Source organism: Lagopus muta, chromosome 14 (assembly GCF_023343835.1).
Source record: "Lagopus muta isolate bLagMut1 chromosome 14, bLagMut1 primary, whole genome shotgun sequence".
Taxonomy (NCBI): Eukaryota; Metazoa; Chordata; class Aves; order Galliformes; family Phasianidae; genus Lagopus; species Lagopus muta.
This window is the reverse complement of record NC_064446.1, coordinates 11,669,022-11,950,258: the sequence shown is the minus strand read 5'-3', so window position 1 is coordinate 11,950,258 and position 281,237 is coordinate 11,669,022. Positions and strand designations below refer to the sequence as shown.

At 46.3% G+C, this 281,237-nt stretch overlaps 8 protein-coding genes across 28 annotated transcripts; 5 read left to right on the top strand and 3 right to left on the bottom strand.

Moving 5' to 3' along the window:
* Positions 1 to 26,580: 26,580 nt before the first annotated feature.
* Positions 26,581 to 108,766, top strand: GALNT10 (polypeptide N-acetylgalactosaminyltransferase 10). 3 transcript variants are annotated; one of them, XM_048960341.1, is made up of 12 exons: positions 26,581 to 26,894; positions 66,796 to 66,898; positions 67,696 to 67,834; positions 71,515 to 71,681; positions 87,331 to 87,516; positions 89,358 to 89,541; positions 90,422 to 90,539; positions 97,290 to 97,397; positions 99,294 to 99,515; positions 100,211 to 100,327; positions 102,226 to 102,375; positions 103,106 to 108,766. In XM_048960341.1, exons 1-12 carry the CDS (start codon positions 26,715 to 26,717, stop codon positions 103,271 to 103,273), a joined length of 1,842 nt encoding a protein of 613 aa, XP_048816298.1. In that variant the 5' UTR covers positions 26,581 to 26,714; the 3' UTR covers positions 103,274 to 108,766. The 3 variants fall into 3 exon arrangements, with proteins under 3 accessions (XP_048816298.1, XP_048816297.1, XP_048816299.1); XM_048960340.1 differs by having other exon boundaries at positions 102,223 to 102,375; XM_048960342.1 differs by lacking the exon at positions 26,581 to 26,894 and adding an exon at positions 43,854 to 46,198 and having other exon boundaries at positions 102,223 to 102,375.
* A 3,164-nt stretch (positions 108,767 to 111,930) lies between these two features.
* Positions 111,931 to 120,433, top strand: SAP30L (SAP30 like). Its single transcript, XM_048960735.1, has 4 exons — positions 111,931 to 112,124; positions 113,724 to 113,846; positions 115,465 to 115,563; positions 117,479 to 120,433. The coding sequence occupies exons 1-4, from the start codon at positions 111,939 to 111,941 to the stop codon at positions 117,605 to 117,607; spliced, it is 537 nt and encodes a 178-aa protein (XP_048816692.1). The 5' UTR covers positions 111,931 to 111,938; the 3' UTR covers positions 117,608 to 120,433.
* A 7,538-nt stretch (positions 120,434 to 127,971) lies between these two features.
* On the bottom strand, positions 127,972 to 130,299 carry HAND1 (heart and neural crest derivatives expressed 1). Of its 2 annotated transcripts, none has more exons than XM_048960608.1 (2): positions 129,670 to 130,299; positions 127,972 to 129,182 (listed from the first exon to the last, which is right to left on the bottom strand). In XM_048960608.1, exons 1-2 carry the CDS (start codon positions 130,171 to 130,173, stop codon positions 129,081 to 129,083), a joined length of 606 nt encoding a protein of 201 aa, XP_048816565.1. In that variant the 5' UTR covers positions 130,174 to 130,299; the 3' UTR covers positions 127,972 to 129,080. The 2 variants fall into 2 exon arrangements, with proteins under 2 accessions (XP_048816565.1, XP_048816566.1); XM_048960609.1 differs by having other exon boundaries at positions 127,972 to 129,179.
* Positions 130,300 to 165,749: 35,450 nt separating this feature from the next.
* LARP1 (La ribonucleoprotein 1, translational regulator) lies at positions 165,750 to 208,862 on the top strand. Of its 3 annotated transcripts, none has more exons than XM_048961062.1 (20): positions 165,750 to 166,174; positions 180,311 to 180,337; positions 192,792 to 192,853; positions 194,373 to 194,438; positions 195,376 to 195,544; positions 196,280 to 196,411; positions 196,574 to 196,717; positions 197,509 to 197,671; positions 197,801 to 197,945; positions 198,112 to 198,286; positions 198,796 to 198,965; positions 199,260 to 199,619; positions 200,343 to 200,466; positions 201,039 to 201,244; positions 201,342 to 201,448; positions 201,815 to 201,966; positions 202,261 to 202,405; positions 202,592 to 202,701; positions 203,175 to 203,302; positions 204,429 to 208,862. In XM_048961062.1, the coding sequence occupies exons 1-20, from the start codon at positions 165,811 to 165,813 to the stop codon at positions 204,639 to 204,641; spliced, it is 3,162 nt and encodes a 1,053-aa protein (XP_048817019.1). In that variant the 5' UTR covers positions 165,750 to 165,810; the 3' UTR covers positions 204,642 to 208,862. The 3 variants fall into 3 exon arrangements, with proteins under 3 accessions (XP_048817019.1, XP_048817018.1, XP_048817020.1); XM_048961061.1 differs by having other exon boundaries at positions 195,373 to 195,544; XM_048961063.1 differs by lacking the exon at positions 165,750 to 166,174 and adding an exon at positions 170,299 to 170,412 and having other exon boundaries at positions 195,373 to 195,544.
* Positions 208,825 to 224,734, bottom strand: FAXDC2 (fatty acid hydroxylase domain containing 2). 12 transcript variants are annotated; one of them, XM_048961068.1, is made up of 11 exons: positions 224,686 to 224,734; positions 221,464 to 222,524; positions 219,416 to 219,480; positions 218,223 to 218,270; positions 215,481 to 215,572; positions 215,274 to 215,377; positions 214,437 to 214,558; positions 213,880 to 214,085; positions 212,915 to 213,020; positions 212,016 to 212,182; positions 208,825 to 210,851 (listed from the first exon to the last, which is right to left on the bottom strand). In XM_048961068.1, coding segments are annotated over exons 2-11 (1,068 nt in total). In that variant the 5' UTR covers positions 221,465 to 222,524; positions 224,686 to 224,734; the 3' UTR covers positions 208,825 to 210,694. The 12 variants fall into 12 exon arrangements, with proteins under 12 accessions (XP_048817025.1, XP_048817024.1, XP_048817030.1 ...); XM_048961067.1 differs by having other exon boundaries at positions 221,464 to 223,128; positions 224,686 to 224,709; XM_048961073.1 differs by lacking the exon at positions 224,686 to 224,734 and having other exon boundaries at positions 219,416 to 220,205; positions 221,464 to 221,560; positions 222,005 to 224,575.
* CNOT8 (CCR4-NOT transcription complex subunit 8) lies at positions 224,717 to 231,490 on the top strand. 3 transcript variants are annotated; one of them, XM_048961078.1, is made up of 7 exons: positions 224,717 to 224,816; positions 225,231 to 225,430; positions 226,968 to 227,161; positions 228,477 to 228,638; positions 228,990 to 229,134; positions 229,751 to 229,861; positions 230,168 to 231,490. In XM_048961078.1, the coding sequence occupies exons 2-7, from the start codon at positions 225,314 to 225,316 to the stop codon at positions 230,315 to 230,317; spliced, it is 879 nt and encodes a 292-aa protein (XP_048817035.1). In that variant the 5' UTR covers positions 224,717 to 224,816; positions 225,231 to 225,313; the 3' UTR covers positions 230,318 to 231,490. The 3 variants fall into 3 exon arrangements, with proteins under 3 accessions (XP_048817035.1, XP_048817036.1, XP_048817037.1); XM_048961079.1 differs by lacking the exon at positions 224,717 to 224,816 and adding an exon at positions 224,829 to 224,935; XM_048961080.1 differs by lacking the exon at positions 224,717 to 224,816 and adding an exon at positions 224,849 to 224,867.
* On the bottom strand, positions 231,323 to 249,667 carry GEMIN5 (gem nuclear organelle associated protein 5). 2 transcript variants are annotated; one of them, XM_048961060.1, is made up of 28 exons: positions 249,441 to 249,667; positions 249,180 to 249,334; positions 248,074 to 248,255; positions 247,206 to 247,357; positions 246,868 to 246,984; positions 246,555 to 246,687; positions 246,190 to 246,349; positions 245,374 to 245,586; positions 244,567 to 244,652; positions 243,940 to 244,034; positions 243,178 to 243,314; positions 242,706 to 242,779; positions 242,145 to 242,326; positions 241,907 to 242,046; positions 241,180 to 241,351; positions 240,697 to 240,924; positions 240,096 to 240,209; positions 239,541 to 239,669; positions 238,880 to 238,975; positions 238,468 to 238,605; positions 237,785 to 237,932; positions 237,476 to 237,595; positions 236,946 to 237,156; positions 236,008 to 236,265; positions 235,318 to 235,480; positions 234,336 to 234,912; positions 233,970 to 234,066; positions 231,323 to 232,917 (listed from the first exon to the last, which is right to left on the bottom strand). In XM_048961060.1, exons 1-28 carry the CDS (start codon positions 249,589 to 249,591, stop codon positions 232,762 to 232,764), a joined length of 4,584 nt encoding a protein of 1,527 aa, XP_048817017.1. In that variant the 5' UTR covers positions 249,592 to 249,667; the 3' UTR covers positions 231,323 to 232,761. The 2 variants fall into 2 exon arrangements, with proteins under 2 accessions (XP_048817017.1, XP_048817016.1); XM_048961059.1 differs by having other exon boundaries at positions 246,868 to 246,987; positions 249,441 to 249,666.
* Positions 249,668 to 249,679: 12 nt separating this feature from the next.
* MRPL22 (mitochondrial ribosomal protein L22) lies at positions 249,680 to 260,259 on the top strand. Of its 2 annotated transcripts, none has more exons than XM_048961081.1 (7): positions 249,680 to 249,760; positions 249,840 to 249,885; positions 251,573 to 251,708; positions 253,589 to 253,654; positions 254,106 to 254,183; positions 254,966 to 255,035; positions 255,460 to 260,259. In XM_048961081.1, the coding sequence occupies exons 1-7, from the start codon at positions 249,733 to 249,735 to the stop codon at positions 255,669 to 255,671; spliced, it is 636 nt and encodes a 211-aa protein (XP_048817038.1). In that variant the 5' UTR covers positions 249,680 to 249,732; the 3' UTR covers positions 255,672 to 260,259. The 2 variants fall into 2 exon arrangements, with proteins under 2 accessions (XP_048817038.1, XP_048817039.1); XM_048961082.1 differs by having other exon boundaries at positions 249,699 to 249,754.
* Positions 260,260 to 281,237: the final 20,978 nt, after the last annotated feature.

Genomic DNA, 281,237 nt, shown 5'->3' with positions numbered 1-281,237 from the left:
CAAATGCTTACAGACCCAGCATGGCTCCAGTAAGGCCCGTGCATCCCTCAGTTTCACTTTTTCAGGGGAAAAAGGTGATTGTGAAGAGCAGAGACCCTCAACCACAAGCATTTATTTTCTGCTCTTACCTCTTCTACATCATTGTATAGTTCTATGTTTTTTAATGTTGCTCAAAAGATGGCGTATTTGGAGACAGCTTGTCTCACAAGTGGCAACTTGGTGCAAATGTGAAGTATTGAAAGCCTTGAAGTGATCAAATCTGTTATTATTTTCCTCCTCATTTTGGTGACCAGGCTTGGGTTCCTATTGCACTGCAACAATTCAGAGCATTAAACTGTGCCAGAGGATGATCCTGAGGCCCTAAGTGAAGAGCTTTCTACCACTGGTCACACCAGGAAACCCAGTTTCCCACCTGAGTGCCTGATGTTGTGTGAGAATGAATGCCTTCTGTATGGGCTTCTCCTGAAGCTCTGGGTGCCAGCCTGCAGCACAGAGGAGAAGTGCCCCTAATACAGTTTAAAAACTGCAGTCCAACCTCCTCATCCAAAATACAGCTTCCTGAGAAACCTTCCATAGTAAAACCTTCCATAGTAAAACCTTTGGAGCTGTTTGAGTGTGAGAGCAGACTTCACCCACTCCATTTTTAAAGGGTAGTCTCTAGCTGCCACTCTGCACAAGGAAGATAATAGAATTAAAGCTGAATCTTGGAGATTTTCCTACGAGAATCATTCGCTTAAAGGAAGAATTATTGGACCCATACTCGTCAGGCTGGGTCAGTGTTGATTCAGCATGTACTTTCTATCTCTGTTATGAGATACGCACAAATGAGAATGGTTCATTTCCTTAAGCTCCCATAACCTGACTCCTCACGATCCAACCCACGGTGAGAAAGTTCATCTGCCTGAATTTAAAGCCCTTTTCCATTCGGATAACAACAGATAATTGAAAAAGGAGCTGCATTAAGGACGATTGTACTTCAGTGTTCGCTGTGTCCCCTGAAGAAGATCACTTCTGTTCCCTTGCAGCACTCCTGTCAGTGCAGTCTCCTGGAGGACACGCAGTGGGAGCACCGCCGTGCGGTTCAACTCAGGCAAAGTGATGGCTTTGTTGCCTCCTCCCCGCCAGGTCATTTCACACCAGCTGGGTTTCTCTTCTGTTCTCTTTTTAAATTGTATAGCAGCTCATTCAGATGCCTCCAAACACTGCCAGCTTTTCCGCATGTGGAAAGGAGAATTGCAGCACCGCTCCAAAACCAGAAAAAAAAAAGAATGGTTTCGCTAGACACTGAAATGTGGACAAAAATCCTGAAAAGGCATGGAGTGCAGCTCTCTCACTGGTAGGACAGTGCCTATTCCTCGGTCACGCTTGGCGGCCGATGATCATAATAATATCAAGCAATTAGGGCTTTCATTTTCATTAGGCTAATTAATTGTTTGCACAGCGCCCTGAATATGGAATCATTTTCCTTTAGAAGGAATAAAGGGATTAGAATGGCTGCATCCCAAGATGCTCAGAACGTATTTTATTTATTTTATGGGAGAAAAATCCTCTGGTGCCCCAAATGCAAACCATCTACTCGAGCAGTAATGCCTGCGCTGGGACGTTCACATCAGCGGAGACGCTCGCAGATGATACATATGTCCATCCATCTGCCTCCACGCTCCATATGGCATCGGGGCTTCCTGCTGCATGCCGATGAGCCCGCACAGAGGCTGGAGTTGTCTGCGTGCTGCCAGGTTTGTGTGTTGGGAGCCGAGGAGCCATGAGAGATGCCCTGGGATACGGGCTGTCCCAGCATAATAATGGGCTCCGCAATGGGATCACGCTGGGAGGCCGTGGCACTGTGGTTGTAATCGTAGCAGAGGCCCTCGAGAGGTTTATGCTCTGAGTAAATCAAAGGCAAATGAAACCCAGGCGAGGATGTCATGAAGAAAGGTACCCAGTGGATGCAGCATTGCAGAGGTGATTGCTAGCTCTGTTTTTCAGTGTTTGCCCTATTCAGTGCCTCTCTGTGCTACCTATTATTAAACATATATTTCATATTAAAGTGTTTCAAGTCTAATACAAGCTTGCAGAAAGGCAATTCAGTGGGAAGTGAGGGGACATATCCAGCCTTCAGCTTAGGGGAGAGGCTCCCATCCTATCTGTGCTGAGTCTTGTGAACATCCCTGGTGTCAGTGCTGGCAGGCAAAGTCCCTGCCCGTAAATGCAGTATTTTGGATGCAGTACTGCTTCATACCTATGTGTGGTGGGGCATGGGGAGCAATCCCTGCAACGGACATGAATGTGCAAAGGACATAACCATGCGCTACCATCATTTCAAGAGCTTTTCTGCATTTTACTTACTTTCCCTCATTGGTGCCTTCTTTTAAGCTTTCTTCACGGTAAACATTCTCAGGTTCTTGCATGGTCAATTGGGAAATCCCAAATTTTCATATTGTTTTCCTCCAACTGAAGTCTCCTGAGTACTGACTGAGGAGGAGGACAGTGGCCCAGAACAGACATGAAGGAGTTTGGACAACTGCCCTACATTAGAGGATGGTTTTTGCTTTGGAAACCCTACATGCATCACACTCTGTTACAGAGAGTTGATTTCAACAGCAAATCTCTTGCAACAGGGTGTCACTTCTCTTCCATACATTACTTGAAATGCTTTATTAATTTGATGACCTCGTGGGCTCTGAGAAAAAGCCATTTATCAGTGTTTTGAGGAAAGAGAGCTCCTCGGAGCTAAAGGGACTGTTTTGTTGCTCAGATTTATTGGTTGGCTGACTTAATTCTCCATTCAAACACGATGATTTTTAGCTGCCGGGCAGTGGCCCTTTCATTGTGGAAGCTAATTAACTGCTAGAACTCTTCGTAGCGAGGCTGTTCTTGTGCTGTGTTGTGTTGTTTTGTTTTTTTTTAATCCAGAGAAATAAAGCAAACACGATCCTTGAGACACAGGTTGCATGGATACCGTATCAGTGCAGACACAGAGCCCTGCTGATGACTTTGTCTTACAGAGACGATAAGGCTGGCACCGTCCGTTGGGGGCATGACAATATACAGAGGTAGGATGAGAAACCAGCATCCAACAACAAAAGGAGGGAGGGAGGGAGGGAAAGCAGAGCCACCGTGAGACCTGACTGGGGGCAGCAGCAAGGGCTGTTTGTTGTGAACGATGAGCTCTGCTCCCCAGAATATTTCTGAGAACAGTTTATGATTTCATGGGGATGGCTGAAGGAGGGACAAGCAGCTCTAGAAGCTCAAATGTGGACATTTTGGTGCTGTTTGTACTCCATACAGTGTTTCTGTGAAGCGCTGCTGCCCTGCTCCTTGCTCCAAGCCTGTAGGTGAGAATGAAATATAAATCACAGCTGCAAGCCGAAAGCAGGGAATCCCTCGCTGGCTCCATTGAGCTCCCCATCTGTCTTCATTCTTGACAGCTTGATTGCCTTTATCATCATCTTTAAATGCAGAGCCACAAATATCATCAGTGGTCTTAAGGAACAGCAGTTCTTCCTGATATACCTCTGCAAGTGGAGCCGGGTGTTTTTCCCCTGAGATTTTGAACTGTAGAGAGTAGAGAGTAAGAGCAGAGAGGAGCATCCCTGGGTGTGCTGTTGGGGGAATCTGGCATCACCAGTCTTGCTCTGAACCAAGAGGAAGGTGCAGAGAACTGAATATAGGAGAAGGAACCTGTGCATCCTGGGGCTGCTGATGGAGTTCACCTGGCCTTGGGCAACCAGGGGGATCTCCAAAAGAGTGATGAAGTTACCTGGCAGCTTGTTTTCTAGGAGAACAGTGAGGACAGTTCTAGGGGAATTATGGAGAAAGTTTGGCATGAAGGACATTGAATAGGAGGAAATGAAATCTGTGGGTCAACATTGTCCAAAAGAGCACCTTGGGATATGTGGTGTCTATCAGCTGCCTCATCTCTCAGCTCTCAGCCACAGCTCAGCATCTCCTGGTCTCCAAGGAAACCTCAGAGCAGGGCAGGACATGGGCAAGGTGTGGAGAAACTGCACGGATGCACCATGTCTGGGGCCAATGGGACACACCAATCGCTTTGTCCCTTTGTGCCCCATTGAAGCCAGTCCAGTGTGAAGCACACCTCTGGTCCATGAGTTGTATCACTTTCCACATCTCTGCTGATCTCCTGGAGTTTAAATAGCTGTGCTCTGCTTCGCATCACGCCGTCCTTGCAGGGCTGCAGCACAAGTCTGTTGTTGCTCTCCTCTCAGCAGCCCCAGGCTGGCTGAGGACACACGATTTATTCAGCTAAAAGGCAGCCTAGGTCAAGGCCATTACATGCCGTGCTGAACCCAAACAGCAGGAGCAAGGGGATGGGAGCAGTGCCTGGAGATTTGGGCTGGAGCAGGAGGATGCTCTGGATGCACTGGGTTGCTGCAGGGACCCACTCATGTGCAGCCCCAGCGGGTTACAGTGTGCCAGAGACATCCCAGAGCAGGATGGGGAAGGAGCTTCCAGCACAAGCCCCGAGGCCATTCCCATTACCACTAGAGGCAGCTCTTGTTTTGAACACAGAGAAAGCAGCCTGGCACTCACAGGCACTGAGCTGCAGCTGGGCACTGCTCTGCAGGGCCACACCACTGCCCTCCCCTGAGCCCCTGCAGCCCCTCATCACAGCCCACATGGGGTTCCATAGCATCCCACACAGCTCCGTGGGGTTCCATAGCCTACCCAGCTGTGAGTTATCCCAAATACAGCCTGTTAGAGTTTGGGTGGCAGCAGACCCTCAGCATAGCCCCTGGCAGCCCCAGCCCCAGCAGAAGGGGCTGTATGCTGAGCAGGGAACATAGGATGTCTCCCCCTGTGGGCACCCCAGCAACAGGAGGGCAGGAGATAAAAGCCAACGATGAAGGATTTGGTTTGTCCTTCTTTCTTCATAGATTAACAGATGAAGCTTTAATGGAGGGATTTAGTGATTACAGTGACTTAATTGCATGGGGAAAGCACTTCCTAGTAATTCCTTGTTTGTCCAGGTTGGCTAGCAGGGCACTGCCGTCGCACTGCAGGCAGCAAGGACATGGGCTGGCACAGGGCATGGTCCCACATGGCATTGCCCTGTGCTTCTGCCAGGACCTCAGGACAAGCTCAGACAAACAGCCAGTGCCCATGGCTGCGCCCCTGCCTGCTGCATGCCTTGGGGAGCCTTTAGGGACCGGGTCCACACACCCACCCTACCCTTGGCCCCTCAGCACGTGTGGTTTGTGGTGGTTGGGATGTCCCCAACAGCTGCTTGTCCCAGCAGGGCTCAGCCTGGGTGATTTCCAGCACTGCTCTTTTCATTTCAGTGCAGCAGAAGTGGAGGCTTACGGTCGCCTTAAAGGAATAAACGATGCATAAAAATATTTGATCAATTAAGCCGAACGATTTGGCAAGCAAAGCTCCCGCTGTACCCATCCTCCTCACAATTGCCTCATTATCCAGCACTAAATCAAGCTGTCACTGCTTTTTTTTTTCTTTTTTCCTTTTTTTTTTTGGCTTGGGGGTGGGGAGGGAGGGAGCTGCTTTCCAAAGCAGACAGCAGAGCTGGGCACTGACTCACACCGAGCATCCCTCCCCACTGCTCCCTCACTGCATCCCACTCTGAGCAGGATCTGCCTCCGTGCTGCTCCTCGTTAATTTCATCCCACTGATGGGAGTCCAGCAATGGGAGTGAGCCCAGGAGATGCTCAGGAAGGCCAACCCCTCACTGCAGCTTGCATGTGCAAGGGGTTTGCAGGATTCCTAGGGACCCACTGTCAGTGCTGGGAATGGTGGAGATTCTCCTGTATCTTGTAGTGGTTGGTCTCACACTGCTCTCCTTTCTAGGTGAATGCCTGTGGTTGCTGAGAACTAGGGAGACAACTCTCCTCTGTTCAGTTCGGGTTGCTGCTGGCCCATGGATCCAAAGACACTGAAGGAAGACAGATACTCATGGGCACATCTGTACTACAGTATCAGACCTTCCTTTTTTTTTCATTGGGAAACCATGAGAAGCTGCACCAAGGAGCCTCTCATATGAGCAGACCCCAGCAGAGCTGTGTGCATTTGTGCATGAGCCCTGGACACCAGACAGAGTTTTGTGCCATTCACTGATCAACCAAACCCATCTGCTGTGAGCCTCAGTGCTTCACTGACCCAGAGGACCCTCCCCAGGTCTCACTGTTGACACTCTCAGAGCAGCAGAGCACCCCTCGCTCTGTCCTCACTGGGAGATTGGGGTCCCTCCAAATGGGTCCCCTCACCTCAGCAGTGCCAGGAGCTGCAGGCACTGTGTGCAATGTGCACTGGTTGGCTCTGGTTCCCTCTTATTGCTGTCCAAACACAGGGTGCTCCTGCTGCTTTTACCACCTTGCTGATTGGCTGCAAAGAGCAGACTGATGCTCAAATTGCACCTAGTTTTGAACTTTGGATTTGTCCTTTAAATCCAATTTCTACGAGGTTCCAACAGCCTCAAGGGTGCCTGGGAATGCAGACGAGTGCAGAGCCATGAACCAGAGCAGTAAATCCCTGCCATGCAGCCCCCATTGCTCCAGGGCAGCACCACTCTGGTTGCTGTATAATTCCCCTGATGAAGCTCCCTGATGGAATCTGTGCAGGATAACTCCGTGCCCTGCATGTTGAGCAAAGCACCTCCGTGATTCATGGAAATAATTGAGCTCTCTGCCTGTCCTCCACCCACGGCCCATCTCAGTCACCTCTGCAGTTTGTTTCTTTGTCTGTTCTCCAGCTCTGCTGAAGCCAGGAACACTTTGAGCTGCACAGCAGGCTCCGGTTCTCCTTGCATCAGGCCTAATAGCAGCTCTGGAAAAGCCAGAGCACCTCCAGCTGGGAGAGGCTGGCAAAGTGGGGCTTTTCTGGGCTTCCACTGTCCACCAGTGAAGTGGGGAAATCCACCCATGAATGGCCGCAGAGCAGCCCTGGGCAGCAGTGATACAACGAGGGTGGAGGAGCTGCTTGCAGGAGGGTTTCCTCTCCTGCACAGCCTTTGTTCCACAGCTGTGTGCAAACGTTCTGCTGAGTGCTGAAGGGACCGACCAAGTGTCCTCAATATGTGCCCATAAGCTCAGCTCCATTAATTGTCTTTACTGGCCCAAATGATTTTTGCTAACACCTGAAATCTGGATCTTGGACTCAGAGATGAGGTCACAAACTCCTCTGGAACCCTCTCTTACAACACTTCCAGGAGCATATGGCCACCAAACCAGAGACTTGGGGCTGCTGCTGGGCAAGCCCAGCGTGGTGCCAGCTGTGGAGCAGAAAGGACAACGCCAAAAGCACAGCTCTAGAGGAGAGCTGCAGCTCTGGGTGTCTGCATTACTCAGTGATTTCAGATCACACATGTGATTTCAGATCACAGATGGAAATGCCCATGAAAAGTTCCTCATCAATAACCTGTTCTGTGATCCTGGAACTGTCACTCCTGGGCTTGCTGCAGCCTTGCTGGGGTCACTGTGCTTTGGGTCAGGAGTGACTCCGTGCCACCAGCTCACAGCATACTGGGGGCTGGGATGGGCTCTTCTCATTGCTCAGGAGCGATGCTAATGTCTTTCTGGCTTAATTACATGGAATTATGAGCGTGCAGCAGCACCGGGTCCTTCAGCGCAGCACGGAGCATGTTGATCACCATGCAGCGTGATGGCATTTACTGCTTTTGATGATAAAGGCAAAGCCACACTGGGGATATGTGTCTTTTACGGTCCAACATCAGCTGCCTGCAGGTCCAGAAAGCTGTGAGCAGGAGAGGGAGAGCAGAAAGGCAAAATAAACAGATAAATCCCGGGAACATATGGCTCGTGTTCGGGATCTTTACGCATGAGGCACCCCACTTAATAAAAGTTTAGGACAGAAAAGCCAAATAAAATTGATAATCTGCCCAGAGAGGGTGATTCAGATGAAGTAAGCACATTACAAGAGGGTGACTGATTTACAGTTTTCTTCTATTTTCAGTTTTATGACTATTACAGTTATTCTTGTGAATATAATTCATTACCGTGCTATTATTCCCAGAAGTGAAAATCAAAGGTTTATCAGCCGACACCAGAAAGCATGAAATACAGCCCCAGCATGCGGCGCTAAGCTGGAATCAGAGCCTCGGTGCCAGCCCAGGAGGATGCTGAGAGCCCCCAGCCCCACATGTTGCAGTGTGCTTAGCATTATGGGGACCAGCAATGAGGGATGACATATGGGCATGGACAGCCAAGTGGGTAAAGGAAGCTGGCTTTGTTATTTGGAAAAAAAACCCCACACAATATTCAGGTGATATTTGCTATTAGCTTGGCATGGAAGAAGAGGCACCAAATGGGAGGCAGCCTCATGCATTCCGTGGGCTCCCAGCACATGCATGCCATTGCACAGGGCTATGGGGTGTGAGCTTGGAATTGTGAACTGAAATGGGGTGAATTCAGAGGAGTTTTATTTTGGTGAACAGCTACTGCTGTAAGTCATAGACTAAATCAGGGTTTTATTCCACCTAAAAAGCAATCAACAGAGGAATGAAGTGTAATTTCAGTTGTTGCTCAGCGGTTATCTGTTCCGACAGCCTGTGTTTAACACAAATGCCATCATTACTGTGGCTGTTGCTGAAGCCAAGCCCTCCCTGCCCTGACCCCGTGGGTTTCAGCCTTAGTCACAGCCCAGGCTGTGAAAAACAACACAAACCCTTCCAGCCTCCTTCTGCTCCTCTTCTCAACAAGTGTCTTCTGAAGTGCCGCGCTTTGCTGTCCCCCATTCTGCCCCATGACAGAGCCTCATCCCAAAGCAGCACTCCTGGTACATCCAGCAGCTCAAACATCCACAGATATCTCGTAGCTCTTGGCTCAAAAATGTCGAGAAACTAAAGACAGCATGAGCTCTGCACAGACTGTGCCCTTCACCCCAGCATCCTGGTGCTGCTGAAGTGATGGAAAGGGACCGTCAGGAATGCTGAGGATTCCCCAGAAAGCTCCACTTGCTTCCATCCACTCATGGTTCTGAGTTTGCTTTGTTATTTAATGTATTTGGTGGATTTTTTTTTCTTCCTAGAATTCGTGTGATCACTTTCTGGAGCCCTGTGAAGTTTCTCCTGTCATAGCTCTCAGGTTCTGTTTCTCCTCTGGCTCGCATGCTCTCAGAGCATCACTCCATGGCACTGTCGTTTGAGCCATGTGTGGGGATGGAGAATATGAACGCAGAGCCAAAGAAATTCTCATCGCCAGGAAGAGCCACAGTGGGAGTGGAGTTTCTAAAGCCAGAATTGCTTAAAAGGCAACAAAAGGCCCCAGCTGTGTTGTCAGGGTCTGTCCTCAGCCCTCTGCTCCCTCCAAGGCCCAGGAAACGGCTCGGCCTGGAGCAGCTGGAGGCACACGGCTGGGATGGGCTCTGATTGCTGTTGAACTGCTGTAGCACAGAAAAAAAATAGCACTTAAACAAATGTGTCCATCACACAGAGAGAGCTGAGGCTCTGCCCCTGCTCAGAGTGAAGCACGCATCCAATGCACAGCTGCTCTCAGCATTTTGTGCACTAAGATGCTCCAAGTGGACATGTGCAAAATAAATCCTATTAGTGCAAAAGGCACAAGGCAAAGGAGAATCAGCCATTGCAATAATCATGAGCTCCTGCCAGGGGCTGGGGACAGAGTGCACTGGGGACCTGGAAGTGCCCAGCAAGGACATGGCTCCAGACTGAGCTAATGGTACATACACAGCCAAGAGACTTTAGTATTGTGGTTAATTGTGATGAGCAATAAAATTCCAGCTGGGGAAGCAGGTCCCAGTGCCTGCCAATTAGTCCTGGCATCCTGAAGACAGACCGTAATGGGATTATTGAACCAGTCCTATTATGCACTAAAAGTGTTTGGGGAACCTCATTGCTGCTGAGCTGCTGAGCACCATGTGGGAGCTGCAGAGGGAGCCAAGGCTGGGAGCCACACTCAGCACCTCTGCTCACTTCTGGGCAAAGAATTCATCCTGCCAATAGTGTTCCAGGTTATACAGCTGGGCAGGAAAATGGATGGAGATTTTGCTGTCTAAAATTAAAGCGGGATTGTTTTCTCTCTTAAAAGACAATCCCAAAGAAACTGCATCAGCCCCCAGCTGAAAATATTTCGAAGGGACTGCTGAGGCAGGGAGCTGCTGGCTTGGCCATGGAACGGCAGGTAGCTGTGACTCAGAGCTCTGTCCCTCAGCCCTGCGGAGACTTCGTGTTACACCAACACAGCAATTCAGGCTGGGAGCAGCAGCTCAGCCTGATGGCAAAATCACATCAGAAATCACTTGTTAGGCAATAAAAAAAGGCAGTGGAATGTGAGTGAGGTGAGAGCAGATGGGCTCTGGGTTGTGTCTGCAGGAAGCATGAGCAGGATGGCGTTTATGGGGATGAAAACCATTTGATTGTTAAAGTAACATTGTGACTGCAAGCCCATAAGGAGCTTTGATTTTCCACCTGAGATCCTGCAAGCCCCAGACTGAGGGAGATGCAGTGGAATGCCCTGACAACGCCTGCATCTCGTGCCGTGTCCTGCTGTCCCCATGAGGCCCAGAAGCTCCGACAGCCCACAGCCAACCTCTCAACTGGCTCTGAACGCAACATTTCCACTGCATTAATTTCCACTCATTATTGATCACCTTGTAATGCATCGGGAGTGCGCTGTGCTCCAGCAGCCAGCAGCTCTGAGCCCATCAATATTTGGCTGCAGTGCAGGATGTGCCCTGGGACCCCACTGCTCTGTGTGCTGCTGCTGGGGCAGTCTTAGTGGGATGTGGTCCCAAATGTGGCCATTGAGGCAGCCAGCAGCAGCCCTGGGTGCAGGATCCTGCTATCCCAGATAGAGCCATCCTACTTCCACTGGCCTCTGACAACAACCAATTAATTTCCCCCTACCTCCCTACATTTTTGCCAAGTCACCTGAATAACTCAGAAACAAGCTCAACCTCCTCCTTTTTGGCTCTGTTACTTTAAAGTTAACACGAACAAATGGCAACAGCCCTAAAGCTGTGGGCTGCTCTGGGGTGACCCTTCCTGAGCCCCACTGCTCCTCCAGCACTTAGGGTCTGGGGGCTATGGGGACAGCCACGTCCTCATCCCACAAACCTCACAGCAGGGATGGAAAGTGAAGCTGAAGCAGGACCTAAAGCACTGGGGGGAATGTAAGCTGCTCGCAGGAGGAGCAGCCAAAGCGCACTCCCTTTATTGATTTATTTATAGAGCAGGGGATGTTCATGCCAGACCTGTTGTTTGAACTGGTTTCCTCTCGGCATGCAGAGAAACCCCGCTGTGCTGTGTGTGCGTGCACGTGTGTGCAGAGTGCTAATCCCTGCCCAGGTCCCCCCCCAGCTCCATCTGCAGTTCTGATGCTCCCCCCCGACTCCTCAGCATCCTATTCCCTCACCCCGCCTGGAACAGGAAGCGGCTGGCAATTAAAATATTAGCAGGGGGGAAGCTTTTCATAATGCACATGAATATTCTTGAGTCCAAGGAATTGTAATGAGCTGGAAATGCAGAAGAGAAGTTCTGTGGGTCAGACCCACAGCCCCATAAGTGAGCCCTGGTGCTCCCGCCGCAGTTCTTGACGCTCTGCTGGCACATGCACAGAGCTGTGCCTTCACATTTTCCTGCGCTTTTATTATTATTTTTATGCCCTGAGTTTTGTAATATTCCACTTTTACAGCGGAGTGTTTTTTTGTGATGGGTTTTTCTCCTCTTTTGGGGTTTTGCTCAGCAGCGTAATGAGACAATGGGATTTACGGGCAGCACTGGGTGTTCCGTTATGGCTTTTCTGAGCAAGATCAGCACTTCTGTGCTGCCCTGCTGGCCTCTCCCTCTGCTTTTGGTGGTCCCCAGGAGACACAGCACACATCAGTCTCCAGCTGTTGTTGGAGGACTCACACAGAAGCCGTTCCAGCTGAATAAAAGCTTCAAGAGCAGCAAGGCTTTAAGAGCCTTCCTAGGTAGTTCTGCTGCCACTCATTAAACCTATCTCAGATGAAGCCCTGCTTACAGGGGACAGTGGTAAAGAGCATCTTCTGTTGGAAAGACAAGGACAAATGCAGAGATCTGGAATAATCAGATGGAACTGGAAAGCAGCAAAGAGCCGCACAGAGGCTGGAGCCACAGAGCAGCAAAGGGGTGATGATGCCAAGCTCAGGACCCTGAGGTTTTGTGAGAAGGAAAGGGCAAAGAGCTTCTTCCTTCAGCTGTGGTCATGATGAAACCCGGCTCACAGCAGGGCTCTGGGAGCACAGCTTTGGCATTTATCCTCAGTGAGCTTGGGAGATTCACTGATAACAGCCTGCTCAGCAGGAGTGTGTGCTTAAATAGCTGCAAACACCTCCTCCTTGATTGCATGGAGCTGACACTTAGCACTGGTTAGCTGCAGCCCCACAGCAGGCCCTGTAAAGGGCAGCAGGTGCCAGCGCTGCAGATCTCATCCTACAGCACTTCCCAGGGAAGGACTAGGGCTGACAGCTCCTTTTTCTCACCCCCTTCCCTCTGATAATTTGTAGAAATGGCTTGCCAGTGCTTTTGCATTTCATAGGTGGTTTCCTGCACGTTTGGCCAAACACAGCATTTTTTCCTGCAAGAGAAAAACTTGCAGCATGGTCCATGCTGGTTCTAAGATGCTGCTTGGTTCTAAGGGCTTTCCGGAGGATTGCATCGTCTCAGCACAAAGCCTTTCCCAGTGCAGGAGCGCTGCTCCCTGCAGCAGCTGGGTAAGGCGGGGCTGAGCCATTAAGTCCTTCCCTTCGGCAAAATGACACAGAGCTCGTTGGGCAGCGTGAATAATTCAGGGAGGCATCACACATGCAAGAGTGCCCTGTTCATTCCCACCAGCTCACAGCCATTCCCCAGTTTCTGGGCACAGGCCAAGTTGAGCCCCAGGCTTAAAGAGAGGGAAGGGAAGGGAAGGGAAGGGAAGGGAAGGGAAGGGAAGGGAAGGGAAGGGAAGGGAAGGGAAGGGAAGGGAAGGGAAGGGAAGGGAAGGGAAGGGAAGGGAAGGGAAGGGAAGGGAAGGGAAGGGAAGGGAAGGGAAGGGAAGGGAAGGGAAGGGAAGAAGTTGGGTTTGCCTATGCTTCCATGCCTCTGAAGGCTTTCATCAGGCTGGTGTTGCGCTCAACCTTTGGTCACCGGGGACCCCTGGGATGTTGCAGAGTCCCTGGGAGAGCGGTCACACAGTGCCATATGTCACAGGATAGGTGATTTCTGGTGATCCCTTCCTATGAAAGCTGCCTGTGCTAGAAAATAAAATAACAGTGCTGATCCCAGATTTCCTGGTGATACATAGCCTACATCAACAGGGCATTACTGCTGCATTAGCAAAGCTCCCTCCACAGAACCACCAGCCAGACCAGCGAGACATTATCCCATTACATTTGGAAACGAGACAAGAAATCTTGTATGGTTTCCCTGAAGGGACAAGGCAAATGGGCATCATTTCTTTTTCAGCTTTGGCAGAGCCACAATAAATGTCAGCGGAGTGAGAGCAGAGGGCAGGAGCTGCTGGAGATGGCCAGAATGTGGGCCAGCAAGCACAATGCAACCCAAGAATTTGTCTCCCAAACGGTGGACTTGGGCTGTCCTGGGCATCACTGCCTTTGATCTCAGGAACAGGAGAATGAGAGCAGCTCTGAGTGAGCAGTGCCCGTCCTCAGTGCCTCTGGTCAAAAAGAAAAGAAAAAAAAGAGGAGAGAGGAAGAAATCAAAGCTCAGGAGAGTGAGGTGAATTTAAAAGCAGGTAGAAATTTCCCGTGAGAACAGTTTGCTGGCTGAAAATGTCACTCTCATAAAAATGAAAATTTTTCCTTTGGGAAAAATTCAAGATGGTTCAAAAATTACAAGTTTCCTCTGGGAGAAGGGATGGGAGAACCAGAGCCGCTCGTCTTGTCCCATTTCTGTCTTCAGGGAGAAAACAAAATTAATGGGCACCGGTTGAGCAGTCACGCGTCGAGCTGTGACACTCCACTGCAGCTCTCCTAAAGCTGTTTCTCCACCCATTCTCCCATGAAAAAAACTCTGGTATCGCATTTTGCCCCAATTCAGGTAAAAAAATTGCTTTGAAATCCCATTCACAAGCATGGGATGGGATTTCATTTTCCAGCTGGCAGCAGGGGACTTGCATCAGCAACACCACTGCTCTTCCTAGTGTGTCTTGCCCTGGCATCCCCAGTTTAACTCTCTGCCAGCCCTGATGCCTATGGCTCAGCTGAACTCAGCTGAACCTTGCAAATAACCCAGTGAGGAGTATGGGGGCAGAAAACCATAGGGGGAGGAAAACAAAAGGGTGAGCTGAGAAAACTGGGCTTTTAGGCTCAGAAAGAGCAGACTGTAGCAAAGCAATAGCTGGAAAAGTGAGCACAAGGGTGAAAGTGTTTGTTCTTCATCCTCTGCTGGTGAGGACAAGATGCGATGGACTGGAACAGCAGCAAGAAGATTTGGGCTTTGGGCTTAGTACCCTTTTAGGACAGCAGCAGAACTCGGGGTGAACACTGGCACACTGCAGAACAGATGCACAGCTTGTGGCACAGTGGGGCTCTACTCCCTGCCAATGGTTCCCCTTCCCAAACCATCCCATCCACACTGAAAGCACAGAGAGGAGCAGTGGTGTCCCAAGGATGGGGCTTCACCCTGCCCTTGGGATACAGGAGGGTGGGCACAAAGGCAGGAGTGATGCTGTTCCGGAGCTCACCGTGCTTTTATGTTGGCTGATTTTTGTCATCTGCAAAGCTATCAGCTGAAAATGCCAAATTAGTGCTGTTAGTCCACTGCGCGGCTCTTATCGGCGTCTCTCAGGATGGAAGACACTTCAAGATGATTATTGTTCCCCACTGCTCCTGAAATGAAATCGGCCCTCCCGGAGCGCTAAAAGGGAGCCGAGAAATTGTTTGCCTGAATTTGCATGAAAAGCCTTGGAGACATAATGAGAGGGGTGACAGGCCCAGTGTCACCTTCTGCCAGTTAAATGGAGGAAGAAAATCTTCCCTTTGCATTCCTGCTTCATTTTAGGGCTCTGTTTCCCATTCCTGCTCTTTTCCCACCTGTCAGCCCCTCAAACTCCCTCGCTAACTTCTGACTGCATGGGGTCAATGTGGTTCCATCAGCCGAAACCTGCAGCCAGGAGCTTAACAGTGGGACTTCGCTGATGAAATGCCCCCAGCTTCAGGGCAGGGGGAAGCTTCAGGAGGGTAGGGACACATCTCACTATCTTACTGGGTTTTGGCTGCAGAGAGGATCCTCACCAGCCCTGGCTTTGCAGCTTTTCAACAGCAATATCCAAAGGCATGCAAAATCTGAGAGCTGCACACAAGTGTGTGTGTGTGTGTGTGGTGCAGGCAGCTGCCTCAGGGCTACCCGCATCCTGCCTCCAGCAGTGAGTTTGCTCACAAGTCGCGTTCTGCAAAACTGGCAATTAACACCAGCCTCGTGGGGTTTGCTGTGCTTCTTGAGTGCGGGATATCCCCAGCTCTCAGCTTTCCTTGGGAATTGCACAGTCACAGAATTGGTTGGGTTGGAAGAGACCTTACAGCCCACCCAGTTCCAACCCCTGCTAGGGGGGAGCTCGAACACTGCAGGGCTTTGTAGTTAGGGGACATTAAGCAGCCAGAGAATGGGTCCAGACCCACCTCCTGGTGAGCTGGTGCTGGGCACAGTGACTGCTCTTTCAGCCCAGCTCTCTTCCCTGAGCCATTCCCTGCTCTTCTCCCAGAGCAGCCCCGTCTGCAACCAATTACCTGCAGCTAACAAGCAGAGGCTGCTCCCCTGCTCTGAAGCCTGCTATAAAGGGCAAGGGGAGGGAGAGCGAGCGGGCTGCTGAGCTGCACAGGCACTGTTTGTTGGAGAGGAAGGCTCACAGCATCCCTAACTCACTGCCTGGAGATCTCCTCCCCTCCTATCATTGGCCCTCAGAGCTAACCAGTTAGCTAGCCAGTTAGCCTCACCTGGGGAAAATGGGCACCCACTGTTGGAGCTCTGCCTCCCACCCCATGCAGGCACCAGCACACAGAAAAAACATAGCAGGGGTCACACAGGTGACTTAACACTCAGAGAATCCATGCTGTAACTGCTTCTCCCTTCCCTATTTTTCACACCTCCTGCAGCACAGTGGGAGTTTTCTCACCTCCCACAGCCTGGCAAAGGTGGGATGCTGTGTGCTGCCTGTCCATGGGCAGTTCTAGTATGGGTCTGGGGCACTGTTCCTGTTTGGCAGGGCTGGTGGTCATGGCAAAGAGTAAGGGATGGGTGGGCTCCAGGAAGGTGGGGAGCTGTGACAAGGTGGGAAAATGTATGGCTGAGGATGAGAGGTGGTTTGCAGACCAGAAAGCCCAATTATGTGGTCAAGAAAGGAAGCAATTAAAGGCTCTGTGATTTGGCAGTGGAAAGAGAGCAGCAATTATAATGGAAAATGTTTATATAGCAAAGGGAAGGTGGGTGGGGATTGGCACTGCATGGGAGATGTGAAGGGTTAATGCAAAAAGTAAGATAAAAACACCAGGGAGAATCCACTGCTGGAAGGGCTAAAAGAAATAAGAAAGGCGTTTTTAAAATTATATTATTACAGACAAATGCTTAACAGAGACAGCAAAATTGCTAATGATGATACATAGCAGGCAGAAACACGCAGCAAATATTTCTGTTTGGTGCTCGGAAATGAGCAGGCGGCTGTATCTGCCTCCCATCTCCCATCAGGCTGCTGGAGTGCTTTCTCCTTCGTTAATGATGTGGACACACTAAATAGCATCCACCCACACCCAGCGCTGCAGTGGCACAGGTGGGGTCTCCAGCCCAGGGTGGTGGTGGTGGTGGGCACAGGGCAGAGCGTGGGCTGGATGTGCTGCTGGGAAGGGATGCCCAGGGAAATCCCCACTGCTCAGTACGGCATTAATCTGCAGCAAAATGAAAGAGAAGCGAATGCGAGATTCAATTAATAAAGAATTAAAGGATAGGAATCTAATTAATGTCCATCCACGTGGTTTTATGGGAAACAATGCTTTGCTCTGCCATGTTTGGCACGCAGACACGGCCTCATGCTGCAGCTGGGCCCCAGCTCCAAACTGGGGGTGTCCTGGGATCAGCAGCACATGCAATGCCTGTTAGGATGGTTATCAACGGGAAGGAAAAGGAAGAAGAGCTTCTCTGTGTGGGTGGACAGATGGAAGAGGGCTGTAATGTGGCACTGTCTCTGTCCCTGAGACCTCCATCCCCACGGCTGCAGCCCCAGGACTGGGCACATGGAGGTAAATCTGTGCCACACTTCTCTGTGCTTTGAGACTCAGCCCCTTCCAGCCTCACTGCGATTCCACAGGCCCACGGCGTCTCCTGGCACTGGATCATTTACAGTGCCCAGGAGGCAAACACAATGACTCATTATTATTAGTTAATGAAGCATCTGAGCACTAAACTTGCAGTCTGCTGAGCAGATGAGGAGCTCGGGCTGAACTTGATTCACCCCACAGCTCCAGTTCCTCAGTAGAATACCTGTCCCATGGCTATTCCCACTGTCACCCCATGCCCCACTATGGCACCAGTATGGCACCAGAGCCACCATTCCCAGGCCCCAGTGAAGCACCTGGGGAAGGAAGGACCCTGCTGTGCATTGCCACTGCCTCAAGGGGCTGGGGGGGCAGCGGGAGGGAAGGACATGGCACGTCCTTGGCCCACAGCACTAATAACACAGACTTTCTCAAACTGCATCTCCCTTCCCAGAAGGATAAATATTTGATAACAAATTACTTTGAAGATAATCCACTTAATCCTTTGCCATGTCTCCAGGTTTCACTGTAATTAAAGTGTGATTAATTTTCTAAAGAAAAGCTAAAAACCCATCCCACTCTTCGCCCCATCTGCCTGCGGCTGTGTGAAGCCCAGAGCCATCCTCTGTGCTGTCACGCTTGGATCCAGGGCTCAGGAGCCAGATGTTCTTCCAGCACCGTGAAGGACGCACTGCAGAAGGGTACAAAGACCCCAAGAGCTGCACGAGATGCATCCCTGGACTGAGAAGGGGCTTTCATCTCCTACTCACCCCCTAAAGCTGCCCCTAAAGCCCCCCTCCAGACCCTTTTTCCCTGCCCTAACCAGCTGATAGATGCCTGTGCACTCTCTGAGTGTGGCACAGCCCTACACCAGAGGATTCAGGCACTCAGCCTCACCACCATCCCATCCCACAGCTTTCTCAATGCCTTTCCACTCCCCCGGTGCCTAACCCGGGGCTGACTCAATTTATCAAAAATAGAGAGTGAAGGGAGGTGTGAAAGCCAGCTAAAAAAAAAAAAAATTAAAAGAGAAAAAGAAATGAAACCCAAGGAACCCAACTCAGGCAGTCAACAGCCTCCTCCACTTCCCCCTGAGAGCTCCAGTCTGAGCTCTGGCATCACCACTCCAGTCACAGTACACGAGGAGGGGAGCACAAGAGGGACGTACTGTTGTGAACCCCAGTGTGACCCAGTGTAGGCTCTGCATCCCATCCTCTGCATGCCAGGGAGCCACGGCATGGCTGAGCACCGTGGCCCCTCGCTCACGTGCAGGGAAATTGCAGCTTCCCACAGCCCCACCTGCAGCACCTTATAATTAAGTGTGATGCCAAGTCACGGCTTGAGCCCAGATCCATTTTCCCCAAGGCTTGAGGCTGCTAAGCAAACCTTGCATCTCCCATGTGAAACACATAAAAGAAGAGCTGGGAGTGCTGTGGGAATCCCATCTCGGTGATTGCTCCCAGAAGCCATGCTGCATAGTGGTGACAGCTGGAAGCTGGGCACGGGATGAAGCAACCTGCCTGTGCCAAAGCCTTTGGGTTTGGTTTAGGTCCATCTGCAGTGAGAAGTCTGCTCCAGCACCTGGACCAGGTGCACAGTAATTGCAGCCCACCACAACCAGCACTCCAGCTCCAACAGCTGCCCAGCAGAGCAGAGAGCCCCAGAGCATTTCCTCTGGCAGGAACAGCCCCAGGATGGCCACAAGGCACACGCAGGTGCGTCCAACCCAACACTAGCAACTATTTTTTGCATTTATTCCCCTTGAAAACACCTCCTTAATGTGCACTTAACATTACGTTAAGTGACAATGAATTACACGTTTTATTTAAGAGCAGACTCGAGGAACAGTGTAATTCCCTATAGACTAATGGTGCGTTTCCCCTCACAGACAGCTAATTAAATATTTAATCAGCACAATAGCCGGCTAAGTATCATATATGGGCATAAATACAACCCAATACATTTCCACGCTACATTAAGCTGAACCTTGTAGACTCTTGTCTCCCCAGCATCAGACATGACAGCTCAGTCAATGCATCCTTCGAAAGCAGATTCTATTTATTTTCCATCATATTAAGTCAGCATCGTTTCGATTCTGTCCCGATCGAGTGTATTAACTCTTCAGCAGGACCGTATGAATAATCTGCATCAAACTGTGGATTAGGTGGAGATTGCTTCCTTCCTGCTCAGCGGCTCTCTGTGAGCTGACTGCAAATTTCAGTGAATAATTTCGCTTTGGATTGCATCCTGGAGCTCCAGCAGCGACTGGAGGGCCATTGTGCACAACGGTCCTCAGCTGCTTTAGAAGAGACAATCCGTGCCCGGAAGATTTAGCAATTAAAGACACAAGGCAGAGAAAAGGAAAAAGAAGAGAATTCTGACTCTGCTCGTTTAATGGAGAGGGCTGAGGGAAAAAGAGATCAAAAATTAGGTTTTCAGACACTGTTTGTCCATTCGGTGCAGAGAGACATTTATTGCATTTTTGCACACCTAGGAGATGCATTCATTCTGCAGTTGTATTTCGGGCTTGATTTCTATTCAGCTTTCTTTCCATCTCTACTTCCCAAGCTCTCATCGACTCGGTTATAACTGCAAGAATGAATCCATTTACGGAGCATTGTTGCAAAATGAATCAATAAACCCAGAGCAAACACAAGGCCATATCCCCAGCGGCTGGAAGGGGCAATGTGTGGTGCAGCAGAGGGCACAGGAGCACATCCCATGGTGGGATCAGTGCTGGTCAGGAACACCCTGGTAACTCCTGGCACCAGGAGCAGAGCAGGATGGGGCATCCACCTCCTCTCTGGGCATCCCGTGCTTTATTGTAGTATTTTTCCCCCCCCTGTATCCAACCTAAATTTCCTCTCTTTTAGTTTGAAACCATTGCCCGGATCCTGAGCATCATTTATTTGGGATGGCATGGGGAAAATCCTGCACGCTGCTACTGTGAAAATGGAAGTTTTTCCAAGGTTTTGAGCCTTTGGAATGTCAAATGGGGGAAGTTAGAGAAAGATCAATGGCAGGGATGCAATTAGGGAGGTTTGGGCCACTGATGATGGACTCAGCAAAGCTGCATGTGTTCATGCCTCCCAGTGACCCACAGAGGCTGGGTGAGGCCGTGTGATGGGCTCCATGACCTCCAGGTTCTTCCCCCTCCCTGCATTATTTCATCCTTTGCTGGGCTGTGATGTCTCGGTCACATCACCCCAGTGATGTGCAGTGAGGCTTTAAGCTGTGTGAATGCCCTCCATTACACAGCCACGGCCTTAATTGCAACCTGAATGCCACCAAAGCTAAATCTGGTCATAGACAGCAAAGTGATGGGTCTGGAACCCCACCTCCAGAACTCCCACCCGCCCCATCTGCTTCCCACCCATAAATCTCCCCTGTCACTGAGCGACATGCCGGTGCTCAGGGTGATTTCCACATTTCTCTCTCTGCTGTGCTTAGTTCAACCCCTGCAACAGCTGCCAGACATCATAAATCACCCGGCAAAATCCTGGGGCTTGGGATTGCTGTCGTGTAAAACAAATGTCTTCCAGATTTCGTATCGCCTGGTGCTGGTTACAAACAGTCAGTTGCTGGTTCTTCCTCCTCTCTTCCATTTATTTCCCAGCCCCGCATCTCTGCTGCTCCTTGTCTGCTATATATCTCCCATTTATTGTTATTTCTTTTCCCCTTTTGTTTTAATAAGTCTTTTACTGTGGATTCTTGTAAAAACAGCTGCTCTAGCCAGTAAAAAAAAAAAAAGAAAACAAAAGAAAAGAAAATATCTGGAAACAGATGCCCTGGCATTGCTTCAGCTGTAATCTGCTAGATTTATAATTCCTCTTCAGTTCAATATTGATTCAGAATAAAGCAACTCAAAACACACCGGCAGCTCGCAGCATTTCATAGCCTTCCCATCTTCCCTCCCTGCCATAACATTTCTGTTCTCTTCATCCAGACGAAAAGCACACGGACGAACAAAACAATGCGAGCTGATGAGAGACCCAAGTGTCCACAGAGCAGAGGATTTATGTCTGGGAAGGCTCAAAAGAATACTGTCAGCTGCTTTTTTATGGCTTTAATTTCTGTCTTCCTGCCCAGTGTTTGCTGACTGCTCTCCACATCCCAACTTGGTCACTCTCTGACTTGCAGGGGGTTCCCAGCACCAGAGACAGGCTGGGCAGTGGAGAGGAGATGCTGTAGTGGCAGTGTCCTGTGTGTGTGTGACAAGAGGGCAGGCATTGGGCTTCTCAGCCCCCAGACATCCCTGCTGGGGGTACAGCGAGCCACTCGATACCACACTGAAATGATATGATAGCATTTCTCTTTGGTAAAGCACCTTGAGAGCCCTTAAAAAAAGAGACAGAAAAGAAAAAAAGAGAAGAGAAAGATGTTAGGAAGTTTCCTTCTGATCTAGAAACAAAACCGCATATGTTATCAATGTACCAAACACACAGCTCAGATCCCCACCTGCAAGGGCACAACATGCACAAGTATGTGACAGAGAATCACTGGGTCATTGCACGCTCCATTAAACACAGCTCTGAGACCAAGTGCCCTGACGGCTCCCCAGGGAGATTTGCTATTGGGCAGGTTGGGACACAGCAGCTTTTATTTCCTTCAGGCAGGGAAAGGGGGACCTGGGCACGCTGCTGGGGGTCATGGTCTAAGTCCTTGTAGTCCACAGACTGGGAACAGGAAGGGATGAGCTGCAGATTGCAGGAGGAGTAGAAGGAAGGAAGTTTGGGACCCTGGGGATGAAGGCAGCACCACACACTGAGCTCATGAGTGGTGTTTCCTGCCTTTCTCTTTAGAGAGCGAAAATGAAGCACAAAGGACCTGGTTTTCTTATGGCTCTTGAACACGAGAGCCCTCAGAGAGGACCTGCTTGAAGCAGAGAGCAACCCCTTGCTGGAAAAGTGCTCAGAGGGGCTGGTTCCACAACATGCCCTTTGGGCAGCAGCCACTTCAGCTGCCACAGGCTCTGCTGGGGTCCATGGAGGGGGATTTGTGCCCAGGCCATCCACTCAGAGTGGTGACCTGTGCTCAGCCCCAGGCTTGTTCCATGATGCTATCTCCCCATGGAAGACCCCACGTGCCCAGCTTTGCTCCATAGATCAGCTCCTGTGCTGATATTTCTCCACTTGAAAGGCACTTCTTGAATTCTGGACAAGATTCTCCTCTATTTCCATTTCACAGTTCGTGCTCTTTTCCCCGTAGTGGGACTGAGTGCAGTAACTCAAGATGTGATGATCTGTATCATTTAAGTTTTTAGGCACTTCACTTAAACTCTCTCATAACCAGCTTTACTTTTCCCATTCTGGCTGCCTTCAACATTAGAGAATCAGTGCTGGGTTAAGCATCTTCATTACTCTTTCCCTTTGCCATAAGGTTCTGTTTTAATGGTGCAAGCAGAGTTTCTCACACTTTGCAAATAAAGAAGAGCCTGAGGACGGAGGTGTTCCATAACTACTGCAGTTCCACCATGAAGAAGACCTGGGATCCACACAGCGCTCCTCAGCCTGCACCCGTGGATCTAGTGGGGAGCAAACCTCTTCACCAGCTCCAGCACAGTTCTGCACAGGTCTTCCTAGGAAACCTCCCAGCTGCAAGGTTCATGGCTGCAAACCTCTCTCAGTGTTAGCTCTGCGTTGCTCTCACACACACACTGGAAAACCTGCCTTCAGTTCATTCTAGCTAAAGCCACGTTGGCACATTTGGAATGCTGCTACCTGCTCCATGCATGAATAGCTGTGACAGGAAACAAAGTCTAAGAAGCAAAAAGTGATGCTGAAGGCTGCAATGCTCAGAGCTGCCTTAATTATTAGAGCGTGAGCTTTTACATCCCTTGGGAAGCATGGGAAATATTGGCCTAAAAATGCATGGTGTGCTCAAAGCAGCAGAGGCAGGGAGCTGTGGGGACATCTCGCTGCAGCCAGCCTTGCTGTCTCCACTGGGCTTGGAACGAATCCTATTCATTGCAGCATACCTGAACTCAGAGCAGAGAGAGCAGACGAGGCTCATTGCCTATGCCAGGCAGAAAACTGCAACAACAATTGCGGTTTTCTTTCTTTTGTAATAAGGTTACGTGAGCAGACAGCAGCAGGAGACCCTCTCCCTCCTCATCCCCATGCCAAGATTTGTTAGCATCCTCCTGTGCTCAGTAAGAGCAGCAAAGCCACACAGCCGCCAGAGCCACACATCTGCCACACACCGTACCCCAGCCTGGAAGTGGGTGAGGGATTTGGGTTGGAAAAAAAACAAACACAAACATCCCCTTGCAAAGCTGAATGCTAGTATGTTCACACAACTGTTTGCACTGTGGAGGATGAGTGAGCCCACCATCTCTTTGCTTCATGCTCTGCTCTAGCAGCAGGCTGGCCGTGTCTCATGCTGCTGCCTCTGTTCGCCCAAAGCAAATGCAGCAGATTTCTCTGTTGACTATGGGGATTTGGTTCAACCAGGCGAATCCATGGGGAACACTGGCTAGTTTATTTTATTTCTTTTTCTGCTAGAAGCTGTGCATAGGTCCATCCCATGCAGATTAACCTCAAAGTCAGTTTCAACACAGAGAACTCACATTTTGCTTCCCAAGTTTTTCCCTTATTCCACTGCTTTTGGTGCTCTTTTCCCTCTCCTGCAAAGTCTGGATGCCCTCCCACAGGGGCTCACAGCTTCTTTTATAAATCCTGCAGTCACCCTCACCTCCTCAAGCAATTCAAGCACACCTGTGCTTTTGCAGCATCTCCAGTGCCCATCCCCCAGGTCTGGGGGCACCCCAGCATGTCAGAAGCAGAATCTGCTGGGCTGCAGAGCAGGGCTTGACTCCTGCCCACAGGTGGATTTGTTGCTGAGCACAGCATGTTCCCTTTTCTGGGGGAAAAATATAGGAAAGAGAAACAACAAATCAATTCCATTCACGTGAGATATGAGCTGAACTTCAACCAATAAATGCTGAAGGATAAAGCAATGCCAAAGAAAAAAAAAAAAAGTCCTGTTGTGATACGGTCATGTTTGAGGTTCATTTATTATTTAGAGATTTTTTTTTTTTCCTTTCCTCCTCCTGGTTAAAAACTAGATTTGCAGAAAGGAGCATTGCCAGCATACCAACACCCACCCAGAGCCCAGCCAAAGGGTTTGTGGAGGAGCTGCATCCTGGGTGCGACCTCACAGCAGGCACAGCGGGGACACAGAGCTCGTGGACATTTTCCACACCCACCCCTGCAGGAGAACCAAGGCCAGCACCGGCCCTTACCCATTTTTGCTGCATTCTGCCTCTCAGCATCTCAGCACACAAGCTGGAAGCCAGGCGACCCAGCTTGCTAGCAAAGAGAGCTTCCAAATGGGGATTGAGCAGTGATTAATTCATCCTATATTTGTTTTGAAAAGTGCTTCAGCAAGGTATACCATTTCCCTTTCCAGCTCGAGGCTTAACATCCACAGGCTTTCTTCCGTCTCAGAAACAAATCCACATTTATTTTGCATGCACCCAATTAATCCCCACAGCATTACATCCAACAGGCCAAAACGAAAGCTATCTCCACTGAAACTTCAGGAGAAAGAGGAGAGGGAGAAATGCTGGGTGGTTAGTGGAAGAAGTCAGTGAAGCAGTGTTAGAGCAACATGCCAAGGCCGTGTGCTGGTACCACCCATGGCTTTGGCTGAAGCCAGGTTTTCTTGGCTTTCAGGCTCTGCTTGGGGACCTGCTGGGTCCCCCAGTCCCCACTGTGACAAATTTTGGAAAGGTCCCAACTGGAGGGCATGGGCATTGCAATGTGTGCTCATGGCTGCAGCACCCACATCCTGCTCGCTCACCCCATGGAACCCATTCAGTTATCAGAACCCCACTGATGGATTGAACCCCAGTGAGGTTGGAACTAGATGATCATTAAGGTCCTTTCCAACCCAAGTCATTCTACGATTCTACATATGGCTGCATGAGCTGTACGTGGTTTTGCAGTCCACAATGACTTGGGAAGGAAAACCTGAGGCATTCATTTCAGGTACAATCACTGGAATTCCTACGTGGCTCTTCACTTGCTTTCATTGTTCAGGATGCTCCCAGGCTCAGCACTGATTTACCTGCAGCATCGGACATATTCTGTTCCCTGTTAAATCTTGTGCAACTCTGCCGTAGTCAATCTACGAAGCAAACATTTAATTTAGCAAGCAGGCTCAGAATCCCAAATTTAAACATATGTCAAGCCAGCTAGTAGCTTTGTTTTAATTAACTCTCAAACTTTGTGGCTGTCATTTCTTTATATAAATGAGGATGTTCTGCCAAGGGCAGAATGTAATCCTGTGCGCATACCTACAAAACCGTCTGCTGCTTCCCCAGCGCTCTTCAAAGAGCACAGAAGCAAAGGGATGGGCTGTTGTTATAAGGGTCCAGATGGCAGCACAACATTCTGTGGTCTGCTCGGAGGTCGTGCAGCTCTGCAGCCTGGATCCTGGGTGGGATGGGTTGGGATGGGTTGTGTTGGGGTGGGATGGGATCATTAAGGTTGGAAGGACCTCTACAGCCATTTAGTCCAACTGTCCAGCTACTATCAGTGTTGCCCACAGGAATACGGATGCGGTGGGTAATGTGAGTGCAGCTTTATTCTCAGTGCTGTTGGGGGTGCTCAGTGATGAGGAATAGCACTCACTTTGCTTTCGGGGCAGGAACAGGGGAATTTCGGGGCTCTGTTGTCCCTTCTGAAGAAGGAACAGTGCAAGCGCTAGCAGCTCCAGAAAAGAAATAAGCTGGTAACCAATTCTCATCTATAATTAATAGGAATGAAGGAGTGGGGCTCAGAACTCCCCTCCCAGTCTTGTGTTTTCCCCGAAATCGGGGCTCTCTGCGCCTGACCATGCGGGTAGCCGCCACCTAGCGGGCTGAGAACTTCAGCTATACCCCAACCCGCTCCGCCGGGGGGTCGTGACGTTCTCACGCACTTTCTGTAGCTGTTGTTCAAGGAAATGGAACGTTCCCCTCGGGGCTCCACGTTGGAAGAGGGCCGTGTTTGTGTCCCCGGCAGCCCTGCAGGGTGCTGCGGTCACAGTGCTGCTGTTCACCCCCAGGGCTCTTTGCCATTAAGAAATGATCCCTAATTTCGGGAAACGTGGTTTATTTAAGCCGCCGCTTGTTTATTTAAAAGAAGAAAATAAATAAACAAATGAACCATCCCGTGGCTATCCATCATGTGGTTTATGGGCCGGAGGAAGGCAGCTTAATTACCACGAAGATCTCCACCAGGGCGCTAATTGCGGGACCGCTCCGCAGCAATTAGCTCGCCGCTGCCCGCGCCACCCCCGCGGCTCCAGGCGGGAGGGGCGGGGCTTGAGGAAGGACCTCCCTCCCTCCCGGCGGGGTGGGCGGGGCCTCGTCTGCTCCGCCCCCCGCGCGGAACGGAGCGGAAGTGCCCGAGTTGCCGCCCGCCGCCGTCGCGCGCGCTGAGCAAGTTGCGCTCCGTCAGGGCGGCTCCGCGCTCGCTCTTCCTCCCTTTCTCACGGCGGCGGCGGCGGCTCCGATGCGGCGGAAGCAGAAGCGCTTGCTGCAGGCGGTGGGGCTGGCGCTGGCCGCTCTCGTCTTCTTGCCCAACGTGGGGCTCTGGTCCCTGTACCGCGAGCGGCAGCTGGAGGGCGGCGGGGCGAGCGGCGGGGAGGGGGCGGCCGTGGGGCCGCCGGGGGCGGCGGCAGGAGAGGCGGCGGTGAGTGGAGGCGGTGTGCTGAGCGGGGCCGGGCGGCGCGCTGAGTGGCTGCGGGGGGCGAGCGCTGAGCTGCGCTGCGGTCCTGCGTGCGAGGGGCTGGGGGGGGGGGGAGGTGGGTGGGCTGAGCGGTCCCCTTTAGCTGTGAGTTGCCCGGGGGGATCAGCCCACCCCAAACGGCGCGGGGAGGGCCGGGGGAGGCTTTGCCCGACTGAGCGGGATGCGCTGGGGAGTGTCGTTGCTCTTCGTGGGGAGCGCGAGGTCTGCCTTTACGTAAGGTGAGGGACGAGGGTTTTGCACGGGGATGGGCTGCAGGTGGGACGCCGGTACTTGCCGTGGATCCGGAGGTCTGCTTGCCTTTTGGCTGAGCGCGGTGAGGGAGTAGAGCGAGCTCTTTGCTCTAGGGAGAAAGAAGGCTTGTCCCATCCTTACAGCACAAAGGATTCTGCCTCCCAAAGGAGAGCCGTCTGCTCCATTTCTCCTCCCCTGCTTCAGGTGGAGGCAGCGAGCAGCTCCTGTTACACCTGGTGCCCCCAGGCCGTGTGGCAAGGACCTGCAGAACCCAGCCCTCCCTGAGGACAGGACGAGCTCGGGTCCCTCTGCTCTTCCCACTGTGTGCCCACTACTCAGTGACAGTGCAGCCAGTGGCTGTGTTCCTTCCTTGTCCCGGTGGTGTAGCTGCACATCTAGCAGACAAACCCTTCCGCTCTGTGTGAGAGACAGAGCTAGATCACCCAAATCAGACATTTGTAAGCTCAGCTTAGCTGTTTTACTTCTGGCAATGTAATTTCTTTATCCAATTCTTGGTTTGGCTCTGTACCATTAAGAACGATGGGGATGTGAAAGCTTGAAATGTCAGTGTGTAACTACCATTTCAGCTGCTGTCTCACAAGACTCTCCTTCTTCAGGACCACTTAAAACTCTTGGTTGTCTAAATCTTTCCCTCCTTGGAGACTTGCATTATGACTGCACCGTAAAGGTAGAGAAACTTCCTGTGGCAATTCCTCTCTTGGAACAAGGCATAGCCATACTGGGATGGGGCTCTTCCTTCCCAAAGAAATGCTTTCCAGATGTGAGCGTTTGGGGTTAAGCCCTGGTGTGATCATCTGCTCGTGTCCCATGCTGATGGGGGAAGAAGCTGTTGTGTGCCATATAGTGGTTGTGCAGCTGACCCTCAAGACTGCACAGAAATCCTTTTAATGCACGCAGTGCTTGTAGCAAGCCTATGGTACTTGTGCTTGGGCTCGTGTTGTGTGCAGGCAGCCTATTTTGCATTGCTGACAGAACCCAGCCCTGCAGGCCACTGCTGCACAGCTTTGCATAGTTGGTGTTTTGGCAAGGTGAAGATCAATGTAAAATTGTGGCTTCTAGGCATTGTGAAGGAGGAAGCTGGTAATTATCCTTGGGAGGCTTCAAAGTTCCTTGCTGTGGAGGTAGCAGTTAATTTTGGCTAAGTCTACACCAGCAGAAAAGATGGTAACAGGCTTACTTCTTCTTTTGGTCTTCCAAAATGGTCCCTGAGCTGTGGGCTTTGGGTAAGAGGAGCTGTAAGCCTGGCAGTTTCTACAATGCAGTGCATCACTGCTGATTTCAGTATATGTTCAGTCATCTCAGAAGTAAGATATTGTCATATTACCTGCGCTATGCAGAGTGTTTGTTCCATTTTTCTTTATCCTATAGCTGTTTGAAGCATGACAGCTGTCCATAAATTTTGAGGTCTGTTTTGTTTTGTGGGTATGTTGAACTGGGCGGGAAATATTTGTGCTGATTGCAGGGGAATTTGAAATGAAAGCTCCAGTGCTTGTGCAAACCAGAGCTGCTGGGTGCAGGATGAAGGCTCAACCTTCCCTTTTCAGTAATGTGGAGCTGTGGGTCACAGTGGGTCTGATAGCAAAGGCGTCTGTGTATCATATGTGTGTGTTTTTCAAGGACTGGGCCCTGAAATGATAGCTGCAGTTACACTGAGCAATGGAAAACGTACCCCGAAGGACAGCTGGCTGCCACGGTGAAAATAATTTCAGATGAAGCAGAATAAAGATAAAACAAATGGTTGTTTGTTTTTGGTTTTTTTTTTACTGTTGTCATAGAGTTATCTGCCAGCTGACTGCAGAGAGTTTGTCGGGCACCCTCAGTGCTGATGATTCCAATGGTCCTGACAGCCATTCACAGTTTTGTACAGCTCATCACCTTCCAGCTTGTAATGAATGTGCTGTTTGTCTGCTTGCTCGTGAACCCATACAGAAGGGCTGACTTCTTAACACCGAAACTAGTAAGACCATAGGAGGCTATATCATAAAAATCAATATTCGTTGCAGTCAGAAAAGAGATTTTTTTTTTGTCTATTTCTGGCTTTAATTTGCCTTCTCGTGCAGGCTCATGTCTGTATTGGAGGCATTTTAGACATGGTACAAAATGAGGTTTTCAATGAGATCTCTGTTCCTGCTCATTCTTTCTCTCAAATACCGCTGCTGTTCAGTAATGTTATCTTCCAGAGTTACAGCAAAAGGAGAGAGAAGTTTTAAGATGTGGTTGGATTAAAATGGTAAAAGAATTCCTGGAGTATACAGTTGCAGTGCTAAGATCTGGATGTTTAAATCATGCGTAGCATTTGGGTGGCTGTGCACCTGTGCTGCGTGTTACTTTCACAAGGGCGGTGTATCCATGCAGGCTATCTTTGACTTGTTTAATCTTTCTAGTGCCTGAAACAGAGTTATCAGAAAGTTAAGCAACCAGGAGCCATGTAAATATATTCCTGAGAAGGTTATGGTGGATTGTTTCTGCAGAAGTTCCTGGGCAGTTAATTGTTTCTGCAGTTACACTTTGAGGGTGGTTGAAATTAATAGAGTTGCTTCGACACTGTGGTTCAGGTCTGGGTTCTTTCTTTCTGCCCTTGGGTTTCTTCTTCTGGAGCTTTGCTGGTTGGGTCTCACCCTGTAGAGAAGGGATGGCTTCAAGCTGTGGCAGACCTGCCCCAAGGTCATGCTGCAGATGTCAATATTGCATTGACTTGCTTCGACTACGACTGCATGTGCAGAAGCATCCTTTATCGTAATGGATTTACGATTGCTCATCAGGCAATATGAAGTCCTTTTTTCATGGTGTGTGCAACAAGGTTGGTGGGGTGGTGGCTCTCGATAGGGACGACAGGATGGAGGTACTAAAATGCTCTGCTGATAACAAAAGTATTGGCTTAGCTTCATATATTCAGTATATTTTTTCCTCACCAGCGTGCATATATCAGCATGCTAATGTAATAAAGATTGACTTTGGTGTAGTTTCATCTTTCTCTTTATATATTTTTAAAAAGGTATTCGGTAGGTAAAAAAAAACATGATCTGCAAGTGTGGAGGATTTCAAGAGAAATCAGCCTGTTCCTTTTGTCTCTTGAATTTCAGCTCTCTGCCTCAGAGGCTGCTGGGCATTGCCGGCTCAAACATTTAATTGCTGTTTGGTCCTGCGGTTTGTAAGACACAGATGAGTTAGTCTGTGGGCTGGTAGTTTGTGCTTGGGCTGATGTGATAGCTGCATGAGTCCTAATCCTCTGCAGAGATCCCCCTCACTACCTGTCTGGCCACGCTGGAGATCCACGCTGCGTGGTGTGTGCTGTTATGGGAACGTGGTGCCTGAACTCCAGGAGAGATTAAGCTTGAACATCTCATTCTCTGAATTGCTGGATAAAAGCACTGTGGCAAATTAGCAGCCTTTCGTTTTATGCATTTCATTTGATATGATGCATGCTTTATAAAGTCACCCTGTAGCTTGTAGTAGTAATTTGTGCTCTATAAAATCACTTGTGAGCATGATGGAAGTATATAAATCACAAAGCTGATTGTGTGGTGCCCTCTGCTGCCAGCTCTACCTGGCTGCTCGGGGCTGTGAATGAGACACAGGCTTCAAATGTGATTGAAGACTTGTGAGAACGCAGCCCTTGGGCAATTTGGGGTTGTAAACTTTGGCTTTGGTGCAATTAAGTTCCAAGTGTTTGGGCTGTACTGCTGAAAAAGCAGCCCTGGTTTCAACCTAAGCAGGGAGCAGCGAGTGCTGCTTCCAGAATGCTGCTGCTCACCTCTTTTTCACCAGAGGAAGATCAGCTTTGCCATACCAACCTCAGGGCAGCTATGAAACTGTCTCTGGCTGTCAGCTTCATGTTGCTGCTGGCACATGCTGCTTGAGAATGGGGTGATTCTGCAGACTTCGCCTGCTTGGAAGGCTTCCCTAGGGCTTGGGAAGAGAAGAGGAAAACCTTTCTGCTCTCTGCCAGCCAGAGGTAAGCAGAAAGCCAGCTTGTCGTGCTGCCTGAGTCTTTGGCAGTGGCACACTGGCCCTTGGTGCTGCAGCTGAACTTTGAGCTTGGCTCTCTGTGACGCCTTTGAGGCTGCCATTGTTGCTTGTGTTGGCTAGATGCTTCCTAGCTGGTGCAAAAGCAAACTTAGAAAAGCTTATTTTGATAAACACAGTGTAAAACAATTGGAATGTAAGGAATGAAATGCAAGTTAGAGCTAAAACAGCTATTTTTGTGTGGCCAATTTCTAGAACTGGCTACTCTGAAGTTCATTATTTCAATATAGTTGTGAAATAAGCTGTTTTTCCTGGGCTGACTAAATGTTGTACTACAGAGTGAGCTTATGCAAAAGTTAAGTTTCTGTCTTAGAAAGAAAGAGGGCAGGGGGGGAAGAGTTTTGAAGCACAGAGTACATGAAGTGGTGAATCCATCTTGCAGCTGCGAGGTCCCAAGTTAACCTGGGAAAAGATGCTGATTAAGAAATTAGAGCTTTCACTGATCTCGTTATTCGTGCTGGTGGTCTGAACCGTGATGGTAACACAGCATTGAATGAACCAACAGGCTGTGTGCTAGCTCCCCTATGTTGTCTGAAAACGGGGAGTCTTGTACTCGTATCCCACAGGGTTGTCTCTGCTGTGGGGCAGAGGATCCATGGGCAGGTAGTTCTGTGGCTGGCCATTGAAACATCCTCTGTATGCAGTTCTTAAACACTGCCATGATTAACTCTCCTTTAAAGGAAATTTTTAGCAGGAAAATGTTCTGGCTCCTGACATCCGTAGGTCAGCAGTGAAAGCCGTAATCACACAGCAATCTGCAGAGCTCTATGTTTTCCCAGTGTGAGCAGGGATCAGATGGTGAGACAGCAAGATTTATGAGCAACTGTAGTTACAAATTTCCTGCCAGCGAACTGCCACGTGTTTGACCAACTGGGAAAATATTGGAAAGCTCCTTATCACTGATGGTATGTTGAAGTCAGGCAAAAAATGCTTTCTACCAGACTGAGGTAGTATCACCTTTCACGTAGCATCACATTCAGTGCAGGAGATCTGATGTTTGTAGGCTCCTATGGAGTGTACCATAAGCAGAATGCAGTGTGTGGGGCTCAGTGGTGCAGTGCACATCAGGGAGGTGTGAACAGAGCAGTTGTGACATTGGCTGTCAAAGGACTCTGCCTCTCTGGAGGGTCCATCATGCTTCGTGTCTTCCATGTTATTCTCTCTGTGGATTAACTTCAGTAAGTTGTGCTGCTTTAAATTGCGTGATACCATAAATATTGCATTGTACGGTGCAGTCACAGGGACAGGTGGCTGCAATAGCTTTGTGCATATGAGATCTTGGAAAAGTAGCAGAGAAGCACTCGTGTTTAGTGATTGAAATGCACATATAGGTCTTCTGGCACACTTTTTTTAGAAAACTGTAAAGGAATTTTTCCATAACTGAATGGATTAAGATGTAGATAATCTGGTGGGATATACTGGAATAGAAAGCAGGTGTCAATGACTACTTAAATGATTGTTTTTTTAAATGTCATTTAAGCAACGCTTATGTAGATTCTGTTAAAGCTGAATAGATATTAGCTTTGTATCTAGAACTTCTTAATCTGGAATCAAATCAGGAGTGACTATTCTGCCCTAAATTTGTACTTTGTCTTAATCTGAACCAGCCTCCCAGGACAGAACCACTTCAGGCTGGCCTGGTGTGGTTGGGCTGCTCATGTATTCCCTTTATATGCAGTTTTATCTGGGATTCCTGTTTCTAGAGAGGGCTGTGAAAGAGACTCTGACTGCAGATCCCAGATTGTTTGCAGAATGCTGTCAATGGGTTTTTTTTGGCACTGAACAGAAATATGAATCTGTTCATCAGATTTCACAGACACCTGTACAAATCCTGATGCTCAAGTCGCTTTCAGGAGTATAACAATGACTCTCTATTCCCTGATCCAGATAGAAGAGCACATCCCCCTTGATTTTGTAATTCTCTGTTCTCCTTTAAGACTGCCTTTTCCATTTTGTTTGCCATGAACAAACTTTCACATTTGTTATCTCCTTTGGAGTTTACCTTCAGATAAACAGATCTGGCATGCTGCTCGTGACTTCTTACAACTTGGGGAGCAGGAAGTGTTACTTGTCCTGCTCCATTCAGCACAAAACATGACCTCTCAGTGGTAATGGTATCTCCCCTATCAGTGTAACTGACACTCGTGGTGTTATTTTGTGTTACCTCGACTGGATAGGTAGGTAACAAGGATGAGAGTGTTTATTACACAGCTTTGTGAGAAATACAAGCAGTACTGGGTATCAGGTTATGGCTGACTTGTCAGACTGTGCTTCTCTTGCCGAATTTAAAGGGTCTGATGGATGACTGGAGAAAACTACCAGTCAGTAAAACCAGTCAGTGTGGCACAAGAGGTTACTGGGCAGCCCCTCTTCTCTAAAATCATGGGTAGAATGGGAACTTACCTGCTCCCATGTCTGAGATCTGCTGGCAGCTCTGCATCCAAGTCCCACGTGCCCCTTAAAATATAAGAAATGTGTCACTTGACACTTCTTATTGTTCATAAACTTGATAAAGCTTTAAATTGTGGCTTCAAAGAAGGGAGGTCTGCCACGTCTTGGTCTTTAAATTTGCTTTTCTTTCTAAATAATTAGCTCTTTTCCTTGCCCTTTTGCAGTTGCTTCATTTTCTCTAATCTTAGCTCCGGGGTTAAAAGAGAACTCTCTGGAGCATATATCTATAATTAAGGCTTTTCAACCACAGTTACAGTGGAGTACAAGCAGTGCTCCAGTGATGCCAATACCCAGGGAAGAAACTTGTTTCAGTGGGGAAGCTGCTGAGTTTACTGAGACTGAACTTTTCCAGCTATCCCACTCGTGGAGTTCCCCTGATGCTATTCTGCACCTTCTCACTTGGCTGAGTTGCCTTTTTAAGGCTGATGACATTTTCTGCAGCTCACAAGAGAAGTTATTTATTCTTCTTGTCACTTTCTTGGAAGCACCAACTCCTAGCTACGGCGATTAGTGTCCATCATGAGCATTTTCGGAAAGCTGGGAGAAATGTCAGCCAGTTCATTTTTAAGGTCTGACTTCTTCAGGTCTTAGAACACCTCTCTTCAGGCATCTTAATTAAAACTGAGTTCTGGTTAACAGTACCAAAGGTGAGTGGCATTCAACTGACTTTCATCTTTTGGAAATCATTATACAAGTGCACAAATGCGTTGCCAGCGAAGTGAGCCTGGGATGAGATCTGTCTTGTTGTCTGGGTGCTCTCACAGATCTTCCAAGTGCTGTGAACAAGCGCCTGCTTGGTGGCAGCTGCTAAATGGCAGCTGGTGGGCTTGAGATTTGTATCCTAATAAGAGTCTCAAATGGAAAAATCATTGTAAGCGAGGTGTAACTTGTGTGGATATTGCAATTCTTTCCTTAGCAAGAAATAGAGGAGAGTGGAAGGGAAGTGGAGGCAGCAAAGACTTGAACGCACAGCAGCACGGAACCTTGAGTTTTACTCTTAATGTTTGTTCAGTGCCTGTGTCTTCCAGGCTCAAACTCTTATTAATCTTTCAACTGTAGTACTTTTTTTTGTCCAATTAGCACAAGAAGTAGCAGAAAGTAACTTCTAAAAATTGTTTCTCAAAGCAGTGAATGGTGCCATCCTTCCCTGCCAAGCTGAGTGTCACCAATTTGTATTCAGAGCTTCTCCCCTCAGCGCTGATGTGTATTTCTCAGTTGACGTAGCAGTGGCTTGATGGCATAGCTTTCAAATACAGATCTGTCCTGTGTGGCTGGAAAGCGACTGCCAAAGTCAAAATTCCAAAAAGCATTTCAGAGTGTTTGTTTGAAATGCGTAGGAATTCCGGCTGCCTGCTGAAATAATGGCCAACCAGGCATTGAGTTTCAAAGAAATCTGAAAGAGGTTGTTGGTTGTTGCTTTTTTTTTCTCCAGGTATGGATTGTTGAACTTCCACTTCGAACTTGCATGAACTCTCTTCTGCTGCAGAACTTGTAGTCAGTAATAAGTATAAAGGAATTGCAGAACAACGGTGTATCTATCTGTGTCCTGCAGGAACTTTTTTGAATGAATGAAGTCTACATTTGTATGTGTCTGCTCTGTCCTTTGGATAACCTGATTAGAATGGAAATATTTTTTTCCTTTGTTGGTCAAATTCTTGCTCTGTTTCAGGGTTTTGTTGGATCTGATCTGAACGTGCTATTAGCAGTCTCCTGCATGCAGAGCTGCTTTGCTTCTGCCCACTTGAACAACTGCTTTTACAAAGCTGGGTTGCTATGAAAGATTCAGATCTGCTTTCTCTCTAAAGCCTGAAATCCTTTGCTTGCAATTACACGTGCAAACTAAGATGGTTTTCTATCATCCTCTTCTCTACCTTTGCTTATAAATATGTAAGAAGATCTAACATTTAAAATCTTTAATAGGCAATCTTGATTTTTCCTGAGTGGAATATCATGTGGGCTTGCCTCTGTGTAAATTATTTGTTCAGATTCATTGGGAAAGTTGCTTTCTTTTCGTTTGCATCGTTATCAATAAAACGATTTTTCTCCATGATGGAAAAGAGACACCTTATGTTTCTCAGCACCTCTCAGATGAAGTCCGAGAAGGAATTTTCTGAGGCATTAGTAAACATGAGCTATTGCTTAATAAATAAAACAAGCGAAAGTGTTTGAGTGTTCTTAATGCTCAGACCAAAGTTTTCAAACATGTCTTAGGATGTGATGCTCCTTTGAAAAACCGGAGTCTTAGTGACTTTGATCTAAGGTATGATACACAAACACACGTAACCAGGTCTAGCATCCCATAAGATTATTTGGATTTTCTTTTTATTTTAGAAGAAAGAGCAGTTCCTTCTCTTCTTCTCGTCTGACTTTAATCTTAACTCCATGTCCTTGAAAATGCTGCTCTTCAGACACTGCGCTTTCGGCTCAGATGAGTGAAATAAAAAATCTATTCCCTCACTAAAGGAAATCAGAACCTCAAAAGGTGGGTAAGTACAGGTGTTACTCTGCAAAAGGCTTTAGTTAGGCAGTAAGTTACTTGCTGTAACATTGCAGAAGAGCTCTTGCGTTTACATGCCTGTCAGTTCATGTTAGCCACTGCTGAAGCAGGTTCCGTTTCTCAAGAAGAACTAAACCCTGTGATTATCTTCTGTGATTTCGTGCATCTTGCAGATTATCAGTTGTCAGGCTTTCATGTGTGATAGCCAAATAATAAGAAACAACCCTTTTTTCATACCTGCATGTGTTAGCTTTGCTGCTCCACCAATACACTGTGGGCTGCTGCTGCTTCTCTCTGCTTCTCAGCCTGCAGCTTGCTGTGTTGGAAATATCTAAAACTAATGTTTACTTATTACTGTTTCGTGCAGTCCAGTTCTTTTTGTGGCTGTTTTGAAATCCTGTTTAAGAAACTGATTTCATCTGCAAAAAAAAAATCTCACTTCAAGAAAACAGCATCTGTTCCCAGGTCTCGTTCACAGTGGTGGAGAAGTTATGTTGGCACAATTAAACTGTTCAGAATGAGACTTCCCAATATTATTTTGCTTCCCTGGGTCTGCAGGCATGGAATCACGCTTCAGAAACGTCTGTAAAGTATCAGAAGACTTGGGATTTTGATGCAGAAACTGGCAGAAATGTATCTGGAGGGAGAAAGAGGAGAGAGACCAGAGGCCTAACGAAATGCTTATCATTGTTAGCATTTTCCTGTTGTTCCTGTTGACTGTTTGGAAATGTGAAGGGGAAATCAGCCTTAAAGGACTAAATTGTCCCAGTAATCACCATATCTCTTCCTTTAATCATCCAAACCCATCATGTTTCTTTTTTTAAGCTTAGGATGGATTGAGAAATAAACAATTTCACTGAATTCCAACACAGGCAGCTCCAGCTACAGGAAGAGGTGCTGGTGAAGCTGGGAGTGTGTGATGCTGCACCGGGAGTGCAGGTGCTCAGAGCTCAGTTCTTTAGCACGGATCTGTTTAGGTAAACTCCAACATTCATGGAATTTGCATCAGTTACATTTGTCTCTTTGCAGAAGGAGCTGTTACATTTTGGCAAACGTGGAATTCCTTTGGAGAAAAGCAGGAGTGGGGAATTGTGCTCTGCGCTTTGCTGAGCGTATGCATTGTGGTTAAAAATACATCTTTGTATTGAGATTTGGCCAACGCCTCCTTCGCACAGTTGGAATGTGTGAAAGCTGCATCTCCTCTCCTCCAATTTGTTAACATTTATCAAAATATCCCTGAGTGAGGTTCATTTAAGCATTAAGGGCATCTTTACTCAAATATTGTCGGTGGAACTATTCTGTTGTGCCTTCTATCATTGCTCCTTATAAAACAGATGATTTAAAATCTTATGAGGAATGTCAAATATATATAATGTTGCAATTGAGCTTAAAAAAGAGCAAGCAATTCTATTATGAGATCCATCTCCTATTTCACTTCAGATTTTTCTCATTGTTTTGACAAGGTAGGCATGAGTCACTTGCTGTTCTCCTCTGGTGATAGATCCAAATATTTCTTGAGGGTAGCTCTTCCCATGTTGTCTCTTGACTTCCCTGGGACCCTGCTGTCCTATTTGAACCTCAGTGTCCCATGTAAGCACAAGTTTGTGTCTTCAAGCTCTTCAGTTTATGTGCTTGTAGGTTGTCTCACCACCTATCTCAGCAGGTCAGCACTGGGGAGAGGGTCTTTGCTGCTGAGAACTTCCTCAGCAGAGCTGCCAGATGCACATACATCTGTGCTGCTGCCGTGTGCTCTCAGCCAAAACAGAATGCCATTGCTAAATACAATGTAATGTGATTTAAAAAAACTTATTTTTTGCAGGTAGGTGCATGCAGAAACTTGAGTTAAAGCCTCGGTAATCAATCTTAAGGTGAATCAGTTCTCCTTTTCCCGTATCCTTCTAAGCAGGGTGTCGCATACACCGTCACCTAAACTAATTCTTAAATTCAAAAGTCCAGATCTGATAGAAATGTACGATCTATAGCTGTTCCAGCTGCAGTCTCCTAAATGACCCTGAGGAGAGGCTGTCTCGAGCTGTCTGTGATCGCAGATGCGGGTTGTGAATGGGGGTGTGGAAGATTAGAAAAGTCTTATCTGAAACGTGAAGGGTGCTTCTTGAGTTGTCCTTGATTTCAATTGCTGTGGAGTGTCTGTGTGTAGAAGATAATAGATTTTCTTCCTCCGTAGTTGCATATTTTCTGCAAATACGAGCTTGGGCCATCTGATTAGAGAACTAGAGTCCTTGGCGAAGCCAATTACATACAGACTAACAGGAAAGTGTCTCAAACTTCAGTCTACGCCAAGATCCTTTTCCTTGCTTTTCAGCCTAGGCTGTTATGGGCACAGAGTAACGCTGGTTACCAAAGGTGAAAGGCTTCAGCTGTGGAAACAGGTGAAGTGCTTGTGCCTTTCAGGTAATTTCTGTAATAAGAGGCTGCTCCTCGTGGAAATGTCTGAGGAACAGCTGTAAATTGATGCACACGAGGAGGGAGCACTGATAAATTAGCTGAGAATTGTCAGTCGTGCAATAAAACTTCAAATATTGGCTTAACCTGAGAATGTTATTGTTTTCAAACATCCAGAGAGAAAAAGCATAGTCTCGTATTTCATTTAACAAGCCATCTGAAAACTTGGTTTAAAAAAAAAAAAAAATTATCTCTAGAGGGTATGAGTTCTCAAGTGAAGTCTATTTTTATAGTCCTTGAAAACAAAACCTGACAGACCATATTTGCCAGCATGTGCATTGCTCTGGTGACAGCGTTGCTTTTTACAGCATGCCAGAGGAAACGCGCTGCGCTGGAGCATATGTCAGTGATTAGTGGGGCCAGCACTGCAGGATGGAATGGGAGAAGGATCGTTGCGTGGAGAAAGCACTGGATGGGCTGAGTGTGAGAAATGTAGTGCTTTGAGGAGTACTTTTGGAGGAGGAATGGAGAAGAGATATTTTAGGTTATCTACATGTTACTAATATGCTTTCTTGCAAATTGTTCACATTTAAGCAAGTAGACGGCTCGTTCCTTTCTCTGTGTATTTCCTTCAGTTTCTTCATTTAGATAACTGTTTTATATCTCTTGTGGTTTGTATGGTACAGGCATTTGCACGCTTGGTTTGTGCCAGAGTGAACTGAAAACCCTAGAAAGTGAGACTTTGGTGCTTAACTCCCTTGTGGATGGAGGCCTAAGTGGGTTTAAGGGCTTAGGCTGAGTGATCTTCTGAAACCAGCTGATCCTCCTCAGACCTGAAGCCCACGTTCAGGGCTCTTACCCTTGGGGTGTGTGCTCAAGGTTGGCTCCTATGCAGCTTGGGGTCCTCATTGCCCTCATTGCCTCTTCCTCATCAAAACCCCGCTGTGATCTTCAGCATTGCCCCCTTGGAGGACAGCAGGTTCAGAGCATGATGTGCTCTGCATGAAGCATGTGGGACTCGGGTATCTGCATTCAAAGCCTTGGGGCAGAGAGAAGAAGAGGTAGTATACCTAAGACCTGGAAAAAAACAGTGTGAAAGATGTGCCCTACTCAATTGTTTTACATGTGATTCTGAAGGCACTTCCAGATCTCACTTAGCGCCAGAGATCCCTCTGCAGGAATCACAGCATCACGATGTAAACCTTTATAGTGGATTTCACCTTCAGTGTCATGCACGTGGTCACCAGTCAGTTGCTGTAAAAGATGTTCCTTCCTTACTCTGTTCACACATTGTCAGTTATACCGGAGTTTGCCAAGTGTGTCATATAAATGAGAGCAAAGTAAGCGTGCTCTGCTCCATTTATCACAGTGGACGTTAGTGTTTTAACTTTACCAATGTTTATGGAATCTTTCCCTCTGAAATCTTGTCAGAGAAGCTCAGTGCCATTTGGATTAGGGAAGGTCAGAAGCAGTAAGAGAATCCCTGAAAACTAGAATGTATCAGATGCTGTGTAACACTGTGCTTCCGGAGCTGGGATCATCAAAATCAGACTGACTTTTTGTAGAGTAGGAATTTGGCTACTAAGATTTAAAAAACAATGCAAGAAGCAAAGTTATTTCCAGTTAAACCCAAGCTCTGAGGTTGTTCTGTGTGGAGCACTCTATGACTGTCATTTACCCAGCTTACAAACATTTGGGGTAGGTTTTTTTCCTCTCATATTTAGCAGCTTTTATAGAACTATTTTAGGTCTGTTTTTATTAGTCTATAAAGTTCTTGCTTCTGAGTAACTATTAAGATAATTAGAAAAGCAGAATTAAATCCTCTGAGCCCATTAGGGAAAAATGATGGCTCCATGAGAACTGACTTCTATTTCTGTAATGCAAGGGGAGGCCTGGTCAGAAGTCTGTAAGGAAGGAGTAAAACACTCAAAGGAAAAATGTTTCTGAAAGTTGCATCCACTGAAAGCATGTTTATTTTCCTTCCCTGAAGTTGTTCTGTAGAAAATGCCTTAAAAGTCAGGTTGTTTGCTGGTACTGGTAGCACAAAAAGCAGCTTCCCAGAAGTGCAGTAATTTGACTTCATACAGTGTGACAAGTAGTCTGCAGCTTCCTGAAAAGAACAGCTGGATTTTCACTGCTGGCTGAGTCCCGTGTGAAGATCTTTGGCATTTCCAGTCTTCTGATGCCTGGTGAAATCACTGTAATGCTTTGTCTTCTGTCTCAGATGTGAGATTTGTGGATCTGTTTTTTCCTTCCCTAGCTCGTCAGTACTGTGAGACGATCTGACTTTTGAAACTTTGTTGTTTTTCATCTCTTTTTTTTTTTTAATTCCTTAAAATTAAAGGTCTAAACATTTAAGAGGAGCACTGGCTTACCTCATCTGTGAGTCACAGCTTCACAATAGCAGCATGTCTTCAGTAAAATGTTTTCAAGCTCATTAAAGTTGGATTAATCAATGATGTGTTGATGTAGACTTTTGGCTGTGTCTGCAGCTACAGTCCTGTTCACAGCGCTGTGTGTGCATGTAGGTATTTCTTTGCTGCTATCCCTGGGCAGCAAAGGAAAGGCAATAGTTCTGATCACAAAGTCAGCAGTGAGGAACTGTATTTGTCTCTCTTTTTCTGGTAGAAGGTTGTTGGAACTGGTGTATCTCAGTCTTCAGAGATCCTGATGCACTGTGAAGGTGAACTTGTGTGTAGACTCTGGCAATGTGCTCCATTCAGAATGAAGAAAGGAACACCAAAGGAGGTTTTCTTCCATTCCAGTACTGAACTTTGTCAGCTTAATATGCATGAGTTTGGACGTGTTTGTTGCTCCTGGATTAGGCAGTCTGGCTTCTGTTCTCATTTCCAAAGCAAGAACATGTAACGCATCACCATTTGCTATACCTGTAAGCTGTTCTTAATTATGTGATGTGTGCAGACAGCAAGAAGGGTTAGGACCTGGAGCAGAGACCAGTGTGTGCACCTGGGTCTTGCTGGAAATCATTGGGTACAAAGCTTCAGAAGCTTGTAAAAACTCTGGGCAGCTCCTTGGAGGAGGAACCTGGCTGATGGAAAAGGCCCTGAAAGCTTCTTGGTTATGGAGTGCTTTTAAAATTTAATGACATATAATCCAACGTTCTATTTGTGTGTCTGGGCTTATAAATTTAATGATGACTTCTAGCAATTCTGTTTACTACCTCCTGCATCAACTCCTTGTGTAAGAACTAATCTCCCTCCAGAAGATCTTTATCTTAAGATAGGATAATACTTGAAAACACAGGAGGGAAAGGCAGCAGTTGCAAAGATATCCCCGGGTTTCTTGAAGTTCCTCAAATCTTGTATCTTCTGTGGTTCAAAACAATCTTGGCTTTAGCTTATGTTATGAAAACTACCTCCCTATTAGTCTGCAGAATGACTTGGACAACTTACAGGGAGCATGCAAGAGATTAATGTGATCTGCAGCCAAAATGGGAGAAGCATTAAACTATGCTCTTTAGCAAAAAAAAAAAAAAAAAAAAAAGCTGCAGAAGGCTTTCCAAAGGGTTTTATTGTAGCTCAATCATAGCTACAAATGTTGGCTTGTGTTCCTGGAACACTCCATGCTTGAGAAATGACACGTTTATCAGCAGGAGTGGGTCAAGTGTTAGTTTAGGTAAATGCCTGCCACATAATGCCATGCCATCACTTGGGTCAGCCCTTGCTGCTTTGCTATTGGCTTCTGCTGACCACTGTCTCTTCTGAAAGGTGACAGAGAACGTAAGGAACGTTGCTGAGCCTTATGCCTTCTGACTGCTGCATATGAGATTTCCATAACTTGTTTGGTGTTGAAAGGGTAAGGAGGGGGGTTATTCTATTCCTATTAGTCAAACTGTTCTCATTTTTCTTATGCTTTTGATGTATAGCTCTGTGCCCAGTCTGAAATGGGATGCTGCTGTAGTGATTCTTGTTCTTCATGGTGCTTTACATTCAACACAGACTATACCAGTAAAAGAACTGTGTCTTGCAAGTCACTATTCTCTGACTGCAGGAGAAGCTCTAGCTGTCCCCTAGTTACAGCTGGGCTGCACAGGCTGATGTGGGAATGGGACATGCAGACATGCACCTCTCTGGAACACGTGGCTTCAGAGCAGAGAGGATGCAGTGTCCCTTTCTTCATGCTGCTCCTGTGTCCCTTCTCTGTGCTGCTGGGGCTGCGCTGGGCAGAATGCTTGGCTCTGCCTCACATGAAGCTGCCAAATTTGAAGTACTGGACAGCTGGCATCCCCAGGACCTGACACAATGCTTGACACAGCGATTAATCAACGTTAATGGAATTGCCTGGTTGGCCTCAATTTTTCATTATGAAGTCAGCAAGGTGGATGGCTCGAGTGCATGTGACAGAGTATGTGCTGCTGCTCAAGGGTGGGACCCTGTTGGAGCACAGCAGTTAAGCACTGCTGTTGGGAAGTGCTTGTGCTGAAGCTTCATTCTTGGACGTGATGGATTGTGTGTCCTCACCAGCTTTCACGTAAAAGAACAGCTCTTTAGTTCTGTGTGTATTGCAGAAATTGGAAGTGTTTAAAGTGTTTTGTTATCTTGCCTTGGCACTGGTTGGATGGGCAGCTTTCTCCAGAGGAACAGCTGATGAATTGCTGGTTGTCACTTAAGGACTATCCAAGAAGAAAGAAAGATTCTTGTGCTGCAGCTTTTTCTGCTCTGTCTCTTGCTATTAGGAGGCCTGCAGTACTTCAGAAGGCTGCAGTTGAAAGAAGTTTCAGAACAGGACCCTGGCAGGGTGTAATCTCCTCAAAAGAAATCTCCCAGGAACTGCCTGTACAGATAAACAGACACTTAGAGGAGGCGTGAGGCCTAAAGAGCAAGGGGAAGTCCGTTTGTATCCAGACTAAGACCCTTTGGCTGTCTGGACTGGGCTTATGCATTGTTTGCTTGCTGCTGGGTGAGGAAGTGCTGTCTGAGCTGTGGATATAAGGTGCTATGCGACATATTTTACTAGCGCTTAAGCTGCCTTGACCTAATTTGCTTAATTTTAAAGGAACAAAGACTATCAGTGGCTTGTCAGTAGAAGTAATTAGCAGTTAATAATTAAGTCCTATATGAACATGACTTGAGGTAATACCTCTGTAGAAAAAGCATGGCAAGTTCATTTAATGAATGATAAAGGGGAGACAGGGTGATTGGGGTGCTCGTGGTACCCAACACTGATGTGCTGGGCACGTGGCACAGGATGTTGTGGGTATTGCTGGCTGCTCACAGCTGCTGTCCTTCCCTAAGTTGTGGCTGAGCTCAGCTCTTAGCAAGAGCAAGCTCCCATGGGGGTGTAGCACATTCCACAGGATTCCGGATTGTTCTGAAAATGCTTTCTAAATGCTGTCTTAATTAAAGATTTCTCTAAGTCAGAATTAAGTTATTAAAATGTTCCAGGCATTTTCTAGAAGTCTTTGAAAATGGACTACATTCCTTCCCGGGTTGATCTACTCCTTATTGTGGGTTACAAAGTAATATTGTGCTGCTTGCTGGTTGCAGATAAGTTCAAACAAATACATTTTTTTCTTGCAGCAGTTTTTCATGAGCTGACAACTGCCATTGAGTCACTCTTTGGGGTTTTGCAATTTTGTATTTGTGGTCCTTCAGCAGCGATGGGAAAAAAAAAAAGTCTAGTGTTCCTTAGAGGGCATTTCCCTGAAAGTATCAGGTTGAATAGTGCCTCGTAAGACCATGCAACATCCAGACTAACATTCACAATGTTTTCCTGCTTTTTTTCTTTTTTTTGCATAGCTTGCTGCTGCTGCTAAAACACTGAGTGCTCTACACGATGGATTTTGAACTTTGCAGAAAAATGGTATTGTGTAGAGTTGTTGGCAGCCAACATGTTTGTGCTGCAAGTATTTACTGCACTGATCAGGTGATAGGAAGGCAATAAGTGCTGGAGAGCCTTGCCGTAAGGACAGCTTGCTTTGTCCTGGGTCTGTGCTGGAAGCTGAGAAGGGATGGGTCTGTGGGCCATTATGAATAGTGGTTTAAAACCTGAATCTATGTAGTGAGTTCTAGACACGTCTGTCCTCGTGTATTGAATGCTTCTATTGGGCTCTGCTGTTGATTTGGGGTTTTAATTTGGGTTTTGCAGACCAATGCACAGACATGCCAGTGGTGATACTGGTCTTGCTGAAACCAATTGTACAGTTGGGATGATAAAGCTCCTCAGTAATCATTCCCAGGACATTTCAGTGGCCATATCCAGAAGCCCTGTTACAGAAACAGGATCCACACAGCACTTCGCTGTCAGACTGAACGCAGCCCAGCCTTCTGCATGGTGCTGAACTTCGTGCCAGGCTGCAGTGCAAGGAGCAATTTATAGACTGAAAGCAGCTCTTGGTGCTGGAATGGAGGTGATGACAGATCAGCAGCAGAACTTCAGGCTTTGTAGGCTGTTACTGAAAAGGCTGTGTGTTGAAGGAACTGAATTTCGGTAACAGTAAAGCAGAGTTTCTCCACTTGTGTTGTAAGAGCTCTGGGTCTGATGTCTTTCCAAATCCATGTTCTGCATAGATTCTGATGTGGGTTGTTACTTATTTAATTTAATTTTTTTTTTTCCCCCCATTTTAAAGGTATCTTAAGAGATCAGTTGGCATCAGTAGAGTTGCTTCATCTTCCTGATGAGAGCAGTTAACTTCTGTAGGAGGTGATATTCAATCTCCCCTTACTCAACCAGAGCTAGGGAGATTTGGCTGCTGCTTCGGAGGCCTCTGAGCTTGCAGTTAGCCTTTGACTTTTGGCTGCTTGGTTTTATAAAGTTGCAAAAGGTTTAAAAAAATAAAATCCGAACTCTGCCAGTTTTTGTTGCCCCTTCTGGGACCTGTGAGCAGCTGGGAAACCGCTCATCAAGTTGATGTTCAGCTTTTGACTGGGAAATGCAAGACCATCTCGTGCCGGGGCTCAGCTCAAAAACAAACGTGTGGTTGCAAAGAGAGCACTGTTATCTTGTACATCATCCAGATGTGTGTGTGTATATATATATATTTGTTTAACAGTAAGTGAAATGTTAATTTTGTTCTTTTATATTTGCTTTGCAATCTTCTGGTGTGTCAACAGCCACGTCAGTACCTATCCTGATGGAAGGTTCTGCAGTAGGAATGGGTGACTCTGCCTCCATCTCTGCAGTGCAGTTGCTCCTTAGGAACAGGGAAGCCTGCTGAGCTGTCAGCCAGATGCAGTGTTCCTGGGAAACTGGTTATTGAGCATTTAAACTGAAGACAGGTTTTGAAATGTTCTCTTGTGTTCTGAAAGAAGGGTGGGGGCAAATCTTTATGAACTTCACACTGAGATCAGAGACTGAGCAGTGAAAGTGGTGAGTGAGTGCGTTAATCTGTGAGTCTGAGAAAAACATTCATCTGCTGAGAGAAAAGAGTACGACCAGACTGCTTAATTATATCTCCCTTGATTTCCCAGGAGATGTGAAGCCAAAATGTTGTGTTGGAGCAGGAAAAGAGCTTCACCTTGTTTGAACAGCTTTCAGAGCCATTCGTTTCAGACCTGGATGAGTTTTTCACTGGGTTAAAATCCCTGCTATCATTTCCTTTCATTTGAAACTGTACGCCAGCATTCATTTGAAACAGCGTAAATTTAAAAACCACAATGTAAGTTATTCGTTTTCTGCATCCATCGTAGTGATATCCTGGATAAAACAATCCCAGGGGACTTATTTCTGGGTAGAAATGAAGGGAGGTATGCTGGATATAGCCCTGCTAGGAGAATTTTTGGAGCTTATGCTTCTTACTGGCAAGATTTGGGATGTCTGACCTGTAGGATCAAAGCCAGCTGAATTATGGGAATTTCAAGGTTCTTTAAAAGCTTTTTTCTAAAAAGCCCAAGAAGTCCAATTAGTAGAACTCAATTCGTAGGACTTTAAACATTAATGGTAAGTTACCTTATGAAATATAGACCACTTGAGAATATGCTAAGAGCAGGCATATGGTTTTGATATTTTTTTTTTCCTTCAAACACTGGCACAGCACTGAAGCCAGACAACTTTATTTTCCTGCTGCATTATAACCAGCTGCAGATGTTTTAGACATTATTGCTTCTAAATGTGCTTTGACAAATGTCTCCTGGAAGCCAGGAGCTCTAAATATTGCATGCAGTGTATTCTGAGGAAATGTTGAAAATAAAGTTTTAGGAATTAAACGTTCTGTGTCTGAATCAAGAAAATTTACTTTCTGCCCTTGTCAGGGAATTTACTGGCTGCAAACATTCTTTTACAAGACATGCACAGATGTTAGTCAGTAGGGGCACACATGGAGATGGGGAACAAATGTTGCCACGGATGGTCTCAGTCTGGTATTTACTGGCCTTCTGCAGCTAACAGGAGAAGGTGAGCGTTTGCTTGAGATGGTCCTTCAACACGTTGCTAAATGCTGCAATTAAATGTGTAATTTCTCTAAATGCATGCAAGCTCTCAGCGTTAAGCTGGAGCGTGTCTTGGAGCATAAGGGAGCACTGAGTTCTGTGCACCAGTGGCAGTGTCTCTGCTACAGACACTTCTGTGATACTTCAATGGCTCCATTCAGGATTAAGGTAAAGGATTTCAAATAAAGAGAATTTGATGCTTTTTTTTTTCTTTTTTTTTTTTGTCTCTGCATAGCTTTGAATTGAATGACCAGGAGGGCATCTTCATTCATTGCATTTTATGTATGATGGCTGCTCCGAAAGTACTGCCTCCTCTTTTACTATGTTGGGCCATGACATCAGGGGCAGATGTTGATGGGATGACAGTAGAAGTTGAACCTTCCCAGCAGTATTGTATCACGTTTTGTTGCTGTGTGACAGCTGGCAGCAGAGAGGCATTCTGACATGGAAGTGTGACTGAAGCAAATGTGTGTCACTGAATTCCTGCATGCAGAAGAAATGACACCCACTGACATTCCTCAGGGCTTGTTGAAGGTTTATGGAGACCAACCAGTGGATGTGAGCACAGTGAAGTGGTGGTTTCAGCAGTGGTGACAGTGATGTGAATGACAAGCCACATTCTGGATGGACCGTGCAGTTGGTGTGGGTGCAGCATGCAGGCTCTTGTTCATCACTAGTGAAAATGCACAGCTAATGATGGTGACAGTTGAAGAATAGTGTTTTGTAGCTGAGAATTTGCTCTGTCAAACAGTGTTGATGTGCTCTCTGTATCTGTTGTAGTTTCCATGGCAATAAATAGGAGGCCTTAGTTTCAGAGCAGTCTGTGTACACACATATATACATATATTTGCATATACACACATGATGCTGTGTGTGTATATACACATACATGCACATGACAAAGTTTTGCTTTTGTGTTCAAACGTATGGGTTTGTGGTCAGAGGAGCTACGTGATTACTGACACTGGGAATTGTTCCAGGTAGCTTTGATTTCCAAAGTTCAGGCAGCTTGACTCCCCAGTACGTAAACCAGTCATTCATTCCTTCGTAGCCTGCGAGTGGCTGGGGAAATATCTGTGCTTTGCTGTAGGTGCCTCATTAAAAAGTGATCCAGTGTTCAGCACCCTGAGTTCTCAGTGGACAGGCTGAACGCTGAAAGATGAATTGCTCAAAGCTAGGCAGTAGAAATGGCACTCCAGGCATTGAGGTGCCGAAGAGGCAGTCCATCTGAAATGGATGTAGTTGTTTATATGCTGGTAGTTCTTCAATTAAATGTAGTCCTAATTCTCTGCATGTGGGGGTTTCCACCAAAAATATTTGTAGAGAATTTGAAAGGGAAATGGGGATTGCTTATAAATGTTATTGCTAACTTTTCTGTGAGGTCTGTAGGGGTAAAAAATATTTCACAAGAAGTTACATCCATTCTCTTGTAGAGTTAACAACGTATCTGGTTTATGCCTTGCAGAGTAACCATAGGACATCTCCATGTGTGTCCATGTTACCCCAAAGGAGCCTTCCTCCAGCTGTGGACCAGTTTAGGTATAAGCCAGCCTGTGCTCACTGAAATCCCCGGAGCCTGCCTGGCACTGGGGGACAATTCCAGGAGGAGATTAGTGATGGCAAGCATCAGTGGGTAACTACTTGAGCAGGGGCCTACCTGCCTGCTGGAAGGAGCATGGCATGCTGCCCTGCAGCAGGAGCCGAATCAAGCAAATGCAAGTCTAATGATTTGGATTTTGCTACTTCACATTAATGTTTAAAACTGCTTATATATAATCCTCCTAACAAATCTCCCCATGCTTTGGGATGGCAAACATTCACTGCTGCGTGCTGATTTTTAAGTATGCTCTGGTTATGCCGAATTCTTGTGCAGCTCAACAGAGGCTCTTACTGATGCCTGGCAAAGAGGAGTTTTCTTGTTTGATTCTGTTGGTATAGGATAAAATGATTCTTTGTACTGGTGGGCTACAACAAGTGAAATGTTCAGGTTTTGATGCTTCCCAGGCATGTAATGACTGGAAAATGATATATGCCAAATGTGCGAGGGGGGGCAGCTCTGCTGATGGTAAGTTGCTGTAGGGCTACTGGTTGGATGTGCTTAGTTGGACATATTTTGTTGTCTTGCGATGTGTAATTAGGGAAGTTTAAACTAAATGTTTCTGCTCATAATGCGTATTTTTTCTTAGTGGTTGCACATCTGAGCCACAAAGCAGTTTTCCCTTGCGCCCAGGGTTTTTCCACTATCTGCAGGGTTTGCTCTGCTTTCTTAATACTGCTTCATCAGAAAGCTTCAAAGATAGATGGTGCCTTCAGCTGCAGTGTTCTCTTAATGTGTGCTCAGAAGTCCCCTTTCTATAACATGCATGGAGCCTGAAGACCTGGCCGAGATTCTTCTACCATGCATTATTCTGGTTTTCATCTCCCTTACTTCTCTTGGCTCTCCTTCAGCTGTTCTTCACCTGAGATTTTCTCCATCTCTTGTATAAAGTGGCATCACAGTGTGCTAGGGAGAACTGTCAGCTCTCTACCAAGGTAGTTAAGCTTGCAGAACCTGACAGCAGGAAAACTGCATGTGATTTGCCTCTTCAAGTAGCAGTGATTCTTGAATAAGTGATACTGTATTTGGCCTGAAGCAAAACTGGCTTTGAAGGCAAGTAGTTTGGTTATCCCACTGACCTGTGGATCCTCATTTGAAGGGCCCACAGTTTCTACAGGTCTGCATTTGTGATGAAGAGACAAATCACAGTTCATTTTCAGAAGCATCAGTCAAAAACATACTGTATTTCCAAGCAGCACTCAGAAGGTTGATATGAATACTTTGAAATCTGTAGTAGCTATGAATTTTGGCTCACATCTTTAAGGAAAAGAAAACGATCCCACCTTTAATGGAAAATAGCAAGAAGTTGGCTTCTATTTGGTTTTAAGGAATTTGGCGTGGTTTCTTGTCCCTGTGGTCTGACTGGAATATCTTGGCTTGTCTGAAACAACTGCTGCTTTTGAAAATGTGTTTAAAAGAAGTGTGGGGGTAAAAGTATTTTTTTTCCCCCCATCACCACCATGCATTATGGTTTCTTCATACTTTCCCTTCTTGGATGAAATGATTGGCTTACTGTAATGAGAGCTGCTATGTAAATTATTCCAGACAGTCTGAATGCTTCTTACTGAGTATGGAGGATTAAATGATGAAGGCTTTCAACTACATAAGCATTTTTTTGTTTTGTGGTTCATTTTTGTTGTGTTGTGTTTTTTTTTCCTTCTTTTAGATAATGGTCCTTCTGAAACTTCTCAAGATTGTTTAAACAGAATAGTGTTGCTGTGGAGTTGTTTAGCTGGGGTCATCTTCAGCCGTCACTGCGATTAGCACGTTAGCATGGGCTTGACACAGTTCTGAAGACTACAGCAAATGCCCATTTAAAGTTATATATAGGGAAGGTGTTTTAAATTGCAGCAAGTAGTTGAGGATGTCTAGGCACATTAAAACAAAGTGTACCAAAAGAGCAGCCAAAAATATCCCGAATTTTGCACCTACCAGGAAGCAGTTATCGACTCCCTCAGGCTGGCTCTGAGGTTTCCTTTCTTTTTGACATGAGTGGTTTTCTGCTTTGCCAGGCAAGGAATTAAAACTCCTTGCTTCAATAAGCCTGGAAGTTGGAGGTTGGTACGTGTTCCTGTTTGAAGGAGCAAGAAAACGTGAATTGAGTTTGCTAATGGTAGTAATAGCAAGAATGGCAAATGAATTAGCTTCAAATAGTCTGCCTGGCTGGTAATAATCCAGTAATCAAACAGCACGTGTTAAGTAGGGTTTGGAAGCATATCTTGTCTTGTTGGCAGGGGTGCTTTGGTCTTGCCCTCACTTTGCAGATCGTGTCTAAATGGGGAGGTTGGTGGCCCTGCATGTAGCAGGGGGGTTGGAGATTCATGATCCTTTAGGTCCCTTCCAACCCTGACAATTTTGTGATTCTGTGTCCTGCTCAGTTGTGCTGGTACATTTCTGTATAGGGAATTCCTCTATCAATGAGATGAACTGGATTCAAAATGGAGGGGGGGGGAGGGAATAAGTATTTTATATGAGCTTGCTCCCAAAAAAAAAGAGGAGTATAGAACAGTGTAGTTCTGCAAGCACGTCTTGCTGTGCTATGTAGAGGAGAGTCTGGTTTCACCTTTTCAAAGACTCTGCAAGGTTCTATCCCAGGCCATGGGAAAAAAGTCTCAGAATTTATCAATCTAAGATCAGTTTTACTTGGAAGTACATAGCAGCTTTGGTCCTGCTTGTTTTGCTTTGTGAATTGGGAAGTAATTTCAACAAATTGTTTGTATTAAGAATCTTTCTTCTTATCTTTGTAAGATTGACATCTCTTCTTTATAGTAAATGTTATGGTCCTTCTTCCTCCTAATGTAATTTGTGAAAATCTAGTCCTGTGCAGCTTGCTTCTGAGCTGTTGTCCTAAATAGGATTATGGAAGCACTGACATCTATCTGAGCTTTATACTTTCATAATTCATAGTAGCCAACTGCTCTGCTTTGTGCTTCTGGAGATGGTGAATTTGTTTGGCCTCTCCTCGGAGCAGTAGATTTAGGGAAAGACGTAAACATTTCCTAATCTGGAAGTGTCATAAGACTTAAATTTTGAAGTCTCTTTGCTTATTACTTCAAGTTTCAAGAAATGTTCTTAGAAGTGAGGAGGACTGGTTCATTTAATGTGCGCGGCCCCTGGGGTATTTTAGAACATGAGGAAATAGGTTTGGTTGAGGGCATCTACGAAGCGACACAGAAGTGAAAGCTTTAAGAGAGGTGGAAGAGCATTTCCTTGCTCTTTACATATGTCAAAATGGATTCAGATGTGTTTGGAAGACCACCCTGACAAGCTTTGCAATACTGAGGCTGACTTCTAATGTGTGTTAGATATGAATTATGAAGTGATCTGAGTCCATATTCAGTGTGCATCTGTTAATAGCATGGAATAATTCCGAGTTGTTCCCTAGATTAGATGCCTGGCATATTTATGATTCTCTTGCCTTTCTAGCAAAGGTGGTAACTTTCACATGTAGCGTTTTCAGAAGTCAGCTGCTTTTTTATATTGCCTTAAATATTTCATCTTGTCTCTCTCTCTCTCACATGTGCTGACATTGAAAATTAAAATTGTATGTACCTGATGGATTTAGTTTGGGATTCAGACTAGCACTGGGAGGAAGAAAGCTTGCAGTATAGCATAATCTTTCCTGATCTCATGGGCAGTGCCTGTTTCTTGCTCACAAGTGTAGGTACAGCTGGCTTTGGTGCTATGGGCCAAATAATCTGCCTACTTCTTGCTGCTGGTTTTGGTGAAATGTGGTATTTTTCCCTTAAGCTTGACAGCCAGCCTTTCTCTTGCAGTTCCACTGCTACTTAAAAAGCCATCCTTCTTACCCCAGCCTTCATCTTCTGTGCATCCTTTTCTTAAGAGTAGCACTGCAGAAATAATATTTTCCACAGTATGTTACTTGATGGAATGTTATGACATGTTATAGCTACTTGAAAGCAGTTGTTGTCTTTAATTTTATGATGTCAAGTTGCTCTGTTTTAAGTAAGTGCCTAAGCACTCCAGCTCCCTTTTTTTTTAAAGGTCACTGTATGTGATTCACCTGTAAACCTGTCATCTTGGTCTGTCCTCTGCTGTACGGAGGGGAGAACAGATGTTGCTACCTACTGAAGGATGCTTCAGTCACTTGCTGCAGAAGATGGTCATCAGGCTGTCAAAAGCAATCTTTATAGGCAGGCTGGTCTTTCACAAGGAGATGTGTTTACAGAGCATGAAATTAACGTTTTTGCACAGAGGCAAATAATTGCTTACCGCAGAGACTCTGGTAGCAGATTTGGAGCTTGAATGATTATTAGTAAGGTCAGATAGAGCATGGAGGGGTGTCCACCTGCTAAGCAAAGTCATTCAGAACTTCTTAGCTGATTTGCTTATGCCAAAAGGTTTTAAGAAGTTGCAATGTTTGCACCTTGTTTGTCCCCTGTAAGGTACTTGGAATAACCTGGAAGGAACTTGTAATAACTGGTAGTAACCTTGTATGTCTGTATCCGTGGCATGGTTCCTTCAAGAATTGTTCTTGAATGAAAACTTATTTTTTGACTTTCAGAAGGTTGGAGAGAATTTGCATTCTTGTTTTATTACTCTTGATTTATTATACAGTGATACTCCAGTGCTGGCAGGGCTTGTTGTTGTTGTTTTTTTTCAAAGGCTGCAGAAATGTCAGTGAAATAAGCCTTTGTCATGAACAAAAAGGATCTCTGAAAGCTTTCTGTGGTCAGCAGATCAGTCTCAAAAGGGCCAGTAGATCTTGCATGGTGTTGGCTGACCTCAGCTGCTCTGGTCTGTGCTCTCAGTCATCAGGTCAGGGCTTTTTGTTGAGCAGTGATGGAAAAACCATTTCCAAAGAATGGTTATTGTCGAAATTAATTTGATTGATTCTTCATTTATAACACAGATCAAGTTTTGAACTTTAGTCTTTTATGGTAATAATACGAGTCTGTTACCACTAATTGACTCTCTTCAGTCTCAGTTTGTTCAGCCTGCTTACTCCCCACTCAGCAGATATTCACATCTTTCAAAATGTTTTAAAAGAAATGACTTTAAAATAGATAGAATTTCTTCTAGAAAAAGTTTATCCCATTGCATTCTGCTGTGGCACAGAATTTGGGACGTCTGATCAATTTTATAGGCAATGTCCAGTCAAACTTGGAAGTGGAGATGCTGCCTCAGTTGCAAATGGTGTTGAAGACTTGGAGCGCTGTTTTCAGAACATCCATGCTTCTGCAGGCAGAGGGAAATAAAAACATGATTAGTATTGCAAAAGCTGATCTGAAATACTGATCAGAAATCCTTTTCCAATCATGCATAACCCTGCATGTTACGCTCATGATTTTCACATTGCTTTTCTGCTGAACACAGAATCATAGAATGGCCTGGGTTGAAAAGGACCACAATGATCATCTAGTTTCAACCCCCCTGCTGTGTGCAGGATTGCCAACCACCGGACCAGGCTGCCCAGAGCCACATTACTCTTTGGAGGTGGTGAGAATTCTTGCTTGGTCTGTGCTGTGCTGAACAACTCTTACCGTAACTCCTTTCCTGTAGCTGTTTGCATCTGAAAACAAGTGAAAGAGGCCTTGAGAAGGAACATCCAGACACCAGAAGCAGCGTTTGAAGAAATCATTCTTGTTTATTGCCCAGGGTCTTTGTCCTGGACACATCTTCTGTTGTGGTTTTGGAAGCAGTGCTGTCGGAAGGTGATGCTGCCTGACGTATCCCAAGGTGCTGCTTCAGAGCTGTGCCTTTCCTGTCCTCTGCACACTGCTGAGCTTAGGGTGTTCTGCTTTCCACATGTTGTCTTCCTTGCACAGTGCAGACTTTCTGAATTCTGACTGATCTTAAGAGTAACAAAAACTGAACAGTAGATACACAACATTACCAAGCCCAAACATCACCTGAATATTCTCTGGTACAACTGCCTTTGTGTTCTGGGAACACTTAAAATCCAGTTTAAAGGATGCACCTCGCTCCTTGCTCCCACTGAAGAAAAACAGGAAGGCTTGACAAAAGCTTAAACAGAAGTTTCCCTTGAAAATTCCTCCAAGCTGGTAAAACAGAGCACCGTGTTCTGTTCCTGTAAGCTGTGCTGTAGTACAGTTCCACCAGCACTGGTTTTGCCTTGAAGTGTTATAGCATAAATTTTCAGAGGACGTGAGGGAGGTCGTGCGTACAATGAATTGCTCAGAGGCACCTTACCAAGACCTGCTAATAGCCTTCCCTCATTAAAACAGTCCTAGCAGAATGAACTTATTTTTTGCCTGTTTAATAAGCCTTGGTAGAAAAAAAAACACCTAGGCAAATGTGAGATATTTATATTGGCCATTCTCTGGTGTATTTATGTATGAACATGTGTTTTATTTCTTTATTGATTTTTTTGTCAATGCTTAAGTGGTATTCTTTCAATATGAAGTGAAACTCATAAAAATGCTAGGTATAACATGTTCAAGTCAGGCTGCTTGCTTGATTCTGGTACAGCGAGCTACAAAACCTCTATTACAGAGAATGTCCTCCTGTACAGCAATTTTTCTCAGTCCCATGGAGCTTCATTATGGCTAGGTCAGGCTATGTGCTGCAGAGAAGAGAATTTATATTTTGTTATAAGGCTAAGTCCTGTGCTGTCGTAACGATGCTGAAGGACAATAAATGCTCCAAATAATTCAGTTTCTTTGGAATATAGTTCTGCTGTGCTGTAGATTTGGGAAAATTGAGAATATTGTGTTGTTTCTGTGATTCCTGCAGCATGCTCGTGAGGTTATTCTGCAGCTTTTACTTACTTTCAGCTTCCAGAGACCAGTTAGTGAAGGCTTCCAGAGCTGGATGTTTTCAGTTTAAAGTCAAGGGAGAGATATCCCTTAAGCCCCCTATGGTAAAATGAGACTCCTCAAAGTCTAATTAGCTTTTGGCCTGAGATGGCACATACTAATATCTCCTGTAGTAGAAAAGCCACTGCCGTAATTCTGACTGTGCTGTGCTTTTAATCTCATGTTTCCCCATTTCTTTGCAACTGTCTGAAAAGAGGACTGTCTCTAATACCTTCTTTTCTAACTAGTCTTCTCTGCCCTGCTCTGTGCCCATACTTCTATGTACTTCTGTGTATAGATGTATCTGTAAATATCTCAGGAAGAGCTCTGCTTTTCTTCCAAAGTGTGGGGCAGATTCATGCAGTCAGTGATCTGTCATCACCCAGAAATGACAAAACAGCTGCTTAAACGCTGCATAAGAAATGAGTCACATCTTGCATTTATACAGTTAATGCCTTTTTAGTCATCCTCTGAGTGGTATCCCAAATTTTTGATGTGTTCTTCTGTTTAGTCAGGACCACTTCTGGATTTTAATTCTGTTTTCCACTTAGCTGACAACATCAGATTTAACGAGCATGCTTGTTATTCCAATATTGCAATCAATAGGTAATCTCACAGAGCCTAAAAAGATTCTGGCAAAGCTAATTTTGATACATGACTGGTATGTTTTCATCAAAACATGTCGATTTTGATTACATTTGAGTAAATTCCAATTTGGATATTAGCAATAACAGGACTGTTGCCTACTCATGTTTGCATCACTCAGGGAAGTGATGCATCTCCTCCCTCCTGCCTGCACAGTCATCAATCGTCCCAAAAAGAAGCTGCTTGTTCTTGATTTTTATCCTGATGCTGCCATAGTTAGTACCTGCTGGTGCTCTCTAAAGTGATTTGTCACCTTTTATACCCATACACAGTTTTTACATCTGTATCCTCAACTTCTCTTGTCCTTAATTCCCCGGATATGCTTGTATTTTTCCATTTGTTGGATATCTCATCTGTCTTCCACAAGCACTTGGAGATGATAGCCCTCAGACTGTCAACAACCTTCTTCCTAGGCCCAACCAATTTATCTTGTGATTTCAAATTTGTTTCTTATTGTACCCTAACTGGTATACTGTGCCCTCCTTGCTGCCTTGCTTGGCATTTTGAGCACTCGGGTAATTTCATGCTGTATTGCAGCTTGCAGCTGTGTGTGTCAAGTGATGAATCATTGCCAGAGGGCATCTCTCGGAGGTACCAACATACCCACCTAGAATTTATCTAGCCTCTAGATTCATCATTTCAGTATAGATTACTTGATCCTTTCCTGGCCTTGGGTCAGCCTCTTCTCAGTCTAGGGTAGAGGTATGGAGAATAATAGCCTTGGGACAGAGTCAAGATGTGTGATGGTCACAATTTCACAACGTATTCAAGGAGTAGAAGCAGACCACTGGGGCAGCTTGCTTGGAGAGAAGTAGTAGACTTTGGAAATGTGGCCAGGTGGCATGTATGGTGTACAGAGAAAGTGGGGAATTCTGCCAGTGCAGTGCAGAGGAGTGGTAAAAGAGTGGCAGACACTGTCTTGCTGGGTACGTGTGCTTGGCACTTCAGCACTGAACTGATGGGAAGTTGATATCCATTATTCTATACTACTTCTAGGTGTCTAGAACTCCCCTTGTTATAACCTTCAACAGCCAGGTCATGGTGGTATTTATTCCTCGCGTGTGTGATGTCTTTAGTCTTCATACCCCATCACTGATGACTTGTGCTTCTGGAAGATGTTTGAAGACTGAAATTGGGGCATTTGTGCTCACGGCTCTACTTTTTTGGTCAGGGTGGGTTAATGCAGCTTGTATCTGGTCTCAAGGAGTGACTTATTCTTCCTTACAAGGAACTATTCATAAGAATGCTGTAACTGTGCACAGTTGACCAGCTACCCCACATTGTGGTATGCAGCAGGACTCCTTGCCATTGAGGGCAGTTATTGTATTTACTGCCTTCTGCTTGAGGAGAACTTGGAGATGCAGACAGAACACAAGTACGTCAAATGGTCTGACAGCATGAATGGGGAAACTGGAGGCAGGATGGCTCAAACGTTTCAGAGTAACAGAGGTGATCTCAGGAAGTCTGATTGTGAGAGGAGCATGATTAATTTTGGCATCGATCTATGCATTTTCTATTGCTAGATGCAATGTTCTCCTTGTTTGAACAGCAGTTAAATAACTCCTCGGGAAGAAGAGGCGTGTAAAATGTTGCCTTTTAGTGCTGATGTTTTCAGTTTAGCATAACGCTGTCAAGAAGCATCAATTCTGCCAGGAAGTTGATAGAGAATTTACTTCAAAGCTCCTAAAATATCTGAAAGGAAAGCAGTGATTTTCCATTGCTGAAAAACAGCAAAATGGGGTTTTGCTCCATTGCTTCTAATTAAAAAGCCAGATTGAGGCTGATGTTAGCAGTATGAACTAGGAGGCGAAACAACAGTGGATCATCACCTGAGGTAACAGTAATAAACGTGTTCAATTACAAGTAATGCTTTTTATAAACTACAGCTGTCACAATAAGGGTTACAAGTACTGAAGGGTACTGAGTGATGAGCATGGAAGATAAGACAGAAAAATGTGTGCACTTCTCTTAGCTTTATTGGAGTTAGTTGGAATTATTTTGTTCAAGTGATGTTTAAGTATTAAGTTAGCAAGTTGTTTTTCCTGGCAGCAGAAAACATGAAAAATAGTCTCTGAAAATGTCTGCAAGCCTCTCAATGTCTTGGGCTTGTAGTCCTTCTGGTCTTCATACTGATGTCAGTAGCAGGAAAGGTGAAAGAGGTGGATGGGTGACACAGAACCTTTTGAGGAGCAGTTTATTCTCTTACTGCAGAAGGATGAGTTGGCGCTGGGAATTATTTCCTGTAGCACAGCTGAGTGCCACTTGTAGATGTTAGAGCTCCTCCAGTGCTGAGTCTGACTTTCTGGCAGATCACATCACTACTGGTCAGATTTTGCCTCTTGCATGTTCCTTGTAGGAAAAATTTCTATAACTTATTCATCCCAATGATGGATACAGACTTCTTTTTTCCTATTACCTTCCAAGGGCATCAACTTCTGTAGTGTGCCCTTGAGTTTTACTTCAGTGAGTTTGAGCATGAGCCCAACTTCCACAAGGAGGGGTAACCATCTGATCTCAGCTGTTCTGAAGCCTGCAGGTCTCTCATGCTTTTGGATACCTTGTAATGTTCTGCCTTTTCTTCCAAGCAAAATCCAGATTGCTTCTTTTTATAGGTTTGAGCTATCACTCAGTAAGTTTTCAAACTGCCAAATCCAGCCTCATGTAAATATTTATAATGCATTCTCCTGTCTTAATGGTGGCTCCTGATTGCAAAATGCGAGGCATACTTGTAGCCTTGCTTATGGTCTAGAAAGCATCAAAGAGAGAGATCTGTGCACCATGGTTTCACCTTGATTTATCTACCTGATGGAGCACACTTAGACCTCTTTCCTTGGACATGCAGTGCATAGATTCTGTCCTGTCCTCATCTTGTGACTTGTTGGAGCTTTAGCAGCCATCTCCCTTCTTTCAGCCATTATACCAGAGTTTCCCAAGGTCTATCCAGGGACATTTCAATTGCAAATTTGTATACTGCAGTAGCTCTTTCATCTTCTGCTATTACAAATGTTATAATTTTTGTAAACTGAGCAAAGTCCAATTTGTGGTCATGCATTTACCAGGCCCAACTACTTTGCAGCATGCGGCTTATGTGTAATTTTTCATTTGCTGTCCAAATACTGTGAGTTTCACTTGTGCAGTATTTGTTGAGGATGGCACACTACGATGGTTGTGGTATGTTTAATGAGATCAGAATTTCTGCAGGTGCAGTGCATGGTGTGAATCTCTGCTAATAGTCAAAATATTTGGAAGTTGTGTTCATCTGGGCAGTCTTTGAATGACCTAATGTTCCTGTAATCTGACCAGCACCTTATGGTCTGGGTGCAGGGAATACATGGAAATAATGGAATTAACAGCTCTTATATCCTGCATTTTTATTAAATCTTAATGCAGATTAGTCAGGTGTTTCTGCATATGCAGCACAACCCGTAAGTCTATGATAAGTCAGATTTCAGCAGCAGTGCTGTAAAGTATGTCCATACAGGAAATTGCTGCAGCTTGAGTGCCTTCTGCGATTAAATGGAGCGTGGATGTGCGCAGAGGTCTGGAGTCAGCTGTCCATTGATCTCCAAACCAGCTTGTTCATTCTTATTCCTGTGAATAAAATAAGGTTTACTGCATTTTAAACAACCTCTGATAGCACTGAATACTGCAGAAAACAGCATGCAGCTCTGCAGAGCTTCTTCCAGCAGTTGCAATCCAAAGGGCTCTTGGGGACACACTGACGTACAGCATATGTGTTGGCTCCCTGGTGTGGAGTTCCCATGAAGCAGGAAGCAAAAGAGAGGTGTTGGGAAGTCTTTAATCTCATTCTGACTGATGGTTCAGAGATGATTTATCCATCTCCATACCTCACAAACTTGCTGTCAGAGCAGCTCATCACAGCAGTACCTCAGGCAATGTGACTAACAGTTGTTTCCTATCTCAATGGGAGGATAGCCCAGGGAGTAAACTCTTGTTTTTGGAATTTTACAATGTGTTGCTATATGTTAACACAAGGTCAAAGAGCTGTGCCTGTCGCTTGAGGGGGAAAATGAGGTTTCTGATGCAGCTCAGTGCCTGTGGGAGCTTATCCCACAACTCGGAGCAGATTCCTGAGGCATGCTGCTATGTGGGAAACAGAGCACTTCTGCAGATACCAAGGGCTTTAAATGCTGTAGTGAACGGAAAGGATGAGAAAGAGGTTGTGGGCAAACTAAAGCAATGGGAACTGTTTTGAAGTCTAAAAATAGTTCTGCTGGGTTTTTGGCAGCTGAAAGAATGGCCTGAGACTGAAAGTGCACTGCATTCTCAGGTGTGCTGGAACCTGGGGAGGAATTCACTGTTTGCACTGACATTGGGAAGGCACTGTATGTGTGTGTGCCTGGATGGAGTCAGTCAGAGAGCAGGTTTAGAACAGCGAGCGCTGCAGAAGCATCACATTACTTCTAAAGCTAAGTGAAGAACAAGGTGTGAAGTGTTTGGCAGAGATAGGTGGCTGAGCTGGATGTCATATTGCCGTCCTTAGCTGATGTCTTCAGACTTTAATCATTTGATGAACCAGGATGCTTCTGCAGATAAAAGTTGGTTTGTGCTAAAGGATTTTCAGCAACTGAGGTCAAATAAAACTTAAGTGAAGAAATGTAAAGGGGAGGCGTCATTCAGATCAACAAAGTTCTGTCCTAGCACTCCATACAAAAGGCTTTTTGCATTAATAAGCACTGAGTCAGCTGGAACAGGGTAATGCTGAGGCAGTAGGCCATCTTGTCCACCAAAGGCACTGCACACCTGGCCTTCTGCGAGGGAAGCATTACTTCAACAGCTCTGCAAGCAGCTGCCAAGCATCCCTGGGCGTTCTGCAGAAAAGGCTCTGCTCTGTGTCCATGTGCCCCACTTCATTCTAGTGGTTCTGCTCCAGCTGTAGTCCTGGTCCATGACACAGGATAAGGACTGAACCAAGGGCACGTGCTGCATTCTTCCTTCCTGCAGGAGCCGAGCAAGTTATTTCCATGCCCTGAGGTGTGACTGCCTCAAAGAACAGCCCAAGACTGAACATATGAATTTCCATTTTACTGATGATGCTGGTGGGAGAGAAGAGCATGATGGCTAAACTGCGGGATCTTGGCATTATGCGGGGAATCTCTAGGTCTGATTCAGACCTGCTGCTTGGATCTGAGTCACGACACAGCTGTGCAGACATACTTCTCTTTGTCTTTTAAAGCATTTAATCTTTCCCCATGATGTGCTGCCATTTAGTTCTGCGTTGCCTTTTAGCGGTTCCTGAAACGTTGAGCGTATGGATTATATTAATGTAGCTCTTAAATTTTTGATGAACTGAAATAGCTTAAGAAATTAACCTTTTGAAAACACTCGGATGGAATGCAGGACAGGCTTTTAGTAGCTTTCTTTTCCTAGTAGTATGCCATCTCCTATTCCAGTAAATGAAGAGCTGTGACTAACCAAGGTCGTGCTTAGTTTCCTGACCTAGAAAGCGTACCTCCAGCTGATGGTTGAGATATTTTTCTTTTTTATGAGAAAATCTCAGTTATTTTCATGCTAGTACAGAGAATGGAGGCTGCACAGTGCTGAGGCCAGGTGTTCCTTACTCCAGCTTTGCTGGAACACAATCATGGTAGGCTGCACACAAGGTGCGTGCTCTTCTCTTGCGCAGTGCCCCTAGAAGGATGGTCTGCTTTGCCCATATTAATTGCAACTTGCTTCTTCTGTAGCTTTTGCCAGCGGATTGGAAACAATCGTGTTGGCACTGCAAAATGCTTGGAGTGCTGCAGAGAAGAAGGTTTTTTCAGCTGTTGTGAGTAGAGGAGACAGTGCTGAGGAACATCTTAAACGTTATCCCCCTTTTCTTACTCATGTAGTTTAAGGACAACCTTCTGGGAAGTGAGATATTCTCTCTTCTGGCCTTCGGAAGCTAAATGTGTATCAGCTGAGAGGTGGAAATCCCACCTTTGTATGTGTATCCTGCCAACTGTGGTTTGAAATTGCCAGCTGTTGTCAGCAGTGTTTATAGGGGTTACAGTCAAAATTGACCTCTTATAGTGAGTTTGTCTGTTCAGGATTTTCTGACCCAGCTCTAGATAGCCCACAGGCATGTCACTTACCTCTGCCTTTAACTGCAGCTTCCTTTAATAAAGGAATGGCTTAAATTTGCCCTCCCTTTCCTTGTTGTTTTCCTCATCTTCAGCAGCTTGTTGTAGGATGCGACAGCGAGATTTACTCACTGAGGTACAGGGATAAACGAAGAGACCTGAGGTGAAAAAATGCCATCATCTCTGAAGATCGTAGCTCCTTGATTAAAAATAATAATAATAAAAAAAAAATTTAAGAAGTAACAAGCAACAAAATAAATGTTTGAACAGGGTTTGAAATCTGTACAGCGTTGTAATGAGCTGCGTGCACTTCAGCGAATCTTTTTTCCTCTAGTATATAAAGCTCTTGGCTTACATCTCCATCTACTCTTCTCTTATTCTGGCTGGAGCCAGGCACACTAAATAGTGATTAAAGGAAAGATTAAAATTCCATTTTTGTTTGGCGTTTGAACACTGATCGATTCCTTTGGTGGCACGTTAAGTAACAGCATGGTAGACGACAGAAGGGGCTTATTTACAGCAATCTGTCTAAATCCATTTCCAATGTATTGCTTAATATGCCTTTCTACTTTAATTCATTTTCACTTTTTGAAAAAACGAAGAGTGAAAGCAGGCAGGAGATTAGTTTAAGATATTGCTGGAGAAGTAATCACTTGTGTGGTAAACAACTTCCAGTTCTGAAGAAAAAGTGAATGTGTTTGAGCTGAAACAGAAACAGAAGTTATGGGCTTGCTGTAGGACTTAATGGATGAAATTCAATGGCCTGTGCACTCAGATAGCTTTAATAGCTGATTGTAATAAAGCTTTCAGGCTTTGAAATCTCCTTTCTGCTTTGCTGTTAACAACTGACCACTTCAAAAACAAACAGATTTTTGCAAAATGAGAAGTGAAAGCAGAGCAAAATGGAAAATGGCAAAGTCTGTAGCCTGGCACTTCTGTTTGCTGAGCTGCTTTATATGGACAGAAATGCAGATGCTTAATGTCAATTCACCCTCACCGTAAATAACAGATAACCACAATGTTCGAACAACAGCCGTTGAATTTCATAGCAAAAATGTGGGTAAGGAGGGGATTGTGCTGATGGGTTTTGGACAACAGTGCTGTGCCTTCTGCTGTGCAATTCGAATTTATGGGTAATGAGGATAAAAGTGAGAAGTGACACAAACTGCAGCACTACAGGTAAGATAAAGCTTTCCACAAATGAGCTGCTTGTTAAATAGTGAAGGCAAAAGTCAGTCCTAGAAACCTGGCTGTGTTTTGCACATTGCTTGGATATCTCAGTCTAGAGCTTCTGCTGAAAGGATATCATCGAGTTATTTCATTTGCATAAATGAGTCAAATCCCTGCAGCATCCCTGAAGAAAGCCACTAAAAAAGGAAACATTCTGCTCTGTATGTGCTGTGTCTGGATGTCTAGAGCTCAGACATGTAAAATAAAGCTTCCAGAAAAGCACCAATGTCAGCAAAGTGCCCATTGTGGCTGCTGGGGGACTTGGAGTTAATGTGCGTGCATTCCCTGTGACGGTGGCATGCTGCTTGTGCTCTTACAGCTGCTCTGCTAAGAGCAGTGACTGTGGGCACAGCAGTTGCAGTCCAGGGGATGGCAAATGTTTGTCATTTGCTCTTTTTTCAGTAGTCTAAGTTTATTTAGTTTTGTGTGATTTTAGCAAGAGATGCTACGTTAACCACACTGCTTCAAGTACATGTTCCCTTCAGGGCTGCTCTGATTGTGAGTGCTGGGAGGTCTACTGGAGCAAAGACACAGGCATTCATCACTGCAGGCTTCTCAAGTCCCGTGTTTTAATAATGACTTGCCAAACCAATGTGTTAGAAGTTTGCTTACCAGTGGTACTGATGAAAGAAATATTCTAAATCCATAGCACTTAGCTGAGTTGTACTGCATTTAGTGCAGCACTTCTCAATTGGATTGATTCATGCTACTTGTCTGCCCAAGGCCAAAACAGCTCCAGAACACAGCCAGTCTGCCTGACCATCTGCAGTATGTCTGTCCTTAAAGGTTTAAAAGGTACTCATGGAAAGATATGCTGATACAAAGATTAGTGTTGTTCATGTGTGTGACTCTTCTGTCTGGCTTCACTTGTACAGGGCAGGAAGGCTGTATGCACCAGAGGCTGAAGAGCAGGAGATGAGGCATGCTGTGTAGATCACTTTTACTTCCCTGGTGCTGATATGTAGAACTGTCAGTCCTGTAAGTCAGTAGGGAGAGCCCAGTAATGGTCTCTGTGCAGGACTTAGGGATAAATAACTCATAATCTGTCTCTCGTGCAAAATAGAGGCCAAGCTCTCACAGAATGGCCGTGCGCTGAGGATTATTTAGTGGGGATGAAAAATTAGAACCAGCTCTGGTGGACCAGACAAATGGATTGCTGAACTGTTGCAGGACAGCTGCTTCATTGAGCTGAAAATTTGATATGCTTTATACCAAAAAGAACCAGGCTGCCTCTCCTCCTGTCATGCTGCTCTGTCACAGTTGTCACCCAGACCTGCTCACAATCGCTAGCGTTAGCCAGCATTCATTGCTTCTGGGAATATGGGGTTGGAGCACCTTCTTGAGCTCTGAACAAGAGGCAGTGGCTTTATGTTGCACTAGGGGAGGTTCAGGTTAGACGTTAGGAAAAACCTCTTGTCCAGCAGAGTGGTGATGCAGTGGCACAGGCTGATCAGGGAGGTGATGGAGTTGCTGTCTCTGGAGGTGTTCAACAACTGTAGAGATGTGGCATTGAGGGATGTGGTTATGGGCATAGTAGAGGTGGATTGGGGTTGGTCTTGGTGATCTTAGTGATGTTTTCCAATCTTAATGATTCTGTTATCAGAAGAGGAAGTTTGCTTTGCTCTCCCCTTGTTCATCACGTGACACAAATAGAAGTTCCTTAATAGTTGTTGACGTTGAGAAGTAGCTGAGTGACTCCTTGTTGGCTGAGTGCCCCTCAGCTCTCCTGCAGGGGAACTAAATCTGAATTGCAGACAGCAGGAAGGGGAATACTCTGAGTCTCTGTATTAATTAGTTGGTATGTGTAGCTGAGTGTCTGCTTTCATGAATGAAACTTGACTTCTGCCAGGTCTGCAAAATGTCTTGCCAGATAAGTTGAGCAACTGACTATAAATCATCATAAGATCCTACATTGAAAAAAATCTAGATTTTAAGTCTCTTGCATGGAAAATAAAATACCAAGTAAGTTCTAATAGTTCGTAGGGCATCTCTCAATCAGATCGAGCTCTATTACTCATAGACCTCTCATTTATTACCCTTAGTCTGATGATACTGTCAGCACAGCTCATGCTGTTGGTGCACTTCCTCTGCTAAGAATTACCACCCATAAAGAAGTACCCAGAACAGAGCAGACACCTGTGTTCAGCCTCTGTAGTTTATGCTGAAATCTTACCTTAAACCTGTCTTCACTGGTGGTTTTGTAAGCTAATACACAGAGTGCTGAGCTGGAGTGGAAGAAGTGCTAGCAACCATGGGAAGGGGTGCTCCTATGGGGATAATCCATTAAGCCTCCACAGCAGGGCTCCTCACAGCTCAGCAGTCAGACTGCAGTGAGGTGAGCTCTGTGTGTCTGAAGCCTTACACCTTGAAACAGAAAGGAGATGTCCAGACACCCTACTTTCCCATGAGAAACTTAGACATAGAAGTAGTTTACAATTTAAGTCTGAAAGCAAATGAAATCTGTGCATTAAATGCCAAAGGCATCTGATAGCCCTGCAAGGTTACTGTGCCAACTGCTGCTTGTACGGATGGTGGTTTAGTTGGATTGATCTGTTAGAGGGAGACCTGCATCCTTATGCCTGTGAGCAGTGCCTGGCTCTCGCTTTTTCTTTCTGGGAAGTTGTAATGTGTGGAGCTTACTTTGCAGTTCCAGAGTATTTTAAAGGTAAAAAAATAACCAAACACAAAAAACCAACAGTTTTATGTAACTACTTCCTCAGAAAAGATGCTACAAATGACTTGTATCTGTACTTAGCAGCATATTGTAATGTAATTGAAAACCCATTCTTAGAGATTTTCTTTTTTTAGCCTTAAACTCTATTCAACATGCATATATTTCCCTTGGTTTGGGATGTCTGTCTTAGAGAGAGATTGTGATTTTTCTTTCCACACACAATCGTCTGCTTGGTTCTGAATTCACCCCATTTTTCATTTGCCAACTCGTTCCCAAAACACCCATTGCTTTTGAATTTCAGGAACAACATCATGAAAAGAGCAGCTCTAATTGCTTTTAGCTCAGGCTCATGCCTCGTGTAAAATTTGCTTTTAAGTTGAGCAGCAAGAGTCCTAATAAATGACCTTTTAAATCTTATTTTGATTTTATTCAGGTATAGTCGTGTGCTCATTAATAATGATCCTGCAATAGGTCACCCATTAAAGCTTTATTGTTAATTAAATAGGAAGTAAGATGTATTAGATGTTTTCGGAATGAAAATGGGAGTTTTTAATAGATTCTCTGATTAAGAATACTGGTCTGCATACATGATAGTGCACCAGAAAAAAAAACACCTGCTTAACAGCTATAGATAAAGCACTGTTCTGAGGCATGCAAAGCTTGCTTTCTCCATCTTCCCATTTGGGTTAAAAATGATTTGCTTCAAGTCTGACCTCAAGGGAGATCCATAGTTTCCCCTTACAGGAAGGGAGAGGCTGTTAATAGAAGGGTTTCATTGGTTTTTGTGGTTTTGTAATATATCCAGTCTTCTCTTTAAAAGGCACTGCACATGAGACAAAAGAAAGACCTTTACTTGGGTGACGGACAAAGGAAAAAGGACTGGCATAATAAGGAAGCTATAAGGAGGGACCTTGAGCGCGTGGGTATGTAAGATCACTACAAATATTTTAATACAAATCATAAATTAATTGGATTTAATTTGCTAGACTGAGTGCGGATTGGTATGTTGAACTTTAGAGCTGACATGATGTTGGCATGATACAGCAGTTATTGTTGGTTAATCTCAGTTAAAGCCTTCTCCACCAACTCCAAAATAATCATTATGAGGTGAAAGGATGTTAGTAACATCCTGGCGTTTTTAGAATAAGTGCAGAATTGATTTTTAAAAGCTGACTAAAAATCATGGGATTCCAAACCTGGGCTATTCAGAAGAGAAAAGGGGTGAGGAAAATGCTGTAGATCATAACATTCAACTTTTATTCTGTAATTCTGGGTTTTATCTTCTACCTTATAAAAAGGTCCATTTTGTATGTTACATCCTTACACTGATGTCTGCAAGGGCTCTGCCTCCTCTGTACAAGAACTCAGCTTTGTTAAATATACACATCCATCTGTGGTGGAAAAAAAAGCAACACTGATGAGGTATTTAAACCATATGTATTCTTCCTGCTGTGGAAAAAAAAGAAATACTCTGAAGATCCTTCCTGGCATTGCTGTAGCCCCTTCATCTGTTTCTGATCCCAGAAGGAAGACTTTAACTTGTACGGTTTTGCACAGCTGAGGTTAATCCAGTGCTGAATATGGCATACAGCACAAAACTAAGGGAGAAATTTTCAAAGGGCTCTAAGATAACTGCTGTCCTTTTGATACACGGGTTAGCCTGTAGCCTGTTAAATGCCAATTAATAGTAACAGTGTGTGTTTACTTTGTCTGTCTATAGGAAATGGAGAACAGGGAAAACCTTACCCGATGACTGATGCAGAGCGAGTGGACCAGGCATACAGGGAAAATGGCTTTAATATCTTCGTGAGCGATAAGATTTCTCTGAATCGTTCCCTTCCAGACATCAGACATCCAAAGTGAGTATACAGTTTGCATTTCCAGAGGTGAAAGTTTACAAGCCCTAATTTACCACGTCTGCAGTGTGCTGGGCTTTTATGTAGTTTTGTTTGTCATTTCACAGCCAGGGTGCTGTTGGCACTGCTGTCTCATTCATAAAGAACAGTAATTGCAGTGGGAAATGGGGGTGACAAATCAGTTAAAAAATAGTAAAAATAAATAAAAATCACAGAATCACAGAGTTGTAGGGGTTGGAAGGGACTTCTAGAGATCATTGAGAGCAGGCCCGTAAAGCAGATGAGATCTCTTACAATTCCAAAATACTAAACATTACCAAAACCTTGCAGCCCTGCACTGAAGGAACCTTGAACTTAAGTAGGATGCATCTACTTCCATGTTCATCTCTTCTAACATGACAGCTTAGTTCCTGAGTCTACTGACACGGCCAACAATTTTTAGCAACTAATAAGATAGAACTGTTTCTCTCTGCAGCAGAAACTGATGTAGATGTCTGACTTGTTTGACAAATGCCCTAAATGTAGTTGGATGATGGCTTTGTCAGTAAACTCTGTGTGGTTCTTACATTTGCCAGTAGCTGGAAATAACCATGAAATTTTTAGGAGCAAAACAAGACCTGAGTAGCTCTACTCAACTACCAGTGAAGAAAGGACGTTAATTTTTGTACATATCTTCCTCATAAAACTTAACCAGAGTTTGTATAAAGCAGTTCTAGATGAATACTGACCTTTGGGATCACCTGTTTAATCCTTGTTGATGCGAAGCTGAGATGTATTTTAAACTGTGCACACTTTTTAATCAGAAAGCCTTGTTGGATGTGTGGATGAAAGCTAGTTTTGAATTCAACAACCTGAATTCGACATCTGCTTTACTCATGAAGTACCATTTCCAAAAATAAGGTTTTAAAATTCATTAGGGCATTCAAGAGATCACCTCTTCAGCTGTCGCAGTGAACCAAGCAAATCCTGCAGCTTGACCTTTCTCAATGCATGCCCACAGACCGGAGGAGCAAGCATAACTCCATGAACGCTTCAGGCACGCAGCTGAAATGCTCAAACATGCGGATTGATCAGATGAAGATGCTTTTGGTCAGCTTATATATTCAAATTCTGGGAAATAGTTTGAGATTGCTAACCTAAGCTGTGCCTGGCTGCCATTTAAGGGGGCTGCCATGGTTCTGAGGATTTAAGCTGTAGACAATGCAGTATTTCCTCACCTGAAGATTAATAAATTAATTAATGTTCCCCAGTGCTTCACAGAGTTGCTGATTCCTCATTGCTAATTCTGCTATTAAAACTTTTTTAAAATCTGAGACTTCTGACTGTAGTCCCCAGTTAAAATTAATAAGTGAAGTGTCTGAGTCACCAACAACTTAAGCTGTGATTAATGACATTGCTGCAGCTGGTTCTGCTTGATGTTTGACACATCCTTTCCCCCAGTGTGGTGAGTTATAATTGCAGAGGTCTCAAGATGAGGATAAACAGCATGTATGTAATGGATGCTAGGATTAGCTGGGCAGGGAATGGGGTTGCATTTAATGGAGATCTGCAGTAAAGGAATTCACAGCTGAGAAGGTCTGTTTATTCCCTGCCCATTAAAAAAAGATACACTTGAAACGTTTTGTTTCATATTATTTGGGAGCTTGATGAGGGCAATTTATTATGAAGTTTAGCTGAGGTAAAGTCCATAAAGAACGCTATAGAAAGACACGAGCTGTGCTGCAGAGCACTTATTTTACCTTCCTTTTTATGTTTGGTAGGAAAAAATGGAAACTTTGAAGTTCAGAAATGTGCCTGCAGATAGAGGAGAGTATAAGCACAAGGTGAACTGGGGCAATAATGTTTCCCTTCAGTGCCTTTGGGGTTTTTAATATTCAGTACTAATTTTGCAGGTTTTGTAAAAACAGTTGTGGATATGATAGCTTGAGAGAAACTCTTTAATAGTTAAACTTCATAGATAAAGTTTCTACTTGCTAAAGTTGGAGAATGAGGATTGCAGTTCAGGAAGGGTTAGAAGAGAACTGGGGGACCTTGTTTCATGTTGTCACAAAATTATAGCTAGCAGCTACCTCCGAAGAAGGTTGATTGCATTGCCAGGGGCTGGATGAAAGCAGTCCATGCAGCTTTATTTTGCATACTGAATCTGTGCATTGCAGCCGTAGCCTGCAAGCTCTTGGCAGCTCCCCAAGACAATTCATTAGACCCATAATAAGCTACTGTCCTTTCATGCAGGCATCACAGTCGCTTCCTGTAACCACAGATTTACTGAGTTTGTGTAACATAGGTGTATCCTTCTCCATTCCCTGGGAAAGGCACCCAGGAGAAAGCTTCCACTGCCAGAGCTGCTTTTGTTCCTATCTGCCCTTCCTGGAATGGGGAGGGGATTGCCTGCATGCAAGTGCTCTGCTGTGCGTGTGCTAAAAGCCTGGTCTGCAAAGCTGTAGTGCATGCTGTGCAACAGGCGGTGCTGTGGCAGGGCAGGGAATAGAGCATGGCCTCCCTTTTCTGCTAGCCACCATGCTAGCATTACCATTTAAGTGCTAAAAATCTCAGTTTGTGCTCTCAGCACTGTCTGTTTTGCACTGAACATGTGGGGTAATTTTAACTGCATTTGTTCATCAAATGGCCTTGTACCTCACCTGTTCAGCAAAGCTCAAACTCCACTCTGAGGGCCACACCTGCAGGAGAATAAACTCTGCACTTAATGCTGTTGTCTGGATGTTTTTCATGGGGCTATCTTGAAAACACACCCACAGGATGAGGCAGCATTATTCCTATTTCAGTGTTAAGGGAGACTAATGGTCTGGGGCAGTGCCCATAAAGCCCAGGGGTCTGTGGGGACCCTTTAGACCTGAATCTCTGGCCCTATCCAAATCCTGCAGTGCTTTGGATTCAAAGGCCAACTTTCTTGCTTTGATTTGCTAACGCTGAGTGTCAAATTAGAACTGCTAAAACAAGACTGGCTACTTAAGAAAAATAGCATTTGAATAATTTACCCAGGATGACAAAGGAAGCCTTGTGTAGAAGTTGGAGATCGATCTGTTACTGAGGGAAGTAGGTTTATTTATCGAGCAGTTCTTTTCTTGTGATTATCCTGTCTCTTCCATCTATTGTTCATAATGTTTTCTATTTCTACAGCTCTTTAGGGAAGGTGCTGTTAGACAAGATCCTTACTTTCTTTACGTTCCATTTGAAATTTTTGGATGATGGCTATATGTGTGATTAGAATTATTTACTTCCCTGAAATCTGGGATTAAATATGCTAAACCTATGTATTAAGAGAGCTTAAAACAGACGCATTCAACTTCTGGAATGACTTCAGAAAATCCTCTTCCTAATGATCGTGGAGGTGTGAGAACTGGAAAAAGAAGTATTGCAGAATGCTGTACCTTAGGCTATAATGGGAATTTCCTTTAAAAGCAGTTTCAGTACTTAACAGATCTCTTTGACTTTCTGAATTGCTAAATATCACTTACTGGCCATTAAAAGTCACTATTTCATAAAGAATGGGGTTTTTTTTGGCAAGGCAAACTGGAACAGGTCAACTTTGTCTCGAAAAAGTCCTTTTTCAGGCACCCTGCATCGTTCTGGGGAATAGAGGATGAACTGAGTTGCCTGATGGTGATTAATATGGAAGTGCTAGTGTTTTTTGGCACTGCCTCCTGACCTTATTCTGTATCCAGCTGCAAGAATAAGCTGTACCTGGAGAAGCTGCCAAACACCAGCGTGATAATTCCATTCCACAATGAAGGATGGTCCTCCCTGCTCCGGACAGTGCACAGCGTTCTGAACCGCTCCCCTCCTGAGCTGATAGCAGAGATAGTGCTGGTGGATGACTTCAGTGACAGAGGTATGACAATTTGCATGTAACATCTCCATCTATTATTATCTGCCTATGCTTATCTGCCAAAGGGATCAATGAACTTGCAAATATTTGTGTGCTTAAGGTAACTGAGTGATTTCTTCCTTGCCAACAGTGGAGCTCAGGTAAATCTTGCTCCGATATAACTGAAAGTCCAAAAGTTCAGCAAAAAAAATCATGTCTCAAGTTCAGTTTGTACTGTTTCAACTCCTGGCATGGGCTGTCCTGCATTTTGGACAATATGAAGGAACCAGACAATTAAGCAAGCAAATCAGAAACAAGGACCGAAGGGAAACAGCTCACTCCTCAGATCTTGCACTTTCTTCTAGACTCAGAAAATGAAGGAAGCCTGGATAAGAGGTCTCTACCTTGGACTATCTGAGATTCCTGGCTTTTTTTCCCTGAATACTGTGCCTCTGGAAAGTAAATCTGCAGCATCCAAAGCCTTGACTGCTTTCCCTTGCTGACATGCAGTGCAAAACAGGGAGAGTACTGTCAAGAAAAGAGCATTTGTTTTGGATTGGATTCAGTGTGAACACATATCATCTCTGGCATGAGAAATTACCATAGATGGAAGAACCATTGTTAATTGTCATAGCGTTGTATACATGTTGTTGCTGAATGTATTTAATCTGCAGTAGAAAGGCAAGATATCCTTTTTTTCTCTGAACCATTTATGTGCTGCGTGATTTAAATTAAATTAATTTATATATTAAAGCAAAACACATGCAGTGTGCACTCCTGCTAAAGAGGGGGAAAAAAGCAATCAAACGGGAGGAATGAATGTCTGTCCTGTAGACATTGCTGTGTTGAGAGCACATGGAATTTGGAAGCCCTGTGAAGCAGCTGGTCCTCCTGTGTTAAAGAGGGTACAGTGATTTTTAGAGGATTACGGTCAGATCCAGCAAATCTGTTTTCTCCATTAAAATTACTACGACTGTTTAGATTCTTTACAGACTGCAGAGCTTGAGTCCTGCTCCTGAGATTATGCAACTAATCAAAAAGAACTCTCTATAGGGACACTAAAGGATACAGCTTCAAAATTTGGACATGTAGGAAATTCCTAAAACGAGCTTGGAAACAAGCTAGTGAGTATTTTGTGTTCTGACCTATATTGACTGTGAAATAAGCACTGCCCGATAGCTACAGTATTTGTTCTAAAGTATATCTCTAATTAGTTTGCAAGTAAGGCATGCTGATTTGAACAAATCAATCAGTTGTATGAATTAAGTATTTCTTCAGAGGATTTTCAAACTAAGCTGGGGGAAGAATACCCTCCCAACAAGGTCTCTTTATTGCTACTTGGTCTAGAAGCAAATTAGTAAAGCTCATGCTGTAACCACAGCAGAAGTGTACAAGCACGTTTCTTACGGGACAAGTGGAAGTAGTGAAATCTCTTTTCCTGTGCATCTGTTTTCCTTGTTCTCTAGAAGTGCCCATCTGACCAGCTGACAGAGCACTTCTCTGGCTCTCTCGTTTCTCTCCCCATCAGACTGCACACGTGCTGTTTGTCCAGCTTGCCTTTGCTCTGTTCCACCTGCCTCTGCTAGCTCCTCTCCATCAGTCATCCATCTTTCATACAGAGAAATGGCTGAGATTAATTTGTGCAGCAGCTATTTACAGATGGGTACAAAAGACTGCTGGTGTTGGACAGTGAGGTGAATTGTAAAGGGAAGAGAACGAGACACAGACAGCATGCTAATAAAAACCTTTCTGAAACCAATGTTTTCCTGCTAGCTCAGTTGATCTAGCCATGTTGGGACAATTACTGGTTAGGATGAAACATTTTTCCTTCCCTGCTGTCAGTCTGTATCTGCACTGTGGCATTTCCTGCTGGCTGCTTCTCCTTTTCCAGCAGGCAGTGTTCTCCCCTAGCTGCACCGGTGTTGCTTTCCCACATTCCTCCTGGAGTTTAAATAGCTCCTCAGTCTTCAAGAGGCAAGAGTGCTAAATCCTAAATGCATTACCTTGATTTGAAAGGTTGCTGGTTATAAATTTGTTTTTAATTTATCCATGGTAAGTGTTTCAAAAAAAATAATCACCTTTCTTTAACCCATGGCCTGAGAATAGATAATTTAACATCTCAAACTGAACTGCTCCAGGAAATCTTTTACTTCACATATTGTGTATTCGAGGAAGGCCACATTCTCGGATTTGGACTGTTAGACCACCATTCTGGTTATTTATCTCCTGATTAAATTGGGCAGAGAATAAAGACCACATCTCTGAGCAGATGATACCATCACTGCTGTGCCACAGAATCGGTGAGCAGTTAATAGTGAGGAGAGATTTCTCAGTTTTCTTTGAAAATCTCAAATGGTTGCTCTGCTGCATTGTCTGCAGAGTGGAATGCTGTGCTTCTCTTTCAGTTGGTTTTCCCACAGATTTGTAACAGTCTTTGTTCAAAAATTATGGAACCGTTGTTGAGCACGGTGATAGCTAGGAGCCTGATGGAGATCAGAGAGGCAATAGTAAGAACAGTAAATGTCAGCTTCTTCCCAAAGAGATCAGTAAACAGTCATAATGAACTCCAGTGAATAGCAGAAAATGAAAAGAAAAAAAAACCTTAATCATTTTTTTATCGAGAGATTACCCCAACAAGATGAAATATCTGATGCTCAGTGCTGTACCTCCTGGTGCCCTTTCACTTGAGGGCTGTATAAAGAGACCTAGCACCTTAATAACTCTTTAAAAGACTAACCCCCCAAAACCTGGCTATCTCCAGCTAGGAAACCATATTCTTCTCACTGGCATTTCTCGTGTGCTCACCTGTGTTGGGTTAAACACACTGGATTTTGCACTGGATTTTGCCCAGCTGCCCTTGAGGCCCTGCTGATGGTGTTTCTCTCCTGTTCCACTGTTGCAGAGCAGTGTTGTGTTGTGCAGTGTTGTGTTGTACCACACTGGACTATGTAGTACCAGTCCATCAGCATCTTTCATCTATGCATCTGATCAGCTCTCAAACATGGAGGATATTTCACCAGAAGAGTAAAGAGGACTTAACTAATAATAGCTAAAGAACAGATATGGAAACCTGACTTCTAAGCACATGATTTTGACTGATGTTACTTTTGTAAGGTTTTTTTTTATCAGTTTTCAAGCAAGAAATTTTTGGTTTGGTTATGAAGAGAGTTGAGAAGTCAGCTAATAAAGTGACAGGAGAGTGAAGATGGATTTCTGGGTTAGTTGGTGGATGCTGTGTTCTGCAGCATACCTGAAAGGCAGCTGCACAGCTTTCATTACTGGAGTTCTTGGGCAGATGAATCATCTTCTGGAAGTGTCAACAGCCATTTATTTCTTGATTTGCTTGAGACACAACTCTGCGACTTTTAACAATAAACATTTTTCAGCCAGAAGACGGCCCTGATGACAGCAAATCTTAACAGCAAGCAACCAAAGCTTACCCAATTGTGTTTTTTTGAAATATTTCCTTTGCTTTCTGTTTGAGAAAGCTGAATGTGCTGGAGCAACTTACTGTATGGCATTATTTTTGGATGTCTCTTACACAGTGATCAAAATCTGGTCTTATTTCAAACTTAAAGCTGAATCCCATATCAGCCACGTTGCTCTGGGAAGGTCTGGCTGTCTGTGGGATCAGTCTAATGATGGTTGATGATGGTCTTAGTGGTCTTTTCCAACCTTATCGATGCTACGGTTCTATGATTCTGATGCAGTGCTGCAGTGGCACCCAGCCTGCTTTGAGCAGCAAGCCATTGCTGTCTCCAGCAGTTCTTTAGCACATCACTCTTGTTAGGTTAGACAGACCCTTGTCTTCATAATCTGGCTGGGTTGGTTCAATAAGAAGCTGCTTTCTAGCGTGTGCCGTTGGTCACAACAGAGGAAATGTTCTGGGTGTATTTCTACTTTCTCCTATTAGTCTCTGATAGGAATTTAGTATTCCCAACAAGGCTGCTATAACAGCATGTACTTTTCTTCCACACAAACTTTGTGGGGACATAAGGAGTTCATTCTTCTGACCATAAGCATTTCAAAGCAATGGGAAGGTTTAAATGTGGAAAAGAGTACGGGTTATATTGAACAGAGGGAGGCACCAATTCAGTAGCTATTTTTGGAGAGGAAGAATGAGCCTGCCTGACATTGTCTGCCTCTTTCTGCATCCTGCTGAGAACTGCTAAAGACCCACGGACTGACCTCAGCTGGTTCAGGATGCACCCTTCTGGATAAGTAGAAACCAGAAATGCAATACATATAAATTATTACTAGAATTCTGGATCATAAAAATGGTTAGCTGTGGCAGTCCTATGTGGATTTGTGGCTTCGCATTTCATTTCTAAAACTATTCTTTAGTGTTGAGCACAGTTAAATGAAGGCTTTTGATACGCTGCCTTGCAGGGTACTAATTATATCCCTCTGAGCTTGTTGTTACCAGAATTGCTCGAAGTAAACTAAAATGCTTTTTGTATGTATATCGGCATTCTCCTGGGGATTGTCAGATGTGAAACTTGTTTGATTTTGATTATTTAATTATAATGCTGTTGAGTGGTGTGTGAGTTCCATTATATCATAGCAATGGGAGGAGGGAAACAGAAGTTGAAATGCAGGTCAGTTTGTATCGACTGTAGCCTTTTATGATTGCTAGTGGGCAATGAATACCAGGCAGGCAGTTTGTGATGCCTCAGGGGCTGCTTCAGTTCCTAGGTGAACAATCTGAATCTGTGGTTGTGAGAAATCAAGCTGTTCATCTCAAGTGTCTGCCTTGTGCAAAATGGGTTGTTGATCTCCCATCTAATCCTTGCAGCTTGCAAATGTAGAGCTGCCCTTGTCTCTCACTACATGAACGAACAGCCTTCAGCAAAAAGAACAAAGGGCAGAGGATGGCGAATTTTGTCTTTGCAGGATTCTTGTCTAAATGTTCTTCTGCTTTGCACCTGATACATATTTAGTAGCTCTCTGCTGCACAAGAACGTCAGGTATAACACTACCACTGGGTGAAAGGCTGAAGTGAAACCGTCCTCTCTCGTGACTGTTTTGGAGAAGAGGTGGCTTTGAGATGGAGGCTAGACTGGGACACTTACAGAATCGCAGAGAAGTTGAGGTTGGAAACAACACCTGGAGATCATCTCATCTGCCTCCCCGGTGCTCACCTGCAGCAGATTGTTCAAGCTCTTACGTTTCAAAAATCTCCAGGGACAGAGACTCTATAATCTCTCTGGGGAACCTCTTCTACTGTCCAGTTGATCTTATGGTAACTTTGTGGGGGGAAAAAAAAAATTAAGAATAAGAAGCCACAAGCATCAGGTTGGAAATCTTATTTAAGCAGTATCTGTATTTCCTGTCTTCCAGTTTGTGCCCAAGGTCTCACAGGTCTTTTTCTACGAAGCTGCTTTCCAGTCCCTGGTCAGCACATGAGGTTTCTCCTCCCCATGTATGGGAATTGGCATTTCAGTTTGTTGAACTTCATGGGCTTGCGGTTTGCAGTTTCTCTAGCCTGTCAAAATTTCTTTGAGTGGTGCATCGACCATGCCTCCCAAGTTTGTATCACCTGCAAAACCTCACAGGCTTTGTACAGTTCTTTTATTGAGGTCATGGATGAAGATGTTCAATGATGACAAATGAATGATGATATTTCATCCATTTGTCCACTAGGACATTGTGAAAGGCAACACTGAAAGCAATACGCCTTTTTTATAGGTAAGAAAATCTCCAAAGTGAGGGAACCCAAATGTGTTGGGAGAGTAGACCTACCAGAATGGGCTGCTCAAACACATCATATGCCCATGTGCCCCAGCTGCCTTCTTGAGTCACCAAAAGGCACAACAGGGGAGCCTAGCATCTCCGAGAATTGATGACGTGGTCTGCATTAGTATGATTATTTGGTACAAACTGACTTTCCTTTAACATTAAAGCAGTCATGTTTGTACCTCTTCACCCTTTGTAGCAATTGAAAATCTTAAATTATTCGAGTCATCCTCCCTGTGTGCTGGGAGGTGGTGACAATTGCTGAATGTCAGTTACAAGAAGCATCTTGGCGTGTACTTGGGGTTAGCTATGAGTAGAAGACAATCTGCACACCACACAGGTGGTTCAGAAGTGCTTTGGATATATCTTATTTTACGGTCTAGCTTGACACAAATCAGCGATTGTGACTAAGTGCTTAAATTTCATATGCATCACTTTCTTCTATTTGGTTATTTGCATATTGCCTGACAGCTCGTTCTTACTCATTTTTAAGGCTGCTTTTGTATAAATGACAGTGTTTTAGAACAAGTGTTGTCCCTTGTTGAAGGATGAGAACTGCACATCAGTCATCTCTAAGGCACACATTATATGCAAAGCACTGTGTTGATACAGCAGTGATGTTGAATGTGGCAGCACTGAAAATACTGCAGTCTCCAAACATCAGGATTGCTCTGGAAGTGTTAACTCAGCTCTGGGCTGTCTGCCTCACAGCACTATACGTGTGTGTACTGTGGCAATGCAGAAAGGCTTAACATCCTCCTTGCAGTAAATAGTCAAAATCTGCTCCTGGGACTGAAAGGCAGTAACAATTTCAGCTGAATTTAATGTGTGTAATGCAGAATGACAATGATGTTTTCACAATCAACCTTCGGACTTCAGGTTTAAAAAAAAAAGAAAGAAAAAACAGCACTGTATTTTAGGAGGTAGCGTGCACTTGTAGACATATTTAATTTTGAGAACATTTTCTTTATAAGCAGGACACATGGGGTGTTGTTTTCCCCTGGGAGGTCATTCAGGAGGTTCCAGGTTACAGTTTTGTCTTTATTCCACCGCTGCCCTGTTTCCTTTGGCTTTATTTTTTGAAAACAGGTTAGAAGTCCTGGATGTCTTTGTTCATCCATTTTTTATTTTTCTGTCCCCATCTTACTTGCTTTTTGCTTAGTTGTAGGTTTTATTTCAGCAGGACTTTATGCAATAAGTACTAGAACTGCAGTTTTACATTGGGAAGACTCCTCTAGGTGCTGTGAGTCTGGAATGCAGCCTGTGGGCACTGCTTCTTGGCTCTGGAAAGCAGCACAAGACTTCTAGGGCTTCCAGTAATGGTGTCCAAGGAGTGTTTTCTGTTGGCAGCGCCATCTATTTTTACCTCTAGCAAAATCTATTTCCATTCTGTCCTTTCCACTTGTAGGGTTGCTGTCCCACACTTTTCTTCAGCTTGCTTGAAAGTTCACCACTGGGAGTTCGGGAGCTTATCTGTTCCCCGAGTGCCAGAGGCAGGCACAGCCAAATCTCCTTTTTCCCTTTTACAGATAAATCCCTGTGACTTTTTAAATCTCTCCTCATATTGCAGCTCGAGTAATTCTGGGGGAGGCCATGTGGGATAATCCGAATGGAAAAACAAATGTGGGTAAGGCTACTTGGCTGAGCCACATGCTGGTCTGAAGGGCATGAGTCACTAAGCACAGCGTATTGAAAGGAACAGGCAAGGGGTGATTAATGTGTCATTTGCTGCAGCATCAGGTATGTAGCAAATACGACTCTTGTTCCATTAACCATATCTGCCAGGCTTTAATTGAAAGAAATCATGCTCTTAGCATCTGAAATAAAAGAAAGGGTTTAAAACCTGAATTCTTCTTGATCTTTAAATGGAACAGGAAAGGATTTATGCAGCTAAAGAGATTATCTTTTCATCTTTAGGCACATGCATTGTAAAAGTCTTTTTTTTCCTTCTTAAATGCAGGAAAGTGCATCTGGTGAGTACATCTCTGAAATAGTGACTGTGCTTAGGACAAAGTGGTGACAGTTTTTCTTACTGAATTTTGAATATGATTCTTTTAAAGCTTTTAACCTTCAGGTATTGAGGGGGAGGCGGGGAACAACAAACTTTTCTTAGGCAACTGATTTCCCACAACCTTTTCTTAAGTGATTCGTTGAAGTTAAATAGAAGTTGTGATTACCTATAGTCTCAAACGACTTATGAAAGGATTATTTTTGTAAATTAAGTTCTTGCCCTTAGCATTCACTGCAGATCATCTCAGATTTGCTTAGTTTTTCATAATGGCTTTGAAAATGGCTGTTAGTGAGAATCTTCCCTTGGGTGTGCGGTGGCAGGTTGGTCTTTGTAAGTGTAGAGACTTGGAAGTCTGAGGAAAAATGTCCTTCATTCTTTCATTGGAATAGAAGGTTTATCACAAATCTGCTCAGCTTCTTGCTGATGCTTGTTGTGTGAGCATGGGCACTTGTCCTGTGGTTTAACAGCAGTGCAGAGCATCACAGTGTAAGCAGCCATGGCCAAGTTCTAAGGCTGTCACTGATACCTGTGTGATTTTTCCAGGTAGGATGTGACTTGAGTTTGTGGATGGCACTCATTGAGATGGTGGCAAAAATATTAAAAGAGAAAGAGGATTTGGGCTCCTGAGTGGTTGTGACCCACAGCCTGCATGTGATGTTTGTAACCAAAACTGCTGCGAATTAGAGCTGCCACTGCAGAGCAGTTGTACCATGGCAGTGAGTCTGTGGGCTACACAGTATTCTATTTGATGGTGGGCACCAAGAGGAGTGGCATTAAGCCTGGTGCAGATGGCCAATTTTTGTTAATGAAAAAAAAGAGTAATTTTGATTCTCTACTTCTGGCCATGTATTGTGGCTGTGCAATACATCAGATGTGCTGAGTAACGGCTTTCTTTGGATTCACAGTGAGATGTGGATGGGATTCAGTTTTCTAATTTTTTCATATTTGAATAATCATTTTTAATATTGTTAAGCACCATTTCTGTTCTTGTGTGTAACTTCATAAAGGGCTATTAAAAAAACGGTGGTGTTCATTAAGCAGTAGCTGGAGAGTATTAAAAGCGTATTCTCTAGAGTTGTAAAGAACTTGAGAGCCCCTTGTAGTTGTTTCCTTGAGCTTTTTAAGAGGCAGCCTAAATTAACTAACTAGTTTACTTTTCATCTTCTTGTATTTATTGCTTTGAGATCAGTTGCTGCTGCTGAAGGATCCTTCTGGAAAGAAGATGAGGTAGATTGAAAGGGTCCAGTTGAGTGTGACCTCTTTGTGAGCTAATTATTGTTAGTGAAGGATGCCTGGTAAACTGAAGTTTAGAAAAAAAATAATTGAGGAGCAGGCTTTCCATTACAGCTCATTAAATAAATCTAACTGCATTGCTCAGTGATACAAAACCCTGCGTGTGTGGTTTGCTGTTGGAAGTTTGCAGGAAAACAGATTTAACTCTCTTCTCCTCACCTTGAAGTATGTCTTGAAGTTTGTGTCCTCGTCTGCTAGGAGTCAGAAATATCTAGATATGTCAGCAGCAGTGCAGATCAGCATTTTAATGCTTTACAGCTGCTTCTCTATAGGAGTTGATCAGAAATGTGATTCGAACACCCTCTGCCAGTGCTCGTATGTGATGTCCACTATTGGTAATCGTGGTTTCTGCTACTCAAGTGTGCATTTTGGGTGTGTTGACAAAGCAGCTGTTCTGATACAGGGACTTTGGTAGAAGGGGAAACTTCTGCACTTTGAGAAAACTGGAAAATAGTGCTTTTGTAATTTAGAAATGAAAGTGGATAGTCTGAAACATATTCTTCTACATAGCTTCAGTTGCAGTGTTGTGTTTTCAAAGAAGAAACAGTGCATGCGATCTTCACTCCTGTTTACATCTATTTGTGTCAGGAGGGCCTTGTTAACAGTGAGCTAAGCATGTGCAGTGTGGTAGTTCACCACGTTGGGCAGTGCCAGGCAGCTATCAGTGCTCCCCTCTCCCATATGTCATCCACATCCTAAAATGAATGTGTGAGGTTATTTTCCATGAGATGTTTCAGCTGTGGTATCGGCACAGCTGTGAGAAGCCCTGGATTTGTGCTTCAGGATTTAATAGATACACTGACCTTCCTGGCAGATGTCAACAACTTACTGTAATAGTTGCATTTGGTGCCTATAAAGTAAACAAGAGCATTGGGAACTGATGGAGAAGGGATCTGGAAGAAAAGAGTGAAGTGTTGAGTTTGTACATCTGACATGCTGGGGGTTTGTTACTGCAAGTCAAATATTTGTGTGCTTTTCCCACAGCCATATTGCTAACTTCTTCTGTTTGCCAGATATTTCATTTGTTGTTCTCTGGCTTACAGACTGCAGCGCAAACATTTCGCTTTGTCATTGTTTGTTATTAATGAGTGTTATTGTAGAAATGAAGGATTATGTTTTTCAATATTCTGTCTGGCTGCCCCGAAGTACAACATTTGTAGGTCTGTGCTGTTCGTTTTAGCCTTCTCTGTTATCCTTCCTCACAGAGACACCTGAGAGCAAAGCCTTTGGACTCCGAAGGGATGCCTTCATACCAAATCAAGACAACTTTCAAGTGGGTTGCATCTCTGACCTAATAGCATCATCTCTAACAGACAGAAGTCCAGGGTGGATTTTTCTGTGAATTCTTGCACTTTCTGCAATTTCCTTTTTTTGTTGTTTTGCACACAGCAAATACTTTCAGGCCAAGAACTTCTTTAGATGAGCGTTGCTGATAAAGGCAGAGCTGAATCTCTGAGGACCAGCTGATTTGTTGTCTTTTTGTGTTGGGTTGTTTTTTTTTTTCCTGGCAAAATTGAGTAACTTCTAAGACTTTAATCTCACAGCTTTGATTTGTTCCAAAATGTTTCAGCATGCAGTGCCTTAACGCTTCATCAGCCTGCATGCATCTCTCCGTGTGTTGGCAAGTTGGGTGTGTTATTTTGGTATTGGTCATAGGTGTTAGGCCCTAGTTATGATACCTTACTCTGTACATCACTATCCACAGTGAAAGTACATCGACGTGCTGCCCAGGTGCAAAGCAGCTCTAGCACAGCAGCTTGCTTTCACTCATTCCCTGTGCATCCATTGTTTGTAGGACTGTAAACCAGTATGAGGTGCACACACGAGCCTCTGCTGGGACTGGTGATGCCAGTGGTGTGATGGCCTGTCTTAGGGATTTTCAGTGTTTTCCTCTGCCCATGCAGTGTTTATCAGTGTAGTAAAAGTACATTAGCACTGAGCAGGAATGTGGACGTTCCCTTGGGTAAGCAACTAGATAAGGCCAAAGAAGTGGTTTTGATTAAGATTGAGGGCACAGATTCCCCACTTTAAAGGCAGCATTTGGGACAGTATTGCCCTTCCTGCTCATCACCATGGCTACATTTATCTTGAGCTGAATATTAAGTGTGCTGCAAAGAGTTCGCTCCTGTTTCAGTAGCCTCAAAAGCTACGTAGCCCAAAAATATAGCTATCTAGTGTGTATGTCAGCAAAATATTCTCTGATGTCAAAAGCAAACAACAAGGAAATTAGAGACACAAAATCACCTCTTTACATCAGATATAGTCAACAAAGGAGGAAAGAAAAAACTGAGTTCTTTAATTTTGATTCATATTTAATGAAGTTGGAAAGGAGAAGAGTAAACTAATGAGAGCGGCTGACTGCTTCCCCTGGGAAAGACGTATTAGCAAGTGAGGTGTTACAGCTTCAGCTCTTGTGTTTTGTGCTCAGAACTGTTTCCCTCAGTGCTGAGCCCCAGCACTGATGCAGGAGGGGCTGTGAAGCTGCACAGCTCTGCACAGCTATCAGGCATTTAAGGCAGCCCACCACAGAACTGTAATCAAGCAAGCAACAGATATTAATTTGTTCTCTTCCCAGGCCTTTTCTTCTTTGCTTGTAAGAAGATTCTGCTCAGAAGGCTGTGATCAGCTTAATCAGTTGCTATTATTGGGACTGATTTTCACAGTGTAATTTATTAAATGTTTATTATCCTCCCAAACTTCACTGATCAGAGGTTGAAAACATTGAAGGAAAATTAAAACCAGTGTAAGTGCTGCCTGTTTGGATAACAGCACATTTTGCTACTTGAAAGGATTACTCATCTGTACCAAAACAGGGAGAAAAGTTAATTTCAATGATGTAGAGCTTTCTATTCTGGGGAGGCCTGGCTTGCACAGTGTGATAGATTTGGGAGGAAGTATAATTCATTCCTAAATTGTTAAACAGCACGTTAGGCCCAAGTATCTAAGAAAAGATGAATGGGCTCATTTGTAATCTTAAACGAACGCGTCTGCCTGGAGGGGGTAGGGATGGGATAACCAGTAAACAAACGCCAGGCAAACGGTTACGCTTCTGGTGTTTGGAAACTATCCAGAATAACCTCCAGGAGAGAAGAACCAGCCCTGTTTGGCTAAAAGGAAGCTCTGCAGATCCTCCAGTTAGTTCTCCCCTCCTGTGCCATGTGCATCCAGTCTGCCCAGTGAGGGACAGCTGCATAAAGCAGTGGGGTTTGTGGCTGTCTGTAGGGAGGGTAAGCATCCCATATGCAATTGCTTCTAAGCAGGTGTTTTGGGTCCTGCAGTGTGATTTGAGAGAGCAGAAAGGACAGAAAAGAGGTGAGACTTCCTCTGTTATCTGTGGCAGTACAGTGGCCTGCCTCTCTCGTAGAAATAGTTGTTTAACTTGAGGGCAAGATGATGTTAAAATGCATAAACTTGAGGACTGTTGAATCATTTCGGTGATGTTTGTGGGAATATAACTGTGGTCCAAGACTAAGCAAGTCAAAGTGAACTACAAACCTATTGGTGGTTTTGTACAAGCATCTATGAGAATGTGAACTGAGCCACTGAGAAGCAAAAGCAGTGGGGAGGATCCAGGCGTGCTGCACAGAGACAGGCTGCATGGTTTGCAGTGAGAGGACATATCAAGACATGTATCAATTTGCTTTATTTGAACAATTTAATCCTATGGAGCCTGGGACTTCAGTGCCACTTCAGCTGGTCCTGTGCTGCAGATGCATGTCTTCAGTTGCCCTGTTTGTTATGTATTTACCCCTCTAAGCTATCAAAAAGAATCCTTGGGCTCCTCTGGCCTTGTCCCCCTTCTTACTGTTGAAGCATCTCTTAGCTCAGAATTATATTTACAGTTCAAAATAAAGGCAACAATATTTCTTGGCTGATGGTAGTTGAAGTAGTTCTTGCCTGGTACTGTTAATGTATATGCTGTATATCAAGTTTATTGCAAAGTGTGTTATTAAGCTATCAGCCTAGTTTTTAATCTACAGATAAACTTACTTTCATTTATGTGTTTAGGCTGTATCACTTTGCCCAGAATAGGCACAGCCATTGGATTCCATCCAGCTCACCTAACAACTTTCATTAAAGAAAATTGCTCTCGTAATAAAAATTACTCAGTGTGACAAGATGCCATAATACATTTTTTAAAGGCTCATAAAATTTTGTAGTAGTTAATGCCACTTGTTTGTTTTGTGAGATTTTCTTTTAAAAGCAAAAACCGACTTAATTGTAATAGTATTTGTAAAAGGATGAAACAAACATCTTCCATCAGGGCTCACAAAGGCCATGCTGGGAGTAGAGTGGGGGGGGGAAAGAAATGAGGAAACCTTGCCTTTGAAAACTATGTTTTGTTGTGGGTTCTTTTGTTTGTTTGTTTGCGAAATTGCTTGAAAGTCTGTCACACTTCACTAAGGGGAAGTAGATACGTTAATAAGCAGATAAATATTTTCCACTGTTTTGGAGCTGTCGGGTTTTTTTTAAGACTTTCCCGTGCCTTGTAGGTCTGGTTTAGAAAAGTACTAAAAGTGGGATCTGATCTTGCGAATGTTGCTGTGTCTGTGGTTACAGGGAGGGGAACCAGCTCGAATCCTCTGTGTGACCATTGCCTTCTCTTCTTACAATGAACACCAGCAGCCACTCTTACTGAACTTGTCTTGGGTGGATTTACTAAGTCATACCTCATAGCTCCAGCTTTGCTGGGTTATGCGTGAAGTCAGGGCTATTTTTCTCTTTTGTGATAAGCTAACAATGGCAAAGGATGTTCTGTGATGTTAGAGAACAGTGGTGGTGGCCTTTTCTTCTTCTTTTTCTCCCCCCTTTTTTTCTTTCTGCCTTTCAAGTCTATCCACTACCTCGTGAGGAGGACAGCTGCAGTAATAATGGATCTCGTCTCTACAGAAACCTCTTATTTGACAAACCTGTAATTGAGTGGACAAAATTTCTGGTTGCTTTCAAAGTCATAATCAGAAAAGACTTGAAAAGGGTGAAGGAAAGGTGTGCCAGCCAGCAAAAAGTACGGCAGGGCTTTACTGAGCAGGCAAACCTATGCAGATTTTGTGGGACAATTAGATTTGTCAGGCAAAACACTAAAATGCATTTGTGAGCAAAAAATCCTGGGGAAATTTAAATAAAGCTTTGAAAAAGGTAAAGAGCTTGTGAGGAAAGCTCCAAAGCAAAGAAGTCGGTTTGGGTTATCTTTCACTGAAGGCAGGTGATGATTACTTCAAAGGGAATGTGCAGAACATATGGCAGGCACAGGGATTTTGCCTGTTTTCTTCCCCCAGTAGATAAAGCCCTAAAGCATAATTAGTGGGTCAGCACCATGCAGGAGAGCTCGAGACTTGGTGACGTTAATTTACCCTTTTGCTCCTTCTGAGGAGCTGTTCCGCTACTGGGCTTCCCTGGCACACTGATGAAGAGTGCTTTCACCCCATCTGCCTTTTCAGCCCCTGCCTTTCCGTGCCTGCTTGGAAGCAGAGGAGCACTCCGTGCACATCGCATGGACAACGTGCTGCACCTCAGCACAGCTAGGAGTCAAGAATACGCTGCTGTGTTCCCTGTGGTCAAGGCAAATAAACCTGTGGGGTTATTTGGATGTGAACGATGGCTTCCATTTAGTGTGTGAGATGTAAGGTTAGTTAATTGCTTGGATAGAACGGACTGGCTGAAAGAGGCTCGAATCCTTGATCAGCACTGGATGGCAGCAGGTAGTACGTGTTATACAGGGAATGGGCTTTGCTGTCAAGTAAGTCAGGACTTCAGCTGCTAAGATCCCCCCATTAGCAAGCAGGCCAGCATCAGCTCTGAGCCTATTTTTAGGGTTTTCTTTGGTGTTTTGCTCTTTGATGTAAAGACAGCTGTGTGCCCTCAGCCTTTTTGTAAACCAAGCTTTCTTGCATCTAAACAAGCTGCCCATTGTTTTGGTCACTCAGTCATCTTTCTCTGCAGTTTTCCTGTTTGAATTCTTGTTATTCATGGTGACCGCAAGCGTGTGCACAATTTCAAACGTGGCTCCAGTCTCTATTCAGTAACATAAATATTCCCATATTTAAATGCACATATCTCTGAAAAGCATTTTCTGTAGCCATCCAAATACACAGGGAGGCTATGCCTGCCTTGCAGGGTACCTGGCTGGGCTTTGGCTCTTTTTTATTTAAGCATAAGTGAGTGGTCATGTCTTGTGCTCTGAAGAAACCAAACACAATTTAAATGCACTGAGTGCAGTTTACTCCTGAAAGTGAATTGTTCTGCATCTCTTTAGGCTTCAGTATGTTTTTCTGCAGAATGCCCATGACTCCTTGCAGTCTGTTCTGATAGAGTTCTCTTAGAGGTCTGCTGGCTTCTTATTCCTTTTTCCCTTTCTCTGCTGCTTTCTTTTTTCATCCTGCACTCCTCCATCTTCTTGTTCTTCCTTGTTTTTTTTTTTAATTACTCCTGAAGTTTGAGAGCATCTTCAGAAGTCTTGATTATGAAGTTGTGTTTAAACCTCAGATTTCAACCAAAGTATTCTTATTTCTTCTTTCCTATTAGTGCATTTGTTAAGTGTTCAGAACCTATTTCCAAAGGCATTCTTTTCTGGTAAAGAAAGGAACTGCATTTTAAAGAATTTATTTGTGTTTTACTTTCTCATTTTTCATACAGAACATCTGAAGAAACGCCTGGAAGATTATATGGCCCAGTTCCCAAATGTAAGAATCCTCCGAACCAAGAAGAGGGAAGGGCTGATAAGAACTCGGATGCTGGGAGCCTCTGTGGCCATAGGAGATGTTATCACCTTCTTGGATTCCCATTGCGAGGCCAACGTGAACTGGCTGCCACCTCTGTTAGGTATGCATGGAGGTGTCGTGTTGTACATGGCTGAACTGCTGTAGAGGTGGTGACATATATCAGTGCTGAGTGTATTTTATTTCCACCTGCTGCTGGCTCCTTGTGCTGAGAGTAAGTGAACAAAAAGAACATGAAATAGCTTTAAAGGAGGGGAAAGAAAACCCAACAACACTTAACCGCAAGACTAAAGAAAATTGTTGGCAACCTGCAACCTTCACCACAAGATTTTTTTCTGTGCTAGGCTGTACAATGGTACTGTAATAAGCTTTGATTAATTAAAGAGCAAAGATCATGTTCTTCTTTTGTTTCCTCACTAAGTGAAGTATTAAATAACTTACAGCTTGTTAGAAGAGTAAACTATTACGTGGTCACTCAGCAGCTTGCAGAAAGTAATTGCTTTGTGCTTCAGAAAAGATCTTTATGTACAGTTTTTAAGTAGCTTCCATTTTTTTTTCTCCTGCAAAACTGTATTCAACTTCATAGTCTGTAAGCCTGTGGAAAATACTTCTTCTGAGTAATGGCTGCTGGTATGTATTTGTGGAAATGATTAGTCCTTTCCAAGGCAGTGCTTCATCTTTAAGGAGGAAGCATCACTTTTACAATGCCAGTTCTTTCCAAGGATGACTAATTGCAAGGACAGTGCCTTCTGTGCCTCTGGTCAGCACCACCTTTCGCCAGGTGCTTCTTGAGGAGGTCTCTGTTTGTGGCAAGTTCCCTTTTTTGTTTGTTTTTGCAGCGCTCAGCTGGGTGGGATGATGCCATCTGGATTTTGTGCTTGTTTTGGATGGCTGTGTTTTCTGTGGTCTGTGCCCTCCTATAGATTCAGAATTCCCAGTTGTATCTGCTGCTCTACCCATGTTATTTAGAGTGGGTGTCTCACAGTACCCAGTTCACTTTAGCTGTCAGATACAATGCTGTATGAAAGAAGAAACTTTGCCCTACGGAGTACCAAACTCTTTACAACCCTTTGGCGAGTGACCTGTCACAGCTCTTTGAGGTTTAACAAAGAAGTCAGACTTGTCAGCAGGACTGTTGGATGATAATAATGTTACTTTCACAACAGTGTAAAGCATTTGCAGCTTTTTGAGCCTGAGAGAGGGAGCACAGGATTAGTTCAAATGCCATTTAAATGAGAACATGTGTGGTGTGCTATAGTTTTAAAGCATAGTAAGGATTTCTGTTCGACGTTCATTGGAAGCCGAAACACCGTTTGTCGCCTCTGCTGTGAAAGTTAACTTCCAACAGGAGACCTCCTTGGTAATAAAGTATTTAAGAAGTTCCAGATGTTTATGCAGGAATTAATCCTGTCGTCTATGATTTGATTGGAAGAAAAGGCAGAGGGGAGGAGGTGCGTTGCATTTCTGGAGCCTGCTGAGAGCACTTACGCCATTAGTCTGGATCACTTCCTGACAGATTCTGGCACAGCAATTAAAACGAGGTGGTACAATGGGTTATTGCCCTCCGTTGGAATCAGTGCAGAAGGGTTCATGTTGCGGTCGCTCGTTAAAATGAGGACCACTAACTAAGCAATTACAGGATTGTTGTTTTTTGAACCTGATGGTTGAAGTGTCTGTGGTGGTGCAGCTGTGTCTTTCTATTCTGCTTCGGATTGATGTCCTCAATAGGATGCTTTTATCTGAATAGTTTTACCTTGGATATCTCGATTATCTCAGAAACACCAGATGAATTCATATAAATTGAAGTACCTGCTCAAAAGAGAATGAAACAGAGAAAGGGAGAGAAGCTGTATCTGGACTGCATATTTTGATGGTTTTTTCTATGCTTTCATGGTCAAAGAACCGACTGGTGCAGGTTTTCTAACATGTTTCTCCAATCTTCAGATCGCATTGCCCGAAACCGCAAGACTATCGTTTGTCCCATGATTGATGTTATTGATCATGACCATTTTGGATATGAGACTCAGGCTGGAGATGCAATGCGAGGTGCATTTGACTGGGAGATGTATTACAAGAGGATCCCTATTCCTCCCGAGTTACAGAAACTCGATCCCAGCGATCCATTTGAGTAAGTGACTGAAATGCAGTGTGCTGAACAACACAACACCCTGTCACAGGGCTGGTTTACACCTCGGTGTACTGGAAGCCAGAAGCTGATTGTGAGCTACTTGCTTTTTGGCAGCTGTTTGCTTTGCTGATTTAAAAGAAACGCATTGTGTAGTAGCTGTGAACACTCTCCTTTTCATTGCTATTTTTTGCCACCTTAATTCCAGCAGAAGTTAACATTTCATTTGAAACTGTGATGTATAACATTTAATGTGGTCATTTATTACTGAGATCTTTCAAACATAACTTAGTATCCCTAGTGCTCTGCCAAAAACAACAAACTGGTGGCAGCTTATATGTCATTCCCAGGTGGGGGGAGAAGAAAACCTAGCAGAATAATTACAGCAATTTTGATGATTGCAGTGCATTGCAGAAGTAAATCTGTGATCAAGTTATGTTCTGCTGTTGCTGTGCTTGCCAACATTGAGACAGTTCTGCTGTCCTTTTTACTTCTGCAGCAAAAAAAAACAACCACAACACAAACACCTTTTGAGGCCATTCTCAATGACTTGATCGTATTACTGAGTCAGAGAACACCACAAGTGCAGCATGTGGGTCCCTCTGGGAGAGGTTCTGTCCTGTCACTTCATGGTGAACTCTTTCTGTTTGGAGGAGAGGCATTTACTGGTTCTGAGAGGAGCCTAGTCTAGTCCTCCATTTGCAACTGGGAAACTAATAGCTAATGCAAAAGCAATTGCTTGTTCCTAAAGGACTGCAAATGCATCGTGAACACTGGGTGATGGAAAGAATATCTGTGAAATCTTGCTTTGTTTTTTAAATGTTTAGCTGGAGATCTGTGTCTTTGAATATGTTTGTAATATGGAGTCTGGTTTTTCCTAAAGGTCTCCTGTAATGGCTGGAGGACTGTTTGCAGTCGATAGAAAGTGGTTCTGGGAGCTGGGAGGGTATGATGCAGGTCTGGAGATATGGGGAGGAGAGCAGTATGAAATATCCTTTAAGGTGAGCTATGTTCTCTGGAAATTCCTTTTGTTTTGAAAAGTAAGAACTGTTCTGAGGCTCAGAATGTGAATGTTCTATCTTGTCCTTGCTTTTGCGTGCAACTAAAGGTGAAAGAGCTGGGAGTAAGTAAGACAGTATGCAGAAGAGACAGTGATGATGTCACCAGTCATTTGTGAGGGTCAGTTTTGGAGCATTAGCTGGTGTGCCCCTGCTCTGTGGTCACAGCTTCAGATGCATGTGCTCTTCCCAGCAAGGGTAAGTCAGCATGCGTGGAGCTATCTGTTACTGGTAGGCTTTTTGCACTCTAGCAAGAAGATGAAATGCTCTCTTTGAGTGAAAGAGATCCAAGCATCTCATTGTCTGCCTGGTTGAGTGCCTCCATCCTGAGGTTGAGTTCCCAGAGCTGAGAGCAACTTACTGTCTGTAGTCAATCCATCTGACTCCTGGCTGCAAGGAACGGAGCCTATTAATTACTCTGGGAGGAATCCTCAGCAATTGCAATAATAACACTTCTGCTGGCAGCAGCTTCATATCATTATCTGTCTGCCTTAAGGACAGTTCTGTCACTGATTGTCCAAACTGTTTGGTTTCAGGGCTCTGAAATAAGTTAGCTGACCAAAAGTGCACACTGGTGGCAGTGAGCCACTTGTGACCTACAAAGACCACTGATACCTATGTTATCTTGGAGTATGACACTCTGAAATACATGTAGGAAGCCCACTGGGATGCCCCAGATCACCAAAGGCACGTGGCTGTTCTTCTCTTCAGTGGTGGGAATCCTTCCCATAGCCTGTAGAGGATTAAGTAAAAATTTTCACATTAAACTCTGTTGGGCCACTGTGTGGTTTCTCTTTCAACGATTGAATATATAAACTTACAAGCATATGAATGCCACTGAAGTAAGGTAGTTGGCCTTGGTATGGGGCCCGAAGGCAGGAGCAATGATAGCACAGTGTGCAATTTCAGCAGCTGAAGTTCCTCATCTGTCTCCCTGACAAACAGGCATGGGTGATCTCTAACAAAATGAGATTCTTAGATCTCAGTGCCTCTGTGCAATTCAAAGGCATATTAAATTATATTCAGCAAACCACATTACTATGCGTATGTACCATGTATTACCATACAGCAAAGTTTTTTCTTCCATTGTTTGCTCACAAAATGCAGCCGTAAAGCCATGGTGGAGGTCCCTTGTCTTATGTAACAGCAGCAGAAAGGGAGGAGGGACTCCCTCTTTGGGGATGTCATTACAGTTGGAGCTATTTATTCTTTGTGTTGCATGTAATGAAATAGTGTAACGATGTCATTCTCTGCAGGAGGGGTAGTGACAGTATTCAGCCTCTTTTCCTCAGCCCTTTTGGAAAATGCCGGTTTCCAAGAGTGATGACAGCAGCAGGGCAAGCCCTTTGTCTCTGGTGCCACAGCAGACAGCCGTGCTGCTTGATCTGCAGGAAATAAGACTGCTTCATTCATCTGTTTGCTTATCCTCTCTGAAACATGCTGTGTTTTATTTCAGTCCAAAGACGGTAATTTATGGAGGGATAAATTTGCTTTAATTAATCTCTGCAAAGACCCTCTTTTTTTTCTTTCATTGCGCAACAGAAAAATGAAGTTTTAGCTGAAAGAGGCTCAGTATATTTTCAGAAATTAAGATAAATTGATACATTCATCTATGGCTGATAGATTTAATAATTCTGCTGGAATTGCAAGAATAGAAGGTTTGTTCATAGAATTTATGAAGCCATGACATTTCCTGGTGAGCTTAGAGCTGCCGTTTTACCTTGAGGAGCAAACTGAGGTTTTGTAGAGGGACATCATCAAATAATTTACCTCTGGATTTAGACGTGGGCTAACTCTTTTTGCACTATTTTCCATTTAATGCAAATTCAGATTTGTGCCAAATGTACAGCTCAGCTTTAACAAAGAACCCATTCCTCTGCCTGGGAGCTGTGGTGCAGTACTGTGTTGTACTGTTGGTTTTTGAACTGCTGCATCAGTTCTGGCCTTCTCAAGCCTCACCGGGAGCAGATTTCTTTTTTCCTCAAACATATTCTTTTTTTTTTCCCCCCACACATAGACTGTATGGTTTTCCGCATTTATTTTAAAATCCAGGGCTCTGTTGCTGAGAGACTGCAAATAAACAAGTTTATTTAGGAGCTTCTTGCCTTTCTGTTTTGAGATCGTATGTATTTCTGTCATCAGCTGGCTGTGCTTCCTTCAGAGAAGAAATATTCAGGTTGAAGGCAAGCCAACACAGAAACTATGAGTCTTTTGCACCTCAGAAAACATTTAACCAGGGAATGAATCAAATTCCATTAATAAAACACCTGTTCCTTGGATTAAGTGCATGCAAAAACTTCACTACATAACATAGCATACTGTGGGGATGAAAAAAAAAGAAATTAAGCAAAATTGGAACTAGAAACAAACTTTCTAATTGAGGTCCCAACCGTAAATGCTGGCTTGCAGTTTCAGTCCATCCAAATAGGAATTTCTGGGTTAAAAATGAAGGAGCAGCTCACGTTTGCCCACACTGAAGCAGACCTGGCATTCTGTTTTCTTTTGTTCGTTTGTTGTAAAGACAGCATATTCATTAATTCTAAGGCTCTCTGCTTCAGCAAAGAGTGGCTTTTTTCCTCTTCCTCTGTCCTGCTGGCACAGAGATCAGACTGTCACTTTTTGGTCTCAGTTCATCCTGTGTGCTCGGCTCAAATATCCGTGTACTCTCGCACCAGCAGGAGAATGAGCTCCCAACACTCCCTGTCCCCCTGTGAAATGTGGCTGTTGGAAAGTGCTGTCTGCTCTGTCACTCCACAGTGTTTGAATAGATGAGGAAGGGCTGCACTGGTCTGTATAGTGCAAGAGAAGATGTGCACATGCACAGATCACAGCACCTTTCTAGCCACCTCAATCTTTTGTAGAGCAGTCAGTCCCAGGTACAGTGGCAGCTGATGCTTGCAGTACAGAGAATTAATGTTTTCCTGAGTTACTGTTTGCCCTTGCTTTCATCCTTTCACTTACCTTGTCATGCAGAGAACCCCCTGGACTCATCCACCGTGCCCTTTTCTTCCCACCTTTCAGTGTGTGCTCAGACAACCAGCCAGCTTCTCTCCGTTGGTGCACCCCGTGATCTTTATTTTTGCTGTTTCTTGCAGAAGCAGCTTTCTTTTCAAGGCTTGACTCATTCTTTTGTGTGGTTTTGTTTTGTTTTATTCCTGTCTTGGGAAGCATAAACCTTGTACACCCAGATAATTTGTGTTCTCACACCAACTGTGGTATTGTATCGGTGTGTTTTTGAGGAGAGGTTCAGCTCTCTTATGTGACATTGTTTTCTGAAATGGCAGAAGGGAATTGGATCAGCATAACATTCCCATGCAGAGAATAGGTGGTGTTATTATCTCATGCTTTCATAGCACACTAGCTAAGTCAAAAGCTCTTGAGTCATTCTATGAATATGGAGTTATAGCTCTCCAGGCTGCCAGGAAGACAGAAACAATATCACCTGTGCTGTTACTTTACTTCTTCTGTATATGATTTTATGATTAGAGCGAGTCTGTGGCCTCCAAAAACTCTGTTGCAGCTTTCCCATTGACCTCAGCATAGCCAGGCTTTCAGCTAATTCCAGCAGAGCTGTCAGCTGCCGGATTCCAAACTCAGAATGTAGATTGGTAAAACTGTGCCTGAGGAGGAAGAGAAATTTCCTGTTTTCTCCTAATGAGATCTGATCAGGTCGTTTTATAGAGCCCTGCCTGCCTGCCCAGCTCTGATTCTTGTTTTTATGATCTTCTAGTAAATGGCTGTTGGAAATTAAGTGCATCAAGTCCAGGCTCTCATGTTTACTGTCGTGCCCAACTGGAGAGGTGAGTCACTAGCTCACCCCTCTATAAAACAACATCCCCCCAAAAAGCTGGCTGCTTGGCCAAGAGGGAAGGCGGCAGTAAGTGACAGTCAGTGCCGCTGTGAGGTGCTCCCTACAGAACAGCGCTGCTTCAGCTGTTCAGCAGTGCTGTATTTTTAGCAGAGCAAGTTCTGATGTGTCATGCCTGTGAACTGCACCCTCGTTCCAAAACAACCGAATGCTGCCAACTGAGTGGAAGTGTGCTCTCAGCACACAGCTATTTCGGGTTTGCTTCCCTTGCAGTTATTCCTTGACAGACCCTTGGATGCAATTCCCTTGACCTTTACCTCCAGCGTCCTAATGCTTTTGTTTGCAGTGTTTTACTGATGCACGTCACACTCTTTCCCTCTCTCCTTTCTGCCAGTTTTATAGATAAGGACTGGTAATTGTCTTTATGGAGGTTGTAATGAGTTCTGTCACCACACAAAGAAGCTCACTAATAAAATAAATCAAAGCAGCAATGAATGAATAGAGACTATGCTTTTAAAATTAGATTTGTACCACAAACGTGCTGTCACTTGCAGCACGAGACAATAGTAGAGCACTGAGCTGGCAAAGTACGGTGGAAGAGTCACCGAGGTCTGCTGGCAGGAATTGGGAAGTTTGCCATTGGCTCCATGCAGCACTGGTACAGCATCACTGGGGAGTAAATATTTTAAATCATGATTAGAAAAACAGCTTAGAACTGATGTTAGACTTTCCTTGTTCAGTAGCTTTTTTTAACACATCACTGCATGTGTTTACGTAGTGCCTTATGGAGTCAGTGAGGAGCTCCTGGCACAAAGCCTCACCATTCTGCCCAGCTTCCCATATGTCCTTATAGATGAGTGCTGTCTGCGTTGCACCGCAAGACCTGCAGTGCAAGGATAGGGCTTTTTCCTCTAGCTGCATGCTGACTGCAGAAGTTGCTTTCTGCTGTTTCTTAAAGCAGTTGTGTTTTCAGAGATGTGTATTTGCAATTGCCCAACTGAAAGCCTTTCCTTAAGGAATCGTTTGGGCTGTCAGCAAGGACAACATGGTATTTTCATGCACACGTGCATGATGCTGAAATGCAGCTACTTTTGAACCAATAGGACTTTCTTGTTGCTGGCTGCAGTGTATAAAAATGCAGGTTGTTGGGGAATGTTTCTGCTTATGCAGCTAAGTTCTAGGCTTTTCCAGCTGTTCCTGCAGATTTAATAGTTCCCAGTTCTGGACACCTATGTTGCAGTTCTTGCAGCTTTTGTCAAATTTTTGTCATAGAAGCACAAAACATCACCAAATTCTTGTTTTCTCAGTCTGTTAATTTCCTAGCAGAAGAAATCATATTGTGGCCCTTTGTAGTAAAAAGCACAGCAGCTATGGGACAGGAAGCATTTCTGATTCCACTATAAACTTCACAGAAGCTGGAAGAAGTTTCTTTTTCATCTTCATCTCTTCTTAACCAGACTCTCAAGACACAGCAGGGACAAAAGGGATGAAATTCTGTAAAAGGAGTGTTTGTCAACTTCTTGTCTCTCTTTCACTGTAATGACATGTAATTAAGTACCTTGAACTTTAGAAGTTGCCTGTGAAAAATATTCCACTAATGGAGAGCAACCAACCCCCATTAAGTTATACACAGTCAGCAAATGACTGTAATTATTAGGGCCAGTAGACAAAGCTGAAACACCAGAGGACTTTAGTGTCAGAGTTAATAATTATGCAGCAGCCTTGGCCAAATATTTCTCTTCCAAGCTAAGTATTTAATATCGTCACCATAGAATATTAATGGAATTGCCTGCTATATGTGAAGCTGTTGACTAAGCTCGTTGTACAGTGAACTGCAGTGGCTCAAATTAGCCACAGTGAATGGAGAGATCAAGAGCTCTGCATCAGCTGGCAGCACCAGCAGGCCGCCTTTAATACTGCTGCCCTGGGGGTATTAACATAAGGTCTAGGGACAAAGGGAAGGGCATGGCAATGTCATGCTTCAGGAATTCAGAACATCATTTGTCTTGCAGAGTGAAGGATGCTTTTCACTATTGATTAGGTATCTCTGGGAAGCAGGTAGGAATATATTTCCTAAACCTAACAAAGTAGATCAGGTGTTGCAGAAAACACCTTTGGTTTTGGTTGCTTGGGTAAAATGACTCCATCCGTGCTATAAGTGAGGAATAACATAAAGCTGTTGCAGACTGTTGGCACATAGTGAGATCTTCCCAGATGGGGAAGGAAACTTTTGGGCATAATGTAGCCACAAGTCAAGCATCAGTGTAATCATCTTTAACTAGCAGTGTGTTTCATCAGCTTTCTGAGAATGTTTTTAAGGCTAATTATGTTTTCATCAGGAAGAGATTTCTGCTTAATTGTAAGGCTGCAAAACCAATGATTGCCTGTCAGCAGTAAAACTATGTAAGTGATATCCCAGACTTTGCAGTGATAACTACAGGGTAAAGTAGCAGGTTTTTTTTCTGCCCTCTGACACCTAAGCAGACTGGTGTATTCCCTGGAGCATTTTGTATACGACAGGACTAGACTGTAGAGATGGCACTGCAGCCTACCCAAGGATCGTATATGGCAGTCCGTTTTAACTGCTGTGGCAATTTAAAGTGTGCTGTGTGCTTGGACTTTTCTTTCTGTTCTTCTCTCAAAGGAATGCAAAATTAAGCTGTTTATGAGCCATTGGGCTTGATAAAACTTGCACTAAATCAAGGCTTGCATGGCTCTAAGCAGGTAGTTAAAAGATTTGAGACTAAAGCAAAGAGGGAGGGTGTTCCAAAGAATGTACTGTAAGGTAAAAATAAAGTTCTGCATCAGGCTTCTTCATAACTTGAAGCCTTTTTTTTTCCCATCCATATAACCAAGACTGAATCTGTATCTCTGCTGTTTCACAGGTATGGATGTGTGGGGGTCGTATGGAGGACATCCCTTGCTCTCGAGTTGGTCATATATACAGAAAATACGTTCCTTACAAGGTTCCAACAGGAGTCAGCCTGGCAAGAGTAAGTGGCAGTGATGTTCTCCCCATCCTGCATGTGATCAGACACCTGCTTGTGGGGAGGTTCTGTAAAGCAAAGTTCTTCCGTTTTCTTTACCTTTTAAGCTATGAGGGATGTCTGACCACATTGTGACCATGCCACACTTGGAGAGGCAAATTTAGGCTTCTTATACTCAAACTGTACGTTTACAGGGGTCAAACTGGGCAGTTTTTGCAGAAGCAGACATCTAACAAAAAAAAGATGAGAGTCTAGGGGAACTGCAGACTCATGTGCAGACAGCTGCTATACTTAAAATACCATCCACTGCTACATGGTGAGAGAGTCAAGCACAGGGTATGGAATCACCAATTTAAAAAACAAGATAACATCTTTATTTGTATAATACTTCAGTCATTTTAGTTGTGTTCTCCAAGAGCAGCACGCTTCAGAGTGCTGATTGTGTTTTGGTGATTGAAAAGACCTCTCCATTTCAAGCATCACAAACCACTAAATGAGCAAACTGTAATTCTCCACAATGCAAAGTTCTGTGACATCTTATTTCTTAATCTAGTGTAGCCCAAAGTGGAAAAAGCCTTTACTTGTTGTGCACTGGTTTTGTCCAATTAATTTCTCAAATTGAGAAGGAATTGCATTGCCCTCTGGTGGGAGAAAAAAATCATAGGAGCAAGAAGGCTTCAAAGCTACAAACTACAAAAAGTACCCTGCTGCTCTGCAGTCTTAGGGCTTGCAAAGTGCTGCAGTGTTTCTCAGTTTAGTAGCATCACCCTAGTTAGAGATTTGGATTTATTGCTTAGCCCAGAAATGACCTATCAGAGGAGCAGAGCGCTCTCCTGTCTGTGCCATCCCTTCAGGAAGGAGCTGTATTTCTTTTGATTCAGCATTTGACTCTTGTATACCTTCACAGTGCTGGAAGGCACTGGTGGGCAGGTGCAGGGAAGGCTATGTCTTATGACTTATTAAGGTCACCTTGAGATGAACGCCTGTTTTTGTCTTGTGTAGGCTGAACTTGGGGCAGGGGAGCACTGCTCATTCTTAGCGTCCTTGTTTTTTTTGGCAGCATCTGACCACTGCAGGGCTGACTGCCCTCAGGTAATTTGGACGATGCTGAGGGGTCACTGCAGTCATGGCTGCCTGCAGCACATTGCTGTGTGGCACCAGGAGAGTGCCTCATGTTGCCAGAGCTCAGTCCAAGGTCCAACAGTTGATTGAGTGATTCGAACAGCTCAAGTCTGTGTTATGTTCTTTTGTGTCTGTTGGTTTTATTTTGGCGGGGTTGTTGTGCAGAGCAGTGTGAAACATGCCACTGACAGGAAATAAACCCTTTGCTTCTGTTCTGAAGGGTCGTCTGAAAGAGGTGCACTCCTACTCTATCTTGGAGTTTCTCTTAAATGGTTTTTTAAGCCATGAAACCAGAAAAGAGTGGTAAGAAAGGATACTGTAAACTGAAGCTTTCTATCAGGGAGTAATGCAAATCCAGTTCTTAGGTGAATATAAAATGTAACAGGGAATATTTAAGAAAGAACGATTTGTCAGGGACCTTTGAATGGCCAGTGGAATTTACCAGCATCATTCTCTGACTTGCTTCTTTTTTGGGAAAAAAAAACCGAAACAACTTTTGATTAATGTTGTTTTTCTGAACCACAAGGCGCTGGATATAATGGCTAAGTGCCAGGATTCTTTTTGACCTCAGCTGAAAATATCTTTCTAAAAATCCCTTGGAACTAGAGAATAATAAAAATAATCTTTGTCCTAAAGCCGGAGAGAGAGAGTGGATGTGAATGAAAATCCTTTCTGAGCTAAAACGGGAGAGCTGTGCTGAATGCTAATGTCAGTAGTTTGTGCAGAGAGTTCTCGTGTGTTTCTCCCCTCCGTTTTCACACATGGCAATTACCCACACAGAATCTGAAGCGGGTTGCTGAGGTGTGGATGGACGAGTATGCAGAGTACATCTACCAGCGCAGACCGGAGTACCGGCATCTTTCTGCAGGGGACGTCACGGCTCAGAAGGAACTCCGCAACAACCTCAACTGCAAGAGCTTCAAGTGGTTCATGAGTGAGGTTGCATGGGACTTGCCAAAGTTTTACCCACCAGTGGAGCCTCCTGCAGCTGCCTGGGGAGAGGCAAGTTTGTGCTCTGAAACCTGCCGTGGGCAAGCACGCTCAGTTTAGGACATTAAAGTTGCCTTAGCCCTGTGCTCCAGTATTTAAGCAAGTATTTAAAGATCCTGCTTGATATGTTTCAAAGACCAGAATTCCCATACTGTTACGTAGGTTTAATCGATGAAAGCAGTTAAGCAGCAGCTTCTATTAGTGCTCAAATACAAACAAAACAAAAAAGGGACTTGCTGCATTCCTAGACAAAGGCAGAACGTGGCAGTAGGGTAAACTGGAAGGAGGGAGCAGCTGAGCACTAGTAGGAATCTTATATTTCCAAAGGGCTGTACAACTGTTCCGAGCTACTCTGCACCTTCATTTCCACGTCTGAAAACCAGGAAAGACATTTTTGTTTTTGAAAGAGTCACCCCAGTGGTGAGGTACTGAATTGTTACACGTAACAACACAGTGGGCTCTGCATCTGTAGAGCTGATGGTTTTCGCTGTGACCTGCAGGTTATTTTACAGCTGTCTCCTGATGGGTCCCATCTGGGGTTTGTACTTTCTTCTAGCTGTTACCTGCCAGCTCAGATATGTAGTTAAGTGAGAAATCTTAAAACTGTGTTCATACAAATGCCGCTGTTATTTGAAGCAGTTTAAGCCTTCTTTCCTGATGGCTGTCACTTGATAAGAGGAGATTTGAGCACTAATTTAATATTTCAGATACGCAACGTAGGAACTGGGCTGTGTGTGGACACTAAACATGGATCTCTGGGATCCCCGCTGAGGCTGGAAAGCTGCGTGAAGGACAGAGGAGAGGCAGCATGGAACAATGTGCAGGTAACAGTCCCTCTGATCACTCATCTGCTCCTAAATAAATCTGGGGAGCAGGAGTTGCAACAAGAGGTAAATGCGAAGCAAGGCTGCTGTAGAACTGTAAGGTGAAGGGAGAGTGCTGTGCACCCCAAGGCTCACGTGCACATTGCTTCTGATGGGCTTGGCAGCAGGATGTGACGTGCTTGCGGCAGAGTCTGCAGTCTGGCAGCCTTCATGCAGAGCTTTTACCTCTGCTTTGAAGTTCTCAGGGTGAACAAAAGACGGCACAGGAAAACAATGTGCCAAAATAATAAAAGAAACCAGTAACAAGGCAGCTGTAATATGTAACAAAGTGAATATTAACTTCAAAGGTTGTGCTGAAAGAAGTGATAGAGGAGCGTCATGCATATTAATGAGCCTGCAGAAGCATTCAATAACCACTTACTATCATCCTTCTGACAGGAGGCAAATGCATTATAAACACCCAACCACTGCTGGAGAGAGATGAAACTGTCCAGACTATAGATTCACCCTCTCAACATATAAAGTGCCAGAAACGACAGCTTTATTGTAAGAGAAGGGAGGGAAATATTAGTTTGTCTAAACTGTAGCAACTGGGCTGAGAAAAGATCAAGAAAACAATGCCTTTATTACTGAGCCATATGTAATTCTTCAGGGCAATGGCTTCAGTGGGAGATAGAGGGCTGCTGCCTATCAATTTTGACGCATGAAAACTGGAAACCAATTTACTCAGACACAGTCCAAAACTAAGCCTCTGTTGTGTCAGGAGGATCTTCAACAATTAGTGTTGGCTTATGTTTAGGAAGAGAATGTGTTTTGGACTTTTGTGTAGCCTTGAACCTCAATGATTATGGTAATTTCTCCCACAAGAGCGGTCTAAAGGGAGATGGGAACAAAGCTGCTTTGTGCAGAAGTTTTTTTGGCCACACTGCATCAAATAGTAGCACTCCACTCATTACTGGTTTATCTTAGTGCTCCATGAGATCTCTCTGTGGAAAAGACTGTTCCCCTACCTGGCTCTAAAAGGAGCCCCAAAACAGCCCCTTCCCAATGAGGGCCATGAGGGATTGTGTGCTGGCCAATATTCACAGAATCACAGAATGGCCAGGGTTGGAAGGGACTTCAAGGATCATGAATCTCCAACCCTCCTGCCACATGCAGGGCCAGTTCCTGCAGCACTGCATAGGAAGGATATGCTGGCATCCAGCAGCTTCTATTAAAGCTATGATTTGGCCAGGCATTGATAGGTTACGCCTAGTTACTAGAGATAAAACCCTTTTTCTTTCCTGTTTCCCTTCTTTTACTTCACCCCAACAAAGAGGTCTAGGACAGGCTGACAGATCATTGCAAGGTCAATACGGAGCACCAGGAAGCATTGCCCTGCTGTTAACCCTTGTGACAGTTCAGTGGAGTGGGGTGGGGAGCTGTAAATCTCCTGTTTTCTTGTGTCATAAGGCATGGGGCAAACTATTCTCAAGGTGACTGCAGACTGTGTATGTAGACTTGAATATTTACTGCCAGCCTTAACTGAGAGCTCCTGTAGCTCTTCCTTGTTTTTGCTAGCTGTGAAGTGCTGTAATTGGTCAGCTGCTCACTTAATCCTTGATGTATGTCTGCAATGCAGAGACATTCAAGTCTGCCATTAGTATCCAAGCTAACTAGCATGGCAGTTTGCAGCTGCACAGTCTCATTTAGCATGCTGTGTGGCAGTCCACGTGGTAGCTGTTATAGACTCCCCTCATTAGCAGTCCCTGTCCCCAAAGGTGGAAGCAGTTTTTCTCTAGGATAGTTTTGTCCTTTCTTGAAGCAACCCCCACCCTGTGGGCAAAGAAGGGAATGTCATTCTGCTGGTGCAAGGACTGTGTCTGGTACCATCCTGAGGGTCCTGTTTGTCCTAGCAGGTATTCACATTTAGCTGGAGAGAAGACATCCGCCCTGGGGATCCTCAGCACACCAAGAAGTTTTGTTTTGATGCCATTTCCCACAGCAGCCCCGTGACCCTCTATGACTGTCATGGGATGAAGGGGAACCAGCTGTGGAGATACCGAAAAGTGAGTGTGTGTGTGTGTGCGTGCATGTATAAGGTGTCAAATTGCCTATAGTCACCTAAATCTCCTTAAAACGACAGCACCTAAGTCTTAGTTGACTCTTCATCTGTTGTTGTTGTGCCACTAATTACCTTTGATTAGAAAGAGGTTGCTGCCCTTTCTTCACTGGTTACAAAAGGTAAGCAGTTCTTCTCCAGGGCTTGCTAAGCAGAAGGATGTTGTCCTTGCAGTCCTGTCTGCTGCTGGAAGTGAGATAATGTAATGCCCTTGCAAAACCTGTTTGCAAAGAGTTGTGCTGTGCTTATTGGTTTGTTCTAAACACTAGAAGGTCATGCCAAAAGTAGATAAGGATTTATTCATCTTCCTACTAAGCAGTGCTTTTGTTTCAGGCAGGTAAGTAAGTTCTTGATTAAATGCCATATCTGAGTCCTTGCAGTCCATATGCACACTGCTGCAGAGTGACTGGAACAGGATGTGAGCCTGGAGTCTGCAGAACCTGCCTTCAGAAATAGGTTCTGAGCTTCCCAGTGCGATTGTTAGCATTGGGCTCCCAATACCATTGCATGGGGTGGAAATTGAGGTAATACTTGCCAAACAGTAAAGCGCAGAACAACTTATTTGGATACATTCAAGTGATGAAGTGTCTTGCCTTGGTTTTTAAGTCTCGTTTCGGTTGGTTTTAAATTAGCTGTGCTTCTCTGCTTAGCAACCTCACAAAATGTATCTTCTCCAGGACAAGACCCTCTACCATCCAGTAAGCAGCAGCTGTATGGACTGCAGTGAGAGTGACCGAAAGATCTTTATGAACAGCTGCAATCCTTCATCTCCAACACAGCAGTGGATATTTGAACATACAAACTCAACCATCTTGGAAAAATTCAACAGAAATCTTGATCTTTAAAAGACTGAGAATATATATATATATTATATATATATTTTACAATTATAGTTTTTACTGGGGAGGGTTACAAAAATTTTTTAAGAATCCTTTTTTTTTTTTTAACAGTTCATGAAGGTAAAAGGGAGAATCTCAGGAGAAGGTAAACTAGCAGGGCCAGTCTTTATTGTGAAGATGCTGCATCCTTCTCTTCTGGTAATGGTGGAGTTCTAAAGGCTTTGCCAGAGCCATTTCTGTGCTGAGATGAGAACAAAAACTCTGTTTTCAGAGGAGTCTGAATGTGATTCAAACTATTTTATTTTTATTTTTTAACTGCTCTATTTCCCTTGTGGCTCTGGTGGTAACTGATTTTATTCTCTAGGACCCTCAAATACAGTACTTTATGTAGCTGCTATACCACCTGCTGAAGCATTCCCGAATATGTGCTTTATCTTTCAAATTCCATCTAAGTAAAATCTTGGACACAAAATTAAATTCTCTGATGTCACAGGCATAAAAAAGAAATAGGCCATCAAAATGTGAAATGAAATGAATTTTTTTTTTCCTGAAACCAAAATATATTTCAAGCAGATTGACTGTTATTGCTTTCCAAATGATAGCTTTGATAAAGGAAAGAGCTCTAGAGGAAGCAGCCGAGTGTTGGGGTTATTGCTGCAGTTATTGGTGATGAGGAATCTGGGTTTCTGGTCCATTTGTTTTGCAGTCAGTTTGTCACTCACTGCTGAATCCTCAAGGTGAAAGATCAGCAGAGCTTTTAAGTGAGCACAGTTCTTACAAGTTAAGATTTTTGGATACCAAACTCACTTTCTGTTCAGCACCATTTTATCATGGAGACCTCTAGGGTTTCTTAGAGTTAAATGTGAAGGCAACTTTTGTTTTTCCTTTAGAGATTAACTCACTGGCGTGAACAGATTAATTCAGAATAATTAAGTCAGGGCTGGGATTAGCCATTAGTTTTTATCCATTTGTAGTTTATTCTAATCATGAGTCCTGTGGTCAGTGGTGTTCTAGGCCTGTGGGAATGCACTCTCCCTTTCTTTCCCAACATCCACAGAACTGTACAGTTTCTAGTGACTGGAAACCTGCTGCTTATGTAGAGATGTGGAATCCAGGGGCCAGCTGATACCCTGTTCCTTGTGTAGTCAGTTAGCAGTGCAAGGTGATACCCTTCTAGTCTGCCTACAGAATCTACCACACACAACCAGAACTGTCTCATCCCTCAAGCTGGAAAAAAGTGCTGACACTGAAGAATGAATGGAGAACTATCAGTATGAAGTCTGAGCTGAGTGTTTAAAAAAAACAAAAACACAACAAACGTGCTGGTTTAAAATTGTTGCAAAAACAATAAATCAGCTGTCTTATTCTGAAGGCAGCAGTTGCATTTCATGGTAAAAAAAAACGTGAATGAAGACGCTGCCTAAAGGAATAAAATCAGCCCTTTCCAATAATTGTTCAGTTCCACAATTTGTCCAGCTGTGCATTTAGTAATGTTGAAGGGGGAAGTAGCGTGCAACCAGCTGTGGGAGAGTGAAAGTCAGCAAGTATTCAGGATAGGTGTAGTACAGCACCCTGGGTCTCTTGAGAAACATGGTTAATGGACATGACCTCCTTGAAAGCTCTGTTCTGGCATATCTTTCTCTTCTGTTAAGTGAGGGAGTTGGCTCTCACCTTTGCAGAGCTCCAGAAGAAGCCTTTTCTCCTGTTGCCAACTGTGGGATCATTACCTGTGTTTTAGATATATTTGAGGCCCTATAGAGCTGTGTCTGTAATTTGGGAGCAGACTAGGACAGAACTAGCTGCCTCTGCAGCTCTAACGTCTGTTATGCTAACTCTGAGGTTCAAAATCATTTCCACCTTTTGTGTCCTCGCAACTGAGGCTGTATCTGACCTGCTCTACTAATTCACCTGGTACAGACAGTCTCAGAGCAGGGGAAAAGTGGGCACTGCACTGCAGCTGGGTGTGGGGTTGCCAAATGTATTCGTGTCTAACATTTGGGGAGTGAAGAAAGGAAAGAAGATCTAGACTTCCTTGAGACAGTTCTGCAGCACTATTCTATGGCAGTGAGACCAATGTCAGTCAGAGTTGACATCATATGTTCTCAGTATCTGCAATATGTCTGTCATTGGAATCTCTTTTCGCCCCTGTGGGAGAGAGCACCGCTTTCCAGTGCTTTGTGTCTGACTTGCTTTCCTTAAGTTATTAATGCTCTCATTAGTCTAGTAGTGCTGACTGTGGATCACTAGACAGCCTGAATAAATGTCTTTATGAATGTTTTAATACCTGTGGAACAAGAAGCTGTTTGTCCATGATCAGTGCAATTTTCATTTTTTAATAGTTGCGACACAATCAGCAAGTGATGTACGTGGACTGTAGGGCGTTCTGATTGCAGCTTTGTGTGTTTTTGTTTTCTAACAAGAGGGTTTGTTTCTGTTTCTAAAATGCATGGCTTGCTTTGTACTTGGACTCACCTTGTGAAGAGAGCTTTGGAGTCCTAGCTGCTTGCCCTACTGGACGCTTGCTTCAGAAAGAACTACAGTAATGAGCAGGTCTTTTACCACAGAGTGATCTTAATTGAGTGAGAAAGGACAGATAGTAGCAGTATGCATCAAAAGACACGGGGATGTTGAGGCATTTTGTCTTCAATAACCAATTACAATACGTGGAAACCGGAGCTTTAGGGTGACTGGTCCTATGGGTGCTTCTCAATACTGTTGATCTCATTTGTTTTCTAAAGATTTGGGGTTCTGAACTTGTAAGTGCCCCACAGATTCTGTACATTTCTCACTGGCTCACTGGGCTTTGAGCTATTAATTTATTTACATCCGTTATAAGTTTCAGTACCCTAGAGGCTTTGCTGACTAATGTGAAGACTTAATATAGCCAACCATCCACTGATTGAGAAATAGAAGCTGTATTTCACCATCTACATCTTTAATTGGGCCTTTGCTGGGCAAACTGGTTGATTATTCCGATTACTTCTGGTTATTTGTAAGCAAAATTGCTGAAGCATGAATACACAAGCAAATCTTCATATCCGCATGCAAGCCGAGACTGGAGATTAAATACCAGTCATTATCCAATGCCAAATGTTTTTCATTTTTTCTCCTTAAAATATTCAATCAAATCCTCACTCCATGGTTGCGTAAATTCTGCTGCTTTAAAATATCAGAATCCCAGACAAGAGTGAGATCCTTGGATGTGTGTTATGATGCGTAATTATACTTTGATTTGCTCTTGAAGCTCTTGTTGTTTCATACAGGTGCTAACCTCCAAGGCCTACAGAGTAATGTTTGAGGACTTTATGCATGCAAGGTGTCCTTTTTCATGCCTCAGCATATAACTTTGTTTTTCACGTTGTAGTAGAAGAAAGAGTGAGCCTTACTGAAAGGGGAATACAGCATCCTTAAAATAAAGATGTGCCTTTTTAAATGTAAATGTACAGCAAATGCTTAAACTTGAACCATTTCCTAGTGCCTTGCTGGACAAGAGAAGAGGGGAAGGGGCCGGGGGGGATGAGGGCGTATGAGAAAGCTTGACTCATGCAGAATTTGTGTGTGTGCATTCTTTTTAATGTGTAAGTGCAAAATTTGTGTGGGTGACAGTAATTCAGAAGCTCCTGGGTTTCCTCTGTTAAATTGATGTCATTAATGAGTTGGGGGTGGGTAGGGTGGACATTATCACTAATGAATAAAGCTAGACCAGAGGTTTTCTTGATAGCTTTTGGGTGTTCATGGTGAAGGCTAATGAGTTTCACTGGCATGTGAGGTCCTGCCTTTCATGTTCTGAGTATCCAAATAGGAAATCACAAATAAAAATGATCAGATCTGTAGCAGCAGTGTCTTACAGAAAGTTGATACTTTCAATCGCTAAGAAGCTTTGAAAGGATACGTTCAAATCTAATACAGAAGTAGCAAGAAAGCAATTTCTCCCCTTAACTTTCTTCCTGGTTTGTTTTACTGTAACATCTGTGCACAGGACTTTGCTTTCCTTCACTGAAAATTTCCAGGCAGCAAACTTTCCTCCTCCCTGCTGCACTGAAGTCAAACAAGCACCACCAGCAGCCAGTATTGCAGAAGATATTGTTCTCATGGTAGGATCATTACAGTAGCTCTACTGACTTGCATCACTGAGGGGAGATGAGGGAGATCTCTTAAAAGTTGTATTGGGCAATTGCATAACTGCTGGGTGTGAAAAGGGAGTAGCCTTTGTTTTAAATTCTTTCAAGATAGGAACAGATACTTGAATAGTTTTGACTGGAGAGAACCAACAGCCTCTAGCAGTCAGCCTGTAATGTTTTCTTTCAGTCAGAAGAGTGCTGTTAAAATTGTGTGAAACAGACTGGCTCTGCTAGCAGGGGATCCAAGTGTGCTGTCTGTTCCCAACTGCTGTGGTTCAAGTTCATACTCACCTACTGTGTTTCTAAGCACTTGCGACAAAGGAGCCTGATAGTGCCTAAGGGGTCCTTGCCTGAGAAGCAGCAAGGTAGATTTGTTTTAACAGTTAGTTAGCATGACAAGCTTCTTAAATACTTAGCAAACTATTGCCAAAATGATGAAGAACTTTAGGTTACTTCAGGATCTGTGAAGACCGGTTTGAAAGGCCTGTCAAAGGTTATAGACTGTAAGAGGGGAGCCAGGCTGGGAGTCAGGAGCACTAGGAGGTGCTGCTCCGTTTCTCAGTGCATCAAGCAATAGGCTCAAGGTGAGTCTGTGTGCTGGAGTTTCCTAACCAGTGTAAGATTTAGCTGTAAGTGCTTCATTTTTCTACCTTAGTAGGTGTTCAGCTAGCTCCTTTGTAGTGTCACACTTGAACTTGGAGATCTGTGTATGGAACTAGGCAATGATATATTACAGAAATCCTCAGTAAAACCCTATGGCTATTTTTTTTTTAAACTCTGCTTCTGCTAGCTGATTATGCTCACTGCATTTGAGCTTTCTTGATACCTCTGTATTACCCAAAGGACTTTAGGGATTCCAGCAGTCTTATGTAACGACACTGGATCCTGTGGTCTCAAAGCTACTAGTTCAACTCTTGGAAAAAAGTTTTAATCCTAATTAGAGAGCAAGCAAATGAGACCTTCAACCACAAGAGAAGTTCAAACAAAAAAAAAAAGATGACCTGATCAAGCTAAAAGATGAAAGTATTTACCCTTGTGATAAAAGCAACAAATAGCTTTAGTCTGTAGGGTGGTGAAGAGAATTGGTTTTAAAAGATATTCTTCAGAATCGTGGTGATGAGATCGAAGTTTGTCTATACCTTGTACTGCATGCATTTTATCTGTAAAACTGGATGGTGCCTCTTGAATTAGTGTATATTTATTTCTGTGCATATTAGGACCAACAACCTAATATCTGGGGGTGGTAAAGGACTTGTAGCACTTTAATGTAGTAGCTTTCATAAACTGGGAATCATTGATAGAATGCCTAGTGTTTTTAAAGTTGAATGGACTTCCTTTTATAATATATTTAAAATAAATTTTTAATGTGTTTTCTGAATCTGTGTATGCAGAAATGACTGTCCCTGACTGCTTTGCTCTGGTGATTGATTTTCTTTCTCTCTGCTTTTAGAAATAGCTTCATTACCTGGTCTGGTGTTTCTATACCATAGGATTCCTGACACAAGACACAGTGCTCTCCTCCAGCCCCACTGGGAAACATGCAGAGATGTCACCATTTCTTCCCAAAGCTCATTTTTATATGTCTCCATGGGGTAAAACTGAAAAACAGTGCAATAAAACGAAGGGGGGCAGCAGTATTGTGTGAAAATGCAGGTGTGAAGGTATGGAAAGGCACTTCCTTTGGGAACAGCAGATGACTGCAAGGCAGACTCCTAGGGGAAGACTGCACTGTGATTCTTGGCCATGGAAGCATTTCAGTGGGCAGTGCATGCCTATAGCTGTGGGAGTTTAAGCACCATAGCAGTGTCACCTTCAACTCAGTATATGCCATCACAGAAATGGTGATGAGGGAGGGAACCTGTAGCACCACTAGTGTTGTGATTCTATGGGCCTCCAACACAGAGTGAATGGGAATACTCTGATTTCTGGCTGGAGGTGAAAAAAAGGCCATCTCAGGACATCTTTTGCAGCACGTACTCTTTGGGGAATAGTATTTCTGCCTCAAGAACCGTGAATGATGCCATTAAAACAGCAACTTCCAGATGACAGCTATACTGCAGACCTATCTTTAGAAGGTAGTGCTGTTCCAGGTAAGATTTAAGGGCCTGTGTGGGTTTCCTTAATTTCATTAGAGGCTGACTCGGGTGAGCAGGCTGTCGCTGCTTCAAAGGCACTAAAGCTGCCTCGGTGCTGATGGGTGTATGAAACATTGTTTCTCACTTCATTGCAGTTCCCACAAAGAATTATTAGATCAGGTTAGTGATAGATACCTAATAAAGAATGGCTCTGTGAAGCAGTTTATTTTACAGCAAGCTAGTTCTGGTCTAGCAGGCTGTGAAATCTTCAGGTTCCCATGAAGATAAATATGCTGAAATAGACTGTAATTATATGAAGACCTCCACGTTCTTTTTTATGGAAGACTGAAAAGATGTGTCACTGCATTACCCTGAGCTGGCAGGAGCTAGCATTGAAATAGCAAACAGCAACAAGAGAAACTTGTTTGTTTTTTTTTTCCCCCGTTAATAGATATTGCAAGACAACTTGAAAAAAAATAATTTGTTTCATCTGCATTGGGCTCAGGGTTTACATGAAATTTACAGAAATGAAATGCAGTGGGATGGTAAATACCAACCCGTGCCTCTTTCTCCAGCCAACTGTGCATGGAGGCATTCACCTGCAGCATCTCCTTGCTGCTGGGACAGGAGGAAGCCCTGGCTGTTACCATTAAGTTCTCTTTTATCTGACTGCTTGCTGCTCTCATCTTCTGTCCCTGCAGTCTGTGTTGTGAGTTTCTCGAATGCTGAGGCAGTCTTGCCCAACATTTGAGTTTTATTTGTATCATTAAGATAAAAGAAGGGTGCTATCAGGAAATCTAAGACCACAGATGTACTGTCACTCCTCCGTGCTTCCCATTTCCTTGGTCTATGTACCAGCATACTGCTTCAGGCAGGCTCCCAAGCAATCAGGATGGGAGCTTTTATCAGCAGGGGCTTTTTGCTCCTCTAAGTTTCTTTCTTCTTCCTTGTCCACTTGTTGGGCTGCAAGGTGAAGCTGTTTCCACCCCTCCCCCTTGGAGTGGATGGGTCTGGGCCTGTTGTCCCCAGGAGAGTGCACTGTGGTTCTCCAGTAGCTGTAGGGACAAACAAATTACTCACTGACAACAGAAACCAAGACAAGAGAGAACTATGGAGGAAGTGTAGTGAGACTGAGCCCTGCCCTTGAGATTTATTCTGACACACTTGGTGATGCAAGGGCTGCCTGGAACATGTGTGTTTTAGTACTTTTGGGGCTGTCTTGGAGGAAGGAGAGGCCACAAGTGTCAGTGTTGCTGTGTGGGCCTTTGAGGTATTTCACATGGGCAATTTCAGCCCAGCTCATCCTGCACTGAAGCGCGTTTTTCCATCTGTATGAGTTCAGGCTTTGCAGAAATACGTTATCCTATAGCACGTTGTTTCTCTGGTTGTACAAGAAGCCTCCTCAGGAAGATGGGATGACTTTCCGCTTCCCGTGCCCACTGGCAGTGTTTGCTGTGCTTGCTGCCTGCTGGCCCACAGGTGACAGCGCTTCCAAAGTGACACCTTTACCAACATTCATTTCTTTGTGCATGTTTCCAGTCAGCCTGCCTGGGGAACACGCTTCCAAGCTCACTCTTCCCTCTCTCTCTGTTGTGTACTTAGAAATTATATGTATTTAATAATCTCCTCAGGAACCTCAGTGTCGGGTGATGCCCAGAAAGTGTCAGAGTTATTTAAGAGGGCAGCAATGCACGTTCAGCCCCAAATTTTCTTTTTCTTGGTGTTTTTTGGTGCTTTTTGTTGTGGTGGTGGGTTTTTTTTGTTTGTTTGTTTGTTTTGGTGGGGGGTGGGTTTTTTTGTTTTTTTGTTTTTGCGGTGTTTAATTAGACCAGCGCCCAGGCAAGGGCCGACCTGGGGAGCCGCCGGGTTTCGCCAGGCCTTCCTCCATGCACCGCCGTGAGGGACGCGGGCCCGGCGCTGAGGGGAGGCCGCTGCAGTGGGGGGGGCACCGCGGTGCCCTGGCAACGGCGCGCGCCCCCCTCTTCCCGGCCTTCCGGCTGCCGTACGGGAGCGGGAGAGGGGCGGAGCCTCGCTGTAGCGGCAGACGGACGGCGCTATCCCCCAATAGGATCACAGAGCGGCGGGGCTATGCCCCGCCCCCGAGTCTGGCCCACCCAATCAACGCCGTGCTTTCAGGCGGGGGGGCGGGACTTCCGCCGCCGGGGAGGCGGTTTTGTGTGTGTGTGAGAGCGGTGCGAGCGGGGTCCCGGCTTTCTCGGGGGGCGACGGCGCTTCTGAGCCCGGCGCGGCGCGGCCCGGCCTCCGCGGGCACCGCCGGTAGCGAGCGGCGGCGGGCGGTCCTTCCCGGGCCGCTTCGGGGGATCCCCCCCGCGAGGGGACCCCTGCAGGCGTGGGGGGCCCCGGCGGGCGGCGGGGTCCCCCCGAGGGCCGCTCGCTGAGAGGCGGCGGCGGGGCGGCGGCTCCCTCCGCGGCGGTCGGCTCCGCGCTCGGGGCCGAGGGGCGGGCGGGTGGGCGATGAATGGGTTCAGCACCGAGGAGGACAGCCGGGACGGGCCGCCCGCCGCCCCCTTTTACGGCCAGAGCTGCTGCCTCATCGACGACGGCGATCGCTGCGCGCGGCCCGCGGGCAACGCGTCCTTCAGCAAGAGGATCCAGAAGAGCATCTCGCAGAAGAAGCTGAAGCTGGACATCGACAAAAGCGTGAGTCGCGGCCTCCGGAGGTCGCGCCTTCCTGGAGATCCCCGGGCGCTGCGGGGTGCGGAGCCGGGCTCGGTGCTCGGCAGCAGGCGCGGAATGCAGGCGGCACCGAGCCGCGGAGCGGAGGGCGGCGGGGTCGTTCGGGTTGGGCGGACGGGCGGCTGTGCGCTTTGGAGGCTGCCCTGCTGTTTTAATGCGGGTTTCGTGCTGGAACACGCTCGTGCTGCTAGGTGAGATAAACGGTGCGGGTTGTTATCTCAAGTTAAGCGTAACCGACTCGGTTAATTAAGGAGAATGAATGGGCAGCCTGACCTCGTGGGTGGCAGCCCTGCCAGCGGGTGGGAACGAGGCGATCGTTAAGGTCTCTTCCAGCCCGTGCCGTTCTGTGATTCTGCGAACGCGATAGTGGAGCGGGTTACTTAAAAATAAACCATTGCATCAAGCTTAGAATGTGAGGTGCCTTTTAAATAGGGCGCTTGCACATGTGGTGGCTGGTTGGCACTGAGCAGCTTGGTTTGCTGCTGACTGCTTTGTGCCACGAAGTAACAGCTGTCAGCTCAAGATAGAAACGGGCTTGCTGGGCAGAGAATGCATAGAGCAGAGCAGTGGTGGGGGCTGCAGAGGGCTTTTCTCAGAAGTGAGGCTGTTGCCGGAAGTCTGATCTGCCTGCTTTTCTTATCTGATCTCAGATTGAAAGCACTGAAAAGTAAAGAAGGTGAAGTTTCGAGTCCTTCATCTGGCAGCTTCTTCTGTTGCTTACGTCCCTTTTACACATCCAGGATACAAAATGTGATGGAAAGAAGGGGATCTCTGGGGTTTTAGGAATAAAATGTTGTTTCTGCTGGTCACAGGGTGCAGTGGGTTGGTTTGGTGGTGCAGGCACCTCGTTCTAGAAAGTAAGTCTTCATTGCTAAGGGTTTCAGAGATAGAAAGAGGAAACCAGATGAATGAAATGGGGAGTATGAAGTGTGCTGCTTGAAGGAGTTTGGCATGCAGGGTGTGTGCATCACTTGAAGATATTCTTATCTTATTGGTATCAAATAATTTTGATCATTTGTGGTCCTTTTTTGTACGTGTGCCACTTCTTGTGAGATAACTTCAGTTAAAATCCAGGGTCTGTGACGAGATTAGCTATGGCAAAGGGATACGTTTGCTGTTAGTTTGCCTCTTTTAACTGAGATAATTAGCCAATTTCTGTTTTGCCTAAATTAATAATCTCACTTACTGTTCAAAACAGAAAGTTTGCAAGGCTGGAACAGAGCAACATTTTTCTTGGTAGCACCCTGGCAGTAATTCCTAAAGCAGATGCATTTCCTCCAGACAGTCCACTGTTGTTTTTTTTTTCTGACATGTGATTACAACCATAAAGAAGAAATATGTTATCTGCAGAGGTTCAGCTGGAGCTCTTGAGTCCTTCATTTCCCTTGTTTTTAGTGTTTGTAGTGTAAGCAATCTTCCATGCCTGGGCTTTAAGATTAGAAATTTCTTAACGTTAGCCACGAGGAAGTAAGCAGGTACTCTGCAATACTGCTGGATGCCATTTTTACACTGCCTGTTTTGATTGCTTTTTTGTTTTTTTTTTTTACCACTTCTGCTTTTTAGGTGAGACATCTGTATATATGTGATTTTCACAAGAATTTTATTCAAAGTGTCCGAAACAAACGGAAAAGGAAGACAAGTGATGATGGAGGCGACTCTCCTGAGCACGAGACGGACGTCCCGGAGGTCAGTAGCTGCCAAGAGCTTGTAGATTCCTTAACCTTAACCAGTGTTGGGCCTGGTGAAATTTCACTGGAATATTCTCAGCACCACAACAACTACTGTGAAGTTGCTCTGATTTTTTATTTCCAAGACTTAGCTGATGTGTGATATCCTGGTTTTCTTCGTCATCCCCGTAGGAATTCTCTGATCTTGTAAAGCTTGCTATAAAAAAAGTGTAATAATCTAACTGCACAGCTCTGTGTACGTACCATTTCCAAACAGGGAGCTGCTAGGCTGCTTTACCTTTTTTAGATAAGAAAACCTTACTTCCTTTTTTTGAAGCTAAGCAAACTGTATTTACAGAGGGGACTGGGGTCCTGATGTGGTTCTTTGTTAGCTAGCATGCATCATTTCACAAAGACTGTAGAGTATCCAATCCATCTCTGTATGACTGGTGAGAACCAGAGATTTTAGGCTTCTGCAGACCTTTGTATGTCGTACTTCTAGCACTGCTTAAAAATTACATTCAAGTTATGGACTGTATTGGTAGCATTTATTTATTTTAAGGAAGTAGACAGATTTATTTCTGCGTTGCAAAATGATAGAATCGCCCCTTTGTCCAGCTGTATGCAGTGTTTGCTTTTTGATGATTCTGGCACTGTTAGCACTGCATGAAGTTGAGCAAAGGTAATCCTGATGGAGGCCCTGAGTTCTGGCCGTGTCAGCAGAGCCCTCTGCTGGATGTGCGTCCCGTGCTGGCAAGGAGCGTTTGTCCTCAAAAGAAAAGTAAGGCATTATGCCAGCAATCCACACACCTGCTTGGAGGTCTGGAAGAAGCACTGAGATTTGTTTTTCCTTTTGAGGATACGTGAGCCTTTGTTGTAGCTGTTTGTGCTTCTGTTCCATCTGGTTTTCTGTTGGAACTTCACAATACTGACATCACATCAGTTATCGTAACAGCTGCTGAAAGCCCAGCTGGCATCCAGGGATGTTGGTGCTGCAGCATGTTTATGCTGTGTGCTGTTTTAAAACTGAGGGATGCTCATCATGTTACCACACATGGAACTGTGCAGCATGTTGGTCTTTATGTCATTTTTTTCATTTATTTTTTTGGGGGGGGGGAAAGGAGGGGAAGGAAATATGCAAAACTTCTCTGTCTCTGAAACATGGCATTTCTCACATGATCTTCATCCTGCAACCTGCTTGTAAGCAGTGCACTCCCCACTGATATGTTTGAATTACATTTTATCTCTGAGCTCTGTCTTATGTCACAAGGCATTTGTTCAGTGCCTGCAAAACTGGTATTTCGGATGTGAGCTTTTTAAACCTTATGGGAACAAAAGGTTTCCTTTTGCTCCGAGCTTGCGGAGGTGTAATTGATAGTAGAAATTGGCCAGCAATTCTGTTGACAGCATGTGAACCAGAACGAAATTCCGTATTTCCCTGAGGCTGTTTTAGTCTTTCAGCATTAACAAGTATAAAATAGATTTAGATTTGTCTGTAAGGCAAGCTGACGTGGTTCTGAATGCGAGCAAGGAGCAGCTCTGTTGATGAGGAAGTAGTTATTTTTAGATCACTCTGCATCTATGCTTAATAGATGCTAAAGTGAGCACTCATCCCCTGTGCTCTGTTTCACTTCCAGGTTGACTTGTTCCAGCTCCAAGTGAACACTCTGCGACGTTACAAGAGACATTATAAGCTGCAGACCAGGCCTGGACTCAACAAGGCTCAGCTGGCAGAAGTAAGTGATAACGAGGTGTTAGTATTCTCTCTTGTTATTAAAATGCTTTTTGCTCCTATGCTGGAGTGCCCGTTTCTTGGATGCTAATACTTGTAGTGACTAATGTGCAGCATGTGCTCCATGGCAGATCTGGGGGATGGTGTGAACAGAAAGCCGTGTGCTTTCTTTCACCAGGGGTGGTCATGGGAATCATGGGAGGTTGTTCTTAAAAGCATGTTTTAGTAACTTGCTTTTTCCTGCTTCCTTTACTTCTGTACTTACAGACACAGTCTGTTACCTTTAGGAGAACATAGTTTTGACTGGCCTGAGTGTTAGCTGAAGATGGCTGTTTTTCTGAAATTAAAGTTTCCCCATTCATAGTTACCTTAAGTGCCCCTATTTTTTATTTCCTTGCAGCCACCTGAACTGCTTGAAATTGCTGATTTTTTTTTAAGGCAAAATCATTGACCGTGACTTCAGATTCCTTATTTCTCTCCCTTGTCCCAATGTCTTATGATTCTCTAGTAAAGGGTTGGTTTTTTTTCCTTAAGGAAAAAACTCTACTGTTTCTTTCACACCATATTTATTGAGAAATAACTCCCTGCAACTCTGTTAGTCAGGGTAGTTGTGCTTGACATGCATCTACTCTTCTTTCTCTCCTAATGGGATCTGAAGGCATTCTCCAGGAAATGTCTTCTCCACACTTAGAGGAACTGTAGCAGTTACTGAGTGATAATGAGGTTATTTTTGTGAGCTGGAGTTTTCACAGCTGTCTTCCCAAAGACTGAACAGTTTTGCTATGACTTTAAAGAACAACCTAAAAAGACAGCAAAACACTTTCTTCTTCTTGCAGAGTCAGCTAGAGAATGAACGTAGAGAATATATAGTGTAGTGCACATAGGAGTAAGATTGTATGTCCTCATTAGTATATCAGATTTATATGTTATAAGTAACCAGTCTGCTGGTTGCCTCCTGCCATGAAGGACTGCATACTTAAGCAATTTACCATGCGTATGCCCAGGAGGGGAAAGGAGAAAAAAAACCAAACCTACTGTGCAAGCAGAAAATAACCTTAAAGGGAGCCTAACTTAAAGTTGTCACACACTTCCCAGATTTCCTGTGAAGTCTGAGCAGCTTTGACACTACGCTGGATCCTCGTCCAGCTCCCATGCTTGAATCACTGCTGCCTGAGGCTCTTAGACTCCTGCTGCTACCCCACCGTAAGGAAAATTCAAACTTCCATAAATCTTCTTGGAGTGACTTATTGCTCAGCCTGCATCAATATCCAGCTCTGGAGTTGTACTGAGAACCAAAAGAGCTTCTTCGATATAAGAAGCAGGTCTCGGCCAGCTCCGGTGTTTTCTACATTCATTTTCTGAGGGGGAAAAGAAAGCAGCTGTGGTTCAGGGCTTACACTCAAATCTGAGACAGATAGCCTTAACTGAACCCTGACATTCCCATTGCAAATCCCCAGGGATTCCTTTTGGTGAAAGCTTACCCAGTGTATTTTCCCTTGGAATCTAAGACTTTACTACATCTGGTTCACATAGCAAAGTGTTTCAGTGTTTCTGACACCCCACCTTAAAATACTGAGATGCAGGAAGACTTTACTCTTCCAAATAATCTCGGCATGAAATGAGAATATGCTGCTTTGGCAGGAGGACTTTCTGGCTTTCAAATTCCGCTTGTAGGTTGGCTGCAAATACTGCTGACATAGCAAGACTGTGTTCTGCTCGTATGAACGTTCCAGCTGTAAAGACAGAGACAGAGAGAGGTAAAGGAGGACTGACAGTTTGAATTGTGCATGTTTGCCTAGGAGTGTATTGTGCTCAGTGACCGTAAAATCAGCTTTTGGAAAACGCAGGGAACCCGGAGTTCTGGTTATTTCTGCTTTTAAATTCCCAAATTTCTGTCTTTTTGTATGTTGTTGTTCTAGACTGTCAGTCGACACTTCAGGAATATTCCTGTGAATGAGAAAGAGACTCTGGCTTATTTCATCTATATGGTGAAGAACAACAAGAGCAGGCTGGACCAGAAATCAGAAAGTAGCAAGCAACTAGAATGAAGAGTAACAAGACCTGGAATAGGAGAGATCTTGAAGGAACACGTGGTATTGTGCTTTTTAGATATATAAAAACTTTGGAAGTATATTGTAATTTTTTTTTTTCTAATGCAGTAAATCTGGATGATGGAAAAGTATAGACAGTTCTTATCAGGAATATTTGAGAACACGTGCACACCATTTTTCTGAAGACTTCTCATTTAAAACTCACGTTGGAATAAAGCAATGACAATAACAAGGAAACTGAGTAAACTTAGGACTGCGGAATCTGTTAATGTTGTGTTCTAAAATCTCTCTGGAAATCTACATCTCAATGCAATTTAGGTCACGGATGGGGTTTTTTTCCCCTGAATTCAGCTGTCTCACCAAACGCCATGCAGTTTGTTTTCATGCAGGACTGGAATAGCAGCAGAGATGAAATGCATTGTAGAGGTGCGTGGCTCAGCAGTTTGTCTGAAGCTTGCTCCCCACATACACGTGCTCTGTCTTGCCTTGAGGCAGTGCTTCAAGTCTCAAACTTCTATGAATGCTCCAGCTCACCAACTCTGCTCCACTGAACTACTCAACTAGACTGAAAATTGATTTTTTTTTTTTTTTAATCTTCCCTTTCCCCCCCTCCCCCCAAAATGGAAGCCAAACAACTTTCTGGAATCTTTTTTTTCCATTTTTTAATTTTTTTTAATTTAAGAACTCACTTCTTAATTATCTATAAGCATTTAAGGAATTTTGCAGCTCCTCAGAATGTGGTATCAAGGCAAATTTGCTGGGAATGATCATGTTGGTAGAAATGCTCTTTCACTTCACTTCTGTGTGTTTCCCTTGTATTCAAGACTTAATGATAGCAGGTGAAACAGTGGGTTGTTAAGACGTCCATCTCTTAATCTCTATGCCAGATCAGGTATCAATCAGAAGCAGTGTGACTTTTATACTGATGCTGGTCTTTAACAGGTGTCACAAAACTGCAGTGTGGGTCAGTGTGCTCTGCTTGGTGTGAATCAGACTTCAGCTAATGGATGTAGCACAGTCACCAAGGCGATGAACTGGCTGGAGAGTGGTGCATTTCATCTGTCTCTGTGAATAAGCAGAAGTATGGAAGCACTTTTCTCTTGTGAGCGTTCCTTGTGCTTTCCTAACAGTTCTGTGACCTGGAGGGTGGATTGCTGGTGCTCACAAACAGTGCTGTAGACAGAAATATCTCTGGTTTTGTTATTTAAAGCCAACGTGTCCTTATAAACAACGCAGTAGTTATTTTGGCTAAAGGAGCTGGTGAAATTGTTGGTCACGTCTGCCTGCTCTCCAGTGACCTCAAGTTCTATACAAGGGGATCTGCTGTAAAGCACCGCTCTGTGTTCATGCTGTCCTAACCATTGTCTCCATTCTGTTGCAAGATGCCAAGACTCCACACACAGAGTATATTCTCAACAAGCCTTAAGCACTGAACTCAACAGTTGAAAACATTGGCTAGCATTTTAGTCACCCGAATCTAGACCATGCTGTGTTGAAGAACAGAACACACGGTCACAGTCCCAGCTTGACACTGCGTCAGATGTTTTGTAAGGCACGAGTGAAGCTCTCCCAAGGTCTCTAAAAAATCAAGTCACAATTTAAAGCAAGGTGTCCACATCAGCTTTGAATGGTGTGCTAAAAGTCTAAGGAGATGTTAAATGAGCTTCAGCATGTATAAGTTCTGTGTCATAGCCGGACATAACCTGTTATGCTACGTGCCCCAGTTGTGAAGTTTTGGGAGCGTGGTGATTTCAGCATTTCCTCGTTCAGTTCGGTGTGAAACCGAAGAACATGGAATAGGAGAAGTGCTCAGAGAATGAGGAGAGAATGTCAAGTACTGGTATTTTGTGAATGTCTCAAAATTTCTGACTTATGGTGATCCTTACTGGAAGGATGGAGCAGCTCCCACATCAGTCAATGAGATCTGGCTTCTCTCATTCAGGACAGATAGCTAGAAGGGTATTTTCTCTGACTGCGTGTTAATATTCAAAGTGCTCACGTAGTCAGAGGATATTATTAAGAGAAAATGAGTTTCTGAGTTGAGAGTTACACCTCAGTGTAACTTGTAGACCAAAACTGTATAAAAAAAAGTGTAGTTTGTTTGGGGTTTCTTGTTATTTGTTTTATTTCTAGGACTAAATACATCTGTTGGGGTGTTTTAGCAGCCAGCAGCAAAATGATTCTTTTTGAGGAAATATGGTGGCAGGTTCCATCTGTTCAGGTGTATTCACTGGAATGCTTTATGCAGAGGTGGTATCCAGGAATTTGTTTTATTTGATTTTTTTTTCTGAAAATAGTCAATTGATGTCAAATGTGATCCTTGGTTTCGCTCTTAAGCAATCATACTTTTTTGGAAAACTAATAATAATAGTGATATGTGATGATGAAGTGATGTTTACCAGCCATTAGCAGTTGCTTATAAGGTGGAAGACTTAGGGGCAAGATACCAAAAACCAACCAAACAAACAAAAACCCCAAAAGAATCTTTGGCTGTCAGACCCCATAGCCTTATAAATCCTTGCGAATGCCTTATTGCCTTGTTCTCAACTTAGCTAGAGCAAAACGCCTTGAGCAAATGAAAGCTGATGTCTTGTTGGAAGGGTTGGCCACTTTCTGGCTGCCACACTATAAACTGAACTCACACGTCAATTCAGTAGCAATATCCATGTTCAGGGTGCCTGTGATTCTTGAAAAGCATTTAGTGTCTAATAACCAGAGAACGCAACAATGCAATTGTCATTCTGTACAATACCATTCTGTGTATCTGATTCCTTATGCTGCATGCCAATTAAAAAACTTTCCAACTCTTTTTTTTTTTTTTTTAATTTCAAAGTAAATGTGTTTGAACCTCACACTTATGAAGCCATGAGGTTTTCGTAGCACTTTTAGATGAGACTCGTTGGAAAGGCAGAAGACCCAGATGGCTTTGGCTGGTATGACATCTGGTGGGTGGTGGTGGTTGTTTTTTTGCCTCTTTCACATTTTGCTTTTCACAGTTGGGCCTTAAATTCTGTCTAGCTTTGAACCATGGAGCACAAGCCTTGGGGCATGGGGGATGACCGTATGTCATTCTCCATTTATGATAGAGTGGAAGCTTATTTCTTACAAGCCTGCATAGGAGATGTTCACCCAGGGGTAGAGAACTGTCTTTGAAGCCCTCCAGCCATTACCTAGCCTAACTCAATTCCATAGCCTAATTCAACCCTTGTTGAAGAGCTGCATCAACTTCATTAGACCTCTGATCAGATCCAAATCCATTAATATGAAATCCAAATAATGCAGAAACATCTCTACCAGAGTTAATTTTATCCCGTGTGCTGACCCTCTGCTCTCTTTAAGGGAAGAAGAAGGAATAATTACTGGTAGCTGTTGGCTTGAGCTCAACTCAAGGGAGTTTGAAATGTGAAGAGTGAGGTCAGCAACAATCTGGTGGCTGAGAAGTGCATGCATTTCCAAGGAGGCTGGGTTAGAATGAAGTTTTTGTAACACTTTGCCTCACAAAGAATATTGTATATCAACCTGAAGTAAGCAATTGCATTAAAAGCTGATGTTTCTTTTGACAGGCACTTTAGATGTTCAGACTAAAAAGCAGAGAGGACAGGCTTGTGCTGCTTGGCCCCAAAACTCTGGTGTCCCAGTTTTCCTCAGAAGTGTGGCTGTAAACCACCAGATTCCATGGTGTACAAAGTTTGATCTAAACATGTTGTCTGACATTTTAAAGTTGATCTTACATACAAGAAGATCGTGAGCCAAAATAATCCATAGTAAATGCATGCTTTCAAGCACATCGTGATGGCAAGGAGAAAAAAAAAACAACAGGACACAGCCCATGGAAAGGCTGAGCAAAACACGCTTCCACAGTTAGCAAGGTGGGGGAAGACTTTCTGTGTTAACTCTAGTAATGGATGTTTTATGAGAGGGGAAGGAGGGGGAGCTGTGCACTTTACGTCTTTTGGTTGAGCCAAATGTAAATACCAATGGGAGATCTTCAGCAGTAACTGCAGTTGGAGGGAAGAGAAATGGTCTGCTGGAGGACTGTTTATTTAAATTGGCAGATCATTATACTTCCCTAGAGCACTAGCGTCACTTTGCTTCTACAGTTTAACAGAGTGGGTAATAGGAGGTGGTCTCCCTACCACAAGGAGTCCTTGCACTGCCCACAGCGTCGACTGCAGAGTCCTAAAGGTGAAGGAATGTTTTTGATGCCTCACTCCTCTTGTCACTGATGTCCTTTAGCCATCTCTAGCTCACCAAGTTAGGGGAGATCTCATTTTCCACTTCCAAAGCGCAAACAGTTACGATGTAAGATGCTCCTTGCACTTCTCACAGCTGTCCCTGATCTCGTGTTTTTGACTTGGCTGTGAGCACGTCTGTTAGAAATGCATGAAATGGTTGAAGAAAATGTGGGGAGTAGTGGGGGGCTTCTGCCTTAAACCCAAACTTCCCTCACAAGCATCTCTGCAGGCCATGCTGTACACCTCCAGCATCTCCCAGCTGCACCCTGGCAGAGTTGGGTTGGTTCCTGTCCTGCCCAGCACTGGGTGCAGGGGAGGTGAACAGCAGGTAACTCACAGAATGGCTTGGAGTCTTTCAGTGGCTTACTGGGAGAGGAAAACTGTGTTCTCTCTTCTGTTTCTGGCCTCCATGTGTTGTGCTGATATTATGCCAAATGTTTTGGACACCTTGTATTTTTAACTGTGTAATATAGCTGTGTATTGTTAAAGCTACTTAGTAACTTATAGCAAAATTGTAGAACTCATTTCTCTGAGGTGTAGGAAATGTCCTGCTTCCACTGTGTATAAGACTATAAATCTATACTGTCTGACAGAGATGAAATGCTGAATTTCACTTTAATAAATGATCTATCTAGCAACAAGGCCTACATTCCCTTTTGTATTTGCTTTTCTTCTCTTAGCATTTTCAGCTCCAGAAACAATGGCACTTTGCTTTGCACAGATGTTTTGTGGCAGGTGTTTCTGATTCACTGCCCAGCTGCTGAGGTGGGTGCTGCTCCAGAGCAACGCCAATGTGTAACGTCACAGTGTGAATCAGCTAAGCAGAGAGATTGCCTTCCATGAAGAGCTCTGGTTCATTTCATTTTCCTGTATTGTTCTTCATCCTGACCATCATCCTTGTAAGCAAAGACAACTCCTGTGTTTTGCTTCAGTAAGAATTGAGTTATGGCAGAAGTTGTGGCTGGAATACTTGTTCTCCTGAAGCCTGTCGTGGCATCTCCTAGGTCTCTGCTGGTACTGTCTGAGGTATGTTTTAGCCTTGATTTTTAGCCAGGAAAGACATAGCAAAGCTTTTCAGACACCTGGACTATCACAGAGAGGAATGATAGAAAGCTGAGAGCTCAAAATATATTACCTGATTTTTTCATTGTCGAGTTAAATGACTCTGATGTGCAGCAAAATCAGTGATCAGTAATTGTTTGAATCTAATCTCTTAGCTAAAGGCAGTCCGTTACGCTGGGAGGAACTGAGCTGGCACTCCAGAAAAGTCCTTGTGTCCTCACTGCCTGTGTTTGGGGACATATGGAAGCCTGAGGAAAGGTTCAGGATCTTTTTGCATGCATGGCAGCATGCTGCAGGAGTGCTGGGGAACCTTCAGTTGGAGAAGACAAGACCAGAGGTCACAAAGAGCAGGAGTAGAAACTTAGCAGGACGTCACCTGCATGTTGCCAAGCATTTCTAGGAGGTGTCAGGGAAAGGACTTCAGGTGAGGACGAGGGCAGCAAACCCCAATGGAAAGGAAGAAGCTGCATCATTTGCATTCCCAAAGCTGTGAGCATGGAGTCTGCCAGCACAGCGAGGAGCTGGTGGGGGAAAGGCAGCAGGGCTGAAGGGAGAACGACTTCAGACAGCAGTTTTGCAGATGCCAACTTCAGCATGCAGGGTACATTGGGAAATCCAGTGCTGGAAACAAACTGCTGATGAACCTGCAGCTTGCACAGATAACGCTGCTTAATCTCGTGCTGGCTGCTCGCCAAGCAACCCACGGTTTTCATGCTCCAAACACCAGGGAGGAATCCACTCAGTCTCTTTTTCATGTATTTACACTCAGAAACTGCAGCGAGCTGACTGGGCGCCCTGACCGACATCGCCTTGTCTCCTGTGCTCCCAGCTGCCGTGCGAGGGCAGTGTTGGCTCGCTGTGCTGGGTGCCCATGGCCTGGGGGTTGCTCCCTGTCCCTAGGATGGCTGCTGGGCAGGAGCTGGCTGGGCTTGTCAGATAGTGGAAGTGGAGTGATGCTGCAGTGGGATGTGAAGACCATGAAAAGGGTTGGTTGGTTGGTTTTGTTTTGTTGTTTTTTTTCCCCCTGCTGGAGATTGAAATTGAACGTGTCTGATTGTCTGTGTGAGCCCTCCTGCAGCCTCCTTGCTGTGCTGATGGAAACCAGGCTCCGGTTCTCTGCTCCTCAGCAGAAAGGGCAGCACAGAGGACTGGGGAAAAATGCAAAATACGTTCAATGGTTTTATGCTTTGGAGATGTGATTGAGCAGAGCGGGCTGAGGGTGGAGGAAGAGCCTCAGGGCTTGGGTTTGCTCTATTTTTTTCTTATTTTTTAATTTATTTCCTTGTATCCAATAAGAGGTGACTGCAGCTCTGCCAATGCTGAATCTCACTTTGCCAAGTGAGATCTCTTATCCTTGCAAGCGGCATTGGCTTCTTTCCTAAGTACCTCAAAGCCCCCTAACATGCTTTTACTTAATTGTTTTTTGAATGTTTTCCAGGATCTGCTTCCTCAGCAGAGAGCACCAAGATGGAAGCACAGCTGCCCATGCAGGGGAAAGCAGTGACTGCAAGGCAGGTGAGGAGGGAAGAGTTGGCTTGGGGGGATGCTCCCCTGCCACAGCTCAGGGCAGCAAGGTCTGGGGGCACAATGATGAATCCCAGCTGTGGCCACAGAGAAGACTGAGCACAAGTGTCTGAGCGTTGCCTGCAGTGTCTCCTCCTGGCCTTGACACCTGTGTGGGCAAATCTGCCTTGTTCACAGGACAGGGGAGGAGCTGGGTTGCATCCCACAGTGGTCTCGTTCACAGCACAAGTGAGTGTCTGGGTCTTTGTCCATACAGTCAGCTCTGGAAGGATCTGTGCCCACCGGTTTGATGTTCTTGTTGAGCCAAACCTACCTTTCTAATGGAAGGAATTCCCCCAACACCCTCTCCACCCTTCCCCCCCCAATAATTTCCACCATTTGCTGCATGTAAGCTCTGATCCTCACACAAAAAGCTGGGCTGGTGTGCAGGAGCACTTGGAAGAGGAAAGGTGAACAGCTGAGGGAGTTTTTGGTTTGACACATGTCATGCAGCAGGTCAGCACATAGAGCTGCCCAGCCCCTCACTTTGGGATGCTGCTCCAAGCTGAGGCACTCCAACCAGACTGCTCCTGCAGGTCAGTTATGGGCCATGAGAACTTTTGTCAACGTAGCTGCAGACTGAGAAAAAAAAAATCCCTTTTTCTTCTTGATTCCTTTCCTTTCAGCTGCTGGTGACACCATAAATTCCCCTGGTTCTCTGCTTACTATAAAATCTTTTGGGGTGGTCAGGACCTGAATTCCTCATGCAAAAGAACAAACAGACAAAAAAAAAACAAAGGGAACTTGACAAGTAAGGATGCTTGCTGTGGAGAATACTTACTGATCCCCACCCCGAGCTTGTGAGTGTTGTGAGAGCAGTGAATGTGCACTTCTCCCAGCTGGAAATGGATCCTTCGTGGGGTGAAGCAATACAGGTTGGTGTTGAAGAGGTGTAGGGTATGGGACTGCAGTTTGTCCATTGTGCCAGGGATGCTCTTGGGAAGGGTGCACTGCTCTTGGTTTTCTTCCAGCGCTGTTGGCTGTATGGGGAAATGCAGCCTGGGCGGATCACAGTGCTGGTGGATCCAAATGGGGATTGTCAGAGGGGTGCAAAGCCAGAGAGTGTGGGTTTATTTAAAAATAAATAAATGCAAGAGTGTTCATCTGCCTCCTACCTGCAGTGTCACCCTGTGCTTGGAGGTTGTGCCTACAGCTATGGTTTGGGAACAAGTCTTCTCTTTAGGTGGGTCTCCAGTCACGTGGCTCTGCGAGCACGGAGATTCAAGGGAAAGCATTGGGAGCATTACAGCTGAGGGGCCGTGTGCTGGACAGAATCCTTCCACCTGAGCAGTCCTTGCAGGAGACAGTCTGACCCGGGAGCCGGCAACTGGGCTCAGCGGCTCCGAGTGTTGGGTGAGGATCAAAAAGCTGCCCCAGCTGTAAATCTCTCACCTGCCATCTTCCTTACCGGAGCTTGTGGCCATTCCTCTGAGGTCGGCCCCGGGTCAGGATTTCTCCTGTCTCTTTAGCCCCCAAACCTGGAGATTTTTGTCTTATCTTTGACGCCATCTTGACACCGAAAACAAATTATGACCCAATTACCCCTCCCGAGAGGGGCTGGGGCTACCTTAAATGGCCACAACTGTCAGGCGCTTCCTTAAGAGCAGGTCATTACTGGGGTGCAGGCTGGGGAGGGGGCAGTGACAGGATGGGGGGGAAGGAAAAGGGGTAAAGGGGACCCTCCCCTTGGCATAGGGTCCCCTCCTGCATGGAGACATCCCATCCTGTGCTGGCTGAACTGCATTCGACCTGCAGGCCAGGGCTCACCGCTGGTGGGTGCAGACTGCATGGTACAGGGGCTGCCCCCACCCTGCCCTGCATCACCATCCCCATCACCCTGCATCTGCCCTGGCCCTGGCCGTGACCTTTGGGGGGAGCTGCTGCTGGGGCTGGGGTTGACTCTGCTGCAGTGCAGGTCACCAAAGCCCTGAGTTTTTTAAAAAATCCTTTTGCTTTTTCTCTTTCAGTGCTCTCAGAGCACAGCTCTGCTGCCCCGTGTGCCCGTGTGCCTCTTGCTGGAGGCTGCAGCAGCGCTGAGCTGAGTTCCAGCCTGCTGATGGTACCTACAGGTACCCCATGCATCTCCCTGTGCTGTGCCGCTGCATCGGTGCCGCTCCCCTTCGCACACTGTGCACAGCACCCCCTGATCTCACCGTTTTGCTCCAGGTCCCCTTTTGCTCCTGGCTGAGCAGGGGTTGGGGCTGCAGTTGGGTGTTTCTTTCTTACTTTTTTTTTTGTCAGATTGGTATTTTATTTGGCTCCATACTGTCTACTGAGCTGTCCAGCGTAACCCTTCCGTCGCTGCTTCTGAGATAAGAGCGGGCTCCCTGGAGATCAGATAAACAGGCCCATAAATACCTACAACAACAAGGAGCGGGGCAGAAATATGCAAAAGGACAAGAGGACTCTTCCAAGCCCCAGAGATGCAGGGATGGGGTGAAAAGGACCCGACAGCGCTGCTGCCCAACTCCTATCCCTGTGTCTGGTCAGGGTCTGCTCCGCCATTCCCGGTGGTTGCATCCCAGTGGAGGCACTGCAGCACGTAGGGTGCTGCCCCGGGGCATTTGCTTCTGCCCGAGCTGCCGCAGCCCCGTGCTGGGAGCTGTCGTGTCCCAGCAGCACCAAGTTCACGGCAGGGTCGAGTGGGAGGTGTGCCATCAGGTGGCCAAAAATGCAAAGCTGACGGCCCAGCTGCCACTCGGTACGTGTTGCTGGGTGGGAAAGGGGGTGCTTGAGGTAGGAGCTGCACGCAGCTGCCTGCCCGCTGTCAGGACGTCCCGCAGCTGCTGTTCCCCAGCTCAGCAATCCCTGCATGCTGGGCTGCTCACACACACACAGCCCATCTGCACCACAGGAGCACAGGAAACGTGTAGCATTCGTTTTTGTGATCTAATCTCACTGAAAAATCTCCTTGCTCTGGATGTGGAAACAGAGAGCATTTTTACTCGGAAATCCACAAAGGCATGAGGGAGGTGTGCGTGGCAGTGATGTCCCAGATGCTGTCTGCCAGTAGGCACTGTGCTCCCAACAGCAGTGCTTGAGGAGCTGCACCGACAGTGCTGGGCATCCCACTGCCAGAACTGGAAACCCACGGGAGAAACAGCAGCAGAGGTTTTTGGGAGGGCTGCAGGCACAGTGTGCCCAGGCTGCCAGTGATGGGAGCTCAGTGCTGGGTCCAGAGACACTGCTGCACGACCCCTGTGCAGCACAGCTGTCCCCGCATCCATCACCCTTCCTCCCCCAGCCCACACTATGGGGCAGCCCCGTGCGATGCCTTATGGTGAGGGAGAGTGGCTGGAACGTGTGAGCAGGAGCTCGGGCTGCACCATCATGGCACAGAGTGTCCAGAGTCAGCTTGGGAGCGTTATAAAGCAGCCCCGTAAGGGACGGTGAAACTCAGCCTTAAATAGGACACTGGCAGCCACTTTTCTGTACATTTTCTTCCTTTTTTTTATTTTTTATTTTTTTAAATTCTTTTTGTTTTTACAGGGGCCCCCTCCCTGTTTAACTCACAGAACCGATGCCACGCGGAACTTTGTATAATGCGAATCCAAAGCAGCGCAGCAGGAGGATGGCTCTGCTCGGGCGCACAGCCGCGGTGGGGCTGGAGGGGCCGGGGCTGCATCTCACAGCCCGCTGCTTTCCTTACACCATCCGTACCCACAGCGCGGCCATCCGGATCCGGGCACACGCACAACGTGATCCTTAAACCAGCGATCCTCATAGGAACATCTGCGATTTATAGGTGTTACATCTTTGTTGATTTACTTTAGTGAAATAGAAGCTAGAATGTTCCCCGCTAAGCCCTCGTATTAACCCTACAATGAATTTACGCCGTTCCCATCCTGGTTTCGCCCCGAGCAGCCCAAAGAGCCGTGTCTGAGAGGCTGCAATGAGGAGGTTTGGGGTTTTGTGGAGGGCTCAGCCCTGCCATAGCGCTGCGAGGAGCTGTGCGGGGAGCTGCCGAGTGCGGAGAGGAATGGGAACCGCGGCGCTGCGATGGAACGGAGCCCGCGGTGCCGCCCCGCACACAGCGCTGCGGGGCATCTCAGAACCACGCGCCGGGCGGGGGCTGCAGGACGGGGAACTGCAAAAAACGCCCCGCTGCCCCGTCCCGCAACCAACGCCGCGGTTCTGCAGCCGGCGGGGAAGGAGGAGCGGGCGGACCCGGAATCGTTTGCATAAAGATTAAATTTTATTGTTATTAATTTTTTTTTAATTATTCCGGTTTTGGGGTTTTTTTTTTTGTTTGTTTGTTTGTTTTGTTTTAAATACGTGGTGTGGCGCGCCCGGTCCCTCGGGAAGTGGTCATGCAGAGCTGAGGTAGAACGCCCGGCCCAGGCGCGGTCCCGGAGGCACCTTAGGTAGTTTCAACGCAGTCTCTCGGCCGCGGTCGGGGTTTCTCCGCTATTCCAACAGCGAACGAACAACACCGATCCCACCCGGCCCGGCTCGGGCGGGGGCTGCGGGCGGCGGGGGGAGCGGGGATGGCTTCAAAACGGGGACGGAGCCCGGGGAGACGGGGGGGGTGGGGGGGGGGGAACGGCGGCACCCGGCCCCGCTGTGCCCCCCCCCGCTCCTCCCCGACGGCATTGCACATGGAGCGGGGCTCAGGGGTTCAGTTCCAGAGCCCAGACCTGCTGGGGCCAACCGGTGCGGCCCTTCAGCTTCTTCTCGCCGTGAGCCAAAGGCTGCGAGTACACCTCGGGCTGCTGCGGAGAAAAGAGCAGTGAGGAGAGGAGAGCCGGGCCGAGCAAAGCGGCCCTTAGCAGCCCCGGGATAGGGAGCCTGCGCTTTTCTCCTTTTTTTCTTCTATGATTATTATTCGTAATATCACGGTTGCTGTTAGTGTTATGACTGCCGTTATAGTTATTATTGCTATTACGGTACGATGCGATCTGTTCCTCCCGAAACGGACGGGAGAGCCGCGGCCACCCCGCTCCAATCCGGCCCGGCTGATGGGGAAGGAAAGACCGCCGCGATGTCAGCCCTCGGGCCGCTGCCCCGCGCAGACCGCGCGAATCCCGACCTTTCCTCCACCGAAATCCCCAACGTTATTCTGTTTCTTTTTTTTCCTTTTTTTTTTTTTTTTTCTTTTTTAAGGGGAAAAGCAATTCCCCAGCAACGCCGGGAGGGTTTTCCCTCAGCCCCGCCGCTCCCGTCGGGCAGCGCAGGGGAAGGGCCGCGGCCGCCGCTTACCGTCTCCCGTTTCCTCTTGTTCTCTCGGCTGTCGGCCTTCTTGAGCTCGGCCTTGAAGCCCTCGGGCTCTCCGGGCTGGCTGTCCCTGGCCAGCACCTCCATCAGGTAGGCGATGTAGCTGGTGGCCAGGCGCAGCGTCTTGATCTTGGACAGCTTGGTGTCGGCGGGCACGTTGGGGATGCACTCGCGGAGCTCAGCGAAAGCGCTGTTGATGCTCTCCGTTCTCCTCCTCTCCTTTTTGGGACCCCCGACCCCTTTCCTTCTCCCCAAACGACCGCTGAGCGCTTCCAGCCTGCCCGCTCCTCCGGATCCGAACTCGGCGGGGCCGTACGCGGTGCTCTGCCCGTGGAGCTCCGGGGTCACCTCGGCCGGGTTCAGCACCCAGCCGGGGAAATAAGCGCGCTCCTGGTGGCAGCGAGCCGCCGGCCCGAAGAGGAAGGGCTCGTGCAGCATGTGATGATGGTGGTGGTGGTGGTGGTGCTGGTAGCCCCCCACCAGGTTCATGGTCCGTCGGGGCCCCGCGGGGCTCAGCACCGCGCCATGGCCGAGCTGCGCTGCGCTCCTCCGGGCGGGCGGCGGGGCCGGGGCTGCGGCGTTGGAGGCGGTGGTGCCTTTGGGCTTTGGGTTGTTTCGTTGTTGGCTGGGTTGTTTTTTTTTTTCTTTTCTTTTTTTTTTTTTTCCTTCTTCTTCTTTTTTTTTTTTTTTCTCTCTTTTTTTTTTTTTTTTTAACCCTTTCTGGAGCCTCCCGGCTCTGCCTTTATATAGGGCCGGGGCTCCCCCCGCCGAGGAACCAATGGGCAGGGGAGGATGCTCGGGGGCCCCGGGGGGAGCAGAGGGGCGTTTTATTCGGTCTCACACCTCCGCCGTTCGCTCTCCTCCCTCCCTGCGTGGAAGAAGGGGCGAGCGGTGACCAAAGGGGGACCGCAGCCTTCATGATCCGCTCTGCTTCCCTCTCCTGGGCCGGGATATCCGTGCCCCCTCCCAAGAAGCGCCCGTCGGGGGAATGGAGGCGGCTGCGGGGTGCGGCGAGGCCGGGTGGGCACCGCGGAGCACAGGGGGCTCTGCTTCCCCAGAGCCAAAGTCGTGGGGAGGAAGGGGGGAGGGTGGGACGGGAACGGGACGGGACAACACCCGGCCCAGTGGGAGCGGTGCGGCCAAGAGTGCTGCAACGCGGGGAGGAGGGTGAGGGCACAGCAGGGAGAACCCCTGGGCTGTGTGTGTTAGGATGGTGGTGCTGGACCCTCAGGTTGTTGCGTGCGAGCCCTGTATGCAGGGAGCATGTTGCACATCAGCAATCAGCAGGCGGATGTGCTGCATAGATTTGTGCAAGTGCACTTGGGGAAAGCAACATGTACAGCACTTGCACACGAACGGGCACATGTTGTGTGTGCACTGCTCACACAGCTGGGTCACATACACACTTAGCTGCAGCATGCACACACCCACAGTTAACACGCTGCACACACACATCGTGCCATCACATACGTGCTATGTGGCCTGCACACACCCACCGTGTGTCCTGTGCACAGATACCTGCACTCTGCATGTGCATTTACACGTATTTGTTCGCACGCATACACACGTGTGCACACCCATGCATGGAAAACACACACCTACAGATATAAATACATAGAAATTACCCTGTGCATGCACACTAACACGTTTCTAACAGGGCAGTGGGCGCGTGGGGACGTGCCCTGCATTTCTCCATCCCAAGATGGGGGGCTCCAAGTGCTGCTCTTGCACTTCCCCCATCCCCAGGCTGAGCCCTGTTGTGGCTGTGCTGCTTCAGACTCCCCAGCTGACAGCTCCTGGTGGCACCGGGGCCGGTCCCAGTTTGTCCCAGCGTGGACAGCAGGGCGCTGCGGTGGTGACGGCGGCAGTGGGGCAGGAAGGGGCTCGGGCCCGAGGTATGTTAGCGATTAACGGCGTTTTGCAGCGATTCATCTTGCAGCGGAGGGTGGAAACGTTGGAGGGTTGTTTGCAGGCGCTTGTATTAATCATCCGGGCTAACACACCATTAACGTCCTCCTGCATTTTAAAGATGACAAATTTTATTTGACTTCTCTCAATCACGGTTCCCGGGCGGATTCGGGAGCCACTTAAATGCCTCGGATTTTCCATCGTTAGCTGTTACAAGGCGCGCTGCAGAGGCGGGAGGCAGGGCTCTGGGCCCCCCCATTCAGTGGGGCAGGGTGCAAGGGGGTCCCCGCTGCTGCCGGGCCCCAGAGGTCGGGGGGGGGGGCCCATCTCACCCCCTGCTTTGTTCTCTGACGATGAACCCCCACCCCCCTTTCCCCACCCGCTTTAAACAAGCACCCTGCACACATTTGCTAGTGATTACCCCGCTGTTAAGTCGGGCCTTGGGTAGGTCACTGCGTCCCCCCACCCCCCAATTTCCTCCCAAGTGCCGGTGTCTGGGTGGGATCCCTGAGCCCTGCGTGGGGCTGGGGGGTGCCAATGCCATCGGGTCTCGCTTTGTGCCAGCTCAGCATCAGCTACAGCTACCGCACTCTGCTCCCTGTGGTGATCCCCAGCCCTAAAACAGCTCTGATCCAGCAAATCACCAGACTGGGGTCACGCAGAAGAGCATCCCTCAAAATCCCCCAAAGCACTGCTGTGTGCAGCCTTCTTACAGCTGCATCACATGGGATATGGGCAGTGCAGCACTGAGTAACGCTGGACCCCCTGAGCTCAGCCCCGGCCCAGGTACTATCTTCCTTTACTCCCCTCCTGACAGCAGTCCCTGTGCACGCTGGAAGGATTCAGCTGAGCAAATAATGGGATCGCTGCGTTGATTTTCCTTTGGAAAATCATTCTAATCTTTCGTGTTTTAATAAAATAATAAAACTGGAGCTCTTTTCACTCCAACACCTTCTAAATCAAACCAGGCTGCCTTTGTCGCGGCATCCAAATTTAGCACTTCTCCAACTTTGGGTGAGTTTCTTTAAGTTTTGCGTCTCCCGTTTGTGTTGGGGGGAAACGGCAAGCGGTTCAGATTAGGGGATTTATGGCTCGTATTGCGGGAGGAACTCTGCTTCTCCCCACCTGTTTTCCTTCAAATCCTGCCTGGAGAAAGGCGTCCTGCACATCGCGGTGGGGTGAGGCTATCGCTGGCCCCCGACACCCCAGATCCATCACCTGCCCTGCACAGGGGCTGTGCTTTCAGCCCCCAACCCTGGGGCAGCCCCTTATCAGCTCCCGGCGCGCAGCGGCCCAGGCTGTGCTGTGACTTTGACGCCAGCTCCGCTCCCCCTCCCCTGCTCCCTTATCTAAATAGGAGTGTAAATCAGGGCCTTGGCAGATGCCCTGGCAGGACAGGGACTCCATAAAAAGGGGCTCTGCTCCAACTCTGTTTACATTGCAGCCCCGTAAAATATTCCCCTTGTCTTCCCTGCAGCATCCCGGCACCCGACTGCGTCCCCACCCTGGGGTGCAGCAGGCAGGATCCGTCCCCAATGCCCCCCCACCCCCAGCAAGTTTTGCCCCCCTTCCCTCCCCTTCCCCCCAAGCAGGTCGTAGCCCAGCTGCCCCAAACCCAGCATCCAAAAGAGCAGGGCTGTGCCAGCACCCCCCCGGGGCAGCTGGGCTGTGTCTGAAGGTGCCCCGGGTATTTATAGCACTCTCCTGAACCAGCGCAATAATCATCACTCAGCACCTTCCCATCACCGCTGCTGCTCCAGGCTTTGGGAAAAGCACGGGGAAACTGAGGCACGGGCTGTGCTGTGCTTACAGAGGTGGGGTGCAGCGCCCCGTTTCGCTGCCCCGCTGCCACCCCACCCCCAGGCGCTGTCACCCCACCGATGTCCCACAGCCCCGCTGCCGCCCGTCCCCTCCGTACAACATTCCCACTTCAGCCATTCCCCCTCCAGCAACCCGATCTATTTATGGCCAACCTGGCACTGCCTTGTCTGGATAAATCAAACCGAAAACAAAGCTTTATGGAAAAAAGATTATTAAATTTTCCATGTGTTCCTGCAGGGATGCGCCAGGCGCTCGCTGTTTATTTTTTTCCCCTCTCCTCCGCGCGCGCTGTAAATGACAACTGTGTTTACAGAAGTTTTTATGTCATCAGAGCGGAGTCACAGCTCAGCTTCCTCTCCTGTGTATTTTATGTAGATGGATGTGTCTGCGCGGAACACTCAACCTAAACACAGCGCTGGTTTATAGGAAAATGTATTTATTTGAAAAACCGTAACTCACGATTTCGGCAAAACCGGGCTCCACATTTATTGCCGCTAATGGGGTGTGGCGGCCATAAATTAACCTGGAAAATTGCTGCGGCCAAATCAACAACGACTCATTGTGCCGGCGGAGCGGGGCAGAGCGGCCGAGCCCCAGAGACGTCCCGTGTCAGTTTGCAGTGATGCTGGGGATGCGAACAATAGGAGAAAGGGATGCAGTGACAGCCCTGAGCCCAAAGCCGTTCCCTCTGAGCCTCACTCACCCTGAAATCAGGGGGCTCGGTGGAGGGGGGATGTGCCACAAAGGGGTTTTCTCTTTGCATTTCCGTTACCTGCCGTGGATACACAAGTCGTGATGATGGAAAAATGGGTCCGTGAGCTCCGAGTCGCAGCCCAGGTGCACAGAGAGCCTCTCTGTCGCACTCCATTCTTCCTCTAGGAGAAACTGGAGCACTGAAACAGGAGACATTTTTCTACCCGAAATCCAGGTCTCTCCACCCAAATTCCATGCGGAGACATGCGGGGAGCCCCAGAGCCTCAGGGTCAGGGCAGGGGTGGCACTGCTGTCCCCCAGCCCTGATGTAGGACCCGCGGTGCCATCCGCCCATCGGCAGGGAGCAGTGGCCAAAGCCACCCCCTGGTGTCGGCACTGACACAAACCAGCGCCAGCCCCTCCTCCGGACGCTTTCCACTCCTGAAGCAAATTTACAAGGGCTCTAAAATGTCATGCTCCAGGGCATAAGCCAACTGCTAATGGCTGGGGATTGGGAAAGACATTTCCTCCATGCGAGAAGGATTGCATAATCGCTTATTAAGGCAGCTCCTGGCGTCTTCGGCCGAAGCATCTGGTTTGGGGCACGGCTGGAGCTGCACTGCTGGGGTTGGAGCTGCTCCCAGCCTTCACCCTGATGTTAGAGCAGGATTGGGTCGGCTCGCACTCACACACGTGGGAAAAGAAGAGGGGCTACAGGCTGGAATCCCATGCAGGGAGAGGCTGAGCTGCAGCAGCTGCTGGGCATAGGGTGCTCCTCTGCTCCGGGTAGGTTTTGTGGTGAGGAAGGATGGTGAAAGCAGCACAGGCCTCCAATACCAGCCTCAGCTCAGCATCTGATAGGGCTGAGCTGCACTGTAGGCACTTGGAGTCATAGAGTCATTGGGGTTGAAGAAGACCTCCAAGATCACAAAGTGCAGCAGCTGACCCATCCCTACTTTGCCCACTGAACCCCGCGAGCCACATCTCACAGTTCTCAAACACCTTCAGGGATGGTGACCACAGTTCCCTGGGCAGCAGTGCCACTGCATTGCTGCTCTTTTGGAGAGGAAAAGTTCCTCACATCCAATCAGAGCAGTGCTCTGGGTGAAGCCCTCACAGTGTTGCAGGGGAGCATTGGACTGGTTTTCCCGTGGGGTAACAACACCTCCATGGTGCCCCAAATCCTGCTCCATACCAAAATATGGAGGTCAACCTCAGCTGTGTGGCTCAGCTAGATTCTCCTGCCCTAAGTTATCGGACTGCTGAAGATGGTGATATTTTGGGACCCCGTGCCCCACAAGCACTGGTTTTATCTCTGCTCAGAACCTGGTGCAGTTTCACAGTGGTCAGAGCAAGAAGTGGCTTTTCCAGCCCAAACCAATGGGTTTCCCCATGGGTATCCTATATGTAAGAGCAACTCATGCAGCTCTTTAAACACAGAGAGGGAAAAAATTCAGATGAAGCCTCGTGCATAAAGCAGAGAAAAGGCAGATGCCACATGTACTAAAGCAGGCAGTGGGCTCCAGAGCCAGAGGCAGGAAGGTAATCCAAGCAGAGAAAAAAAAAAACACAAAGAAACTCAGTTTTTGGAGAGTTAAAAATTAACAGGCGTCTGTTAGGACTTTTTCACAGCTGAGAATTATTTGGGATCCGAGGGTTTTAAATAATTTTAGTGCTTTTTTCCACCCTCTTTTCTCATTTTATAAATGGGAGGTGGCAGAAGCAGGAGCGCAGCCTGAGCAGGACTGCGAATATTTTCCTTTTTAGGATGAAAGCTTTTTGGGGAGGAGGTGGTGATGGAGCTGGGGGTCAGTTATTTTTGTTGTTTCCTTGAGCTTTGGTCTACGGCCAAACAAAAGGGGAGAAGAAATGGAAATCTGGAGGTTTGTAGAGCGGCTGTTCCTTTGGTTAAATGAAAAAAAGCAAGTTTTTGTGCAGAAAATCATTGCTGTTCACAGCTTGTACCCAAACCTCGGCCACACCATCGCTGCTTTTATGAGCACAAACCTGTGCTATGTGGAGGGGAGCACTGCTTGGGGCTGTCCCAGCTGCTTGCTCCAGCCTTATCCCATTCTACAGCGCTGGAATGCGCTCCTGAGATGCACAGTGGGAAAAGCACTGTGATTCCATGCAGTGATGTGACCCCACTGTGGGCTCTATGTGTGGCTCCGGGTGCTGGGCAGCACTGCAATGATTTGGGGAGTCCCACCCGGGGATGGGTTGGAGTTGGAAAAGTGAATCCAGATCTGTATGGAGCAATGATTTTATTGCATGCCCTCCTAACACACTGCAGAAAAACGGTTTGAAATCCAGCTCCTCCTGTAAAAATGCTGATTTTCCCCATCCACAATTCTCAAAAATGAAATGGAATACTTTGCTCTGAGCTGAAGACATTTCTGTTTTTGGATCCTTGCTTCCCAGAAAGTGATAATGAAGGGAGAGCAAGCCATCCCTCGTAAAGTGTGCTTAATTGAAACTCCAGTTTGCTGTTAAACTTTGCTGGGAAGCACTCGGGGTGGCTCTGTGCAAACCAACTTTTCCGCTTGAGAAGACCTTAAAATTCAAACCAAACCAACCAACACAGTCATTTCTGCAGAAGCATCTTGCTGGGGTAAAAGATGCACTGTAAATGCCCATAATTGCACCAGGGATGTACAGAAGTTAGATAAGGAGAGGGGCACCAACGGTGCTTTGCCTGCTGCCCATGGCAGGCAGTGCTGGCAGAGGGCACAGGGAGCCCTGCACTGATGCAGCTGCGCTGTGGGTCAGATTAGGGCACCCCACAGTGAGCAGACAGATCTTCCCAAAGAGGTGACACCAAGATCCTTCCATTAAATGTTGGTTTTCCACTATGCTTTACACTTAAGTAATCCCAGTGATTGCTAAGGCAGCAATACCTTATAGATACCATACAGGTATGTAAACACAGAGCACCCTGAGTGTCAGGGGCAGCATGCCTACTGCCAGTGGGTCTGAGCGAACCCAATGGTTTGCAAGGGGCTGCAGGGCTGCAAAATCACCCTTTTGGAGGCTTGTTGTTGTTGTTTTCTCGAGCCGAAACCGAAAGAAAAATCCTTTCTGAAGATGACAGCCTTAATTTACAGTGTCATTAACCAGAGCCGAAACCCAAGCTGGGCCGGGTCTCTTGTGTGCAGCGGCCCCCCCGCGCCTCGCAGCTGATCCGTCTCTGATTGTGCCAGATCTGCTGGTCCCGTCCCTGCTTCGCTCTTGTTTTTCTCTTCATATGGATGTTATTATTTAGCATATGGGACAAGGAGGCTGTTTCTCCCCCTCTCTCACACACATCCATACCAAACAAATAGAACTTCCCCAGCGTATTTGCGGGGGCTCAGACAGTGGAGATGGGATGCGGGGTCCAGCTGGGGGGAGCCATGCCTGCACCGGTAGGAAAAAATTCTGCAATAGGCAAAGCATCTCCTATTTGCCCCTAAGCTGCAGCTCTTCCTGTGCTGATAAGAAGCCCGGGAAGGCTCCCTGCAGGAACGTGACACATTTTCCCCCCTCCTGGCCCGGAGGATGGGGCTGGCTGCACGCCTCACTGGGGAAGAGCCCCAGGTGCAGACAGGGCTGGCTCCTCACTGATCAGCCCTGCAGCCGAGGGCTTGCTGCTATCTGGGGCCATCGTGGCTCGAGATGCAGACAGAGATGCTGCAGGAGCCATGGGGCTGTAGGGCAGGGAAGGGTGCGGGGGAATCCCTAATCTGTGTGTCTGACACAGAGAGGCCGGGTGCTGGCCAGTTTCCCACACTACAGTGCTGTGGACGGTCAAAACCTGAGTCACCCACGTGGCTGAGGCTGCTGGTGGCTGGGCTCTCTGCATCGAGCTGGGAGGGGGAGCTCAGGCCCAGAGGGATGCTGTCACTGAATCATACGGTCATTAAGGTTGGAAAGGTCCTACCTATCTCAGCACACACTCAGCTTCACAGCGGGGTTTTCCCAGTTGAAGATCATAGAATCATAGGGTTGGTTGAGTGGGAAGAGATCCTCAAAGCCCATCAGGTTCCAAGCCACCAGATCAGGGACTCACCCAGCCTGGCCTTGAACATCCCCAGGATGGGGCTCTGATCACTCCCAAAGGCAATGAAGGACTCAGACATTTTCTGGTTGCTCTCTCCAGGTGGCAAAGCACCATGACCCCTTTGCTGCCCACCGCCCTCTCACCATGGGCAGGGACATGGACAGGAACAGGAGGCTGCTGCCAACCCACACCACCCAGCCCAACACACCACATCACTGAGCTGGCTGCGGGCCCGTTCTGCACTCCCTGCACTGCAGCCATTGGTGTTTTTCCTCTTCCTCTGTCAAATCTCCCATAAATTTCCCGTTCCCGGCTCCACCAGCGCCATGTTCCCATTAAACCTTCCAGCCTGATTACATCCGTCAGTGTCACCATCTGGGGCTGGAATGTGTCACCCTTCTCCAGAGGAGCCATTTATTTATATGGAGCAGAGCATTTCAGGACAAAGCACTGCGTTGGATCACATTGGGTCGTTTTTTCTGCGGTCGCGAGTGCAGATCCATCTCACAAGGCACGAGGGAAGCGCCGCCGCTGGATTCTTTCCTATTTATTTTTCCTAAACAGAGGGCAGAGGAGGGGGAGAGAAGCCTACCAGCAGCATCCTGTGCTTCATGAAGTGCCCTGAGCTGAGGTTTTCTTTGCAAATTCCCTGAATCTGGAGCAGAGATTTCTTAGCGTCCCAGTATTAGACGCCATAATCAGACAGTGAGGGTTGAAGGTTAAATAGAACTCATGAGTAACTGTGCATGGAGAAACTCCTGGCACTGGGACATCCCTGTCCTGGCTGTGGCATTTCCACTTCTGCCCCTCTGTGTGTTTGTGGGCATTGGGTGCAATTGGGACCAAACCATCCCATGGCAGCAGTGGAGGATTCTTCTGCCTTGTCCTGGGCTACCAGGCCCTTGCGTGGTGACGTGTCCCTAGGAATAGATTTCCTGTTGTTTTTTCCCAAGTACCTGTGCTGGCTGCTGCCAGAGGCGGTCTCAGATGCACTGGAAAAAGCCTTTCCTCGGGGTGCTGCCCGCTGACCTGCATATGGTAGGGGTGGGAGAGACAGTCAGTCTGTATTGCTTTGTTTATAAGAACATATTTGCAGTGATTGATGTCCGAGCTGTGGAAGTATGCTTGCAAGTGGGACTTTAAAACATGAATCAAACAATGTTTGGAATACGTATGCTGCTCTGTCAAACATTTGGAGTCTGCATAGCCTGCGCGTCCAGAGAGAGGTATCAGTGCCTGTGTAGAGGTGTCTGGTGGGAGAACGTGAGTCCTGTGTGCAGACACGGGCATCCTCCTGTGCATCCCACGTGCGAGCACAGGCAGTCCCATACATCCCCTTGCATCGCCGCATCCTCCCACCCAGCATCCCCTCTCCACACCAGCACAGGGATGCTGCTGGGGACGGGTTGGGGATGGCTGTGCCGGGCGGTGCATGCCGAGGTGTCCCGTTAAGCGCCGTCCATCACGGGACATTCCTTTTGGCGACGCTCCTTACTGCCAAATCATCCCCTGGGAGATCCGAGGAATGAAGCAGCCCTGGAGGACAGAGCCGGCTTGCAGACTTCCTTCCCCTTCAGATAACCCGCGTGCCCGTGGAGAGAAGAAAGGTCTGGAAGGGGCGGGCAGCAGCCAGATGTGCACGGTGCATGGAGAGCCTCGGCCGGAGCAGCACATGCTTCAGGTTAAGCCCCTGAGCTATCCCAGCTGCACCAATATTAATGAAGGCCTCAGTTAATCGTGCACTGAACGCTCTCTTGATAAGGGCGGTGATGGTTCAGAGGAGATGAGGGGTCTTCACAGGGATTGTCTGTTTGTCCCAAAATCAGACCATGCCCTTAGAGGTGCGTGGTGCTGCTGGGTGCTGCTCCTGCTGATAAGTGACATTTCTAGCCCTAAGATCAGGGAGGGCATTTGGGACTGAGAGGGGCACAAGAATGTGTGTCTCCCCCAGGATGAGCAGAATTTCCCCCCTCATGGCTTTCTCAGAAGCGCTGCACTCACCCCCTCCTCCCACCTATGCCTTTTATTCTTTTATTTCCCCCAGAAAAGCCATTGCAAATCTATTTCCAATGGGTGGAAACCAGAAAGCACTCAGTTCCCCCGCCTGAGTGCGAAGTCCCTATCCATGTGAGCAGAGTCCCCTCTGCAGCACTCTGCTCTCGGTGCCTTGTAGCCCAGCAGAGATTTATTCACTTCACGGGTATTTTTAAAAGGTATTTTCTTTATAGCCGGGCTTCTCCTGCTTAAGAGAGATTAGGAGATCGTATTTCATGACTTCTCGTGGATTCCCGTTCCGAAGCCCTAATGAACTATGGGTGAGTGCACGCCGTAATCCAGTCTGTGCAGCAGCTTGTTAACCGCGCCGGTTCCATTCTAACAGCTGCTGCGTCCCATCGCACCGCTCCGACCCGCGGCGGCACAGCAGGTCACAGCGCCGTGGTGCTTTGCAGTAAGCGCGGTGTGAACACGGCGGTGATGCTGGAGGGGTCGTGAGCTGTGCCCGCTGCCCTCCCTAATGGAAGCAGGAAGGAGCAGCGCCGTGAATGCCCCGGGGTGAAGGAAAGCGGCCGAACCCCAGCGAAATGTTTCTTTGTCTTGAGAAGTGTCAGCGAAAGAGATTCCCTTTGAGGATAGAATTGTGTTTGCGAGATTCCAAACCCCTCATCTGGACAATAACAGCTTCTGTCTGAGGGAGTGGTCCCGTAAGGCACCGGCCGAGCCTGCAGCATTACGCTGCAGGAGGGTAATGAGGGCTCTGGTGCTGATAAAGCTGGTGCCGGAGCGATGGGTGTGCACGGGCAGTGCATGGCACAGCGACGGGGCACCCGGTGCCGCCTGCAGCCCCGTGGGGCTCTGAGCCCAGAGGAGGAGCCTGGATGGATGCTCAGGGCACCGTCGCCACTGGGGACTGCTGATGATCTCATTAGCTCACGGGAACACCAGAAAATAATTGCTCATGGCTCAATGCAGTCCATCTGTGTGGGATTTTCTCCGTCAGAAGTGCACACGGGCTGGTTTTAATGGTTTTCCACGTTTTTAAGCTAAAACATTTACTAGCACCGGAGCACGGGCAGAAATCAGTTCCAGCCATCGGCACACAGAGGGGATTTGGAGGCACAGTTCTCAGGGTGACTCTGTAACAGGGTTCACACAAACCCTCCTGCCCACAGCAAGCGGGTAATTGATGCTTTGGAACACTCTGAGGCCCTGGGAGACATTGGAAGTGTTTTTTACAGTATTCACTGTTGCGATGCATAAAAAAGCCATGAGTCAGGCCAGCTATGCTCCTGAGATTGACTTAAAATTATTTACACACACACACACACCCCTTTTTAAGTGATCGCATTGAAAGCTTTTTCAAAATGTTGGTTTTTTGGTTGTTTTTTTTTTTAACAAAAGATGATTTTTTTCCCATAGCCACAGAACCTCAGCAGCCCCGGTTCAAGTCCTGCACCCAGCGATGCAGGGGGTGCTCGAAGCTGCAACAGAATTGCTCAGAGCAGCACTCAGTTTCTCTAATTCTGCTGGGAATTGGGGCACACTGCACCAGCACAAGAAGCTGCCCCTTGCTCGCACCTGCCCTATCACTTTCTCCCATGCAGAAAACATGAGCTGTGCGTTCACTGCAGCTCCCCAGGAATAAAGTGCACAGGGTGAGCACCCCAGGACTCAGCACAACACCCAGCTGGAAGCAAATCCGGCACCTGGGCTGGGAAATAACCCTGTTACCCCTTATCGGGTGTGTAGGTTTAATCCCTCCTCAAGTGGCACGGAGCAGCCGGCTCCTGCACAAGGCTTTGTTCAGCCACATCCCAAAGGAATCACTGCACCCCCAGTGTGCGGGTGCTGAGACAAAGCAGACCCCGTCCTTCTTGCTCCTGGCTGTTGTCGGAAACACAGAGCCCGAACCCAGCCCAAAGCATTTCAGCTATGCCCTGCACGGGCTGGAGAGAGGAGCCTGCCTTAAGTGGGCAAAGGATTGAGGAGTCGCTGCCTCTGTCCCACCAAGGGCACGGGAGCCTGGCTGCAGGCTCTGCAGAACGCAGGCTGGGTGCTGAGCTTTGCACAGCAATGACAACCCATGTGCATCTCGCCCTGTGTGATGGGAGGGTATGCTGGGGGTTATTTAGAGAAGGGCTTTTGCTTTGGACATGGGGCTGCTCTCCTTTATAGGAACCCCCAACTGCTGCAATATTCCCAGTTTTTAGTCCCCAGAATGATGCAGTATTCCCAGTTTTTAGCAGCCAGAGAGAGATCTGCTATCAGGAAGCAGTTTTTGAAAAAGCATCTCTGTCACAGGCTTACAGCAGCAAAGGGGAGGCAGCCCTCAGCATTCCCTGGCCACTCTGCTGCTCTCTGCACCACTGCTGCTTTCCACACACCCCTGACCTCGGGGCTGAGCCCGAGCTGTGCACCTGCCCAGGCTGCAGCCCATTTGGACACAGGACCCATGGATTTCCAAGGCTCAGGAGCCCCGGGTTATCCTTTATTGGGATCACAGGTTCCTGTAGATTTGCAATGGGAAAAAGCAGAGAAAATACTAAGGACATTGAGAAATGCTTTAGGTGACTCCAGCAGGTTTGGGATTTTTCGTTTTTAAGGAACTACCTTCCAGCTTTGAACCATTTTTGATTTAACTCCTTAAGAGACAGAAAGTGAATTCATTGCAGAGAGGGAACATCTCTGGGACAGGAGGAACGATCACCTTTGGAAACAGCTGAAACAAAGCACTGATGCCATCGCCCCATGTCTACCTCCAGCCTCACCAAAGTTTGAATTGTAATTTATAAACTACTTTGTTCAGCCCCAGATTTACAATTTTTACAGTGAATACAGTGACTGGGAAGGGAGTGACCCCACCAGAAGGGACTGAGCCAGGGCAGGGGTGGGTGGCACATGTCAGGTGGCTCTGGGGGTGGTGGCTGGGCCCAGCACCACTGGTCTTGGGATGCTTGAGCCGTTGCCAACATGTTGCCCATGTTGGGCATCTCCAGTGCACAGTGGTGATGGACAGCAGGGCCACGAACAGCACCCGCCACCGTTGCTCCGGCTCATGTCCTTTCACTGTGCATTATATAAATAATATAAATAACTCGTCCTCGGACTTCAAACATGCCACTTCAGATGTATGGCAGGAGATTACAGAGTTTGTTAAAGCTCAGGTCTTCCATCATCCGGGCAGCTCCGAAGCTACTCACGAAAATACAGATCAATGCTTCAATTTTATGGGAGGCTTGTCCCATGTGACCAGACCCAAATCCCTTATTTTATGGCTTGCTTATACATTCCTGGTGAAAAACGGTTTACATTTTGGGCCCCGGGAGCTCTCCTAAATCAGCTGCCAGGTTTTTGCAGCTGGTAGCAAAGGGAAGCGCTGTCATCAGGCTGCCCGGAGGTGAACAAACGAGCCGCCAGGCGCGGGGCTGACATCCCGCCCTGCTCCCCGGGATGCTGCGCATGAGGACTGCGGTGCCGCGAGGGGACACCCGTAAGAGACCCCAAAGCTTCAGGGCTGAAAGGGTTAACACAGGGCTGGAGAGTTGGGAAGGAGCGTGGCTAATCCTCCTGCTCTGGCCCTGCTAATTATTTGCTGATTCAGCTGCTGAGCTGAGCCCAGACCCAACGCGGGGCTCTGCTATCAGCACTGGGATGTGCTGGGCTCTGTGCATGGCTTTGCCTGGTTTCTCTCGAGAGCCCTGAGCTATTGCACTGGCTTGCAGGGAAACTGAGGCACAGGTATGGCTGTCTGGGTGAGGAGCAGAGCCCCTTCCATCTGCCTGCAGAGCTCCGTCCTTCTCCTTCATTGCTGAGTGGGTCCATGAAAAACAGCCAGGGTGCTGGAGGCAGTGGGGTGCCTGCTGCTACCCCCAGGAACAGCCCCAGTGACACAGGGAGATGGGGACATTCCTTTAGGCACAGAGAGCTGCTGCCTTCACAAACCGCATCATTTTATAGTATTACAGAATCATTAAGGCTGGAAAAGATCTCCAAGCTCAACAAGTCCAACCTCAGTGCACCCCCACTATGCCTACTGCCCACATTCCTCAGTGCCACATCTCCACAGTTCTGGAGCACCTCCAGGGATGGTGACTTCCCACCTCCCTGGGCAGCAGTGCCACTGCATTACCACTGTTTCAGAGAATAAACTTTTTGCTTCCCTCCTGAACGAGCAGAACGAGCTTCCAGCCTGTTCTGTACTGTGCAGCAAGCGATGTCCCATGGGGTCACCACTAAATCCACTCCAAATTCCATAAAACTCCCTGTGTACATATGGCACTTGTGGATACAGTTCAGTAGGTACGGTGGTGATGGACTGGTAGTTGGTCTTAGATGGTCTTAGAGGTCTCTTGCAGCCTTAATGATTCTATGATGTGATGCAGTTTGTGAAGGTGGCAGCTCTCTGCACCTAACTGCAGCCTGCCCCGAGCATCCCCAGTAGAGCTCAGCTGGCAGGAACACAGCAAAAGAGGTGCAAACCTGAAGGGATGCTTGGACGTGACACAGCAGGCACACTGCATTCATCCTGGCTCCTGCTGCGGGCACAGAGAACAGGAAACCCTGCTGTCCTTCACATGGGGTTTATCTCCCATGAGGCTGTTGCAGGATTCCCCCTGGGGTGATTGTTCCCCTGCTGAAAGCAGCTCTGGGATGCAAAGATGGAAGCACCACCTGCTATCCAAACATACAACAGGCAGCAGAACAAGGCAGGTTGCTCATGTCATGTTGTATCATACTCACATCCAAACCCAAAGGCTGGGATCTGCAGCTGTGCTGCCCTGCTCTACCCATGGCCAGAGCAAGGCCTGCAGTGAGATGCCAGGAACACACCTAACGAAGCAGAGTTTCTGTCTCAGGGAAGGCAGACAGCATCCTCCTGCTTCTGGAGATTTAGAGGTTGGTTCTTTTTTTCTTTTGCAAATGGGTAACTTCATTTGGGAAGAAAAAAAAGAAAAAAAAGGAAAAAAAAAAAGCCACATTCATCTTGCTTTGAAAAGGCTGTAAATAAATCAATTCACTCCCAGGGATAAGCTCTCCCTTCTCTTTGCGGTTGACTCCTGCCAGTGCTAATTGGAGCCAATAGGCACATCAGGAGGGGAGCAGCCCCCTTTACAGGCAACACTTCAGCCTGGAGAGCATGTTTACAGCCTCATTTCAAAGCTATAAGGAGGAGGGATCTGTCATAAACCCTGGCAGCTTTCGCTGAGTGAATGGTGCTGCTAGAATGTTTAAAACCCATCATTTGGGTGGAAAATATAGAAAACACATGTGTTTCCAGGCGAGCTCTGCTCAGCTCCCAGCCTGGTTTGTGGAAACGCAGTCGGTGCAGTGCTTTGGCACGGGGTGACCTGGGTGTGGGGTGGGCACAATGGGGCAGGGGCATGGATGGGGCTGATGGCCGCATACAGCATCACCTGTGACTCCCACTCTGCCCATGGGTGGGATCTCTATAAGATGCTACACCTGGTTCTGCCTCCTTAATAGATCCTGACCTCTCTGCAGCTTTTCTCCAGGCTCTTTGTCCCACCATGAAGCTTGGTAGAAGCCCTTCAAGTAAGCTATGTTACATCCTGAGGCTTCAAGATTTACCTGGTAGGTCCTGGGGGAAGTGGTTTCTATGAGGACTCCAGGATTTCTCATGCTTCTTGTTTTCTTGTTTTACTATTTTTTTTTTTTGAGGGAGACTTATAATCCATACTCTGCTTATCCCATCCCTGCAGGTTTTCAAGGAAAAGATAAATGTGGCACTTGCCCACATGGTGGGCATAATGGGAGTGGGGTTGGTGTTTGGGCTGCACAGTCCTACTGATCTTTTCCAACCTTAATGATTCTATGACTTTTCAGGTTCTTGAAGGCATTGATTTAGAAAATACCCTTCCAAGTTAAAAAAAATATATATATATATATAGTTCACTACTTACTTCTCCAAAGCAAATACATATAATGATGAAGCCCCATAACTTAGTAAAGTCACTTTTAGGATTACTTTTATCAGAAGAAAATAAGAGATTTCCTGCCCTAAAGATGCCAGTAAGGTTTATAGGGAAACATATTGCGTGTTGTTGAAGTGTGAAAGGTTCTGTGCTCTGCTTTTAGGCACAGGAAGGGATGAGCATATCCCCTGGGATGGGAGGAATGACAGGACCTGAACCAGCCCCAGGGATGGATGGATGGAGCTCCAGCCTGCCTGGTGCAACCAACTAGTCTTTAGCTCTCAAGGATAAAACGAGTACAAATAGCCAACGATAAACAAGGTCTTCATTGCACGGACCCCACAGTGGTGCCTTTTGCCAAAGCCTTTAGCACAGGAGTTAGTGGAGCAATTGTCCACTCTGTGGGGTTGGGACCTCTGTTCCAGTGCAGGAGGGAGCAGTGAGCTGGCAGGGCCCCAGCAGGGACACAGCCCTGCCATGCGTCGCCCCACGAAGACGGATGGCTGCCAGCCTCCCTAATCCAGCCACTTCGGAGAGATTGTTTGTTCTCATCCTGTTTGAAATGGCTTCAAAGTGGCTCCAGTCTAGACTGTGCCAAGATAAATTACAAACCCGAAGCGCTGATATAAACCATAGGGGAAGGAGTCATTTGCTCTAATGTAATTAAAACAAGATATCATAATGTATGTAAGTATGTATATGTGCAGGCATGCTCCCTCCTGGCAGGATGCAGCAGGACACTGCTCCAGTTCCTCTGTAGTGGGGGGGCTCCTGCCCACATTTAAGAGGTGCTGAGCAGAGAGGCCGTGCCTCCAACCTATCAGGTTGTGGTAGGAGTGGTGACATCAGCAGTGTGGGTATAAAAGGGGGGAGGCCACTGTCCCTGGGGGTGTTCCAGAACAGTGCTCCTGAACAGTGGAGATGTGGCACTGAGGGACGTGGGCATGGTGGGTTGGATTTGGGGATCTCAGTGGTGATCTTTCCTGACCTTATTTTTGATTCAATGATTCTAAGTGCTCTTGCACCTTCATTACTAAAAAACAAACAAACAAAACTGAAAATGAGGATGGAGAAATGGAACAGACTTCTAATTCAATTAAATTCCCTCCCACCAAATCTAAATTAAAAATTCTAGTTTGGAGTAATCTCGTTAACAAATGGAAGCAAGAGCCTCTGATGAACAGTGCTTATATATATATATATACTTTTAAAGTTTAATGAAAAAGAAGCTCATGACCATTAATTTTTCAACATCCTGACATCCAAACACAGCTCAACAAAGTGAAGTTCCATGAAGAGATGGAGGCAATTATCAGCTCAGATGTGTGTGTGTTTGTGTGTGTTTGGTTTCAGTAGTGTTATGCTCAATAATTAGGTGTGTAAACAACTGAAAGTTATGGTGCATAAACTGAGGCAATTATTCCTCCTGTTACTCCTGAAATGCTTTGTCATGGCTGATGCAGGCAGGGTGATGCTAATATGGGCCCTCAGAGGTGGATGGAGCACAGTTGTGTATGGGCTCTTATTTTCAGAGAAGTTGGGAGAGATCCTTAAAAGGCATCTGGTCCAACTTCCGTGCAATGAACAGGGACACCCACAGCTCCATCAGGTGATCAGAGCCCCTCCATCCAGATATCCATCCCCTCTTCAGGGATGGTGCATCCGCCACCTCACTGGGCAACCTGTGCCAGTATTTCACTACCTTTATTCTAAACTTTTTTCCCTTATATCCAGTTTAAATCTCTCCTCTTTTATTTATAAACTATTTCCCTTTGTTCTATCACAACAAACTTTGCTAAGTTGTCTGTTCCATTCTTTTCTATAGCCACCCTTTAGATACTGAACAGTTGCTCTCAGGTCTTCGCTGAGCCAGCCCTCCTCCAGGCTGTGCAGCCCCAGCTCTCAGCCTGTCCTCATATGGGAGGTGTTCTATCCCTTGCATTTTCCTTGGGACCACCTGGTAGCTCATGAACAGGTTGCCAAAGCTCCTTGGTGGGATGGTTGCTTGTGGAAAGCAAATTGTTTTTATCATTGCTGGCAAGTCATTTAGAAGAAATGTTCATGGGCAGTTTGTGCCCATAAAGCCTACCTGGAGAGGTAGGCAGTCTGAGATGCTCTCATGCACAGCCACAGCATTTTTTTGTGCCTGGAGCAGGGCTGGTGCTTTTATTGGGCTGTGCCCACCACAGGGCAATGCATTCAGTTCCTTGCCAACACAACAATTACACCCGCAGAGCTAATTGGAGCCATGCACACAAACTGCAGCATCGCATTCTGCCTGTGTCCTCCCCTGGGACTGCCCCAACCTCCTGGTACCTGCCTGGGCTCAGCGGACACATAAATCCCAGCATGATGCTTTGAAGCCCCTGTGGAGAGCAGTTGTTGTTTGTGTTGTGGCTTATCTCTCCACTCTTGCACCACGTGGCCCTGCTGCCAGGGACCAGCAGGGCTGATAAGGGTGATGGATGGAGATGATGCTGGCTCCACTGTGGCCCCACTGCTTCCTGGGAGCTGGGGTAGCCCAGTGCTCTTCAAGGAATGTGGGACTGAGGAACAGGGAGCTCCCAATGCTGGGGAGAGTGTAAGTGGCTCCGTGTCCAGCTGAGCAGCTTGATCATGGATTTTGGCACTGCTCAAGAGTTGGCCTGTTCTATACCCCTGTGTGCACAGCGTAGGGGGGTGGTGCAGACCCAAACCTGCAGCCTGGTTGGTGGGAGGAGGTAATCCCCCAAACTGCGTCAATGGAGATCAGCAGCATCCTCTGGTCCCCACTGTGGGCTGAACAGGTTGCCCTGAAAGGTAGTGGGTGCCCCATCCCTGAAGGCACCCAAGGTTGGGCTGGATGAGCACCTGACTGAGCTGTAGCTGTCCCTGTTCATTGTTTGGAAGTTGAACCAGATAGCCTGTAGGAGCCCTTTCCAACTCAAATGATTCTGATCCTATGAGGAAAGGGGCAATGGGGAGAACACCACAACAAACAGGTGGTGTGGAGAACGTGTTTGGTCCTCTCTGGGCACACCAGTACAGTGCTTTGGTTTAAGTGATGTTTCCTGGGGCTGCAGCAGGGCTCTGAACACCCAGCTCCATTCCATATGCCATGGTGGCTCCAGCACTGAGATGTCCCTGGGTTTAAGGCATCCTAGCAGGGAAATGAGGCTGCATCCCATCACTTCATACCAGGGTGCACCTGGCCTTCAGAGAAGCTCTTTGCAGCAATTTTCAGAGCTGAGCAGCTCTGAACTCTCTCCATGGGTCAGCTTGTGTTCCTGGTTCAGTGCAAGCCAAGAGAAACATTTTTGTGCAGCTACCGCAAGGATCGCAGAACAGTTTCTCAGTGATGCCATTCTGGCTTTTCTCCCCCACTCTGATATATTTTTTTCCTTCCCTCCACTTGACCCAGCCCTCCCATCCTCCTGTATTTTCATTCCCATCTCCTCTCTCCCAGACTGTGCCGTGTTTCTACTCTGACCACTCAAAGCAGCCATCCCCAACCCCTTCCCATGGCAGGTTTCTGGGCTTGGTCCCATCTAATGGGCAGGTTTGTGAGCTGCAGTGAGCCCATTTCCCATTGCATCACTCTTAGATTCATGCAAAAAATGAATGTGGGACAAAGCTCACTAATTGCAGCACCTCGGGCAGTCAATGGAAAAGTAGGGTGTCTCTCCACACCGGCCTCGTTACAAGGGCTTCTTAAATGAAGGCTGTGCTTGTAATTAAATAGCCGTACTTTGGCTTCCAAACACAGGAGGAAAAGGCAGTTTGGGAATGTATTAAAACGGGTTTTGGCAGGTCTCCTGGATTTAGAATAATGTGTGGATTTGGGTTGTTCCATTTCAAATATGTCAGGTTGCTTTTAATGGAATTAAATAAAGATGTGCGTGATGAGGATGGCAGCCCTTCCCTGGGATGCCTTTCCCTCTCTGGGTAACTCCAGGCTCTCAGCACATGTTTGGTAGCACTGTGTTTGCTGTGCTGCAATCTGTGGCTGACTCTGCTGATAAGTCCCATTAATGTCAAATTTCCCAAAGTTTTCCAGTCCAGCTCCTGGTTTTACACGCACCTCCTTCATTCCCCATTGTGCACATGTTCCAGCTGTGGCTGCTTGGAATGGACACACAGCTCCTCTCCAGCTGCCTTTTCTGCACTGATGCCATGTTATAAATGGTCTAAAGGTTTTTCTTCCTTAAAAGCATAGAAAGGTTTCCCTGGGTGCTGTGTTGTCACTCCCACCCTCCTGCCTGGCATGCAGCATGGGGGGTTGTATGACAGCTGTATTACTCATGTCCACAGAGAGAAGCACACGTTTGAGAAAGATGGGGAAATCCGACACTACTTTTACTCCATGAAAACAAACAAACAACAAAACTTAATTGCTTTGCAGACAGCAGCTCTCGTGCTGGGGATGTTTATCTCACCAATAGCAATCAAGGCTCCTGCTTGGACGTGGGCAGCTGTTGGGGGGCAGCCAGCAGTGCTCCAAAATGTCTCCTGGTGTCAGTGGGCAGCTGAGAGTGGGCAGGAGATGCGCAAGCAGAAGGATTACAGGGGGTAGGGAGAAAGCAGCAGGGAATGCGGCCCAACTCCTGGGCTTGACATAAGCATTTAAGCCTTTGGTTGGGATCTGGTGATAGCAGGCGGCTGGAAAGCGCACTGCTTTTGTGGTTAAAGGTCCTTTTGTCGGTCCATAAATCCCGAGTGAGCTCTGTTTATTCTGTTTACTGCAGTTACCTAACCCGTGAGCTGCTGTGTAAATCATGGCATACAGTGATTTAGAGTGGAGCTGCTCTGCCTGTGGCGTGCGCAGCGCGTCCCTGGCCAGACCCCCACGCAGGCGTCCCACTCCTCCAGAAGCCAGCAGATAAGGGCAATAAAAGCCACAGCTCTCTTGCAGCACCACTACTGCTTAATTATTTTTGGCAGGATTGAGAGTTGCTACTAAGGGATGGAAAGAGGAACCTGAGCCTTACATATTTTATTTATTCATTTTTAAGGAAGCAGCAGTCATATCCCCAGGCTCCTCGTTGCAATGTCTCATTTCCATCCCATCACCCCCTGGGGACCTCAGGGTGCTGCTATCTGTTGGGGTTCTTCCACACTCCCCATGGGGCAGCAGCTGGCTGAACCTCCTCACCTGAGAGCTGCTCCTGTTTTGATGCAGGGAGCAGGATAAGGGGGAGAGGTGCAGATCACAGCACTGGCTGCTCCCTGCCAGCACCTGGGGATAGCAGCTGTCAGTGGGAAATGGGGAGGAAGAGGATTTGGGCAATTGACTGCAGGGGGTAAATCAGCTTTGATAGCACAATGCTGGCACTACAGGCTTGGATCTGTAGATTTGGTGATGAAGGAGGGATGACCCTGAGCTGCCAACCCATGGGGGTGGGAAGCAGGGACCCCCCTGTGCCAAGTCCCTTCAGCCTTCTCTCTTCCCACTGTGCTGAGGCAGCTTCAGGATCCCCTTGGCCTTCCCCGTTCTGGCGTTACTGCCAGGTTTGATGCAAACCATTGCACTTCCCTGAGCCCTCCCTTCAGGAGCTCCAGCCATCTGCCTGCGTGAGGCTCCGCTCCCCAGGGAGCAGGACAGGGGGCTTGGCCTGGGTCCTTGCTGTTTAGTCTACCCATCAGATTGGTGACAAGGAGTCTAGCAGCTGGCAGATAGTGCTTTTCTAAATGCCACGGTGGCGGCTTCGAGCTGTTCACCCAGTGGCTCTTTAAATCATAAAGAAGGAGGGAGGGTGATAGGCATGAGGTTGGGTGAACAAAATCACATCTCTGGTGCTGAAGTTTCAGCAGCTGGAGACGGTTCTCTTCTGACCTCAGAGGGATCTGGGGCACTGGGGAAAATAAAGTCAAGGTGCAGATGGGCAAGGGACAGCATCTTCTGGGTAAGGCAGGTTGCCTTGAGATTCAGTATCCAAAAATCTGGATGTGCAGTGATGTTTCTGGGCATGCAGATGTGCATGTATGTGCTGGCTTTGGGAGTGGTTGTGGTCAAGCACAAAGGAACTGGTGAGAAGCATTTGCTATAGGGTGAGGGTCCACATCCAAGGACCGTGCCATCCATTGAGCCACAGCCAAGGAAAAGCTAAACAGAGATGAGGCAGAGGTGCTCAGATGGACCCAAATTACCCAAAATGTATAAGCAAACCAAGAAATGTTCTTCAGGGTGTTGGGTTTCCTTCTTTTAATAGTGGCATCAACTCCACTGCAGGATCCCACAGTTCTCAGGGCTTGGAGGAGCCAGCAGGGGCTGATAAAGTGAATGACTTGATCTCACCAAAGGGATAGGTTTTATCTTCTCTAGAAGCACAGCAGCGGAGGGGGAACATGATAAGAGCCTTCCCAAACCTTGGAGATGACAGTGATCAATTGCTCCCTGGGTCTGCTGGAGCGAAGCCAAGTTGTAATCAACTTAATTTGCAAAGAGAAAGCTCAAAGGTTAGATATTAAGACAGATGTTCAGTGTGCTGTGGGAGGATGGTGAAGCCTGGCCCTGGTTATGTGAAGGTTATTCCAAGCAAGCTGGGCAAAGCAACGTGGGGAGCAGTCAGGTGTGCTTGTGAGGTTTGGAAGGACTTGGGACACTGAGCAACATGGTTTAGTGGACATTCTGGTGATGGGCTGATGCTTGGATTAGATGACCCTGGTGGTCTTTTCCAACTTTAGTGATTTTGTGATTCTGTGATTCTATCCTTGTCCTGTATCCCTATTCCCATAGCTCAGTCTCTCTCTGTATTGGCCATCCAGATTGACCCAAGCTGTCTATCTCGCTGGGAACCCCTGTTATGGTAAAGCCTGGATCCTACAGTGCAGCTTTTGCCCCATGGTGGGAAAGGAACCTACAGGACATCCCTCACCTCAGTGCACTGCTCTGAAGGTGGCAGTTCTGAGCCTGGAAGAGGGAAGCTGGGAGGTTTCAAAGACTTACAAGCTGTTTTATAGGAATTGTCAAAGCCTTGTTTTGGGCTGGTGCCTTTTGGCTTTTGAAGGAGAAAAATTACAAGGAGGCTGAGGTTTAGTAAAACCTCAAACCTGACCACTCCTGCAAAAACAAGCCTTCTTGTTCCAGGCTGGGTTTTATGGTTGTTGTCTGTATGTGGTAAAAACTTCTTGGGCAGCATTAGAGCAGTGAGGCTATTGCATATCCCAAACTGTGTGTTCACGGGTGTGTTACTGATTTGCTGAAGCTCTGAATTTGGAAAGTTTTCACTCAAACGAAGAGGGTGGGGGGGGGGGGGGGGGGGCTCTCGTTTGATATTTTCACGGCTCTTTCCAAGTGGACCTCCAGTTAATTGGTAAAATGAACGAAGACAATCAAAAGAAAAGCACTTTTCACGGAATCACAGAATTGTAGGGGTTGGAAGGGACCTCCAGAGATCATCGAGTCCAACCCCCCTGCCAAAGCAGGTTCCCTACACCAGGTCGCACAGGTCGGCATCCAGGCAGGTCTTGAACATCTCCAGAGAAGGAGAGTCCTTCTTTTCCTCCCTTTTTGGAGCTCCCACGAACGAACCGGTGGCTCCGATGTGCTGCGGTGGCCCAGCAGAACCCGGTGGGGTTTGCAATACGGCAGCTCGGGCCGGCTGTGCCCCCCCCCCAAAACCCGCTGCCTCGACCCGGGATCAGGTGCGGGGAGTGCGGGGATGCGGCGGGGCTGTAGCACCATCTGTTGGCAGCAAGGGAAGCAACCGGCAGCAGCGGAGGTGGTCATTCAGCGCAACGCAATTTAATGCCTTGCAAATCACTGCGATTCGCTGCATGGTGCGCAATACGATGCGATGCATTTCACTGCGATACGCTGCACTGGAATACAGTTCAGTGCAAATTCAGTGCAATGCAGGCTCTTGTGGATCCAGAGGTCTTCCCGGGGTTTGGCAGCTTTTAGGAGGCAGCTGGAGCAGAAGGCGTGCTGGTGAGGAGCAAGGTGGGATGGCTGGGCTTGTCACAGGTGGTGTCAGGGCACTGCAAGGCTCAGGGCAGGAGGGATCTGGGGAAGATCTGGCACACACTCCTTGGATCCCAGGTGGGGGGTGAGGGATGATGCTATAATTCCTTCCCCTGTGACTGGGGTGGTTTGTGAGGCCGCCTCAGGACCTGCCCTCCAGCCTCCTCTGCCTCACTTAGTGACTCGGTACGTGGCTTCCCCTCCATATGGTTTCCATCCTGTGGGCTAGCACTTATCATTGCTGATCCTTTTGAAGTTTTTCCCAGCCACCAGGTTTTCTCATTTCTCTCAAGCTGTGATTTATGCCCTGTATCCATCCTCCTGTCCCAGGGCAGTGAGTAGAGCAGAAGATCTGCCAGCAGTGTTGGGTACTGTTGTTCATGCTGACTTCCCCATCATTGCGCTGGGGTGGATGGATCACTGCTGGGCACAGCCTGGCAGTGTCCTGCTCAGAGACACAGAGGATGAGCTGCAGGCTGATGGCATATTGCTGGTAACAGCCCTTCCCTGGTCAAGGGAGTTATAATGAGGAAAAGTCCTGTCTTTAGAACTATGTTTCTTAATGAGAGGAGGTTTCCATTTCTGCCCTATCCTGAGCCATCCTGGGAAGCAGCTGGGCATGGGTGCTCTGAATTGAGATGAGAGCCCCCAAACTCAACCGCTGGACATGAGAGCTCCCTGGGCATGGACAGGACATCATCTCCTGGCACCAAAGTAAGCAGCAGAAGTGAAGGCAGAGATGAGGGCTGTGAGGAGAGGGGATGGGTGCAGGGGTGAGGCCCCATCCCTGAGGTCCACTGCCCTACACAGCGTGGTTTGGTGCCAGCTGGGGAGTGAGGAGCTGAGATTTGGGGAAACGGGGGGAAGGAATCAGTGCTCATCTGCTCTGAGAGGAGTGGATATGGAAATATGGAAATAAACCAACAAAAAAAAAAAACAACCACTTCGTGGAAACTCACTGAAAATGGGATTTATACATATTTCTGGGCCGACAGGCTGGAGTCTCTCTACAAGTCGCTGCTTCTCAAGAGAACCGTCAGTTCCCGCAGGTGAAACATTGGCATTTTAGAGAGGGAAGCGCCTTCTGTTAGGCGCTGTAGCTTAAGGGAACGATCCCAGGTGAGCAGATCTGCTCTCCGGGTGTCCGGGACGGGCGGCAGATGGCAGCAGAGCCGGGCTCAAGCTATGCCTGCCTTGCTCCAGGCTCCCAAATTCCCTCCTCGCTCGGCCAGGAGCCAACGGCGGCATTGCTGTCCCGCCAGAGCGTCCTTGCAGGGAGAGAGACCTTCACCGGCTTCTGCCCGCCCCAGCTGCTTTATCTGCAGCAACCCAGCGCTGGGCACTTAAACCCACTTGGGGCTGCTCCCCGACCCACATCCTGAGTGATCCTAAATGCAGTGAGGCACAACCCCAGAACCCCCCTCCCTTCCCTATCCCTGGGTCTCTTCACTCTGTCGGAAGGATTGAACCATTCCCATCACACTCCTGGCACTTTTGCTGGTGGTATTTGGTCCTTCTCCATAGAGAGCCCTGGAGACCTGTTCCCTCAATCCGCTCTGTGGGGTATAAAGAAGAGTAAAGCACCAGGCCATGGTGATGTAAATGGGCTTAAAGTGCATTTTTTTTCTGGAGTATCTGCCCCCAGCCAGAGCCACAAATCCTTCACGTGATACCCAGGGATGGGGCGATGGCAGGAAGGATGGAGGAATTGAAGAATTGCCCTTGGAGCTGCCTTTTTTTCGGGAAGGGAAATTTGTTGAGTCACGGTTTGTGGCTGGCAAACCTCCAGCACTTCACAACCAGCTGGGAGGAAGCCTGGGGTCGTGCCACCCTGAAGGAAACAGCAGGAGAGCAAGTTGCAGCCCTGGAAGGAAGCTGGGAGCATCTTTGCCTGGCTCCTGCAGCCCCCTGCCAGATTAAAACAAAATGGGGGGGGGGGGGGGGGGCAAAGCCTCCTGTGTGAGCTGCCAGGAGGGTGAGCATGGGGCAGGATCAAACTGCCCAGAGACATGGGTGGCTGCAGAGCAGGGGACAGGCCCTGGCCATAGGAATACACAAAGGCCATATCTGAGGCATCCTTTGCCTGCACCAGCATCTGCTTCTGTGGGAAATTCCCCTTGGTTAAATGCACTCCCCCTTTCTTGCTAGCTCTGCCTCCTGGGGCACAAGTTATCTCTGGTGCTTGGGTCCTGGGTGCCGGCATCACCCCACCCAGCCTGGCTGGCCCCAGATGCTGCTGAGAGCTGGGGCTGCCCTCTCCTGATTACAGCCACATGAAGCTGCTTTTATCATGGGCAAAGCGCTGCTGGCTCATTCATTCCCTCCAGTTGTCCCTTTGCTGCCTGGAGCCCTGTGCTCAGACCTTACTGCATTATCTCCCCTCTTCATGTGAGCTGCTCTATTTGCAGCCTGCCTATCTGCAAAGCAACACTGAGCAGGACAGGGGCCCTGGCCTCTGCCCAAAGGAAGGTGACATTTGCCACTGTCTGGGAAAATGGCTCTTACAGGCAAGGACAGATTCTGATTGCTCCCGTGCTCTTGGGGTGGGAACCCCATGCCCCATCCAACCCCAGGGATTTAGATTAGATGTTAGAATGGAATTCGTTATTCAGAGGGCGGTGAGCCCTGTGATTGTTGCCTGGAGCTATGGTGCCCCATCCCTGGAGGTGCCACAGATGGGACCATGGGCAGCCTGAGCTGGTGGGTGGCACCCAGCCCGTGGCAGGGGTTGGAACTGGATGGGCTGGAAGATCTCTTCCAATCCGACCATTATCATTCTATGAAATTTGAACATCTGACATTACTTCAATTTCCAAAAGTTGGAAGCTCTGAGTGGGGGTGTTCATGTGGAAGTGTCTTCAGATCAGTCAAAAGCTGTGCCCAGGTGCCCTGGGGTCAGCAGGAACAGCAGCAGCTCAATGTCCGGCCCCCGCTAACATTATCAGCACTCACAGCACGTTGTCACCACGCACTGAAGCGCAGGAAGCACCTTAATGAGCCTCTCTAAAGTAAATTATTAAATGAACCGATAAGGCAGTGCAGCTGCAGCAGTGGCACATGAGCTGCAGCACTGCATGGAGTTCAGTGCTCAGCACTGCTGGACTGGAGGACCAGGAGGACCCTACGACCTGCTCATCCTCACCAACCTCAGCTGCTCTCAGGCTGCAACCCCAGTGCAGTTCTTGATGCAAATGTTGGCTTTGTTTTGTGTTGCACCAGCTGCAAGCAGCCCCTGCTGCTGCTGAGCTCTGGCTGCCATCCCACGCCAGGCTCAGATAAAACGTGGGGATGTTTTGGTTTGGCACAGGCACTGGGTTTGCATCCTTAGGGAAGGAATTACAAAATAAGGAGATAAGCCTGGTGATTGGGAACAAGCTCCAGAAAAGCTGTCTCGAGCGTAAAGAAGCCTGCACTGCCCTGCAGACGGCTGCGGTGATCCTGGTTTGGGGCCAGAAATTCCTACAGAGGGTTTCGGAAATTCTGGAGAGCACCCAGCATTGTCCCACAGAGGGACTGCTGAGCCCAGACTGGTTGTGCGGAAGCAGAGAGATGAATCTGCTGTGGAAACATGGAATCATAGAGTCAGAAAGGTTGGGAAAGACCTCTAAGATCACCAAATCCAAACCCAGCCCACCCCCACTGTGCCCACTGACGACGTCCCTCAGTGCCATATCTATCCTTTCCTTGAACACCCTCAGAGATGGTAACCCAATGTATCACTACTCTTTCTGAGAAATTTTTCTTAATATCCAACTTGAAAGCTGCAGCTTGCAGAGGTAGAGAGGGGAACTGTGGGCTTTCCCCCTGTGTTTCGTTTTGTTTGTTGGTTTTTGGTTTATTTTGGAGGAAGAAGGACAGAACAGTGTCCCCATGTGAAAGGGACATGTGCAGAAGCACTGCTCGCTGTGCCTCCACTCTGAAGTTCCGGTTGTGTGCTGGCAGGTGAAATGTGCAGGAGCCAAAGGGGTTAGCTGAGAAGCATGCAAATCAAACAAACCAACACAGAACAAGAACTCTTGGCTCAAGCTGCACGCAGCTTCACGTTGCATTCATTTTGCTCATGATTTAACATCAAAGCCTAACAAACACCCTGGCAGGAGGTAGGACTCTTAAGAGTCAGCACCTCTACTCATGCCAGATGGTGAAAAGCTTCAGATCACCACAAAACCTGGCAGCTAATGGATAACAAAACCCACCTGCCAATTCTGCTTTTCTGGACCTAAAAAGCAGGCAAAAATCTTGTGCTGGTGCAAGGCAGCAAGGTGGTACCCAAAGCCTCCATCACATGGAAAAGGAGAGATCATGGAGCCATAGAATCAGTAAGGTTAGAAAAGACCTCTGAAATCATCCTAATAAACTAATATATCCTAATTCACAGCACCTTGTTCAGAGGCATTCCTCCAGCTGCATTTCAGAGCTTACACAGAGGTCAGCTGGATGGACCCACTTTACAGAACAGGAAAGTGAGGACAGCACCCATTCCGTGCTGATTGTCAGCTCCCCAGTGCTATCTCTGGTCTCAGGGATGGAATGTTGCTGCCAGGAACTTCCTTGGGAAGCACTGTGTTAGCAGAGGTGAGGGCAAGAGAGAAGTCATAAAGTGCAGCCTGGTTTTCAACCAACCTGGATTTACAGTGCCTTCCCTGTGCCTATGCTGGCTTTCTGTGGGCAGTAGATTCAGAATCCTCCTGGATGACTTGCAGGAGCACATCCATGAACGTGCAGTAGTCTTTCTGCCCCCTGGAGCTGTAAAGGAGCCATGCTCTTTTCTGAGGTTAATCAGAACTACTTCAGTTCACACCTTTGCAGCCATTGATCTTGACAAGCCAACAGCTTGGGGCTGACAGCAGTGACGTTCCTAAACCTCTGAACAACTCCCTTTTCCCATCCTCAGGACCTGCTCTTCAGTCCTTCCAGGTTCTCCATGTGGCCAGGGGTTCCCTACCACTTCCCAGGCTGCAGCCCAGTCCTACACCCGCACCACACACCCCATCACTGCCTCCCCAGCCCAGCCAACCCCAGGGCTGACACAGTGCTCATTCCCATCCCTGCTGACCTCCCTGGGGACAGAGAGCAAGCCCTGGTAGCCAACCTGTTTGTATACATTGGTCTGCTATGGACACAGATCCTTTAATCCCCCTCTCTGTCCCACGGACTATACTGGTACAATGGGAGCCAAGGCTGGGTGCTGGCACTGCACTTTGCTGAAGCCCTTTTCCTCCTGACTGGCTGATCAGCTGCTGACAGGGTGCTACCAGGGGGCTCAGCATCCTGGCAAAGGGGACTGTCCCCAGCTCAACTCAGTGGCACCAGCAGGAGCAGGCAGGGAAGGACCTTTCAAGTGTCACTGAACATCTGGAGCCCAAGCTCTGAACACAATGCACAAAATAACGGGGGAATTTTGACTTTGCACCTCAGCCCAGCAGCAGTGTCATTACATAGTGCTTCAGGGGAGATCTGAATGGCAAGGCCCAGGGCTTTGCTTTGACTGCAGAGGGGTAAAACAATATTTAAACAACTGCCAGGCTCTGCCAGCAGCAGGGCTCCCATGGGAAAAGAGAGACTTTGTGGACATGAACTGCTGATGGTTTTGTCATGAACATCCAACAAGGAAAAGGAGAGAACAAAGCTGCTGGGAACTGCCTCTGATTTTGTGTTTGCTAACACCGGTGGTTGACTCTGAGCTGTTAATTATCCTTAGATGCTTAGGGAAAAACAACCCAGAAATCCCATTCGCTAATCTTATTGATCCTCACCTTGAGACTCTGGGAGCTTTTAGGCACCCACAAGAGCTGCCAACACTTGAATGAACTGAACTCCATGGATCAGCTGCTGGCTGGAACCCCCCTGCACAAAGGGCAGTGAGATGTGTATACCCCGCCAGCTCCAGCACACAGAGCTGATGGCAGAGAAATGCAGAGCCCTGGGACTCACAGCCCATCCTCACCATGCTTCATTTCTCAATGGGAATGGCACACCCTGGGAGGGAGCAGAATGTCTCATCTGAAGCACAGACCTGAAAGCATTCTGGGAAGTGATGCATTTATTCCTCATCTCCGGTTGGAAAAGTGTCTGAAATATTTTGGCTAACATTTCTGAATGCACAGTTGGCAAAGGGGAGGAGGAAACCATTTCTATGGGAGCTGAATATCCATCACAGGGAATAGCTTCAGTGGTTGACTTGCACCATGTTTCCAAAAGTACATGGAAATAAAAACTAGGGGATGAGTTAGACAACCTCGGGTTGATGTATATACAGCAAAATATACAAGGTGAGAAACTCCTGTCCAGAGGAGGTGTTGTTTTCTACAGCCAATGTCACCCATATCTGGGATGTGGGATTTATCTTAAGTAAATGAGGATACTGATCACCTTGGGAAAACCCTGCAAGAGCTCCAACTTTTAGAAGAAACAGCTGTGACGATAAAAGTGGTTACAAGCCATCAGATGTAGCCATTCTTAAAACTTCCTATCAATTCTCAAAACTTTAAATTTTGGCCTATTGACTTATTTACACCTCACACCGAGAAGAAACAAAGCGTTCTCAACTCAAGCACATTTGCTGCACACTTTTCAGTGCAGAGATGTGCATGAGCAGTGATGGAAGAGGGGCTCAGTGGAGCCCATACAGCCCAGCAGTGGGGTGCGTGGCCAGGCAGCACCATGAAGTGACTGGGCTGCTGGGGCTCTGGGCTGTGTGGTCCTGCTAAGCATTTTCTAATGAGAATGTAATGGAACTCGTTAGTGTCTGCCATTTTATTATGTGGGTTGAAAATTACTTCTTAGTGCGGATGTGCTCAGTCTTCATGCTGATCGTTCATATGTTTTGCTGGAAGGATATTGAGCACATTTATCTCACAGCCAGGGAGTGCCTTCTACCTCTCTGAAGGCAAGGACTCAGTGTGCTCCGATTCTCTTGTCCTGGCAGCAGGATGGAGAGATTGCTGTCTCACTTCCTTGCGTGCTGCGTCTGCATGAGAGAGCTGAACTCCTGCTAACCTGCCCAGCGGGACTGCGCAGCGCAGCAGGAGGCTGCAGCCCCATCCCTTTGCCACACGCTGGCTCCTGCTCTCCTCGTGCCACCAGCACTGCTCTGTCTCCACAATTTCTGAGCATCCTTAGGGCAGGTTCATTGGTTTTCAATGGGGAACCATCAGGTTTGCTGAAACAGAAAATTCCTAGCTGGATCTCAGCACCGCCACTGGTGGCACAGAGACTTGGGAATGGTCTCTGCACCGATGTGCCACAATGTCAGGTTTCTCTTTTACAGATAAGACCCGAGTGTCCTTTGAAAGATTTTCTTCTGTGGATGTCAGAGATAGTCCTGCGACTCAAGCAATTGTGCTGAATTTGCAAGTCACTGGGAAGCAGAGCAGATATGGCAAATATGTGGAACAACTGAATCAGCCCAAAAGCAGCAGTGGAAAGGAGTACTGCCGAATTTGCATAACCTTGAGCGTGCTGTCCTGCACAGCGTCCCCACCCAGCAGAATTCACAGACCAGTAACAACAAGGTAAATAATTCAAAGCTTATGATTCAGGATGGGAAGTTTGGGTTTTTCTTGGCAAAATCCCCTTTCTCTTTCTGAAAGCATTACAGGTGCCTGATTCCTAACATTCTGCTGTTCATACTTAAAGCACAGGTCTGCATCTGACCTCCTCAGCAGACAGAGCAATCATACTGATAGCAAACAAGTGGTGTGAAGGTGTCCAGGAATGACCATTTGGACCCAAAATGGTCCAAGCAACCTGCAAGGCTGGCACACCTTTGGGATGTGAGACCAAATGATGTGATCCAGAGCATGCCCAGCACACTGCAGCTGCTTGTGGGCAATGGAGATCAAGCTACAGCTAAAGAAAAACTCCACAAAACGCAAGTAATGTTGACCTTCCTTCTCCAGCACCTGTCAAGCACAGTTACTTGCTGATGTAGCAGCAGTTGTTTCACACCCTGTGTTGTCTAGCAGGGCTCACAGCTGTTTTTCTTTTTTTTTTAATATTAGTACTTTACAAACACACTCCTGGTTTGGCCACAAGTAGCTCAGAGGTATTGATACCACCTTAAATCTCAGTCAGTCCAGAAACTGTTATCATAAAGGTATTTGTTGAAAGTACGTTAGCTAAAACCTTCAATGCATCAGTAGCTTGGTTTAAAACACCAGGCACCCTGTTGTCTTGTTAGCATCCTGCTCTGGGTTTTATGAGGGTTGGAGGAAAAATGCATGGGGTTGGAGAGGAGCAGCACTGAATTAAAGCTGTTCCCAAAGTGAAGGTCACTCCCCCAGGAGAGGCTGTCGACCTGGAAAGCATCTTTAAACCTACAGGCCAGAGTCAAAGCAGCCAGGCGGCAGCAATAAATATGCAAGCCATGCTTCATTCAGTGAGAAAGAAGTGAGTTGTTGTATGCAGGGTGAGGGAGGTTGGGAGCTCCTGCTCAAAGCCGGCTCCGCAGCTGCTGATGCCAGCAGAGGAATTTCCCCAGAGACTGCATGCTCAGAGGCTGCACCACGGCTGGCGAAAAGCACAGGGATGGGAGAAAGCTGGAAGTCATGGGGACACAGCTGGGGTGAAGGGCCAACCTTAGAGGCAGGCTTGGGGAGATGGTGAGGTGCTTTTATTGCGTTGGGGAAAGCAGAGCTGGATTTGTTCCCGGTAAATTGTGCTGCAGAAACACTGCGATTTCTTGGCTGCTTCTCAGCATGTCCCCAGAGCTCGGGAACAGAATATTCCAGCTACCAACACAGCATGTGCTGCCTGCTGGGCAGACTGGGGGAGATGGGCTGGCAGAGGTGAGGACACCAGGAACACTGTGGTGCGTGGAGGCTGCCAGACACTGCCCATGTGCTTATACTCGAGCCTGCATGCACCAAGCACAGCTCACCTGCAGAGTTTCCCTTCACAGAGAGTATCCATATTTGCGTGGTAGCCAGCCAAGGGCAGAGAGGCAATTTGTCCTCTTGCCTGACGCATAAAGGCCGTGCATAAGCTCGACTGCTTGCGCGAACAATTCTCTTTCTTCCTCCTTGGCCATTAATTTATTTTTTTTAGCATTTAAAACTATGACATGGTTCAGTCTGGCTGCCCACAGAGTGAGCATGGAGTGAGAGCCTCACCCAGCTCGCTCCGCCCTGCAGCCACTTTGGCTCTCACTCATCGTGGGCTCTTCCTGCTCACGTGGCAGAGCTGGGCAGCCCAGGCTGGCATCTGCCACCCAGCTGAGGCTGGCACTGCGTATCCCAGAGCCTCACAGAGCCCTGCTGGAGGGAAATCAACATGAGATGTGTAATCCCCAAAGTGTGCTTATGAGCGCATAGAGACCCCCTTGGAAATATGGGACTGGGCTGACAGTACAGGATATTGTTTTGTTGCTGCAACTCAGATAGGAGAGCATCTGCTCTGGATATTCAGCCAGGCAGCAAGGCCAGTGCTATCTCTTCTAGTGTCATAACCTAATCATACAAATTTCCTTTCGTAATTGTACTGGGCAGATTCTTAAAAGTTTCTGGGACACATGGCACACACTGCTGATCCCCGGGCTGTGGCACACAGTGACACTGCATCACATGAATGTGCTCACTGCTTTGGGGTAGCCAAGAGGATCCTGAGGGAGAAAAACATTTTCTAAAGCCTGGATGGGAATGGAAGTTCCTTTGGGCTTCATTCTGCTTTCAAGGCTGGAAACATGAACTCCACTGGCTGTAGTAAGAACTAGGCAATAAGTACACATATCTTGGGCTGGGTATCAAGGGACATATGGGGCCAAAATAGCCTCAGTGGAGAATCCCTGATAACCTAAGTCTCTGTCTAGGGGCCAGTCAGACCTCCGACTCTGTTAACCTTCTGAACAAGATGCTAAAGTATGTCTGCCTCTCCTTCCCTTCTAACTGTTTAGCTGTGCAATCAGCTTTCCATTCTTCTCCATGCATTATCTGGGAGCTATATTTTCAGTGCCTTGTCACTTTGTTGGTGTTTCTGCAGGGTCTGCATAGGTCTCTCCATATTAAACACTGGGTTTTTTAGGTGAACATTTCTGGGTACAAATGAGGCAGTGTGCTCACTGAAGGGAAAAGGCCGGTGTGAAGCTTGTTATCAATGTTGGTTTAATTTATAAAGAGACACTGTGAATCAGAAAAGTCTTGTTAAATGATAACAATAGTGCAGGTTTAGCATTATGCATTGCTTTTCATATATGTATAAGTTGTGCATAACTACACACAGGATTTGGACTCTGGCTGGCCTGCTGCTTTAGGGGACAAGGACTGAGGGCATTAGAGACAGTCATGACCAAGCGACATTCCATTAGCTAGGGGTTAATCAAGTATTTTAACCTCCTCAAATGAAAGTGTGCAGGTTTTGCCGGGCTACAAAAGCTATTCCTTTAATCTCTTTCCATGAAACACTCTGCATTCTCCAATCATCTTTGTAGTCCTTACACCATTTCATCATCCTTGAATGTGGATAACCACAATTACACACACTGCTCCGGAGGAAGGCTCATCAGTGCCTTCACTAATGGGATAAAGAGCTTCTGATGCATTTGAGGTTCACACTTGCCTTTTTCATGTTTTTTTGACGTCGTGGTGTAGTCACCCTATGACAGCCACCAAGCCACCTCTCCTGGTTGTGGTCACTAATCAGCCTTCTGATGGCTCCTTATTTGCCCTTCTGGGCTGTGAGCCATCCTCCCAGCCCTCCTGCCTTTAACCTTCACCAAAGTCACTGAGCATCCCGAGTTGGAAGGGACCCACAGGAATCACTGAGTCCAACTCCGGGCTCCACACAGCACCATCCAAATCAGATCCTTACATCTGAGAGCCAAGGCTCCTTGAGCTCCAGCAGCTCAGAGCTGTGCCAGCTGCCCTGGGCAGCCCGTTCCATGCCCACCACCTTCTGCTGCAGAGCTTTTCCCTTACCGTCCCCCTTACCCTCACTAACACAGCTCCGTGCTGTGCCATAGACACAGCCTGTGATCATCAGCCACCTGATTTTGTGTCCCCCTGATGGAGAAGAGAATCTGCTATGGAACCACGGGTGTCCCTTGTCTCAGTTCAGTTAGAATCAGGAACACCCTGAGCTGGAAGGGACTCTGGATCACTGGGTACCGTACAGAACCACCCCAAAATCAGACCGTATGACTGAGAGTGTTGTCCAGATGCTTCCTGAACTCTGGCAACCTCGGTTCCAAAGCCACTGCCTTACAGACACCATTCTAACGCCCGGCCACCCGCTGGCGAAGAACTGCGAAGCCCCCTGCCATCACAGCCCCCAGGATCAGTTCAGCAGCGACGCTCCTACAGCCGGGCAACGACCAGCGCCTCACAACACCCCTCCCGTTGCACTCCCACCCCTACACGCTGCCCAACCTTCCTCTGGAGCTTCCCTTCCTGCACTACCAGCCACCCAGCCGGGGGCTGCGAGGAGCAGATCGCAGCGGTCCCACCCCCCATCCCCTCCACACGCCGCCTGAGCGGCCCCCGCGGCCCCTTTAAGCGCCCCCACTCGCGGCCGGGCGTTGCATCAGGCACGTGCGCGCCGCCGGCCGGCCGGGGGCGCGCCCCGCCCCTCCTTTCCCCTCTTCCCCTCCCCTTAGGCCGGGTGTGTGCGCGCGCGCGCGGCCGGGGCGGCGCTGCGCGGCGCGCGCCCCCGCGGCTAGTCGCGTGGTCCCCGCGCGTCTCCATATTGCTGCGGCGGCGGCCGCTGCGCGTGTGGGGGGGGGGCGGGGGGGAAACGCCGCGTGCGCGTGTGAGTGCGCTGAGGGGGCGCTTCCCCCCGTGCGGGGCGGGGGCGCGCAGATGGCGACGCAGGTGGAGGCGCTGCTGCCCGGCGCCCCGCTGCTGCCCGCCGAGGAGCGCGCCCTGGTGCTGAAACCGCCGCAGGACGGCGGCCGGGAGAAGGGCGAAGCGCCCATGGGCCCCGACGGCGGCCCCGCGGCTCAGCGGCCGCCCAGCGCCAAGCAGCAGAAAGAGGAGAGCAACAACCAGGAGAAGGAGAGCCTGCTGCGGGCGGGCGGCGAGGCGGAGGAGGGCGGCGAGGAGGGCGGCGAGGCGGGCGGCGGCGGAGCGGGGAGAAGGGAGTTCATCGAGGCTCCGCCGCCCAAGGTGAACCCCTGGACGAAGAACGCGGCCGCGCTGGCGGTCAACGGACAGTCGCCTCCAGGTGGGTGCGGGGGGCGAGGAGGGACACGGGGGTGCGGCGGCGGCGACCGCGCCCCGACCGGCAGCGCCATGCGGCACGGCGTGCGGCCTGAGGGAGCGCGGCGGGGGGGGGGAGGGGGGGAACCGGCCGGGCCGCGAGCGGGGAGAGGGGGAGGGGAGCGGCCGGGCCGGGGCCATGCGGCTGGGGGAGGCCCGAGGCGGGCGGAGGGCGCGGTGCGGGCCGCGCTCGTTGGGCCGGGCGGGCGGGAGGAGGCCTCCCCTTCCCAGCATTCCGCCGCCGCCGCGCAGGCAACGTGGTGGCTTCCCCCGGCCCGGCATGTGATTTCCCACGCAGCTCGGCCTCCTCCTCCGCCGGCCCACGTGCGCGGCTCCGAGTTCGGCCCGATGAGGGAGGAAGGGAGGCCCTGGGGTGCCGTGTGGAGGCCTCGTGCGCGCTGTGCGGGCCCTGCGGGTTCCCGGGGCCGTGCGTGCTCTGCCGGAGGCCCCGGCGCCCGTCGTAAGCCTGAGTCGAAATGGCTGAGCGCCGCTTCTTCGCCTCTTCGCGTTTCTTTCTTTTTGTCGTTTTGCTTGTTTATTTGGTAGGAGGTGCGGTGGTATTAGGATCAGCTTCTTCTCAGGAAGAGCGGTGAGGCTCTGGAATGGGCTGCCCGGGGAAGTGTTGGAATCCCCGGCCCTGGAGGTGCTCGAGAAATGTGGATGTGGTGCTGAGGGATGGGCTTAGCGGGGAGCATTGGTGGTACGAGTACAGATGGACTAGATGACCTCGGAGGCCTTTTCCAGCCTCTATCATTCTGTGCTTGGGAGCTGCTCGGCTGAAGCTTAATTCCTAATATTTTTATCTCTGCAAGCTCCGCAGTCACGCTGCCAGGTATGACATCAGGTTTCTTGTTACTGTGCTATGTTTTGCAAGAAATGTTGCAGGCTAGGTGGGATGATTCACCGGAGGTATTATTGATCTTTGAAAGATGGACACCTCTGCAATTTCCACCTGGAAAGCTGTTGTTTTAGTGGTAGTGTAGAGGAGAAGGTCAGTGTGCCAGGTAGAAGTCTGTGCCCAGATGGTTTGGTGGTTTGTCATTGTGTGTGCAATGCACAGCGAAATCCAGGACTGTGCTGCTGTCTGCGTTTTCCTCTTGCATGCAGCGTGACATCCAGCTGCTCACAGTGCTCCTTTGTGTGAGAGCTGGGCTCTGTTATGCTGCCTCCTTAGGCAACACTCCCTAGGAATCAAGCAAAAGGTGCAAAAATAGGAGGTGTTTCCCCAGGGTTCCAGTTAGAGGCCTTGCAGCACATCTAAAACACGTTAAAGTGGGGGCTCAGGAGCCTGAGCAGGCACCATGTGGCAGAGGAGGGGACTCTGCAATGCCTGATGTGATTTTGAGGGAATAGCATAACAGTGGGCAATAAACATGCAACACCCAGCACGTTGTTGGGCCTGGCCCAGCTCTCCCAGTATTCCTGGAGGAGTTGAAATAATGGAATTGGTTTTTGCAGTGCCCCAGACGCTGCCACTTGGCTCCCTTGCACTTGGGGCATTGTTTCTTTTGCTGCCTGGTTCGTTAGCAGAAGAGAAAACGTGTAAAACAAGCACGGCTGGCGAACTCCCACGAGAGGCAGGCTGGTGGCTGGCCTTGCATAGCGGCCTTTTGCCTGAGTGCCTTCTCGTAGACTTCACAGGCTCCTGCCAGATCTGTGCTGATTTGGAAGGAGTGTTTCTTCCAGCAGATGTATCTGAAAAGACATCTGGAGTGTGAGAATGTGCAAAAGTTGTGCTGTAGTGCAGAAGATGAGCTGTGGTGTTGCAGTGACCTCCAGGAGACCATAAAAGAAAAGTGGCTTCACTGTACACTTGAAACACATAGAGCACACGTAAACTCTGGAAAGGCATTACTGAATGTTTTTAGGTTTTTAGCCTAGGAACTGTGGTTGGCAATTGAGCTGTGCTCCCAGCGTGGTGTTCATGTGCTGATTTACTGAACGTTTCCCACACTGATCCTGCTATTGAGGAGGTAGCGAGGAAGGCTAGGAGCTATTGAACATCAGGACAGCTCTCTAAAGATACGGGCATCCCTCTATGACTTGTTTTACAGGCTTTCAAAGCCCTAATTTTTTATAATGATTGTATTAATTATAGGCCTGAAGAGCAGATTTAATGGACAAGACATGCTCCTTAAGGAGTTCACCCATTCTGTAATGATCTGTGCTGGAATTAGTGCTTACTGAAGTAAAGGAATTGAGCTCAAGCTCAGAGAAAAACAGAGCTGTACTCAAGATCTCTGTGAGTTTTCACCGTCTGTGTCTGACTACGGATGTGGAAGAGCTTGGCAAATCCCTCTCTGCTCATTTGGAGCTTTACTTCCTGCAGCTAAACATCACCTGGGAAGGATGAATGCGTGGAGGCCTGATGCAGATTCGAAATAACAGGGTCTGGTTTGGGGGGAATTAGGGTTTGTTTTCAGAAGCAGATGTTTTTGGGGCACTCTGAAGGTTGGGAGCGAGGTCAGTATTGGGAAGTTTGAGTAAATGTTGCTGCTTTTCCAAGAAGGCAGGCTGAAGCAAAGCCTCTCCTTGGCGCTTAACCCCTCCTCCCAAAAGCATAACTGCGTGGCATTAAGGGTAGAAACCATTAGGTCGAGTTAGACAACAGCAGTGCTGCTGGTGCTGTAAGCAGAGCACCAGGCACTGGTGGAGAGATGCACCCAGCAATCTGTCGTGGTGCTTGTCACAATGTGCACTGTATTTCTGTGTGCATTTCAAAGTTGGGGGTGCAAGTGGGGAGGAGGGGGTGGTCCTTTAACCTGTGAAAAGACACATAAGCATGTCAAATGTGGCAAGGGTTGTGTTAGTACTTACTGCTCATGAGGGACGCTGACAAGGCTGGTAATGACACCTCATTTTTGCTCTCTCATCAAATAGCAAGGTCTGTGTGACAGTCCCTCGTTACATGCAACTTGCTGTATGGTCTCTTCTTATCATGTAAATAAATGCAGCCAGCAGCCTGACTTGCAAAGACACAATTGCAGGGAATGTATGTGCAGAAGAGAAGGAAACATTTTTCTGACAAAAACAGCTTTGCGCTTCTGGCTGTAAACCAAATTTGAAATATTTTCTCCTAATTCTTCAATAAAGAAATGTGGCTTCAGTTAAGGCAACTCGACCTTCTGGAACAGTTTGTACTCTTCTGTTGTGCCCTGCACCAGTGCTAGCAGTGATGCAAGCGTTGATGCAGACAGGTGTTAACAGCACCCCGTTTTGAAAACCTGCTGGATTTATTTCAAGAAATGTTGCATCAAGGCACTTGGCACTTCTTAATTTTTAAAGCCATTTACATCTTGGAAATAAGAACATGCAAATTTTAATGACTGGCAGTGCCATTGCTAAGCACTAACTTTTATGCCATCTCTCCTTCTGGTTGCAAACTCAGTATGTCTTAGTGGAGATGCAGAAGGTGCTTTAATTCCTCAGCAGAGTTTCTTGCTTGCCATTTGGCAGATGCACTGGGAGGATAAGCAGCACTTTCCAGAAGGCACACCTTAGTTCCTAGCAGCAAGCACTGGAGGTTGGCTGCCTATTGTTCAGAGATGGCAGCACACAGGCTGGGCTGGCTACTGGTGCTGAGGAGAAGGCAGGGAAGGATGGATTCATGAGCTTCTCACCCTTCAATGACTAACTCCCCAAAGGGCTTTCCTTGAAGCCAGCATCCAGTACAGGAGATAAGCTGTATGGAAAGCTCATTTTACCTTTGGCATTTCTTTGTATTTAGAATAGATGCACACATCTGCCTGCTGGGGTATCTAGCGTGGTAGAACTGAACTGCACACACCTATTTCCAAAGCGTTGGGCAATTCTTGCTTTGTCTTGGCATGTAATTGTGGAGCTCTTTTGGCTGTTGGTTGCAACAGAGCTGCTATCGCAGCACAGTCCTCTCCCCACCACCCCAAGTTTCCTCTCTGAAATACTGTTCCGATCCCACAACTCATGTTTGAGTAACGCTTCCTATTTTACTGGCGAGCATGAGGATAACTGGAACTGTTGCTCCCCAAACGTGCAGGGTGCTGTTATTCCTCCCCCACATACCTTTGCCCTTCAGCTTTGTGCTGGACCTTTGCCCTGCCGTGTGCTGTTTGTTTCGGGAAGGCGGGGGAGCGCAGCTCCATGGAGCTGACTCATGGGCTCCAGCTGCTGAGATTCGGTGCCTTCTTCCACCTCAACCTCCAGTTCCAGGCTGCCAGCCACGAGGTATTGCTGGATGAACCTCACCAACAGTCTCTTTCACTTCTACTGTGATTCTGTAACTCTTCTAAGCAATTTATTGCCTGTAGTACCATGGGGAGGATTGCGCTGGGATCATTGGACGGAGGGAGGGCTTTGTTCTGCTGGTAGGGCAAAATAGAGTGCAAAAACAGCTGGGAATTGAGGTGCTGGGTGCAGTGCTGTATGCTTGCTATAAATTACGACACCTGATCCTTTCACTGTGCTCAAATAGTATGAAATTATTCACAGGGAATGCAAAATGCCAACCTGGATAGCATGAGGTTTCTCCTTGCACTCTTGAAGCTACTTTGTAAGGAATCTCAGATACCACCTCAGTGGTAGCAGTTGTTTGGCTAAATAGGGAACGTGCATTTTAGTAGAAAGCTGTGCTGCTGGACCAAGTTGAGTGTTTTAATCCTTACAGTTACTAGCTAGAAACAGCAAGGGTTAAAAATGTCATCACCTTAATGAAAACTTAAATAAACTTGCATACTGCCAGAGTACTGCAAAGTCCTTTGTGACCACACAGCTCTTGGAGGAGCTCTGCTCCTATCACAGTAAATGGGCAGACCAAGGTGCAGTGCCTCACTATGGATCTCACAGGTAGCTGAGCTGGGCATGGTTTTTTCTTTCCTTTTACCAGGAGTCTGATGAGAGTGGTGAGCTTTGTTCCTTCCCGACTATGATGTGCATCTACGTTTTGGCCTTTAAAAGTGTTACCTGCTGGTCATTTTGGCACTGGATCCTTTGCTAATGTACTAACAGGGGCTGAAGACTGTGATGCGTGGTTTCTGGTGTGGCCAGCTCTGCTTTTGCAGCTGTCTCAAGGCCATGCTTCAGTTCCAGACTCATTGTTGTAGGTCTAGGGCCTATTTAGTGATCTGTGAGCGGAGCTGGGAGGCTTTACTCCTTGCTCTGAAGTAACCGGCTAATCTGAAAATCTGTCAGCAAGCGGTACAAAATCTGTCAGCAGAAGGTGTGTGACTACAGCAGGTAAGAGGAGAAAGTAAAGAAGAACTTCTAAGAAATTAATGCAGAGTTATAAGAACTTAAGGCAACTGTTTGTGTATTTAGGGAACAATAATTGGTAATCAGAACAAATAGGAACTGAATTTGGCCTCGAATAAATCAATTCTTAGAGTTCTCCATGGGAGGAGTCCCAGGTCAGGTTCAGGCTGGATTGCCTGGGAGGAGAAGTGGGTGCACATGAGGGTGCTGCCGCAGAGGAGTGAGAACTGGCACAAGGCACTGGAAAAATTAGGTGTGATGGTAGTTCTAAGGCTGCACAAGATGTACATTTTTGTGGGGGGGGGGGGGGGGGTGGGGGGTGGGGAAGGGTTGTAGAAACTGTGGTCAAATACAGTGTCAACATGTTTCCAAACATAGACACATCCTGTAATTGCAGGTTCCCAGAAAATTCTCCTAACTGAACTTTTCTCTACCAGAGCATATATTTGTACAACAGCCTGGGGGCTCTGGAGCAGGGAGTATTGCCTTTTCTGGGCAGATCAGTTGGTGGCACGTGGCAGCTCTGCCAGTTACAGGACAACAGCAGACTGCTGATGGGGATCGAACTGCAGAAGCCATCCTTAGCAAGTCAGCTGGCCCCACTTAGGTGTGTGAAGCTCACAGTGGATTTTGCTAGTGTCAACCATTAATGCCACATGTGGTTGAGGATATTGTGCTGTGACGTGCAAGGAGAAAGAGGAACTGTGACTTGACTGGGCTAATACCTGCATTATCAGTGGTTTACCTTCAATGTCCTTCTGGAGCAAAGCTGACTTACGAGCAGCAGCTTGCCTCAACATTTTCTTTTGTTGCAGTGCTGTACGGGAACGCATGGCAGGCAGTACTTGGTGGTGGTTGTGATTTTTTGAGGACTTGGAGTCATCTTATTTCTTTCCAAGTCAGAAGGGCCAATGGAGATCTGTGCTACAGATAGCCCAGGACTGGAGTGTGTGGGAGATGACCAGGGCAGCCCTGCCTGGGAGTGAGAGCTTTGTGTCAGACAGAAGCCGGTGTTTATTTCAGAAATGGATAAGACCTAATGGAGCTGCCTGTGGCTGACGTTTATCATTATGGCTCAGTGTGGTATCGGTGGTACTTGGAGGTGACACAGGCACCCTTTGTTCACATAATGGACAAAATGGCACTCTGGTTCCCTCTGAGCGTGCCCTGATGTGTGTTCCTGAGGAAGTGTGCTCGCTTCCTGCCCGACACCCCTGGAGGTGGCTGGATGCAGGCTGTAAGCTGCTGCTTTTAGTAGGGCTGGCCTGGGACCAGCAGGCCTGCAGCTGCCTTTCTGCGATCCTGACTCACTCCCCAAAGTGGCCCTGGCTTCTGAGAAGGCGCAGGAGTGGCATCGCTGCCCCAGGAGAATGGTCATGAAGGGAAAGCATCTCTGGTGCTTTTCATTGTTGGCTTTTTGGCTTCCGCCCCATAGCCTGGGAGGGCAGTGAGCACGTGCTCCATGCTGGCCCCACATCTCCTGCCCCAGTTTGTCTTGCGCTTCAGTGTGGGACTGCAGCCCTAGGGGTCGAGGGGAAGGAAGGAAGCAGCGTTTGTCCCCGACGTGTCTCCAGCTGAGCAGCAGCATGCAGTGTGCCTGCAGTGACTCTGCAGTCTGCGAGGCATGGCCCTGCGCAGGGGGGGGGGTCGGCCCATCTGCTGAGTGGGAGGGCACAGGGGGTGGCTCGCCCCTTCTCCTCCCTTCCCAACAGTCCTCTGAGTTTTCCGAGTCACATGTTGGATGATACGTGGAGAGAACAGGGCGGTTTCAGGGCTAGATTCGTTAGATACTGAGTCTGAAATGCTGAGAGAAGAGGTGAGTTTTTCCTGACTAAATATGTGGGGAAACAAGAATCTGATTGTAAAAGCCACAGAAAAAGGAAAGGATAGAGTTTTATTGGTGAGAAAGATGTGTGGGGAGGAGTTTGGGTGGGGGTGTCATACCTGCTCGGTAACTCAGAGATGCTGCCGGATGGTGGGTGCGTTGTTAAATACCTAGCACTGCCTCTAACCAGATAATTTGCAACACCTTTTCATCTTTCACACTGAATTCACCCTGCTTCCTCTCCCCCATCATAACAGTGCTTTTGGAAGCATCTGGTCAGTGCTGCGAATGAGTAATTATTACTTTACCAAATGTGAGTTGCCAGGCTATCCGATTTGCACACTTACAGATGAAAGAAGCTAGTGAACAAGTGAAATAGAAATTGTAATTAAGTAAGATTTAAATGTTTGATAGGCCACCATTCACTTCAAACTGCAGGAAATTAGTTTCTTCAGATTCTTCAAGGTCAAATTGTCTTTTTTTGTTTAATGTGTGTGGAATGTTGCAGAAGGAACACTGAATTTTTTCCTGCAAGACACTTAGGATTCTCGTTACAAAGCTTTTATACATTTACTATTGCCCTTCCAGATACTTACGTAGCTCGGGAACAATGTCTGTTCGTGCCAACCCCCCTGAACCCACAAAACAGGCCTCCTGAAAATAAGGACCATACTATCGAGTTTCCACATGCCTGTAGATAGCGATACTCTTCGCCCAGCACAAAAGAATGTAATGGAGTGACAGAAGCACTTTACCCTGTCTGTGTTCAGCCCACATTGGCAAGTCTGCTACAAAGCTGTGCAGGGATGGAGATAAAGGGTAAACAGAGCAAAGAATGAAGTGTAAAGAATGATACCAGCTCGCATTAATGAAGAGGAATGTTGTCACTGAAGCAGCAGGTACTGAAATGTGGAGAAATGGGACTCAAAAATGTCATTAGGAGATTTCAGTCTGGCTGGAAAAGAAGCAGTGGGATATTTGTGCTTGAGATCCCACCCGACGAGACAGGAAGCAAATCACAGAGATGTCCCTGCCATGTGCTCAGATGACAAAGCATGAGATGTTCCTGACTGTAATCATATTAAATTTCTGTTTCCAACTCCCAGCTGAACCTTGAAAGCTCGGGGGAATACCTAACACCATCTAATGCATCTTCTGAGCATGCAGAAATCCACTGCACAGAGGGTGTTGTAGTGGACTGAGCAAAAAGTGGACTGGTTTCTTTTGGCTTCTCAGTCTTGGGGGTGAACTACTGTATCTCCCTTTTTTTTTCTTTTTTTTTTTTTTTTTTACTTAAAACAGAGAATGCTGTATATGACATTTGCACTCTGTACAGGGAGGAATTTGATACAAGTGACCCTCATCTTTAAAACATAAAATGAAACCTGTAAGTATGGCCTTGAAGAAGATTTGGAGGAGACGTGCTAGATTACAGGCAGGCAGCTCTCTCTTGACTTGGGGTTGACATCTGAGTTGATCTCATTAACAGTGGAGAAGTGGAACCACGCAAGGACAAAATTTGAAGGGTGATTGGACGAGCTGAGTGTTTGATTAAAGTCTGGTCCAGAGTGGGAAGTGTCTCACACAGGCTGCAAGTCTGAGGATTTGTAATTCAGTTAAGAGATTTAATTGTCTTATATTCACTGTGCTGCCCCCTGTATCCTGTAGACTCCCTGCTTGGCCCTTTATCCTCAGCACTAAGATGGAGACAGCCTTGAATTTCAGACTGGGGGTTTTCACAGGGATTTGTGACATCCCTTCCTGGTGTGGCAGGCACATATGTGCCAATGTGCATGTAGCACGGCAGTGTGCAATAAGCCTGTCATAGGGAAACCCCCTCCTGCATCAGTTTCTGTAGGATGGGATCCGGTTGGCTTCCAGGCTGCTCCAGAATTGTTCCTGCGTTTCAACAGGATTCTCTTCAAGCACATCAGTTTTGCCTGATGATGCCTGAAACTTTATTGCCTGTTCAATGCCCACTAGTTTCAAGAACAGTTTGGAGACGGTGGATGAGGTTGTGCTGGGCTCAGGCTGTTGTAGGGTCTGTCTGTGCTCACCTCTTGAAGGCTGGAGGCTTATTTGTGATTAAGAAGCATGAGACACCTGGGTCAGCTGCCATGCTTTGTGGCGTCAGACATCAGATTTTTCTCTTGCTCCTTCCTTTAAGGTGCTGTGTGCTATCTCTGGCTTTTTGTTTGGTGTTACGGCTTGTGGTTTGAGAACAGCATTTTGGGGTGAGAGGAGAAGGGGTTAATGAGAGAGAACATCCAGTGTTTGTTCTCTCCAATACAAGCACTGATAAGTGGATGGGAGGAAAAACAGCCATGACCTTACAGTTATGCTTCATGTGTCTGTGCATATATGAGTGCAGGATTCATGGGATTGTTTGTTTGGAGCACTCTCTTTTTCTCTGGTCAAGCTGACCAGCTGCATTCCTCAGAACATCTCTGATGCCTGGAGAAGAGACTTCTTCCAGCACCGTGCTGATCCCATTGGTGCCTGTGCACTCAGTTACATGCCAGTCACAGCCTCGCTCAGGAAACTCCTCTCCCTTGCATGAATAGACTTGGTATCAGCATTAAGGTACTAATTCAGTGTAGTGCCTAGTGTGAGTTTAAAGCTAGGGAGCTCTTCCAGGTAATAATGTTCTTTTGCAGTTGGTAATTTTTTTCAGGATGTGTTTCCCTTGCAGCTTGCTGAGGCCAGAGATCTTCATCCCTTTTCAAGTGCATGAAGTTAGCTGGGGCACAGATTTTCTACAGCAGAAACTCATTGCAAGAATTGTTTCCACATGGTTTGTGAAAAATCTATGCCAGAGCTCATGCTGGCTGCTGTTCTTTAGCCTCTTAGCACAGGTGAATGGGATGTCCCCAGATAATGGCTGCCTGTGTGGGAAGGAGCTGATCCTCTGCTCTGATGGACATCAGAAAACCACTTACAAAGACCTAACGGTCTGCTCCAACACTTCTGGAGAAACGGATCTGAAAGCTGATCAGTGCTTCTGCAGTTGTTTTCTTTAACCTTTTTCTTGAATGGTTTTTGTGGTGTCTTAATGCCTAAGCCAACATTGGTGACCAAGGTCGACTTATCTGGATTGGATCTTTCACCCATCTCAAGCCTCAGCTTCCCTTTGTGGGGGTGAGGAGACTTAGTACTGCAGCCAGGGCTGTCTGGAGCTGGTGGCTGAGGAGGGCTGGGAAGATCTGGGTGGCTGAGGGCTGGACCCTCCCTGAGCCTGCTTGGCAGGAAAGGAAGGAGGGGAGCAGGAAGCAAGCAAGATCCTCGGGAGGGACCTAATTGTCCATGCTAATCTCTGGGGTTTGGGTTTCTTGCTTTGCTACTTCTTTCTAGCAGACCTCGCCCCCTTCTCTGCTAAGCGCTGCTTTGAAGAGGCTACTAACTGTCTGAGGAACCTGCGCAGGCACTATCTGGGCCTCTCTGGGGAAGGCAGGTTACAGATTTGAGCTGAGAAGTTGCCTGGGGATGGAGAAGAGATTCAGGTAACACTGGTCTCTTTGCAGCAGAAGATGGACTCTGTAAATGGGGACCTTTTACCTACCTGTGCTGTTTGCATTGTGAGGATTGTTCCCATAGCTGGGAAGCAATGAATGTGGTGTGCTCAGCTGCTCCTGTTGAGGCAGCAGGAGCGTGGGTAGGTTCAGACTTCCTGTGAAGGTGTTTGGATTTGGCACTGGGGAGATGTGGGCTCTTAAATTGAGGAGCCTGCTTGGTGCTGTCCCAGATATCTGATACATAGCAGTGGTGGGCAGATAGCTCCTGCAGAGGGGATTTTGTGTGTAGACGCAGCAGCTTTTCTTTGTAAATGCCCCAGTTAAACATACGGTCTCCTCTTCTGTTTAAAAATATCATCAAGCAAAAATTGTGATTCCATATCCCACTCCCCTTCCCCCTCTCACTCACACCTAAAATAGGAAGAACTGTCCTCAATTTAGCTGTTTCCTGGGCTGTTAGCACTACAGCTCTGGGTATTGGTGCTCACAGCCAGCACCCCTGAAACACATGCACGCTGTCATGTGACAGTCTTAAAAGGGATGCTTGGTGCCTCCCAAACATCCTGCTGCTACAGTGTGCATCCTTGACCTCTTCCTGCTCTCTCCTTTCCTCCACCCCTTGCACTGATAACAGGGAGATGGATGGAACTTGGTTCCCACTGAGCTGTGGGCTTTGTGGATAATGCACGGAGCTGAATAGATTGTTAACGTGCTTGAGAAATGCCTGCCTCTGCAGAGATTCCACTGCATATCGTCATTGTGATCCTTCTGTTCAGATATCGGCTCTGAAGTTTCCTGGCATTTGGGCCAGTGAAAAACAGAAGACCCCACGCGTGAGAAGGGGAAGGAAATGTGAGACCACAGGGCCCAAATTTCCTGGGGCTCTCTTGCTCACACTGCAACATTGGCACTATCTTGCCTTTTCCTTTTAGTTGCCCGAGGATGATGATGTGTCCAGCCAGCACTGCGTGGCTGGGTGTAGCAGGGAGATGTGGAGCAGACAGGGGTGAAGCTGCTGCTCTGCATGGGGAGCATAGCCAGCTGGTGCAGAGCTGCTCTGGAGCATCGTCCCCTGCTGCATCTGGCCCATGTTAGGGTACCTGGCTTTGGGTGCCTGGAAGTGAGGCAGGTGGGAAACTGTGTGTCGTGGGATAAATCCTTGGGGCTGGTTTGCTTTCAATATTGACGCTTTGTGTAAGCAAGATCTTAGCATTGTCTCTGTGATTGGGACTTCAGTGTTTGATTTTGAATCTTAAGAGTATTGAGGAGGACTGAAACATGTTAAATGGGCCCATTGGAACACAGCCCTAACACTTCTTTGCTGGCCATGCGTGTTTCTACCTCCTTCTCCCCGTGACTTTCTTGAGAGAAGAGCTGTGCAATTTAGGCTGCTTTTGGGCACACAAAGTACTGTCCTTAATTGGCAAGCTAATCTCTAATCTAGTCACTCTTGCTTGTTGAGTAGAAGGTATCCAGGAGGGGCATCGTGCCTCAGTCCCTCACTAGCCCTGTGTCATACGCATCTTCTGTGTTTCAGAAGAGCATGTCCTGCAAGCTGCTTGCACTGTGCTCTTTCTCTGCATTGGAAGAAGTTGCCTGCTCACCCAACTCTCTGCATCTCTGCTTAAATTCTATTATGCTATGGTTATAGGTATGGGGAGTTGGACAGGCTGAGCCTCCCTAGGCAAGAGGGCTGAGGATTAGAGGATGGACAGATGCCATTCCTTAGTGGTAGTCAGGGTGGCAGCAGACTTCCTGAGTGTGAATGTGAGTTGTGTCTGCCGCTGGCCAGCACCACTGAGGAGTTTCCACTGCTTTTCTACAGCACATCTGCTCTAAAATTACAATGGCTCATCTCAAGAGAAGCCAAGTGAGCCTTGCAGTACATCTCTGAGGCTCAGCAGGGCTCTGGGGGATTTGGCTGTGAGCTGAGCATAGAGGCCTCGAGGGAATGCCAGCTTTGCACTGCAGCAGTGGTGTGACCAGTAGGAAGCATCCCTGAGGGATCATCTGCAGCTTCTGCCTGACATGGTGGTGGTTGTGGCTGCTGGAAGGGGCTGCCCTGGGCCTCTGTGGGTGGCTGGCCAGGTTGGGGCATTACATGGAGAGTTGGTTGGACAGGCTGGAGCAAGGAGAATTGTTGCCAAGGCCTGCAGGCCTTGGCTGGCACAGGGAAATTTCCCTTCTCAGCCATTGTTTTTTACTATTATTTTTTTTCATCTGTTAATTTTGGTTTTGGTGGTACTTAGTACAGCTAGCTGATCCAAAAAAGTGGGGTATGCATTAACTTGTGCTTCTACCTTGTTCCTCTGCAAAGATGTTGGCTGGAAGTTGTCCAAGCAGGGAAATAAAGAAACTGCCTCTTATTTGGGACCTGTTAGATCAAGTACAGTGTGTTCCTGTTCATTGTTGTCGGGAGCCTGACCTCATCAGTAGCCATCACAGAAATGCAAGGTGTTCAGATGTGTCTGGTGATGTGCTGGTAGAGGACTGCAGTAGAATACGCAGTTTGCAAAGAATTGAGACTGGTGCTTGGAGGCTTTTCTGGGCATGCTGGCTTTTCCCTGAGATCGTGCCTGGAGTGTGGCTCAAACCATGAGCGCACATAATAGCAGAGGGAGTTCTGAGTGTTTTCTCACTGTGTCAGCTGCAGAGAAGCTTCCCTTCCTGAGGATGCCTTGTACACAGTGTGCTGTCAAAGGCAGAGAAATAGCAGCTTTTTAGTAGAGGCGTGTTTTTGCTGTTTCTGCATTGGTTGAGTGCTGTCTGAAAAGCATTGCCTTGGCCAAGGATAGTTCGTGCTGCAACTTCTGTGACTTTCCAACTGAATGTGTGCTTTGGGCAGCCGATAAGGTGGTGCCAGGGGCCTGCCCCTGTCCTAGAAGGACCTTGGCTTGCTGGTAGCCTCCCTTCCCCCTATTCTTCCAAGTTCCTCGAAGAAAATGTAGCATATTACTCTCTAAAATACACTGTTTCCATAGCATCTTAGGAAGCATTTATCAACAGGGTTTTTCCATTCATAGACTGCTGTATATCCCATTCTCCAAAGAATGGAACCATCAGAAAAAGCTCATTTGATTATTATTATTATTATTATTATTATTATTATTATTTTTGGCTTGGCTTCCCCTGCTTTCCCCTGGCTGGACACTGCGTTAGATGCTCTGCACAGGTCTTCATTTGGTGACCCTGCTCAGGGGGAGCGTGGAGTTGTTGACACAACTAGCTCGTGGATGGGGACTTTGTACATTTTGCAGTCGTTTTGTTCTTCACTGCTGTCTGTCAGAAGCCTGTGTAGAAGGTTATTAATGAGAGCAATGCATTCAAGTATTTAAGCACTAACTCCTTCAAAATCTTTCTTGCAACAAGTGGTTGAATTGGGGTGGGTTCCCAGCTAGATTGATATTTAACTTGGGATACTAGGAAAATACTTGCTCTGTTTAGCTAAAGCAAACAAATCAAGAGGGGAGGAACTTTTTAAATATAATTTGCCCTCCAGCTGCAACTAATACTAATTTTTTTCTTTCTTCTTTTGCAGATATATTTCCAGCTGATGGCCAGTCTGGTATGTATTAATTAAAGAGTTCTTCACACCTCACTCCTCCATGTCTTTCCTGCACTTCTCTTTTTGCAGAGTCAGCACTAACCAAATTTAGAAGATTGGTGCAGACATCTAAAAAAAAGTCGTTTAATATTTTGTTATTGTTCCCCTATGACAGTCAGTCCTGTATAGCAGGCACATTTGTGCTTTCCTGTAATGGTAATCACAACTGGTGGAAGGTTGCTTTCATCCCAAAACACTGTAGCATGGAGGATTTGGTTTTCCATAGTTGAAGAGTCTTGGAACTTACAGGGTTTAATTCTGTGTAACTGATGTCTGAAGATGCAAACCTAGCTTAGAATTTTGCTGTTAGTGTTTATGTTAGTTATCAAACATCTTGATGTGCCCACACACCTGAAGGTGTATACTTGAATTTGCAATACTTTAAAAAATCCAAATTTCCCCTTGGGTATTTAGTATGTGTGTTGTTACTGTGTATCTCTGTGTATCTCTATTAAGGACTGTGGTGCCCTTTGCACCTGTTTGCTGTCAATGCAAGACCAGGGTTAACTTCTTGAACCCCAGACTGCATAGAGCTTCGTAAAGATGGACCCTGCATAAAAGGCTTGGGCTCATCAGCTGAAAAGGGAGGCTGTGCTCAGTTGGGGGCCTGACTCCAGTACCTTTTTAAAGCAGGCATCAGTCACCTTAATTCTTGCTTTTCCCAGACTGTCACGGGCTCTTCATCCAGGTTGACACTGTTGGAGAGCTCGTGTTGAAGGAGGGGCTTATGTTTCACTCCGTGATACCAAGAGTGCTCAGGAATATCCTGTTATCCCAGGAGCTAGAGTGCCTTTTGGACACCTGTAGCGAAGGCACTGGCAGTATGGGGCTGTACTTGATGTGGCCTTGGGCAGCTTTGGTCACGTTGCTGTGTCCACCTCCTGTCTGCATTTTTTGGCTTTGCAATAGGATTGCATTTCCCCAGTTTGCAACAATGGTGTGAGGGTAAATTGCTGCTGATTGTGAAGCATTGCATGATTGAGATTTGGAAGCATGAAAATCAGCTCAATTATCTTAAAGCTGGTTTCAGTAAAAAGTAAATCACTATTTTTTAAGAGGTATGGTGTGACATTGGAGACAGTAATTTGGCTTCGTGAATTGAGCAGGCAGTTGGAAGTTGTGTATGTATGTTTGTTTCTGAAGCTCTAGCCAGCTAACATGATATACAGCCAGATATTCCCCTAGTGTTGCAGAAGTTGCTTCTCTAGGTTTTACAAAAGTAACCCAACCATTTGTAAGCCTTTCACATTTTTTTTTATTGCGTTCATAACATGCATGAAAGTGGAGTATTAAAGCTGGTTTTGGAGGAGCAGAGGTGTATTCGTGTGTACTGAGTACAGCCTGCCTGAAGCCAGGATGGAGTAATGGCTGCACAGAAAAACTTCTGTGACTTTGAGGGATTTTCTTCTTCCTTTTTCTTGTAAGAAGCTCCTCTGCCCCACTGAATGTCTGCCTTCATTGGATGGTGTGTTTTGTCTGCCTGTGCTGCAGATGCAGAGATGTCCTCTGGTTGGCACCACTCCATCCTCTGTGCTCCAGCTGGTTGTGGACCTTCACAGCTGGCTCTGGGGTGGGGCATAAGAGTGCATCTGCAACAGATGATAGCGTGTGCTTCAGTAAGAGCATGTTACATGTCAGGGGTGTTGCAGAAAACATTGCCCACAGGGTTGGGGGATTTTTTGCAGTTCTGTATTTTTATGTATGTAAGCTTAGACATGGTTCCTTTTAATGATAGCAGCCTCTTGATACTGCACTTCATGTTTTCTCATGCCTTCTCCAGAAAAGCCTTCAAACTGTGCTTTTTCTTCCTTATACACCAAAGCTCACTCAGAAGGCTTGATACCCCCTGCGCACAGCACAGTGTGGATGTGGCAGGCAAGGGCAGAGAAGCACTGCCAGCAGGGTGCTTCTAGCATCCAGCAGCTCTGCGCTTCTGAAGCTGTTGGTTTTGACTTCCTCACCTCCTTTCCTTTGCTAATGAGTCAATTTGCTACACTCTATTGTTGCAAATCACCCAGACTCCAATAATCTATGTCAGTGCCTATTCTATAAGGTTAATCTTACGAGGCCAGATGGGTCTTTATAGCCAGTTTCCCTTCTTGATGAAAAGTCAGTTGTCCTTTTGCCCAAGGAAGTATTTGGCACAGTGACTGAGAATGCTGAGTTGTGGCAACAGAGCTGGGACTTGGTCAGGTGAGGAGCCTGAGCCAAAGCACCAGCCATTTTGTAGGCACAGCTGCTGTGGCATGCCCCAGAGCATGCACCTGCTTGTTGGTATGGGGTGCTGGAGGCGTTCTGCCCTCAGTGGGGTGTCGTGTGCTGATGCCATGAAGGTGGAAGGGAGGCAGTGCTTGCATCCTGCTTGGTTAACAGTCTTTGGAAATAAAACTGCTCTGTCCAGGAGACTTCTGTTTTACCCATGTCTGGTACAATGGGTCTCAGTCCTCTCCTTGCTCACTTTGGGCGACTACTTCAGATGTAGGCTGCTTTTCAGAAGCCACTTCAAACCTTGTGATCTGGACTTCAGGAGAAAACCTGAGAGACCTCAGCATCCTTCGAAAATGTGTGCTGGGCTCATTTGTATGTTGGTAGAGCAGAAGGAAAGGCTTTTTCCTTCTCCCCACCCCTGCTGTTGGATAAGGACAGCGGAGATGTCACCACTGGGACCTCTGTGGATGTCAGCTGTGAATCCTCTGCAAGACTGCCCATCCTGTCTGCCACTCAGGACTTACTGCCACAGGGCTTGCTGAAGTTTGTTGTCTGCTGCTTGAAGTACTTCACTTGTTTTCAGTGAATCTCCTACCAGTTTCATGCAGCACTCCTGATTTCAGTGTGTCAGGCAGTGCCATCCCGATATCGTGCACCACTGTCAGCCCACCTCTCTTAGTAGTGGAGGACCCCAGCCTTTTTGGTCAGACGTCTGAGAGGGCAGCCCCTGGTCCATCTGACTGATATTTCTCCATATGTCTCTAACTGCTGTGTTCTTGTTGGGATGCAGAGACCAGACCTGACTGCAGGGCTCAGTTGTGGATGCACTGTTTTTTCATACAGCAGCAAACGATGCTCTTTGTATTGGTCATACTGTTCCTGATTTATTTATTTATTTATTTTTGTATTCTTCATCCTGAGCTGATCATTGGAAAACTGTCAGCAGTGACTGAGATACCTTTTTTGAGTTACAAATGCTGCTTTGAATTGTACACTTCAAGCTCTTTCATAAAGAGATGTGGGTGATGCTCACACTGTACAGAAGCAGTTTCCAGTTTTTAGTCTTTTATAAAGAAAAGGGGAGGAGGTGTGTCTTTAAATTAGGAGAGATGATGCTGTTTTGCACTTCCTTCTGTCTGTGGCTTCTTTTGGGAAGGCTCACTCTGATTAGGGTCTTTTTAATGCTTCTGTGTTGTGTATTGAGAAAGGGGAAGCAACCACCTGCCTGGCTGGGTAAGCATGCTTGGTATAGCAGGATCTGCATGTTTGTGTGCTCTGGAAGGAAGTTGGCAGTATGTGTTATTTCACAGTTAAGAAAAATCTTGAATTTCGCTGCCACAAACTTGAGATATAGGGCTTGTGAAGATGTTTTTTTCCTGTGCTAGGAGAATATACCCTGACATCAGGAATCATCAGGGAAGAATTGGCTATGTTATTTGAATTCCCTCACAATTCCTTTCTAGAAATTGAGTCTCTGGTTCTCCTCTTTGAGATGACAGCTTCTCCAGAGGTGTGCATGCTTGTGTTGAGTTTACACCTTTTCCTTGTGTGACCTCTCACTCCCTGTGCTGGTGCCTGCTGTGGGAAGTGTGCATTGCCCTCCTGGCAAGTGGGAGGCACGGAGCTGAAGGGGCTCACGGCTGTGCTTGGCTCTTGATTCCTGTCTGTTCATTGTTAAATATTTACAGTGAGAAGTACCAGATGCTTCTGTAGAAGGGTTTTTGTCAGCTTCCAAGTCCCCAGTTGCAGCTGCAGAAGGGGCTGACGGCCATTAAAGGGATTGCATCTGTGCACAGCCTTGGGCTTGGCTGCGACACAGTGACCTCTCCCTACTGTGCTGCAGGCTCCGCTGGTTGTGCTGTCTCATCGGCTGCAGCGGGATGCAGGCAGAGAAAACCCCTCTGCCAGTGACAAGAGATTAATGATGTCTGGTCCTCAGGCTGTTTCTTTTGAAGCTCTTCCACTGAGGTGGGAGGGGGGAGCAGATGATGCTCGTGCAGGACTGGGCTTTTGTCACCACACACCTTTTTTCTGGGGGCCCTCTCTGTGGTGACAACAGAGAGGATGCATGACCTCTGCACAGCTGCTTCTGCTCCCTTTCTGTTCTCAGTACAGTCCCGTCTGCTTGCTTGGCTGAGCTGCACTACAGGAAGAGGAGCAGGGCTTATCCCAGCCCTGGGCCTGCCATCACCAGATCTGAGCATCACCTCCCTCCTGTTATCCAGGACTGAATTTGGCAGTGGAGCCCCACTCTCTACTGCCAGCCCTGGGTGAGACACCAGCAACTGGTGCGTTTCTGCTGAGTGCCACCCCTGTACTAGTCACACCAGTGAAGTTCCCAGCATACCTGCTGCTTCCAAGATAAAGTCCAGGGTCTTGGGCTGGGTCCTGTTTGTTGCTTTTGGTGCTTATCAGCTTTTGTTGCTGGCAAGGTGACCTGCAACACCAAGGATGAGGAGGGAAGGAAGGTTTCTCCAGCCTGTGCTGTGCTCCAGGACATCCCATGGGATGACCAGTGCATGTGCACGCACACCATGCGTCACTTGTGTGCTGAGTGTCCTGGTCTCAACCCTGTAGCTTGGCTCAATGCTGAGCTTCCTGTGCACATCAGAGATCTGCTCCTCAAAGGGGCCGGGCACAGGAAGGGGCAGTCCCACTAGGTCATCGTTTTTCAAACTAAATATAGTTGCCTGTGCTTTCATAAGGCTGGGATTTTTGCATCACGTGACTGTCTTATCCCTCCTGGATGACAGTCAGTCAGTGTAGGGGATCGTGTGTCTCAATGGGTAATAATTAACTGTTAACTGGCTTTTCATTAGAGCCAGGCAGAACAGGCAGAGCGGTGTTGCAGAGGTAAGCAGGAGTGAAGGAAACTGCTGCAGGTCTGTCCTGGAGGGTGGAGGCCAGTCCTGGTAGGAGTGTAGAACACCTCCTTTAATTTGCAAATCAGTAGCCCCCAAAGGTGAGTGAGTTGGTTTTTCTTCTGCATTTCTACGAGGAGCTGTGAGTCCTGTTTTGTCCTGTGTGTCTGTCCTTGCCATCCTGTACTTCCTGATCGTGTTGCTCCTCCCTTTGCCTTGCTGCTGATTTTCAGGTCATGAACTATCAGCTGGTCTTGGAGCCAGCTTGGAGGAGAGCCTGACCCTCAGACTCCATGACTTGGCTCATCTGCCTACTGGAATTCTCTCCAGGCCCTTGCAGTTTTGCTTTAGTACTGAGCATGGACTGCCCAGGCTGCAAGCAGAAGTATTTTCCCCTGGTGTCCTCTCTCTGGCATGGAGATGTCCTTGCTTTGCCTCGTTGCCCTGAGCAGCAGCTGAAGCAACTTGCACCTTTTCTCAGGGCTCAGTATCTGCAACCACAGCTTGTTCCTGATCGACATCCACAGGTTTGGGACCGTCGTGCCTTCTTGATGCCTGGGAGCTGTGAGCATGCTAGCTTTTCTAGCCCTCTCTGTTAACTCTTTAATCTGCCAGGGAGTGTTTGCAGATGTTTTTGGTGGCATTAGAGTGGTTGGCATTGCTCTCCTGAGTGATGACAGGGGAATTGCTGGCTCAGTCTGGCTATGCTGGCCGGAGATTTGTGTGCACCGCGAAAGCTGGGCTAAGGCTGAAGTGATGCTGCAGTGTGGGCACAGCTGTCCTTCCCTGGTGACTGTGAGGTGGCCTGGGACTGCTGGGGACAGAGCCAGCCCAGCTTCCTGGCTGTGACAGTGCTCGGGTCTTCTCAACTGTGCACGCTGAACCACATCCCCACTGAGGTGGCTCCTGTGGTCTAGGAGCCATCAACTGTCCCAGCAAAAACTTTTGCTTTAGATTCTATGGGAGAAGTTGGTTTTCATTCCAGAACAGGGGGAGTTCTTGTCATCCCCTTCTGTGTGAGCCTGATGTCCCATACACTGTGTGTGTGTGTATCATCTGTGTTGAAAGTTTTCTAGAAATTCTCTTCGGGAGAGGATGTTGCTTGAAAAGTAGGAGGAAAGATGTCACTTGCCCTTAAGATAGTTCATTTGCTACCTCTAATTGTCATCTATGCCAGGAAGACTCCGTGGTGCCCTCACTGATGCTGTTAATGCTAGAAATGCTTGTTGGTGTTTCTTTACCTGCTTTTTCCTCATGGTAGCTTGGCTGCAAATTAAAGGATTTTGTCTCGAGCTGGAAGGCTGCTGAGCTGGGAACACAACCCAGGTGTTTGCGCTGCCTGCTCAAGGCTCTGGCTCTATCACACTGCCTACAGCTGCCTGTACCCTCAGTGTCTTGCCTTTTCCCAGGGCAAACTCCTGTTCTCCCATCCCAGATTTTGCTTTAGGACACCCAGGCGGGAGGAGTGTTTCCATGCTCTTTGCAGAGCTGTCAGATGCCCTTTTTGAAGTTATTTTTAGCAAGTGATCTTTGCAGGCATCGCAGAGCTTAGATTGCATAGAAGTGTAGGCAGCTCCTTGCTTCCTTTGCTGTTAGAGTAGGGCTTGTAAGGTGGAGCTGTCTGCTGAGGAGTTGCAGAAAATTCCTTGGAAGGCTTTGAGCCATGGAGCCTGTAGTTTGTCTTGCATGCTGAATGAACTGCCCACATGCTGTGTCGGATCCTGCTCTGCTCTGCAGCTGAAGATCTTTTGCTTGCTCCTCTGGTTGCCCGTTCTACAACAGTTTTTCTCACGCCTGCAAGAAAATTCTAGCATTGCAGAGGTGTCAAAAGTATTCCTCTGTGGTCAGGGCCGGGTGCCGTGCTGCCAGCTGGAATGTGGGAGACTGTGTGCTCCAGGCAGCAGGGCCTGGGCAGCTGGCTCAGGTTGTTCCTGCAGTCCCAGGAGCTGGAGATGTCAGCTCGTTAGTGCCACAAGTGTATTCTGGTGTCACCTCTTCCAAAACGCTGAAGAATCCTCAGGTAGGCACATATCTCCAGCTCACCCAAATCACTACCTTGCCCCTACCACTGGGTGGATCAGCCTGCCTTGGAAAAAGGGCTTGCTTGGGACCTAGTTGGAGTCTTTTTTGAGTTCATGCCTTATGTTTCCATGCTGTCGTGGTGGGAACACACTGTAGTAAGCCTGTGTACAGCTGTTTCTGCTTGGCTTCCCAGCTCTTCTCTGGAATCATAAGCCAGTTCTTGTGATCACAGCTGTGGTGGAGCCTATACAGATTGGCCCTGGTTTGTTGCCCTGTTGAAACTGCTTTGCAGGTCAGTGCTGTGCTCATAGGTCTGTCCTGTGTGTCCTATGTATTGCACCCCAAAGGGATTCTCCCCGTGCTCTGAAAACTAAAGGAGGAAACTACCTCTGGGGGAAGCTGCTGGTACTCCTGCTGACTTTCTGTGTCTTGAAAATGAGTCTTTATACAAAAATAGTGTGATCAAGTAGTCGTCTCTTGGTTTCTCAGGAGGATAAAGCAGTGTCTTCTCCTAGTGTTAGCAGTCTAGGAGTTTCTTCTCTCCTTTGCAAGTTGCTCAGACACATTTAGTGCTCAGCTCCCCTTGCTCAAACTGCTCTCTTCAGCTGCTCACCTGAAGACCTCTGAGCAGCACTGCCAGAGCTGCTGTCTCATAAGGAAAGGGATGGGCTGCAGTACCTGGCTGGTATGCACAGCAGCATCCTGCATAACATGGGGAGGAGGGAGATCAGTCTGGAGACTCATCCCTGCAAAATAGTTATGTGGATCCTGTTAGACCATGAGGCATGTGGGCTGATCATCCTGTGCTCTGGGGAATCTGTGGCTTCCAGCTTGTCTCCTGCCCCAGCAGGATTTGCAGCACAGAGCCTCTGTCTCTCCAGCACAAAGTCCAAGCCCTTGGCTGAAAAACCACCTTCATCAGCAATTTTGCCTAGATGCCAGGCTGTGGACTAGCAGGGCTCAGGAGCAGAACTGCTTCCTTCTGTTGACTTGGATCCCGGGCAAAGGAGGGATGTGTGCTGTTTTAGGGCTGGAGCACATGCAGAGCCCTGAAGGACTCCAAATTCCTGCTGGGAGTTGCAAGCGTTGGCTGTCCTTCCAGAGGCTGTCCCAACTGTAGTGTCCATGCTGCACCTGAGTGGTGTGCCAGCAGCAGGCACTGCAGCTTTCTTGCTAGAGGAGCAGATATTTCTTCTGCATAATCCCTTGTCCCAGCCCAGCCCTGCAGATTTTTTTCAGCCTCTCATCTGTGTTCTCTAAAAATCCATTACAATCAGCAGGGAGCTGATTTTGCTGGTGTAGGGTTTGATTTTCCCCAGGTAAGGCAGTAAATATGTCTGTGGCCATGCACAACAATCCCTCACTGGGGAGCACATGTGGCTGCAGAGCTGCTGTTGTGCTGCTCCCTGCTCATTGTGCAGTGGCTGTTGTGCTTCCAGATACGAGGTCTTTGCTCACCTGATTGCCCCCTTCTTGACCCAATGCCTGCAGAAAGGGCTGCTTACTGTAGCAGCTGTGGTCTGAAAGGAAAAGACAAGCGTTCTCACAGCCCTACCAGTTACAGTGTTCATCAGGTGCTACAGACAGTGTTATAAAACAGAAAACTCTTTGGCCTTGGGAGGACTTTGGCAGCAATACCATTAAGACCCCAGTGCTCCTGTTGAAGTCATACTGCTGGGATGAGAATGAGCGGGAAGAAGGCAGAAGGCTGCAGGTAGTGTTTGGGATCAAAACTTTCAATTCCTGGCAGTGTTAGCATCTGCTCTCTGATCTCAGGCAAACCACTGCTTCCTTCGCTGGCCTCTGTCCCCTTACCAGTCTTGCACAGCTCACAGACTGGCTGCCCCTGCTGCTGTCCTGGGCATTCCATAGCACAAGGGAGCTGGTTTGGGTTTTCAAGCAATACTGATGCAACTGAATGTTTTTTTACTGCAACCAAGTAAGTGCAAAATGAGATCTGTGAAACAGAACAATCTCTTGGTAGTATTTGCATCAAAAAGCTAAAGCCTGCAGGCTCTGCATGGCCTGTGGAGTGGTGAGGGAGGATGGTTTGCTTTGTTCCCTTGGGTGCTCAGTTAGTTTTCAGCAAAGCCAGTGTTTATACTCGGTCACCCTGCTCTGCCCAACTCAGCAAGAAGCTGCTGTGCTGCCACCTCCATGGGACTGGGCAACCTTCAGGGCAGTCTGTTGGTGCCTGCAGGACACATGGCAGGGCTGCTACATCACTCCTCATTCTCCCTCAGTATCTTTGCTACCCTGCCACCTGTGCTCCTTGGCACCATTGCTGTGCTGCATGGGGACAGAGCACGGCCCTGCAGGGATGCTCCACTCACACTTTACATGTCCTCAAGAACCAAAATGGAAAGGCCTTTTGGGAAAAAAAAAAAAAAAAAAAAAAAAAAAACCACCAACAACAAGAAAAGTTACAGTAATTTTCTTATTTATTTATTTTTTTTTTCCTCTTTGATAACACCCAGAGAGTGTTGTGACTTCTGTGATAGATAGCTGTCAGCAGCTCTTCGTTGCTCAGCGATCCAGCAGGGCGGTAGCTAGTATCCCTCATTAGCACTCCTTGTCCTGGGTGCCTGCACATGGGTGAGTGGCACCCCGCTGCTCCCCATTCATCAAACTGATACTGTAGTGGAGAGCAGCAGAGTTTTGTCTCGGTGTAGTTTGACAGGGGGCCTTTTCTGCTGACTGCTGCAAGCTGTGGTGTTGTCCTTGTGTGAAGGTTTCCATTTGAAACCTGACCACAAGGGTTAGCTTCAATGTGCTCTGGGTGCATTGGATTTTTTGTTTGCTAGAGTCTCTGCAAGGGAACACGGAGAGCAATTTTTAATGTGATGTAAAGGAGTGTCACTGTAGCAAATGTGTTGGATTGGAGGTGAGGTCCAGGGTTAGGTTGACTCACCCTGGAGGAGGCCGAGCACATGTGGCTCTGCAGATGGTGTGTCTGTCTGCTTGCACACTCCCACCCCCTTGTTCTCCTGCCTTCATTCGGGCAGCACTCATCTCCATCAAAGCTCTCGATGGGTCGCAGCTCTCCACACTGGCAGGAGCAGCCGCAGCCTTTGCTGTGTGCTGGGCTGGCTGTGTGCCCAGGATCGATCTCCCGCCAGGCTGCAGTGCCCGTGCTGCTGCAGTGCTCTACCGGGTGTGTTTTGTCTTCCCTTGCGCTCTGCAAATGCTAATTAGTCTTCTCAGCACCTTGGCTAGATAAGGCATCCCTGTTCCTATCTTGCCAATAAGGAAACTAGCAGAACTTGTTTTAAATCATCTACTCCTTCATCCGTAAAGATGACAGAGGCTGCAGCACCCACTCTTCTGCTGGCACCCCTGCACTGCCCTCCTGTTTCCTGGGGAGGTGCAGAGAGCCTCCCTTTATTTACCCTCTCCCAAAAGTGCACAAAATCCTCTGATGCTCCGGAGAGCAGCTGTAGAAAACAGCAGGATGCCATCATTGTCACCTCTGGGCTGCAGCAAGGTGGGAGCAGGCAAACGGCTGGGGCCTGTGCGCTGGGACCAGGAGCCCTGCTGTGCTCCAGCCAAGTGATCTGTGCACAGCCAGGCTGCCAATTGAGCTCAGTTATGATTTTTTTCAGTAGTGCCAGGTATGTTGGTGCTGTCAGAGCAGGCTGGTGCTCCCTACCTGTGAAAACCGGGCTGGCGGCAGGCTTATGCTGTAGCACTTTGTACATTTGGAAGCTATATTTAGTTGGTGACACCTGTGGGTGTTGAGTGGAAGATTTTTAGGGACTGTTTTGAAAGCGTTCTTTCTTCCTACGCTGTTTTAAGGAAGGGAAGTTTAAAAGCCTTGTGGCAAGCTTTGTGCTATGGAGCCAGGATTCTCAATGAGATGCACATGGAATGAATGAGACACATGTGGGATTGCCACTGTTTGGTGGTTGAAGCAGTGCAGGCAGGCTGAGAAACTCCTGGTAGAAAAGGGGAAAGGTTTGGGGGCATGGCGGAGAGCTTGGGCTGTCCCTGGGGTGAAATCCCCCTGTGGGAGCCTTATGAAAGGGAGCTGGGGTGGGGGAGTGCAGATGGCTCCATTCTGCCATGTCTGGCTCTGCTTTATTGACACTTCAAAGTCTCCAGCTCAGAGCAAGGCTGGGCCAGCAGGATGAATCATAAGTTTTGAGGCAAGGAAGGATACCGGTTTTGATCATCTAGGCAAAGTCGACCTGTCTTCTGCAGCAGATCAAAGCCAACTTTGAATGGAGTTAAGTAGGCTATTCATGGTGTTTCCCGGGGTGTCCCCAGATAGGCCCTGCAATTCCTTGGGCCTCTTCTCTTCACTTTCCTCCCTACCCCAGTGAGGAAGGTTTTGTTTCCAACAAATTTAGTGGAGTTGATGCTGGAGGGGCTGCCTCAGTGGTGAGCCCAGCGTGGCTGTTTGGCAGTGCACAGCAGTGGGCTCTGCTGTAGTGCAGAGCCTACAGCAACCAGCATGCCCTGCAAGACAGGTGTTGAAGACCTGCACCAAAGTCCTGCAAGGCTGCAGAGGTTGAAACTTGTTCCCACTTCCTTGGGACTGGTGCAGCAGCTTGACCCCACGTTGCTGTTCTGACAGGGTCAGTTTTGACAGCTCTTTTTCCAGGCAGGGCTCAGGGTATTGAACCTTAAATTACCCCAGAGGCACTCAGTTATTTAAATACTCTTGGCTGCAGTGGGGTTTAAGCCCTTCCTAGATCTGACTCCGTCTCTGTGTGTTCCTTCTTGTGAACTTGCTGCCCCGTGCTGGGATGCACCAGAGATCAAAGCAAGGCACGACATGAGCGGTGTCCATGTGCTGTGGGCTGGGCCACGTGGGTACACGTCCACAGCCCTCTGCTGTGTGGAGCCAGCTGTGTCGGCATGGAGAGCTGCCTCGCCTCTTCAAGGGCATGTTTGTTTTGCTGTGAGTAACAGCAGATTGAGTTCTGTATGGTGCCTCATGGAACAAGCTGAACTCTTTACCACCCTTCCTCCTTGACTGGCGAGGCCAAGAGGGGAGGGCTGAGCTAGGTGCGGGAGTGCCTTCCTGCAGAGGGGCAGAGTTCAGGACCCATCTTCTCGGAGCATCAGTCACCTGTATTAATCTGGAGTGGCAGGTTTAATTATGTGGCTTCACCCCGTATCTGCACACAGTGCTGCAGTAGAGCTCTGTGTTCAGTGCACCTCCACGTAATCTTGGTGGGCCTCTGTGAAACTCTGGTCCAAAGCTGGCTCTCTTCTGTTCAGCTTTCCCTTGTAGCCTTGCTGTGCTGAATAGGGAGGTGGCTTGCTTTCTGCTTCCATGACTGTCAGCTGTGTTTAAGAGTTTTATTCTCCTTTTACAGAAAACACAACTCCTGCTAAAGTGGTGAGGGCTGCCAACCCGAGACAGCGCAAGGGAAGCAAGGTAAGTCTGTGCCTGCTGTGCCCCTCACTGGCTTCTAGCTTCTGATTCAGATGTCAGTGCTGTGTGAGTGCCTTGAGGGTCTGGTGAGGAGACAGCTTCCTTTGCAAGTGTGGCGGTGGAGGCATTGATGTACTGAACTGGCTGTCAGCACAGAGCGTGCAGGAGAATGTCCTCATTTTTCTTTTAAGCATTTTGACATTTTCATGCTCTGGGGACTGGTTCCTGCCCAGTTGGGCTGGGGGAGACCTGGTTCACCTCCTTGCCTGAAGGGATCGTTCACAACATAGTGCTGGATGTCGAAAGCTTGTATCTGCAAGTTTTTTTTCTTCCCTCTCCAGCCTGTTCTTTACTGGTACACAGAGAGCAAGGGTAATTGACTTCAAACAAAGCAACTTCTCGGGAAGAACCAGGGCAATCTGTTCCAGGGAATCAACCTGTGATGGAGAGACAGTTATTTCTGAGGATGTTGGGTGCAGCTGAAGCACGGCTAGGGATGTGGTTGTTGGTGTTGTCCCAGCAGCCACTGAATATGCATTTGAAACTTGATATGACTTCCTTGTCCCATCTCAAGGAAGCAGGGCTTTGGTTGTGAAAGGTGCTTCTGTCTGTGAAACAGGCATGGCTGTACACTGCAAGTGGCTTTCCCAGGAAACTTGCCTCCAAGGGAGAGAAACATGGCACCTGAACCCAGAGTCCTGATCTTATGGGCAACTTGGCTACAAATTAACTTAGGAATAATAGTCCCCTCAAGGACAAGGAGGAGTTTCTGTGCCCAGATCATTGTAAATTCAGTGACGAGCCATGATTCATTGTATGCCAAGGCAGCTGATTTTTGGGTTCTTTCCTTGTCTTCTCTGAAAGCTGGAGGAGGTGATAATGATTATATTGGCCAGGTCACTTCTTGAGTGGAAGAGACTGGTGATCCTCCCATGTGACAGTGGGATTTCTGAAATAGAGCTAGTATCACCACCAGATAACTGCTTATTATACTTTTTTTCCTCTTCACCAATTCCACTACATGGTCCCTTTGCTTTGTGGTTTTCAACACTGGCAGTTGGTCCCATAAATGAAACTAAACCTGGATGTAATGTACCAGTAGGTCAAGGCAGCTTCTTTGACAGTATGTGATTGCTTTAGGTGAATTAAGTGTGCAGGAAGTTGCATTCTTCACCTGTCCAAGGGATGAGGACTATGTGAGTTACCTCAGGCAGCTTTGTGCCATACACTCTGCTAAGTGGGAGTTGGGAGCTTACAGGGCTGTTGGCAGCTTTGTAACAATCTCTGACAGATGTAAATTTACCTGCAGTTATTGAGGATTAAGTCAGGGGTCCTACTAGAGTGGGGAGAAAAGGCTCTACTGGTGCTGTGGGTGTCATGCCCAAGCCTCTTGGGAACAGCTGTGTGGTATACCAGTGGATAATGGCAGTGACATTGTAGCTGGGAGGGCTTCTGACTGGTGCTCTAGAAAATGGCATTCATAGTTAGCACACTAATGGGACTTTTCTCTTTTGTATACAAGGTTGGTGACTTCGGTGATGCTACAAATTGGCCAACACCTGGAGAAATAGCTCACAAGAGTGTCCAGGTGAGAAGACAAAATCCTCAGACACTGCATCTGGCTGAGCTGCAGTAATTTGCTTCCATTGTAGTGTGCCCAGAGAGGCTGTGTGTTTGGCAGACAATTGCATTCTTTGTTTCTCCCAGGTAACAGCTTCAGGGGCTAGTTTGGATGAGCAGGCCCTTGCAGACCTCCCTGTTCCTCTGTGTCACTGGAAGCTCTGGCTGAGCCAGGCCATTTGGGGGTGCTGAGTGCCAGCGTGAGGGCAGCCAAGAATAGCATGCTGGGTGCAGGGGTTTGCCTTTTAGGGCTGCCCTGCATGTTGGGCTCCCTCCCTGCATGCTATTCTGGGAGCCTGGAGGCTAGTCTAAAGCCCTGGGCTTGGTGGAGCAGGTATAGCAGCTCCCAGATCTACTGTCTTCAGGGCTGCTCAGTGCATTAAAAGGGACCTGAGCAACTGCCAAGACTTTCTCTAGGGAAGCTGAAAACATGTGCAAGAAAAGACACAGGGGAATGGCCTTTCTTTTCTGCTCCAGACATGGGTGGTGTTGAAACCTTTCTGTTCTGGGACGCTGCTTTGCCGACTCCTGGCTGACTGTCAGGTCACTAGGGTCACTCTCCCTCTTGCTCCTGTGGCAGTTGGTCCCTTATAGAACCCTGCCACACACATACCTATCCAGGAGCATCAGGACTCTTGGCAGTCCCTCTCGTCTTGTAGTGTCTGTGCCTGGGACTTGTGTCTTACCTGGAGCACTTCCCAGCATCTGTGGAGCTCCTTAACCCTGGTCAAACACAAGTCTGTCCCCAGGAACCAGACAGCTCTGGGCAGCGTGAAGCAGGGATGCCTCCAGCGTAGGGCCAGGTCCTCTTTTTCCTGCTCCCACTAGGATTGCTGGGCTCTGCCTCCAACTCTTTAGTTTCTCATGACCCTCACATCTTTCCTGCACTAACGTGTCTCCAGCAGCCACACAAAGCACCATCCCTCCGGAAACTGCCTATCAAGAAAGACATGAAAGAACAGGAGAAAGGGGATGGAAGTGATGGCAAAGAGAGCCTGAAAACCAAATCAGATGAGTCTGGTGAGGAGAAGAACGGTGACGATGACAACCAGAAGTCAGCCCAGAAGAAGAAAGGTAAGGCAGGACATGGCAGACTCCTGGCAGGGACAGTCCCCCCGGCTCAGCCTGTCTTCCTTTCTGTGACCCAAAGCTGGGTGGAAGTGTCCAAAACTGTGGGACCAGCTGCAGTCTCAGCATGCTGACAGCTGCAGCAAAAAGGTATTTGCAAGCTTCAACAGAGCAAAGTCTCATTTTGGTAACTGGAGAGGCTCAGGCAGATGCTGAGCACTTGGATAGCCACTTGGGGCATTTGTAAGGGCCTGGTCTGGAGTGGCCTTGCTCTGTTCAGCAGCATCTTGCAATATGTAGGAAAGCATGTGAAGCAGGGCCTACGTGTGGGCACCTGTGTGTCTGTCCAGGGAATCTGGCAGTGATCTGCCTCCTTAAGTATACTCCGTGGTGACACAGAAGAGCTCCTGGCTGTGGATTGCATCAGCTATGGTTGCTGCATGGGCTTGCTTTTGCCTGAGCCTTAGTGGGTGGAAAGGGGGGAAAGGAAGGACAAGTGCATGAAGCCATAGTTCTGTATTATGCTTCTCCGTGCCCAAGAGTCTCAGTTGGAGTCTGTCAGCATTCTTGTTATGCCCCTTACAGAGTTTTGGTGACAGCAAGGCCCCGGGGGATAACTGAGGAGAGGTCAGCCCTACTGCTTCCCCCACAGTTGGGTGGGATGTGTGGAGGGAAGAGGCTGTGGGATAGAAGCATCTGTTCTCTGAACCTGTGTCACACTCAAATCCTGTCCTTTTGCAGGCAACAAACACAAGTGGGTCCCTTTGCAGATAGACATGAAGTCAGAGGTGCCTCGGGACAAAACAGCCTCTCGGAACAACCGGCAAAATGAGCAGCACAGGCACCTCTCCAACAACCGTGGCGAGCTGAAAGGTGGGGGCTCAGAATGGGACCCTACTCTCCTTCCTTGACCACAGGGCAGCAGGGGCACGTGGTGGGAATGCTTTTTGTAGTCGAAGGGCTTCAAGGGCAGTGGGCCTGCTCTGGGGAGGTACCTGCATCCTCTAATGCTCCTTCTGCCTCTCTTTGCTGCAGGCTGGCACCCAGACAACAAGCATGAGCGCCCCTGGCAGGACCATGATGAGACCTCCAGTGTGAAGAGCGAGGGAGGAGCTGTACGAGGAGCCTTCCGGGGCCGAGGCAGGGGCCGTGGCAGGGGCCGTGGCCGGGGCAGAGGAGGTACTTGCTGTTTGTATTGTCTTGTGGCAGAAAGAGAGAACAGGGCACGTGCCAGAGTGCAGGGGTATGTATGTGTGACCTGGAGTTCTGAAGCAGATTGGGCAGGGCAGAGTGCTGTAGAGAGACAATGAAGTGTGGCAGGTCATCCCAGCTGGGGAGAGTGAGCTGCCAAAGAGGACTCTTGATTTGAAATCCTCTGTGAGGAGCTATGTACTGCTCTGGAGGTGGCATCCAGCTGAATTGATTTTAATAACAGCAAATTATTTTTGTTAGTATTTTAATAAGGATGAATGTCTTTGTTATTCAGGCTGAGCTCTTCCACCTGTTTTCTGCCCCTTGCAACACTCCTGTGCAGCAGTTGCAGCATGCTGATATTCTGCCTTGGCTTTATGTCTCACTGAAAGCCAAACAGGAATCTTTGCTTTTTTGGGAAGAGCTTCTACTAGCATTCAGCACAGCTGTGTCTGTGTGACCCTTGACATAACTTCAGTGCAGAACCTTGGTGTGTTACCTAGGCTATCTAATTGCCCCTGGAGCAGAGTTAGTGATCTCTCTTTGCCTTGGTGTGTCAAGGTTTCACTGGGATCCCTGCTGCAGCAAAGTCTGAGATAAATGGGTGGAGGAATGAGTTGGCAATGCCCTGTTTCGTGCTGCTGTGGGGGGGGCCCCCCCAAGGGCGGTGCTGAGAGAGCTGTTATTGCTGGTGCCCAGCCCCACATGGCAGCACAGGCTGTCTGGTAGATTTTGAGGCTGTGTGTTAACCAAGACATTCCCCTGTTGATGTCTTGCAGGGCACTTTGATTACCAGTATGGATACCGGAAATTTGAGGGCTCAGATGGTTCCCGCACCCAGAAGTATGCTAGCAACATCACTTACTACTTTGACAACATTAGCAGCACCGAGCTCTATAGCGTGGACCAGGAACTGCTCAAGGACTACATCAAGCGGCAGATGTAAGCTGTTCAGCCTCACAAGAGCAGAAGCAGGGGGATTATTTCCATGGGAGGGGGGGGGGGGGCAGGGGGGATGGTGTCCTGAGGAAGGTGGCTGGTCTGTCTCTCACTGATGTGTTGTCCACACAGAGAATATTACTTCAGTGTGGACAACCTGGAGCGAGACTTCTTCCTGCGTCGCAAGATGGACTCGGATGGATTCCTTCCCATCACCCTGATTGCCAGTTTCCACCGGGTACAGGCACTGACTACTGACATCAGTCTCATCATTAAGGTGAGGGCCAGGAAGGCTGAACCTTCTCTCTTGTCTGGCTGCTTGTTTTCTTGTCCTTGACTTGCTCCTTCCTCCTCTTGAATCACACAGGGAGGAAGGACTGAAGCTGAGCCCCTCTGTATGCCAAAGCAGGGCCTTGAGCTGACCTGATTTTGCTTGGTTCTAGGCTTTAAAGGACAGCAAGGTGGTGGAAATTGTGGACCAGAAGATCAGAAGAAAAGAGCAGCCAGAAAAGTGGGCTCTGCCTGGCCCTCCTATGGCAGACTACACACAGACTGACTTCTCACAGTTCATCAACTGCCCTGAGTTTGTGCCCCGGCAAAGCTTCCAGAAGGAGACAGGTTAGTGTCTGGGGATTGTGGAGGGAATTGTGAGACCCAGCTTGGTGCCGCAGCAGGTCTGAGCCCCTGAGTGTCATGAGTGTTCCCCAGGACAGGGTTCTGCCTTTTGGTTTGTAGGCCTGAGTTTGAGTAGCCAAGTAGAGGATCTGATTGGTGCTGTTGTAAGAGTTTATGCAGAAGAACATCTCTACTCACTCGTACCAGGCTGTCATGGGAAAGTTTCTCCCAGAGCAACAAAATCACCACCTGCTTTAGGGCTCTCTACATATCTGGGAAACCCACACCTGCAAAGCTCTGTGGTCACCACCAGCATCACGGCCTTAACCAGAGATTTTTTTCAGCACTCTGGGGCAATATGCTGGTGAGCAGGAATGTTCCTGCCTTAGTCATTGCCTGCTCATGTGTCCCACAAGCTCTGCTGCCAAAACAACTTCCTCTAAATCAAGTGCTTTATGTATGCTACCACTCAAGCCTCCCACTAAAGCATTTGTGGCTCTTGTTGGCTCTAGAGTCTGCTCCTGGCTCCCCACGTCCCACCAGTCCAGTCCCCACAAAAACAGAGGAAGTCAGTAACCTGAAGACAATGCCCAAGGGCCTGTCCACAAGCCTGCCCGACCTGGATTCAGAGACGTGGATTGAAGTGAAGAAGAGGCCTCGGCCCTCACCAGCCAGGCCCAAGGTATGTAGCAATGTAGACTGTTGGGGTGGAGGCCTACTGGTTGTTTTTTCAGGGGCTGTAACCCTAAGTGAGCAGCAGGTTTCAGACCACGTTAGGTCTGTTCGTCATGAGCGATGCCCCCATCTACTTTGTGGCTGCTCCTCAAGTGACAGAGATATAAATAAGGTGTTCTCCCCAGTCAGACAACTTCTGGCTGTCATAAAGAAACACAGGGCAAGAGCTGGGTCTCCCAGCAGTAGGCCTGTGCTCTGTGTGCTCTTTGTGCTGCATCACCATTGCTCCTTCTACCCTTAGAAACCAGAGGAATCAAAGACCCCACAGCAGCAGAAGCAAAAGGACCAAGATGAACCCGAGGAGTTGGACTTCCTTTTTGATGAGGAGATGGAGCAGATGGATGGCCGCAAGAACACGTTCACCGACTGGTCAGACGAGGATTCAGATTATGAAATTGATGATCGGGATGTGAACAAGATCCTCATCGTGACTCAGACGCCTCCATACCTACGTCGGCATCCTGGTGGAGACCGGACTGGCAACCACACATCCAGGGCTAAAATGAGTTCAGAGTTGGCCAAGGTGATCAATGACGGGCTGTACTACTATGAGCAAGACCTGTGGACAGAGCAGTTTGAGCCAGAGTACTCACAGATCAAGGTGAGAGAGGCTGATCTGAGGAGGAGAATTCACAAGGGCCACATGGCTCCTCCCAGGGAGGTATGGTGGGTTGGCCATGGTGATGGTTTGGGTTTGGTACAGCAGCTCCTGGCCTGGGACTGGGACAGAGCTCAGCAGGGACTGATCTTGCTGCAGAGCTCAGGATTCCTGGTTTCCAGTGTCATGCTGTGCTATGTTTGGGATAAATACAGCTCTGTTATGTGCTGTAAGGCTGCAGCCAGTAGACTGAGGTTCTGGTAACCAGGTGACCTGGAAAATGTGGTCCACTGATCTGCTGTCTGCCAGGGTCTTGGCTGTTCAATACTGCAGTAGTGTATAGGCAGCGGCAGATGACTTGAAGGAGCTAGCTGTCTGCACTGCCTGTAGTGCCTACTGCTTAATGGCACGGTCTCTTGAGACCTCAGTTACTGTTCATTGATGACTGGGACACTCTTGGCCTGTGCTGTTCTCCATTTTTCTGCCAGTTTGCATAGGCTGGTGCTTTTTTTTTTATAGGAAACTCACCTGCCTCTCTGAGTTTGAGTCCCAGGTTGGTGACTCTTGCAGTCAGGAACTTGCCCCAGGCTCTTGCAGTGACTGAAGCTGTGTCTTGTGCTCAGCATTGTGGCTGTTGCACGAGCAGTGTGGTGGTCACAGTGAGCTGTTGAGATGAGGGGACAACAGAGTGTTTGGTTGCTTTATCATCTTCCTCTTCCAATGCAGCAAGAGGTGGAGAACTTCAAGAAGGTGAATATGATCAGCAGGGAGCAGTTTGATACTCTGACCCCAGAACCCCCCGTGGATCCAAACCAGGAGGTCCCTCCTGGCCCCCCCAGGTTCCAGCAAGGTAAGACAATTTGGACAGGAATGGGTAGGACTGAATTTGTCCCCTTTCCTCTTGGTGAGTGGTCCTCAGGGGTTCTGAAATAGCTAGAGGGAAGCAAGTAGAACCACAGCTGTTTAACTTTCCCAGTGGGGTGTTGTTCTCCCAGCTAAATGATTTGGAGTTCCAAAAGAGGAGGCCCAAAAGCAGGAGTGTCTCCACAGAGTGAGGAAATCTGGGCAGACTTCCATGAGGCTTTCCTCTTGGATCCTTCCATCTCAGTGTCCCTTGCTAAGTATTTTAAAGGCAGTTATCTGCTGGGCCCTGTTTGCCTGTTGGTGGAATCTGATGCCCAGGCAGAGCACTGGTGTGATCTTCCCCTAGAAAGCAGATACTTTGCAGGGTCCCTGAAAGTGTCTGCTTTCCTGCTGCCAGGCTTTGATTTCTCTGGTTGCAGACTGGCTTTGCAGTTGTTTGTCTCAGGAGGACTAGGATGTGTCCAAGAGATCGTAATCCAGTGGGTGCCCTTTGGCTGTAGTGATGCTCTTGTACTCAGAGATCAATTTGACCCAGCTTCGGGTGGTTTGTCTCTGCAGTACCTACAGATGCTTTGGCTAACAAGCTGTTTGGAGTACCTGAACCTTCAACCATCGCCCGATCTTTGCCTACAACCGTACCAGAATCACCCAACTACCGCAATGCCAGGACCCCCAGGACCCCTCGCACACCTCAGCTGAAGGACCCTACACAGACACCCCGGTTCTACCCAGTGGTGAAGGAGGGCAGGACGATAGATGCCAAGGTAGGACCAGGGCTGGGGTGTTGGGTGGGAGGCTGGGACTTCCCAGCTGGGATGTGGAGAGGAAGCAAACATGTCCCTGATGTACTGTGTCTCACAGACCCCACGGAAGAGGAAGACAAGGCACAGTTCAAACCCCCCAATGGAGTGCCACGTGGGCTGGGTGATGGACTCCCGGGAGCATAGACCCCGAACTGCCTCCATCAGGTACTGGAGATGGAAGAATGGGGTCATGGAGGGACCAAAAAAGGAAAGAGAGCAAGTGAGGGAAGGGCAGTGTTTGATCTCGTAGGGCAGGTCGCCTCTTAAGTGACTGCAGAAGGAGCTGGGACCTGTCTCATCCTAGAGGGAGCTGTGAAATGTTGCAGTTTTGAAATAACGAGATACAATTTATCTGGGAGTGTCGGTTTCCTTTCTAGTAGGATGCTCTGTAGCTCAGGTCCCAAACTTGGAGTGGATGCGCTCACAGGTGGGACAAACAAATGAGTGTTGCAGAGTGGAGCGTGACTGCACTGTGTTGTTTGTTGTCTGGTTACAAAAGGAAGGGGGTTGATGAGGCTCTCTTGTGTGCAGCTCCAGCCCCTCTGAGGGAACTCCGGCCGTTGGAAGCTATGGCTGCACCCCGCAGTCCCTGCCCAAGTTTCAGCATCCTTCCCATGAGCTGCTCAAGGAGAACGGCTTCACGCAACACGTCTACCACAAGTACCGTCGGCGCTGCCTTAACGGTAGGCATGTGGGGAGGGCTTCCTCCCTCTGGGTGTGGGGCAGGGTGCTTGTGATCTGTTGTACAGGGGCATGGGGTATGGCAGCAGAGTCCACACACAGTGGTAGACAGGGTCCTGGAGGACAAGCTTGCTGGTGGCAGATAATTCCTCATGGTCCAGAAAGTTAATGGTGTCCAATAATATGTATAAAATTTATATATATAAAATAAGACCTTCCTCTGTGAGATCCCCTGTGTCTGGCTGGTTCCCTGGGAGAAAGCATCTGTCTTGTAACCAGCCGTTCTTCCCAAACAGAGCGAAAGCGGCTGGGCATTGGTCAGTCCCAGGAGATGAACACGCTCTTCCGATTCTGGTCCTTCTTCCTACGAGATCACTTCAATAAGAAAATGTATGAGGAGTTTAAGCAACTGGCTGTGGAGGATGGGAAAGAGGGATACAGGTAAGAGAGGAAGAGCTGAATGGCCTTTTTTGAGATGGGATTGTGGGAAGGGTGTTTAGTCTTTGAAGGCTTGAAGGTAAGACCAGGACCACCCTGGATCACATCCTTTTTCTGAGATGCAGCAGGGTTCTTGCCTAGGTGTTGCATGCACCAGTGTCTGAGCACCACATACTCTTCTGTTTCCAGGTATGGTCTGGAGTGCCTTTTCCGATACTACAGCTATGGGCTGGAGAAGAAATTCCGGCCAGACATATTTAAAGACTTTCAAGAAGAGACCATCAAGGATTATGAAGCTGGTAAGTGTCTCCTTTGCCTTCACCTGAGTTTAGCAGTGATGTTGCCTGGATGAACGTGTGCTCTTGTGCCTCCTTTTGTGACCTGGGGAAGGCCATGTAATTCTGTGTCTGACAGTGACAGGCTGTGACATCCTTGAGCCCTGCTGTCCTGCAGGTAAGAAATGCTCCTGCACAGAGCAGAGCTGCTTGCTTTGCAGGAGAGGGTGGAGTGAATATGGAGCTATGGGAATATGGAGCTAGATTGTGGAAAGTCACAGCTTTCCCACCACTCATTGTGGTCACCAATCCAGTCACAGAGCCTGGAGCCATTTCCCATCAAGGGTGCTGCCCTATGCTGACGTAGATTGCTTTCCTCCAGGTTCCTTGTATTTTGTCAGTGCCAACCAGTAGGACAGGTGGGCCCATGGGACAGGCAGTGAGGAAGCCCTGAGGAAAGACTTCTGACTCCTGGTTTGATTTTCTTCTCCCTCTAGGCCAGCTCTATGGGCTGGAAAAGTTCTGGGCCTTCTTAAAATATTCCAAAGCCAAAAATCTGGACATCAACAGCAAACTGCAAGAATACCTCAGCAAGTTCAAGCGCCTCGAGGACTTCCGAGTGGACGTGAGTAGAAACAGTGCCCCCACACACCACCATGAAGGACCCCCACAGCTGCTCCAAGGCCTTTCCAAGGGCAGAGGGTTTCAAGACAGGGTTGCTGAGCACTGTGGCCAGGGGAGTCAGTGACACCTAGTGTCATAGTGCATCATTGCAGCTGGGCCAAGAACAAGCAGCCTCAGCACTTCAAAGTCTTGTGTCATCCTGAAGGATCCTGCATCGCTGAGACAGCAAAAGCTCAGAAGCCAGTCAGGGCTGAAATTTATTAAGAAGCCCTGTGTGCTTTCCTTTCCCTGGAAAGTGCAGGCCATTCTCTGTACCTTAGCTGGGCAGTGAGTGAGGCTGGATATGGCAGCATTGTGCTGGTGTTGCTGCCAGCTCAGGTACTCAGAGATCAGTTCAGGTACTGAACAGGAGCTGAGGAGCTAAGGCTTACACACCATCCTTGGAGCACAAGGATATGAGCAGAGATGAGTGAAGGTTTGGAGATGTGGCTCAGATGGATGTGATGAGTGCAGATAAACCATTGAGTAGGTAGAGGAGGATATCTGTTTGAATGGAGCAGCAGAGCTGCATGCACTGCCCATGCAGACACATGCTAGGTCTTTTTCTTACTTCTTGGGTCTTTCATATAATGTCTGAATCATCAATCAGACTTCCAGTTACTACTGCCTTGATATCTCTAAAGCAAAGCAATTGCTGCAGGGTTTGAATACTGTACATCAGCTTCAGGGCAGCTCTCTGGGGAAATAAATGACTGCCTCTTCCCTGGTGATTTGGTGGGAGAGGAGAAAAACAGGAGGAAAGTGAGCCTTAATGGCTTGAGTGGAGCTGGCCTTGTGTAGCTTTGTCTCCCAGACTGCTGGACACTGTTCCTCTCAGGAGGAAGGAGGTGCCTTAAGCACAGGGTGACGGCTTGCTCTTTCTTGGAAGACTGTCAGCAATTTTGGCAGTGGTGAATTTGGAGAGGAGAGCAGCTGTCCAAGTACTGTGTGACTTGGGTAGGTATGTGTGTTCCCCATGGGTCAGAGGGGCTGCAGTCAGGAGCCTGCAGCAGGGATGCTTTCTGATCCAGGGGAGAGAATGTGCATTTGATAGAGGCTGTGCTGATACTGGGGTGCTTCTGTTGCAGCCACCCATGGGAGAGGAAGGTGGACACAAGAGATACCCAACGACGTCAGGGGGAGATGGCAGGAAGCGCTACCCATCCCAGTCTTCCAGCAAAACGGTCAGCCAGTGCCCATCCAGCCAAGCCCACGCCTTGCCCAGTCAGCCTGCACAAGAGGATGCCAAAAACCTGAGCCAGCAAGTCCCTGCTGCAGAGTCGCAGACAGTGGGGAAGTAGAGAGGATGCAGCTTCTGCTTCCCACCAGGAGACGGGATGGGTTGTGGGGGACTGGCTCAGAGAAGAGGATGAGGGGTGTGATGGGAAGGGAGTTGGAATGTGGGTGCCCAGGAATAGCCTGCTGGGAGAAACTTCAACGCACATGATTTTTTTTCCTCTTGTGGCTGGAAAGCAAAGACGATTCGCATCTAAAACACCGTTTTGCTATTACAAACCTGACCAGAGCCAGACCCACCCCCACCAGATCCACCCTTTGCTTTTCCTTCTCATCCCTCCCCTCCTGTGCACACGCTCGTGTCTTAGTGTATCTTCAAAAAATATTCTGGCTGGGTTGGAAAGGGGAGATTTTTTTATTATTATTATATATATATATCAAGTTTTAAATTATTGCTAGAGGTTTGTCCAGATTTACCAAAACAAGTCCGCTCTGTGCAGCCCTGGTGACTCCTTTTGTGTCCCCACCCCTTGGATCGCTGGGCAGCCTGGCCAGGAAGCTCGGAGGAGTGAGGTTCCCTCGCAGGGGCCGAAGCCACAGCATTGCAGTGCTGCGGAGCCTCTGATCTCCATGACCTGGCTGACATTTCCCATCCCATGTCTGGCAGTGCTTCTTCGACACCAACCGTCGCTAAAGGCACCCAGCCCTGTTGGTCTTCCCGGTCCGTCCTCCCCAGCGTCTTCATCTCCAACCTTCTCGCGGGTCTGGCTCTCCCTCTGCCCACCTCTTCTCCCTTCCATCACGGACAATTTGGAAATCAACCAAAGGACCTTTGCCAAGGATAGGTTTGTTGTGACTCCTTCCTGCAAGAATGGCAGCTGGGAGGCTGGCAGGCACCTGGACTGGAAATCTGCGTGGATGCCGCAGCCGCCTGCCCAGGGCCCATTGCATGCAAAGACAGGACTTTGCTGAAGGAGCCTTCCTCTTCCTTTTCCCTTGGAAAAATGAAACAAACAACAGCGAGAAAACACAATACCCCTGAAACAACAACAAAAAAAACTCTAGAAAGACATCTTCCTTTGCTTTCTTCCTTGGATATATTAATTGAAGAAGAAAAAAAAAGAAAAAAAACCACAAAAATACAAAAAAAAAAAAAAAAAAAAAAAAAAGTTGCCTTATGGTGGAGCTGGAATGGGGAGGCTGACTGGCCTCTCGTGCCCCAGGGCGTGCTGGGCGTTTGGCCCACACCCACAGACTCCTCCCGGCACTGCTGCCGAGCCCACCTGCCCTGCAGCCTCCTCCAACCCACAGCTCCCTGGGACGCTCCTGCAGGGAAGGCACCGATGGCAGTCATACTCCAGACTTGTGCTCACCAAGTAGTTGAAGTCCTATGTTGTGTACATACTACTGTAGCATCCTCCCTGCAACGGTGACTGTGAGCTTGTGACATCGCTCGGCCTTTTCTGGGCAGCCTGGGTTGTGCCTGGGAGGTGGGCAGTGTCTGTCGAGGCAGCTGGAGGGACTTTGGTGCTGGGAGGGCAGGCAAGGCCTCATGCAACCCGATGCTGTTGTCTGATACACAGTGCAACTCCTGCTGCCAGCCAGTGAATCTTGCTCTATGTCCCAGTAGGCAGTTGCCCATTGGAGGAGGGCTGTTGCCTGGGTAGCTGCACTGGGGGCTGTGACAATGTCCTGGGGGCTGTGCTGTGCAGCACCGGCTGGGCTGTGGCCAGCAAATCCTCCCCAGGTTCATATTGGTTGCATCCCTCACAAACACGTGGCTGTGGGGGGGGGGGGGGCATGGTCCAGGAGTGAGATTTGTGCCCCCGGCTCAGAGCACCTCTTCAGTGAGAGCTGCTTGCCCTGCTGCTCTGCTCTGTGCCCTGGGTCAGGACCTGTGCTTTGCAGCTGGCTTGGTTGAAACTCTGGCACGCTGTCCTCATGTGCTGTGAGCATGCTGTGTTTGCATGGTGCAGAGCGGGCGCTTGGTGGGCTGTGGAAAGATGCAGCTGATTGCATTGTCCTCTGCAAAATCAAAAGCTGGTAACGAACATTTCCCTAAAGTATTTCGAAGTCAGTACAGCACTGTGTCTTGTAGCTGCAGGAGGGAGCCGAGTCCTTAGGCTGTGTCTGTATGGCTGTGAGGCTTGCGGGTGGGAGTAACCAGGTGCTGAGCAGAACTCAAGGTGCTGAGATGGGCAAGGGGCTGGAGGTTGGAGTGGCTGCAGCTGCTTGCTGAATCCTGGCTGATGTTGCCTTCCTGAACTGACACTGCATCAAAGTCTTGCTTTATAGGTGAGGGAGAGGTACTGGTCTACAGGGCAGCTTTGTGAACTTGGGATTGAGAGCATAGCCGAGGGTTGAGTGAAACTGGGCAGCTGCTGCTTCACTGTTTCCTCATGATGTGATCTTGTTCTGGTCTGTCTGCTGCTATCACAACGTTCTGCAGCTTGGTACCGCTTGGAGGCTGGGTTTGGGATGTTATGTCCAGGTCCTCAACTTGCTCTGGGTTTCCCAGCGTACGCAGGCTGGGCTGGCAATTAGCTTTGGTGTAACTGCAGCCTCAGCTGTTATGTCTGCATTTCTCTTCTCCTGTGAGCTGAGTCGGATCTCTGATACAGTGCATGTGACAGGGCTTGGCCCTGCTTTGGGAAGGAAAAGCCTTGGAGCCTGGACTTGGGGTTGACCAAGGCTGTTAGAGAAGTTTTGATGGTTGCGTGCAAGTGGCAGCAGGTTTGAACGTGCTGCAAGTGGTCCTTGCTGCGTTCCCTGTGTTCCTCTCATTGGTGCGTGTTCTTTGGATGCCGATGAGCTGCTTTTGAGCAACAAACAAAACAGGAAACTAGGAGAAACAAACTCCTGCTGTGGAGATGTTCCTTGTGGAACAGACTGTGGAATTGTTTGGGTGATAGAAGAGGCAAAGAATGTCCCATAGAATTTTCCAGAACTTGAACTGATCTGAAATTATCCCTCTAGTTTCTGAGGCTGAGGCTCTGTCTGGTCTTGGCACAGAAGAGTTTTCCTCTCTGAGTCAGTGCTTGGTTGCATTGGTGTGGCTGAGGGTGGCTTTTGCAGGAGGTCAGAGGAGAGATCCCAGCCGTTGCAGTCTCTGTTAGGGGACAGCGAGCTGCATGCTGCTGTGTGCCCTGTAGCATCTCCATGGGACAGCAGCATCTCCAGAGAGTGAAGGGAAGGTGGAAACAAACAGCCTGCTCAGCTGGTGCCTGCTGCTGGGGCAGGAGGCAGCTGCTCTGTGCTGCAGGGCAGGTGATGACATCTGCAGGTACAGTGGAATTGCTCAAGGGCTGAGCTCTGCATGGCTGTCTCGTGTCCTACAGCAGGCATGGGGACGGGGCTGCAGTGCTCCCCCTCTTGCGTGCACACCCTGCTGGTGCTGTGCAGCCATGTGCATCAGGCACTGTGCATCAGGCGTCGCTCGTGGCTCGCTCTGCCCCAGGGAAATAGGACAGCTGTCCAGAGTGTGGTTTTGCTTGGATCCCTCTTGTCCTCCTGCTGAGGAAGGAGTTTGGCCTTGCTTTTAGTTTGGATGCTTCATCATGATCATATATAATGATTTTTTTAAATTGTTATAACGATCTGAGCAATCAGGTGCTCTTATTCCTGTGACTGCAATGCCACTTGCTGACCCCTGCATGGCTGCAGGCACTCGCAGCAGCTCCAGACCTCTGGCAGGGGTCAGCAGTGAAGCTGGACGGTGTGTTTCAGAGGAGACTTTGTTGCTTAATATGTTCATTTGGGGGGGAGGGGGGGAAAGGAAAGAAAGATAATAATAATAATAATAATAGTACTGCTGCTCCATTTGCCTGTCTGTCCCTCTCCCTGCTGCACCCCCCCGTCAGCAGCTTTTTGCTGTAGCCCATGGGTTCCCTCGAGGTTTGGCAACTGCTCACATTGCTTCAGACTGGTGACTGTACTGTAACGATGATTTGTGAACCTCAGCATGCTGCCACGTGTCCACACATTCAGCGTGGCGGTGCAGAGGGGGCCTTTAGCTGTTAATGCCTTTCCAGTTATTTTATCAAAAGGAAAAGGAAAAAAAAAAAAAAGAAAAAAGAGAAGAAAAAAAAAAAAAAAAAAGAAACCTGTAAATGTAGCAAGCTGTGTTTGCAATGCTTATTTTCTCCTGTTTCCTCTGAGACTGGTTATGTCACTGTCACTGTTTAGAAATGGATGCTAGGCTCTTTTAGAGAGGGTTGCTACACTTGATGTTAAATGCCTCACTGACTCTTTTCTTTTTTTTTTTTTTTTTTTTTTTTTTAAAGTTTCCAATACAGGTAGAATGACTTTTTTAAAAAGCAAATTTTCATCTCAGTGGCACAGAGTGGGTGCCTGGAGGGCAGCATTTCAATGAGTAGTTTACAGCTTCACTTTCTGCAGACACTTGAACATAGGACCGACGTATCTGTGACAAGCACATCCCCTCAGTGGGGAGCTCCAGAAGAGCATGGACCGACCCAGGTACCACTGCCCCTTTGCAGCACTCTGGGTCACTCAAGGCCTTTGCTGCCCTCCTGTCCCCATCTCCCAGTGGCAGTCTTGTGGGTGGGCTGGGGACGGTGACAGCTGTCATGGGAGGGGTGCTTGCAGCACTTGGTCCCCGAGCCTCCCTGGTGCAGATGTATGCCCGTAGGGAAGGCAGCCCGCCCTGCTCCCCCCTTCCTCTCCCAGCCTGATCCGCTCCTGCTGGGGTTGGAAATCCTTGGATCTCACAAACCATCGCTGAGTTGTACCCAGGGGAGGCTCTGCCTGCCTGCTCCGACTCGCTCAGGTCACGTGGGTAAGACCTCAGCCTCGGTGGCTGGGACAACAGGGCGATGGTTCGATGTGCTGGCCCTTCTCAGACTGGCTATATCCCAACCTCAGCCTTCTGTTCCCCAGACTAGAAAGTGTGTGCAACCTTCTTCAGCCGCATTTATCGTAGAGACAAACTTAAAATGACTCATCACAGACCATTTATCAGTTGGGAGGAAAATCTTGTTAATATGGCCCGCTGTACATGATCCATCTTCTGTCGATAGTACATAATCTTTGACCCATGTGCTAGGATCATCATCGCATATAAAAGGAAAAGAGAAAAATGTAAAATACTTGAATGAGAGCTTGTATTATAACATTAATATTATTCAGAGTATCTGCTTTCTAGGCTGATGTGATTCATTATTCTAGTAATGCTTTAGTCCTTTGTAATTTGTGGTAATTATGCTTTTTCCTTTTTAATACAAAAAAAAAATGTATAAAAATAAAAACTTCAAAAGACAGTGCGGTTTGGGTTTTCTGTTGTGCTAACCATTGTGTTTTCCACAGAGGGCTGTAGGCTCTGCGGATGGGCTGGCTGGCGCAGGGTGGTTGGAGGATCTGGAGGACAGTGCAGGAAGAGCTGCTGCCATGAGCTGACACACGAGGCTTGCAAGTAGGAGCTGATGTAGCAGGACTTGTCAGTTGGATTTCAGGCTGAAGGGACCTCCTTTCTTGTGGGGACAGTGACTGAGAGGCTTCTTGTTTCCCCCCATATAATCTTAGCTCCAAATGTCTTTATCTTTCCTGTGGGAGAAACTCTACATTTGCAGAGGTTGGTTTGTGGAGTGTTGATGAGGATGAACAGCCCTGAAATCAGACCTGCATCTTACAGAGTGGAAAAACTGCTGAAGGAAAAGCAGGCCTGTTACGTGCATGAAGGGGAGATGTCTGAAGCCATGTGGGCTTGATTCCTGTGTATGTAGTTACAGTGACCTTACTGGTATTGTTAGAGAATGCTGCTGGAAGAGGCCATGACATGGTCTATGAGAAGCTATAACCTTAACAGTGAAAATGCAGCAAGTCTTGAAACCACGTAGCCTAGAATTCATCTTACATGCAGGCAGCTGGAACCAAGAAGTAGTGCAGTGGTTTAGAAATACCTTTCTAGAGTTGTTTTTTCATGCTTTAGGTGGAGAATAACAGGCAGTACATGAAGTCATCTCAAGTATTGTGTTTAAGTTCAGTTTTGAGATTCATTATGTGTGAATAATAACTTGTTTCACAAGTAAAATATTAGTGTAAATCATTGTCTCTTCCTCTCCTTATCCCTGGGCTCTGCAGGAGCTGCAGCCTGGAGGGTTCACCCTGCTCTCTTGGGTATATCAGGGATGCTTTTGGAGAGCGGGGTGAGGCTGAGGAGGACCCTGTGTCTCTCGTAGGCTTTGCTTTGTCTGAACACATCATCTGTTCCATGCAGATAATCCAACACTCCCAGGACTCCATAACACTGGTTGAACCTGGAAGTCAAACGGAGAACAAACATCACTGGAAGTTACTGAAGTTACCTCACCCTCCCTGTTCCCATCTCCTTTCAGAGCTCTGATAAGCCATTCACCTGATTGCTGCTGCTGTACCTGTCTGCCTCACAGCTCTGATGAACCCCTCAATCCATCGTTATCCAGGAATGGTGGCACTGAACAACTGCCTGAACCACTGCCCAGCAGCTCAGAGCTGTGGAAGCAGCTGGGCACCCACCTTGCCATGTTCTTGAGACCTGGCTGCCCAGAGACGTGGAGCTGCTGTGCTCCCAGCACTGCAGATGCTGGCACAGCCGTTCTGCCCAGACAGCATCTGAGCCGAGCTGCAGATGAAATGGTTGTTAACAAGAACTGGGCCCACATTTTGGGTGTTGCTTTGCACTTAGGTTGCATCAGAACTACCACATCTTCTGTTTCTGCAGAAGCAAGCTGCTTGAGGAAGTGTTTGTATGAATTTAATGCACAGCAGGGAGATGGAAACTGTTTTTCTTCTGTTTTGGTAAGTATCCCTGAACGCTGTACTGAAAGTTTGCTCTCTCTGGTGTAAAAGGGAGCTGGGAACCTTTGCCAAGGAGTGTTAACTGAGGCTGTTTGGCCAAGGCATTACCTGATCAACATCACTAACCTCAGCGTACGGGAAAGATTCAGGGAGACTCCTACTGCAGATTTATTGTGCCATGTGATTCGCCACTGCTCTGTTTTGATTCTAGACCATACACAGTATCTTCTGAACTTCCAGGAATAGCCTTGCATGGAACTGTCTGTGTTTGTGCTGGGGAACGTCCAGGTAATAGCTGCTACTTCAGACACTCCGTGCTTTCCTCCCGTGTCACCTTAGGACACTTGAAACACTTGGACTCAGCTGCTGTGCTTGTGCTTTAGATAAGCTCTCCAAGTCAGCTGATGGAGGGTAGGTGTCAGTGAGGTAGATGGCAGTTGTGCGGGAAGGCAGCTTGGTTTGGAAACCAAAGCTCTGTTTAACTGCTCTAAGACCTGACAGCATTCTGATCTGCTGTTATGTGAACTAGATAGGTTTCTCTGCTTGTATGTGAATGATGAAAATCACTTGGCTCTCAGAAAGGAGCTTTGTCTGCAGGCAGTGACAGGGCACAGGAAGGAGGAGAAAGGGAAGCTGGGACGTACTTGAGGTGATGGAAGTCGTGGAATTCAGGTGATGGTAGGAAGGGCAGGTGGTAACCGCAGTGCGAAATGCTCGTTGTTACAAGAGCAAGGGAGAACCACGCTGTGATTGAAACCATGTGAGACCCCATGAGCATTGGGCCAGTCATGACAGGCAGCGTGTTGGAGAGCTAGAAAAGAGAAGTAGAACCACCTCGTTAATGGGACCACAATGAGCAGGCTGTCCTTTAGGGGCTGAACTGTCTCACCTGGGTCTATTGGTTTTGTGCAAGCAGCATAAAGGGCAGACCTGAAAATACCAAAACTACATAATCATCAAAGATACAATTGTACTCTGAGCCAACTCAGGTTTACTCGCTGTGGAATACAGTCAGTGCCCCAGATCCCTAAACTTGCAATAAAAGGTTCTTGGGAAAGCAAGCTGTAAAAAGGTTCTAAGTCCACGTGATGTGTGGACACATGCAGCAATGTGATGATTGCGTCCTCCCAGTGACACGAATAGCTGTCAGTGCCCAGATCACAAGCTTACTGCACCAAAAAGTCATTCTTATAGCCAAAGTCTGTCAGAGGGAGACTCTCAGAGCTCCTGGAGCAGTTTGGGCCTCTTATTAACAGGAGATGGTATTTAGAAGTGGAAGCTCTGTGCTCAAGGAAACACCATTCAGACTTTTCCTTACCTACCTGAGGCCCTTGGATTTGTGCTCTCAAAGCTGGTGAGGTGCAGTGCAAACAGGCACTGCAGCACTTCTACAGCTAGGCTTCCTGGTAATGCAGCTTAGCTTCTTCTAAGAAAGAAGATTCCAAGGAAGCATTTGCTCTGCATCCCTTACCGCTGCTCCTCATCCCATGGAAACTGCACTCCATGCAGGAAGTGGAAGGTGAACATGGGAGAATCCACTTACTATGTGTTCTAATGGGTGAGCATAAATGGAGACCACGCCAATGGGGGCTGTCCATTCGTGGTGCTTCTTGTGGATGTGCTTGTACAGGAGTGGGAGATGAACAAGCCTACGTAGAGAAAAAAAAGAAATGTAGTTTTGCACCCCATAAGAAAGGAATGCAGAGTAACAGAACATCTCCCAGAGACTTGCTTGTGTCCATCTAAAACAGATCTTAGAGCTGGGAGTGGCAGTGTAGGATCTGTGGTTTCCTCTCGTTAGCATCAGCCCTCATCCAATGGTTTCACTGTCCGCTGGTTGATGTTAAACTTAAGTTCTGATACATCCCATAAAACCAAGTCTATGAAAGACTGATTTGCTCAGACTTGGGAGCACATTTTAGTGAAAGACTCACTTCATATTCTCCATATTCTGACTTTTCCGACTGGCAGCAATTGGAGACAGGATTTTAAGTTTCCTGGGCCCTTAGTAAGAAATGGCCTCTTGTGTTTTCTTTTACCATTGCCCAAAAGGGAAATCTCTGTATTTCTGAGAATGCTGTGCTTGCTTCTGCATGGTCTTGCAGACTTTTTCCTTCCTTGCTTCAATTTTATCTTCTACTACTGGAGTAAATGGTCAGAATGCCTGTAGTGTTGGGAGCTAGGCTATATTTTGTAGGTGCTGTTCAGGTGAAGAGGACATCAGTCTCTGAATTCTTAAGCTTTTTTTCTTTCAGGATGCTCCCATTCTCCTCTTTTCAAATAAAATAGCTCTTTTTCTCTTCCTAAGCTGCCATTTCTGTAGTTTTTACCCATTTTTGCTCCCTGTAGTTCCTAGCAGCATTGCAGCAGCTAAGCCTCAAGCAATAAGGATGGGTTAAATACAAGACTGATGGAAGAGGGTGAACCAGGACCATTCCTGTTTCAAGAGATGGGTGTAAGCTTAACAGCATGGGCTCAAACCAGAGTCCTGTTCTGTGCTCAGCTCACCTGTGTGAATAATAGAAGAGGATTTCCTCTATTAAGGTAAAGATGCTCAGCTCCACAAGAAACCATTGGAAAGTGGGTAATTCCTTGCTGAAGGTGTTGCCCCACCATTTCATTACATAGAACATGGGCACGAGCATGGGAAGGGAGACAAAGAACTGATTAAACAGCGCTGTGTAGATGGCTTGTCGCAATTTCTGTGTGTCCACCTGCAAAAAAGAAGTCAGGATTCCGGGCTATAGCAGAAGCACAGTGGCTTTAAGCTGGAAGACAAAGAGCTTTGAGATTTGTTGGCTGCTTTCATTAGGTAGCTGTAGGATCAACTTGTTAACAAGCGGGCTATCAAGACCTGATCAGCAGCCTAATTACAAGAACTGCCTTCCTCTGCAGTAGATATACAATACTTAGCACATGAGCCTGTCTTTAGAATCAGTCTTCAAAGCTGAAAAGGGAGCTATCTGCTTGGAAGAGAAAAGCCTAAGTGCTTCTTCTCCCCTTTCCTGACCTAACAGACTGCAAGAAGTATTTAGCTAGCAGAAGCAGCACACAGAAATACTTACAGGATCATTCTTGCCCAGCTGAATGCGATACCGAGTAATGAAAGTTGGCTTTCCTGTTACATCAGCCACCATAAGGATTCCATTGAAGCACCAAAAAGCAAGGCTAGGAACCAATGCAGCCCCTGTGACGTGAGGAAGAGACAGATACTTAAATACCTGGGGAGCTGCGGACAGATTAAAAAAAGAAAAAGTAATTGTATCCAGAGGACTTCACTAGGAGCTACGTGTGCTGGGTCCCCTGCACTGTGATGCTTTAAAATAGAACGAGCAGGTTCTGAAACCCATTTTAGATCTAGGGAATGGTGAGGAAATTAAACTGCATAAATGCCCCATAGGCTAAAATTTGCCAAAACGGTGGGCTTTTCTGGGAGAATGGGGATCTACCTCATGGTTGACGTTTAAATACACGTTGGATAAGTTTGAGTTGATCCTTGGGACCTTGCAACATTCCTGCTAAGCCTGTTCACCAGCAGTTAATCACAGATGGAGAAGGGTTGTGTATGCACTACAGCAAGCGTGAAATTCACTAATTTCACTTCAACTTTCAGAAATTAGTTCTACTGAGTCATTCATTTCTCACAGGAGCAAAGAGCATGTCTACGTAAGGAAGCCATTTCTATGCTTTCAGCAGCAGCAAAAAGATCAAATTCTTAACCTGTGTAATGGGTCTAATGAGGAACCACTCCAAAGCAGCACGGATGTGCCATCAGCTGTAGCTGGCATGGAAGGCTACGTGTGTTCTCAGTGAGTTGGGGATGGGACGCCCATGTTCCAGTTTAAATGCACTGCATGGATGGTTCTTAGCACAGCAAAGGGTTGTAAACCTGAGGAACTCACCAAAGAGGAAAAGAGACCATTCCCTTCCCTCAAACAGGTAGTAAAGCTTCAGCCATGTTGTCTGCCAAAAGTAGCCTGAAGTATCCCAGATCTTTTGCACGCACCTGTGGGAACAAGTGTTCTTAGTCACTCATCCATTCACAGCCCGTTTATCCCCTCTACACAAAAACACTTCTCCTCAAGCCTCTTTTGTCTGAGCAATCTTACCAAGAAACAGAGTTCATTAAGGCAGTGAATATGAGCAGGGCTGAGCCAAGGACAAGGGCAGACATCTTCACAGCAGCCCAGAGCTTCTCTTCCTGTGCACAAGCAATGAGAGTTAAGTTCACGCTGCTGTGCTATGCTAGAGCTTTTGTCTTTGAAACGTATGTGGTACAGGTTGTCTTATGTCAGCCTGTATTGTTTTACACTCTGAAGAACACGATAACAGCTGTTAAGGACCACGGAATTTTCTCTCCCCATTTTTATTGGATAGATTTCTCAGTACCTGAACTGAGCTACAAAGGGCTTCTGGACAACTCAGAACACTAGGAATGGAAGACTGAGGGTAAGGAATGCTGCTGCATCACAGCACCTCTGCCACCCCACCAGTCTGTTCTTCCTGCCAGCATGCAATGGGCTTTCCCCCTGCAGTCACGATGAACTGCTGTGCTCAGGTGATCTGGAGCTACTGTCTCAGCTCCCTTTTCAGCTTTGAAGACTGGTTCTAAAGACAGACTCGTGCTCAGAAGCTTATCCTTTCCCCCATAACAGAGGTCTAACACAGGACGTTACGTTGCCTTGTGCTGTGCCTTTTGCCCATCACAGATAGAACTCAGTTCTAGGACTGGGAGTACAGCTGGTCTGGAAGGCACCATGTGCCACCTATACAGAACAACTGCACAACAACAAGGAGTTCAAACACGCAGCTTCTTAGAAGTACAGCGTCCTCTAAATCCTTGCTCTCAGTCACAGAAATGTTATCTGCTGGTGGAATCTCCCTGCGTGCAGTGGGAGAGCACTGCGATGTTAACGTGATCCTTTAGCACAGTAAGGACTTGAACTTCACTAAGCAACAATGAGGAAATTATTAGAGTCCTTTTGATTTTAGGAATAGGAATATTCAGAAAGCAGTATTCAATATAGTTGAACAAATATATTGAAACAGATTGAGTAAATATTTTAAAGTATTTATCAAATATACGACAAATACATAATTAACGATTTGTCTTCTAGCATAGCCCCAGTTGGAATTGACTCTGGAGTTCAGAAATCTTAGTTTGAGTTTTCTCAGGTGAGTGTGCATTATATTTATTGGCAGGATGACTAAAAAACAAATGCAATTCAAAACTATACAGTGTAATAACCAGGTAGTGCCCTGTGCATAACTCTGTCCTTCCTGTTTTTATTGGTACGTTGTGCTGTAAAAACAGACCGGAGTAAAAATAGCATGATTCATAGCTGTTGTCCTGGTCCTCTCCCAGCAGAGAGGACAAACAAGAGAGGCAGCTCAGGAGTAGCTGTTGAATGCAGGTGTGTTTTGGGTAATGCAATACGGAGGAACCCTCTCAACACAGCTCTCAGCATTAGGAGCTCTTTTGGGTTCTGTATCAGCTACAGAATATTAAACATTGCCCAGAACTTGTCAGCAATGTTTATCCGTCCCAGGACAGAACTTTGCTCGTTAGCAATGAAACTTTCCTCACTGAAACAAACATTTGTTCCTATCATCTCAGTTTTTTGTCAAGCTGGCAACTGAGGAGAAAGTCATTTCCTGGACTCTTGCCCTACAGCTTCGTGGCAGTGAGCCCTACAGGCCTACTCTAAAAGCAATACAATCATTTGCCAGCATTATCAGTGGGAGACTCCACCACGAATGCAAGGCTGGCAAAAGTCACCTGTCCCAGCTCCACACAGTACGTGCTGGGTTCAGGGCTGGACATTTGCTCTCACAGGTCACACGCTTCCAGTTGTATCCACGTTGTCCATGTTACAGTAATGTATGCTGATAGTAGATAAGGATTTCTGAATCTTTAAAGCCTGAAGCACCATCTGGGTATTCTTCAGGGGAAAAAAAAAGTATAAAAAGCTATAAAATACTTTGAGTCTTTTAACAGAACTCTGTCCTACAAATCCTTCTTTCTCCTGAGATGACAGACACACCAAAGAAAAGCTCCCAAGTTTTAGAGGGTTGGAATGCTTAGTTAGAGCAAACGACATTTGATTCTTGAGTGTCCTCCAGCTGAAGATCTCAAAGATTCACAAAAGTGAATGATTCCTGATCCACCTGCTTTGAGGCAGGACGGGGAGCAGCCAGAGTTCAGCACTTCAGCTATTTTCAAAGCCTTCTGATAGAAACTGTTTTTTTTGGAGGCTGTGCTTTTACCACACGCGAGGAAGTGACTACGTGAATGAATCCCATGCACTGTAATTACATGAACTGTGGGGACAGAGAAGTTCACATTAAAAAAAAATCTTGTTCATCAAGTCCAAGTGCTAACACCCTGTTTCTCTTCATGCAAGCAACACCTCCAGAGAGGTTTCCAAACTCTGACCCACTGATCAAAGGCCTTGTACAATTTGCTAAATAGCTGGAGTGCCAATTGGAGTTCCTACCTGCAAGGTAAAGAGACTGGGGCACACCAGCTGGGAACCAGGCTGTTCAGCAGCACCACTTTTGGCACTGGGCACAGTCAGGTGGCACAGTTTCTGGCTATGTGGAATATTATGGTATCTTGCCATGCAAGCAACAATAAGAGGCTTTTCACCACTCAGCGCTACAGCTGCGGTTCACTGGGAGGAAAAAATGCTGGGAAAATGTTTCCGTATGATGAGTGATGACCTCCTAATTGTGCTGAAGTGGTCAGAGTTGATGAGTGTGTTGCTGCTCTTAAAAGGTTATTCAGCTCATCCAGCTTTCCAAGGCACCTGCTCAACACTTCCTTTAAAAGATGGACTTTGAGTCTTTACCTGCTCCTGATGTGCAGCCGTGGTGGAATACCCGGAGTCTCTCTTCATCTGAAATAAGAAGTGAGCTGAGTGAGCTTTGTACAGCTGCAGGGTGGAAGAATGCACCACTAACAACAGCAAATCACTTCATCTGCAAGTTTAGTTGCAAAACTGAGGTATTTACTCTCTGTGCCCTGTCCGTCCTTCGTTATTGTACAAGAAAAAAAACTTCTATAGAAAGCCTTACAAAAGTTCCCTTATTTCCTGAGGTGAGTTAAGTGTTTTACCATAATGCTGATGGGGATGTAAGGGTAGCAAACTAAAATGGAAGAAGAGCCCAAACCAAAGCTGGTGTGCTGCAGTACAGCTCTCTCCCTCAATCTGTCCCAAAAACACGCTGCACTCTGTAGGAACTGCCCTGCAAAGGCTGACAAGCAAACGATGACACGAGATGACTGCTCTACTACAAGGCAGGAATGCTGCTAAACTGACATCAATGAAAACCAAAAAACCTGACTACTACAATGTGAGCTTGTGCCATGAAGTATTAATGCAGCAGAGCACCGTGCAGCCCTCACCCACGTGGCAGAGGAACTGGAAGATACAGCCCCAGAGCATGGTGAGAAAATCATCACTGCTTTAAGTCCAGCCGTGGTTGATAATGACTGAAATAGCTGTCAGTTTCAGGATTAAAACCCGAAGGGCAGGTGGCTGCCTCACGATAGACCTCCTTGCGTTTGGCTCCGACTGGACTGTTGATTGTCACCTCTGAATTTAGCAGAGAGAAAAAGGAAAGCATCGAGCACGAGGTTGAAGGAGCTGCTGGGTCTGAACTGCTCTCCTTGGGCACAGAAAGATCAGTTTCAGGAGGTGTGCTGTGCCTGCCATAGGGAATATTGCGTAGCTGTTTTCATATTGCTGCACTCTTATCATAAACTGTAATTAGCGAAAGCTAAGAGGACATTCCATAAGGTTTTCTTGGTTTCACACAGACATTAAGAAAAAAGCACGTGAATTCTAATAACAGGAATTACAGATTTACTGAGTATGGCACAATTCGAGCTGTTTTGCTTTTCATACTTGGAACAATAATGAAGCACAGACAAACTATGTTACCTAAGGTAACAAAGGAGTGTACAAAGAAGACTCCAAGGCACCTGTATAAGGTACAAACAGTTAGAAAATGGCTAATTAGAGAGATGATGTTTCGTTACCTTTGTGATGATAGCAAGCGTCTTGGGAGTATTCTTCATGCAGCGTTTCAGAAAGGAGGAATACACTGCCAAAAAGAAACCATCATGTTATCCAGGAGACTGGACTTTCTGAGTACAGCCTCACAAATGTGACTCTGTCTATTCTCTGTCTATTCACAAATTTTCTGTCTATTCAAGTGTTTCCAGCTCTGTTTCCCTACGATAGATTAGTCTGCAGATCAATGGGCAGCAGAGAGAAAAACTGGACTCCTTCCTCCTACTTGTATCCCTGCTCACTCAAGGACAGAAAAAGATGAGGCCAGTCCACCAAACTACTGAAGTGAAACAGTTCTGGGAAGAAAAAAGAAAAAAGACAAAAAGACAAGAAGAGATGTGATGTGGAACCACAAGCCCTAACTCCCAACCCTGTATTTCAACACTGGAGTTGTAAATATTCCAATGGGAAGATGAGAAGAAAGCTCCTCACTATGAGATTTTGTGAGCTAACAGAATTACTCTATGAGAACTTCTGATTTTTTTCCCCCTCTGTGTCAAATTTGCCAACCAAAACTTCACTGGTAAAATATACTGGGACTACAATACACCTGATGGAGAGCACTATATCCTAGGAGTTACAATAACAAATAACATGCTGGTCTGGAGAGAACAACATAAATAACTTGCCATGGGACAAGCTGATCTTATCTTCATTGCAAAGACCTCCTGATCTTGATGAAGGAGTTTATGTTATGCAATACACAGTGTGCTCTCATCTTGTCACACAGGTCCTCTGCAGGAGTGCTGATTATCTCTATGAAAACACCACTAAGGTTGGAACACGTCAAATGAATAAATGAATAACCCATTCATTCATGGTGCTTTGAGCCATTCCAGTCCCTGTTCCAAAACTTTCCTTACTCTTTAAGGATGTTTTACTTCACTACATAAAATAACAACCCAATTTCACTTGGAAGAGACTTGGTCCAACATCTTGCTCAGTACAAAACCAACTACAAAGTTAGATCAGGTTGCTGAGAGCCTTGGGCTGAGCTCTGAGCATCCACACGGAGGGAGACTCCACAGCTTCTCTGTGAAATCTGTTCTGGTGTTGGACTACCTCTCCTGTATTTTTTTCCTAATATCTAGTCAGAATGCCCCTTGTAACTCATGTCCCTTGTCCTTTTGTTGTATGCCTCGCTAACTTCTCTACAACCACCCAGCAGAGACAGAAAACAGCACAGTGAAATTATTCTGCTGTGACAGGACAGTAAATAGTGCTGGCCATAGTGACTGTGGTAAGAGATTATTGCACTCCCAGACGATCTTGTAACAGACAGCACTGGATCTGAGAGGTGCAGATGTCTCAGTTACCATCAGCAGCTCCGTACAGCAGTGCTGCATCTTTGCACGCAAAGGGCACAGTGGAGAACGCACCTCTGCTTGGAGCTGCTGGGAAGAGAAAGCCATTGCTTGGCTGAGCCCCACTTTCTGTGGGGCTGTAAATAAGTTTCTATTCCTCCTATTTTTTTTAAATAATCACGGGATTATTTTATCACAGGAGCCATTCTTGAGCAAAACCTTCCGTTTTGAAACAGCACTGCCATTTCTGCTTACCCTCCCTCTCCCCAAAATCTCAATATTCTACCTTTATTGACAGAAACACTTCATGTTATTTCCACTAAAACAAGATACATTTTGATGGACTGTGTTTTCCCCCATTGCTCTCTTTATGCCGATTATCTCTTCTGATTCAGAATGCACCAGGTATGTTAACAGAAGCATTCATGTAACCATGGCTGTTTGAGCAAACAAAAAGTCCTTCCAACTGCTTGGCACTGATCTCTTTTGGCATGTTATACAGCCCTGAAGCAACCAGTGAAGACCTCAGCTGTCTGCAGCTATTTGCAAGCATTAGACAGAACCGATGCTGTTTAAAATAGAAGTTCCTTTGAGGTTATCTCTGACTCGTTAACACAAAGTTTGATCCAAAGGAAACTGTAAATCAGTGCTTTTCTGGCTTTAGGCAGTAAAGAATTCCAACACAAGCTATTTCTTTCATTTCCACGTACTTCATCATTTCTCCAACAACTAAGTATGAGCTCTGCTTCGTCTTTTACATTTCAGCTATCAGAAAGCACTAGCTTGTCCAGGCCATGTTCTAAAATGCTTAACATCAACAGAAAAGAAAAACAACCAAACTGTTAGAAAACTTTGATTAAAAAGATACTTTTTGTATTAAAAATTTACATTATTACTATTATTATTATTATTATTATTATTATTATTATTATTATTATTATTAATGCCCCCTTACATTTCTTGTTGCCCAGACAGTCCCATGCTGAGACTGCACCAGTACCCACTTCCCCTTGTACTGCACCCACTATTGTGCTCCTGCTGCTGGCAGGAATAACTGGAGATGTCTGCAGTGATGGACTGGCTGCCAGCCCAGCTGCTTGGGACTCCTTTTTCCCTCTTGCTTGAATCTTCTATTTTATTACTTCGCTGGAATCAACCTTTACAGTGCACGGCCAGTGTGGCAAAGCACCTTGTCTTCCACTTCTCTGCGAAAGCACAAAACCTATAAAAGAAAATGTAAGGACAACCTACCTGCTCTCCACAAAAGCTGCACATCAGCCACACTGTACAGTCAGATACGGGACTAGATGTTGTGTCTGGTGGGTCTCCTATCGTGCCAAGCTCTGCATAGCTCAGAAGGCAATTACAGTTCCTAGAAAAGCTTACAATTGTATTTTAAACACACACATGGCAGCGCCTTTTAGTTATTTCTTCAGTTTCAATCAGGTATTTTCAAGCCACAATACCTTTGAGCTCAGTCTCTTTGCTCACCTCCCGCTGGCTGTAGCCTAGGAGAGGTCCTTTGTTTCTGCTCACAGTACAACTCCTCACCTTTCACTACTGCTGCGGAAACTTTATGAGGGTTTGGGCACCGGCACCGGGGTGTTTCCAGGCAGGAGTTGGCTGTCCCCTCCCAGACGAGTCATGTGAAGTCAGTACCGTGTCACTGTTAGTGCTGGCACTGCTCCCTGTGCATGTGCACATGCTGTCACTCAGTCCAGCGCTCAGAATACAGCTCTGCAGGTACGAGTTTTTCATCAAGAGTGAACGGCTGTATTGAGAATAAAAAAGACAGCTCTACCTTAAACATAAGTCGTTTCTACTAGGCATGAACTCATGTTTTCAGCACAAAGTAGCTGATGCCAATGCAACTGAATGGGTCAAAGGTGTATTTGTTCAACGCATGTGAGTTACAGGGGTGTTTGGCAAAGCCCAGCAGTCCAGCTTTCATCATGTCTCACTAAATCTATAAACTGCAACAGCTGTCGCTACATCAAACAGTCACAGGTATTGATTCTACCTACGAGGATGAAATGCAAATAGGTTAGAATGTGGTTGGGCTCATTTGTGTTTAAATATGCTTACCAACCATGAAGTCTGTAATTACAGTATTGCAAGATGTAAGGTGCTGGAGTGTTGTCTTTATTATGCAGATGTGGCCCCGATCTGTACTACTTGCCCAATATACAGTGTCCTATTGTAAACTAAGCTCAGAGAAATGAGGGTGTTACTTGACATAACTTACCGTGTTTATTTTTCCATGTGAGGAAAGTTGAGGACCACTTCCTCTCACAGTTAGCATCATTCAGCCCCTCATGAGTGAAGCTGTTTTGTAAGCAGAATTTCAAGCTAGCAGTAGTGAGAATTGCAGTGATCTGCAAGCACAAGTAATGGTGGTGCCTTGTTGTCCCTGCCTGATTTTTTTGTACCTACCATTATATTTTTATCAAGCAACCTTTTCTGGAAGGAATATTCCTAACTCCCCTCCCAGCCTCGTGCCATTTCATCTCTGTTCCTGTTGCTTCATTTCCATATTTGAGACTGCTACTGTTTCCACTGACACTTTCTCTTGACTAACGCAAAGTATTTCCTACTGAGGAAAGAGTTTTTAATTCTCAGCTGTTGCTGCTAATTGTTATTTATCATGGACTTAATATGGAGCAACGTGATTCCTCCAAGCTATTTGGGTACGTGCAAAGGAGGAAGTGGAAATTGGCATTTCAAGAGAATAAAGGTTGTCCAGCATGTTATTTGGACTTGGTCTCGCTCTGGTAGCACTGTTAATCTAATATGCTAAAGTAGGTGATAAGAGTGAACTGCATGGATGTCAGTTTCTTTTTAACCTCCGTCCAATTCAGATATGGGTTATATCTGAAGGATTTACAGCCTCTAAGATTAGTTTAAAGGATGTCTTCGTTTGCTTTCTACTGCAGTTCGGGTCACGGGACAGCACTGAACACACAGCTGTTTGCTGGCCAGGCTGTGCCCTGAGCTGCACGTCCACCAAAAACACTCCAGTGTGAGACAAAGGCTGAGATCTGAGCAATGCAAGAATGGGATTTGCTCTTTGCTAGAGGTGACAGAGACCTTTCTGCAAATGCAGCACGTGGCATACATTACAGCAGTGACCGCAGATCCGAGCCGAGAATGCAAAACGCCAACTATCGACCGTGGAGATAAACGGCGAATCAAAATAAACTTCAGAATGCTGACAGCTCCAAGGTTAATCGATAAGAGAGCAGCCTTTAGCAAAGCAGCACTGTCAGAGCTTTTTCTGCTGAGGTATGAGGACTAAAGCCGAGGCGCTGAACAATGCCTGATGTGTAAGAGCTGCCAAGGTGCTTTCCTGGGTACTTTTATGGAAATGGTGAGCAGTCAGCTGAGGGCACGCGGGGAAATGAACCCAAAGGTGCACAGATAACCGCTCCGAAGCAGCAGCAGAAATGTGGAATAACAGCCGTGAGCAGCCAGACAGCGGCTCCTGAGCACGGACAAGCAGCACATCCCGGACACCCGAGCATGCAGCATGCCGCGTAACAGCAATAGCAGCACGCTGCAATAACAGCAGTAACAGCACGCTGCATTACAGCAATAGCAGCACGTTGCAATAACAGCAGTAACAGCACGCTGCATTACAGCAATAGCAGCACGCTGCAATAACAGCAGTAACAGCACGCTGCATTACAGCAATAGCAGCACGCTGCAATAACAGCAGTAACAGCACGCTGCATTACAGCACGCCACGTAACAGCACGCGCCGCCACGTCACGCACTTCGCGCCGCGAGCCCACGGCCGGGCGGGGCGCGCGACAAGGACACGGCTTTGCGCATGCGCGCCGCGGGCAGAACCCCGCGTGGCGCTCCGCCTTCCCCGCCCCCTCCGTTTCCGTCCCCTCCGCGGGAGCGCGCGCCAGGCGCGAGCCGCAACGTACCGCACCGCGCGCCGCTGCGGCTTTGCCATAACTCTCGCGAGAGCCGGGCGGCAACCCGGAAATCCCGCCTCAGCCGGAGGCGTCATCGCGCCTGCGCGGAGGCGAGAGGCCCGGCCCCAGCTTCCGGGCAGGTAGCGCTTGGGGGAGGGGAAAGCGATGGGGAGCGGCGGAGCGGACGAGCGGTGGGGGACGGGCGGGGCTCGGGAGGCCCGCGGGAGGCGGCGCGGCGGGGCTCGGCGGGCTCTAGCAGGTGCGGGGCCCCTCGCGGCGCAGGGCGGCGGTGGCTGGTGGGCCCCTGCCCTGAGGCAGCGCGGCTCGTGGGGGCGCGCGCGGCGCGCGGGCTGCGGGGCCAGGCGCGCTCCCGCCGGGGCCGGCGCGGCTCCGGGGCCGCTGTTCGTTGCCGGCTGCCTCGGGGCGGCCGTTGGCGGAGGCCGCCGAGCCCCGCGGAAGTGGGGCTGCGGTGATGCCGCGGAGGTGCGCCGTACCGTGCTGGCTGCTTCCTTTTTGTAGCTCTTTCTTCACGCCCTTCCGTCTGTTCGCTGCAGCACGCTGATTAGATCGCGCGGCTTGCGGCTGTACGCTGCCATCTGAAGGCGGGGGGAGCTGGCTGTGCCCTGGGCCCGGCAGGATGCCAGCAGCCCTGGCGGAGAACAGCCAGGTGATCTGTGAGGTGTGGGCCAACAACCTGGAGGAAGAGATGAGGAAAATCCGAGAGATTGTGCTGAGTTACAGCTACATCGCAATGGTAAATGCTTCGTGCTTGACCTGTTTGTCTTATTCGGGAAATAGGGGCACATGATAGTTGGACCAAGAGATCTTTTCCAATGTCGATGATTCTGTGGTGCTTCTTGAGTGAAAAGTGATTTCCCTCATCTGTTACCAAACAAAAATAGCAGTTAATTGGTGAAATATTAGGAAACTCATCACTAGAGAGACATACCAGAACATAGTGTGTCTTGTCTTCGTTCTGGTTTGATGGAAAGCTGGAGAAGGGAGAGACCACCTTAGAAAAGGGAATTAATTGAATATCAGCATGTATTAGTTTGTACAGTAGAAGGTGGGGCGTTCAGGTGTACAAATCTTTAGGTTCCCCAGCATATTTGTCCTGCAAATTTCTTGCCCGTTTTGGAAAATTGGCAGGAAACTGTAGGAGAAGAAACCTCCAAGTGACAACTTGTTAGCAGCAGTGGCTCCTTCTTTGCGTGCTCACATGTTGCTTGTTCCAGGAGAAGAATATTCTGGCTGTCGATATGACAGCGCATTTCAGGAAGTTTTATTTCACAGCAGCAGAATATCCTCCAGATGGGAAGAATCCCTTTCTGCTCTTAAAGTCTGTATCTGCTTGGCAGGAGCCAGGCACTCACACAGCCAACTGAGTTATGGTACTCTTCAGTTACGACAGCTTTGACTGAGGATGCTAAACTCAAAGATAGGAGAGAATTCTGTAATAAAAGCATGACATAAAAACACATGCCTTCAGAGTGCATAGAATTCAGTGCAGAACAAAGTTGTGAAGTAAACAGTAAGCATATATGTATATATTTAATTGTATGTTGATTGGAAATGAATGCCTTGCTTCAGTATGCTTTGTGTTTCATCTCTTTCTGGCCTGTTTGCCTGTTGTAATTGCTGTGCTGTAAGAGTGGGTACAGGAAGACGTGCAAGGGAGAAATTCTCTTATGTACTGGATCCTCTGAAAGTTTTTGTGTGCTGTAGTCAATAGATGCTATTTGACTTGAGGGTAGAAATTAGTATGGTCGCTTTGTTGTTAAAGTCTGTCTTGATTTGCAGCAATTTCTATCAGTGTAGTATTGACTTTTTTTTTTTTTTTTAGTAACTACAAAGTTTACCATGATCTGTACTGGTGAGAGTGCTGGATTTAACTTACATTTGGAACTTGAAAGAATGCTATATGTGTATTTTTAAATAAATCATTTTCAGTAGATATGGGGAAAATAAGAGGGGTAGGCCCTTGGGAGTAAGAGATGCTTAAGTGATGCAGTAACTCATACTGGGTGATTCTGTGACGTGTTTGTTTTGAAACAAAGCCGCAGGAAAGGTTACCTGTGAGAAGTGAATGAGTGCAGTCGGCTGACACATGATGTAGGTTTTCTTTTAGTTCTGACTTGTAGCGGTTTGAAGTCCATACTAGAATATGAAATGGGATGAAAAATAAGTGTTTTTAATAGAAGGACTCACAGATTGCAGTATTGAGACCTGCAGGTATGGAACTGAGTACAGTCCTGCCAGAATGTGGGATAAGATTTCCTCTTCTTTTCCAGGACACGGAGTTTCCTGGGGTTGTTGTAAGGCCCATTGGTGAATTCCGCAGTTCCATTGACTATCAGTATCAGCTTCTTCGGTGTAACGTTGATCTTCTGAAAATTATCCAGCTGGGCCTGACTTTCACAAATGAGAAGGGAGAATATCCTTCTGGGATCAACACCTGGCAGTTCAACTTCAAATTCAACCTTACGTGAGTTTTCTGTGCCAGGGAGCAATGGCTGCTTCCAGTGCTGCCGTGTGCTTGCCTTTGGAAAATGCAGAAATCCATTTGTTCCTCATCACTGGTTGTTTCTGAGCATTGAAAATTGAGATTCCAGAGCAGATCATGCGAGGCTCCGTTTTGGCATGACAGGAATTGTATTTGTGGAATAATGTTATGATCTGAAACTTTAGGTGTTTTTTATATATTTCCATATATTTCGTGTAATCGATTCAGTGCAAATCTGTGTCTTTCTGCTAAATAAAAGTGGATGTGCAATTTTCAGCAAAGAGGAAAAAGCCCCTTTACAGAGCTTTGCTAAAGTATCTAAAGGAAAAAGCATAGGTGGAATTATCACACGTGTTTGGGAGATCAACCTTGTTAAAGTGAGTGTGGCAGTTCTTGATTCTTCCACACTACCATTTCCTGGGCTGCAGTTGAAGCAAGTTTATTTATCTCTTTCTGTGTGATTATAAAGAGAAGTTTGGCATCTATGCCCCAAAAGCTGCCTGGAAATAGAGAAAGTTTCTCTGGCAAAAGTGCATTTCTTTGGGAATCAGTATTACTGTGAAACAGAACATTACCAAAACACTGTTCATGTAAGCTGATCATACTGCTCTTGAAAACAGAAGTTGCAATGTTTACTTGCACAACTCTCTCAGCCTCTTAAAAGCATTTAAGTCGTAACGAAGAGGTTTTGATGCTGTGAACCCTATTTGACTCTAAATTATCATGTTTGGTATGAGTTTTGTTCTGTGTTGTCATGTCCCCCACCTCCAGATGGAGCTTAGGAGTATAAAACTCGGGTGTCTGCTCAGCTCTTCTCCAGCCTTATCAACACTCATCTCTGTAGTCAAGCGTTATGCAATTTTGTTTAGTCTCTAAGATAGCATTGCAGATAATAATAAGGTAATATAATGCTGTCATGTGACAAATAAAACACAGACAGCAGTGGTGCTTGCTGCTTTAGAGGTCTGTGTCTTCCTCTTTGGGATGACTTCCCTTTTCTCTCCCATCATCTGGCACTTCCATTACCTCAGAGATATCTTTCACAGCGTCGTTCTATGGAGGTGCATTCTTCAGATTTGGCAGTAGCAGCAGAATTGATATTCGGTTAAGGTTGCAGAATATCTTGTTAAATGTGTAAGAGTAATGAATGGTATTAAAAGTGATTTGAGTTTTGTAGAGACACCCAATGGAGCTCAGAGGTGGACAGCCTGCAGATCGCTCTGATTTTCCAAATGCGACATGTGGGAAATCTTTCTGAAATGAGCCTTGGCTACAGAGCTCTGCTTTTCTCCTTCAGGGAGGATATGTACTCTCAGGATTCCATAGACCTCCTTGCAAGCTCTGGGCTGCAGTTCCAGAAGCATGAGGAAGAAGGGATCGATACCCTGCATTTTGCTGAGCTGCTCATGACTTCAGGGGTCGTCCTTAGTGACAGTGTGAAGTGGCTGTCGTTTCACAGGTAGGTCTGATGATCACTGAGTGCTACTGAGTGAGATGCCTCTTTTTGGCTTAAATCCTGCTGCTTTGGACCATGGAGTCTGACACAGATTTTAACGAGATGAATTTTAGCAGCTATGCAGTTCTTAATGTAAGTTTGAAATTGTAAAGGCCAACTTTAAGCACACTGGTACTTCATTTTATATCAGCACCTATTTTGATCTGCATTTTGTGCGTGTGCTGCTTGCAAGTTCTTTTGCTTCCTCTGTGGAAAAGAAGGCTGTAAGTGTAGAAAAACACCCTCTTGCAACTGATGTAACACTAATACCAGCTGAATATAGGTGTTTGTCAGGTTCTTTATGTTTGTTTTCAGTGGTTATGACTTCGGTTACATGGTGAAGCTGTTGACAGATTCCAGGTTACCTGAAGAGGAACATGAATTTTTCCATATCTTGAACCTTTTCTTCCCATCTATCTATGATGTAAAATACTTAATGAAGAGCTGCAAAAACCTCAAGGTAATTTTGTCTTCGATGCAAACAAGGGGTGGATGGACAGCAGCCCTGCACATCTGCAGGAAGCCAAATGACAGAACCGTTCTCTCTCTAAACTGAAGTATCAAATCCAGTAGTCACACAGAGACACTTAAGACTAAGTTTGTATCTAACAGGTACTGCCTCCCCTGTTACAAGCTTGTCAATATGTTTATTATATAAGGAATATTCACATAACCATGTGTATCTTTTTTTTTTCCCCTGCACAAAGTGGAGCATTTTTGTCTTATGTGAACTATTCCATGACTTGATTAATTGCTAGGCACTCAGAGGGTTGAAAATTATTTATGTACTGAATCACAGCCTTGGTTCAGGAAAGGGTGGGAAAGGTGCAGCATTTGTAACCTGTGACTGTACCCACAGTCATCTGTGTGTCTGCAACAGGAAAGCAAGGTACCTAAATTTGACTAGAGTGTTTCTGCATTCTTGGACAATGTTTATTGTTGTATTTCACTCACAGCTGGGGTGTGTATGTTGCTGGAATCTGCACACAGTATTTAACAGTTGTGTCCTGGAGAAGTTTGGCACTTATGGTAAGACACAGATGTTTAGAAAATAAACTCATCTGTTTTCATTGCAGGGCGGCCTTCAAGAAGTGGCAGATCAACTGGATTTGCAGCGAATTGGAAGACAGCACCAGGCAGGATCAGACTCTCTTCTCACAGGAATGGCATTCTTCAGAATGAAAGAGGTAGTGCAGTGTTCTTTTTGGTTCTTTCTCCAGTCTCTGTCCATCAGCATCAATACAAACCATGCTTTTGGTGGTGTTTTTCTTTTTGAGCCTTGTGAGTATCACACTTCAAAATGGTCAGTAATAGAGATCGTTTATATTGGCATTGAATCTTCCCCTTTATTCTTCCTTCCAGTCTTTGTCTTACTGCCCATGCTGAATCCTAGGAGTGGCTGATTTCAGATGAACTCTTTAATTAAGGTTAGGTGCTTTCCAGTTCAGAGGAACAATTAATTTCTCTTCCTCTTTTCTTGTTCCCCTCTGCAGTTGTTTTTTGAGGATATGATTGACGATGCAAAGTATTGCGGGCGGCTGTATGGTCTTGGCACAGGAGTGGCTCAGAAACAAAATGAAGATGTGGACTCAGCCCAGGAGAAAATGAGCATTTTGGCTATTATCAACAACATGCAGCCATGATAGGTGGTAGCCCTCAGCAGAACGTGGTTACTACATTGGCAGCTGCTGTCCTCACCCATTTTCCCTAACGGTGTCTCAAAAGGCACAGTACACAATCTCTGGAAGGCCTGCAGTTTTGCTGAAGAGCTGCGTCTTCTTTTGAAACCCTGGACAGAGTTGACTAAATTCCTAATGCCAGCATTTGTGATTTGCCATCTTTTTAATACGAAGGGCAAAAGACAGAAACTACTGTGTATACCTCTGTTTTTTTCCTCTTTATACTGTACAGAATCTGCAAGGAGGACTTAACAGTGTAATAATATTCCTTTAAGACAAGGACCTGGAAATCCAGTGAAGTCAGACACAGACGTGCACACAAACTCACAAACTGTGCTTTAGAAAGCTTATTTTAAAACTTCTGCATGTTGTGAGGGTGACAGCTTCACCTCATTTTTTGCTTATTTTATCTTTGCCTAGTCTGTGGAAAATATGCTCCCTTTGATCACTGCAGAGGTTTGGGAAAGGATAACATTAAAAACAATCCTTGCAGCTAAAACTACTTGGAGATTTGCTTTACAACGATGGGAATGGATATTACTTGAGTCTGGAGTTGATTTGGTCAGCTTCGTAGTTTTTGCTTCTGTATGTTGCAGGCTTGATCCATACTGAGCCTTGGCTTAGTTCTTACAGGCGTTAAACTGTTCTAGATAGAGATTAAGAGGGTCTAGAAATTAACTTTTGCTTGAGAACCTCTTGCCAGGGCCAATATTCTGACTTCAGTCGTCTTCAACTTGACCTACAAATGTTAGTCTCATTTTGACAGAGTTAATTCAGAAAATGGATAAACTTGTTCCTCTTCTCCCCCCTTTTTACACTTAACAACCTGCAAAACAGCTCTCCTTCTTGTCATTAAAAACATCTGAAACAGAGCTAGAGAATGGATGAACAATGCGGGATTCTGACTTCTAAAAATCAAGCCATACTTTTTTTCCTCCCTCAGCAGCTCTGTAATGACATGATTTAGGAAAAAAAAAAAAGTTTTGGATGGGGCAAGCTTAAAATTTTGACTTGGTCATGAATTTTAAACAAGCTTATTCAATTCATTACTAGGAACGAAGGTTTAGAGCTGGTTTTTGAAATGCTTGTAAATAGTACTTGTTTTTAAATTTTGTAAAATAAATTTTTTTAAACAAGGCTTTGTTTGGGAATTTTAGTACTTGATGGAACGCTGGAATCTGAACTCAAGAGGTGCCTGCATGCAAGGAAGGGAAGATGCTGAAGTTTTTTTCTTTTACTACTTAGGATATACGACTGGGATAGTTCTTAAAATTTGCTTTTATCAGCTGTTCTTCAGTGAGTTTGAGCTTAAAATCTCTTTGGTGGACTTAGATTCTCTTTCTGACCTTCTGCTAGCTCAGCAAGCAGCTCAGCCTCTTAAAATGACAAATCTATTTTGCTGATGTGTCCTGCCTGAAATTTTCCTGCTTCAGCTCCACCATACCCATTCTTGCCTAAATGATAGGAGAGCTGTTTGGTTAAGCAGTAGCTCCCCCTCCTGGTTCAAGCAATTCCAAGTTAGTGGGAACAACTCACCAGGTTAATATTAATTAATCTTTAATTAATCTAAAATTAATTAATCTTTTGATCCAACTCCCTCCTTTTACTTGCTGCTATTTGAATCGTTTTGCTTCTAGAACTTACGGAGGCTCTTTACAGCCTTGTTCTTTCAGGAAGAAGTTCTTATGTTAAGATGGAAAAAGCTCTAGTAAACTGTAAGAATGGCCAAAACAGTGCATGTTCAGCACTGCAGGATCCAGGATCACTTTTGACACTTGGAGAACTTGTTACTGCCTCAAATTTACCCTCACTATACTTAAAAACTAACAAACAAAACACAAAGCTAATTTACGACGTGCAACAAACACCTGCTTTGTCCAGCATGTTCCATTTCTATTGTTCTAGCAACAACACAAATAACTATTTCTAATGATATCTCATTAAATGCCTGTTCTTGCTTGTAGAAGACTTTATTTAAAGACGGGAAAATAAAGTCACACTTTATAACGTCACACAACACTGGTTCAAAGGTCAGACTACTTGAAGGAACCATTATTTTCTTCAGAGGGCAGCTAGTGCTCTTCTGCTGGAAGACAGCTGCTCAAAACTATTTTGCATGTAAATTCCAAGAGATTTCCTTAGCATCACTTCCTGTGCCATAAAACTCCTGTAAAGTTACAAGGCTGCAGTCTACTTTTCAATTTCCTAACGCAATCCCATGAAGTAGTAGCTGATAACCATGGATGTATGTATATAAACCCGATTGTTTTGTACTTTTGTCCAAAACAGCAGTCATCAGTAACTATATCTGTAGAAACAAGCCTTCACTTTGAAGAAAGAACAGTCTTGGTGTTAATTGGTGCTAAGTAACTGTGAGCAGCTCAGAGGAGATGTCTGGTCTCAAAAGGTCACGTCAAGAACTTCCTGGCAGCCTTTCCATAAACGTCAGCACTACCATGTTTCCTAAGGAGATCCACTGCCTGTGCACGTAATTCAGGAGGACACTGGGCTCCAATGTGAAGGAGAACAAGGCAGCATTCCAGCACATCAGGGAATGGAAAGACCTGCACACAAAAAAGAACGAAAAGTGAGTCCACTCTTTCAGTTGGAGTTGTTCTACTACCACACGTTCAAGCAGCTGCATCTAGAAACACTGCTTTACAGTATCTTATCTGGGAGAGGCAGTCATGAGTCAGATGGATTTTTTCCTCTCCTTCCAGGACACCAGCACACATTTAACTTGGTTAAGTTTGCTCCCTTGTGCACAATCACCGTAAATACTTACATGATAGACTAGAGGGGGTGGTTCTCAATCTCACAATGTGTCGTTTGAACAGTTTCTAATTAATAATAGGCCATGTTATGCTTGACATTCATGACTTCACTATCAAAACTACTTCTGTACGTGGAATTACTGTACTTAGCATAGAATTGCTCTTAGAATACATGGGAAAGATGCATACAGGATATCCCACTGAGTTGTCTCATGCAGAAACTTCATCTATGTCCTCCAACTGCATGGAGAAAGTAATGCTTGAAGCAAGAATCAAACGCTGATGCCAGGTATGAATTCTCTCAGAATTGCTGTGGGATTCATTCAGGGAAAAGGAGGGCGATTCTGCCCACCTATATCAGCCAGCTTATATTTACATTACACCTTTATCCTACACTTCTAGAGTGCAGCTGTGGCACAAAGTCACTGCTCCTTCTGTATAAACAAACTAGCAGAAATGCTGAGTCACAGCCTGAAGCAGTGATTGGGCACCTGGTGGAAGGCAGGGCCAGCAAAGGGGAGCTCAGGTGCATGCAACGCTCCTGAGAGACAGAAGGGGTGGAGCCAAGATCCATCCCTTCCCAGGCCTCCTTTAAGGGTTGGCAGTGGAGGCTAGAGGATCTTGCTGGAGATCCCTGCATGCCTGAAGCCTTCTAAACGTAAGTGATTTTTTTTCCCTTTGTTTCTGTATCCATAGCTCTGTGTTTGTGCTTCTCATTTGCTGCAGCTAGGGCTCTGCCACCCCACTATTACTGCTGTACTTTCCATCACGTTATAGCATTACAACGACTTACAAAAAGGCTGTCCTCTTTCAGAATTATACTGCCTCTACTGAAAACTTACCTTTAAACTGTCTGGAAATTCTGCTAATTTCTGCTTTGCTTCTAAGAGTCGCTTTGTTAGTTCAGGGAGGGTAATTGTTTCTTTTTCTTCATCTTTACTGTTAAGAAAAGAGCAGGTGTTATGAGTAATTGGTTTGTTTAAATGACTGTGTAGCCTCCCTGCTTTAATAAACCCACCTATCAAAAAGTCATTCAGCCGTAGTAAGTTCACACACATGTGAATGCCTTAGGGAAATGCAAGACTTCTTAGGCATACGTTCATTGAGCAGCATGAGATTAGAAGTAATCTGAGCAAGTAAGAAATCCACTGCACAAGCACCAACTGAAAAGCTATCCTTTTCAGTCCATCTCATGTTCGAAAGCTTACCGCTTAACCTGAATGCTGTCAGAGCATGGTTCATCCCATTCGTTCTCTGAACTCTGCTGCACGTTGTTCTCATGGACACTTCCATTTGTGCTTCCCTGGGGGTTATTCCTCTGCTGCTGATGCTGGTGGATCATGTCTGCCAATATTTTCTGGACCTCAGCTATATCTCTCTGTGTGCTCTGTAAAGCAGCAATCGCTTCTGAAAGGAGCACTTTGCAGCCATTCAGTTTTGATTGTCTGTCTGCCAAACTCACTGAGTTACTTTCTGAGTCGCTTTCTGTCTTGCATCTATTAAATTCAGTTGTACTGCTGAGGTTTTCATCCATCTCAACTGCAGTTTGATCAGGAGTTTCTTCAGGAGAGGAGTGATCAGGAATGCAACTCTGCTCAAGAGCTGTCTGCTCAGTGGGACACAACACAGGATCCAAACCAGCCTTTTGCATGGCAGAAGAACTTTTGGGTGGGTTCCACCACAGGTCATACAGCAGTCCATAAGCCACAAAGCCCTCTAAACTTCTGCAAGCATCTACACTTTGAGAATTTGTGCTGTCCAGTTTGTCTCTCAGGTTCTCACAGCCTAATAATAAAAAAAGAAGTTACAAATATAAGGATTTCCAAATAAAAAAGACCAGATCTAATAACTGAATGGCTGTACAGGAGACTCCTAATAGAGATTTACTCAGATGCAGCAGAGTGATGCTGGAAGCAGAAAAGCAAAAGCAGACATCTTTGCCATCCTTTTAAATACAGTACTCTCTTCTAGCTAGCATGAGACTGCATCTTCTTATCATGCATACTCAACTCCCTTGTGTCCTAAATCACTAATTAGGATATTCATGTGATCAACAGCTACAGCTGAATGCATTGCATAGCCTGGAGAATAAAGGGAAGAGCAACAAAGGATGTAACGGACACATAACTCTGCTTACGAGGAAGATTCTTATATTTGTCATTGCTAGGAGATGTACAAGAAGAGACATACCTTCAGGAAGGAAAATACTGCAAATTTCTTGCATCAGAGTAAAATTGCCAGCATCGTAACTACGGGCCACGGCACCAAGAATACTTTTCACTGCCTCATCCCAGGCAGCAGCCTGATAGCTCAGTGCTGCGAGGGTCAGGTCATGGGAGATATAGAAAAGTACCTAGAGGAAGCAGCAGAGAGCACAGTTCATAGTTATACTGCTAAATAGGAATGACTTGCTAGTTAAAACTATTACAGAAAAGTCCAGAAGCACATAACAACCAAGAGAAATTTTAACAGTGATGTAACTTACATGGTTTCCTTTATGAAGGAAATCAGAGCATCTTTACATGACCTGTCACTATAATTATCAGCAACTGTGCTTGTCTCTGTCCTCTTAAGTGGCTGAGAAGTTCCCCAATGGTCAGTGACTCAGTGAGGGCAGAGAGAAGAGCTGCAGGAGCATCAGTCTATGACCATACCTGGACTCTACCATATCTGTAACAGCAAGCATCCTGGCCTCCCCTGACAGTTCTAAACAAAATCTTGTTGGGGGAAGCTGCCCCAGTTGTCTCATCATTAACTCTCCCAGACTGTAACCTCATCCTGTAGCAGAAAGCAGTCTCCTGGAAACAGCTCCCAGGACACCACAAAGTGGCTGCACGTGCCATAGGGAGGCTTGTTGTGCACAGACTTAAGTCCAGTTACCTGCTTTGGGTGAGTGTTGCTGGTACAAGGAAGATGCTCAATACTGCGCAGTTGCTCCCGTGCACACGTGGCTTTTTCAGTGGTGTCCATGCCTAGGACCTTCTGCCATACCTCTATCACCATGTCGAAAAAGGAGGCATCTCTGTTCAGCTCCCAGCTGTGGTAACAGGGAGGCACAGGGCTCCTTCGATTACAGGGATTTCTTTCGCTAAGGCACTTACAAAGCAGTTCGTTGAGGCAGAAAACGAGTCTTTGCCCCTTTAACAAGAGAAGAAAACAAGAGCATTGAGCTGAAAAATAATCTCTTACTGCCTATACCAAGTGGCTAAATTAAAAACACAGCTAGTAGCAGGCTGCTGCTGATAGCATACTTCACTACTACAGCTCTAAAGGAAAAGTATTGACAGAGGCTCTAAGGTCAGAAGGAAACATCAAAACAGGCTAAGGCAACATTCTGCTTCTCAGTCTGTGCTATAAGAAATTCTTGGATTAAGCCTCAGATGGAGATACTCATTCATTTAATGTAAACAGTGAACACTCTTTTACCTTTCTTATTATGATCACTACTATGTACTAAAAAAGAAATCTGCACTATATAACTAACAAAAAAACCCCACCACAACAAAGCAAAGCAAAAACAAGCAGAAAAACCTTCTGAACTACCTCTTATGGATGGAACGTGTGTTGAGCCTACATGCCTCCCTATCATAGGCCATTTTTCTCTGCCAAGATGCATGGCTTTTTGAAGAGTCATTGCAATAAACTTCTAGAAAAAAAATTTTGAGGCAAAACAAGCTCAGGGCTACCAGTGGATTGTTAATACACAGGAAGAGGTATTGTGTAGAGGTGTAAAGTTAATCAAGAGGTGTAAAGTTAATCAAGTTAATCTGGAGAGAGACATTACTAAAATAAAGCAGAAAGGAAAGAACGAGGCTCACAAATAAAGTTTTCTGTTGCTGAAGGACTTCCTGTGCTCCAACCCAGTTCCTGGATAACAGCATTTCTTGGGCACATCTGAGAGACAAACTTGCTGACAATTCCTCCTCTCCAGATATCAGAGCAAGCTCAGCAGCAGTTTTAAGGGATGCTGCATCCCCCTTCTTTGCCAGCACTTTAACTGCATCGTAGGGTGAGGAAGCACCCAGATAACTGAAAAGAGAAAAAAGCAAATTGACTCTAGGTCACAAAGCCTCATAGTCCAGAATAAAACTGCTGGTGGTATGTACACCATGCATGGCTTACAAGAGTAATACAAATAAATAGATTCAAGAGACAAAAATTAGTGCCTGTGTCTGGATTTCAGCTGAATCCTTCTCAGAAGTCTGAAAACTCCAAAAATGCTGGAGCCAAAAACAACATCAAGCAAAGCCAGTGTGCAATCCCAGACCAAAATATTCCAAATATTATTAGTAACTGGTAATCACAAATGTGAAGCCCTCAGTTCTGTCTTCTTACTAGTAACACTTACCATTTGGCAGCCATGGAATAATGACCATCTTTTTCTAATACAGCTGCCCAACTGGTGTAGAGATCCTTCAGAATTGGATCTTCTGGACGCAACCGAGCCTTAGCAATTACAATTGCTTCCCTAATGCACATAAGAGAAACCAGACAGAAGATTGATTGTATTAAAAATACATAAATACCTTCTCCTTTCATAAAGGAATCATCTCTTACATTTAAAAAGAAACTACCTCAAGTATTTCGTGGGGAAAAAAAAAACAAACAACAAAAACAAAACAGAAGAAAAAAATCTAAAACACAAACATGCAACAACCTGTAAAAATTATTCACTTTCAGGAGCTCGACAGCTTCATACACCTTATGAATGGACAGGAGATGGGAGGCAGCCTTCACGTATTGCTCCTGGAAACACAGCTGCTTTGCAAAGGCTTCTACTGTCCAAACCCAAGCCTGATATCCAACTGCAAAAGAGAAAGCAATACAATTACAGGCAAAAAAACTAAAACAGAAAAAATTCCTGTTCTCTTCAAGAATTCATTGGTTTCTTCAGGATGCACTTTCTTTGCCCCCACTCAGGTACTTCTTCATCTTTCTATTGCAAGCTACTTGAGGCAACAAAAAAAAGGACAAAGCTTGGACTTGAAAACAACTGTAGGATTTCACTAGCAGTAAAATAACTTAAAAGTACATTTAAACCAACAGCGAGCCAGGACTGCTACGTATCACAAAGCAGCATCTTTGCCCTTGGAGGTACAGCCTGCTTCTCTGAAAAGTCCCAAAGGAAATCTCTTTATTTTCTGCTGCGCTACTCTAAGGGTGCTTGTAGGAACATCCAGGCTTTGTCATAAATAGAATTTGTTTTGTATTTGATTTTTGTCATCATACTGTTAAAGAAGAAACTGCTATCCAATCCAGAAGAGTAATGAGTTTCTAATCTAAAACAACGAAGTTTGGCAACTAATTCCATCTGCTTATGTGTCACACGAGCAAACGTACCCATGGGTGAGATGGCTACCAGCTGGTCTGTCAGTTCTCCCCTCTCAGCAGCTGCCTGGAGTACACCCTTCATGTCTCCTTTCCACAACATGAGCTGTTGAAAGAGCTCTGGATGTCCATTCTCCAAGTGGTATTTTCCTGTTTGAAGTAAACAAGCTTCCTCGTTATCGAATGAGTGCACCAGCATTATTTGACACAGTAAAGTATCTTGACAGAAATGAGCTTGTTCAGGCTTAAAGCATTTTAGGTTTGTGTTTGAAAGCTGTAAAAACTGTTTGGGAAAAGTAAGCCTTTTGTTCTTTTCGAGCAGACTTGCATTGTTAATCCTGCACTTAAAAATGCAGTAGAAGTTTTGTTCTTGAATATCGCAGTGACAGCGGACATAATGCCAAACTGGGCTCGTTCCACTTACCTTCCACATCAATCATGTTGTGCAGAGAAGCTCTGTCTGTGAACAGCCCCAAGTGGATGCGATTCTGGAGGTCAGGGGACACATCTTCATTATGATCTAACACAGATAAAGAGAATGAACGTTTAGGATTTGGTACAACAGGGGAAACGAGGACGTGCCAAGTCAGTATACTGCTCTACTACACTCAGCTACTGCAAATATTTCTGTCTTCCATTTTCTTTACAGCAAATTTAAGAAGTTTGTGCATTTGCAGATTGTCACTCAGAACTTACATCTAAGTTTGAACAGAAGAATTTTGTGTGTGCAGGACACTTACTCCAAATCAAACATTGGAAATTCCCTTGGAATGATCTGAATCTAGGGATAAAAACGTCTTCCTGATGACTTATTTTCCCTTTCAACTTCTGAAGGAGAAAAAAACCCCAAGCTATACAATCTTACCCTATCTCTATAAAGCAGGATCCTAAAAAAAACCTGTCTGGAGTGCCTACAGAGTGCCACAACACTACAAGAGACAGTAGATCACCATTTCCAAAACTTAATGCCAAGTTGTCCAGACACCTTGGATTCACGACATGCTTCTCAATACTTTAGAGCACCTTCCCTCTAAGTATTTTACCTAGCTGATCAGAGAGAGGAAGCTACAGTTTAAGACTGATACCTTTGGTTTTCAGACACATTGCCAGCCTCAAGCAATCCTGATGCAATTCATCTTTTGATCTGTGATCCATGGATGTGCTGAAGGGTAAAAGAGAGCGAGGTTTCCTCTTCTTCAGAGAGGCATCAGGAGCTGAGAAACCAATACATTTAGTCACTGTTGCACAGAGAAAGCAGAACTCTGACATATGCAGAAAAGCAAGCAGAAACCAGCCTACCTGTTCTTCACAGAAGAAAATGAAAAACATACTTAACTGGTACCTGCATCCCTGTTATTACAGTGATAACTCTCAAATACTGATCGCTTTGCTTTTTTTTCTGCCAGCCTGCCAAGACTAAAACTTGCAACTGTAAGGCACCATCTGTGCCCACATTAAACAATATTCAATTGATCTGGCAAGCAGGGCAAATAAGAGACTTGAAATCTTTAAGACATTTTACGAGCATGCTCTTCTCTTTCTCCACCACTTGTTAATAAGGGAAGATGCAGCCAAGCCTAAACCAAGAATGAAGAACTCTTTTGATACAGGACTGGTGCAAGTATCTGAAACGTACCAACCTGGTTTCTCTTTAGGTGAATCCTTTTTCACAGGAGTGACTTTCTGGGTTACAAAAGGCTTTGATGAGCTGAATGAAGAGTAATCATATGCAGATAAAGATGTATCCTTGGGCACTGCAGTTAAGAAGTGATTAAGAAAGGATAAACAATACATGCAAAATAATGGACATTAATATTGTGCAACAGTAATACCAAAATATATAGAAAGCAAGCTTTGCTTTGTCATATAACTTAATAGCCTTTCAGGGAAAAGAAATAATAAGAAAACATCACAGAACTGTCAAAAACTAAGATGACAGAAGATATTAATGACAGTCAATCAGTATTAAGATTTATCACCACAAATCAACAGAGATAAAAAATAACACTGTTTCAAGGCAAACAGTTAACTTTGTTAGTCCAGAATTTCTTGTTTGGAAATGGTTGTCTTTCAATTAGTTTATAAAGTTATGCAAGGTGTTATAGAATCATACTTCCCTCAGGTGGACTATTTCAGTAAAATTGTGTTAGAAGAAAATCCTGCATACAGATGTTAGGCTTGCTGATGCTCTGAAGGCTAAGCAGTCTGGGAGCCACTAAACTAAGACAATTAATTTATTACCAGCCACGCAATCTTTATTGGACAACTCTGTCTCCTGAGCTTCTTTTTCTCCTTCATGGTCAGACACTCCATTTTCCTCTAGCAATGTATCCTTCATGCTCTCCTCTCCATTCATGGCATCACTTAGATCCTGCTTGGTTGGACTCTTTCCTACAGGCTTTTTCTTCTTCTTGGCTTTTACTTTCGGTTGGATACTTCTTTTTTTCTCCAATTCTATACTTTTTTTGCCTATGAAAGGTCACAAAGAAGTTACTCTGATATTACCATAGACGTTTTTGGGGTATAAGGTGTTTGCCTCTCAAGATCAACATTGAGTTTGCAAATAAGAATACAATTGAATTTAAACCTAGACAGTATTTATCCCTAAACGGGAAGCAGGCAGTATTGAATCAGCATAAAAGCTTTACTGCCATTTCAACATGGCAACTCTCTACTTCTCGGCTCCCAAATCACCTTCAGGGAAGGATCTTTGAATATACTTACCCTGAGGGGGCCGTGTATGCTCCTGCTTTGAGATGAGCCACTTGTGAACAGAGAAATCATCAGCTCCTGTATAAATGGAATCTGAGTCCACCGGTGACCACTGGACACACAGCAGCCGGCCCTGGTGCCCTCGGTAGTTGCAGAGCGGCTCTTCCTTCATAACATCCCACACCTTATGACCAAGAAACAAACCTAATTACTCAGCCTCTTCCACCCATGAAACTCCGTGCTTCCAATTTAGCAATGTACATTTGTAGGAGCTCGCCTTCTCGTGAGTTTGCAGAGGCATTTCAGTCACCAGCAAGCAAATAGAGAAAACTCAGAGAGCTTTCTTTTTTTGTACCAATGTACTTGCTTAATGTCTTTTGTAAGAATCCAAAAATGCTACTGGATTTACAAATCAAATTGCAAGGCACAAAGCCATACCTACTGCTCAGCTTCCCTTTGTTCATTGCCAGAGGTTTGGACTAAAAGCCTTCTTTGCAATATTCTCATTTGTGCAGCGTGTCAGAAAAGCAGGAATAAGCAAAAGGAAAGAAGTATACCTTTGTATCAGGTATCCAAAGCAGGTATCCAAAATGAGATTGTTGCCAAGGGTAAATATGCAGTAATTAAGCAACTAAACTCAGAAAAGCTTTGCTGTTCAATCAGCTTGGTTCTAAAATACTGCAGAAAGGATGATTTGAAAGTAAAAGAAATACAATTCTGAGTGGCTGTAGAGAAGTACCTGTGCAGTGCCATCATAGCAAGCTGATACCAATCTTCCCTCGTGGTGGGGGCTCCAAGAAAGACTTGTGACCTTTGCTGTGTGTCCCACCAGAGTTCTAAAAGGCTCTGTTATAGTCAAAGGACTTTCTGAAGTGCTCTCTGAAAGAAATAAAAGAACAAGCTACAGTTAGCGATTCAAAGCAAGAAGAAAACAAAATAAGATGCCAAGACACGGGATAGAACCTGCAAACCATTACCTATGACACTCTTCAGATTATGCACATAGATAATGGCATTGACTGAGCCTGAAGCTATCAAGTAACTCAACTCTGGCTCGCTCCCATGCTCATGGTGCCACCGAATGGCGTTAATCAATTTGTGATGCTGCTGGATAGTGCAGAGCAACTTCAAGCTTGGAGCCTGAAATATTTCAATTGACCTGAAATGCAAGAATAACAATGTGAGAAATCCTTCAGTCAGTGAAAATGCAATTTTGTTTTGTTTGTCCTGAATGACAGACTGTGAAACTAAATGAGATTTTCTGTTCTGGATCCAAGTCACACTCCAATTTACATCAAGAAAATGAGTGTCAGTCATGAGTAGATCCTTGAAAAATGATGTAACATGATGTTGTAGATCCTCCATGCCAAGAGCAACTAAATGAAATCCCAGCAAAGAATGCTGTATTTTCACAATTCAGATACATAGGCAATGGAAGAAAAGAGCCAAACCAGGACAACAAAAGTACTTTTGCTTCGTAACAGTGACTCCTGTAGGTTAAGGTTGTGCATGCGCCAATCCTGACAAGAGAAACGTACCCATCTTCATTGCCAAGGGCCAAGAGTTTACCATCTGGTTTCCAGCTGATCTCTGTACGCGCAGGCAGTTTGTGCTGTAGAGAGAAGGCACAGCTATGACCAGCCATCATGCAAGCTCTTTGGTCTCTCTCACATACATCAACAGAACACAACTGGCAACTAGACAGAATGACAATTAGTCTGCAAAACAGAAGCCACACAAGTGTCTGCTGCATTTTGGAGCAGTGACGTAAGTTTGGGCAATTGAAGACTGAATGAACTGCAAGATGTTGCAAGAACAGTGGCTGTTTTTATCAGTGCAGGGGGATGTGTCCAGTGAAATCTGTCTGGATTCCAAAAGGACCTTGATGCTCCACCTCCTTGTGCTCCTTAGAAAGCTCTACATGTTCCAAGAAAATTCAAAAGCCTACAACTACAGGGCAACAGCAACTATAGTCACAGATCCATAGAAAAAGGCAAAAATCATACTCACTTTGATTGAATTAGTGTCTCTGATGGTTTTGTTGATGTCATTTGCCTCTCCGCTAAGTTTCCAAGGGTTGTGTTGAAAAACAATACCTTCTCCAGCACAACTATACAAAGTTACAGAGGGATGCTCACCTTCTTCTCCTATTCAACAGAGAAAAAAATGTAAATATACTGTGCTCTTCATCAGTCTTAGGAAAAGCAGTCATTGTCACTACAGATCAAAACTATTTTAAAATGCTGTATGTATGCTTTGATTCTCTGTGATCTGGCAAGAAGAAATTCTCAAAATACAATCCTCTAAAAGGACCTCTCATTCATTCTCCACAGCACAATTGCTGCTGTGTTAAAACTCCCTTTAAATTCTGGTCAATAAACTTGGGGGGAAGTTGCATAAGATGACCAGTGGAGCCATTCTGTTTAATGATAGAAACACACTTATGGAGCTAAAGAATCTGTACTAGATCCTAACCAATTATTGTGGAGAGCCTGTACAAGTATTACAGTGCATTGCAAACGCGTGACTATGTGGTGTTGTACTCTACTCCCACCTATTTCCTGAAGCTACTAGAATTCAAAACACAGAACAGGTTATTTTGCTCCCTTGCTATTAACAATTCCTCAGGCAGAACACATCCTTAGTGGACAGAAACGACAGCTACCAAGCAAATGGAGCTCGCATCCTTCAGGAAGGGAAGCACACCAACTTTGTGGCATGACTGGGCTCTGTATGGATTTCTACTTTGTAACAAGATGTTGTAACGCTCACCGGCAGATAGAGGAAGAGTTGGAGGCCCCCAGGCTAATGTGTATACAGTCCTCTTGTGGTAAGTACTGGAGATCTGAGGTGGCTTATTCTTAGCACTGTGCAAGAAGGTAAGAAAGCAGGAGTAATCAGATTTCAGCAAAGGGAAATACAGAACAAAATACAGAACAAAACAAAAACTAAAACTAAACCAAATCCAAAACAAGCAAAAAAACCCCAAAAATTGAAGTAATGTATTTCTAGTGAAAACAGACAACAGATGCTTCAATATACTAAAGCAATGGCTCAGCCATTGATGCTTCCTGCAGAACACTACTAAAATCAGAACAGAACACTTAATGAACTGCACCTGCATGTCACTCATTTTATGCAACTGTTTCTGACCAAAGTCTTCCCTGACTGATGACTTGCAACAGGTGAATGTTACACAGTCTGAGTAAGGTTACTTTAGCAGCTACCAGTCACTTCCAACAGATGAAAAGATACACTTAAAATCCATCTTACTATTTTAAATTTAATTTTAACTATTAACAAATAGCAAATGTAGACCTCAGGAAAGACCACATTATCTATGCATGCTGTCATGCCAGCAAGATCTGATACTAATGAATTTGAAAACTACTTTCTTACCTGCTGGATAATGTGTCAAATATGCCAACTTTTCCATCATCTGTTCCAAAAGCCAAGCAACCTTCTTTAGTTGGATGCCACGCCAGCTGCAAGAAAAATAGAAAGAGACCCATAATGACAAAAGGAATGGACAATTAATTTTTAAATGATGAACAAAATGTTAAGCATTGAAACCAAAGAGCAAGCACTGTCCCTTATCTCCACCCTGCCAACAACAGCAACTCAATTTAAACACTTTGTGATGTGAATCAAAGACTTTTCCCTTACCAGTTATTAGGACAAGATGAAAGGAACTAAAATCACTGAAATACTACCTGACATCTACATTACAACATAGAAACAGACAATATTTTAGAACTGTGAGAAAGCTTTTGGCATGACCAACTAATGTGTTCTAATGCTGCCACCTTCTACTAGACGTTAGCTTTAGCCAACTGCTGGTAAAACCTAAACTGAAGACATCCATGCCAGTTTTTGCACTTTAAACTTCCTAGCAGAGCAAAGGAAACCGTGGATGACAAAAGGAATAATCACAGTGGTGTACAAAACCAACAAAGTGAGACAGTAACCACCTGAAATTCAGCTCATTTTCAGTCTGTGCAATGTAAATGCCCAGTGATCTAAAAACATCTAAAATGTTGTTCAATTCTAAAATTTGTATCATGTGAGTTGAGAGCAGAAGTGACAACTTGGCATGATGGTATTTTGCTGGGGAAAAACCTTCAGAGTGAGAGAAGAACATTCCTCCAAGCAAAAAATGGAGGAAGAAAAGAGACGAGAAAAAAAGGCAATCAAAAGCACACTTACTGCTGTAACCTTGGATTTGATGCTTTGCCAGTAGGTTTTAACATCATAGATGTTGCTCATAGACAAAGTGTTCCATACACGGATCATGCTGTCTCCAACACCAATGGCAAGACAGCCTGGGTCCACAGGGGAGAAAGCGAGACTATAGACGAATCCCCCAAGGGAAGGCATTGTCCAGCTACAATCCAGAGTTGATAGGTCCCAGCACTTTACCTAAAAAATATTTAAGGAACAACGAATGATAAATTTAAAGTGAGTGGTATGATAGGGGAAAAAACAAAGCACAGGTGAGAGGAAGACTCAAAGTACGCAATCTCCACTCAGAGCAGCACACGTCAAAGACAAGGCTGTAATAACTGCAAGACTGTGATGGAAAAGACAAAAGGACCACGGTTTAATTATGTAGTCCTCTTGTGAATTCAAAATAGGAGGCTCTCTGCTGGTAAAAGGCAAAAAAAAACCAACAAAACCCACAAAAAAAACAAACAACAACCCTTCCCTCCTTAGCTGCCTTGCCCCCCCCCCCCCCCCCCAAACAAAAAAAAAAGGCAGAAATCGTGAGCTCCAGCTGTTGAACATGTAATTTTCAAGTCCATATGGCATAACCATTCTGTCCACTACGGTAAAAGCTTGGGCTTACATGCTAACAAAGAAATGCACAACTTGTGCTCAGAAGAAATGTCGAGCCATGATGTTATAAAAGCCAGGGATAAGCCTGCTTTAGGAGAAAATAAGTGGTCATCAAAGCGTTAGTTTCACTCAGTCAGGCTGAACTGACGCCGCTATTTTGATGTTAATTTTTAAAATGGTTCTTACATCTCTGTCCATTGAAATGGAAAGAAGCAGCTCTTTGTCTTGATGCTTCAGGGAACACAGATTGAAAACAATACGGGAGTGATTTTGTCCTTCTGAAGATCCCAGAAGTGTCCACTTGCGTTTTCCAGGTTGGGTCAAATCCCAGTGTAGCAGTTCTCCTCTGTAAAATTGAAAGTATGTGTATTTCATCCTTCACTTCAAAAAATAATACAGACTATCAGTGCTAATGCACATCTATCCACTCCCTCACTATACCAACAAGGAAGGAAGATGGGGGTCAGTGTTTCCTGCCAGCTGTTCTTGAAATATCAATGAATTAATTTACAATTGCTGTCTGCATTTAACGTGCTTTGTCTCCTACTTACCCAAAAGAGCTGGATACAATTTCTGTGGGACGACCACAAGGCCAGTGAACAGTGAGCCAAATACGCTCTTTAACAGCAGGATCAACAGCTCCACCTCTCCTCTTTGTGGGTGGCAACTTCAGAGTCATTACACCTTAGGAAAAGAAAGGGATCATCTCGACTTTGTACATATGAATTCTCAGAAAAAAAGACCCGTGAATCTGAAGCTTTAAGTAGGCTCTCCACTCTTTAAACTATTGGGTTAGCAAATGAAACCTACAGTCAGATAGGAGCACTTCACCCATATTGTTCTCACTTAAATTGTGAAACTTACTTCTGCCTCTAGTACAGCTCCATATTCGTATCGTCTGATCTTTGCTTCCTGAAGCCAAGTAACAACTTTTCTTCATGGCTGTATCTTGTTTAAGCTCCCCATTTGGAACGTCACCTTCTTCTGAAGGAAACACCATTGAAGGAAACACCATTAGAATTCAAAGCTCTGAACATAAACTGAAAACCTATTGCTCTGGATCAGAACATCTTAACTGAACTCATCAGTTCCATCCGATGAGCTACTTGCTGACTTCACAGGGATAAGGAATTCAGTTCTCCAAAGGGAATTTTCCTGAGCTAAAAAAATCACTTCACAAACTATGTATCACTTGTACATACCTTGGAGCTCATCTTGCCAAGCAGGCAACCTTCCTTCACCAGGTACAGGACACCAGGCCAGGCAATGAATTTCATCATCGTGACCTCTGAGCCGATGAAGAACTTCTCTTTTCCTGCTGATATCAATTATAACCACCATGCCATCCTTGTAGCTAAAAACAGAGATTTCAGTTAATGATAGATTGTTAGACCCTTGTGGAAGAACATCTAATCTGATTTTCAGGCCATTACCCAGGATCAGTAAGAGAAGCCCAATCACAGATGACAATGAGACCAGTCAGCTGGAGCTCAAGTGTAGCACTAGCATAAACACAGCTGCCTTCTGTTTGAGAAGTGACACCAGAAGTATATTTGGCTCCAAGAATAACACCAATTTATTTGCAATACAGTTTTCAGAGTCTTAAAAAGTAACAGTGGCTTTTATAAGAGAAAAACTTTTCCTTTTTCTACAAATAACTTTCATTCTCTCCATCTCTCCCATCTGAAAGGCTTTCACATTCCTGCTTCATTCAATACAGTCTTGGATGTCCAAAGGACTGGAATGGCAACTGTTAACAAAAAGCTAATAAATCTATGAAACTTTTTAGATGAGGTAACCTGTAATGTGATGAACATTAATGAAATCTAATTTAAAAATCTGTCTTAAGTAACTTCAGATTTTAAACCAAATTCATTTCTATAAACGGTTATAGCATTGTACACCTTGCACATCTACCAGAATATTATTTCTAAATTGCTGTATACAATTTGGAATACTATGAAAAAATAGCCACTGAAATGTCTTAAAAGTAACCTCACAACTGTGCCAACAAAAAATCCAAACAAGACACTTTCAGATGAAGAACGGAAAGCAAAACATAACACTTACCCAATAGCCACCAGGTTTTCATGATGAGGAGAACAAGAAAGGCAAAAAATAGTCCGAGGCTCTGGGAAGAATTGCTGGCTGTCACTTCTGCTATGCCAGTAACAAACAATCACTCCTTTTTCATCGCCGGATACAATCAGATCTTTCACAAGGGGTGACCAGTGTAACGCTGTGATTGCATTCTGAAGAAAGACAATTGAATACATGTAAAGCCATTGAGCATGCTTGGCCAACTACATTCATTTTGTAGGTTCTTTTAAAGAACTAAAGCACAACAAAACTGGTGAGGGGTCTGGAGCACAAGTCTTATGAGGAATGGCTGAGGGAGCTGGAATTGCTTAGTCTGGAGAAGAGGAGGCTCAGGGGAGACCTCACTGCACTCTACAACTTCCTGAAGGCAAGCTGTGGTGAGGAGGGGTTTCGCCTCTTCTCCCAGACAACAAACAGGACCTGAGGAAATGGCCACAAGTTGTACCATAGGAGCTTTAGATTAGACATAAGGAAAACTTTTTCTCTCAGAGAGTGATCTTGTAGGTCCTTTCCAACCTTGTGATCCTATGAACATAAAGCGAAGTGCATTTAGCAGGAGGCTCTTCTGGGACAGAAAACAGAACATTGCTCTAAGAGCCTGCCTTCATTGGCTGCCTAGAGATCATCCTCAGAGGGAGATGAGGTGCTGCTGCTGCCTAGGAGGTGGGGGTTCCCCGTTGCTGAAGGTGCTCAAGACCCTGGATGATGGCTGATCTGGAGGAAGGTGTTCCTGCCCAGGGCAGCGGTTTGGGCTTTGAGTTCTCTTCCAACTCAACCATTCTGTAACTGTACAGCCCAGGATAGCAAGCAGAAACTAACCTGCAAGCATTCCCTGTCCTAAACTGTTTGGGCTGCCACTCATCTGCCAGTCTCCCAAGCAGCAGTAACTGCCCACAAGCTCTGAGACGGCAAAGCGAGCAGGGTGCGGCAGCAAGGAGCTGCCGACAATGACCAACAGCCCGTTACAATGCTGTACCGGCAGCGTACACCTAAAACTAAGGGAACGAGCCGCCCGGCAGCTCAAGATCCGCCCGCGGCACATCGCCCCGAACCAAACCCCGCGGCCCGGCTCCCACCTGGTGCAGGCCGTACTCTGCCCGCAGCGCCAGCCCCGCCGCGTCCCACAGCCGCACGCTGCCGTCGTCCGAGCCGCTGGCGCACAGAGAGCCGTGCTCGCGGTGCGGGCAGAAGGCGAAGGCGGCGACGCGCTCCGTGTGCCCGATCAGCTCCCCTGTACCGAGAGAAGCGCTGTGAGAACACGGTTTCCCCGCACCCGACCGGATCTCGGCCGCTCCTATAAATAGGGCGCGCAGCGGGAGAAGGGATCGCGGCCGTACCGTGAAACGTCGGCGTAGCGGTGCTGACATCCAGCACGCTAATGCGATGCCTGGCGGCGAAGCCGAAGAGCCGCCCGTCTCCGCTGGTGTCGCTGCAGCGGCTGCAGTACCAGTTGGGCGAGGCGGGCAGCACCCGCACGGCCGCCGCCATGGTCCCGCACCGCGCCGCCGCCACACGCTCACCTCGGGAGCTCCCGCCGAGCAAAGCGTCGCAAACTGTCGCAAAACCGCCCTCCCGCCCGCCGTGCTACGCATGCGCAGGGAGCGGCCGCCGTAAAGCGAAGCGGGGAAGATGGCGGCGCGCTGCGCGGGAGGTGCGGGTGAGTGTGAGGGGACGGGCGCGGTGCTCCGCGAGTGTCGCTCGCTCCTTTCTGGGCTCACCTCGTTTCTTCGTTGCAGGTAGCGCCTGGGTGCGGGGGCTCCTCGGCTGGGTGCGGCCGGAGAGGTGAGTGCGGGGCTCCGCCGTCCTGCAGCAGGCCGGGTTGGGCTGTGTGCATTGGGCCGCTCCCCGTCCCTGTGCTTGCGCGTTCTGTGTCACGGTGAGAGGCTCTCGTTTGGCCCCGTGTATCCATCACGCAGCTTTTTCTCTGGTTGCGTGGTTCAGAGCGCATCTCCTGCACCTGTCTGTACTCTCCTCAGTCACTGCCCTCCTGTCTGGCCTCTCCTTTGTTCTGGAGGAGCAGCATAGGCATGCTGGGGAGTGCTGGTCAATGCCCACTGCATCCCCAGTTCCAGAAGAAAAGCTGAAGGTGTGGTGCTCAAAGTGCAGAGCTTTGGTCTCTGCCGGAGCCTGTGGAGGTCAATCACAGAGGTGGTTACTGAAGAAAATGAAATGTTCTTGTGTTACTGCCCTTCAGCTCAGCTGAATTGCTTTCCCTGATCAGTTTTTCAATTCTGTGTGTCTCCCACCTTTTGCTTGTGAATGCTTCTTCCTGTAAAGTTGCACAGTATGTAACTTATTTAAACGAACCTCTTGGTTGTAAAGTATAAAAACTTCTCTTGCTTGTCACTTTCTTTTCTTTGCAATGTGTTTGTGTCCTTTTTCCTCTCTTGGAACTATGGTAAATAGAGTTGTTCTCTGGATTGCCTTAAGATACAAAATGTAAGGTTCCTCAGTCTGTCAGGGCTCGTGTGTGGTGTGCTGATGCCTGGAGAGTAATGCTTAGTTCACTGTTAGGCTGTGAAACTGCAAAGTGATACTTGTGTGGTGATCGAATATTGTCTGTATTGGTTGATATTATGTCGTGATGGTAAACTGTTGTTTTGGTAAATAACTGGGGAAAAAATGTGCCTAAAACATTTATCATCCTGTCCTGTACTGATATTGTGAACACTTTCTAAGGTGTGCAATGCTTTCGTGAAGCTGTTCAGTGCATTTTGTTTGCCAGACATTTTAAAATGTTTTGCATAACTTGGCAACCCACACAGAGCGGTTAGAGCCTCGTTAAAGCTCCAAGTGTTTCATTTTGAACTCGTCGATTTCTTGCCGTTGTGAGCAGCTGCCTCGTAGTGCTCTGCCTGGTCAGCAGGGGGCAACATGCAGCTCAGTCTTTGAGACTGAGTGAGCAAACTGGCTGGAAGCTGTGGAAAGTTTTATATTTGCTGTCATCTATCTTGCATTGGTTTCCTTGCACTTTGGAAGTGGAGATTATTTTCCCTTTCAAATTTCAGACATGATAAATGCTTACATGCTTTTGATGCTTTTTTTTTCTTCACTCTCAGTTCCTTAGAAAGCTACAAATTATTGCTGTTAGAAGATTTGCTGTTAAAAGTTAGATGAGTATTAGTCTTGGGAAAATTACAAGACATGAATTCCTTATGCAAGTAATGAACCACATCCAAGAAAAGAGAGGTAGTGGTGTCTGTGTGATGATCAGGGGACGTGTGGAATCTGTTGCTATACGAATGTAACTTAAGCTACTTGGCATGCCTTAGGAAGCCTTAAGCTTTTTATTAAATTAAAAAGCCCTTCAGTGTAAACTGTAAAGGACTTTAACAGCGTTACTTTGAAAGTAGTCAAATATGTCAGTTCTCTTTATGAAGGCAAGCAAGTTCACAGCTGTTTCAGATAGTCTGGACAGTGGCAAAGAACTTTTATGTTCAACAGCAGTGACTGTGGTGTTGTCTTGCAGGTGGTTTGCAGCTGGTAGCGCTTTCCCGCTGTCATGCATCCACACAAGTGCATCCCTGCAGAAACTTGGGAAGTGGGAGAAAAAGAACAGGATTGTTTACCCTCCTCAGCTGCCCGGGGAACCTCGCAGACCAGCTGTAAGCACACACCTGCACCTTTCTTTACACATTTGTGTTTAGCAATTTCGAAGCAGGTTGTCTCTGGAGGGCTCCACAAGGCACGAGTCTGGTTGCTTTTTGTTGATTATTTAAGGTTTTATTCTGTTTCACATATTGAAATTGTAGGAGTTCACATTGCTTTGATTCTTTTCCATTTCTAACTTAATTGGAACTTGAAGCTGCTGTGCTCAGTGTATTGCAAACTGCAAAGATGCCATCCTCTGCTTGTAGAATTCTCTGAACAATGAAGAGATGAAAGTCACCAATAATGTTGTTCTACACTCGTGCTGTTCATCCAGCAGTAGGTATCTAGGAAAGAAGACAGCTGCTATAACTATAAATGTGACTTTCCCTTAGCAGTGGAACTAATGGTACCTGTTTAAATAGAGTGCATGCTTTTTTAATTTTTTGAGTTTTCTGCTTTATAGGATTCTTTTAGTTGTGATATTCTGTTGCCTCTTGCTGTGGCCTCCCTCTTAACGGGCCTGTTCATAGGTTGTCTAATCTCATAATGGTTGCTTCATTTGTTTGACATGTGTGAGGGATTGTAGAGTTGTGTGGGGACAGACACGGGAGTCAGGTAAAGAGTGTGATGGCAGAAGTCTCCTCTCCTTAAGAAAGCATTTTGTAAACACTGTGCAGTGGAATTGTTCTTCAGTCCGTTGCACAATAACTTGTGTTTACTAAACCACAAATAGAAGCAAAGAGGCTAAAACCAATGAAGGCCTGATAGCCATTCAAGACAACTTTGGCAGAAGTCAGTTTAAGTAACATGATTGTTTTTAAAACGTGGTCATAACAAATGCTGTCATCAAAAACTAATAGCAAGATCATGCATGCTTCTCCCTCCCTGTCCCCTCTTCTTGATCATTTCATAGCTGGGAATTGCAGATAAGTGTGAATAGAAGCAAGTCTTTTAATTTGAGTCATTTGTGGAAACTTAATTGGTTGTCTTTGGTCACTGAAGGGAGTAATCAATGCTGGTTTCTCTACACCTTAACCTGAGAGAACTTTAGGTGAATTTTTCAGTATTTCCTCATTCTTGAAAACTAATGTCTTGTATCTTCATTTTTTTTTTTAATTGTACTTGGGAAGTGATGTCTTGTGTCCTCTGTTAGAGGTGCTGCTCAGCAAAATAAATTATTTGCATCTCACAAGAATCATTTTTTCCTGACGTGCTTTTGTGAGCCGTTAGCATTTATCACCTCTATCAATATTGTGGCCTAGAATTAGAAATACAGTGCTGACTAGTGCAATATATACATGAAAATAGAGTTACCAACCAGCTCACTTAAATCAGTTATTTTCCTGTCTGTAAAAGATTCTATGTCCTTCAAATATGTATCAGTGTTAAATTTTACTGCTGCTTTTGCTCTCTTGGTGCAGTAATAATGTTAAATGGCCCTTTGGAGACACCTCGTCATGTCAGTCAAACTCAAAACCCTCCTCACTTCTGAAGAGCTGATTAAATTCATTGGTGTTGAGTTGCTATCCCAGCAAGATGGTGTGGCAGCACAGTAATACGTTGAAGATTGGGCGCGTGAGTTGTTAGCCTGCTTCAGAAGGTGGGGAGGAAAGAAAAGATGTGGGAAAAAAAAAAATAGAATATGGTTTTCAGGATTTCTGTTTACAAACTAATTTAATTCTTATAAGATTGTATTGAGGTTTACTGTTATTATACAGTATTAAAGTTTACAGTTTAAAATGGCAGCAGCATGCCTGACTTGGTGTGTTCAGAGTATGAATAGCAGGGGAGAGCTGTTCTTCTGTTCCTCAAAACAATGTGCACTGCAGGGCAGGTGTGTATGCTTCATTTTGTTCTCAAGTGAAATTACTTGTTCTCTCTCTTATGCACCCAGGAAATATATCATTGTCGGAGGGAAATAAAATACAGCAAAGATAAGATGTGGTATCTGGCAAAACTGGTAAGCAAAAGTGCTTATTTGTTCTGAATTTTAGAACAAAATTTAATTGTTGCATTTGCTTTAACAGTCTAGTTCAATTAGAGTGTAATCAGTATCTTTATGATAGAGTACTGAGGATGCAGTTGTGCAGCAGGCAGTTGTTTGTAGTTTGATTTAGCCACTTTATCTTAATCTTAGTATGCTCTCAAATGTGTACCCAGGGATCTTTGGAGCAGACTAATTGCTGGTTTTTCGCTCTGAGAGAAGACAGTTAAAAAAAAGTTGAGTAATTTATCATTCAGCATTTAGCTGAGAAGAATTGTATGTATGATATTGCACTGAAGAAATGTGTGTTAAGGAAGCTTGGTCTTCTGATTTGTTCTTTGTAACAGCAAAAATAATTTAAAGACTGTCTTCTGAATAAAAGAAATATTTGTAATTACACAAGTTAACTTTCACACTTAAATTGCAGGTTAAAGGAATGTCCATTGATCAAGCTCTTGCTCAGTTGGAATTTAATGATAAAAAGGGAGCAAAGGTGATCAAAGAGGTATGCAGCTGTATTCTCTAACAAACCCAGTTTCAAGAAAACTTCCCAAATATTTGATGATGTTGGTTTAAAATGTTTCTGTAAGCCTGTGGGAACCCATTCAGACCACGTTCTTGTAGCAGTCATGTAATGTTGTGACTTAAGGATATACAGGAGTAGCTTGTGCTGAATGTTCTAAACTTTTGATGATAACAAACAGCATGTGGGTACCTTCACTATAATAATCTTTGGATTTAAAATCATGGTAAGTAATGCCAAATCTGTTATAAATAGCTGCTCTGTAAATGTGCTTCATTTCGTCAAAGTCATAAATGATGAGGAGTGTCATCGGGGAAGGGTTTGAGCTCTGTTAAAGCACAGACATTTTTCATACACAGTGGTTGTTGGGAGCATCAAATTGTTTGCTTGGCCAAAGCATTGGTTTCTGGCATAATTATGATTGAGTAGTATTAAGTTTTAGCTCAAAAATACTGAATGGCATAACTTGATTTCTACCCATGTCTGTTTCTAATCTTATATAAACCAATTGAAGGTCCATTCACAGACAGCTGCTGGTGGGAGCCATCTAACCGAAAAATATAATAAGGTTGATGTGAAGCTTCCCAGTTTGTGTGCAGAGAATGTAATTATGTAAGATATAAGTCTGTTTTTAACAATTTTGATCTCTCTGAAATACTTTTCTGTAATTGACTTTGAACTCGCAAATTTCTTCATCTTATCCACAGATAGGAAATAACGTTGTTTCAATTCCTGCTCAGTACTTCTATCTCTTTTTGTTACAGGTTCTCTTAGAGGCTCAGGAAATGGCAGTAAGAAATCACAACGTGGAATTCAAATCAAACTTATATATAGGTAATGTATTTTTTTTATTTTAGCACAGAAGAATGTCATACTACTGCATGACAAGTTTATCCTTAGTAAGACTTTGTTGTTTCAAATTGGCAGAGATGGATGAAATACAATTCCTAGTAAATATTTTCAGCAAAAACTCAAAGATATGCTTTGTACTTGTGTCACAACTGACATTATCTTCATTTGTATGCTTTCTAAATTCACCTTTTTGGTGCTTCTGAAGTGTTGGTTCAACTCCAGGGTTTCCTCTGTAGCACCAATCTGCTGAATGTTACAGAAGTTGGGGAAGGGAATCATGAATTGAATTAACTTTTCAGTTGCAGTCACAGAATAATCCACTGGTAAGACTGTTCCACTTGCAGGTTTATAGCAGTTTATTCTGAGATTGACTGGTCTTCTCTCCTCCCCACCTCTTTTCCTTCAGCTGAGTCACTGGCAGGCAAAGGCCACTATACAAAACGGATCCGTTACCATGGGAAGGGGATGTTTGGCATCATGAAAATCGTCAAGTGCCACTATTTTGTGAAGTTGGTGGAAGGGCCTCCTCCTCCTCCAGAGCCACGAATGACTGCTTTTGACCAAGCAAAAGAATACGTGCAACAGCTGCGCAGTAGAACCCTTGTTCACACACTATGATGGACTTTTGTGACTGCCTAGGTACTTCTTGTTTGACAAAGTAGTTATGTAAAATAAACCTAAAACATGTTTTTATTATGTTTTGTTACTGTTGGAGCTGAATGATGCAAGAATGATCATAGATCTCTTTATTTGTCAAGCCTAAGATGTGCGAAAATGTTGGAAGGGCAGCAACAGATTCAACAGATGTTACTTTTTGAGTTACTTGGACTACAGCTCTCAACTTCTGTGGTATCGAATCCAGGGGAAACAATGCACTTAAAACTTGTTGGGAATTCTTTCATGCAGTTCATGCAACTCTGTTATGTACATTCAGGGTCTTTATTGTAGCAATATACAATTGGCAGACAGGTTGCACGAGCTGGAGTAAATTTACCAGAATTGGACATCGGAAAGTAGCCACAACAGTTCAACAGAAGTGACATCAGTCTTGGATTTCAGGCATCAGTTAATGATTCCTTTATCTGAGCTGTAATGCCACCTCCTTACTGTCTCTGTTGTAGGCACTGTGGGGAGTGAAAAATTCCAAGTTCAGATTTTGGCAGTGTCAGTAGGTGGCAATGTTTAGTTTGTCAGGGAGGGACGTGGTAGGGAAAACTTGCAGCACACTGAAACCATTCTGAATTCCGACCGTGGCATTAATAGTCTGATGTGTGTGTGGAGTTCATGCTGTTCTCTGTGGAAACTCAATATGAGTAGTGGAGAGTGAACTAATTATACTGTCTGGGAGCAAATCACTTTTGTAATGTTGAGGGAAGTAAAATGCTGTATGGATTTAATGTGGAATGGCTTGTTGCATGCATGAACCAGACCTCCAGACCTCTGGAGGGGAAAAAAAACAAACAAACAAAAAAAACCCCAATATCCTATTTTTTTTTTTTCATTACTGTAATTAAGAGAAAAAGTGGTGAAAACATCTTCACACTGTCATGTTTTCACCCAGGTGAAAATCAGATCATGGACATTGGCATAAAAAGAATTATAGTTGCTTGTTTATGAAAATATCCGATATTTAGACCTTTTCATTCTGAGAGCACTAGTGGAAGATTGATTGCTTACCTCATTTGGGTCTTTTTACCACACTGACTGAAAATTTCATCAGTGCTTGAGTGGTGGTAAAGGGACAGTTTGTAAGGAAACAAATTCTTAGCTGTCTTATAACAAACAAAACAAATTCTTAGCTGTCCTAATGGAAGTGGCCTACAGCTGTTTCTTTTGGCTCCTGAAGAAACAATTTACAGTACAGGAGTGTTAGAGGATTGTGAAGTTATGCAGATACTTACATGGCTCCTACTACTAATGGTGCTTATTTGCCCTGTGTTCTTGCATGGTGTGCTTGCAGACGCAGTACTTGTTCTCATGGAGGGTTGTCAGTGATCTGGGAGAAGATTAAAGAATTGGAAGATAATCCATACTTAACAGCACTCGTGATTTAAGCATGTAAAACCTGACTTCTAGATAACCTCTTTCAGGAGAAAGCTGTAGATTTCCCTTCAAATCCCTTTGGACTCCAGACAAGATTGTATAATTGCTCTCGTTTTCTCAGAAAACTGGAAGAGAAGTGGGAATGTGGCTGATGTCTTTTCCACCTTCATGATGCAGCTGCTGGCCCTGACGCTTCCTAAAATGGCCTTCAGTCAAAAGGCAAGATGCAACCACAGAAGTGGTTGTTGCTTGTCATTTCTGTCATCTTTCTCAAAACAAAAAATAGCAAGACTTTTTTGGCCATGCTTTACAGGCCCCATCTTATCTGCTTTTTCCTTCTGAACGATGTATAACAGTGGATCCTTATGGTATTGGCCAAGGAAGATCCACATCCTTGGCTGTAACAGTACATTGGGAGGTCTGGTGAGATACAGAGCTTGAAGTGACTTGGTTCTTCCCCTTTGCTTATGGGAGGGTAGAAGTGTCTGAAGTGATTTATGGAGCCTGCCTGGATCTTGATTTCAGTACAATCTAGTGATAAAGCTTTATACTGTCAAGTTCTAAATATAAAATTGTTTCTCATTTATTCTGCTGTGCTTTCTTACTAATTAGTAAATCTATGCTTGTGAGATGGATTTAGAAGAAAAGCACTGTTAATTGCAACAAGTCTTTTGCAGAAGATGATTGTTTATTCCTGTGACCTCCAATAAAAGAACAGCCTTAAATGAGCTGTCATCAGACAGGATGGGAGAGGCACCTAGGCCTCTGCTTGATGCTAATTTTATTAATAGCATCTGGGGCACTGTAAACTCACCACTTGTGTACCTGTGTGCTGATGTTACAGAAACTGCAGCAGGAGCAAGTATGCGTGAAGGTGTAGTAAGGCTTCAGGGAAATCTGAGGAGAGCAGAACTGTGAGCTGTGCTCAGCAATGTGAGATTTAATTGATGAAAGCTTGAAAACCTGCTGTTGGGCTTGTTCATAAACATTTTGAAGTACTCGCTGAGAAAGTCAAAGTACTTTTGCCAATTTGATGTCTTGCTGGATGTGCTATGAATTTTTGTTTGTTTTTCCTTTTTAGAACCCTGTGGCAATTACTGAGGAGATTATTAATGAATCTTTCCTAAATCTACCTTTAGATGTAGTGTTCATGAGCTTTCTGAAAAACACAGAAGATAAATCTAAGTGTGATTAAACAGTGGCCTGTTGTGGCTGGAATGGCACACGGCACAGATCTGCCCAGTGCTTCAGCTGTGCTGCAGTACCTGGAATAAACTTGACTGGACCAAGGTCATACAGCATAAAGCTTCTGATTAACTCTGCTTGCACAAATATGGGAGCTGGGTAAGAATGCTGCCTCCTCAGCATCTAGATGCTTGGGAAGTCCTTTGTTCAAATGCCCAGTAGGTATTACTCTTTGCTTTCTGTCAGTCCCCATGAAAACCCAGCGGTGGGATGCTGGAAGGTCATTTGCAAACAGTTCTTTTCTAAATAGGAGTAAGGTTACTCCTAATGTCTTCAATGAACCATGTGAACAAAGTGTGACATTCTTCACTATGATCTATAGTTCTCTTGAAAATGCCCCTATTCCTAGCTTTTTAAAGAACAAGTCTTTATAGCTGAATGACAGCTACCCAGCTCCGCTTCAGCCATGTAATTTAAAATAATTACTAATTAAACAAAATACAAGACTCTAACAGTGCTAATTGTCACAGGAGTTACTGTTTGCTGGAGCCTTACCTGGGGAAAATAACTTGAGGGGAAAGTTGCAGGAACTGTTGTCAGGAACTGACTTTTGAGTACTCAGACTGGAGTAAGGAACAAGATATCTCTTGGGAGTAGACAGCAAATGCAGAGCTAATTTTATATTTGCTCTATCAACTCTCATTTCAAGGAAGTTATGTGCTGGTACAGAGGGCAGCCTGCCATTGAGCAGAACAAGCCAAGGAGAGAGTAGCTTTACATCAGGCAAATTATGCATCCATCTCAGATTATTAACTGAGGAAATGAATCTGAAAGTATGTAATACACTTGAAGAGCTGAGTGTTCTTGCACCTAAAGACAAAATGTGGGTCAGAGCATTTGCTTTACTATCTCATGTAGGTGGTATTTCTGTGTATTGCTTAATTATACAACCATCGACTTTTGTATGGCAGAGTTAAGTTACCTAAATTCACTTCATTTTTTTTCTTTTACCAAAAATAATGAATTGTAGTCTTAAACAGCATGTTTTTATTTTAAATTAATTTGGAGTGGGAACATTTTTGACACTGCATTGGGTCACTAATGTGACTAATAATCATTTGAAACCTGCAAAGGCTTCTCTGGGTGCCTGTACTGATACTGAGCTGCTCTCTGTGCAAACTTCTTGCAACGCTCAGCCTCAAATCATGCTCTGTTGATGTAACCCTTTGTTCCATGGTGTGGTGTTGTGGAGAAATGGCTGATTATCACATTGTAGATGTTGCTGTCAGATCACCCTGTGGAGCTTCTTTTTGGCAGGATGAACAAGCCCAACTTCAGCCTTTCTTCTTAAATCCAGTTCTCCAGGCCTTGTGCTGTACGCTTTCTAGTTTTTTCCCCTCTCTGTTGCTCCGGGAAGCCTGAAACCAAATTTGATGTTCCAGGTACACCTCTGCCAGCACTGACTGGAGGGGGATACCTCCCTTCTGTGTGCTGGCCATGCTTCCTATAGAGCCAGATATGCAGGTTGTTGTATCTGTGAGAGAGTGTTGTTGGCTCGCATTCAGCCTGGTGCTCATACAACTCTTAGGTCCTTTTGAGATTGCTTGTCAAAATTGCAGCAGGTACCTTTGACACTTGTGTTCCAGCTCTCATTGCTTTTCTATATACACTAGTGCAGACTGCTTCAGCGCCAGGAAATGATTCTGCTGTGTGGGTGATGATCTTTCTTTCTCAACAGGAGAGCTGCAGAACTGTGTTCTGGCTTCAGTTATTAATCAAACTCTTAGGCAAACTAAGAGTGGAATAAAAGCATTTATACACGTTGTTGTGGTTAAACTCCATCAATGTATGCAGCTCGGAGGCAATGAAATGTGTCTTCATCTCTCCTGTCAATTATCTTCAGAGGAAGACAAACATAGGACCTTACTGTATGCTGGCCATGTAAATTAAAGCTTTAATTAAAAGAAAACAGAGTGGACTATGAGGTGTGCTGCACTGAGCCATTAAAAGACTGCTGTGCAGGACTAGCTCTTCTAAATGTCCCCAGCACCTTGCCTTAGTTTTCCCCGCTTAAAATTCCCAATAGTGCATTAAGATGAACTCAGTAGTTAGTAAATTTTCCCTTGTGTGGTTTACAAGCTCAAGGTTATGGGCTAGAACAAGCAGTGTCATGCTATAAATCAGGTGTAATGGAACAGCTTGAGAGCATGCACAGAAGTCCTGTTTCCCCTTGTGCAGTGTGTCCTAAAATTCCAAAGGTAGATTTGGCACAAACCCAGAAACCCCCCAAATGGCTGATTGTATTATTAATAACGAGCCTCATCCTGCTACCCTCTCTCGTCTGAACTGAAGAGTACTGGAAAGCACTTGCAGGGCTGCACATCAGAAAAGAAGCTTTCAGGAAAAGGAGGAGGCAGCTGAACTCCACTGTGGTGCAGCATGGATGATGGGACCTCCTTCCAGCAAGTAAATGTTTTTTGTCAACGTGCTTTGTCATAACTTACATGGCTTTAGTTTTCAGCTCTTCCTTATGGTTCCTGTTATTAAAACATATCTTTTATATTTTTTTCTTTCAGGCCTGCAGTGTGTCTCTAGTTCAGCGAATCTAAGTGATCATCTGTCTTTAAATAAGAACCTGCCTGCACAGCTGGGAAAGCAGCCTTGAGTTAGGCAGCAGGACCGGGCTCAGGGCTTGACTCGGGTCAGTGTTGTGTCTGAAGGCCTTCTGGATGGGTTCTTATTCTGTTGGCTCAGAGCATGAGCAGTAGCAACCTGTGACCCTCTGTGCCATGGCAGAGGCACATTGAACCTATAGCACAGTTATTGCAAGAAAAAAGACAATCTGCAAATACTGAACCTTGAGCTGGAAAGGTTTGGTCACCAGAGATGATCTCAACGTGCTTAGATAACAGCAGCAGCAGAACTCTTTTGTAATGGTAGACCTGTACCTATGCTCTGTCTATGTTCTCTCTGCCTTGTCCACTGGGGAAGCATCCCAAGATCTTGGTTTGCAGTAACCTTTTTAAAATAATACTTGCTAAGCTTTTATCCTGCCTGTGGCCATTGGTGTTAGATCAGTGTAGAACTGTGGATGAAGGCAGGTGGCCCTTTTTGACTGAGAGACTGCGTGTGAAACAACTGGAACTGGAGTGTGGTGCAGTTATGTCTCTTACATACGAAACTATAGAAACTTCTATTGGAGATCATAGCAATACCATGTAAACTGTAGGTTAAATAGATAGAAACATCTGCATTTGTCCCTAGTGTGCCATGTTTCAAAGCAGAGAATCTCATTCGTTCTCATCAAGCAGTTGATTTTTCAAGGATGCTCTTAATTTTTATTTTCCTTTTATTACCTGTCTTTTTTGCTATGCTCACTACTTTTGTGGGGATAGGTGCTTGGAAAGCAGCTACTATTCATTCTTCCACCTGTTCTCATTCTGGCAATGTCTGTTGTTTTAACGGTTTTCAGAGTCTGTGCATTTCTTTTCCTTGTATTTTGAGAGATTTGTATTTTTATTGGGTATTTATTTTAGCTATCACATGGTAGATTTATTAATTTGATAATCTTAATCTGTCAGTAATGCGGGCAGTCGTTTCCGGTCCTGATCTAGCATGCAGGGATTTCACTCATTTAACAGTTTGGCTTTTGGATCAGATGGCCATTGGAGGTAAATCCTGCAGTGTGCTGAGTGCTCTGAAACCACTGGAACTGGGAGCATTGGTAACTTGCAGGGAGCCTGCAGTGTCCTTACGGACTGTGCTCTTAGCAGCTTTCTTTACACTTGGAGCATATGAATAAGTTACTGTGCAGTGCACGTCTTTCCTTGCTAGACCATATCCTTTAATATGATTTCTCTCTGATAAGTGAGACTTCTTGATGAAATTTTTGCCATGACTGCTTATGCTTGTTTAACCCTTTTTGGGTTTCTTGCTAGTTCTTCTCTGTGCTCGTCTCCTTTCACATGAAACAAAAGCATTCTTCCTTTTCCAAGGACTGCTGCATTGAACTTGGTTGGAAAATGGGGTGTGCATAATAAATGCTTTCATAAAGTGACACTTCTTAAAAGTAGGTTAGAGATGTTACGTTTGGGGCCAAAATTCTAGGTTTCAGATGGCTGATAATACATTTTCCCAATGTGTTGCCTGGCATAGCAGGGGAATAGGGATGCTGATCCAAGGGTGCATCATACACCTACAAGGTGAACTGCAGCAGCAGCCCCAGCAGTACGTAGTTCTTTAGCACAGCTGTGGCTTTGGCAGGCCAGCACTCATGGCATCAACACTTTGTGGCAACTGTGCAAAGCAGGCAACTGATTATCTTACTAATAATTGCTTCTCAATGCTCTCCTCCTTCATCTGCCCTAGAGAGGAAAACTTTCCCCCTGTATCCTATCCTGTTGGATAACGGCATAAATGGAATCATGGGGTAACACCACAGTATGGGCTGTGTGTACCTACATTTCTTCTCTAAGTTCCCTCCTTCTCTAGACTTTAATTGTAGACCCAGTCTGTGATCTTCAAATATACTCCTTCCCCATCAGTTTTAAAAGGAAGAAGGCTAATTGAAGGCTATCCTTTAACTCACCACTGTTGTCAGCTGTGGAATCCAATACAGCGCTTTCATCTACTGACAGTGATGTAGTGGTTATTAAATGCAATAGAAATCATTCAGACCCCTTTTCATTAAAACTTCACTCATATCTGGTTTTCTGTGTTCTTGGGAAGGAGCTGGGTGGAAATACAGAACTAGAGAATTGCAACCCTGTATTGTTTTTTGGGGGAGAGGGCATTCAAGAACAGAATAGGCATTTGCATTTGAAGTGAAGGATCGATGTGTTGTCTTATTCCTGAGACACTGGGGAGCTGCTCCTCCCCATCTTGGCACGGGGCTAAGGAGCAATGATTCTAATGGATTAAACTATGTAGAAGTTCATCTTCTGGGTCCCCATCATGGAATAAAGCACCAAACATTTGGGAGATAACCATTGCTTCTGATTTAAGATGTGCCAGAAAAAGTATGGAAAAAATGTCAGAGCCCTTCTACTAGCCAGCTTGTTTGAATACAAACATAAAATATTAATTTAAATCAGCTAAAAGGCATTCAAAACTTGATGTTCTCTCTTTGCCCCAGAAGTAGTCTGCTGATAAGAAACAAATTAAAAATGCAGAGGTTTCGAATAGTAAAAAAGCTGTGTATTTCAAATGAAGTTGGTGTTTTTATGTGTAACATTTTGGACTAAAAAAAAAATAATATTAAGTGCACATAAAAATGATTACTGTAAATGGTGAAGACATCAAAGTTTGGCATCAAAGTTAAATGAAAGCGCTTGGAAGTCTGTTTGTTTGATCTGTACATTAAAAAGCTTAAAAAGAAGCCAGTGCTCTTTTTTTTTTTTAAGCTGGAACTGGGTAGCCAGTTCAGATTCTGCTGCGTCCTAGGGATTCCCAAACTAGGTTACATCCAAGCTCATTATTTTTGGTGGTGATTTCTTTTTCTTTTTTTCCTTCTGCATTTTTCTGGTGCAGTTTTATGCTGGTGTGCCAGGGAAAGTGAGTTGGAAGAAGCAATGTGCCACAGGCAGGAGCAGACACACTGTGATACTGAAATAAGTCTATTTCCTCTTGTAGACCTTGAAGAAGGTCTTCCAAAATCAAAGGAAATTGAGTTCTTAGTAACCAACACTCTCAAGAAGGTTAACTGTAGTAATCTTGATGCTGTTTTACCACCAAAGATACGCTCCTGTCTTGGCAAGAAGGTATGAATTGGGAGGATGAGTCAGAGGCATGTTAATTTATGTCAGCTAAGGATGTGCTAAAGAACTGAGACCTATTAATGCTCAATTAATTTCTGTTCTCTTTTAGGGAAGAAAATAACAACATCAAAAGCTTGGAAAGTGGAATCTGGGAAGAAATGGTGACTGTGCTTCTTCAGGGCCTTTCACCACAGACCTCTCCATGCAATACTAGTGATTAACACTTAGAGGAAAACTGCGCAGCACAGAGGAATTACTCTGGACACTAGGAGTCTTTTGGTACAGTGCAAATGTGAGGCCTTCATCTACAGAGAGCCAAACTTCAGCTTATTTAGTTTGGGACCTGAAAGTTGTAAGCAACAAGAAATAAAACTTGGAATAAGACACCTTGGCCTCTGAGACTTCTGTTTAGTGGCCCAAAGCTTTTGGGATCAACAGACTTTGAAGGCTTAAGGGTGTGTGATAGTAGATGTGTTTGTTGTGGATGCCACTTAACAATGTCTGGGTTTATTTTAGTTTTGCACAGTCTACTGTATTCTCCATTGTTTCCACTTGGCAAGGAATTGGGTCTTAAAGCATCCCAACAGAGGGCTAAAGAAATAGGCTCCTCTACAAGTGCAATAGAACTGTTTTCCTATGAATCCAAGAGAGCTCTTGAAATAATCTAATTTCAGTCCCTCCTGTTACTTTCCGTGAATTCTAGGATGAGCTGGTTGCTGTGTGTAGCATTTTTTACATACAGATTTTGGTTTGAACCCAATTAAAAGCAGAATCTTTGCTAAAACAAAGGCGAGGGGAGCAGCAGGGAAGGCTTTGATGCACATGAACCAAAGAACAAAACCAGGAAGGTTGAATGTTTGTTGTTCATACATATTCTTAGAGACAATTATTGTTATTTCATTCCTAAAAACTGCCCATTCTAAGAGGAAATGATTGTATTCTAATAAGTACTTGTTTATTAAAGTTGTGGGAACTGAAGTTGAATATGAATTATTAAAATGTCTTTGAGGTGCAGAGTTGTTTTTCTTTTGGCAGGTATCTGTGGAAAAACAGAAACAACATGCAGCAAGGAGGAGAAGCAAAGGGTGAGGAAAGAACTGGTCCTGGATCAAAGCCCCAATCCTGCTGGCTGTGGGACCTGTGTAACACATAGGGTGGCCCTTGACGTGGTGTCTGAGGAAGGATTTGGACTGCCCAGAGAACCAGGCTGACTGTTTTTTATCAACTGGTGGAGGCTGTGACATAACTTTCCCTTGAGAAAGAAAGGGACGTTTGGGAGGGATAGATGATGCCAGGGGGCAAAAGCAATGGCAAGTACATGGTCTACTCTGTGACTTGAAAGTACTGAAGAGATCTCTGCAGGGAAGGAAGAGCTGAGCAAGGGAGGTCTGCAGAACATGATAGATTCAGTGCTGCTAAAGGTTAATGGTGTGTCCCTTAAAATGTTACATAAAATGTGAGGATGTTCAGGTGATGGCTTTCTGGCAGAAAGTGCAAGTGAAGATGTTCCCTCCATTTGCTGTAAGCTTTTGAGTTTACTGTGTCACTGTGGGAAATTCACTGTAAAGAAACAGAAAAGGAAAGAGAGGGTGTGAAGTTCTGTTGCAAACTGCTTTTGTTTGTTCAGCATGGTTTACTACAGAAGGGAAGCTTATCCCACCTGCATTGTTTGCAGATATCTGCCAGACTCTCTGGCGCTGTCAGAACCTGCTGACCAAGTTTGAGAGTTGATGACAAGTCTGAAAGATAGTGAAATTTCTAGAGAGTCAGTGATAAGGAGAGCAGAGAACCTATAAGCCCCTGAAAAAGTTGTGGTGATGTCCAGAGAAGAGTCTTATGCACCTATCCAGGAAAACTTTCAGCTGGAATTTGTCTTTTGCTGCAGCGTGATCTCCATCAGTCACTCCACACAAACCAAAAGGAAATCGCACTACATTTTTTCTTCTTGTGCTGATGTAGGTGATTTCTGGACAACGATCAGACCTAGACACCCTGAATGGGTAATCCAGCTGATTTCAGTGGGACATGCTGTGCTATGAAGAAGTTCACCTCATTTGAACAGCACCCATGCAACTGCATTCCTTATTTCCCTCTGATTCTGGGAGTTTGTACAGTTTTATCCAAGAGAACTGTAAGTCAAACAGCATTTCTTTAAACACAACCAGCTGCTAGGTATAGCCACATATATATTTTTCATTGCTGGATATTTGTGTAAGGTGGTGTATGCATCTGTGCCATTTTAACTGAGTTCCCTGCTGCGCAGTCTTGCTTTTGTTCATCTCCCCATAGAGAAATGTGTTTTGCCCGAGTGATGTCTGCACATTACTGTTTTCTTCATTGCACTCATATTCTTAACATTTATAATTTAAACATCTTCAAAAAGAATTGACAGTTGCCTTCTCCAAAGTAAAGGACAAAATGACTTGTGTTAATTATTCTTTCTCACTTACTCGCTTACCAGGGCATATATTATTCCGAGGCTTTTAGTGCCTTGAGCCAAAAAGGGTCATTACAGCAAGCAGCATAATGACCTGACCAAAGAGTGTAAGAGGGAGAGAGTGAGTCCTTCTCTGTTGAACTCTCTGAAGTCATTAATGGATGCCTGGGGAATTCTATGGAGCAACAGCTCAGAAAATAAACAGAATTGTTCAGTGTTGGATATCACTCTCGTGACATCTATGCTATTACAAAGATTTACAGCTGGAATAATTCAATCTAGGTTTTCCTCTTTCCCCCATTGACTCACGTTTTGGAAGGCAGTCAGACCCTGAGAGTTGAGTTTTGCATAATTGAAGCACCAGAACATATTAAATGGAACGACTAATGGGGATGAAGTTTTCCCCTTCCTTCCAGTCTGGGTTATCAATTATGAATTAGCGGCAATCTGAGATCAAAGGGGTTCCATTTTTGCAGCTGAATTTGAAGATTTTGGAACTGAACAGATGAAATGAAGTTAATGACTCGTTCCAGAAATGCAGAAGCAGGAGTTAACTGACAAGGGTGGAGTGAAGTGTTTGCTTTAATGCATTTCTGAATGTGGACATGTTCTCATATGTAAAATGGGACAATGATCAAGTTCCTCGTGTAACAGGGTGCTGTTAGGACCTTGTGCCCTGTGTGGGGCATAACAGATGCTAATCTGATCTGTGATGTTCATCCTACTGCTGTATGTGACCTAGATATTGAGATGTACTGTGGAAGTGCATTAGGGTTACCATTGTATTACTTGCACAGCTTTTTTGCCTTAACATGAGTTCATTGCTGCAGACAAAATGCATCTCTCCAGCAAGAACAATTTGACACATGCTTAACGTGAAAGATGCAGAGGATTTTAACTTGCAAACTGCTGTGGCTTCATGGAGGGAAATTCAAAAGAACAGTCCAAGGCAGGACATAGCCACGTGCTCCCTGTATGGGAATGCTGAGTCACGGCCTGATCCACTGATTGAGCAGCTGGGAAAGGAGCTGATCAGCCCTGGGAGCACAGGTGAAGGCAATTTAGTGCCACCAGAAGGGGTGGAGCCTGGCTGCACCTCTCTTAGACCTCATTGAAGGGCTGACTGCCAGTAGGGAAAGATCTCTTTCTGGAGATCCCTCCTTGGTGAAGCTTTTCTTTGTGAACTTGGAGTCTTCTGATACAGGTGAGCAATCTTCTTCCCTTCCTTTGTAGCACCTTTCTGTTGCACTGGTCCTTCTGTCATCACACCTTTGTTGTAACACCTTTCCCCCTGTATTGAGTTGTCCAATTGCTGCACTTCCCCAGGCAGCAAACAATAAAGCACTTTATGATTTAGGGTAGTAGATCGTGCCACAAAGATCTCAGAAGCCTGAGGGAACAAATAACAACCTTAGACCTGCTGTGCTTTCTGCAAGTGCGCGAATACTCACCAAAGCAGACACGTGCTGGTTGTTTAAAGGCTTTTTTCATTGAAATACTGTTATATAATGGGCAGCCATGTTGAACCCACCCAGGTGCTTGTGATTACGGGCTGAGGAGTTGGGTTAGCTCAGCACAGTGGGGGGGAAGGAGTGAAGCACAGGTGGTGCTTGTGATCGTATGGGGAGAATGCAGGTGTGTGTGGGGCTCACAAGGAGAAGAGAGAAGGCATGGGGGCTCTTTTGCAGTTAGAGAGAAGGCATTTCTTCACCCCAAGGCTCGAAGGCATCGGGAGTTCTGGCTGCAGAGATGACAGTGAGTGACTGGTGTGATAACACCCTGAGGAGAGTATTTAGGGGGCGGAGACAGGCTGAATGAGAAGGGTGGGCTTGGACCAGCCTTGGAGGAGTGCAAGAGGCCATGGGGGGGGTGCTGGATTCGTTGTCTGCCATCTACCTGGCCTCTCTGATCTGGCACTGTGGCTCACTAGCTGCTTCTGCTGGAGAAACACAGCAGAAAAATTCTTTTTTTTCTTGTACGTCTAATAATTTTTTTTCTTTTGGCCTCAAAGTCATCATTTTTAATAGGATTTTAGATAAATTTCATGGTATGTATTACTTATTTTGCTTGTGTAATGGTTTGTAAGTAGGATTTTAGATTAATTTAATTCTAATTGTTTCTTATTTTGTTTGGATAATGCCTTGTAGTAAGACTTTTGAAATTAATGTGAGCCTATTACTAAATTATAATGTAGTAATTATGAAAATAATGAATTTATTATCACAATTGTGAGAATAAGTAAGAGGGAGATTCTAATGACCTGAGTCTCCCTTGCCTTTGCTGATATATCAAAAGAAAACGTGGCCTGGAGTATTACATCTTACATTCAAACACTTTAACATTTGGGGTAAGTTTTCAGAAGCTCTCACTCACCTGGAATGTCAGGAATATTTCTGTTATGGAACAAAACCACTGTTGTAATCAGGCTGAGTGCAGGGGTCAGACTAACACAACCAGCTTCAGCTTTTATTCAGGACTTGTTGGTTTTCTTTTGTCTTGGTGACTTCAAACACTTTCTCGAGGCTTCATAATGAAGTATGCTTTCTTAAATGTTGCTTTCATTTGATCAGGTTCTGATTTTTTGGGGATGTGGGAACTCATGTCCCATTGCTCTGAGTTGTACAAAGCTTTACTTATTTTTTTTTCAAGCTGTTCTTGTAATGATAAACACCTGGGGTTGAGGCTGTCTACCTCTACAAAACAGCAAGGAATCTTCTTTAAGATACTGTTTCAAAGTGGTTTGTTTGTTTTTGCTTGAGTTGGTCTGGGTTTGTTCATAAATTGTTGCTGGTGTTTCTCCGAGAGGTTCTCTAATTCCTAATGGTAGGAATTATTTGAGTGACCCTGAAAATGTTTGAGAGATGCATGAGAAGGTGTCATAGCATCATAGCATGGTTGGTTGTGTTGCAGGGACCTAAGAGCCCATCCAGTCCCAACCCCTGCCATGGGCAGGAACACCTCCCACCAGCTCAGGCTGCACAGGACCCATCCATGGCCTGGGCACTTCCAGGGATGGGGCATCCACAGCTCTGGGCAGCAGTGCCAGCATCTCACCACCCTCTGAGTAAAGAATTTCCTCTTGACATTGCACCTAAATCTCCTCTCTTCCAGTTTAAAGCTGTTCCCCCTTGTCCTGTTACAGCACTCTTTGATGGAGGCCCTCCCCAGTTTTCTTGTAGGTTTACTTTATGTACTGGAAGGATAGGAGCCTAAGTTGACCTTGATATGATCTGTCAGGAAGTAAATACCTAGTATAGGGAAAGTACATGGATGAAAGACTGTGCTCTTGTTTAAAATGCTGGGATAAACTTGTCCTGAAGACCACCTTCAAACCATAGCATGAGGTTCCTTTCTCTAAAGGTTTTTCTTGTGGATGCAGAGCTATTCCTGAAGGTTTCAATATTCTGTTTGGAAAGGGATGCTAACTGGTTCTCTGAACATGACAATAATATCTCTTGTGTTGATGTGCTTTTTGTTATCTGATGGTTTGCCTGCTCCAGAAGTGGGTAGCTCTGACCTCTTGGCTCGTGTGGAAGCAGTTCAGCTCTTTTTGACTTTAACCAGCCTGAGGAGTTGTGCATCCTGCGGGCACGGATGTTGGGAGTAGCGCAGGAAAGTGCTTGCAAAGCACTGAGCTGGGCTGTCATGTTTGCTGGGTGAGGGAGCTGAAGCCCATTCTGTCTCTCTGCCACCTTGAAGGCTCTGTGCCCCCTGGGCTCTCCCCTCATGTTGTCAGACTATGTGGTAATGCTGTTTCCTGGAGCATGCCAGCAATGTGAGCAGGTCCCATCCTCTGTGCTTGCTGTTTGTTTTATTTGGTGTGTTGTTAACCTTTACTTGCTGCACTTATTTACTTTGGGTTTTAAAGTGTGCTAAGGTCACAACAAATTTAGTGGGAGGCATTTTAAGCACTTACGGTAATAAATCATAGCGTACATCACCCTTATGCATTTTATCCAGAACCAAAGAAATCCAATTTGGTCCATAATATGAAGGCCAAATAAAGCTAGGTATCACAGCAAGAAAGCTTTGACATATTGCTCTGAAAGAACCTATACACTTCTCCTCTATAAATTAGTGGATATTTTGCGAAGCTGACAAGTAGCTGATATTCTTGGAGCTGGTCCTATTTTGTGACTTTTTTTCCCCTCTTCTCCTTCCTTTCCAGCCTTCTGAAAATCCAAAGGGGAGGGGTGGGGGAAAGCAGACTCTTTTCAAATGTGGATTTTAAAGCACTGGAGATGTGGACAGATCTTACAAGTACAATGAACTTGCTGGTAGTGCATAAAGCCCTGAAACCTTGGGGACCCGTCTCTGCAGGAGTAAGTTCTTATCTCTGCCTTTATACACCAAATGCTTTTTCTTAGACAAGACAATCTCTGCAGGTGTAGGATCAAACCAGTCCGCATGTCACCTGAAGAGCTGCAAAATCCCAGTGACCAGAATGAATGGCTCCGAGCTCTGCTCAGGACCTGTAGATAAAGCACAAGGGAATGTGTCATGGGCCACTAAACTGCGCTGGGCAGGAAATGGGCTCGATAACCTGGCATATATATCCTGCTTTAATTCTGGTTGGTTTATGGCCCCTGCAGTATCCCAGGAGCCTTGTCGGCTGCCTGACCTTACCCCTGCCTTTAGTCCAGCAAAATTGAGAGGGTGTTTGAGAGGGGAGCAAAGGGGAGGCAGAATGCATTACTGCAAGCAGCGCTGTTGGACTCTTGAGCTCTTTAAGTGACCCAAAAGAAGACAGATCTTGCTGATGAGTAAAGCCTGGCAATCAGCTGGGTTCTGCCAGGTAGGGCCGCGCTGTGCTGTGTTGGATGCTCCCTGAAAGAGGCTTCTCCAGGGAGAGAGTGAGAAGCAGCAAGAGCTCATCGGAATCAGGATACAGCTTTTTTTAAGGTAAATAAAAATGTTTCTGTGGAAGAATAGAGGGACTGCATGAATTTGTGTGGGATGTGGGCAAGGCAGACTTTGCTTTCACCATCGTAGGGGTGTTGTGGGTTCACATAACCGTGGCTTATTCTGCCATTTTAACTTTGGCTCTTCAACTTCCTGATGTGTGTAGCTCCTAGAAACATGTGTTTGCTTTGTAAAGGCTTGGGCTTCCTTTCTTCATCTGTGTAGCTGGATTGGGAGCATGTCAGTGTCAGCCTGAGGGGAAACCCACACTTTTCTTTTATCATGACTTATCCCAGGACTTAAATATAAGTAGTGCAGCTTTAGATTACTGGGACTGAGGCTGCCCAAGAGATGCACAACTGATGCACAGGCCCTGTGCAGGCAGAGGGAGGACCTGATGGCAGAACCTATGACAGCAGCCAGTCCCTGCTGTGACCCCTGGGAAACAAGTAGTGGAGGTGTGAACAGACTGGATGTGCAATGGCTGCAGGTGGGAAATCCTAAGCTACAGAGTCCCTGGGAAAAGGAGCACTTGACTCTAAGCAGTGCCTCCACCTGAAGCCTTGCGGCCACCCTTATGTGTAACTGACAGAAGGTGGCAGCTCCAGAGCACACTGCATGCAGAACAGTCTCAGTCACTCTTCACTGCCCAACTATTCTGATCATCCTCTTTGGTTTTCTTGCTAACTGCATCCATAACTCTTGCTCTAGTAAAAACCTGCTAATTAATGCACAGCCATGTTGTAAAGTGGAGCTGCAGTTCCAACATGCCTAATCCTAAAAGAGGCATTTTGTTCAAAAATGTCCTTTTCCCTGGGAAATGTGCTTTGATTTGCGAAACAGAAAATGTATTCATTTAACTGAGCTATTCATGTGGCAGGTCACTATTTCAGTCTTTTTGTGTAGTAAAAATTTATTTTTTTTAATAGGTTTACTGCTTTTTGGTTATTCACCTCTAAAGGACTGACTTGAGTGCTGCAGCTCTGATCTGGAGTGTAGAAAATTAATTCTTTTTATGGTAGTCTATTCCTTTCACAAGTCCTCATTTTAAGTGCAGCTCAACTGTATTGCAAATAACAGTATGTGGTCCTGGAGGGAGTAGCAAGACTCTAATTTAATCGTGTACTGGAGGCCTTATAATGTCAGCACAGCAGAGTGCAGCTCTTCTCTTTGAGCCTTCTGTGCCTCAGTGGGAGTTGAGGGGATGGCAGTGAGGTACCAGGAATAAGGGAACCAGTGTTCTCCCAAGTGGTGGCCCACTGTTGGCTCTCCCCTTGATAGAAGGCCTCCCCTTCAAGGTGACTTTAATAATTGGAGCCATTATTATCTCTTACATCATGGGGAAAGTGAAAAGTTATTGGCAACTTTGTGGCCCTGGTTACACGAGGAACAGGCAGCCACCATCTGTGAAATTAAGTACATTCCCTCAAAAAATTAATTTAATTAGCCCTGATTCCATAAGTAATACAACGAGAGCTCCCCGGTGCCTCCCAGGAGAAGCCCGTTCTAAGTCAAGTGTACCGGGAGACCGCATTTGGAAGTGAGTCAATTATTAGTTTAATTCAGTCATTAATTTAATTTTAGAGAAGCAGAAATGCCAACCAGTGGGCAGGTGGCCGTGGTGTGCAGCATGCAGCCTGCGTGGGCTCTGGCTCCAGTGGCACGAGGACACGCAGACCATACCGGCTATGGCTGAACCACCCTAAGCTGAAAGTCACCCCTTGCTCTGTTCTCCCCGTGCTTTTCCAGTTGTGTTTGGTTTTATTCTGTTCTCAGCACAAGAGCATATAAGGGCCACAACATCTTCCTGTGCTACAGCTGTGCTGTAGCCTGAGCTCAGAGTGCATGGAGAGATTGGGGCCAGGCATTGGCCAGGGCTCCTAGATTGCAGCTTGCTAATCAGCCGCGAAAGAGAAGCAGCCGTGACGCTTGAATTAGAGTCTGATAGTAGATAGTTTGACTACAGCCCTAAGCACTGCCATGAAATGCATTAAGTGACCTGTCACATGTGGTTTGCTGTTTTGCTCATCCTCTGCCCTGCAGAGATCTGTGCGCACAGTGACTTCCTTGCAGCGATGGGAATTCTTAAAACAACCACACACCCATCTCTGCTGGAGCAGGCAAACAGATGTAGAGATGGATGCTTTGTACACCACGGATACTTCATTGGCACTAGTTGGTTAGGCACATCTCTGCAGTACAGCAATAGCCTGGCATGTGAAAATTCAGCTAGTTGTTTGATACCAATATGAATATTTTAACCCATGAAGAGGAGGCCTTACTCCATGAAATTGTCAAATGCTTGTGCTGAGATGTTCTCCCCCGTGTTTGGTGTCCCTGGGTTTACTAGTGATTTTCAGAGAAAGCCTGCACTGTTCTGCTTAGAGACCTTTTTGGTAGGTACAGAAACTTTGAAGTGGGTTACCTCTCTGGGCCAGTGCCTCAGTGCAGGCTTGAAGTGGAATAAAACAGGAGCACATGGAGGTGAATGTTCAGTGCTATGTGTGGGGAGTTCAGCCATCCTTGATCGCTGCTAATGCTAATGACAGTCATGAGTGTGCATCCTCATACATCAGGTTGAAAAATCAGCCCCTTGATGCCACTGGAGAGTCTCTTAAGGCTCCCTCTTCCCTTCCTGCCATCAGCCAGAGCAGCTGCCTCTCCTCCAGAGCCCACCATGTGATCTGCTCTGCCACTCTCACATAGCAGGTCTCATTATCCAGGGTATTCCATTAGGATTTACCTTAGTAAGGATCTAAATAACTCTGCCAAGACACAGTAATATAAAACTAGAGCAATTCAAAACAAATTAAAAAACACCCTAGCTTTTGAGACCATTCTTATTTCTCTGGTACCCAGTACAGAGTGAGGCCCTGCTGAATTTGTTCACAACATCTGCGTGGGTCCTAAAAAGATCACTTCTGCAACTGCAGGAGTAGTTCCTACTGATTATTTGGTTAACTACGTGTGGTTTGGTCACTTCAACAGCAGGAACTGCTGGGCACTGCCAGGTTAATCCAGCACCTGCTTAATTAGCGATGTCCATCAAATGGTCTGATACAGCCAGGGCTGCCTGGGGCATCTCCAGCATCATCCAAACTTTCCCCTCTTGTGGCTGGTTGGTTTGGTTGAGGTACTCTCCATTTTCTCCAGGTCCCATTGTCACCTTTGTATGAAGAGATCAGCAGGGGAGTTCCTGTGCCATCCTGGGTGGGGGTGGCCAAGTGCATGCAGCTGTGACCCAGGTGCTGAGTTGAGCTGCAGTTGCTGCTTGCTGAAATCATAGTCCTTTAATTCCAAAGAACTTCCACAAACCCTGCCTTATGTTCTGGTTTTTAAGCTTGTTAGGGAAGTGCGAAGAGCTCGTGGTTTGTCTTCTGGAGGGATTCCAGAATTGGGCACAAAATCCACTGCCAGCCTTGAAAAGGGCTGTATGAAATGAGTTACGTGCCGCCTCTGCATGAATGTAGGGCTCAGCATGGTCTCTTTTCTCATCTGTGTTGAGCTTCATCATCTGAATCTGGATGGATTCGGGTCTCTGCAAAGTATCTGTTATCATTCATAGCTCGTTGATGCCATTACTCACTCTGTTGTTGGGATGTCCAGGTCAGCTTCACAGCAATGGGGCTAAATCCTCTCTGGTGCAATCTCAGCTCATTGGTGATGCACCAGGAAGGGATCCGACCTGGCTGCAGTTTTCTTGCCCACTTAAGCATGTTTACTTCTCTTTGCCAAAAAGATGGTGTGTGAAAATTGCTTTTATTATCAGAAAAAGAAGTTTGCAATGCAACCTGTCTCCTTGGGTGCGTTAATTCTATTTTACAAAGAAAGAACATATTGTTTTAATTAATCATATGAAAGCAAAATTAACGTGATTATGTGAAAGGTGCTGTAAATCATCCTGATTCACATCATTGAACAAAGAGCGCTTCGTTATTCCAGAGTTGTTAAAGATTTTATCTACCCAAGTGAAAATTCAATTAGCACAACCCAGCCTCATATAAAAGTAAGGATTCTGACTGCGGGAAAAACTTTGTGTGTGAATGTTGCCTTGTGCCACTTTGATAAATTACTGTAATTAACTGTATCCCACGCAAGCTAAACAAAACTTACAGCAATGCTGTTGTGCAGAAGGAAGATCTCCTCTCTCGCTCTTAGGTAGGAATTCAAATAGTCTCAAATTATTTTGAGCATCCCATTCTACGTCAAGGTAGGAAAAAAATTGTCCACGAATGGAGACAGCTCTGAAACTCACTTCTCCCCTTCCTGCTGCGTTAGAAGCAGGCGCTGCACTTCACATGTTTCAATTAAGCAACTTGAATTCAATTAGTTACCTCAAGACATTAATAGTGATAGGCAAAGTAAGAAATGAGATTGCTGGGGAAGGGCTCTGTTTGTGCTCCCAGAGGGAGAAACCTGCAGAGTTGTTTAAAAAAACACCCAGTCTTGGACTGGGAAAGCTTTGTGTGCAGGGCACCTTGCCAGGCTTATGGGGTCTTCTGCTTTTTGGAGTGAAAAACCTGAATGTAAGTTAGATTTGAGTTAGAAAATGGACCAGATGTGTCCCTGGAATTTTTACCATCATGAGACTTCATGGCAGCTCTTGGCATGTATGTTAACTGGAAGAGTATGCTTGCTGGAAAAGATTCCTTTGCTCCATTGTATTGATTGAGAGAGAATAAAACTTAGGAAAGGCAGAATTGCTGGCTTTGCTTTCTATAGTACCTGAAAGCATCTTGGAAGTCTCCCAGGCATGTAATGTCCTGGTCTGATCCTACTTCTGTTACAGATCAAGCACTGGAAGCTGTGAGGTGAGATCCTCATCTGGAATAAATGAACAGTGCTCTGATTCAGGTCTGAGATCCCTGCTGGTTAGCATCAGCTAGGGATCTGGCTTTCAGAATGTTTTCTATAAAGGGAGATGTGGGCAAATGTATCTGGTAAGAAATGAGATGCAAATGGCTGTGGATTTAGGCAAAGGAAAGTGAGTGTGGCAGGGGGAGAAGGTGGTGGTGAGCATCAGGAGCAGCTGTCACTGCAGTTTGGATGAAGTGCAAACAGCTGGCTGTGTGCTTTGTCACACTGCAACATGTTCCCTGGGAAGTGAATGTCAGAGGGTTGGATCAAACACCCAAACCCCAGTGCTGGTGAGGGGATGACTGGTGCTGCACCCCCACACAATTCCCCTGACCTGCAGCAGCTCCACGCATACTCCCCCCCCACCCCCCTGTACAAACTGCTGCTCCTCAGCAGCTCACTTTCCCTGCCAGCTTAATTTCAAGTCTGTTGGATTTCAGGATTTCTCCTTCTAATCCCCCACTTATTTCTTTCAACAGAAACGGTCAACAGTTTTGGGTCAAGGTGGATTAGTGCGGGCGGTGCGTGTGTTAGCAGCAAGCACTCTGGGCGTGGGGAAGCCCACAGCGTGATCCCTCTCAGTGACAGATTAGCTCCGCCGTTCCCTGCTGTGCAAGGAAATGGGTCATTGCTGATGCTTAATTTTGTTTCTCTGAGGTGCACTGTGCTGCTGTGTAGTTGCCAGTGCGTGTGGTTTGCTGCTCCTGAACCCCCGTGCCTTTCTGTGATGTCGTGATGGGGTCGTTGGTGGGACCTTCTGGTTTTAGCCTTTCTCAGATGTCATTCTGCATTCCTCGCGGAGACGAAGTTCATTTCATCCAAGTCAGATTTGCTGGGTGGTAAAGCTAATCTGTTATCCCTGTGCTTCCTAAAGCCTGCAGCAGTACCTCCTGAAACAGGAGCTGTGCAACTGCCTGCCTTAAACACCGCTCAGGGCAAGGCTCAGAGCTGTCTCTTAGTGATTTCCTTTCCCTTTGCTGAGGGGATGTTTTCTCTGATGAGAAGAGATGGGGCTGGAAGTTTGGTTTGGGGCAGGCAAGGTTCCTGCTGTATCTCTTTGATTTCAAAATATTCCAAAAAAGCAACCAGTCTGAGTTCTTATTATTTATATATATATATATATATATATTTGCTTGAACTTAAGTATGCGCTACGACTTCCTGAAGGGAGGTTATGATGAGGAGGGGGTCAGCCTCTTCCCTCAGGCAACAGGCAGGATCAGAGGAAATGGCCACAAGTTGCACCAGGGGAGATTCAGGTTAGATATAAGGAAAAACTTTTTCTCTCAGAGAGTGGTCAGGCAGTGGAATGGCCTGCCCAGGGAGGTGGTGGAGTCACGATCCCTGGTGGTGTTCAAAAGGCATCTGGATGAGGTGCTATGAGATATGCTTTAGCAGCTTAGTGGGTAGTAATGGTGATAGGAGAATGGAAGGACTAGATGATCTTGTAGGTCCTTTCCAACCTTGTGATTCTATGATTCTACACTTTGCAAATAGGTTACTGCCAGTATAATTCTAGGAAACCTGTGCTGTATGTGTGTCCCTGCATGCTTACACCTGTGGGTGGCTGCGGGTGCCAGAGATGTGACCAACCTTTGCTTCTGGCACAGCTGACCTCTGGTTTGCCTCAGGACAGGATGCTGCTGGTGAGACCAACTGATTCCTGTGCTGCGGGTGGCTGAGATCTGGGGTTCAATGTATTGTGCAAAGGTGATTGTCTTCCTTGTCCATTGCAAAGATGTGGCAGCTGCTAAGGCTGCCCTCCCTGTCTCTTGAGCTGATTTAAAAGCCAGTTGTTGGCTGAATATTAATCCTTCACCCCTTGTTCCTCCTTGCGCTTTCGTGGTCTGTTTTCTAAACAAACATTAACTCATATAATTTTACTGGCTGTCAAGCTGTGGTGGAGTTTATTTGGCTAGTCACTTTTTGTTTTGCAAAATTAATTTGCTAAGTTTGGATTTAAGTGACTGTGGAAGTCATTAATGAAACCTTACGTTCTCATTAGCTGGAATGATACAGTTGCTCTGTTGTAATCCACAGAATCTCTGCAGAGCAAATGAGATGGATGCTGGTGACCTTTCTCTGCAGCTTGTTGGGACGGTTGTTTGCCATCAATATGCCTCCTTCCGAAAGGGCATCTTTCTTGGGGAGAGCTGCAGAGCGTGGCCAGGAGGCTGCTCCTGGTGGTCAGCAGCACAGTCAGCACTTTGGGAGCATCTCAGTGACAATTTCTGCTCACCCTCCCATTGCTGAAGGGTTCCCTTCCCATCCCACCCTGCGGATTCTCTGCAGGATAAGGGTTATCTGGGGTTTGTTGAATTACAAAAGAGTGCTTGAGCTGCATGAAAAGGTACAGCAGCTGCCGCTGGTAACTGGGTGCTTGAGCCTGGTGATGGAGCAGCTCTTCTCAGACACAGGAGCAAGCTGGGTTTGGGGCACTGGTATGAATCTGTATAGGAAGGAAAGTTAATTTCAGAGTTGGCTGCAAGGAAGGACAGTTGGAGGCTGACACTGCAGGGGTGTGTGGGCAGCAGCTGTGCTAAGGAGAAGGCAGAAATACTCTCTCTTTAGGGCAGGCAGAAAAGAAAGAAAAATGTGTCCCCTTCCTTTAAAATGAGGAGAAATGGAGGACAAAGGAAGAGGTAACAGAAAATACTGAATGGGTCAGAAGAAAAATCCCTGGCCTGTAGAGCACAGTGGGATTGTACTTTTGTTTGAGGGATTGTTGCAGTAATGTTTTTTTGAGCTGTTGTATTTTGTTGTCACAAATGCTACTACACTAAAAAAATTCTTTCTGTTGGAACAAATAAAAAGCCCAACTTTGTTTTAGAGGAAAGTAGGATTTTGGTGTTGTGCTGTGCTTAGAGGTTCACCTTCACCAAATTAGAGTTCTTCCCTCTATTTGGAGACCGAATGGGAATCTGGTATTTAGGGGGATCAAACTCTGCTATTGCAGAGTTGTGAAACTCTGCTATTACTGTTGTGAATGCAGAGCTGCAGCCTGCAAGCAGAAAGGTGATTGAATTCCTGGGAGACAAACAGCCTGAGCTGCACTGACATACAGCCAGGGATGTGGTTTTGGGGTGGATGAGTCCTTCTATAAATAATTGCCAAGGAATACAGCACGGGATACAAAGGACACAAACCAATGTGAAGGACAAAAATGCACAACTAGGGAATACACAGAATAGGAAAAATCATATAGAAGAAACCAAACCAGAACAGGGGGAAGTTCTGGGGTTACAGCAAGTAATGATGCTTCTCTCCTGTAGAGTGCTTTGAATGAAAAGCACTTGGTAAAAGTGGCTTGTACACTGGATTGAATTCCTTCTGAAGCTCATGGAATTGCTTCAATTTATTTTTCTTTAATGAGTGGATTTGGGCCTTGAGAGCCACATTTTGATCCCTTGTGCTTTGTGAATGTTCTCTTACCCTTCAGGGCAAATGCATCAATCGATTTCAGTTGGAAAGTTTGAGCACTAAGGCTGCTAATTGTGAGCTGAAATTCTCCTGCTGTTGCCCAGGATTGTCAGCTGTCACGGGATCAAGAGTCTTTTTCCGTATCAGTTTTAAAAGGAACTTCTAGTACCAACACAGATCAATTCCCAGTGCAATGCTGGGTAGGGTTATGGCTGGGGAAATGTTATTTGAAGGAGAGATGGAGAGCTGAGCCGGTCAAACCTACTTGCAAACCTGGGCAGAACTCAGAAAATGTTTTCAACTGAGAAATCTAGGGGGAGAACTGGCTTGTTAGAGCAAGGCTCCCCAACATGTTGCTTCAAAGCTGCACGAGGCATTCACCTCAGTTAATGTTGCATGGGTCATGTATCTTCTTATAGCTGCGTATCAGCTTTTTTGTCAGATGTTTGTAGCTGACTTAGATTTTTACATGATTTAGCCTCAAAACTGAGAAGACCATGTTGCCCTCATCTGGGGGAAAAGAGCCATCTCACAGCAGCAGGACTCTGAGGCAGAACAGCCTTAACTGAGAACATGCAGAGGTCTGGCTTAGATCCCCATTTCCAAAGTGCCGCTGAATCTTTAAATCTTGAAAGATTTCCAGCCCTATCCCAAATCTTCTCCTTAAGATAATGCTGGGACACTGTCACCTGTATGACTTGGAGAATGATATTGCATACTGCAATACTGACATCTCTGCTTAACCTCTTCAGGTTTTCCTTCTTTCCCTCTAAATTAATAACCTCCTCCATCTCTTTTTGTTTTAAGGTTTACTGTGACCATGTACCACGTAATTGCAGTTCAGGGTGTAAATTAGGGAAAGGGACCCAGGGCCTGACATTTATGGTCAATAAATAATCAGGCCAATCTGGGAGCTGTAGCATGATGAGGAGCATCACTGGGCTAAAGGGGGCAGGACACTGAAGGTGCAATGAAGCAGGAGAGTGGAGAGAAAAATAACTAACGCTTATTGAATAAAACCATTCTGCTCTTGATCAGTGAGAATTAGATTTAGGAAGAATTAGATTTTGAAGAGAGTCGAGCAAGCTGATTTGGTGATGTGAGTTTTGGTGTAGTGCTGGGGTCTGCCTTGTTCTCAGAAGCGTGGATGTTGAGGCTGTGTCTTTGAACTGGAATAATAATGAAAGATGTTCTTGGTGTCTTTGAACTACTGGGCACAAAGCACAACAAAGCGATGGTTGCAGTGGAAAGATGTGATGAAACTTTTCAGCTGGGCAGAGCTTGGTACCACACCATCCCTCAGCTGCTGGAAATCACCCTGTAAAAAGTGCTAATGGTGTGCAGGATGGGCTTGTATTGGGAGAGCTGTACTGCAGCATGTAAGCCAAGTCTATTGTGGTGTTTGGGCTGATGGTTGGAGAAGCGGTGGGGCAGCAGAAAAGAACGTGGGACCACTGAGTTTAGAGGGCACGGTGGTGACAGGCTGATGCTTATGGGCTAGATGATCTTAGTAGTTTTTTTTTTTTTTCAACCTTACTGATTCTGTGACCAGAGACGTTTCCCTGCCCCATTGGTAAGGGCTGAA

Bases quoted from the DNA above. Each gene is read 5' to 3' on its own strand.
- GALNT10 (XM_048960340.1), top strand. From the start codon at position 26,715: ATGCGGCGGAAGCAGAAGCGCTTGCTGCAGGCGGTGGGGCTGGCGCTG. The intron at 67,835-71,514 runs GTGAGTATACAG...TTCTGTATCCAG, and splicing joins CCAGACATCAGACATCCAAA to CTGCAAGAATAAGCTGTACC. The intron at 89,542-90,421 runs GTAAGTGACTGA...TTTTTCCTAAAG, and splicing joins GATCCCAGCGATCCATTTGA to GTCTCCTGTAATGGCTGGAG.
- SAP30L (XM_048960735.1), top strand. From the start codon at position 111,939: ATGAATGGGTTCAGCACCGAGGAGGACAGCCGGGACGGGCCGCCCGCC. The intron at 112,125-113,723 runs GTGAGTCGCGGC...TCTGCTTTTTAG, and splicing joins AGCTGGACATCGACAAAAGC to GTGAGACATCTGTATATATG. The intron at 115,564-117,478 runs GTAAGTGATAAC...TTGTTGTTCTAG, and splicing joins ACAAGGCTCAGCTGGCAGAA to ACTGTCAGTCGACACTTCAG.
- HAND1 (XM_048960608.1), bottom strand. From the start codon at position 130,173: ATGAACCTGGTGGGGGGCTACCAGCACCACCACCACCACCACCATCAT. The intron at 129,183-129,669 runs GTAAGCGGCGGC...TTTTCTCCGCAG, and splicing joins ACAAGAGGAAACGGGAGACG to CAGCCCGAGGTGTACTCGCA.
- LARP1 (XM_048961061.1), top strand. From the start codon at position 165,811: ATGGCGACGCAGGTGGAGGCGCTGCTGCCCGGCGCCCCGCTGCTGCCC. The intron at 200,467-201,038 runs GTAAGACAATTT...TTGTCTCTGCAG, and splicing joins CCCCCCCAGGTTCCAGCAAG to TACCTACAGATGCTTTGGCT. The intron at 203,303-204,428 runs GTGAGTAGAAAC...CTTCTGTTGCAG, and splicing joins TCGAGGACTTCCGAGTGGAC to CCACCCATGGGAGAGGAAGG.
- FAXDC2 (XM_048961068.1), bottom strand. The intron at 215,378-215,480 runs GTAAGATTGCTC...TTGTTCCCACAG, and splicing joins TTAATGAACTCTGTTTCTTG to GTGCGTGCAAAAGATCTGGG. The intron at 214,559-215,273 runs GTGAGTTCCTCA...CTCACGTCACAG, and splicing joins ATGGTCTCTTTTCCTCTTTG to GGGCTGCATTGGTTCCTAGC.
- CNOT8 (XM_048961078.1), top strand. From the start codon at position 225,314: ATGCCAGCAGCCCTGGCGGAGAACAGCCAGGTGATCTGTGAGGTGTGG. The intron at 228,639-228,989 runs GTAGGTCTGATG...GTTTGTTTTCAG, and splicing joins AAGTGGCTGTCGTTTCACAG to TGGTTATGACTTCGGTTACA. The intron at 229,862-230,167 runs GTAGTGCAGTGT...TCCCCTCTGCAG, and splicing joins CATTCTTCAGAATGAAAGAG to TTGTTTTTTGAGGATATGAT.
- GEMIN5 (XM_048961059.1), bottom strand. From the start codon at position 249,591: ATGGCGGCGGCCGTGCGGGTGCTGCCCGCCTCGCCCAACTGGTACTGC. The intron at 244,653-245,373 runs GTAAGTGTGCTT...TTTTTCTTGCAG, and splicing joins TCAAATCCAAGGTTACAGCA to CTGGCGTGGCATCCAACTAA. The intron at 237,157-237,475 runs GTAAGTGTTACT...TTCTCTTTTCAG, and splicing joins TATTCCATGGCTGCCAAATG to TTATCTGGGTGCTTCCTCAC.
- MRPL22 (XM_048961081.1), top strand. From the start codon at position 249,733: ATGGCGGCGCGCTGCGCGGGAGGTGCGG. The intron at 249,761-249,839 runs GTGAGTGTGAGG...TCTTCGTTGCAG, and splicing joins GCGCTGCGCGGGAGGTGCGG to GTAGCGCCTGGGTGCGGGGG. The intron at 254,184-254,965 runs GTATGCAGCTGT...TTTTTGTTACAG, and splicing joins GAGCAAAGGTGATCAAAGAG to GTTCTCTTAGAGGCTCAGGA.